Source organism: Mustela erminea, chromosome 13 (genome assembly GCF_009829155.1).
Source record: "Mustela erminea isolate mMusErm1 chromosome 13, mMusErm1.Pri, whole genome shotgun sequence".
Taxonomy (NCBI): Eukaryota; Metazoa; Chordata; class Mammalia; order Carnivora; family Mustelidae; genus Mustela; species Mustela erminea.
The window spans coordinates 81,760,991-82,045,702 of record NC_045626.1 but is presented as its reverse complement, the minus strand read 5'-3'; the positions used below and the strand labels follow the sequence as shown (position 1 = coordinate 82,045,702).

The window sequence follows — 284,712 nt, the reverse complement described above, 5'->3', positions numbered from 1 at the left end:
TCCGACCAGCACTGTGAAGAAATACAAGGGATGCCGAGGGCTTCTAAAAAGTAGATCTGCTTGGTCTTGGGGTGGGAGGGTTCCCTTATGGAGACTTTGACGAGAAATCTGGAGGAAGGGGAGGGGTTTCCAGAGGGTGGTTTAGGTAAAGGGCATCCAGGTGGGGGAGCAACCCGGGCTAAGGCCCAGAGGGAGGACCATTGTACATTTTCATCAGAGAGTGAAGGAGACATGTGTCCCTCGATTTACTGTGCGACCTCCACAAAGCCCCATCACATCCCTGAGCCTCAATTTCCCCATCAAATGCTCCCTCCCATTACTTCTGCAGAACAGGGTATGGGAACTTAAAGATTCCAAGTGTGTAAAGGTGACTTAGGAATGTCACCCAATAATCACAGTGTGTGTATTCTTTCGATGGCCACTGGGTCACTTTCCTACCCTTAAGGCATCACGAAGGCCCTGCTTTGCTCCCTGCTTTTTCTCCAAAGCCTTTGCCCTCATAGAGTGACATTCTAGCGGAAGAGAGTGTAAAAGAGACAAAGAGACAAATAACTACAGTATAATACAAATGCATGACAAATTTTTATGATGGAAAATAAAGCAGAACGGGCAGACACATTCTGGGAGAGGAGATATATTTTAGTTAAGGCCTGTAGGAGCAGAGACTTGAAGCAGGTAGAAGAGCCCTCTATGAAAGTATTGGGTAAGTGCATGCTGGGTGGGGGCAAACAGCAGGTGCAAATGTCCTGAGGCACAGTGACTTGTTGGAGGTATAAGGAGGAGGCCAGTTAGCTAGGACGAGTAGGCAAGGAGGGGTGAGGAGTGGAGATCAGAGAGGTCGTAGGGGTTTAGCTCCCACAGAGCACTGAGGGAGGGCCTATATGGGGAGGTTGGCTTTTCACTTGAGTGAACCCGGATCTGGGAGTCAAAACAGGGATGGAGGACATCATCTGATTTATACTGAAGGATTACTCCAGCTGCTCTACAGATAATGGTCCAGTGGGGGGCAAGGATGGAGGCAGAGGCAATCGAGGAGCCCCCTTCTTAGCCCACTCCTGGCCCCATCCCGTTGGACCCCACTTCTCACACATGTGTCCCTCAGTGCCCCAACCCCAGGCCGCGCGCTGGCCAGGGGGTGATGGGCTGCAAATGAGTGGGCAGGCAACCGCCTCTAATTTCCACAGGCGCCATGGGCAAAGGCTGTGGCGGTGTGCAATTAAGCTCTGAGCTTTAAAAACACGGTAATAAGGGGATACGGGCTGAGGAGGCAGTCTGGTAATTTAAATGATATCCAGCTCGAATATGGAGTGTCTAAATGTTCTCTTCCAGAGATTTATATCAGCATAGACCTGCCTCATTCATTTATTTAGTTAACTAGCTACTTATTGGCACGTCCTCTCAGCCGCTCTGGGATGGAAGAGACAGAGGCCTGGGTGGCCGTTCGGGGAGTCTCCGTGCAGGCCTGGCTGGTCTGGGAGACACGATAATGACCGCAGAGACCATCTGCCCGTGCTGAAGGCCTACTATGTGCCTGGCACTTGGAGGCTCTATCCTGAGAATTAGAAATGTGTCCGTACGAGGAACTGTCTGGTTCCCATGAGGAAACTGAGGCACAGAAAGGAGAAGTGACTCGTTCAAAGTCACGCAGCTAGTGAATGGGACAGACCCCAGGCTTTGCCCAGGACCTGATGTTCATGACTGCTTCTGGGGTTTTGGTTCTGGTTGTCTGCCACAAAATGGTTGTACCGTCATCAAAAGTTACTAGAGGGTCCTGTGGCCAGATTCATCACCACGTGGAGACTCTCCGACCTCGTGGGACTCTATAAATCATAAAAGTCAGGGGTCTCCAACTCAGAGGCCTCGAGGGGGTCCGCTGGTGGGAGAGGTCTAAGACGGCTGTGTGTGAGGAAAATCGGCTGGCGTCTTTCGTTAGAGAACCAGGTATGAGAAAGAGGTCCCTTTCACGTATACGGAGGAAAAGCAGGAGTGGAAATGCAGTGGTGGGTGTCACTAACTCTGTCCTTCAGTAACCAGAGAGGCAGTCGGGAGGGGTGGGGACTGGGGCATCCTGCAGGACCTATGAGAAGAGCTGCAACTCGGCCCCGCCCAATTGCTGGACCCTGACGTGGCAGCCCACTGCTGCCCGAACTTTAGGTTGTTGAAAGATGCTTGGTTGCATTTTTTTAAAAAAATGCCTCTTCTTATTTGTGAGGTTGACCTGTTAGAAGGCACCGCAAAGGAATACACATCTGTGGTCTGGCTTCTGGTCTGGGAACCAGGTTGCAGCATCTCGTGTAGCCCCGTGGCTGCATTTAACAGACAGGATGGCTGAGGGCTGGAGAGCTGGTGTGCTGTCCCTGGGGCCACACAGCATTGGAGCGGGGGAACCTGGATGTAGACCCAGTGACGTTTGGCCGGCATGGAGACCACCCATTGGCCTGCTACCTCTCCCGCCAAGGAGCCTGTCCCTCATCATCCTCTCGGACCTCTGGCTGTCCTTCCAGGTACAGCTTTGTCCCTCCCCTGCTGGGAGGCCTGTCTGACCACCCCCACGGCGCCTCCTCCCAGCTCCCAGACCTCATCGATCGGGTGTCTCCTTCACAACTTTTGCTCTGTCTGAACACTACCTGTACTGTTATTACTGAAGACTTGCTTTGGACTAAGAAACAAACAGACAGACAGACAAACAAACAAACAAACCCTAAATGCATTCTTTAAAGAGGAAACTGAGGAACCGTCCTGTACATGGACTATCAATTTGCCATAAAGAAAAGGTAACGAATGAAAACACAGTGAAAACAAAGTGATGCTATTATAAGAAGATACCGTTTGGAATCCAACTATGAGTCCCGTTCTCTCTCTTTACTCTTTTTTTTTTTTTAAGATTTTATTTATTTATTTGACAGAGACAGATTGCAAGTAGGCAGAGAGGCAGGCGGGGCGGGGTGGGTGGGGAGCAGTATCCCTGCTGAGCGGAGAGCTGGATGCGGGGCTCAATCCCAGGACCCTGAGATGACGACCTGAGCTGAAGGCAGAGGCTTTAACCCACTGAGCCACCCAGGCGCCCCTCTCTCTCTTTAGTCTTAAAGATGCTGAACACATTGCCCTAGTGGCCAGCAGTGGCATACTTGCCCAGAGCAAACGGAAAGAAGATCAGCAAAAGGCAAGTACGAGAATCTTCACGGAAGCTTCCCTCCTAACGGTGCCGAAATGGAAGCTCCAAATGTCCCACAACAGGACGCTGGGTCATGCACAGGGTTGTGTTCACGGGATGGAATGTTAACAGAGCAACGGGAAGGGTGGGCTGCGAGCGCATTACTGTGGACTGCAGTGCGGACGGACACACAACAGACATAATATTGAGTGAAAGAAGAACCAAGAAGGCACATTCTTTTTTTTTTCTTAAAGTTTTATTTATTTATTTATTTGACAGACAGAGATCACAGGTAGGCAGAGAGGCAGGCAGAGAGAGAGAGAGAGGAGGAAGCAGGATCCCCGCTTCGCAGAGAGCCCCATGTGGGGCTTGATCCCAGGACCCTGGGATCATGACCTGAGCGGAAGGCAGAGGCTTTAACCCACTGAGCCACCAAGGCGCCCCAAGAAGGCACATTCTTGTTCACCCACTGACGGATGGGTAAATCCACATGCAAAACGGAATATGATTCAGCCATAAAAAGAAACGAAGTACTGACTCCTGCTACAACTGGGTATGCTTTGGAAATACGCTACTGAGTGGAAGAAGCCAGACACAAGAGGTCACCTGTTGCATGATTCCATTTATACAAAATTTTCAGAATAGGCAGACCCAGAGAGACAGAAAGCAGATTCGGGGTTGCCGGGGGCTGGAGGGAATGGGGTGTGTGGGGGGTGATGGCTGAAGGCTATGGGGTTTCTTGTTGAAGTGACAAAATATTCTAAAATCGATCGGGGTAAGGGTTTTACAAGATGTGAATATAGTAAAAACCATCAAGTTGTATATTTTAAAAGGGTGACTTGTATAGTATGTGAACTGTATCTCAATAAAAAAAAATTTTTAAGGCATATGCTCTGTGCTTCTGCTTGGCTGAGGTTCAAGAAGAGGCAAAACTGATCTTTACTTATTTAGACAAGCCCCTTGGTTGGTGGACATCCCTTTCCTTTTCCGAGCCCCAATTTCCTTATCTGGAAAAGGGGATTCAAGGGGGCAGCTTTCTCCACTGATCGCGATGGTCAGATATGTGTGCCTCGCCTCTGTGTGAGGCAAGGCACATTACCTGGGAGGTCCCGGCGGGGTCTGAGTTCTGACGGCAACCCCATGGTACCAGCAGAAAGCTGGCGGGATGCTGAGCCCCTGGGAACGGAAGAAAGATGGCCCTGCCTCGGGACCGAGTACAGCAGCTGCTGTGGGATTGGTGCTCTGAGAGGATTTGCCGGAGAGAGGCACGAGTTGAGGCTCTGTCCCTTGTTAGCTGTGTGACCTTGGGCCAGTCATTCGCATCATGAAGCCCTAGTCCTTCTGGCCAGTGGAGAGCATCACAGTACCTCTCCTTTGGGCCTTGCGGGGGGGGGGGGGGGTCTTCAAAGGGATCATGCCCTCGAGCCACACTTCCCAAGCTTCAGCCTCTCCACGAATCCCCTGGGGATTTCTTTTTTTTTTTTTTTTTTGAATGCTTCTGATTCAATAGATCGTGCATTTCTTTTCTTTTCTTTTTTTTTTTAAGATTTTATTTATTTATTTGACTGACAGAGACAGCGAGACGGGGAACAGAAGCAGGGGGAGTGGGAGAGGTGGAAGCAGGCTTCCTGTTGAGCAGGGAGCCCCATGCGGGGCTCTATCCCAGGACCCTGGGATCATGACCTGAGCTGAAGGCAGATGTTTAATGACTGAGCCACCCAGGCGCCCCCAGACTGTGCATTTCTAAACAGCAGGGGATGATGCTGAGGCAGCAGGGTCTGCGGACCACAGCGAGCACCAGCGTGGAAGCGCCGAACACTTTGGAAGGGCTCCATAAATACAAATGGTGTTCAGCAAAGACTGGGCATCCCTGCAGCCCAAGTTTTTGTCTCTCCGGCCTGCTCCAGTACCCGGCAGCCCCCCTTCACTGCCGCCCTGGAGGGCAGCAGACCCCCCTTCAGTCCTCGAGCCGTCCTGCCCCCATGTGCTCGCAGGGCCCGGCTTACCCCTCTGGCCACCGGGGCAGGTTCCTTCCGCCCGGAGATGACTTGGGTAGGTTTTTAGGAACAGCTGCCAGCAGCTGAGATATAATGACTGCCTGGGGAGTCGTTAGGAGATAATTAATATTTGCAGCACCGAGCTGTGACTGCCGAGCTGCTCCCGCCCACAGAGCTGAGGCCTCTAGCCCTTCTCGGGCCAAGGACCCCAGACCTCAGGGCAGCGGCATCCTTGGGGCCGAAGAAGGACCCTGGATGCAGGAGCAGGGGACGAGGCCAGTGGGGCATTTGCGGGGTCTCTCTCTCCACCCAGCTGTCGGGGTTGGTGACTTCCAGCGGCTGCCGGGCTGGACACATCATCAAGTGGTCAAAGGGCACCAGGGCCAGGGCTCAAGGTGGCCTCGGTGCCTCCTCGCACCTGAGGCCAGCTGGCCTTCGGCGGTTACCATGGTGACAGCCGTCCCCAGCAGGTGGGCAAGGACGTTGCAGGAGCAGCCGAAGGCAGCTGTGGGTGAGTGTGTGAGAGACAGTCTGTACCGGCTCCCTCCGGCTTTCCATCTGTGAGGGGCAGACATCTCAGTCACCCAAAGCCACCACTCTCGACGCTCAGCGGTGGCCCAGCTGGACGCCTGGGCTCTGGTCTGCCACAGGGCATTGGGTTGGCACTGTGAGTCCACTGAAGCCTGACTGCTCTCCCAGCTCAAATGCTTAGCAGCTTCAAGACCCATAGTGGGCGATCGAACTTTCTGGAGCCTCAGTTTTCAGGTCTATAAAATGGGATTGATCATGCTCCAAGGGTTGTGGTTAGGATTAAGTGAGATAGTATAAGCACAACACTAAGTTCTCCCTGGGATCAGGACCTTGTTGCTCCCGGGAGGTGAGTTCCAGAGGCTTAAAGAGGAAGCAGCTTCACCTTCCAGGCTGTGGACTCCTATCTTTTATTAAGGACCTATTGTATACCAGCACTGTGGTCCACTGGTGACACATACTCCTTCACTGATTCCTTTCTGAACCTCAGGCAAAGTTGACTTCATATCCCCACTGTACAAATGAGGACACCGAGGCTCAGAAGGTCAAGCCCTTTGTATCCCCAAGGTCACGCAATGCGGACATCACAGAGCTGAGTCCAAACTTCCAAACCCATGCTTGACCCCCTGTATCACAGATGTCCAGGCAGACCTGCCTTCAGGGCAGCAGACCCCATCATCTTTGAGTTCCCAGGGGGGCCACCATGACCGCGCAGGGACGGTACGCCTCTGTCCTTTTAGCATTTTGGATCTTGGGCTGGCTCCCACTGACTGGAGACGAGCTCCTCGGGGGATGGCGAGGGCAGGAGAGGCTGCCTTTACACCTCAGTCTGCTTTCTAATCATCTGGCTTGTCCCGCCAGGCAGCATCGGGCGGGTTGTGTGAGCATGCAGGGGGAGGAAGGGGGGGGCGTCTTTCCCTGGGAGGCCGCCTTCTGTCACTAGGCAAACAAACACACAGCACCCACATTTGCTTGGAAATGGAGCGAGGCTTTAAATACAAGCACGCAGCAGAGACTGAGGCGGAAGGCCGGCTTCCATGGGCTTGCTTGGACCATGCCGGCCGCAGCCGCCGGCAGCAGCTACTCAAGACGCTGCTCACGTCCCCTGGTGCCTGCCGCCTGCAGCCTGGGCTGACCTAGCTCCGCTCTAGACAGCCCGTGGAGGGTCGTGCAGGCGGCAGTGTGTGCCTGGCATCTGCCACGGCCCCACTGGAGGGCAGCGAGGGGGTCTCCGGAGGTCACTGTGGCGCAACACCCCCCCCGCCCCCACTACCGAGCAGCATCTCTAGGCTGAAGGGTATCCACTGTTTGCCTCAGGCTGCACAGCCCTTGAGCATGCGTCTGGCCTCGCCGCTCCTCGGGGTAAACATGGGTACAGCCTTGGAGAAACCTGGGGAGACAGACAGACCTAGGGCCACACCCAACTCTGCCACTCAGTTGCTGTGTGACCCTGGACAAGTCGCCTCACCTCTCCGAGCCTCCCAAACCCTCTTTGTTAAAATGGCAAGTGTAACATAGTATTGTTACACATTGGGGAGTTATGATACGTAACAACCAAATATATAGAATTCCTGAACCACAGATGGCCTTGCCTGGTGATGTATGTTAGCATGAACTTTATGTTTTCAATGGTTTTAAAAATATTTTATTTATTTAGAAAAGATTTTTATGTATTTATTTGGTAGAGAGAGACACAGCAAGAGAGGGAACACAAACAGGGGGAGTGGGAGAGGGAGAAGCAGGCTCCCCGCCGAGCAGGCAGCCTGATGCGGGGCTTGATCCCAGGACCCTGGGATCATGACCGGAGCTGAAGGCAGTGGCTTAACAACAACCACCCAGGCGCCCCTAAAATATTTTATTTATTTATTTGAGAGAGAGACACACACACACACACACAGAGAATGAGTGGGGTGGGGGGCAGAGGGACAAGCAGACTCTCCACTGAGCAGGGAGCCCGATGTGGGGCTTGATCCCAGGATCCTGAGATCACGATCTGAGCCAAAGGCAGATGCTTAACCAACTGAGCCACCCAAGCATCCCAGTATGACCATTATTATTTACTATGTAATTCTGAACAAGTCCCTGACCTCACTTTCCAAATTTGTCCAATGAGGACAATTACACACCTACTCCAGAATAAACAATGAGTCCGTGTGGCTGAATACATTTTCATTTTACTCACCTCCCCTTCTTGCACAAGTAACGGGGTAATGCTAATTACAATAGCAAAGATTTCGGAGCACTTCTACCGATTCAAGTCTGTGCCGTCCAAGAGGTAGCCACTGGCTTATTAAATTAAAATGAAATGAAATGAAAAATTCAGTTGCCTGTGGCACAGTCCCGTTTCAGGGGCTCAAGAACCACTGCAAGGCTGTGGCTTCCGCATTGAACAGAGCTGACACGGAACATTTTCATCGCCGCAGAAAGTTCTTTTGGACACTGTGGGTTTGTCTCAAAGTCCACGTGAAAAGGAATCACCTGGGAAGCATAGGGTTCAGTGCAGACCCCGGCTCAGGAGGCGTGCCCTAGAGCTCCAGACTCTGCATTTCTATCTCCCTGGGTCGGTGGACCACAGCTGGAGCGGCGAGGGTCTGGAGCTGGCCTGCCCAGTACAGCGGCCACTAACCACATGTGGCCTTGGAGTGCTCGACACTGGGGCGTCCAAATGGAGATGGGTGATAAGAGTAAAACTGTGCACTAGGTTTCAAAGGCTTAGTTCCCCCCCCCCAAAAAAAATCTCATTAATACTTTTTAAAATTTATTATATGTGGAAACCATATCCTACTACTGGGCTGTGTAAAATATATTAAAAAAAATTAATTTCACCTGTTTCTTTTTACTTTCTCTCTCTTGAATATGGCCAGTGGAAAACTCAAGAGTCACACCTGTGGCTCCCCTCTTTCTGCTGGACAGCATCCATCCCCCGCCTGATGAGTGCTATTCATGAACGATCTCATTTCGGGTGTAGAGTTCTTTTTTTTTTTTTTTTTTTAAGATTTTATTTATTTATTTGAGTGAGAGAGAGCATGAGCGAGGAGAAGGTCAGAGAGAGAAGCAGACTCCCCGTGGAGCTGGGAGCCCGATGTGGGACTCGATCTCGGGACTCCGGGATCATGACCTGAGCTGAAAGCAGTCGCTCAACCAACTGGGCCACCCGGACGCCCTCGGGTGTAGAGTTTTAACCAACACATCTTCACCTTTGCTTACCCTGTTTTGTTTGTTTTTGTTTTTGTTTTTCTTCTCCTGCCCCAGTGTTGTTTCCTGGGCGTTTCTCACTCCATCCAAAGGGTAAAATCCTTCATAGGAGGGGCTGCATCCGTCTGCCGCTTTCCACCCACCCCAGCCTGGACAGTCACCCCCACTGGTCTGAACCAGTCGAACGACACCGGCTCCTAAACAAACAGCAAATCGACCTTCTTTTCGGAAACTCTCCCCATCCGGGTGCTCAGGCCGCGTGGTTTCAGCGCGGCCCGCCCTTCTGCCTGCTGGGATTGGTCAGGTGGCCCAGGCTTTACCCAATCAGAGCACTCCATCCCCAGACCCTTGATTGGGCCAGGGACAGCCACGTGACCGGAGCCAGGCCAAGGAGATGCAGCTCCCGAACTGGGTTGCAATTGCCTGGAGATTGTGACGGGACTGGAAGGATACGAGGGTTTCTAACCCCCGCAGGACCCGGGCCGCCCTGTTGAGGGAGACTGTCTGAGGATGAAGTCTTGTCGACCTGGGAAGAGATGAATTCTTGGCAATATCTGAGCCCTGGATGCAGCCCTCTGGGTCACCGGACTTCCTCTGGCTTTTTCCCTACATGCTCCCCCTGTTTAATTATTTAGGAATTTTGAGCTGTGTTTTTGCCATTAGTGACCAGAAGAGCCTCAGAACGAGATACCTAATGTGTGTCCAAGAGGAGCTTAGGTATTTATGTCTTGGCAAGAAGGGCTTGGAGGACGGATCAAGTCTGAAATCTCAGCTGCCACTGCTAAGACGATGACCTTCTGACTGTCTTTTATTTCAGCGTGGAAACATCTGGCGGTGGCTGGGACCTGTCTCAGCTCATGGGGAGCCCCTGGAAGGGGGTGGCGTCTTTGGACAACTCAGCATCTTCCCCCCGCCCCCCCACCCTGCAAAGAGAAAATATCCGCTATTCTTTTTCCCGGAAAACAGAAACGGGCCAGAAGAGGAAAACCGGGTTGAGCTGAACACAATCTGTTATTTTGAGTCAGAGAATCCTGGCTTCTTCCTGTGATGGGGGGGGGGGGGGGTCTGAAGCTCCTGTCCAGGAGTGGCCAAGGAAGAAGTGGAAGAGGTGACTTTTGGGGGGACAGAATCCAAGAGGGGGAATTGGTGCAAAGGGCGCCCTATTACCACCCAGTCCTGTCCCCTGACCTGCAAAACACTCTGCCTTCTCCTCCAGCTAGGACCTTCTCTGACGGATACTGTGGTATCCATACTGTCGTTTCCAAAAGACGGTCACAGCCATATTTCAAATCTTACGCATTCTTCCAGAACCTCACTGCAGCCTAGTCAAGAGGCGGAGTCCATTTTCCTTCCCTTAAGGACATTGTGTGACGTTGTGATAACCTCATCAAATGGGATGAAGCAGAAATGACGCCGCACGATGTCCAAGACTAGGTCCACCTGACTCTCTCTTTCTCTTGGACACTCACCCTGAGAACCCAGGAGCCATTTTGCAAGGAAGCTCAGGCTCCACGGAGAGGCCCCATCTAGATGTTCTGGTTGACATTCCCAGCTGAAGTCCTAGCCAAGAGCCAGCATGAACCGACGGACAGGTGAGTGAGCCACTTGCTACCATTTGAATCTCTGTGTCCTCTTGAAGGTCACACATTGAAAACAACTCCCAGGGTATATGGGGGTAGGGCCTTTGGGAGGCGACTAGGTCACGAGGGTAGAGCCCTCACAAATGGGATTGGTGCCCTTATAAAAGGAACCCTAGTAAACTCTGTTGCTCCTTCTGCCATGTGAGGACCCGGGGAGAAGTTGGTCGTCACTGAACCGGGAAGTGGTTCTTAGCAGATTTTGGACTTCTTAGCCTCCAGAACCGCGAGAGGTACATTTCTGTATGAGCCACCCAATCTATGGTGCTCTATAATAGCAGGCGGGCTGGGCTAAGACAGCACCCTTCAGATGATTCTAGCCCCAGCCGCTGGACCTCATCAAACCCGACTCAAACTGCGTGTTCATGAGCAGAATAAATGTGATCATTGTTTCAAGCCACTGCCTTTAACCAGTAGATGTTTGGTGCGTGACAGCAGGTGACGAAACAGGCACACTCCATGCTGGCTGTAGCAAAGTATTTGCTATTTCACTACCGATCTACTCTCTGTCTCCATAGATTTGCCTGTTCTGGACATTCCATATACATAGACTCACTGTGTGACTTTTTGCGTCTGGCCTCTGTCACACAGCTTCGTGTTTTTGAGGTTCACCCATGTCACGGCATGCGTTGGCATTTTATTCCTTTTTAAGGCTGAAAAATAATCCGTTGTCTAGATACGCCACATTTTGTTTATCCTTTTATCCACTGACGGACATGTGGGTTGTTTCTGCCTTTTGTGCTGCCGTGAACCTGGGTTTATATGTACATGAGTACCTGTTTCAATTCCTTTGGGTCTACGTGGGAGTGGAATTGCTATGTCATATGGTATTTCTCGCCCTGCCCCCACCCCCAGCAGAAATGGAGGCTGAGAACGGGGTGTAGCTGACTTCCCTTGATTTTAAGTAAGAATGCAAGTTTAGAGTGACTCGTTCTTACAAGGAGGCTTAGTGCTGTTTCTAAGCACCTTCTGCATATACTAGGTTAATTTTAACTGTGTGGACGAGGATCCGCTGTTCTCCCCACTTTCCAGAGGAGGTGACTGAAGTTCAGGCCCTCCCTGACACGTTGAACTTGCCCCTTTAGTTGCCAGGTGATAACGGGGACCCTCCCTGTCTTCTGTCCCACTGGGTGCCTGCCCCACGTGCTTCCTGGCCCCGGCGGAGCCTTCCTGCACATCCGCAGCTGTTTCTAAGGACACACACTCCCCAGTGTACCTGTGTGGCGTTTGTCCTTGGCGTCCACAAGAGCTCCGTGTCTATAGGGATCTTTGTTCTGTTCATGCCTGTATGCCCAGTGCCTCGTGCCTCTGAATGAGGGATTCTTCCTCCTTGGTGGAATCCTGACGGATCACTGGGTGGGGTTCTTCGGCTTGTCCCTTTAAGCACCCAGACTTTCTCTCTTGTCCCCAAAGTTAAAGAAGTGCCCGGCCTCTGCATGGTTCATCCTGTTACTGGCTTCCGGACACACACGGGTTGTGTATTTACCTGTTTATGTCTTCCTCCAGCCCCAGCCAAACTCGGGAACCTGTCTTGTGCACTGCTAGAGCCACCGAGCCTGGCACGTAGTAGGTGTTCAGTTCACTTATGCAGGAACGCGTGAGTTGACATCGCCCTTATCACAAACCCACGCAAGGGAGAAGAGCCCATTTACCTGCTGTCTCCGGACTGGGAAACGACGTGATAAAGGAACATGATCCCCCGGTTTGCAGAGCCAGCGGGTCTTGGCTTCTTGGTCTGGAGGGCAGGGGTGGGCCAATGTGAACCACACCTGTTTTCTAATGCAGGTTTGGGGCCAAGGACCTTTTGAGAAGCAGGCAGAAACAGGATGGCCTTTGGCATTTTTTTTCCTTCAATCCAGAACATCTATATTTGGGAGACGAGGCCACCCAGAAGAGTCTCTCTGTCTGGAGATGACCTTTAAAGCCAGCAGCCCCCGATAGCATCCAGGTGTCCTTTGGAGCTTACAGGCGTCCTGCAGCTGCCCCAAGCTGGGAGGAGCACAGGTCTCAGTGTCCTCTGTCATTGCCGGAACACCAAGCGCCCCTAACATGGAGGACCGCGCCGCTGGCCCTGTATGGCTTGGGGCCCCGTGACTCGGCCCCCGCAGCCCCTGCCTGGCCCCTCGGCAGCATGGGCGGTGCTGCTGGCGGACAAAGGAGGCTTCTCCAGTTCACTCCTCTCCCTGTGTCCCCGCCAGCCATCTTGTCTCCCTGTCCCACCGCACCCCCCCCCCCGATGCTTCTTCCCAGACGACAGGTCATATGTTCTGGTGGAGGGCTTTGCGACCCGAGATGAGGCTCTGACCTCCCCCAGGTCTGTCCCCTACCGCCGCCACTAGGCAGGGCTTCAGCCGCAATAGGTTTCTGGCCACACCGGCCAAGCCACCCTGTGCTCCTGAGACAGAACTCCTCCACCACCTGTGTCGGGCCTGGCCTCTGAGCCACTGACCTCAGCCCGGTGTTCCAGGGGGACTGGGAAGTGGGATGCAGAGAAGGACGGGGCAGGGACTGAGGCAGTGTTCTGATCCCACGCGGCCTCTGGGGCATAAATTGCACCGTGACGTTGTTTGTCCCTGAGGAAGGCGGCCGGGCTTCCACACGCCCGTGTCAGATGCCATCGGCTGCCCCGAGTGGGGTGGACTCATGACCACCAGGAGTCAGCTCCTGTCGGCGGAGGGCAGTCCCCTGAGCCGGGGCAGTGCTGGTGGCAGCTGGGGACTGGCAGTGCCAATCGCATGCCCACCACCGAGCTGGAAAGAGGCGGCCTTCCCACCCAAGGGCACCGAGGTGGGGCCGTCACTCAAAGTAAGAGTGTGTTCTCAGGAAGGGGATTGCGCCTTCTGCCCAGTAAGACATCAGAGCCCCAAGGGGATGCAGGTCTTCCGGCTCCGCCCCATCTTTCAGCCTCCTCCCCGTCCTGCCAGGCCCCAGATGACCTCGGGATCTGCGGGGTCGAGGCCCTGTCTCCTCACAGGCACACACTGGGACGGCCGGGCCTTCTAGCCCATAGGATGGGGTGGGGATACCCCCGTGTCCCTGACCCCCATGGGCCTCTCTGTAATTGCCCCTTTGTCTTGTCCCACAGCCCTTGTCCTCACAGCCGTGATGAAGGAGCCGCACCTCCCGCGGTCACCCCGGACCCCGCAGCTTCCTGCCGACACCAGTTTTTGAGGTAGGACTACTTTCGTCTGGTAATGAATCGAGTGGCGAATCTATGGGAAGTTTCCAATGATCAAGATACAGAAACTTGGCTGTGAGCTGAGGGATTAAGGTAAATGTGATTGTGTGGGGGAAATACAATTCTTGGATTCCCTCTTTCTCTTTCCCTGGTCTTCCTCAGCCCTCCCAGTGGCACTGCAGGTGTGTGGGCCCAGGGGGTCCTTTTCACTTGAAGGCAAGCCCTCACAGGCCTCAGTCTCCTCACCCATAAAATGGACGCACTGGCTCCCTCCCCGCCACCACCCCCCACTCTTGTCAGCTGCCGCTGAAGGGAGGTTACTGTGTGTTGGGCTTTTGGACCACCCAGCACGCCTGGAGACAAGACATGTTCAAAATCAAGGAGGGTGTGGGGAGTATCTAGTGTGCCCTTTTGATTTCTAGATGTGGGGAGCAGAGGCCAGAAGAGACTATGCTTGCCCAGGATCATGGTGGGGGTGGGGGGTGGAGGGTGTGCACCTGCTCTGAAGAGGACTCTGGAACCCTGGGGCTAGGGAAGCTAAGTTCCCATCTTAGCTCTGACGCAGGCTGTAGGACCCCAGGGACGTTGTTTGACTGCCTGGAGCTTCAGTTTACTCATCTGCAAAATGGCTCCAAATAAAAGAGGTGGAAAGTCGGCTCATTGCCGCCTCTTCCAGCTTTGAAAAGCTGATTATTTTGTAAACTGGCATTTACACCTTCTAAAAGTCCTAGAGAAATGGGCAGGAGCACTATCAGCTCACTTTGCGGCTGAGAAAACAGAGAATCAGAGATGTTGTGAGGTTTTTCTGCAGAGTTTTCTGGATATTACTAAGCACTGGGCTAGGATCCAAGGAATTGTGGGTTCAAATCCACACTCTGCCCTTGGCAAATCATGATCGAGTGTTCAAGAGGAATCAGGCACTGGCCAGATGGTGGTCCCCACATCACCTCTCCGAGATGAATATTCCCTCCATTTCTTGTAAAGAGATTGAAGCCCAGAGAGGCCGAGTGACTTTCCTAACGTCACACAGTTCGTGAGCAGTGGAGGCAGCATTAGAAACTGGGTTTGATCTGATGCCAAACCTTCACCTTCAGCCACCTCCGTCCAGCTCAGGGACAGCCATCAACGATAATGCTTGCATCAAGAGGAGATGCTGAGAGTAGAGAGGGTGCCGGCCCATTTCCATGGGCATTCTTTTGGGACACAGAGTGCCCACCTCCCCCTGGGGTGGCAGGGGCTACTAGTAAGCATTCAGTCCTGCGACTTTCCCTGCAGGGCTGCCCTTGGGGGATCGCATCTGCTTCCAGGGGCTACCTTGGGAGTTATATGACCTCCCCAAGCACCCCGAGGTGGCCTGTAGTCAATGACTGACTTGTGTCCGGGTATTAAAGCCCTGTTCCTTTGCCTTGAGGTGGGTCAGGTCGGATCCGCTCTGCAGGGCTCTTTGCGTCCCAGAACCCCAGGCTGGGCCGAGACTTCTCCTGTGCAGTCCCATCTTAGCTGGGCTCCTCAGCTCCTACCCCATCCTTGCCCCCTCATGCTTTCCAGGCTCGACCTGAGTCACCTGTCCATCAACCTTCTCCATCAGTCACCTGTGTAAGAAGGTTGCCTAAGCTTCCCTGAGATAGGACTGTGGGACTCCTGGGAACCAACTGATGGTTTAAGCATAAACTGAGTCTAAGCACCCTAGTTTTTGGCTGAGCATTTGAACCTTTTTCTTAAGAAGTCCTGACAAGGTCTTGCAGATTCAGAAGCAGCAGTCAGACATCACTGACAAGCATCTTAGGGCTGGGGCAGGGGCTGCCATAGAGGCGGGTGTTCAGGAAATGCTTGTTGAGTGGAACACCGAAATGATTAGGCATTTCTAGTGCTGGGGACGTGGGGGTTTCGGGAAGGACGCGGAGAGCGTGCAACAGCCTTCCTGGGGCAGATCTCCGGGAAGCACGCGTGAGCCCAGGGACAGGCTGGGTACATTGAAATGCGGGGTCAGGCGCTCAGATATTCATAGCTCGGCGGAGGAGGCTTAGCCTAAGAGGCTGCAGGCCCCCAGAGGAGAGCCCAGACTGGAAAGGGAGTCGTGATCACAGCAAAGATTACAAGAGCTTGTTAAACAGCAATCCCTCCTGGCAGATGGTCAGCTGGCCCCCAGGGCCCAGCCGTGGGAAGGAAAGCCCTTTCCCACTGGGAATCCAAGAAGCCTTGAAACCAGTGTCTCAGTCCATGCCTTCCTGAGTTAATAAGAGCCACAATGATAATGACAAGGCATTTATTTAGAAGCTGCCATGTCCGGGGACGCTGTGTAAACTTTGTGTTACCCCCTGCAAGGGACACACTATTATGCCCATTTCACGGATGAGGAGAGTGAGACTCAGTGAGTGGAAATGATGGGCCACGGTCACACTGCCAGCAGGTGACAGAGCGGGAATTAGGACTGAAGGGACAAGACATCCCAGCCTCGACACTGCTGGCAGGTGCTGAATTTACAAGGATAGGAAGGAATGGGTTAGGGGCCACTGAGACATAGAAATTATTACAATGTTGGAAAAATCATAGAACATGTCTGGACAGCTGTAGAAGAGCCCCACAGCTGGGGTGGCCATGAGTTAGAAGCAGAGGGAGGTTTTTAGTATCTACATTTTGTACTTGCTGAATGTCGAACTCTGTAGATCACAAAATTCATCTGTTTCCCCATTTGCACCTTCCGCCGTGTGAGTTTGCAGTCCTCAGCCTCTCTGAATTTGGGTTCTTCCGTCCAGCTGGCTTTGGCTAATGGGAGGATAGAAAATATGACATGAGTAGAGACCTGAAAAGTCACATGTGCAACTGGGCTCATTCTGATGGTGCCCTTTTGTATCGCTATGAGGACATGCCCAAGCTTGCCTGTCGGACGATGAGAGCCACGTGGAGCAGGGCTGAGCCACACTAGTCAGCCAGCTTGGGGAGTGAAGGCCATGCCTGAATGAGCCCAGTCAAGGTCAGCAGAGCTCCCTGGCCACTGACCGCCACTGTTAAGGTTTTATGATTGTTTGTTACGCGGCATGATGTGGTCCTTGGTAGCTGATACACATGGGTGGTGTATAGTCTCCTCCAAAATTAAGAAAAACTACAACATGAAGTATAAATGTGTAACATCGTTTCTGCTCAGGAGACCCTAAAAAAGGCATTCTTCGCTCCCCTTAAATTTCGTTTTCCCTTCTGACTTCAATGCTTGTATTTAAGACATTCCCTCAAAATCAAACTCACTCAATTGTTCCTCCAAACCCCACCTTCTCCAGAAACCCCTCGCTCCCTCCACAGTCCCCGACATGGCTGTCAGGCAGACTTTTCTAGAATGTAATAACATTGCAGAGAGCAGCTACTGTATAGTTATGGCTGACCACGGCCAGGGACTGCCCTGAGCTCACTGCAAACCCTATCTCATTTAATCATCACTAGACACTGTAAGGTAGATGCTCATACCATTATCCCCAAACTAAAGACTGGAGACAGACCCAGAGACCAAGCAAATTCCCGAACTAAGATTCGTAACACCCTCCCTATTGGCTTTCTCATCTCCAAGCTGGAGGGAACTGTCCTTTTGTTCTATCAGCTTTGACGGAGGGGCCTAATGCTCTCATCAGATTAGCCAGGGTGTGAACAGCCCCTGTTCCCAGGTGATCCTCAGAGCAGCCCCCAGCGGCAGGGAAATGGGGAAACTGAGGACCACCTTTAACAAATAAACTGATGTGTCTAAGGTCCCGTGGCTGGGGAGGCACAGCGTGAGGGCTGGAGTGGGGGTCCCTGCTCTCTGGGCCCAGGACTCAGTAAGCACAGCCCTGAGGCTTGTGCCCACATTTCAAGCCTCTGGGCCTTTGCTTAGTATCTCCCCTCCTTCTAGTTTATTCTTTCCCCTTGTTCTTCTTCCCTCCCTCCGCCCTCCCTCTGTCCTCCATTTCCTTCCTTCCAGACTTGATGCAGCAAATATGCATCGTGCCCGCACTCTATGCCACGCGCTCTGCTCGACTCTGGAGTCCTAACGGGAGTAAAAGAGATGAACAGGTGTGGACAGTGGCCTTGAACTCGTGAAGCAGCAGGGAAGCCAGGGACTTAACGAATTGTACAAATACTTAACTCATTACTTTGGGGGACAGGCAAGGGAGAAGCAAGAGGTGTGTCAGACCTGACTCAGAATCTGGGCTCAGCCCATTCACTAGCTGCATTGTCTGGGTTCGTTAGCTCATGGCTCTGTGTCTCGGCTTCCTGTTGGGTCTGGGAGAGATAAAACGAGATGATGACGGAAAGCATTTAGCACAGAACCTGGTACCTGATAGCGCTCCGGCCGGCAGGTGTCTTCACCGCTGTTACTGCGGCCCCCGCTGTTGTCCAGGACCCCGGCTGCCCCTTGACCAGCGAGTTCCCACCTGCGTGGCCGTCTTATCTGGGAAGAGGGCTGGCTTCACTCACCCTTCTCTAACCCCCTGAATGATAATCCATCTTTAATGCGGCTGGAGGAAGGAGCTTTGAACAGGAACCAGCTCCGGCCGCTCCCGCTGTCCAACGGCCAATCCTTGTCTTTCAAAGGCGTGACGAGGCTGCCAAATCCGCCCCGGGGACCTAATGCGATTGTCTCGCTTCTGCAACTCTGCTGGGAAGCCTGAGCTTGGGGCTTCCGGCTGGGGCTTCCTGAGGCCCCCAGAGCAGGGGGAGGCACAAGGGGCAATTGGGGGAGACCAGCAGGCTAAGGATCTGAGCCTGGAAGGAGCAGAGCCTTGCTGGGGGAGGCCGTGAACTGAGCACCTACTATGTGCTTGACAGGACTCTGTCCATGGAGAGACCCTTTTCCGGTGCTAATGGGTCACATAGACATAGCCACCTGTGATGACAAGAATACGGAGCAGGGGGTCCTGTTACCTGAGTTCAGTCCTGCACTGGGTTAGTCCCCTCAGGACGGACACATGCTAGGTCTCTGTTTTTTCCGTCTTCCCATCGTGCATCTCTAGTATAAGGCAGTGCGGCTGGTGTTCAAGGGCTGAAGTTCTGGATCCAGACTGCCTGGATTCCAAGTCGTTAAATGTCCACATGACCTTGGCCTGGCTGCCTAACCTCTCTCTGTTCCAGGCTCTGAGGTTATCAAACGCTACTGCAGTAAAGATGCCTACCTCCACTGCCTCCTGCCCGGGTAACCTGAGGCAGGCTGACCCACCTCTCTGAGCTCCGTGTCCTGATGGGTGAATGAGGACCGATGAGAAGGCCAGCTTCATGGGGCTGTCGCCAACCTTGCATGAGATGATCTACGCAGACTGCTTCGAACTGCGCTGGCACAGGGTCATCATGTCAGCGTTGGTGAACCCTGGTTCTCGACCTTTCCTTCCCTTCCTTCCTGGTTTCCCCCTCTCCCGCCTCCTCCTTCCCAGCCTCCACAATCCTCTAGGGGACACCTGCCATGAACCAGGCACTTTTCTAGGTGCTGCCCATCTCCAGAACTGTCCTAAGAATGGCATGTCCCAAACGGGAAAGCACTTTGCTCTATCGGGTCTGATCTGTCGTGGAGGGGGAGAGGTGATAAATTCGCACAGGCTTGTGGTGACTTCTCTTTCAGCTTCCTCTCATCTAGGGTCATTAATTTCGAGCCTTGACTGGGACTTCTATCATCTGTGGCTATAGTGACATTAATTTGATATTCTCTAACCTCCGTCCCTTGCATACGAGCGTCATAATGACTCTTATTTGCCATCGCCACGTACCACGTACAACTAGGCTTTATTTGATATTGGGTTTTGAATTACTCATTTCCTTAAATGTAGATCGAACCTTAACTGAAGCAGTACTCTCCTGAGACCAGGAGTTAGATGGGTACACAGTAAACACGTAGCTGGTAAGTGGAATTAAAAAATGTCCCCCTCCCTTGCCCCAAATCACCCTCTTTGGTACCAGATCCCGACAGTGGGCTGCTCTACCGGGCATCGCCCTCTCACCGTCCAGCTGACTAGAAACCTCCGATTCGTCGGTTCATATATATCAACTTCTATCTGCCTTTCCCAAGCCGAGGGCTTGCTGTCACCCGTGGCTGTAATGGCCTTAATTTGACAGCACTAACTTCATCTCATCACCATCATTATTCCTTCTTTCCACAGCCACGTGCCAAATACAAGTATGACTCAACATTTTGTTTGGGGTTCCTCTTTATTTATTTATTTTTTAACTTAATTTTAGCTTCAACATAAGCAACAATATTTTTGAAATCACGAGTTCGGTGGGCCGGTTACATATTTCTCTTTAGCATCCCTTGACGTGAACCCTTAGCTATTAAATAAAATATGTTTAGTCATTGGCCACCCAAGGGCATCTTCATGTGTGCCATATTCTGACAGGGGCTGCTGTCCCAAGGATTGCCCTATAACCATTCAGCAGGTTAGAGAAGTCTTCGGATTTATGGTTCCATATTTACTGAGCGGTAGCCCATTTTTTCCAAGTCTTGAGGTCCGTAGAGGCATAGGGAGGTCAAAGTTCTTGTCTGGAGTGACACAGTAAGCCCAGAAACCAGAAGCCCTGGCCCGTGGATCCCTCCCTGAGGCCGTGGGAGGCCCAGCTTTACTCTGACCTATCTTTTGGCTCATTAAAAGCACATACTCAGCTCCTTTGCTTTTCCATCCTTATCTGTCTCCTCCCTGGCACTCAAAGACACAAAAAGGGTTAACATCCATCTCCCACTCTTCTTGACACATCCCATCCTGGGTTCCCGTGGGTAATCACCAGCTTCCCTTGAGCAATGACCTTGCCCCCCACCATGGGGGCTATCAAGAGACAGATATAAACACCTCAAAGTTCCCAGCGAGTCCCCTTAATTGGCACCTTTCTGTTCTGCTTTAAATTAATCAAAGCCAGTCCGATATTAATACTGTAGGGGGAATTAAAATCATGCAACGCATTAAAGATGTAATTTAAAATTAATAACTCATAATTATTTATCATGGCGTATCAGTGGAGCTATGAATTTTCCCTTCTAACCCAGCGCACATTCTCCTGCCTTTGCTTTTAATAGCATCTGGACCATTACTGCGCCCAACCTCGGTTCCTGCAGACACCCAACCTAAGAGACGTAATTCATTTAATTTAATTTTGGGGGGCTTAATTGTGGTAAATCACTACTTAAGAAAAGACATCTATTTGAAAGGACAAATTGGGATAATTTAATAAAAGCTAGAGTGAGAAGCCCAAGGACTTAATGATGCGCTGTGGGTTTTGATCAGAAAAGCCCCCTGTTCTTTGACTCATTTACTGAGAGGTGTGAGGTTGGGTTTCAAAGGCTTTAAGCAATGGCACCATCTAAAAGATTTAGTGAACAATGGAAACAGCATACACGTCCATCAATACGGGATTGAGTAAATAAATGCTGGTCTATTCATTCAACGGAATACTATGCAGTCATATAAAAGAGTAAGGATGGCTTCTTATGTATCACCCAGATAGTTTTACAAAATGTGAAGATGTGTTCTCGTGACAAAAAGAAAAGACAAAAAGAAAAACCTATACAAAATTACGTGTATTGGGGCGCCTGTGTCGCTCAGTGGGTTAAAGCCTCTGTCTTCAGCTCAGGTCTTGATCTCGGGGTCCTGGGATCGGGCTCTGCATTGGGCTCTCTGCCTGCCTCTCTGCCTACTTGTGATCTCTGTCTGTCAAATAAATAAAGTCTTTTTAAAAAAATTATGTATATTGTGTAGAATATCCCCAAAAGGGAATATAAGAAACTGGGACCATGGGTTGCCTCTGGGCACAAGACCGGGTAGCTGGGGTATGAAAGAAAGGTAAAGAGCTGTCCTTTTTTGTACACCGTTGTAGCTTTTGAATTTCGTACCCCATGCAAGTATTACCAATTCAAACAGATCCAAAATTAAAATAGTAAGCGTGGGAAAGATTTGCCAACTTGGGTCTTGAATACCTCATACACTCCGACGGTCCTTTCCAAATGCTCTGTCCACTGTCTTTGCTTATCATGGTGACTGTTGCCGTGCATGGCGTGTCCTCTCTGGACTGGTCACTACGCAGACTTCATCCCACTTGGTCCTTACATCAACCTCGTGAGGCAGGTCTTGTCAAGCCCTGCACCTCCAATATTTTTTGTGTCACAAATAGTTTCAAACATCAAGGTGAAAGAAAAGTGAACCATCTGTATATCCAACATCTAAATTCTAACTTAAAAAAAAAAAAGATTGATTGATTTGAGAGAGAGAGCATGAGCAGGAGGGCAGAGGGCGAGGGAGAGGGAATCCTCAGCAGACTCTGCACTGAGCACAGAGCCCTACACGGGGCTCCTCAGGGCCCAAGCTCACCACCCTGAGATCACGACTTGTGTCAAAACCAAGAGTCCGACGCATAACCGACTGCACCACCCAGGCATCCCTAAATTCGACCTCTAACATTTGGCTATATTTGTTTTATTATAGACCGATTCATTTATCTGTCTCCCCATCTACCAGTGCATCTCATTTTTTAAATGCAATTCACGTAAAATTGTAGACATCTATATATTCCCCCCACCAACTAGTTCAGGATGTCTATAATTAATTGGAATGTATTATTTGGTTAGGTACTTTTTAAAAAAGATTTTATTTATTTGACAGACAGAGATCACAAGTAGGCAGAGAGGCAGGCAGAGAGAGAGGAGGAAGCAGGCTCCCTGCAGAGCAGAGAGCCTGATGCGGGGCAGGACCTCAGGACCTTGGGATCATGACCTCAGCTGAAGGCAGATGCTTTACCCACTGAGCCACCCAGGCGCCCCTGGTTAGGTACGTTTTTAAAAAAGTAAATTGACAGTGAAAAACACTAATCTGAAGTATACCATTTGCTGAGTTTTGACAAATACAGCTACATTTGAGTACCACAAGCTCTGTAACTTTAGAGAACATTTCATCTACCCAGAAAATGCCCTCATTCCCTTTCCTAATTAATTAATTTGCATGTTCAAGAAGCAACAATCATTCCAGGTTTTTTTTTTTTTTCCTACCATAGATTCATTTGGTTATAATAGAACTTCACATAAACGGAATCCCACAGTGTGTATGCTGGCTGGTATACAGCTTCTTTCATTCAGCATAAATTTTGGAGACACATCCACGTCCTTGTGTCTGTTGGAGGTTTATCCCTTCTTATTGCTGTGCGGTATGCCATTGCTTGGACACACGACAGCATGTTGATCTGTTCGTCTGCTGGTGGACATTTGAGCTGTTTCTGGTTGGGGGCTCTTATGAGCAAAGCTGCTCTGATTATTTTGTACAGATACTTTCATGGACGTGTGTTTTTATTTATCGTGGATAACTTCCTTAAAGTAGAATTATTGGATCATATAATGATTATAGGTTTAGTTTTTTTTTTTTTTTTTTTTAGATTTATTCACCCACTTTAGAGGGAGAGAGAGAGAGCGCACGAGCAGGGGGAGAGGCAGAGAGAGAGGGAGAGAAGAGGACTGCCCACTGAGCACGGAGCCCCACATGGTGCTCCCTCTCACGACCCGGAGATCATGACCTGAGCCAAAATCAAGAGTCAGACGTCCAACCGACTGAACCACTGAACCAGGGACCCCGTAGGTTTAGTTTTACAAGAAACTGCCACACATACTTCCAGATACCACTCTACGTTCCCACCAGCCTTGACCACTGTGTGGTCCAATCACTGAACATCAAATCATTTGGTTGCTCTACTTTCTTGCCAACATTTGATAATGTCAGTTGCTATTTTAGTCTAGTGCACCTGATAGGGTATCTCGTTGTTATTTTACTTTTTAAATTTTTTGTCAAAGGTTTTATTTATTTATTTATTTGACTGAGAGAGACACAGCGAGAGAGAACACTAGCAGCGGGAGTGGGACAGGGAGAAGCAGGCTTCCCGCTGAGCTGGGAGCCCAGTGCTGGGCTCCATCCGAGAACCCTGGGATCATGACATGAGCCGAAGGCAGATGCTTAACGACTGAACCACCCAGGTGCCCCTCATCTTTATTTTAATTTGCATTTTTCCTGATGCTTAGCGGCATTTTCTAATTCCATTGTAAAAGATTAAAATTATGGAGTCTCAGAGAGGTTAAGTAATCTGCTCGAGCTCACACAGTTTGAGGAGTCAGGGGTCTTCCAGTGAATCCCCTGCTGAATCTCTAACCACAGGGCACCTCTCAGTGCTCTCCTATATTCTTCATGCTGATATACATTCCCAGTTTGTTCGAAAAAGAGTTCAAGGGCATTTGCAACATGATAGTTAGAATTAAAAAAGAAAAAGTTAAGTGGAATCAGAACCGAGGCAAACAAACAAACAACAGACAAACCCACACAGGCATCCAGACCCCCAGAGTAACACAACTAAGTGTAAGTGTTAGGTTCTAAGCTCCCTGGCAGCCAGGATATCAACCACTGAAAGACATTGAAGAAAGAGAAAGAAGAAAGAAGGGAAGAAGGAAGGAAGGAAGGAAAGAAAGAAAGAAGGAAGGAAGGAAGGAAGGAAGAGGGAGAGAGAGAAAGAAAGAAGACAAGAAAAGAAAAGAATTGCATTCCGCAAGCCACAGAGGGCTTGCGTTTCATGGAGCCACTTACTCTCCAAGGAATTTCTGCAGCAAATAGAGAAGTGGGTTTTGTTATCAAAAACCTGGTTCCACGAGGACAATTGCACCTGACATTTCTGAGCCACATCTGTCCACGATTGATGCATGTGATTTAGGGATTGTCTTCAGCCCCACTTGGAGGCAGGAGGACGGGTCCAAGGACCTCTTGAGCCCCTCTTGGCAGGGCAGGGGTGGTATTTTGCCAGATGCTGTTGGCTTCGCAGGATTCAGATCACCCTTCCCTGCTAAGCATCGCCTTGCTATTGTTTTTGTGTCATTTCCATGAGTTCAGACTTGGCAGGGGTCCAGATGGCCTTGGGGCTGATGGCAGAGCACAAACATTGGAAAGCTTTATGTTTATGGTCCAGACTTTGTTTGCAAACAACTATAACTGTGCTCCCAAGTGTTTTTGTCCTTGACCGTGTTTTGTGAGATCTCGGGTTCTGACTTGGGAAAAGGAGTGATTGCAGAATCTAAGTGGGGTAATTGGGGCTGTCCCTGTCGACTCTCCGTTGGGCAGAGGTGGTCTGAAGCTCGCCACTCCTGCTCCTCTCATAGTTCCCCCGCCCATCTTCCTCTGAGGGACTTGGGTGGCTCAGGCAGAGTGGCCTCTCTCCCCGCTCTCTGTTCAGCTCCAGGGGTAAGGACCGGTAGGGTCCCAGCTAGACAGACCACGTCATACCTCTGCCTGAAATGATTGGCTCAAGGATGCGCTCATAAGCCACGTGGGCCAATGAGATTCCATCCTGGTACTTTTGCTGGCAAAGAGGTAGTTTCTTTCTCTTGGGTTGCTAAGTTGGAAGGCTGTCAACCTGAGGGGTTTGGTGGCTCTTCTCCACACCAGGTGAAGAGAGCCTGCCTGAGAATAAGGCCACCACTAGGTAAAGCACAGCCTAAAGGTAGAGAGAGACAGATTTCAAATGAGAGCAATCAGGCTCCTGGATCTAGTTGTGCCTGAAGCAGGAATTTTTCACTTTTGTCTTCCAATCGGTTCCCTTATGTACTTAAACCCATCTGATGTGAGTTTCTGTCACTTGCAGCTATAAAGAGTTCTGACTGGTCAGCCTAGGTGGTGGCAGAGGGGTTTGTGGAAGGATAAGAAAGCCAGAAAACTTCAGCTCTAACTTTAAAATCTCAGGGCAGGGAGGGAACTTAAACTAGGTTACTTTAGGGTCATCTGGTTGGAGGACTGGTACCTTCCCAGAATATCGTCTGCTTCACCCCTCAGGCTCAGTGCTGGGAACTCAGCCTCTCTGCACGTAGCCCATTTCATCATGGGACAATTCTGGTAGCTAGAAGGCAGGATATCAAGCAGTAAGGGAATGAAATAAACAAAATGTAGCCTTGCCCCCCCCTCCTTCCCTCAGTCTGTTCTCCGTACAGCAGCCGTGATACACCCGTTACAGTTGAGGTCAGATCCTGTGGTTTCCTGCTCAGAACCCTCCAGTGCCTTTCTCTCGTTGCAGAGAAAAAGCCAACGTCCTTACCAGGACATGGAGGCCCTATAGGATTTTCCCAGGAACTCAGAGCTCAGAGTCTTTTCCCCTACCATTTCCTGGCATGGGCTGTCCTCTCTCCGATTGCCAATGGCTAAGTCCCTCACCTCCTCCAGGTAGCCCCCCAGTCCCTCACCCCCTCCAATACTGTGCTCAAAGCTTATCTACACTTCAAACATGACCCTGATGCCTCACTTGAAATTGTAGCCCATCCCATCTCAAAAGTCACTATCTCTCTTAGCCTATATTATGTTCTCCCCTAGTGTTTATCACCATCTGGCATATAGTTTTTTTCCCGTTTCCCTCCCCCACCATGTTTCCTGCTCTACAGGGAGAGGGAATTTTCATCCCTGTTGCTCCAAGCTGTATCCCAGTACTTAGAAGAGTGCCTGGCGCATAGTAGGTGCTCATCAAATATTAGTTGAGTGACTCACTTGGTGATTCTGCCCTAGTAATGTGGCCCAGCACAAACAAGGAACCCAGATACCGCTTAGGGCATAAGTGACTAACCTTGAGTGGGTGCCGGTTTGTTTCTCTCGAGAGTCTCGGGGGTGCCTGCACCAGCCTCCCAGGGTGTTCGCCACCTGATGTGGCAGCCAGAGGCTCTGCAGGCCCCTTGAGACTGAGGATCTTGAGCAAAACTGACATGCTCAGCCTCTCCCAAGGCCCAGTGACTGCGGCTGGAAGTGGAGGTGGAGAAATCAATACAAAGATTGGCTTTGGAGGGAAGGAAAAGAAGAAAGGGCCTTCTCTACTTCACCGAAGAGGCAGCCACACAGGGAACAGGTGGTGGGGCCGACTGGCAGTGTCGCGTGCAATGCACACAGACCTCTGCGTCCGCGCTCCCTGAGCCGTCGGAGTAGATCCGCCTTCTGGGGCCCCATTCACAGAGATGCTCAGTTCCGGAAGCCCTGAAAGTGCCTCCCCGCCTACATGTTCTCTGCTCAGTTTAGGTATCCATCACAGGCAGGAAGGTGCTGCGCCATCCATGGGTCTGCCCATTGCTGATATCAGGGTGTGGGTGCTGGGGACATGGCGATGAACAAGACAGACAAAAATGTCTGCCTTTGTGGCACCGACGCTCTAGAGAGGGAGACGGATAATGAACAAGATAAATAAGTAGAACGTGTGGGGGGTTTGGTGATTGCAAGTGCCGAGGAGGAAAACCCATCAGGAACAAGCTAAGAGAGGTTGGGTATGAGATTGTAATGTTATACTTTGACACCTGACAAAGGAGCAAGCCATGTGGTTGCCTGGAGAAGGAGGGTGCTAGAAAGTTGGAACAGTCAGTGCAAAGGCCCCGAGGTAGAAACATGCTGGAGTGCTTGAGCATGGCAAGGGGGCTGGCATTGTTGGAGTGAGTAAGCTGGGGAAATTAGCAGGAGATGGGGTCAGAGAGGTCATCTGGGGGGTGAGTGTGTGTAGGAACCGTTATGACTGGTGACATCTTCTGATTGCGATGGGAATTATACAGTGGGTTCCACGCTGGTGGGTGAAGAGCACGGCAAGGGCAGAAGCAGGGAGGCCAGTTAGGAGGTGGCTGTGTTGGTGGCTTGGACCAGGGTCACTAGTGGTACATGATGTTGACATTCATTAATTCATTCCAAACTCTTGCTAAGAAATCATTCAGTTTGCTGAAAACATCTTTTTTTTTTTTTTTTTTAAGATTTTATTTATTTGAGAGAGCACACGATTGGTGGGGCACAGGGAGAGGAAGGAGTAGACCGTTAGCTGATCAGGGAGCCCAACACGGGGCTCGATCCCAGGACCCCAGGATCATGACCTGAGCTGAAAGCAGACACTTAACTGACTGAGCCACCCAGGTGTCCCCACTGCAAACATCTTATAAAAAGAAACATAATAAGCTTATGGATAGAAAACTCCAAGGGGAACCTCATATCCCACTTTTTTGGCAACCTTAACTTCATCTTCTTTAGAACTAGTGACTGTTGGCACAGGTCACCCTCGTCTCTCCAGCAAAGCAACCATTTCTCATGTTTGGTCCTTGCTTCTCAGACTTGCATCCCACCCCTTAAGGTCCAGTGATTCCACTGAGGGCCTGGAGGCCCCAGCCCGGCCCCTGGGTGGCAGGAGTTAGAGGCTGGATGTGTTGGGAGCTTTTCTTCTCCACAGGAAGGTCGCACAATATGGCAGCCAAGGGCTCTGCGTTCGGGTCCCCAGCCTGCCTCTTCCAAGCTGTGTGCCTCCAGGCAACTGAGAAACTTGTCTGGGCCCCAAAGCTCTGTTCTGTAGAAAGGGCATAATCAGGGGCACCTGGGTGGCTCAGTGGGTTAAAGCCTCTGCCTTCAGCTCAGGTCATGATCTCAGGGTCCTGGGATCGAGCCCCACATCGGGCTCTCTGCTCAGCAGGGAGCCTACTTCCTCCTCTCTCTCTCTGTACCTGCCTCTCTGCCTACTTGTGATCTTTGCCTGTCAAATAAATAAATAAAATCTTAAAAAAATAAATAAATAAAAAGAAAGGGCATAATCAGACTTGCTCCTTCTAAGGTGGATCCAGGTTTGGAGGCCCTGAAGCTTATATAATTTTAGAGGATGTCATTAAGAAAAAATATGTCCATTATGAATAAAATATAAGACACAGAAGTGAATATTTATTTAAAAGGGGCCCATTCAAGTGAGAAGCCTTGAGGCCCATGCTTCAGAAGCCTACTGATGAGCCCCCCACCTACCTCTGCCCCCTAACCGTGTGTCCTGAGGCTCAAACGAGGTGACACTCGTAAATTCTTCTGCCCAGCGCTGGGTACACAGTTCTCCACAAGGGGTGGGACACGCCGAGGGGAAAATTCCAGCACGAACAGCCATGATGACCACCAGCGTGGACTTGGCCTCATTGTCTGAGGCATGGGTCTCCGGCTGTAGACTCCGGGCTTCCTCGCTCTCTCTGGGCTCTTCTCTGGTCCTATCTGTAGGGGGACAGAGCCAGGACAGGAAAGACAACCAGTCCCTCCCCTCAAGCCTTCCTAGCCTCATTCCAGCACCGGGGGGAGGAGAGGAGAGGCTGAAGGGCAGAGGAGCAGAGCCTGGGGTTCTGTCCCCACACTTCTGGCGGTGCCTGTCTGGGTTCCTGGAAGGAAGTGGATTAAGGGCTTGGCTGGGAAGTGTCTTGCCAGGCTAATCATGAGTGCAGCTCAGAGATGCCAAGGTCTTCAGGCACCTACTGCCACGGGTTGGGGGGCACAAGGCAGAGATGGAGTCAGGTCAGGGAGAGGTCAGGTGGAGAGAAGAGCATTTGCCTCAAAAATAATGGAGGAAGGAGGAGGAAGCCTGTTGGTGGCAAATTTTGGATTTCCAAAGTGGGCCTGTGTCCAGGAAGGATGGGCGATGTACAAGGCACACGTGCAGACACGATCATATTAACGTCAAGCAGCAAACTTCCCCCACCATCCCTGCCTCCGCATCACGGAGCTAGAAGCTAGAAGCTAGAAGATGTAACCCCCAGCTTCATTTTACAGATGTGCAGACTGAGGACAGAGACTGGGGAAGTGTTAAGTCCATATTCTTAGGCTAGAATTCTGTCTACGGCTCACTGAGCCCTTACTACACGCCAGGCCTTGAGCTTGACGCTGTAATTTCAGCACCTCTTAGTGGACAGTCTTCTATCTCTTTAGATCTGGTCCTGTCCACCTACGTCAATTTGCTTCTAGGCCCTCATGTTCCTCATAGGTCCGGGACACAAGGGTGTGCCCCTTTATCTGCTGGGGAGGCTCACCGAAACGAGGCTCAGCCAGAGTGGTCCTGTAGCCTCCTCCCCATGTTATCTCATGAAATCCAACAGCAAACCCGTAATAGTAACAATGTCTGACCCATATTTCACTCCTGCTGTCCACCTGGCACTGGGCGAGGGGCATTCACACGACGGACTTTGTTGAATCCTTACAGTAATTCCATGCCGAACCAGGGAGCTTTGCCTTTCCTCATTGTGCAGATGAGAACGTTGAGGCTGGGTGATGAACTGACTTGCCCAAGCCACCCACCCAGTAAGTGGCAGAGTCAGGGCTGGAGCCCAGGTGTGTCTGACCTCCATGCTCAAGGTGAAGTCTTGACTGTCAAGTGTCCTGTCCAGATTCGGTGGGGCGGGGAAGGGAACTATGTATGTTCCCACTGGGAACAAGACAGGCAGAGCAACTACAGCATGTGGGATTTGGGTCAGCTCTGTGAAGGACTTCCCAACAATTCATGGGCCTTGCGGAGAGTTTCAGTGCTGTCCCTGAAAGAATCAGGCTGTCCTCTCTCTGCTCCTGCAGGAGGATGGCTCCCATGGCCTCCTGAGGTCACCTCTGGCCTGGACTGAAATTTCCAGGCTCACATTTGTGCCTTTGCCTCTCGAGCTTGGATGAGTTCGCAGGGCTGCTGTAACCAAGCGCCACAGAGGGTGGGGTGTGTGTGTGCTTGAAACCACAGAAATGTAGTATCTCTAGTCCACAGCCTGCCCATCCAAGGTCAAGGCATTGGCAGGGCCAGTCCTTTCTTCCATGTGGTCCTTTCCAAATGGAAAAGTTGTTCCTTGTTTCTCACTAGCTTCTGGGGGTTTGCTGGTGATCTTTGGCATTCCTGGCTCCCAGGCACATCCCTGTGTGTTCTCGTGGCACCCTTCTTGTGTGCATGGCTATGCCCCAATTTCCTCTTTTTGTAAGGATACCAGCCATATTGGACTAGGGCCCACCCTGGTGACCTCATCTTGACTACTTAATGTCTACAACCACCCTATTTCTGAATAAGATCACATTCTCAGTTACTGGGGGTCAGGAGTCCAACATTTTGTGAATTTTGTGGGGGACACAGCTCAGCCTGAGATGGAGCTCGGTCAGGGCCTGCTTCCCTCTCAGCCGCAGGCTCCAGGCTGGCCTCTCCCCTCCCTGCTGCCCTTGCTGAGGACCGAGACCACTCTTCTATCTGTGCCCATCCAAGCCAGCACAGGTCACTCCCTTCTGTGCCCCCTCCCACCACCCTCTCCCAGGACACTGCCCACCCCACTCTTCAGGACTGATGCCCAAGCCAAGGCCTGGCTAAGAGAAGCTCAATAAAAAAAATTTTAAAGAAATGAATGAAACCAGCTTTGGATGGTTTCTTCGATATTCATTTCTTCAACCAACCAGTATTTATTGAGCACTTACTGTGTACCAGACACTGTCCTGGATGCTAGAATATGGCAGTGAACACCCCAGACAAAAATCTCCGCCCTCATGGAGCTCACATCCTCCTGGGGGGAGGGTGCAGAGAACAAACAAACAGTGAGTAAATTTTATAGTGTGTTAAGAAGTAAGAGTTTTGGGGTGGGGGTGGAAGAGGATAAGGGGGCTGGGGAGTGCCAAGAGGAGGCTGGAAGGCATTTCTGTGTAAGTTGATCAGGGCAGCCTCAGAGAGAGAATAGGATTTTAGCTAAGACCTGAAAAAGGTGATCGGGGGTTTGCTGTGAGGATGTCCAGGGAAAGGAAAAACCGCCAGTGCAAAGGCCCTGAGGCAAGATCCAGGAGCAGAGGCAGCTAGGGGCTAGAGTGGAGTGAGGGAGGGAGGTTAGTGCTAGGTTATAGGGGTATGGGCCGAGTAGCTGATGTCAGGTTACACATCCCCTTGTGGACCATGGGGCAGACTCTGGCTGCTTCCTGGGGTAAGATGAGCGCTGTGGGAGAGTTCTGAGCAGCGGAGGGACATGGTCTGACTTATTAAGTTTAAGAGGATATCTCTGTTGGCGAGGAGAATGGACTGTAGGGAGGCAGGGTGGAAACAGGGAGACCAGAGAAGAGACTACTGCACCAGTCCAAGCATGAGATGACAGAGGCTTGGACTAAGGGGGTCATCATGGAGGGCAGTGGGTGGGGCTGGTTCTGTTCTGGATGTTCCCCTCACACACTCATTCATTCATTCCACTATCCATCCTACTAGTAAATAGATACTGAGAACGTCCTCTGTGCCAGACACTGGGGGTCCTAAGCACCAAGCAAAACAGACCTCCACGCCTGTCCAAACAGAGTAGAAGTTGAGTGGAGAGACAGATTATTAATCCAATAAGCACAAAATAAACATATCGTTACCCACTGCAGTAAGTCACAGGAAGGAGGCGAGCAGGACCCTAGGAGGGAGACTGTCACGGCTGCACGCCCCAGCCTGGGGGCCGGCTCCTTCCAGATCCTCATGGTACGCTGCCGGGAGAAACTGAGGCCCACAGACAGGCTGGGACTGGCTCAAAGTCACCCAGCAAGTCCCCTGGCAGAGCGGGAAAGAGCTCTGTGCCCACGCCTCCCCCTGCCCGGGTCTCCCAGGTGGCCCACGGCACCCCACCCCTGCCTCCCGAGCCCTGGCCTCGGGCCGCAGCCACCCGTGGTTTACGACCGTGGAAACCCCTGGGCAGTGGCTGGTGAGCACGGCCCTGGGCGGTGGGAGGCGGGCTTGTCCCCGCTCGGCCGGCAGGCGCCGATCGATTGTGCCTGTGCCGCCCTGATACTTCATCTCATTAGGGCTTCGTTTCCATCTCCTGGCTTCCTGGCAGCCTTCAAATTATCCCATAAAATTTATTTACTATTTCATGAATACATAAGCAGCAGGCAGGCACAAGCTTTTTATATATTTACACTGTATATATTTCACGGGAGACTTATAGCTGTCTCTGAGGCAGAGAGGGGGAGAGGGAGAGAGAACCAGCAGACGGAGCCGGCAGCTGGCGGCAGAGGGAGGGAGGCGGGGGGAGGCGCGCCGGGGGCGGGTGCAGACGAGGCTCCCACGGAGCCCACGGCCACGACGGGCGGGCCCCAGGCGGCCGGGCAAGGGAGCCAGGGCGCCTCCACTTTGAGACATCGTGCTGGGGAAGTGGAGGGGTCTGAAGGGTGGGGCTGAGATCGGGGCTCAGGTCAGCGGTTCGGGGTGTGGGGCTCCAGGCTTGGAACAGTCTGGCAAGTGGCTGCTGAGGGGCCACAGGGGGGTTCTGACCGGGGTCAAGGGCTGGACCCTCGTTCTCGCTCCAGACTAAGCCCTGCCTCTTGCTCCAGACCAAGGCCTGACTCCAGTTATAAACCGAGCCTGGATCCCCGTTTCAGACTGAGCCCTGATCCTAGCCGGAAACCTGATCCCAGGCTCACCCTGAGCCCGGACTCAGGCACAACCTGAATCTTGACCCCCGTCACACACTGAGTCCCGACCTTCATCCCAGACTAACCCCCAACTCTGGTCACAGATGGAGTCTTGACCCTGGTTTCAGTCTGAATCCTGATCCCAACCGTGAGCTGAGCCTCGGCCCCAGCCTCGTATGGCTCCTCACCCCGGCCTGCCACCTCACGCAGTGTCTGCTGAGTACGCCAGCAGCACGTGGACGTGCACGGCCCCAGCCACGGGCCCCTTCCCGCTGCCGGTCTGTGCAGTGAACCTCTGTGGGGTTCGCTGAGATTCGGATTCCCTTCCGCTGGCCACATGGCGGGACTGCCTTCCCCATGCCCTTCACATTAGGCACAGGCAGGTGCCTTGCTCTGGCCAATGAAATGTGAGCAGGAGTGAAGGGTGTCCCTGCCACGTGGAGTCTCCTAAAACAGGAGCATGTGACTGTGCAGCTTCCCTTGCCCCTTGCCAGAGAGACTGGCCATGTTCTACAGGGCGCTGACTCCACCAGCCTGGGACCCGAAAGAGGACAGCGTGGGCTCCAGCCCTTGGTAACACGCGTGGGACATGTAGCACAGGTGAAAGGTGAGACTCTAACCGGTTGTTCTGAGGCACTGAGATCTGAGAGCTGCTGGTTATCTTAGCGCGGACCTGACTGATAGCCGCTTGTCCCCTGTGGGCCTCCCCGCTGGCTTCTGTTCCGTCCTAATCACCACGAGTTTGCCGGGCAGAAGGCGCCAGGGTCCAGAAACCAGCGGGAAGGTGAACGGAACATTGGTCAGCACATCAGAACCACGCTTGCCCCCCAAACAGGGCTGGACACACAGAAGCACTCAATGATTGCTTGTGTTTCTTGTGGGGGATGTTAGAGAGAGAGAGAGCATGAGCAGGGGGAGGGGGAGAAAGAGAGAGAGAATCTCGAGCAGACTCCACTCTCAGCTCAGAGCCTGATGTGGGACTGGATCTCAAGAGCCTGAGGTCAGGACCTGAGCTGAAATCAAGAGTCGGACACTTGACCAACAGAAACAACAGGCACCCCAATAATTGTTTGTTGAGCTGATAAATGGGAATTTTTTTGCAGTACTTCTGCCTCAGTCCTTAAGAACAGCCTCATCGTGCTGATACCATCAAATGCCAGGTCAGGGCCCCAAAGGACAGAACTGTGCCCAGGGGTTTGTCCTGGCATTGAATCCTGTCTTTGGTATTAGCAGTGTGACCCTGGAAGGTCTCTCCACTCTTGGCGCCTCACACGACCCCATCTATGGAATGGGCAGAGGGAGAAATCTGAGTCCCTGTACGTAGGTCTCACTTCTTGGCTTCTCGGGAGATCTGTCTGGTCAGGTCCTCCAAACGTGAACCCCCTGGTCCCGTCCGTGGGTGTTCATGTATGTACATGCTTAGCCACTCTGTCCACTGTCATCACTGCCATGCCATGGTCATTATTCTTTTCCTTTTTAAAAATATTTCATTTATTCATTGAAAGAGAGAGAGAGATCATAAGTAGGCAGAGAAGCAGGCAGAGACAGAGAGGGAGGAAGCAGGCTCCCCACCGAGCAGAGAGCCCGATGCGGGGCTCGATCCCAGGACCTGAGCCAAAGGCAGAGGCTCAACCTACTGAGCCGCCCAGGCACCCCCGTGGCCATTATTCTAACATTTACTGAGCACATACTGTGTGCCCAGCCGGCTGCCTGTACCCATGTTCATCTTCACAGTCTGAGGCCGGTTCCCGCTGTGCTATCAGTGAGTTTACCGACTCTCCGTGTAATGACTCTTCTCCTCCCCCATCCCTCTCCTCCCTTCCCAGCCCCCCCCTTCCTCCTCTGTCCCTCCTCCCTCTTTGGCTTCCCTCCTCTTCTCTTCTCTCCTTTCCTCCCTCCCTCATTCATTCAAGAGGCAGTCCAGCACTGTGGTGCGCGGCATGCGCTCGAGACCCAGACCAGGTCTAAATGTCAGATGTCTCACCAACTGAATGACCCCAGGCAAGTTCCGTAACCTCTCTGGCCTGGTGTTCTGCCTCTGTTCAATGGAAACAATAGTAGTCCTTCCCCCCAAGAATTGGTGTAAAGATGAACTAGTTTGTGGATGCAAGTAGATGCTTAGGCTAGTACTTGGCAAGAGTGAGCAGTCAGTAAATCCGGCTGTGATGATTGGTAGAGCCACTGATTTAACCCACATGTACCAAGCACCTCCTCTGTGCCAGCCACCAGGCTTTCAAGAGTGAGCAAGGCACAGGAAAGTAAATCAGAACAAAGAACTTTGGAATGACCATTGTGTGGAAGGCACTTTATACGCATAATCTTCTCAGAAGACCCATGAGAAGAGCATGACTGTTCTCACCATGTCGCCAGCGAGTGAACAGAGAGGTTAAGTGACTTGTCTGAGGACACACAGCTCCTCAGTGACGAAGCTTAGATCGGAACCCAGATATCTCATGGCTGGCTGTTGAGTCCATGCTAAGCATCTGTCGACACTGCCCCTTTGCCCTCATGTGCATTCGAGGTGAGCGGCGCTCTGGGAGGGTGTGCAGAGGACTATGGTCGGGGGAATGAACAATGAGCTCTGCCCAGGACAATCCACAGAGCTGGACCATCTGGAAGAATCTTCTAGAGTCACCTCATCAACAGTCAACCTCCAGGGATCTCTTCGGATCTCCATCCCACTCAAGAATACTTGCATTCCTTATGGGCCCCCAACTCTCTCTCACCCACCAGGGGAGGCTGTGAACAGGCACACGGGGACCGAGACCATTGCTCCTGCCCCCGCCCAACCTCCTCTGTGCATAGAGGTGCTCTATAATGGCACAGGGCTAAGACCAAGGCACACAGGGCCGGCTCGCCTACACACCCAGGCCTGGGCTCCCAGGCGGGCGCCCATTCCATCACGGCTTTCTTGTCCGAACTGTGTAGCATTTATTATTAACGGTAATAATACTTAGAGTTGCTTATTGATCTCCCCGACACACCCAGCACTCTACCCAGCATTGAATTCGGGTCACTGCCCAGCAGACTCACAGATCTATACCCTGTGCAATGCATCGCATGGCTCTGGTGCTCAGTACGCAGCCAGTAATGTGACCAAGTCCACGTGAACGGTCCCTGCCTGCTGTGGCCGGAAGCTTCCACATCAGCCCCGTGGAATCAGCCTCTGACCACCAGGCACTCGTTACTTGCTTTATGCTCTTAGCACTCGCTAAAAATACTAAGAAGAGCCTTCTCCTGGAACATAAGAAAAACAAAAGGAAGGCCCTGTCCTGGTCCTCAACCATTACTTAGAATCTCCCTTGCAACCTTCAGCAGACCAATGGATGCCCTGGGGAGCTCCTTAAAATGCAAATTCTGATTCCATAGGTCTGGGGCCCCAGACTCTGCATTTCTAACAAGCTCTCGATGTGATCCGGCCATGCCCTGAGCGCGGAGGATCTAGTGGAGGACTGATGACATTCACCTGCAGACCAAGTGACCGTCAAGACAGGCCAGGGGGATAGACAGGGACGAACAGGTGTTTCGGAGCCCAACGGTCGGCCACGTACTAGCTGTGTGATCGTGGGCGAGTGACTGCACCTTTCTGCCCCATGGTTTCCTGGTCTTTAAAAAAATCGTGGATGATGTTACCTACTGCGTGCCCTGCTTGTGGCGGTTTTAGTGAGATAACGGATATGACAGCATCATGAGCACGGGAGGCACTTAATCATACTTATCCCTCCCCTTTCCTTCCTCTGCTCCTCTCCCTCTACAGTTTTGTCCAGCACGTGTAATCTAGAGCCATCACAAGGATTCAAATCTTTGCTTCTCTTTAAAGGGAGGATGGGGAAGGCCGGGGTGGCTGGAGAAGAGGCTTGTGGACGGGGCTGTTTTTGAAGGACAGTTGGGCTCCACTCCCCTGCAGACGTTCCGTGAGCTGCCCACTGCCAGCACCCCCCCCCCCAGCACCCATGACTCCCCGCTCTACTGCCTGCCAGCTCTCTCCAAGGCACCCAGGGCAGCTGGGACGTGCTGGGGTCTTAATTGCTCCAGGGTGAAGGTCTAACCCTTCCACCAATGGAGGACGGCAGTTGGTGGGGAAAGACCCCAGCTTCTGTGTCCCATGGTGGCTCAGTACAGAGGCCGGTGCTACCTGGCTCCTCTGAAGTGGCCCGAGGGACCCGCAGGGGCTCACAGCAGGACAGACGTTGCTGGTTTTCTCACTTCTCTGTCCCATCCCCCCATTTCCTCCTACCTCCAAATACACTCTCTGCACCCAAGTCTTGGTCTCCAGGCTGCTTACAGGTTTGGGTAGCCCCGTTCCTGAGCGCAGTTTATCACGCTTTCAGAGCTCAGGGAGCAGAGGGGATCCCTGGGCTTCTCTGAGCCTCGGCTTGGTTTCCTCGGTGTTTATTAACATGGAGGCGCTCTCTCTCTCTCTCTCTCTCTCTCTCATACACACACACACACACACACACACACACACACACACACATTGCTCTGTACCTTCCATCTTTCCATTTCTGATGTCATTTTGTGTTTAGACTTCTCACGCCTTGCTTCACCTTGTTCTCAGAAGGTCAGCTCTTTGCTGAATTGCCTCCAAGTGTAGCGGGCAAGACAGGGATGATCACCCCTCCCATTTCACAGATGAGAACACTGAGGATAGAAAGCTTTTACTACATTCAACAAGCATAGGCTGGGTGCTTGCTCTACCCAGACATGGGGTCAGGATTGCTGGGGACAGGGGCCCAGGGCTAAGTGTCCCTTAGCTACAAAGACACTTAGACACTGTCCCTTAGACACTTAGCCCTGGGCCTAAGTGTCCCTTAGCCATCCTGGAGCATCAAGATCCTTTGGGGAGCTTGTTAAGAAGCAGATTCCTGGGCTTCACCCCCAGAGATGGTGATGCAGTGCATGTGGTTTGGGAGAGGGCGGGGCATCTGCAGAATGTTGGGGTGGGGAGGGAACCTGTGGGTGATTCTGGGACGAGGGGTCCTCCCTGCAAAGATTTTGAGGAGCACCTGTTGAGAGAAGGAGGCCAAGTAGGGCTGGGACAGAGGACGCACAGGCCCCGGGGGACCAGGCTGAGCTGCATCCTCGCATGAGGGCTGCAGCTTAGCAGCCCTTGGTTCCTGGCCTCAGAGACTTGCCCGGCCCTTCCGGGCACCCGTTGCCGGTCTCTGTACTCCAGCCTCTGATTATCCACAACCCCCCAAAGGGAGGCTTTTCAGGTGACCTGGGCCAGGCAGGGACTGGAGCTAGTAGATTTCAGTATGATTATGTACCTTCCAATTTGTAAAGCCCTCTACAGTTTACAAACTACTTGCCCACGTTCTGAAGCACTTCCTAGTTCGTGGAGGACTTTCGAGAACGCTCACTGCCTTTCATCCCCGAAGCTGCTCTCCGAGGGGACTTCTCTAGACGGAGTCCAAAGCTCCCGGCCCCCGGGGTCCCAGGGAGTTCTCTGTGAACAGAGCACACAAGCTCTTTATCTGAATTCTGAATTCCCAGCTCCGTCCTGTCAGGGGACAGCGGAGGATGACACATTGCCTGAAGATGCTTCCGGCCTCAGATGACCAGCCCCCCTGCCCAGGGCCGGGAAAATGCGCAGCCCCAACTGCCCATCTGCTCATCTCACTGTGCCTCTCCATCTCCTGGAATTCTCTGGGTCCCAGTACCCGTGGCCACATGGGTCCTGGTTACTGGATGAGACTGCTGCCTGCCCTCACCCCCAAATAATTTGTCTCTGGTCAAGATAGCAGCCCCGGGCCTTTGCATCGCATCCTCAGAGCCCTGTAACACGGCATCTTTATGCCTGTTTCACAGAAGAAACAGAGGATCCAGGAGGCCATGGTGCTCGCCGGAACGCCCATCTACTAAACAGATGTGGAGATGGGGGTTCAGTTCCTTCTAGCGGCTGTGTGTGTGCTCCTCACGGCTGGCTTGCAGGCCCTGCCCTGTCCCTGAAGGGCTGGATCCTGGTCACAGTCCTTAAAATGACCCTCAAGTGAGCAGGGATGCCCAGTGGCCCCTCCACTTACACCCGTCTCCAGTGCAGAGGGAAGGGGGCTGAGTCTTATCATTCAGACTGCCACCTGGTGGAGCCCACATCACGGGGACTTTGGGGTGTTGTTAGAGCAATTCATCGCAGAGGAAGACAGACAGGAGAGAGGAGTGGGGGGAAGCATCTGAGCCGAGAGAGCCCTTTGCAAGCTTCCTCTGTTGGCAGTGTGGGAGACTAGGAACAGATTCCCCCCATCCTGCTGGGCTTAGGTTCTGGAAATGACCAAAGCATCACCCCTGGAGATCAGGTTGGGAATCGGGACATGTGACAAAGCCACAGGCCACAGAGCCTCTGGGACTGAAACAGACAAGTCCTGGGGGGCCAGACGAGGCCACCACGCAGAGTTGGGCAGATCAGTCCCTGTGCAAAGGACCCAGTCGAGGAGATGCCTGGGGGCCTCCTGGCCCAAGGCCATGCCCACCTGGAAGAAGGCCTGCCTTTCCCTCGTCCTCACAAAGGCGCCATATGGGCCAGTGAGTTAGAGGCAGAGAACCTAATGACCAGCCTGGGAGCTGCCCCTGAGCCATCAAGAATCTAGAAGAAGGCGGCTTGATTTCAGCCCCACTGAGTTATAGGAGCCAGAAACAAAGAGCAAGGAAAGGGGAGGGCGCTGGTGATCATGTTGTTTTGACTTTCTAAACATTCTCATCTGTGTACAGATGAGACCTGTTGTTGCCAAGTAAATGCGCTCTCTCTCTTTCTTAATTTTCTTCTTTCATAAGGTAACTTCCTTCAGTTCTGGTGGGCAGGTTGTTTTAAAGTGGTGTTCATTGGAGACTTTCCTTTGATGGCTCACAGTGTGGAACCGGAAAGGAAGCCCTTCCCAAACCCTCTGGCTGTCTCCAACCCACCCAGGCAACCCATCCATCTACCCATCCTTCCACCACCCCCATCCATCTAAGGGATGCACACACTCATTCATTCACCGACTTAACAAATGGCTACTAGACACCTCCCAAGTGCAAGGCCCTCTCCAGACAAGGGGGATCCAGTGTTAAACTAGGCAGACAGGATCCCTTAACGGGACTCATATGCCAGCTGTGAGAAGGTCATAAGCAAGCCAACAGATAGTCGAGATCACCTCTACCAATGACAAGTGCCACACTTAGAATGAGGGCCTGTCAATGTGCTGGAAAGGTTCCAGGAAGGCCTGGGGGTGACACGGATAGGCGGCCCAGATGGGAAGCAGAAGGCTCTTCTGTGCAGTCACCCAATATTTGATCATTACCATACGGTGTGTCAACACCCTAAGCAGGAAACCCTCCAGATCTTTTTTTGAGCCTGGAGATATTTGCAGCCGGGCCTCCAGTGGTCCACAAGGTCAGCCTCTCAAAGTGACAGGGAAAACACACCTGGTCTTTGGTAACTATCTTGAGCTGACATCAAAACCCAAGTATTGATTACCCCTGGTGACAATGACATCTGTCACTGGAGGGGTGGAGCAGAGTGCCGTGTGGTGAGAGGGTGACGGGGACTGAGCCTCCATCCTGTTGCGGCCACTTCTAGTCTCCTTTCAAGCTGCTGACAGCAGGGTCCTCGGAGGTCTGAGCTGTCATTCTGGCTTGGGCAGCAACAAGCTGTGTGACCTTGGACAAATAACTTTGCCTCTCTGAGCCTCCATTTCCTCAGTTGAGATGGAAACCTCCCCATGGCCTTGATTCTAAACGTGTTTCCACCCATATTCAAATGGTTCTGAAATGAAGATAGGTTTTGCATTGCAGATCTTTTTAAACCACAGATCCTGATTCAGTCAATCTGGGGTAGGACTGGCATTTCTAGCAAGTTCTCCCGTGGCAGGGGATGCCCCTGGCCCTCCGACCAGCTTCTCAGTAGCCAGGAAGCTGCTGACTGACACATTTCATGTGGCTGTGATTACATCACGAGGACAAAGCTACAGTTGACGGGATTTTCGATTTCAGGAAATGCATTCACCCCATGTTTCATTTTATTCGCCCCACCCCTCAGGGCACCCCATAAAAATGTTTGTAAACCGGCCACACAGCCTGGCATGTTGAAAACATGAATAGATGTTAGCTCACTCCCTTGCACACCTCCAGCGCTGCTGTGGGATGTGAAGGCAGGAGCCGGACTTGGAGGTGCATATAATTGGATGCGATCCCCAGGAGGCCCAAATGCAGAAGGCCGTGGGATGCTAGCAGGCTCTGTAGAGAAACATGAGACTTCCTCTCGCCATCCCCGCATCCCCCAGGCTATCCCTGCATCCCCCGGCTCCCGGACCTGTGTTTGATCAGGCCTGCATCAATCGCGGAGTTTTCAACAAGACAAAACCCAGTGCAGGGGACTGGAGCTGGTTTGAATTGGTCCCACTCAACCTCCCGGCAGCCCCCACCCCCGCTCCCCGACCTCCTTCAGACACACACATGCAAATGCGGGTCTCAAACCACCGTCAAGCGCCTGGCCAGTTCTTCTGCTATTAGAAACTTGGAGAGGAGGCGTGGGGAGGAGGAGAAGGGGAAGCTTGCTTTTATTCAGGGACTGGGAACTTGGGAGCAGAGAACCGGAGAGGAAGAAGGTGAACTGGGGAGCGGGAAAGCAGGGTGCTTTTTTATAATCCCCCCGCCGCTCATTTAAGAACGATGCCATCTCGCAAACAGCATATTCAAGTTTGCACCTTCCAGGCCATTCCCCGCCTGATATGGGCAACAGCGCTAGAAAGAGGCAGTAAAGGGCTTTATTACCTTTTATTTTTCAGCTGAGGAAAATGCACCTTAGAGGTTTGGCTACAATTACCCACAGGAAGCGGCGGACCGGATTCAGTGGATGCGGGAGGGCCGAGGCGGGGCCTGAGACTCAGCATTTTTGAGGCTCCCGGGGAACGTCAGTGGGGCCAGTCCCTAGACCACAGCTGGAGTAGCAAAGCTATGTTGACTTATACGCTGGAGAGACACAAACCAAGAGATTCATCGGCCGCCCCCAAACTGTGTCATTTATTCTGGGCAAATGTGCGGAGGTATTTCTCATCTCCTAGGCATTGCATTGGGATAGAAGATTGGCCTGTTCCCTGGCCTGGTGGAATTTAGACTGAAAGCAAAGAAATCAAACGCCTACAGATTGTGAAAAGAGTGGTTATGCTTATAGCACACAGAAGAGCGTTCTGTTTAGTGGAAGAAAGTACTGTGCAGAGTGGCACCTGCAGAGCCCCAGTCACTGTGTCAGGGCTAAGACAGTTGCAGACACCAGACCCCCATCCCTCCTGGGTGTCTCTGAGTGCCTCGTGCCTTGATGTACTAACAAAACACTGATCAGCTACACCCTTGGTTTTCTCTCCAAAGTATGCTTTCCCAACTGTGTGTCTCTTGATGTTTGCATAAAAGTGATCAGAAAATCAACCCAAACTACAGTGTGGCCGTTGAAACCCTTGTGCTCAGTTTATTGTGTATGACAGTTAGAGCTTCGGATTTTTCTGGTTGGAAAGGACATCATCCACCCCAGAGACTGCCTGTCTCCCTGGGTAGCAGCATCCTCTGGCTACCAGATTTAGCAAACAGAAATGCAAGATAACCAATTAAATTAGAATTTCAAATAGACAGCAACAACATTCTCTTTTTTCGGTACAAGTGTGCTGAGTTTACATGTCCTTAGTTAGTGACAGGTAATTTAATATGGCGGTAAGAGCATTCACAGGGTCTGGAAGGTGTCTTGATTTCCAGTTACGGCCATCTGGGCCCTTAGCTTTGTCCTCCATGCCAGCCTTCCTCCTCTTTTTTTTTTTTTTTTTTTTAAATGAAAGGCAGCATACATTTTCTTTTCTTTTTTTTCTTTTTTAAAGATTTTATTTATTCATTTGACAGAGATCACAAGTAGGCAGAGAGGCAGGCAGAGAGAGAGAGGAGGAAGCAGGCTCCCTGCCGAGCAGAGAGCCCGATGCAGGGCTCTATCCCAGGACCCTGGGATCATGACCTGAGCCAAAGGCAGAGGCTTTAACCCACTGCACTACCCAGGTGCCCCACGCAGCACACATTTTCAACTGAGTAATTTTTTCAGCCTATTTCCTCCTGTAGAATTTGGAGGGTCTGACAGCTTCCTTTCATTTTGTCCTCTCTGACCTGTTCAGTCCAAGCTGGTAGGGTTTCTATGGATATAACATTCTCAAAAACTGTGTGGGTTTCCCATGTATGTTACAGGGATTCACTCTGTTTGACAAGAGGCTTCTCTGCAGGTCCTTCCCAGACAATCTCATCTCTCTCACTGCCTTCTGCCCAAATGGCCAAAGGGGTCAACAAGTCATAAGTCCAATCTCTTAAAAGAGCTCCCTGTGTGACTGCTTTCTGTGACCCTTTGATCCTTCTAAAGCACTAACAAAACACTGACCAGCCACACCCTTGGTTTTCTCTCCAAAGTATGCTTTCCCAACTGTGTATCTCTTGATGTTTGCATTGTTTGCAATCGGTATAGGCTGAGAATTTCCCAGATCATTAGGTCCTGGTTCCTTTTTGCCCAATGGTGTTGCCCCAAATGTAGATCTTTCCTCTCAGATTTTACTATGACAGCAACAAGAAACTGTGTTGAGATTTCAACACCCTGAGCAGGCAACTTCGTGTCCAGCTTCGTCACCTGCAAGCTTTACTTTCACATGACCATACGACACTCTTCAGCTAAACTTTCTGCCACCATATAACAAGGATTCCCCTCTCCTTTGCTTTCTAAAAATGTTCCTCATTTGCTTCTGAGCTCCGAGAAGAACATTTTATTTCTTTCTACCCGTAGTCTGTTTAAGGCAATCAAGGCTTTTTCTACTATGCATGTCAAAATTCTTCCAGCCTCTATGCACCCACCCATTTTAAAATTATTTCCACATATTTAGGTTTTTTTTTTTTCTACAGCAATACCCCCTTCTGGTACCAAAATCTGTATGAGTTTCCTATTATTGCTGCAAAAAATGGTCACAAACAATATGACTGAAAACAACTGAAGTTTATTCTCCTATAGCTCTGGAAGTCAGAAGTCTAAAATCAGTCCCATGGGGCTAAAATCAAGGGGTCAGCAAGGCTGTCCCCTTTGGAGGCATAGGGATGTATTTGTTTTCCCTTCCAGCTTTAGAAGCTGCTTCTACATATGCTGACGCATAGCTGCCTCACCCAGATCTCTCCTTCTGCCTTTATATAGCCTTCTCCCCTAACTCTGATCCTCCTGTTTCTCAGAATGACCCTCGTGATTACATTGGGTCAACACAGATAATTCAAAATAATCTCCTCAAATTTCAAGGTCCTTAACTTCAGCACACCTGCAAGTTTCTTTTGCCATATAAGGGAATATGGGTTTCACGAAGATGTCTTTTGGGGACCATTGTGCCCTTCCCACAGACGGATACACAGCAGGTTATGAACTGGGAGTGGGAGGCAGGCAAAAGGCGGGAAGGAAAGAAGGATAGAGGGAGAAAGGAAGGAAGGAAGGAAAACACCATGAAGAAAAAGTTACCCATGTAAAAACCTGCATGTATGATATGAGCCTGTACATTTAAAATGAGGTATGTGTGTGGGAGTTTACACACAAAGTGATGCATAAAGTGTTCATCACCAAACTGTGATTGGCTAACACTCAGGAAGATGGGCTTCCAGACCATTTTTATTGCCTTCTTTCTACTTTTATGTACTACTTAACATTTTTTTTCCAATAAGCATGTATTATTCACATAATTTAAGAGTAATAATGCTATTTTATGTGACAGATAATGTTTTAAAAACGAAAAATGAAAAAAAATTAGATACTGTATTCCAAACTCACGTGACAGGATCTGATCAGTGCATTTTGGGTCAGGTGGTCATCTCTGGTCCAATCAGCAAGGAAGGCAGAGTCACTGACACCAACATGGCTGCCAAGGGCTTTCCTTTTACAGGATAAGGGAATGAATGAGTGGGTCTCAGAAAAGAAGGGTGTTTACTGAACAGACATCTCAAAAATATAGACTACTCCACGTTAGGTATTTTATTACAGAAGAAATTATGCATGGGTGATAATCCAAGTATTATATTCTTGCATTTGCTATTCTTATTTCTGACCAACAATGAGTCAAGAGCCATCTTGATGGAAAGCTCAGCTGTAACTCTTTACTGAGCACCAATATGATCTCAGGCCCTCTCATGAAAGACCATGGCTAAGATGACCAGTGGTTTCTGGGTTGTTTTCGCTTTGGTACTTTCTTGCTCATATCCCCTTCCAGTAGGTCTGAGGGAAAACGGGGATGGTACGCTTCTCCATGTGCGTCTATACTCTCTCATTGAAACATTTAGTGAGTCCCGGTTTTATAAGATTACCCATTTCAGAAATGAACTTTTAATTTCTGAACTTTCTAGAATGCCTACAGGCCATTTGGGTTTCCAAAAATGAGAACATTGTTTTTTATGAATGTTGGTTTTAGGCTGAAAGTGTCTGCTGATAGACATGATTACCCATAATGGGGATAGGGGGCATCATCTTTCCATCTAGGTGGGGAGGGGTCCCTGAAGAGACCAGGAAGGGTTGCAGACAGGCCACAGAAGGAAGAGGGGCAGAAGCCTGGCCATGAAGAGGAAAACAGAGAGAAGGAAGATGAGAGGGATTGGGAGGTAAGAGAGAAAACATGCAGAGAGACTTTCAGAACCAGGGAAAGAAAAGGGAAGAGATATAGAGAAATGACACGGGGACTGACATGGCCATGGAGGTTTCTGGGGCCAGGACCACAAGTAGCGGTGTTTCGTGGACCAGAGTCAGCCCTGAGACTCTAGGGTCCCTCCCGTAGACAGGCAATGTTCAGAAAGACCTTGTTTCCAGCCCTGCTCCCTGTCTTACCAACCGTGTGACCTTGACCAATGACTTGGTCATGTAAGATCTCTGAGCCTCCATTTCCTCATCTGCAAAGAGGGGCTAATAATATCCACTTCCCAGGGGTGCTTGGAGGATTTCTTGAGGTGATATACATAAAACATCTAGTACAGTGGAATGCCCAGTACATTATTTTACCACCATCATTGTCATTATTATTAGCAGACAGGGACACGCTTGAATTCCAGGAAATCCCCACAAGTGCATCCTGGATCTAGATGCAAGCAGCCCCTTTGGGACCCACGGGCAATATCTTCTGTGGGAGGACAGAGCTACGTAATGTGTGCAAATACAGTTTGAGGGCATAGAACGGTGTCTCAAACAATACCCATGCCTGGTACATGCTGCTACAGTGCATACCTGTGCAGGAGAAGTGGCAGGCTGGGTGGTGGGGTGGGGGGAGGAGGAAAAGGAAGAAAGGGAAAGGAAGGGGAGAGAGAGACAGACCAACCTGAAGCAGAGACTAGAGAAGGAGAGAAAAGAGAAAGAGGCAGAGATAAGGAGGCAGAAAGAGGCAATCAGAGAGACAGTGATAGAGAAACTGTGTTCTAGGGATCTCCTATCCTCTACTCCCACCACTGCCCAAACTGTTTCCACTGCTGCCTTCTTACCCACCTCTTCCCACCCACCTCTAAAAAGCCTCACTTTCCACCCATGCAGACCAGACTGGCGGTCCCCTACCCGCAGGCCCTCCAGGATGGGGGCTGGCTATCTCGGGAGGCATCTGTCTTCGACCTATCTAGATGCTGTTGGCCATAAGTACCACCAGCCCCATGGACCTGTCCTGCCCCCGCTTCCCTCTGCCAGGCTCCTTATCTGCCCAACAGAACTAAAAGTGTCCTGTCATCACCTGTTTGCCCACTGCCCCTCCAGCTTGGGTCTAAGACAGGTGAGGCCCACAAGGAAGCTTGCACAAACAGGTCCCATCCTTAAGCAGCAGTCACCCATCCCCCACTAACACCCATCTGGCAAGGGGGTGACCAGGGGCATGGGGCCCCATTGGAGCACTTGCATGGGGCCCCACCATGACCATCACCCTGGGGCAGCAGGGGCAGCGCTAATGGGCTAGCAGGCCTGCCACACTGTATGCCTCGCTCTGCTCGATATCTCTCAGAGTAGATCCATTTATACTGGGTGATATATGCGTCTGTCAAGGCTGCACTGGAGTGGATCCTGCCTCTTCCTCCTCCTCCTCAGCCTGGCCCCTTGGGAGGCAGGAAAGGTGGGCATAAATTCAGCCAAATGGCTTCACTAGCCTTCTGCCCACCAGGGCCTAGGGCCTGGGATGGTGAGCTTGGCTGCAGTATTCACTGAGAGGAGGGTACCTTCCAGTGCCTTCTCTGAGCCCCTGGGCCATGCTCAGGAAACATGTGCCCCTACTATGTGCCAGGCACTGTGCTATGTGTCGGGGATTCAAGGGTCAGTCAGGTACATTCCATGGCCCCTGTGAGTCTGGTGAAGGAGGTAGGGATATTCCAGAGACAAGGACAGAAGTCAGTACACGGTAAGCATCCCTCTGCATGCTGCCATCACATGCATGTACAAATATGCAATGACTTATGTGTGCAATGCTCATCACTATTTCTGTGCTGGCCTCGGGGTGGCCAAGAGGGGTAAAGAGGGAGAATGCCCATTGCGCTGCCCGGCTGGTGGCAGGCCTTCAGGAAACGGCTTCAGGAGGCGGCTTAGCTGGAGTCAGTCTGTCTGGGGGCACATTCCACCTCTACCTTGCATTAGTGCTGAAGACCTTTTTCTTTTTGCTCCTTGCCTGTAACATGGGTGGAATCATAGGAAATCCCTATCAGGGTGACATGAGTTGACATGTATGCAAAGCTCTCAGATCACCATCCGGCATGTGTGGGCATCGTGGAGGCATGGGCTGGTGTAATAATGTGGGATCTATGGGTTTATATCCCGACATGTGGCAATTCTTGGAGGGCTTGAGTTTTTGCTTGCAAAACGGGACTAATAATGGTACCTGCCTTAGAGGTGAGGATAATGTGTGGGAGGCTTGGTGCTTGGTGGGCATGCAATATACTATCAGTGATTAATACAGGGTTCATTTGTTTCTGCTAATCCACCACTTGCATTGGAAGAATTCAAGCACATGACGAGGCTGTCCTCTAGGGATTGGCAGTCTAGTATTATGATGTGTTGGGAAACAAATAGGTGTCCCAGGTGGCACCCACATAAAACATAGGCCCATGGGTCTGGGGATCTGCAGCGGACATCTCCAGCTTAGTCTAAGTCGGAGTGGGCATCCCGGTGCTCCCCGACCCCGCCAAGCCTTCCTGCTGGCTGGCCCCTTGCCTGGCACTTCTTCCCTCCTACTATTAGACTCCTGGGGCTACCAGCACAAAGCATCCCCAACCGGGGGGTGGGGTGGGGTCGGTCTTCAAACAACAGAAACTCATCCTCTCACAGTTTGGGAGACCAGAAGTCTGACATTACTGTGGTTCCCTCAGGTAGTTCCTTCTAGAGGCTCACAGGGAGAATCTGCCCTGTGCCCCTCTGTATCTTCTGTCGGCCACTGATGATCCTTGGTGTTTCTTGGCTTGTGGCTGCCACGCTTTGCTCTCCACCTCCGTTGTCACATGTTCCCTTCTGTGTGTCCATGGCAATGCTCTTTTGCAGACGCCAGGCATTGGCTCTAGGGCCCACCCTAAATGCAGGGGAGTCTCATCTTGAGATCTTTAGCTGGTTACATCCGCAAAGACCTAATTCCCAGTAAGGACACACTGAGGCTCCAAGTGGACAGGGGGTTCTGGGGGCCCCAGTTCAACCCATCATACTGCCTCCCTCCTCTTAGCAAACTCCCTACTATCCCTTTCTCTTCTTCCCTCCTTGCACTTCCCCCCAGCCCCTCTTTGGTTGTATCAGCCCTTGAGCGCCTGTGGGCCAACGTGGGGTCCTGCTTCCTGCCAGAGCTCCTCCCTCGGCGGGCCACCAGTGGCCACCATGAACAGGCCCAGGGACGAGAAGATGGATGGAGGCCCGCCTCCCATATGTCTGATATTTAAAAGTTATAAATGGAGCTCCCAAACTCTGAAATAAAATATGCTCTATTCTGCCTGGACAAGTATGCCACCAGAACAGACCGGAAAGCCAGCTTCAAGGTTCATGTTCTCAGACTCCAGAGCGTGTGGTGCTGAGATCTCCAGAGCCCGGCCCCCAGCCTCATGCCGTGCAGGTCAGGGTCGGGGAAGGCAAGTGCAGGGCTGGGTCCTGGCTGAGATCCTGCCTACGCTGGCTTCTCTGGTGTGCCTTTGAGCTGTTGACACATGGCATGACAACATTTATGTTGATGATGGTTTTTTTGATGGCCTCTGAGATTTTGTACCTGAGTTGAGAGCCTCCCTCTCCTCACCCTAGCTCTGGTCCTGGCCCATCCACCCCCAGCTCCCTTCTGTACCCCGAGAGGCCTTGTCTACACACAGGTGGGCTCCCCACATCCTTGCTTTGTCCTCACTGTGCTGTCATTGGGACCATGAAGGCAGAATCTGGGATCTCAAAGGCTCCATCGCCTTTGCTCCGTGGGGGTGTGGGTCGCTCTCCCTGTCCCAGCTTGGCCTGTCTGCCTGGAGGGGCTCTTGTGCATTTCGTTCTGCCCCTGAGTGCACTTGGTTCACTTGCCTTCCTTGCTGGATGGGGCTCCCTGGGAGGAGGAGAAGCTGGGACAACAGGCTTTGCGGCTTTGGACAAGTCCCTTATCTTAGGTCCTTTTTATCTCTTAAGAGAGCCAGGCCATGGCCTTCCCCTGCTGGAGAGCGCCAGTACCAACCCATCAAGGTCGGAGTCATTGCCCAAGTCCTCCCTGAAAACTCCCCTCCTCCCTGCTTTCCTGCTCTAGCCGCTCCTGCCGCCTCCAGCACGTCCCCCCATTCTGGGCCTTGGAGTGTGCTGTTCCTTCTGCGTGGGACGCTGCCCTCCTGCATCCTGCACCCTCCAGGAGCCCCTCTCTTCTCAACCTGAGGGGTCCACTTCACTGTTGCTGTCCCCCATCACTCTGGTACCCCCCCCCACGCTCACCTCTGCTCCGCATTACCGCATCACCCTGTTAGCCAACGTCCAGCATTCACCCTGCTGGAAATCATATGTTCACAGTCCGTTGTCCGCTGCCCATTCCCCTTCTAGAATGTACACTCTGGGCTACGTGTCTTGTCTTCCCTGTCTCCTTCCCATCTCTATCCCCAGTCCTGAGGCTGGTGGCAGACCTGGTAAAGCACTCCGTCAGTTTGCTGGCGCCTGACAGTCTCGTACTGCTGATGGGGAAACAGGCTCCGTGAGGCCAAGTGACTTGCTCACGGTCCAGCAGATCGGGTCTGCTGACACCAAAATTCTTATCTTTTCCTCGAGGCTCCCTTTTACCCTTATCTGGGAAATGGGGACAGTGACGGCTCCTGGCTATTCTGTGACTATGAGAAAGTCACAGAACCTGGAGATTTGTCAAGCACATGGGGATGGAATCCGAATGATGGGATCGGGATTTCCTCCCCATCTTCAAGCAGAGCCTTTTTTAAAATTTTAAATATTTATTTATTTGTGTGAGACAGAGAAAGTGAACGGGGGAGGAGGAGAGGGAGAGGGAGAATCTTATGCAGGGCTCGAGCCCACAACCCTGATCATGGACCTGAGCCAAAATCAAGAGTTGATGCTTAACCGACTGAGCCACCCAGGTGTCCCTTCAAGCAGAGCCTTTACAACCTGCTGCCAGCGTTGCCCGGAGTTGGCAGTGAGCCCCGCAGCTGCGTGGTTTATGGCACCCATTCAAATTTGCCCCAAGTCAAATCAGGATTCTCCCCAAGCTTGAACCCTAGATTGTTGGAGCTGCCCTGGCCTGAGGGCTTATTTGGCCTGGAGGCTCCTGGAGCTTCTGGAACAAGGTGGAAACTCAGATTTCTGGGCCCCACCCTGACCACCATGTCCCTTGGCCCTTCCAGGAAGCCGAGGCTGAGGGCAGGAGGGCAGAGGCTTACCAGGGAGGAGAAGGGAGCCGGCGGGACTGGGCAGGGGGTAGAGAGAGACCGCCGAGTCCGGAGGTGGGTGGAAATGACCCCACGCTCATGCCACTGCCTAGCTCACTGCCCAGGGCCTGCCCTAAACAGAGGGTGTCCTCTGCTCCCAATGCCTTGTCCAGCCGCTGGCTGGGGGCTAGCCTGGGAAAGCCAAGGAAGCTCTTCTTGAAGGGGAGGCAGCTTACAGCCCCGTCCTGTGCACACTGGAGGGACGTGAGTCCTGCTGCGTTAGTAAAGCCTCTGCGCGGCTCAGTCTGGCCGCTCTTTCCAAGACCCCTGTCCCCCAGACTAGCTCGCCCAAGGGGAGCAGCCAGCCCATATGGAGAGGCCATATTTCAGGAGGGCTCGGAAGACACCAGCGGCCCCAGCAGCCCTGTCTTAGGGTTGCTGGAAGAGATGGTTTGGGGCACTGGTTCTCAACCCAGTGCAGTTCTACCCCGGGGACATTGGGCCATGCCTGGAGACATTCTGGGTGTCCCGACTGGGGCAGGAAATTCTCCTGGCATCTAGCAGGGAGAAGCTGTGGCATTCTGGCCCCAGTTCCCAATTCCACATTAGAAGGCCCGTGGTGCCCCCATTGAGTCATGATGGTGCATTCGGTCTCCTTCGTCTCACTGGAGGCTGATCGGAGATGTGCCCATCAGAAGGCGGCTCCTAAGGGTTGGTAGAAGTCACGGACACCTGTGCATGGTATGTGACTCAGGGGTCCTTCCATGAAGGGCCCCAGGACAGGGTCCTGCCCCGGGATAGAGCTGGCTTTTGAGACACCCCTCTGTGAGGCTTTTCTTTTGCAAGCCTTGGGGGAAGAAATAGAGCTATGGACCAACACAGCAGAGCTGGTCCCCTGTGGAACCAGGTGAGAACTCCCTGTGCCAGGAGACCCCAGGGTCCTCTGCTGCCGGAGAGAGAGAGGGTCCAGGGGCCACGGCCAGTCCTGGGTTCCTTCTCTCATTCATTTATTCTCTCATCAACACAAAGCCTCCTTACTGAGCAGCTACTATGAGCCACACACAGTCCCAGGCACCGCAGCACAGTGGGGAGCGAGACGGAAGAGGAAGTGCTGCCCCGGGGGAGGACTTTCTGTTGGGGGCGGCAGAGGGCAAAGAGAGAAATAGACCGGCACACAGCAGAATGACGGTGGGGGCGGCGAGCACGAGGCGAGGTCAAACAGAAGAAGGGACGAGACACGATCGAGAAGGTCGCTATTTTCGACCTAGTGGATCGAGAAAGGGCCCCCTGCAGAGGGACATTTGAGAAATGAGCAGAATGGACGAAGGGGCATCTGGAGCTGGGGGTGTCCCAGGCCGGGGACGGGTGGGGTGTGGCGGGGAGGGCTGCACGAAGGCGGGAAGTCAGAGGGGTCACAGGGCGGAGTCTGCTAGGGGCTTGGATCTGAATGTGCTGGTCTCAGAGGGGCATTAAGAGGACGACAAGCGGTGGTCATGAGATCGCCTAGCACGGTGCCTGCCCTCAGCAGCTTTCCATAAATGCTTGCTAACCCACGGCCCTGTGGTGGGTTGCAGAAATGGTCGCAATATTTAAAGGTTTTGCCCACCCAGGGGTAGGGTCTGTTCCCCACCCCCCCACACACACTTGAATCTGGCCCAGCCTTGTGGCTTGCCTTGTCTCCCAGGAGGCAATGGCGGCCACGTTGTGCCAGCTCTGAGTCTGAGCCCTAAGCAGCTGTGCAGCTTTGGAACGCTGATGTCCACACCTGAAGAAGCCTGCGCCAGCCCGGGGCATGACGACAGCCACAGGCTTTCACGCCTCCATCTCCCGACCACCCCCTGGCCAGACTCACCCGGCCAGCTCAGAGTCAGGAACGAAACCGATGGCTGTGGCGGTGAGCCACAAATTTGGGGGTGGTACCCCTAAGCCCCCTCATTACGCATCTTCCCTGTTATCCAGGTTCGGCATATGTGGCCCCAAAAACATCCACCTCCTCCTAATCCCGGGAACCCGTGAATCGCTTATATGACGTGGCCAAAGGGGCTATGCAGATTCAGTTATAGACCTCGAAATGAGGGGACTGTCCTGGGTTATTCAGGTAGTGGGCCCAAATAACCTCAAGGGTCCCCCAAGAGGGAGACAGGAGTTTCAGTTCCGGAGGAGGTGTGGCGGCAGAAACAGAAACTGAAGACGCTATGATGTTGGCCTTGAGACATGGCCATGTGCCTTGAGGAAGGGCCATGTGCCAAGGACCATGAAGAGCTTCTAGAATTTAGAAAGGAAATGCACTCTTCTCGAGAGTCCTTGGAAAGAAGGCAGACCAGCCATCACCTTTCTCTTGGGAATTGTGACCTCCAGCGCTGTAAGGGAACAAATGTATGCTGTCCCCAGGCCCCAGTTTGTGGTCATTTGTTACAGTAGCAAGAAGAGACCAACACAGCATTGGAGGCTTCTACCTGCTGCCTTTCCCACCCTCTGGTTCCAGAGGAAGCCAGGAATTCATTTTCCTTGGGACAGGTGACCGTGACAGTTGAAAAGTTGTAATGACACTCCTAATAATAACAGCTAATGTTTTCTGAGCCCTGATCGGGTGTCAAGTGCATCAGACTAATGGCTTCGTAGGTACCGTTTCATTTAATCTTAATGAAAGCCATGGGAGGAGGGCCTGGTATTACCATCCCCATGTCACAGATGGGAACACTGAGGTCAGAGAGGTTATAAGGCATGCCCAGGGCAGTGGTGAGACCGGGATTCATATCCAGGTGGATGCGATCCACAACCACGAGTTGAACTTGCCTGGATGGTGGGTGATGGGGGGCTTCCCACGCGTTTCCCTTGGCCCCTCCCCATCTCCAATCTCCCCATGTCTCCACAAAAGGCGGGTGCTCTTTTCCACGCCATTGCGTACGCACAGACAGGCTGGCAGTTCTGAAAGGGGTTTTATTTCCTTTTGGCATTCCCTCAGCTCTGTAGGGAAGAAAATAGAAATTGCAAAAATATAGACGTGTTCTCAGACTGCAGATTCCTGATCCTGAGAATCCCCCCGGCCAGAATGGGTTGGCACTGCTGATTGGCACCATGCCTGGCTTCACCCTTCCTCCCAGCTCCAGACCCCCACCTGCTGGGCAGCATCTTGTCTCCCATCGTTGGGAGAGGTTTACCTAAAATTAACACTATGTGATGATCTTACTTGTAGAGGACATCTGTGCTCTTTCCTTTATTCCTCATGATGTTAAAGGCACCCCAATTTTCTTAGGGGAACCACACCTTACTGCCTCTCAGGCCAGGTAGCCTCAGTGGGACTGACTCTACCCTCAAGTTCTGGGACAGGGAAGTGATCCCAGGCCAAGGAGAGTACCACATCCCCTCTCCCCATAGGGATTGGTTCAGGCATAGGCCTATGACCCAAGATGAACCAATCAGAGCGAAGGAACAAAGATACCTGCCATTCGCTGGCCCTGTCAGGTAAAAGTCACTGTCATTTGTGCTGGCATTGATGCCTGAGGCAGCTAGAGACCATCTTTGCCAATGTTTGAGGAAAGCCTGCTTGAGGATGAAGCCAACTCAGAGGAAACCACTTTCAAATTAAACAAGAGAGACAAATTCTTTATGACATTGTATGAGGACCTGGATCCAGCCGTGCCTGAAGTCCTAGACTTAACTATGAACTTTTCAGACAATGAGAAAATAAATTGGTTTTGCTTAAGCCACTTTGAACTGGGTGTGTATCACCCCCTAGCACAACCAATGCCATAGTTAACATTTATTGAGCACTGTCCTAGTTTGGGTTCCCCTGAGAGCAGAGCTGGAGAGGTAGACATGGGTGTAGGCTCTCTGGCAGGTGATCTCTGGAAGCAGGAGTGAAGGAAAAGGGAGAGTGATTCAGGGAAGCAGGAGAGTCAATAGAAAGTCATTGCTGAGGTTGCTCCTGCAGACAGCAGGGACTCGGTTTCTCCAGACCTCCTGAGGAGTGTAGAGAGGTGCCTTCCAGAATTATCTACACATGGTCAGGAGGCTGGCAGTTTGTCCACAGGCTTCTGTCCTCCCGCGTGAGCAGGGCTGTTCCAGGGGTGATGTGGAAGTCAGAATAACCTCATAAAGATGTCCAGGTCCTAATCCCCACAACTTGTGAACAGGTGAGGTTACCTGACAAAGAGGGATGAAGGTTGCAGGTGGAATTTAGGTTGCTAATCAGGTGACCATAGAGCAGGGAGATTGTCCTGGATGCACTGTAATCAAAGAGTCCTTATAAGTGCAAGAGGAGGCAGAAAGGGACATCCAGGGAGCTGGCAGCGAGAGGAAGACTCACCCCAGTGTTGCTGACTTTGTAGATGGAGGAAGAGGCCATGAACCAAGGAGTATGAGTGGCTTGTAGAAGCTGGACAAGGCAAGGAGGTGATTCTCCTCTAGTGCCTGGAAAAGGAACACAGCCCTTGATTTTAGCCCAGTAAGACCCGTGTTGGACTTTCGATGGCCAGAAAAGTGAGATAATTAATCTATGTGGTTTCAAGTCACTAACTTGGTGGAAATTGGATAGAATAGTGGTGAGAAAGTAATGCCAGCCAGAATCCTGGGCTGCACTGTGTGCAGCTGGGGGGGTGGGTTCCCCACGGCATCAGAGAGGGCCTGGGCCAGAAGGAAGAATGTCACACAGCTCATGCTTGAGGTAGGAGGCTGTCCCCATGATGTGTACCTCAGAATGCTTGCACAGATCATGCACAGGTGTCCAGGTGGGCTGAGGAACTGGAGATGGCTACCACGAGCTCCCATGTGCCAGGCACCGGGCTCAGTGTGTAACATGCAATAGCTTATCTCAAACTCCACTCAAATCCTAAGAGCTTCTTGTCTTTCCTTAGGCAAGCCCCCTCTGGCCCCTCAGGGGTCCCTCAGCTAATGGGGGTTCCAGTCTGAGGGTAAAGAGCTCACTGGCCTCAGCAATGTCATACACCCTGCCAATCTCACCAATGATCAAGTGACCCCCTCCTGCCTCCTGCTCCCAGAACTCTGCCTGCCTCTTTGGCTTTTCCAGAAGTCACCATTCAGGTGTGGCACAGGTAGTCACAATCTTCCACTAGTGAAAATATCCAGCGACAGTAACACAAGGTAACTCTCTCTGTACCTGGAAACATCCCAACCAGGATAGCAAATGAGGGACCGCGTCCCTGGCCCTGGCAGACATGACTAATCGATCATAGCATTTTTGCTCACTTAGGCCCACTGGCTCCGCTGGGAACATGTCTTTCTTACTCAGAGCTCTAGACGGCACTACCCAGTAATTGCAGTTGGAAGGCTCAAGAGCTTCTGCGGTCCCTGTTGGTCACCTCTCTTATATGAATCCGCTCTCTTCAATAATGAAACTTCAAACTCCTCCTAACATCAAGAGGGGAAAATGCTCCTGGGGAAAGAGCTTCGTCCAAGGGAAATGTTGCCAAAGGGGTTCTCAATTCTTCCCTGCGTTCCCATCACTCCTAAGTTTTGCTTCTTTGCTTCTTTCTTCTTCTTAGTAGTAGTATCTACAGCAGTAAGAATTGCTTCCATTTCCTGAGCACCTACGGTGGAACGTTTCTGAACAATTCCCATGATGAAGGTATTAGCTCTACTGTGTGGGTGAGGAAATGGAAGCTCAGAGACATCCGGTGCCCCTTACTTGCCCAGGGTCACACATCACTGTCACCTCTTATAAGGGAAGTGCCCCTTTCCATGCACAAAACACAATCAAACTGCTTGGATTTGATATGAACACGGTATGAGCACAGGGCTCACAGAGCCTCACACACCCAGTGGAAAATGGGAGCTGGAAGAGGCATGCGAGAAAGGGGGTCTCATTCCTTTGTTGACTCATCAAGAACCGTCAGAGCACCTGCACTGTACTTCTGCACGGCTTCCGGCAGCCGCGGTCTCCGTCCTCGTGGAACTTGAGGTTCTCTCGGGGAGGGGAGACCAAGCACACATACGCATAGACGAACAACAAACACACAGCCCATATGAGCGTGTGAAGGGCATGAGGAAGGGGTTGAGGCAGGGAGTTCCAGTGTTGCCTCTTCACAAGTCCGTTTCCCTCCATCCGCCTCCTGGGCTGTGCCCGAGCAGATCATTTTGTCCTCAATGCCCGATGGCGCTAGGTCCGTTTTCTCAAATAGCTGCCTGTGTCTACCACGCCATCTGCATCCCCTGCGCAGTCTCCCTCACCATTAGCTGAACTGCAGCTCTTCCTTCCTGCCTTCACAAGACATTAGTTGAGTACCCACCTTGTGATGTGGGGGGCTGCATAGGGTGCTCTAATCCTGCGGGTGGCCCCTGAGCTATCTTGTCCGGGTGCGAAAGCTGTAGATCCCTAGAGTCATAAAAATCCCGGAGATTATCACAGGGTTTGAAAGTTCAAAGGCCCAGAGTAGCCAGGCGGGAACCAAGAACAAGAGAAATGCGGCTGGGTACAAGACAAAAGGGGGCAGGGAGGACTGTGGCCAGCTCGAGACTCCAGGTTACCCTAAAAGGGGTCACTGCCCCTCCTCTCCAGCAGGTGGCTGCCATGCAGAAGCGCAGCCCTGCATGGGAGAGATTTTCCAGTTTTTTTTTTTCAAGGACCCAGAAATCCAACTATTTATATGAAGTCTTACAATTTTTAAATGTTCGCAACCAGTGCAACTAAAAAGAAGTGTTTGGGGCAGATGGAACTCATTGTCCACAGCTGAGCTGACTTAGATATTTCATGTTACAGTTGGGGAAACTGAGGCTCAGAATGGTTTGCCCAGGGAGGGCCAGCTTGGCCCATTTTAGAACTAGAAGCCCGTGCTGGCTCAGGTCCAGGCCCAGGGAACCCCGTGTGGGGGAAACCAGAGTGGGAGGTAGAGGCTGAGCGTTTCCTAAATGCAGGGCTCATCCAGGGCTTCCCTCTAAGTGCATTTTTCAGAGGCTGGACGGTGACTGCGAGTGTGGGGGTTCCACTGTGGTCTCCGTCTCTGCCTCTCTGTGCGTCTGCCTGTCTCTCTTCCAGCAACAGAGGCCCTGGCTTGGGTGGCTCTCTCTCTCTCTCTGTGTCTCTTTTTCTCCACTGCTTGGTCTGCTTCTTTTCATTTCCTTCTGGCAGTCTCTCGTCCTCTCCCTCTGTACCTCCTTTCTGTGCCTCTCAGACTATTTCTTGGTCCATGTGCCTCCCCTCTCTCTCTCTGTCTCACAGTCTCCGCCCCTCTGTGTGTGTCTCTCTGTCCCTCTCTGCCTCTCCCTCTCCCCATCTCTTTCCTTCTCCCTCTCTCTGCTGCTCCATCTCTCCCCAGCTTGGCTACTCTCCCGCACCCCCCTCCACGCCCAGGTCTCCCCAGGCCTCTCCCCTCCTGCCCTCCCAGTCCCTCCGGCCACCTCCAAAAGGTTACTGTAAACGGGAATGAAGCCGAGGGCAAAAGTAATCAAGCCCCGGGCTGACCTCCGATCCCGCTGCCCGCACCCGAGCTGGTGGAGCCTGAGCCCGAGCTCAGGTCCCTGGCTGCGCCCCCTCCCCCGCCCAGCCCTGGCCCCCTCCCTCCCCACCCCCAGGTCCCCTTGCTGACAAAAGGCCTATCTTCTCTCTGCCTAAATGATTTAAATTCTAATCAAACATCATTTATAGTACATCTCAGAGCCGTCTCCTGGGAGCTGCTCCCACATGAGACGTTGCCATGGCAACCGGGGGGTCTTGTTTCAGAAATGTCAGATTGTATTATTGTCTTCACACTTCTCTGATAACCTAGTGTCTCTCTCTCTCTCTCTCTCTCTCTCCCTCACTCACACCACCATCCTCAGGATTTTCTTCCTCCTCTCTCTCCCTCTCTCACCGCCTCCATTCAACCCCCCAGGCTCTTCCCAGGACCCCCAGCCTGCCTCTGACCCGGGAGAAAATGGCCTGATCGATTTCATCCCTGCACCCGCTCACGCCCCCTCCCGTCTTCCTGGCCCTGGGGCCTCCCCTCTTTGGGAAAGGTGTCTCCCCACCCCACCCTTCATCTTCCGCAGACACGCTCCCCCCTCTAGGGGTTTGCTGGAGTGTTCTGGTGTCATTTTATTTTGCTAGATATGAAAATGAGACATAGATTTTTCCCGGCGATGCGTGTGTGAAGTTCTAATCTGGCTTTTCAGAAATTTTTTCTTCTTTGGGGGAGGGGGATAGCAGTGGAAGCAACCAGCTCCCAGTAGGATCCAAACGGAGGGGTAGAGCACGGGGCAAGAGGCACACCAGAGTGTGTGTGTAAAGCGCATGTTGTGTGTGCCTGCGTGTATGTGATGTAGAAGATGCCTTCCCCGGCCTGGCTTTGGCAGCCGACGGACATCTCCAAGGGCCTGGGCCCCTCCCTCTGTTTACACCCAGTCCTTCCAGAACACAAGTGGGCACATTTTGCCAAGACTTCCATATCCAGGTCAAATTATGCCCCCCGTGTGCTGCCGAGAGAGATCCATTAGCTCTGCAACTGGCCCAGAGGGATGTTCTAAAGTCTTCATTCCACAGATGGGTAAACTGAGGCCCCAGGAAGAACAAAGTCTTGCTCAAGGGTTGACGTCACAGTCCCACAGAGCTGGCACTGGGGCTCAAGTCTCCCTCTGCCAGGCCACTGGGAAGGTCGCAAAGTGTAAGTGGGAACCAGGACACCAGCACCCTTCCGAGAGAGGGTGCTCTGTGTGGGACAAGGCTGGCAGCATCTGGGGCAGCCCCACTGGGTCCCGTAGCGATGGCATGACGATCACTGTGTCGGGCACTGCTGAGCCCTTTGCAAGAACTGTGCCATTTAATCCTTGTCACAACCAGAAGGAGGTTCTGTCTTTATCCCTGTTTTACGGATGGGCAAACTGAGGCTCAGGGAGGGTCAGGAGCTTGCATGAGGTCACACGGCTTGGAAAGGGCAGAGGTGGTCCTCTGCCCAATCTCAGTGACCCTGGCCATTTGTTCTGTGGGGTTAAAAGCCAGAAGTCTAAGGTCAAATCCCAGCTCTGGCTCTTACTGGCCATGTGACCCTGGGCTTGTTACCTGACCTCCCAGGCCCTCTGTTTCCCCATTGTAAGATGGAGATTCAGGGATACCCACTGCCTTGATGGAGGTGGGCATCCCTTGAGCTAACACTGGGCAGTGCTCCGTGTGGAGCCCGCTACACGGGAAGGCCAAGGACAGCTCACGGTGTGCTGGGGCCCTGCAGACAGGCGCACCCCTGCTCAGACCACACACCTTCACCGGATGCTTCCTTTCTTTGTCCCAGGGAGCAGCGCATCCTGGGGGAGTCCTAGAAACCAGGAGCCCCTGCCCCCAAGCTTTTGGGGGCAGTCTCCTCAGTGACGTGGGGACCAGGAACAGCACCGAGTAGGGGCAGCGCAGGCCTTTGTCACATCCCCACACCCGGCCCCTCTGCCCCCTGGGCCCGGTCACACTGAGAGCTGTTGACAGAAACCAGCACGTGCCGCTGTGCCATCACACTGGGGTGTCTTGAAATTCTTGATGAACGAGGGGCCCCATGTTTTCATTTCCCATCAAGTCCTTCAAAGGACGCACCTGGCCCTGACCGAGACACAGCTAGACGCGGAGAAACAACACGGGCCTCTCACTGTCTCTCTGGGCCTCTGGGTCTCCTGTGGGTCTCTCTGTGTCTCTGTGTCTCTCTGAGTCTCTCTCTGTCTCTCTGTCCGCTGTCTCAGCCCCTCGTCATCTCCCTGTCTCTCTGGGTCTGTCTCTGTCTCTGTGCCTCCCTGGGTCTTTGGCTCTGTGTCTCTCTGGGTTTTTGGGTCTCCGGCTCTCTCACTTTCTCTAGGTCTCTGGGTTTCTGGCTCCAGGCTGCCTCTCCGTCTCTGCCCAGGGCGGAGAGAGCGTGCAGGCGGCGGAGAGACCGCGGGGCGCGGGGGGCAGGGGGGTGCGAGCGTGTTTGTCCAAGGCCAGGCGCATTGATCCTCCGCCCGCGCCGCCATCGGGTAAATCCCAGTCGCGGTAATGAACCTCCCCACACAGCGCTCTCAAAGCACACACCAGCCCTGGCCCCAGCGGTTAATATTTAACTGAATAAGGGCCATAAATATGGAAAATGGGACTTTTAATTAAATAAGCAGCTTTTAAAAGGGCCCTTGGGCGGGAGAGGCTTTTGTTTAAATATGATTGATTTGACATGTCCTTTCGCTCCCACACTCTCTCGGCTCTCCTCCGACGGTAACTCTTGGCCCGGAAGCAAGGTGGCGGCGGCCAGACCCTGTCCTGCTGGAAAGAGGGGAGCTCCCAGCTGGAGGAAGAGGGGTGCGGTGGGAGGGAGGTGCCCACGGGGGCTGGGGTTTGACATCTGGGGGCTGTAGCTGCCCACATGGGGGTTAAACCACATTGGAGGCTGTCTGCATTGGGGGGGGGGGATGGTGAGTTTCATCTTCCCGAAGGAGTGGGCTACTGGCATGAGGTGTCTCCCGATCCCAGGCCCTAGTTCCCCAAACATCTGCATTTTAGCCACCAGCCAGCTGCGTGCCCTTAGGTTGTCCAGCTCGGGGTCCTTCCCTCTGTATCTCCATGCCTCTGTCTGTAACATGGGGATACCAGGCCTGTGTTCAGATTACGTGCATTCCTGTCCGTGGCAGGGCCCACAAAGTGCCCATTTCCTTACCTGCTGTCGGCCAGGAACGTGGCCAGGGGCGGTGTGACTGGTCACGAGCCCGTTCCTTCCCCTGGACCGGCCTCGTGGCTGTCGCACTGCCACAGGCCCCAGTGCTTGAGTCCGAGCTCCCCTGTCGGCATCTCGACACTCTTAATACTTTGGAACAAGGGATTCCTGTTTTCATTCTGCACCGGGCCCTGCAAAGAACACAGCCCGTTCTGCCTCCACCCACTAATAGGCCCCAATCTTGGTGGTGCGGGAGGTAGGAACTCCTTTGGGGAGCTTAGAATTCTCCTAGTTGCATGGCCAGAAGAAGAATCCAAGTCAGGGCGCTGTGTCTCCTGCCTCCAAGCTGGGGTCCTTTGACTTTCGAAACTTCTCCAGAAAAAGAAATCATGTCCTATCTGTTACAGGTTTAATATTTATGAGGCATGTTCCACCGGCTGGGTTCCGCCTGTGCCTGGCCTCAGAGACTCTGCTGCTCTCCCGAACTCTGGGTGAGGGACCTGAGGCCCAGAGAGGTTGAGCAAGCAGGTGGGGCGACCAGCTAAGGAGCGAGCAGAGCCAGAAGTGGAGCCTGGGGCTCTCCAGTGCCCGTATATTCACTCCTATGCAGTTACCACCTGATGTCCTGACACAGGCCTGTGTCCTGGGACTCCTGTCTCGTTGGGTCCCGACTCCTTTGAGCTAACAGAGAAGTAGGGTCAGAGGTAGTGGGTGAGGCATCTGGACAAAACCCTGTGTGGTGTACCCTTGGGAGGAGGCCTCCCTCCTGGACAATTCCCTCCCAGTGCCTGCGGCACACCCACTTTCTCCCCATCGATGCTCTATTTTGCACCCGCATTTGCAAATTCCGCTGTTCAGCCTCTCCCTCCTGGGAGTCCCCACAGGCCTCCTGCTTGGGCTCTCTGGCAGGAAATCTGCCTGCTCTCACCTCCTTGCTATCCAGAAGCAAGGCCCAAGGCTTCCACCCGCTCTGTCTCGACCTCTCCCTTCTCCAAGCAGCAAACACTGGCCCACGCAGGCTTCCCACCCCTTGGTCCGGGCCACATCCGTGCTATGGGCGGCGTGACTCCCGCCAGGCTCAGGGAACACTGGGAAGCAGGGAGACGGGGAGCAAAGGTGAGGGTGAGACCATGTCCTATCAGCGTCAAAGAGGATTAGGAGTCCAGCTCCCAGATCTGACTGGGACTGAAGTCAGCCTGTGATCCCAAGTGAGGTGAGTTCAGAGGTCGCCAGCTGGGTCCTTTGTGTGCCAATATTAACAGGAGAGTCACCTAATTGGGGTGGGTCAGCCAGTGGACAGAGCCAGGACACACGCCAGGGGGAGGGAAAGGGACCCATGGCCCCCCCAGGCACTGTGTTAGGTGCCTGCCATGAGGCGGCACATTCGTTATATTTATAGTCTTACTATTATTACAGACACAGAAGTAGCAGAACGGCCGTGGCCCCATAGATTGAGAGCCTGTTATATTTGGGCTTGGTTCCTGATAATTAAAGTGTCTCAGCCTTCCCCCCTCCCCGTGAATTAGGTTCCATGCTCCCTCATCTACAACCAAGAAGACCGAGGCATGAAACGGGTGAGGCAGGGGCCCAGGGTCATAGAGCTTGAATGAAGGGCAGGGACTTGGATGCTCCTGGGAAGCAGGGACGACCATCCCCATTTTCCTGCGGAAGAAACTGAGGCTCAGAGAGGGGTCGCGCATGTCCAAAGCCACCCAGCTAGTCAGGGGCACAGTGGACTTAAAACCCTCCAAAGGTATATCGGCTCGAGGGCCCACAATAGCACAACCTCTCCCTACTTCTAAAAAATATTTTATTTATTTGAGAGAGAGAGAATGAGTGGGGAGAGGGACAGAGGGAGAGGGAGAAGCAGGCTCCCCGCTGAGCAGGGAATTTGATGCGGGGCTCGATCCCAGCACCCTGGGGTCATGACCTGAGCCGAACAAAGGCAGACGCTTAACCATTTGAGCCACCCAGGCGCCCCGCATCTCCCTATTTTTAAGCTCAAAACGTCCATGGATTCTTTGAAGTCCCCTTGTTCTGTTGGCCACTGTTCCTGTCTTCCTGATCCACAGGGGATGGTGAACTTTAACTGGCTAATGGGTGCAGATCTGCTCTCTAGGCCCAGACGGACCCTCTAGAGACCAGCACACCTCTCCCTTGGTTTCAGGTCAAACGAACTCTTAAAGACCCTTGTTGGAATCATGGCATCCTGGTACCTGTCAGGCACTCAGTTCATGTAAGCTGAGGGCACAGAAGCACTCCTTGCCTCGAATGTTCTGATCGGAAACCGGGTTGGACAGCAGTTGATACAACACACGTTTCTGGAGGGTCCGCTCTAGGCAGGGCGCTGGGCACACAGCAATCAACGGCACCTGCCTGTTCCTTCCCTGCTCACCGGCAACTTACATGCTGGTGGAGGAGGTGGACATTCATCAGATGGGCATGCCGGTAACCATACATCGGAACCAGGCCGAGAGCTGCTGCCCTGAGGGCAATTTCATGGAGCAGCCGGACTTGACCTGCAAGGTTAGGGGAGGGAGCCCTGACAAAAAGACCTTTGCACCAAGGATCTGAAAGACGAGTAGATGCCAAGTCAGCAAAGAGGGAAAGGAAGGGCTTCCTGGGTGGAAGGAACAGCACGGAAAAGATTTAAATCCGTTTTCCCATTGAATCTGCACTGGAATGGGAGTATTACTATGCCCATTTTATAGATAAAGTAACTGAGGCTTTAAAACGGCAGGAGCCCTGCCTCGCTTCAGGACCTTGATCTTGATCCAAGTGCGTCTGATGCCAGATTTGATGCTCTCCCTGCTCTTCCACACTGTTGCTTGGAAATGACATCACGTGGGGATAGAAAGAAACCTTCCCCTGGGGAAAAAAATAATACAAATGGGCCTGAAATTTGTGTTAGAGCTTTTTAGACTGCCGTGAAAGAAAGCCAAACCACACTGACTTAAGCGAAAAAGGAAATTTCTTGTCTCATAGAACAAAAATCCAGGACTAGATATGTGGCTTCAGGCTCAGCTAGATCCAGAGGCTCAAACCATGTCATCAGAGCCCGGTGTGTGTCTCTCTCCCTGATCCTGCTTCCTGGGTGCTGGCATCATTCATGATAGTCCCTGGAAGTCCCTTACTCCCTCCTCCTCACTGTTAGCAGTCCAGGAATAATGAGAGACTCCAGAATAATACCCTGAATTAGCTCCAACTGGACCAGCTTGGTCATGTGCCCATCCCTGGACCAATCAGTATGGCTAAGGGGCTGAAATGGCCTGATTGGCCAAATCTGGGCCACAGGTGCATCCTGGACCAATCAATGCCAGGGGGATGCAATACTTTGACCAGAACTGAGTCATAATCATCCCTGGGCCTGAAGGTGAATCAGCCTTACCCAGGCTCTATGGACCCAGAGGGGTGAGAAGTGATGTATTTATGGGAGAAGAGGGAATGTGGGAAAGGTATAAGTCAGAGCTGGATCGCCAGAGAGAAAACAGAAAATAAAAAATAGAAAAAAGAAAAAGAAAGAAAGAAAGAAAAAGCCTTCATCTCCCTGGATTTTCCTTCACACAGGGCACACCCATTTTGCAGACACATAAACTGAGGCTGAGAAGGGAAACACAGCGGGCTTTCGGCCACACAGTGGTAGTGGAACCACACACGGCCAGATAGGGGCCCCAAAGCCTGTGCTTTGTCATCAGACCTCCAGATGGGTGCTGACTCTATGGCATTTTGGGGGGTCCTTCTTTTAGCTTCTTGAAACAGTTCATGGAATGGGGTGCATATAGGCACACCTCATTTTATCATGATTTTGATTGAAAGATCCCTGAGACATCAGCTCAGCCGCCCATTGGTAAGCAAGCAGAGGGAAGGTACACGTCATTAAAAATTGATCGTTGATTCTAGGCAGTACGTACATGAGAAGCAGCATCAACAGGTGAAGCAGAGATCTGGGACAGGACCACAGAGCAGAGGCGGGAACGAGACATCCCACCCCTGGCAGTGCCAGAAAAACTGCTCTAAGTACTAAGAAAGGTTACCACAACGACTACTCTTTCCGGAGCTTGGACTCTGTGCAATGTACATGAACACAGTCTCATCAGCTCCTCCCACAGCGCTCGGAGGGAGGTATTATCATGCATGCATGTCAGAGCAGAGGGAACCCCGGTTCAGAGAGGTGTGGGAACCTACCCAAAGTCACTGTCAATGATGCGACAGAGTCAGGATTTGAACTCCATCCGAGTCAAGAATCCATTACATAACCGTGACCTTCCACCCTGTCTCAGGCAGTCCCATGACCCAAATAGCCAGTCTGTGATTTGATCTCTGTAATTGATTTCCAGTTTTTTGTTTTTTTTTTTTAGCAGCACTGGGCATATATAGGACTTGAAGGGTGAGCGCCTACAGTTGACATCCTGGGCGCCTCCCTGGCCCCGCCCTAGTTCCAGTCCTGTGTTTGTGTGTGTGTGTGTGTGTGTGTGTGTGTTTAAAGATTTTATTTATTTATCAGAGAGAGAGGGAGAGAGAGTGAGCACAGGCAGACAGAATGGTAGGCAGAGGCAGAGGGAGAAGCAGGCTCCCCGCCGAGCAAGGAGCCCGATGCGGGACTCGATCCCAGGACGCCGGGATCATGACCCGAGCTGAAGGCAGCTGCTTTAACCAACTGAGCCACCCAGGCGTCCCGTGTGTGTGTTTTTTTTAATAACAGACAATATGTTTATTGATTCAACAAGTCTGATTGAACACCTATGATCTCACGTGACGACGCCCTTTCTAGGCAGAGGCTGGCATGGGGATTCATGGGAAGTGTTTTATTGCAGGGGAATAGGCGGAGACACCAACGAGAGAGGAGGAAAGCGGGCGTACAGCAGAGGAAGATGTTGGACAAAGGTGTGGTTTTCACCGGAGTTTGGCCACAGCCCCCGATCTCCCAAGAAGTTCTGCAGTGTGAATGGTGCCACAGAGTTGTTCCCCTGCCTCCCCCGCCAACCTTCTCTTCAAGCCAAGGGATGACTTTCTTACCCTTGTATCTACCAGTAATTGGCTGCGGGCTGCCCTGGAAAACCCCCCACTCAGGGGGCAGCTCCCATTGGCAGAGGGCATGCCCGGAGTAGGAAGGAGCCGAGAGCCTTGAGCAGCCAGCCCAGTGGTAGGGTGGTGGGGTCGTGGGGGTTGCGCACTGCTCAAAGGTGTCTTGGGTAGGGTGCCCATTGCACCTGCTACACCTGCTGCTTTTAGGGCACTATTTGCCCTCGTGGTACCTACTTCACAGAGAGTGGCTACCATGTGCCTTACGTCCTAGACCCAGAACCAAATTTAACTCTCCCTACAATGCTTTGGAGAAGATACAGCCCATTTCACAGACGACAAAGATGAGGCTCCGTCAGTGTCCGAGCTGGAGCTGAGCAGAACGTGAAGCCCACCCGGCATCGTCCAGGTCAGTCCTCAGGCCTGGGCAGCTCCCCGCTGTGCCGTCTGCAGTCTTCGAGAAGGTCTGCAGCCAGGTGCCGGCCCAGCCAGCAGTTGGGTGGGAGGCGGGGGAGAGGACGGCCTTAATGGCCCTGGCATTGTCTGACATTTGGGTTTTACTTTCTGTGAGAAGTGCACTAATTACTCCTGCTCACTCAGAAGTCCGCCTTAACTACCACTTGGATTTTATGGAGTTCTTTGGGGTTGCCATTTGTGCATGACTTCTGGAGACCGTGGGGGCGGGGGTAGACGTGCCTCTCGCCACGTGTCTGGCTGGCGCCTCCCATGGACTCGGGCCTGGTGGCTGGCCATGGGCAGACACACACACACACCACACACACACACACACACACACACACACACACACACAGCTCTGCTGTACTCCCAGGCAGCCCAGGCGACCGGCACAACGCATCACCCCATGTGGCAGATGAGCAAACAGAAGTTACCGGAGGGTGACTGGCTGTCCCCTGCTCCACCAGCTGTGAAAGTCTGCCCAGGTCTTTTTTACTTTCCTCACAGCCTCAGCAGCCCCCTCAATGGCTCTCGGCCTCCAGAGGAGCCCCACCCTTCTCTCCACGCCCCTGTTAGGTCTGTAGGGAGGGTCATGAGAACCCCACTTGACAGGTGGAGAAACTGAGGCAAGAGGCATTCAGCAAACAGGTTAAAAGCATGGGCTGTTATGTAGTTGGGCTCCCTGGGCTGGTGGCCCGGCTCCCCATGAACCAGCCGGGGGCACCTCTCTGGGCCTCAGTTTCCTCATGTGTAAGACGGAGGTAATGATAGGACCCGCCTCTCGGGGTGGTCAGGAGGATAACTTGGTAAGCATTTGGGGCAGCGTATGGCGTACAAACAGGTGATTATTAGAAAGGTGACTCCAGGGTCAGTTTGGGGCACTGTTGTAGGTCCCTGTGGCCCAGGCTCGGCTTCCTCCTTGCCTCTTGCATCCCTGGGGGTCTGCTTCTCTCCCCGCACAGCTTTCCCACCCAGCAAGTGTCCCAGTCCTCATGACCGGGGACTGCCACGGCTTCTGCCTTCAGGAGGAACATCAGGCATCGGATAAGAACATCACTTTCAGGGGAAAGGTGGGGTGCTTTTCCCCAGTCTCCCCCAAACCATTGCATGTGGGGCAAGAAGGAGCCGTCTTGTCCTCCCCCGCCACTGCCTGCTTTGTAGGCGGAGAAAGTGATATGGCATTGACAGATATTTGCGTGTGGAAGAATGCGTGAATGCGCGAAGGCATGAATGAGTCCCAGGTGAGACCCAGAGGGAACACCTGCCTGGCCCCAAGCAAGGGGCTGGGACTCAGCCTCCCGCAGAGCTGCCTGCACTCTGCATGCCTCCAGGGGGCGCTAGTCACCAGTCCCGAGGTGGGAGGTGGCCCTATGTCTAAGACACAGTCTTGACTCCCAAGGAGCCCATGGATGGGCAGGGAGGGCAGAACACAATCATTCCTTGTGATAAATGTGACCATTGTCATGTGAGGAAGACTGTAGCAGGATTTCCTGAGAGCCCGTGACCCCGGGTGTTTCGCTGCATCTTCTCGCCGGCCCCAGGAGATCCCCACCACCTCCATGGTGCAGAGGGGGAAACAAAGCTCAGGGAGGTGAAAGAAACTGCCCCCAGCCACACGGGAAGGGGTTGGTTAAAGGATCCAAACCCACGCTGGTCTGGTCCAGAACCGTGTGTCCAGGAGGAAGGGACGAGGCAGGAATGTGGGGCCAGAGGTCTCCCTTCCGGAATGCGGCACCCGGGATGGGGAGAGGCCCGAGCAAAGGCCATCTGAGCCAGAAGCTTCTTAGCCAACTGCCTCCTCCTCCTCCTCTCCTCCTGGGATGAGATTGAGGCTGAGTTTAGCTCCTTTGTGTTCCATCTGGAAAGCGGACGTCCTGCCCCCATGGGGGCTCTGCTTCCTCTCCACCCCCTGCCTGTCCCCAAATTCCAGCGGCTTTCAGCGCCCCACCAGGCCCTCCAGACAGGGGACATTTTACATTGCCCCTGTGGTCAGCTTTGGGCAGTGATAACAGGATTAGCCCCGTGGAGGCAGATCACTTAATTAAACTTTGGGAGGAAGAACACCGTCTTCTCTCCTCATTGCGGCTCTGGGAAGGGGGAGGGGGGCTCCTAATCGGTCAGCCTCAGGGACTTTACCCCCCATCCCTCTGCCCGTTGTTAATTCTGGCTCTGACAAAGGCAGAGAACATCCATCCATCATCCCTCCACCTGTACGTCCGTCCCACTATGGACTGAGCTCCTCCCCTGTGCCCGGCACCATGTTACTCCCGCAAGGGATAATGGTGGACCGAACTGGCTTCCAAACTTGGTTTGGCAGAAGATTGCAGAAGTCATGCTCTGTGCCAGCTCTGAGTCTAGACCTCAAGACACTTTGCAGCTTCTCTTGGCCCTTGGAGCTCTGCCTCTACCTCGAGAATGAGCTGGGGCAAGCCGCTGCAGGACGAGTGGCCACGTGGAGGAGAGCCAGCTCCTCCCCATCCATCAGCCAGCTGACTCTCTAACGTGTGAAAGAGGCCCTCTTGATTGTGGCCACTAGCTGATGCACAAGAGACATGCACATGCCAGTGATGCACAAGAGACCCCGGACAGAGCCCACCCCGTGACCCACAGTTGCACGAAACAGTACTTCCTCTCCAACTGTTGGGGCGGTTTGTCTCGCAGCATTATCATAGCCGTAGCTGACTGATACAGCTTGCCTCTGTATTAAATCAATGTCCCCCTGCACCTCACCTCTCCCCATGCATCTCCTCCCTCACTCCTCCCCTCACTTTATCCCAGCCATGTTTGCCTCCAGCACATTTGTCCTTATATATCTTGCTTTTTTTTTTTTTCCTGTTCCTAACCATTCAGGCTGCACCTGGTAGGTCCTCAGTCAATGTCCGTAGTTTCAGTGAATGAAGCCATGAACAGACACAGCCCCTCCTTGCACCTACGGGACTTAGCATTGAGTGGAGTAGGTGTTGTTGGCAAATCCCAACCTGGAAGGCTCTGAAGGATATTGAGGCGGGGGATGTAAGCTGTCACGAGAGCCTTCCCTGAGCAAGGCGTGTCCAAGAGCGGATCTGAAGGCTGAGCAGGTTCTTTTCAGGTGAAGAAGACAAGAAAGGGCATTTCAGGCAAGGGAAGAGCAGGGGCCAAGACCCTGAGACAGGAGGGAAACTGATATGCTCAAAGAAATGGAGCAGACCCTTCATGTCACTTTCATCTCAGACCTGAGGACCTCCCTGGCTCATAAGAGAAACTAGCACTAGACCCAGACAATGGACCAAACCACTGAGGCCAGACAGGGTTGCAAGGTGCCCAGGGGTGGTCAGGACAGAGCTGGACTTGAGCCCATGCCCCCCCACCTCCACCCCCACTTGCAGGCTTCCTCTGCCTTTGGCGGACCTCAGTGTTATCACCTCCCACACCTTGGGCTTTCATGGTCCAGAGTCTCCAGAAGGTTCCCATCTGTTATCTGCGGTGTGGGGGAGGGGTGCAGGTAGCGAGTGAGGAGCTAGTGGGGAAACTGAGGCCTGAGGGGTGGAGGGGGCCCGTCCAGCTGGGACAGCAGCTCTACAGCCTTCCCCCTTTGCCTGGCCCCTTGATCAGAGCCCAGAGCTCCCATCCCTCCCGCCCGCCCTCCCCAGGTCGGCCCCCCCAGGGAGAACCGAGGAGGACAGTGATGGATCTGAGCCGGCCTTCATTTTCATTCCCTCTCTACTTTTGCTGCTGCAGACCGATGACAAGTGAGAACGTCTGTGACCCGGAGAAATTATCTTCCCTTCTCTTTCACGGCATAATTTTCTGCCCTCTCGTCTGGACAAGCCTGGGTGATTTTTAGCTACAAAAAAAAAGGGGGGAAATTATCATTCAGGAAAAAAAAGAGAGAGAGAGAAGGAGGCTCCTAGCTTTCCGACAGACAGGCTGTCTCCTGGGTGAAAATGAGAATCTCCTGTCCTGTGAGCCCCAGGGACTTTGAGGGGGCCGGCTCACACTCGCAGGATGGTGGTGGGCTTCCTGGAAGGCAGGGCCTGTGGCCCTAGGGGGTCCAGTGGCCTGGAGTACCTGCAGTTTTCCTGGGGGTCCCCAATGCCCACCCCCACGTGGGTGCACAATGTGAAGACTTTGGGGGAAAACAGCTTGGGTGTGGGTCACCTGCAAGTGCCTTCCATCATCTGACCATGCAGCTTTATGGTCCCCAGGACTTGGGCTCCCTTTCTCCCAGCGTGCGGCTTTCTGGAAGTTTCTCTCCCCACTCCCCAACCCCCACATACATACGCACACACACCCGACCATTTACTCAGGGCCTGCTCCGTATGTCAGCAAGAAAAGTATTATTGATTTTTCAAAAAAAAAATCTATTTTATTTTTCTGTATTAAAATTTCGAACATTACAAGTAAAGGTTTAAAAAGTAAAGGTCTCTCTGTTTTCTCAACCTGGCAGGTAAAAACTGCTAACGCTTTGGTGTCCATTTTTCCAGACTTTTCCTTGCAAACCTCATGATTATAAACGTGCAGACACACACACACTCACACACACACACACACACACCCCAATTGGGAAGTCACTAGCACCAGGATCTAATTGTCCGAGTGAGATGAGCTAATTTTGGCTCTGTGGTGTGACCTTGGGGAGTGACTTTGCCTCCCTGAATCCCAGTTTCATCATCTGTAAAATGGGGACGAAAACAGCATCGAGGGCTCTTACGAGGGGAAAGTGGGATAATGTGTGTAGATCAGATACAGAGTCTGGCCCAGCATTCAGAGTCCCCCAGATAATAGCCACCACTGTCATCCTTGTTAGCCCAGGACGTGACTATGCACTGACTGGGTCGGAGGGGGCTGCACTCTTACTCCAGGCCTGGAAGCAGACTTGGGGCTTTTCAGCAAAGCGACTATTCTGGTACCTTCTCCGACCTATGGCTTTGACTTTGAAATCAGAGATGAGCCTTGTGGGCTTGGTGCAGCCCCTGAAATGATGCACACGTGTGCTCCTTTTGCAACCCTTAAAATCAGTGCTCCTTCCTGGCAAAGAACTTCCCCTTTTATCAGATAACCCACAAGAGTCCAGGCTTACCAGGGACTCTCTGCTTCCCACAAAGACTGGGGATGTCGGGATTTGACTTTCTCAGGCAGTGTTCTGGGGTGGTGGGGGGTCGGCCAGGCCGTCCTTTTCCCCCTTGTACTTTGTGGGACCACGTTTTCTTCCCACACCTCAGCCAAAACAACAGATTGCATCAGGCTGAATGGGAAGCAGGCTTGATGATGTAAAGCTAGACATTACAGATTTGCAAAAAGGTCAAATGATGCCACTCCTCTCACCACACCTATTGTAGTTTTTGGAAAATATTATGAACTTTCCATGAAATATATTACGTTCCTATGTAACTGAGTTTATTAGTATTGTTAAGTGAATTAAGTATTTTTAAGTGCCTCACTTTTAATTTCAGTTAAGTGTCCGTGGTTAGCACCCACATGAACGACACCTCTTAGAGGTCTTCACTATTTTAAGGATGCAGAGGGATTGTGAGACTCAAAAGTTTGAGAACTGCCAGTCTACAAACCTCCCTGGTGGAGAGAGAAGGGGCTGAGACAATATGACTCTAACCTAGTGGGGGTGGGGGAGACTTTGGCTAAGGAGCATCCTAGGGGGTATGGCAGACAAAGCAGGGTGGGGCAGGAAAAAGAGGTAAATTAAGGATCAGGCCAGTTGGACACTAGCTAGGGACAGCCATCCCTAAGGGTCTTAAAATTGTAATAGACCTGTAATAATATGAAGACAATAGTGTTTTCTGGAACTCTTGATGGGGTAGACTTACATAGGTCTGGGCGCTGATAAGGCTCTTGGAGTTGGGAGTGAGACCCCCAAGATTTTTTCACATAACAAAGATGTTTGCTGAACTGCCTTACGAGGACTATGTGTCTAGTAACTAACAGCAAGGCCCCTGTTTTGCTGAAGAAGATGCAAGTTTAGGGCTGGAGCGGAATTGCTGTGGTTCACGCAGGAGAGGCTGAACTCTTCCACCAGGAGTCGCTCAATTCTTGCCGTCTTCTCAGGAAGCTCTCAGCTGCTCCTTAAATCAATGCTGAACAATGACCTGTAGTGGCTTTCAGTGCGAAGGGGCACCAAATTATTAGTGATGCCGGGCAGAATATTTGGGCTGACTGCAAAGAGAGAAGAAAGGCAGAAGCAGGTGGAGTCAGGAAAGAGGCAGTTAAGAACTCTGGGGCAGAAAAGAGCTCCCGTGCCTGTCACAGTGAGTCTGTGTCATTGCAAGACTCAGGGTCCAAAGTGCAGACACCGGCTCACCCATTAGGAAAAGACACTTGTCGACAAGCATCCCCAGGAGCCACAGGTTAGGTGAGAACCCCAGCAGGCCCTTGAAGGAAGCCAGTGATAGGATAGTTCCCTGGCTAACCAGCATGGATTGTGTAATATATGAAATCTTTGTCTTAATGGAGTACATTAGGGGGCCTCTGTGTTGATGTGTGTGAGACACCACTGTCTTGGCCGGTGAGAGGTTGACCATCAGGGCATCCATATAAAGAGGATAAGTGGCTCTGTTACTAGTCTTCTGAGAAAGGAGAGCACTTTCTGTGTACCTGAGGAAATGCTGAATGCTCTTGGGAAGCAAGAGCTGTGTGACTGAGATGTTCCCCCCCACCTGCAAGTCCTGGGGTTCTAGGAAAGTGAGCTGTGAGAGGGACAAGCCATGTCACCTCCAAGCAGGAGGAATGGAGGTATGGGGTGAGCGGAATCTGGTGGGTGACTCTCTACGCTCACACCTTGCTTCCAGAACATTCCAGAACATTCCCAGGGTATGCTGTGATCGCAGACACTGAATCTCCATCAGTCAGTGTGGCAGCAGGCTGGAAGGTTTAGTAGAGGAACAGAGGTGTGGGCAAGGTTAAGAGGCATCGCAAAGGTGGGGTGGGGGGTGAAGTGCCTTGGGATTGGCAACAGTGGGGAGTTATTGCAAGTCTGCCTGGAAAAGGCAGGGTGCCCTGAGAACTCATGCATTCCCAGTGGGGTCCATGTCACCCTCAAGGGGCAAAAATGTGGGCTTGGGGGATGAAACAAGGTTACCCTTTTATGTAGGAGGCATACAGCATCCATACACATCCCTAAACAGATACCCAGTGTGTCAGTGGTATTGCAATTTATTTATTTTTAAGTATTTTATTTATTTATTTGACAGACAGAGATCACAAGTAGGCAGAGAGGCAGGTAGAGAGAGAGAGGGGGCAGGAAGCAGGCTCCCTGCTGAGCAGACAGCCTGATGCGGGGCTCTATCCCAGGACCCTGGGATCATGACCTGAGCTGAAGGCAGAGGCCTAACCCATTGAGCCACCCAGGTGCCCCAGTATTGCAATTTAAATGGGAGAGGGGAGTGATTAGAGAAAGAATGTCTAAAAAGTCTCCGTAGGGGCCTGGTGACAAAATAAGAACGAAGAAGCTGTAGCTGATGCAGAGAGCTGCCCATCAGATAGATACTGGAGTCATTGGTGGTGGCCGGGTAGGGGGACCAGCCAACCCAGAGGTCCCGCCAATAGGGGGTCTGATGAATGAATAACCCAACCTCTCTCCCTTCCTGCCTCTCTTCTGCCAGTCCCCCACCCTCTGGGCAAACACAACTTGACCCTGAGAGGGAACCCACCCACACCATCCATCTGGGCCAGCTTCTGGGACACAGAGCGGGACAGACTACAGGGGGCACTAGATTCGGGGGCAGGGTACAAACCAATGAGGTCCAGCATTGGATCCTGGGTTAATTTCTACCCCTTACAAACTGAGTGACTTTGGGTAAGACCTGTTTGGCACCATTTTCAGCCTGACTTCCCAGCTCTCTGTTGGAAATTACATTCCTCTTTCCCTCTCTGTGCAAGAAACTAGGTCAGAAGTTGGGTGGTTCAGCAGGGAGTATGTCAATCAGTATTTGGGGAGCTTACGGTTCACAGGGAGTTAGACTTGCAAATGGGGCAGTTACTCTGCAGGGATGTACAGAGGTCACATGAGGGGAGGAGGCTGCGGTGAAGCAGAGATGGGTGGTGGGTGGTGCGTTTCATGCTACCGAGGCTCATCTGCCTCTGCACCCCGTTTATGCCTTTCCACCCTGGAATGCTTATCCATGCCCTCTCTGTCTGCTTACGGTCGACCTAACTCGCAGTCCGTCTTACACACAAAGCCTTTTCTTCTCTTGACACAAGACCTACGCCAACTTCTTTCTTGAGATTTCTCAGAGCAGCGGTAACCCCAGCTTTTCATTACTTCTGGTATCTTGTCTCTGCTAATAGACCATGAACACCTAGAGGGAGGAAGGCTAGAGGCCTCCCTTGAGACGGAAGTCCCAGGGCCCAGGGTTGTTGTTACCTGGGGACAGCTGCAGTGACTTTAGTTAAAAAAAAAAAACAAAAAACAACAAGCTGGCCAGAGCTTTGAAACCCCCACCAATGTCCCAGACGAGTCATCACAGAAGCTCTGGGGGGTGGGGTCAACGCCTTTGTTTTTCAGTAACTCCCCAGCAGACCCTCATGGGCAGCCAGGTCCAGGGGGAATCACAGAACAGGCTTTACAATTGGATTACGTGGATATCTGGAGTCCTCTTATTTATTTTTTTGAGGTGGAGCTTAGGTGAAAGGCACATTTCTCCAAATTTCTACCTCTGTAAACACTTGGAGAACCACCCCCTCCCCCCAGATCAAGACATGGGACATGTGCGGCCCGGCGGCAGCCTCTCCCCAAGGTCAACCACTGCTCTGATCTTTATCACCGTCCACCCGCTCTGCCTCTTCTTGAACTTCAGACCGGTGGAGTCCTGCAGTCCTGCAGCGGTCCCGTGTCCGGCGGCTGTTGACGCCAGTCTTTCCTTTCTCACTGCGGGGCGGTGTGCTCTCGTGTGGTCACGCCGCAATTTATTCACCCATGCCACCGCGGGGAAGACGTTGGGTCCCTCCCGGGACCTAGCTCTTGCAAATAGAGCTGCCGCGAACATTCTCATACTGAGATTTTGATGTCTGGGTCTTACTGGAATTACATTTTCCTTCCTTTTTTTTTTCTTTTTTCTTTTTTAAAGATTTTATTTTATTTATTTGACAGACAGATCACAAGTAGGCAGAGAGGCAGGCAGAGAGAGAGGAGGAAGCAGGCTCCCCGCTGAGCAGAGAGCCCGAGGCGGGGCTCGATTCCAGGACCCTGGGATCATGACCTGAGCCAAAGGCAGAGGCTTTAACCCATTGAGCCACCCAGGCGCCCCTACGTTTTCCTCCTTTCTCCTTTCCCCTTACACCCCACGGTAGCCTTCCTGCAACGGAGGTCCCGCACTGCGGACCAGCACCAGACACAGAACCATGAGTGTTGCTCTTCAACACTCATGCCACGTGTGGTGTTTTCCAGGTTGAGAAGGGCCACGTCCCCATGGAGAGGCAGCGAAAGCACATTCCCTAGCATAGGGCATGGCGGTTAGATGGGCTTGATCCTTAGTCCTGGGGCAGCTCCCCAGCATCCGTTTTGATCTTTCAGCATCCACCTTTGGTCTCAGATGACTGCAGCACTCGGGACGGTATGCACACAGTAGGTCTTCAACCAATGTTTGCTGATGGGATGCCGTCACGCCACAGGCATAGGCAGAAAGCTGTGGATTCGGGATCTACAGCATTGGCACCTTCCTCTTGGGCGTGATGGTCAAGGGTCAAAGGGATTCGATTAAGGGGCAGGACCAGGACTGACCTGCTGCTGGATGCTTGTAGCTAGAGCTCACATGCTCATTCCCTCCGGCACAACATCACTGAGGCCTCCGGCGATGCTAGGCGAGCTGGAGCTAGTGGCCTCTGTGCGAGTTCTAGATCAGTGTGCACTCCTGCTTAAGAATTTGTGTGGACCAGGGGCACCTGGGTGGCTCAGTGGGTTAAAGCCTCTGCCTTCAGCCCAGGTCATGATCCCGGGATCCTGGGATTGAGTCCCGCATCAGGCGCTCTGCTCAGCGGGGAGCCTGCTTCCCCCACCCCCTCTCTGTCTGCCTACTTCTGATCTCTGTCTGTCAAATAAATGAATAAAATCTTAAAAAAAAAAAAAAAGAACTTATGTGGACCTCTTGAGAGAACAAAACAGAATTGAACATTTTTTTTCTTCTTCTAATGTGTAAAGAATTTGCATATTCTCATCATTTTTCTCTCCTAATTTATTGTCATAATGTGTGTCAAACTCAGGAGACCTGGGGGATAGCACGAGGGCCCTGTCTGGGCTTCTGCAGTAGCATTTTCTCCCCTCTCTCTTCCTCTTGTTTGTTTTCCATCACCTCTGGCTCTTTCCCCACCTACGTTCGAAGAACCCATGAACTTAACCCCAGAAAGCAGTCTTTTGCACATGGGGAGGCCTGCCTACCCACCTTGCTTTTGGGTGAAATAAGCATTGTCTGTAAAATGAGGATCTGTGTCTGTCTCGATTCACTGCCCTTTAGCTCTTCCCAGTAAAGAGGGGACCTGAAGTAGTTCAGTTTTGTATATAAACCACAAACATTCCATATTCCAGTAAACAGTAGATTCATTTTTCAGCCAAAGACAGTTCTTACCTATCTGGCACTCCGTGTCAGACTCTCAAGGCTGTAGTTTTTGAACTCAGATGCTCCCACTCACTTCTCTCCAGTCCCAATTCCTTACCCTATGTACTAGCCCAGGCATTCCTTTGAAAACAAGTAACAGGAAAACCAGCTAACGGTATCTTAAACGAATGGGGGCCATTCCTCCCACATACTGAAAAATCTGGGGGGAGGTACCTGGTGTGGGGGTTAAATGGCTTGCCTGTCTTTATGAGATTCTTGGCCTTTCCCTCAAGGTTGCAAAATGGCTGCTGTAGCTCCAGGCATCACATATGAGTTAAAGGCAATAAGAAGTGCGGAAGAGAGAAGGCCTGCAGTTTCACTACCCTTTTATCAGGAAAACAAAAACTTGGGCTGGAAGTCTTCTAGCAGATTTCTGCTTGGGTCTGATCGGCTAGAATGGTGTCTCAAAGATTTCTCGGTGCTATGGTGGTAAGTAAGCAGGTAGAAGGCAACATGGGGAGCAGAACAACTGGTTATCCCACAGCGTCTGCCACACCCTGTTTTCACCCATGTCCTGTGCTTCACTGTTGCATCCTTTATGTCTTTCTTGTCTGAATAAACGGTGGAACTCTGTGTGGCTGTGTATCTGTCAACTCTATCTTTCCGTCATCTGCTCTGCTCCAGGAACAAGACCAGCTTTCAGTCGTCAGCCACACAGTCTGCCTGCCCCTGGACATTTGAACTTGCTTGTCTCTACCCAAGAGGCTGCAGCTCACCTCCAGTGTCAGTGAGCTTGGGTGGCTTCCTTTCTGACTTGGATTCCTGGCTGAAAGTTGCTTCCCAGGGTGGGATTCTCAGACACCACCCCCCATCCCGGGCTGAGCGGCCCTTTCCCCAGCTGTCACCCCTACTCGAAATTGTACATTTCTTCGTTCCTGGTTAATCGTCTGTTTTCCCACGAGACTTAAGCTGGGAAGTTCCCGTGCAAAGCGGTAGTGCCGGGCTCTCAATGAGTATTTGTTGAATGAATAAGAGAAAGGAAAGAAAGATCAATAGTGTCAGAATTGTCGGCCGGTATTGGCAAGTGGGGGTACAGCTCAAATTAGTCTGGGACTTTACATGCTCCTAATAGCACTGTGGTTAGGAATAAAATGTGTGTGTGCCCACGCGTGCTCACACACCCACACGCTCCAAAGTGAATCTGAATGAGGAGAAGAGGGTGGGGGGGGGGTGGGGAAGCATAATAAAGACGCCTTCACGTGTCCCACCGGCCCTTTTGCTTCATTCCTGGACCACGAGGCTGAGGACGGCGGCATCAGTAGACAGATGACAGAATTAATCATTTCAGTGACTCGCTTATTTTTAGGCCCAAATGCATTTCTTTCCATGCAGGCCCCGTGTCACAAGCTCGTGTTCATCCGGCCACGACATGGAGGGACCGGGCTGTGTGTATGTCACAGGCATGTGCATGTGTGCCTTTGTGGGGGGCCCCCCCAGCAGCCTCGGCTTACGGGGTCCCAGCACGCACATGAACTTGAACCCCTTCTTCACCTCCGCGACCTCGCACCCCGAGCCCCCTTCGAAGAGTCATCTCTGTGCAAAGGTCATTTCTGCCAGATGTTAACCCGCCCCGGCCAGAGTCCTGTCTGTCGTCTCTACCTCCCCAGTGCCCAGCACCCGGTGGGTGCTTCCTAAAGCCTTGCTGCTTTCTCTCGCTCTCTCTTTTAAGATTTTATTTATTTATTTGACAGAGAGAGCATGTAAGAACAAGCAGGGAGAGGGGCAAAGGCAGAGGGAGAAGCAGACTCTCCGCTGAACAGGGAGCCTCATGTGGGGCTCGATCCCAGGACCCGGGGCTCATGACCCGAGCAGAAGGCAGAGACGTCACCGCCTGAGCCACTCAGGTGCCACTCTAAATGCTTGTTGCTTTCATGCCAAACCTCGCTTTCTTCCCATTTTTCCGAACACCCTGCGCCTCCCACGTGAAGTTTATCCAGTTCATTCTGGTCTTATCAACCCCACATGAGACACGAACCTCTTTTCAGCAGAAGGGTGTGGCCTTGCCCCCTGTGCCATGCCCATCGCAGAACTCTGCACACATCTGCTCCTGAGTTGAGGTCCTCTGAAAGAGGGGGGACACCGCAGAGGGGGGCTTTCCCTCGCTGGTGCCGTGACCCGGCTGCCGTGAACTCGGACCCATGTGAGCCGCCACGTTTTGTTAAAAGAGGTTGGAAAGCTCGAGGACATCTTTCTCCTCCCCTGGATTCGGTCTCTGGAACATTCTGGATCTGAGAACGTCAGTGACTGTTGGAGGGAGACAGCTGACAACCGAGTGGGTGGAGAGAAAACAGGAATGGACAACGTCAAGCAGCCATGACATCCCCTCCGCCTGCACGGTGCCCAGCCGCCACAGCTGGGGTCTCTCCATCCAGCCACGGTGGCTTCTCTGAGACCTCCCACCCTGCTGCTACGCTGGCCCCAACGTTCCACGGCGTCCAGGGAGGGTGAGCTCCCGCCCTGAGCATCCACAGCCGGGCTGTCTGGTGTGGAACGGAGTAGGCCTGCTGCACGGAAGGGCAGGACCCACTCTGTGTGCGTGGGTGGCCCCAGGTGGGGGACGCAGGACGGGGGTAGTCAGGCAGCCAACAGTGGGGACCTCGGTAGCATCTCCTCTGTCCAGGACAGGAGGGCAGCGGCCTAGGCCTCGGCCAGAGCCCACAGAGGAGGCCCAGGCCGCTTCTCTCCAGCGATGCCATTATCAGAACCAGGAGAGGGGAATCTGAATAAAGACGAGCCGGAGAGAGCCTCCCGGCCCCCACCGCCGTTTCCAGGCGACACACAGGCTGTCGCGGTCGCTGTCATACAAACCCTTTTCCCGTAAGACGGCGGGTCCCACGGGAGAAGGGGTGAAGTGGAATATTTTATCAGCCATGTACATATGTAACCAGAAACGGGGCTGAAAAGCAAAACCTCATTTGCCTGAATAGGGGGAAGGCAGGCGGGGTGGAGAGGGCTGGCGGAGGTGGCGGAGGGGACTTCTCTCCGGGAGGTCAACAGCGAGAACACGGCGGCGGCCACCCTTCTCGCCCTCCGCGGTGTTAGCGAGGGAAACGGCCACACAGGGGGCTGTTCTGGGGACCAAGTTCAAACAGCATCTCGTTTTTGCATTGAGAAATAAGAATCCAAGATACATCTGAAAGGTGAAGGAAAAAAGGAATAACAAGTGTTTGGCCCAGAAGCCAGATTTCTCGCCCAAGCGCCACTTTTCACTCGTGGTTTGGAGATGGTCTTTGTTCCGTGGAGGAACAGGTCCTAAGGGCTGGCTTCCTGGGGGCTGACACTCCAGATTCGTTCTGCAGCATGGGCGGGCGGGCGCGGTGCTCCCACAGATAGAGGCCGGCTTCCTCCCCTGGGTCTCGGGAGGCTGGAGGTTCTCCAGGGATGCAGAGTGGAAAAGGCAGGCTCTCCTCCACTCAGAAAACAGAAGCCCTCTCTCCCCGGCCCTGGTGAGCTCCATCACCCAAGGATCTAATGAATGAGATTCAGTAATAATTAACAATAGTAATAGTAATAATAATAATAATAATAATAATAATGGGTGAAACACTTGCTTTGCCCAAGACTGAGCCTGAAAGTAACCAGCCTTGCAAACAGCCACCAGCCCTCCTGCCCAGGGAAAGCCACCCCTCACGAGATGTGTCATGAAGGAGCCTGGCTTCTTGGTGTTCTGGCAGGCAGGGAAGTCCGGGGAGGGTAGAAATTGGTGGGGGAGAAAGCAGACATCCATGTGCCGCCTAGAGCCCAGCCTGGGTGCCCATTTCCAAGGAACAGACCGTGCAACCGGTCAGAGAGACACCTTCCAGAGGCTCTGCCCGGACACTTGGGGTGGGGCTCCCGCTGCCGCTCATCCAAAAGTTTGTGAGGTTATTATTAAAGTTAAAGTGAAGAGGGATGGAAGCAGAGAGAGAGAGAGAGAGAGAGAGAGAGAGGTGAGACATGCAAGAACCCATCTGGGCAATGCATCACATTGAAATTGCCCCGCATTAAAAATTCACCAGCCAGTGAATTTTCAAGGGATTTGTAGTAATTAGATGACAAAATGCTGGCAAATCTCAGGCTTGCCAAAGATGTTACTCAGGGGTCAAAGACTCGACACTTTCGGCTGGGTAATTTGTAAGTGTCAATCACTCGCAGCCATCAGAGAGCAGGCAGGATCTAACGGTTGCATTCTAACGAAGGCGAGACGAGCCCTCGGCCGGCCGGCTGCCAGCAAACCCCCAGACCCCCGGCCCGCCGCCCACCGCCCGGGCACACACGGCGGCTGCTGCCCCGCCTGGGGCTCGGAGCCGCGCCGGCCGACCCAAGCGTCCAAGCTCCTGTTTGATTTTATTCCCCCTTTTCCTTCTCGAAAGCAGCGACTTGCCAGGAGTTAGCTGGATGTCCCCCCCTTCGAGGAGGAGAAAGCGTCCTGGGACCGGAGGCACCCGGGCGGGGGCCTCAGTGTTCTCCTCTGTGAAGGGGGGATGCGAAGCCTCGCCTCGAAGGGTCATTCGGACTGAAGGAGGGAGCTGTCTACCGACCCCCCAGAGTCACCGGCTCGGGGCCAACACGCCCTTGGCCCCAGAGCTGGGCCCGGCTCTGAGGACTCAGCAGTGACCAATGTCGTGGAACTTTCTAGCTGGGGGAGGCAGGAAGAACAGGAAAGAAACAGATTAATACCAAGTACGTCCAAGCGTGGTAAATGCTCAGAAGGAAATGAAACAGAGTCAGGGGGTTGAAGGGTGTCGGGGACACTACTGTGTTCGCAGCGGGAAGGTCACGTCTGAGGAGAAAGCAGGGGGCAGAGGGTGCGCAACAGGACGATCCTGCGACGGGAATCAGCACGAGGCTGGAGATGCGGGCACAAAGGTGGACAGGGGTGGGGGGTGGGGCTTAGGTCCTGCAGCCTTGGACGCTTCGAGGCCTCACGAGGCAGGACTCGGTGCAGCCCAGCCTGGCCGGCCTCTGGTCAGCTCTGCCCCTGGAGTCCTGGCCGGAGGGGAAGCCCACGGAAGGACTGTGTGCGGCCCCTGGACCTGCCTGCAGGGCTGGGCCCGCCCTGGCCGGACGGTCTCATTCCACCCGCCCCTGCTGAGTCTAAGCGAGCGGCCAGGCGGCCTGGTGACTGCCCAGAGCCCAGACCGGACATGTTCGCAAGAGCACGGGCATGGAGGGGCCTTCTCTCTCTCTCTCTCTCTCTCACCGTCCCCACTCTTGGGGCATTTTCTGTGGGAAGCCCTGGCTTTGCAGTCAGACTCTGGGCCCTGAAGCCTCCCTCCGCTGTTCCCACACTGTGTCACCATGGGCAAGCCACCACACCTCTCTGAGCCTCAGCTTCTGCATCTGGAAAATGGGCACATGAGCCCCACTCATACGGTTAATGACGGGGTTTAGTCTCAAGAATCTGGCCCCAGGGGCGCCTGGGTGGCTCAGTGGGTTAAGCCGCTGCCTTCGGCTCAGGTCATGATCTCAGGGTCCCGGGATCGAGTCCCGCATCGGGCTCTCTGCTCAGCAAGGAGCCTGCTTTCCCCTCTCTCTCTCTCTCTCTTGCCTCTCTGCCTACTTGTGATCTCTGTCTGTCAAATAAATAAATAAAACCTTAAAAAAAAAAAAAAAAAGAATCTGGCCCCAGGGAGGCTCTCCACAGAAGCCCTTCTAACCAGCACAGCCCCCGTGAACGAAAGACGGCTGCACCCCCACAGGCCATTTTGGGGAGATGAACGGAAGGCACATCTTGGCGTTCAAAGGGAAGGAGCAGGAACAGGTGTCTTTGGACAGTTTGCTGTCACAAAGGCTGCAAATGTCCAAAGCATATCTGAAGGCTCGGCATCGTCGTGTTTGGGGAGGACGCGCCCTGGGTCTGCCGAGGGGCTGGAGCCGGTGTTTATAAATCACCTCTCCCTCCAGCTCCTTCTGGTTCCTGCCGGTTGTTTGCTGGTGGTGGGGGAAGGGCGCGGTGCTGGGTGGACTCAGCGCCCCCCCACCGCCGCCTCCCTCCTGGGGGGGCCTGGGTCTCCAGCCTCTGCTGCAGGTGAAAGCACTCAAGGGGAAAATGAGAAACTCGCCGTGTTTCACGGGCCGCGCTGGCCGACCCTCACCGCGCCCCCAGCGCACAGGTAGGTGGATGCCTTTGGACTGGGGGGCCTGCCGCCGCGGCCCCCACTGCCTCCACGCTGGGCACCCCTCCCTCTTGGAGGCTTGGCGGCCCGTCTACTCCCTGCGGCCCCTTGTGGGTGCCGCCAGCTCTGCAGCTCAGATGGGGGCGCGTGGTGCTGACCGCATCTCTGTTGGAGAATCCGTGAGACCACGACTGGCTCTGCAGGTAGCAATACTCACCAGCACCTCGCCTGTTGTTACTGAGCACTTACTATGTGCTGGGTGCTGCAGAGGCCCCTGGGGAGCCCCATCTCTGTGCCTATCACCAGGACCCAGTGACGGCCACAGCATGATTGTCACCTGATCAGTGGCATCCATGAGCCCGCAGGAAGGTGCTCCTCTCCATGTCCAGCACCGCCCCCACTGGCTCTGAGTTCCAGGCCCTCTCTCTGCCTGACAGCGTGTTACATACAAGGCGTGGACAGAGGCTTGTTGGCGATGGAGGCGGGTGACCTCTGCACCTCCTTGGTCACAGAGGCTGTGGCTTTTATTTTATTATTTTTAAAATATTTTATTTATTTATTTGATAGAGACACGGTGAGAGAGGGAACACAGCAGGGGGAGTGGGAGAGGTAGAAGCAGGGTTCCCGCTGAGCAGGGATCCCAACGTGGGGTTTGATCCCAGGACCCTGGGATCCTCACCTGAGCTGAAGGTAGATGCTTAAGGACTGAGCAACCCAGATGCCCTGAGGCCAGGGCTTTTAGACTACCCATTTGTCATCAGAAAAAGAGCCAGTGTGGTGGGGAGGGTCCTGGAGGGTCCTGAGGAGGGATTCTGGCCGCTGATGGGCCAGCAGAGGCAGTGGCCCGTGCCGGGCACACTGACAGCCTTCTGACAGCTATACCGAGCTCTCGGTGACCCCAGAGCTGTGTGTGTCCACGGCCTTCCCATCCTTGTACACACACGACCCCGCAGATGTGTACCCACCTGCCTTCAGAGCCCGGAGCCTCCTCTGCTCCCAGGACGAACCCCTGTGTCCGTCTTCTGTCTGCTAACCATCGGGGCCGTGGGCTCTGCAGGGCGGGGGCTGGGTTTGCACTCCTCCCCAGGGACCCCGGGGCCAAGGGAAGGTGCTAGTCTGTGTTCCTCGGAAGGAACAAACACAGGCCCCAGCCAGCAGCCAGGTGCTCGGGGATCAGAGTCAGGGAGTCTGGGCAGGAACACCATGCTGGCCTCTTTCTTCCGAGCGGGGTGACTCTGGGGATGGGTGTCCCCAGCACAGCCCTGAGCCTCCATTCCCTGAACTGCCAAAGGTGGGGAAACAGTGCTCCCGGGCCCTGGGGCGGCCCTAAGGATTCCGTCACTGATCCTTCGACTTCTTCTAACCATGGAAGCCCCAGGGCCTACACTTGAAAGATGGCCAAGGCTTTAGGCCTCAGAGCCCAGCCCTGAGAACTTGGCCAAGAGGTGCCTGGAAGCCCACTGGGGCTTCTAAGGGGAACCCCGAATCTTCTAAGGGCTTTCCTCCAGAACTGGCTCGGGGCCTTGCCATCCTTCCCATTTGGGCATCTGAAAGACAACAGGCAGAGGCCGGGGTCCAGGCAGGCCGAGGGGTACCCCGGCTCCGCGCCAGAGCTGTGTGGTCTTGGGCAAGGCACCTAACCTCTCTGAGTTGCCGCTTCCTCACTGAGGTCAGGGTGGCAGAAACGGAGCCCGTCTCTTGGGGTCTGAGTCATGGGTGGTTAGGGCAGGGATGACGGTGGTCTCGTATCATCAGGACAGTGGATGAAAACAGGGTGGGGGAGGCGGAGGGACGGAGGTGACCAATGCCCTTGGCGCACCAGGGGTTCACGCGTCCCTTTCGGCCCACGGACGCCCCCTGCAGGCGGGGCGCAGACCAGCGAATCCTGGCAGGTGGGTGTTCTCATGGTCCCGCTTCCAGAAGACTAAAGCCGGGACAACCCAGGGGACTCAGTCCCAAGGCTGCAGGGCTTGTAAGAGCAGAGCTGGGTCTCCCTGCACGAACCTGGCCTGTTCCCAGGGGCCTGCCCTTCATCCTGATCCCCTGATCTGGGGCTGTGGGGTGGACGGAGGAGCTCGGCACCCACGGGAAGTGCTCAGAACGGGCCTGGGCTCCATCCCGGACTCCCCAGGCACTGCTCTCTGTGGATGTGGTCAGGAGTGGCAGGAGACGGGACCCCTGGGTGGCTCAGTTGGTTCCGCGACTGCCTTCGGCTCAGGTTATGATCCTGGAGTCCTGGGATTGAGCCCCGCATCGGGCTCCCAGCTGCACAGGGAGTCTGCGTCTCCCTCTGCCCCTCCCCCTTCGCATGCTCTCTCTCTCTCTCATTCTCTCTCTCAAATAAATAAATAAAATCTTAAAAAAAAAAAAAAAGGAGTGGCAGAAGAGGGACGCTGCCCGACTCCCAGAAGGAGGGACAGGAACCTGCCAGGGGGTGGGGTGGGGGGCACACCCCGGATGCCGGCTAGATGCAGGTGGGCACCAGCATCCCTGAAAGGTACCCTCACCTCTCTCCACCCTCTGCCCCTCCCTCCAGTGCAGCTCTCCCCGGAGCCTGCTCCCCGCCCCCGCCGGGGGTGCTGGCTGCTGCCCGTGGGCCCCGGCTCCCCGCGCTGTCTGGCGGCTCCGCCGTGGAGCGGCCGCGGCCGCGGGCCACCCTGCTGCCTGCCGTTCTCTGTCGGGCTTTGCAATTCCGGTCACATCGTGCTCGCACCTGCCTGCCGCCGCACGCCACTGCTACTCTCCTCTCCTGGACCCAGTTTGGGGTGAAAGCCTTCCTTATTAGTCAATCTGGATCCCACTTACTGTGAATTACCAGGCCCGATTGATATTCATGAGTGGGTCCATCTGAAACCTCAGACAGCTGTCACATGACTCCCTGCCTTGGGGAACGAGGGGACCGGAGCAGCCCTGACACGCAGCGGCGGCCCCCCGCCGGGGACAGCGGTGGGGGGAGGCTGGGAGCCACCCCCGGCTGACAGCAGTCCCCTCCCGGGGGTGGCTGGGACCGGACGGTGCCAGCAGGGCCTTCCAGTCTGGATGGGCAACGGACGCAGGTGCCAGGGGCTGTGGTGGAAGGGACCGGCAGCCAGGCTCAGCGCCCAGCCACGTCGCTGCAGCTTCCCATGGGCTGTGCCCCTTCTCCATTTCCTCTCTGCTTGGCCCCCTCCTCCTCCCCCCTGCGGCTGGGACGTCACCTCTTAGAGCCGCCTTCCCAGGGCCCCATCCGCGCGAGACCCCGACCCTGTCCTCACGGCCTGCACGCTGTCCCTGCACCCACGCAGCAGAGGACCACAGCCCACGATCTTGTTTCTGGCTGCGGGGTCAGTGCTCCCCGGGGGCCCGGCGTGGGCTGCGCTCTGTACGGTTCAGTGGGATGATCGGAAACATTCCGCATGGACCAGACCCTGGGCTGTGCCTCGGCACCCACCCCTGGGACGGTCTTGTCTCCTATTTTCAGAGGAAGGAGTCGGCAGAGATTTGAGACTGGGGAAGCAGAATCCAGGCCGGAGGATTCTCAAGCCTGTGCTTCTGGGCCCTTGACCTCTCACCCCCAAGGGCTTGGGTTGCAGGGAAGTACTCTCATCTGGAGGATCCAATGGCTTTCGTTTCAGAAACCAAGGCTCCCAGGCAAGACGTGGTAAGAGTAAATACTTGACGGTCGGCTCAGAAAAAGTGAAAATTCTGACAGCAGTCTTCTTCCTTCATTCAGCAAACTGCTTTGCAGAGTGGTGCCTGGACGGACGGGTGCATCCAGTGCCCCTCGGACACCACCGCCTGGCTGAGCAGCAGAGAGAGCCCAGAGCTGGGACTGCTTTTTGGACACTAGAAAGTCCAAGCCTGGGCTCCTCTGAGCAGGACCCGGGGGGACCTGCTTTTCAGCTTCCCCAAGAAGTGCAGCCGCCCCAGCTTGGGGGATGGAGGGGCGGTGCTGTCATTCCTGATTTGGGGTTGCAGAGCCAGGGAGGGAGGCCCGGGGAGGGCAGAGGAGCCAAGGCTCACTCCCAAATGGTTCCCAGAGAAAATGGGGTCCGGACACACGGAGTCTTGGGGACAAGAATGGACCATATTGGGCTTTAAAGGACCCCAGGGCATCTTTTGAAGGAAGGCTGAACTGTTTCTAGGCCAAGCTGATCAGGCCGAGCGGGGGAACACAGGTCCTCCAGGGCGCCCTGGCAGGCAGGGCATCTGTCGGTGACCCCCCAGGGAAGTTCTGGGGCCCGCCTAGCTGATGATGTGGCAGGACGGACCAGAGCGTGCGAGGAAGGCAGAGAGCCCAGAAACTGTCCGCAGGAGGGAATTGACTCCATGGTCCACTCGTGCCCTGGGGCTTGGCGAACGTACTCTCGGACCCTACGTGGCATGAAGTGAGAAGGCGACTGGGGAAGCCGGGCTCACCTGCCCGGCTAGGGTTTCCCCGGTTTTCGGCATGAACTCTGTCCAGTTTCTCAAGAGGCCAGACCGGGGACGACCTGGATTCCTGCGAACACTTTAGTGGTGCCTCCCCTGGTGAGCAGGGCATGAGACCCGGGCCCTGCCCTTGGAGGGCTTGCAGCCGTGGGCAGTGCCGGAGCAGTGACAAGCGAGGGGGAGGCCCCGAGGGAAAGCACTCGGGTCTGGGGTGGCTGGCGGGGACAGCCGAGCAGGAGGAGGTGGCCGGGTGAAGGGCTGGGGTAGAGGGACAAGGGAGAGACAACAGATCTAGGCCACAGACGGTGCCCAAGGAGGGGCGGATGCAAGGTCCGTTTAAGACATGCGTGGGGGAGGGATTGCATCCAAGCCCTGATCCCCCTCCCACCGCTGCCCCTTGGCAGTGCCCTCCCTCCATGGCCGCGGGCTCTGCCACGTGGCTCACTGTGGCCAGTGGGACAGCAGCGAACATGTCTTCATGTGGAAGCCAGACCCACGCGTCTCAGGGGTTTCTTACTGGGTCTAAGAGAGTACACTTCCAACCTTTCCTGGGTTAAGAATCCGGGAGGCACATTTTTAACCTTTTAACATTTTGGACCTCCACAGTGTGCTCCCGTGGGGCTAAACATGCGAGTCAGCTCGAAGGGTGGAAATCGGGAAATGCGCCAGGAAGAGCCCCGGCAGCAGGCTGACGACCTCGGTACCAGAGGCTGCTGGCTGTCCCCTCTCTCACTCTCCTGCCTCCCACGGCACAAGGACCTCATGCCTTCGTGGGGCAAAGGGCAGCCCGGCACTCCTTCCCAGGCTCTCCTCCACGTTGCTTCCGCCATGTGACTCTGTTCTGGCCAGAAGCCACGAGAGACTGTCCAGGCGGTGTCCCTGAAGGGTGGGGCAGGCCTGGCCTTGTCCTTCTGTCCTGCTGCCTGATCCTGGCAGAAAGGGGAGCCAGGTCCCCAGCATGGTTACAGACCGCGCCGACAGCCCTGCCTGCTGTCCGGTGAGGGAGAAGCCAGTCTTCATCTTGTTAGACCACCGATGTTTGGGTCTGTCACGGCAGCGGTGACATTCTCGAACTGTGGCCTCGTCTCCGCCAGGCTGGCACAGCTGGCGGGCGCCGGGGCGCTGGAGCCAACTGGTCTCGGAGCCCCGGAGGAAGCTGGCCCGCATCTCAGCACCCGTTAAACATCTCCCAGCTCCCACCTGGGACACTTTCACTGGGAGATGCTTACAGCCTGAGAGCAGCAGCCTGGAACCTGGAGGGGGTTGAGGGCTCTGGTCCCAGGCCACATCCCCAGCTCCTGTGGGAAGGGCAGTTTGAGAACCACAAACGGAACCCGGAGCTGTGGGCCCCATGGGTTCAGCTTCCGTCTTTCTCCCCACAGGGCCAAGCGGGACGAGAGGAGGTCTCAGAGCGCGCTGCGGTGGCCGCGGCCCACACCTACCTTTGTCTGGCACCTTCCTGGAAAACGCGCCGCTTCACTTCCCCAAGCCTCAGTTTCCTACTCATGCAATGAGATAGTCTCCGCCTTGGGACTCGGCGGGGACGCCACTGAATTCGTGACTTCAACTGCTTTGTCAACTACACGGTGACCTGTGGACCTATAAGGAGGCGGCTATAGGATCGCCTGGAATCTTTTTGGGGACCAGGAGAGGGGAGGGCTCCTGAGGGTTCCCAGGGAAGGCAGGAGCAGCTGCCACCTGGAAATCCTGCAAAACAGAAAAATGTTTGCTGTTGGCCTGAGCCCAAGGATGGGGCGCTGAGGCCCCAGTGGATCGTTTTCATGAAAGCTGCAATTAAGGGGAAGAGGGGTTTATTACGGAAGCTGGAGAGGACTCAGCCCTGGCTTCTGGCGATGCTCTAATGAGATGGCAGGGCCCCTTTTCTTGGGCCACTCAGCTAGAAGGCCCTGGGCACAGGTCTCGTGCCGGAGCACTCGGTCTCCTGGGTGGCGGGTGACGGGGTGGACATAGGGGACACATCTTTACGTTGGGGGGGGTTGGGGTACCAGCAGCGATGGCTTGTTCAGTGTTCACCAAGTGGCAGGCCCTGGTCTCAGCCATCATTTAACCTTAGAACACCAGTGAGTTGGTACTGCTGTTACTCTCGGTTCCTAGATGAGGCCACAGAGGCACAGAGAGGTCAAGGAGCGGGCTCAGGGTCATGCTGCGGGTAAGGGGCAGAGCCGGGATGGGAGCCCAGAGAGCCTGGCTAGGGTCTGTGCACTGAATGGGGGTTTCTGTACAGTGTGACCTTGGAGAAGCCAGCGGCCTCTCCGGGTCCAGCTTTCTTTCTTTCTTTTTTTTTTTTAATTTATTTGACAGAGATCACGAGTAGGCAGAGAGGCAGGCAGAGTGTGAGAGGGGGAAGCAGGCTCCCCGCTGAGCAGAGAGCCCGATGCGGGGCTCGATCCCAGGACCCTGGGATCACGACCCAAGCCGAAGGCAGAGGCTTTAACCCCTGAGCCACCCAGGCGCCCTCAGCTTTCTGAGCGGAGAAATTACAGGGGCTTGCTTCAGATCGGGACTTAGCAAACTTGATGTGAAGGGTCAGACCGTAAATATTACAGGCTTTGCAGGCGATACAGTCTCTGTTGCAATTACGGAACTCTGCGGCAGCAGCCAGAAACCTGGGCGTGGCCGGGTGCCAATAAAACTTTACACAAACAGGCAGCGGCTAGATCTGGCCCCCTGGCTGCAGTTGGCCAATGCCTGGTTTTGACCACTCATAGCTCTTCTTCACCACTTCTGTTTTACTATATTCATGGTCTAACAATTTCCTTTATACCAATACACTATTTTTTTAAAGACTTTTTTTTTGTTTTTTATTTGACAGACAGAGATCACAAGTAGGCAGAGAGGCAGGCAGAGAGAGAGAGGAGGAAGCAGGCTTCCTCTGAGCACAGAGCCCGACGTGGGGTTCGATCCCAGGACACTGGGATCATGACCTGAGCCAAAGGCAGAGGCTTTAGCCCACTGAGCCACCCAGGCGTCCCTTTTTTTTTTTTTTTTTTTTTTTTTTTTTTTTAAAACCTCCTCCTTAGAGTTTGGTGAAATTGTGGTTTTGATGAGCCAGCTCTGTGTCTGTATTTGTGACACGTGAACATGTGAAAATAAACTCCTACATTACAAGTCTGCCCCTGGGCTGCCTACAATCTTCTCGTGGCCGCTGAAGCCTGACGTCATGCTTTGTGAGTCCCGTTTACACGTTACCTCAAGTCTTCAAACCCTGGGGTGCTGAGGCAGAGGACGACTACGTGGGGGTGGGGGATGGGCAGGCCTCACAGCCTGACTTTGAACAGGGCAGGTCTGCTTTCTATGTTGGGGTTCTGCATAAAACTTTTGTTTGGAAAAGGGGGGCCTGTGGCCAAGAGAGTTTGGACCTGTCTAGGGGCGACTTAAAAGTGAACTTGGAAGTTCTGAGCTTTGAGTTAGGGTTTATTGGTTCTGCCTACATGGGGTTGTGAGTCCTGCACATCGCTCCTCAGATTTCTTATTTTATTGTTTAAAGATTAATTTATTTGCCAGAGAGAGAGAGAGAGAGAGAGCACAAGCAGGGGGAGCAGCAGGCAGAGGGAGAGGGAGAAGCAGACTCATCGCTGAGCAAGGAGCCCGATGCACGGCTCGATCCCAGGACCCTGAGATCATGACCTGAGCCCAGATGCTTAGCCAGCTGAGCAGCCCAGGTGCCCTGATTTTAAATTTCTTACAGAAGAGCCGATGATTTCCCATTATGGCCGTGCCCGGGCCTTCTCTCTGCCCGATGGCTTACGGTCACCTCCCAACATAATGCACATTTACATCCCAACCCCCGCCGTCCCCCATGCCAGCTCCAGTCAGGTCAGCTCCAGCACACGCTCGCTTCTTCCTTCTCATTCCCAAACCACGGGGCCAACCCTGGCCTTGCACGCCTCGGAGCTGGGACCTCTGTTCCCCTGGGCTCCACCTCCAGCAGTAGGCCCCGGCTGCCTGTCACCTCCTCTGAGGGGCTGAGTCACCCCCAGATTACTGCAGCGTCTCTGCACGTGTGTCGCTGCTCTCTCCCTCCCCAGGTTCTGCTCACATGCCACCCCCTGGGGGGGCCCTCCCTCGGCCCCTCTGGGCACCCCACGTGGCAGCCTCAGTAGCACTGAGTGGGAGCGTCTGCAGGCTGGCTGCCCCCCACCTTCTGCCATCAGCTGGTCGGGACCAGGAGAGTCGTCCGCTGAGCTCCCTCCTGCTCCCCGGTTCCCATGGCCCCCCCTCGTGCACAACAGGCTTCACAAACATGTTGGCCACACACGCCGAGGTATCTAAGGTTCAAACTGCTTTGGTTTCATGTTCCATGTGCTCCTAGGGATGAAGCCAAGGGCTCTGCCCTCGGGAACTGCTGGTCCCTCGGTCCTCGAGGGAGTGTTGGGGTCCCCAGCCCCCCACCCTCTGCCCTAGAGCCCTAGGATTGCCGGGCAATGTCTGGCACTGACCACAGCCATCATAAGCCACAGCATGTGCCCACGGGTGATGGCATTGGTGGTACTGAACACCCCCCTACCAAAAGCCCATCTGTGGTTCATGGCAAGTAGGTGCTGAACAAGAAAAGCCTAATCTGGGGAAAAAAAGACAGGGCACCTTTTGTTCAAGCCGCCCCGAGTTAGGGATCCAGACCCAGCACGTGCGAAACCCTCCCTCCTGAGCCCCACACTCGCCTGTAACCCGAGGACAGTGGCACAGCCCACCATGCAGGGGTGAGGAGAGGAGAGTGTGGCCCACCACCCTGCTCAGGGCCGGGCTCTCACTCACCCTGGAGAAGCAGGGGACCGCCGGGTTGAGAGCTCGGGCTTCTGGCGATGGGAAGCTGGACACGAGTCCCCATGCCAGCCCCCTGCGTGGTTTCACCTGGGGGATGCCACCTGCCTCCGTGTCTCCACGTCCCATAAACCCACCTCCCATGGCTATTGGGAGCTCAAAGTGCGGAGTGTTCAGTCCACCAAATATTGCCAGGCAGGGGCTGCCGTGGGCACAAACCGCGGCTCCTGCCCTCCCAGGGCTTTCCTGGGGGAAACCGCAGCGCAGAGATGACCATTTCCACCTGTGACCGGGGCCGAGCACTGTGGCCAGAGCTTCCGGCGGGGGGGGGGGGTCTACTCATTGCTGGGCAGGTGCCCAGTTCCACGGCCCGCGTGAATACGGGAGTGTCTTAGGAAGCAAGTGTTCCGTTAATCTTTTATTAACAATATTTCCGGGAAAAACAACAACAACAACAACAAACAAACCCACTACATAGTCTTAGGGAAGCTCTGCAAAAGAGAAGCGCGGGGTGGGGGGACCCCAGGAGAGGCTCTTCCGCAGGAGGGGAGAACGCGCTCTTCTTCTGTGAGGTGCATGCACCAAGGGGTTAAAGTCATTTTCATTAAAATTTAAATTTCAGCAGGCGTTCACTCTCCCTTCCCCGTCCTTTGAACGTTTGACTGGCAACCATTTCATATTTCAATCTCGGCAGAACAAATTGAATTAGATGTTGAAACCAAACTCGGCTCTGTTCACCAAAGCCTGCATGCTCGGCTTGCACTAATCCTTTCCTAGACGCTGCAGAGCACAGACAGGCGCCGGGAGCCCGCCCGGCCACAAAAGACAGAAAAAGCCGAGGAGGCAGTGAAAGAGAAGGAGGGAAAGCAGGCGGGCGAGGGCTCCTGGAGATTGTCTTCTGCCGGACACACGGATCTTCAAGCCCCGGACACAGACCTGCGAGTGGATCTCGTTTCTGGCCTTGAATCCCCGGTGCCCTAAGTGTTTGGTGAATGAATACACGGGCTGAGGTTCTGGGCTGGCTTTCGGGACTCGCCCTGCCAGACTCGGCCTCTGGCGGACGCCCCTTCCTGCTCCGTGTGGAGTGAGGGGGGTGCTGCACACACTACGGCTCCTTTCCCAGAGGCCACAAGCTGCCCGGAGCCTCCCAGAGTCAAGGGAAGCTGGGCTTTCTCTGGTTACACCAGCCCTCGAGCAGTGTGCAGACTGGGCCCAGAAGATGCCAGCTAGAGTCTTCCGGGGGTCGGGGGAGGCAGACCTCAAGGCCTGGCCCCGGGCCGTCACTACAGACCCCGGGACATGGGACGACCCCATAGCCAGGCCCTTTGCAGGGTGCCAACGAGAACCTCCAGTTATGCAGCTAAGTCTGTGGACTGGCCTAGAAGCGCTGACCCAGGGGCCCAAGCCCAGCTCTCAGAACAGAAGATCCTGCCTGTGGGTGACCCCCAGATCGCAGTGTCGGGAATAGACCAGCAATACCAGGGCCTGGAGAAGGCCTCGCTTGTTTCCAAACGCGCTCCCTGGGCAACCGTGGGCTCATCGCCTGTCTGGCTTTGTGCGGGAAACGACCAGGTGAAGGAGATGCCCGTGCAGCCTGCTTTGGGGCTTGTGGGCAGAGGGCACCCTCTCCAGGCCACCGTCCTGGATACAGGGACTCCCCATCCTGCCCCAGGCCTCTGACATGGGCTCAGCAGCCCTGCTGTGTGCACGCGGGACTCTGGCTTGCTGGGGTATCCGCGGGTGTAATGCCCCATGCTTTCCTCTTTGTTAAGTAAGAGAAACGGTTGTGATAGTCACGATTTAGCGTCCCCTAAAAATGCAACTCTGTTAAATATTTCCCATCTTGAAGAAAATCCTACCACGCCAAAATTCCTCTCATACCCATTTTAAAGATACGGAAACCCAGGCAGGAGACACTGAGCCCCTGGGTGCAGGTTCACAAGCACTGGGTGGTCCAGCAGGGATCGCGCCCAGGCCTGTGGGTCCCACCACCCCCAGCTGCAGGGCACCCCACCCTCACTGAGCTCTGTGAGACCCCCTGTCTAATCCCCTGTCCTCCACCTGCAAGCAGGAGCCAGGACCCTCCTCACCTGTCCAACCAGGGCTGTCTATACGGCACCTTCCCCGGCCAGGCCCAGGGGTTTTGGTGGCATCCCTCCTTCCCCAAGCCTGGTCCCGCATTTGAACACTCCGTCCCACCCTTCAGGGCTTCTCAGGACCTCATGCCCATGGCTCTCCCCTAGACCACCAAGCTTCTGCAGTTCCCGGGGGTCTCTGTCTGCTCAGTCTTCTAGATCCCCGTGTGCACAGACCGACCAAACTCCTGGCCTCCCACCCCTGCTTCCAACCCGGGGCTCCTCTTTGCAGACAGGCCTCCCAGTTCCCCATCTCCTCGCTGTGCCTGTCGGCCAGTTCCACGGAGGGGATTTCAGCCAGAGCCAGAGGCTGGGGGTGGGGGTCTTGGGGAGGCAGTGGTAGAATCCAGGCCTGGACCCTCAGTGGGGACCCTGTACAGGATGGAGGGAGGGGGAGGAGCACCGCCTCATCTTCCCTCCTCCGCCAGCCCCAGACGCCCGATGGTGCCCACCCCTGTCAAACCCAACTGGCAGCCTGTTGCCAGGGGAGCCTGGGAAACTGGCCTGCAGGGGTCAGGCCCCGAGTCCGAGCCGGCATGTGTGTGTGTGTGTATGTGTGTGTGTGTGTGTGTGTGTGTGTGTGTGTGGTGGGGGCACATGGAGGGCGACGGGTTCCAGCTCTGGCCTCTGCAGATGGCCGCACAGCCTCATCAGCTCAGGTGGCCCCTTCCTGACCCCGCCGCCCCCCCCAGCCCAGCCCAGCTGCCAGCACGGCCCCCTTCCTTGTTCCCCCTGAGCATCCAGAGGCCACAGACCCTTTTGAGAAATGGCTGCATCTACACGGGCCTCAGGAGGCTCCCCTAGCCCCGGGGCTGCGCCCCTTCTTCCGTATCCCTCCATGGTTTATTCCTCGCAGTTCTTCCTTAGATCGACTGATGCCCCAGTGCCACTTTTTTAAAAAGACTTTATTTTTGCTAGAGACAGAGCGCGTGTGGGAGCGAGCGCCAGTGGGTAGGGAGAGGAGAAGCAGGCTCTCCATGGAGCAGGGAGTCGGGAGCAGGGCTCCGTCCCAGGACCCTGGGGTCAGGACCTGAGCCGAAGGCAGATGCTTCGCCGACTGAGCCACCCAGGCGCTCCTTATTGTCACTTCTAACTCCCTCCACAAACTCCCCCTGTGCCCTGGTCTGGTGACAACAGTGATTGTCTCCAGGCTGCCTGGGCCCCCATGGCCCAGAGTCCCCACAGCTCACCCGGCAGGCACTGGATGGATGCGTCTCCCTCCAAAGAGGAGGGGTGGCATCCGTCCTCCATGCCAGGAGTACCTCACCGGCCTTCACCTGACCATTGACTAACAACCATACTTTATCTCCTTCCAGAATCATCGCAACAGTGCTGGTTCCCATATGGAACTATGACGGTGTGAGTACTTCCTGACCATGCAAGGTGGTAGTCGTTTTCAAAGGGGCAGGGACAGGGTTCAGGCCACTCCCTGCACTAAGTGCTGTGACTGAAAAGGACAGGGGTAGGGACGTCTGTGACGGGTGTGGGCGCAGGTCTGGGCGCAGAAGAGGAGCGGAGTATAGCTACTTCTGACAAAGTGGTCAGGGACCGTCTCTGAGTGAGGAAGGGGAATTTAAACTAAGATCTCAAAGGGGAAGTTAAAAAAAGAGACAGGAGAGATGTGGGGGAAAGGGGGGTCCCAGGCAGAGGGAAGAGCCAGTGCAAAGGCCCTGGGGTGAGAATACCCTCAAAGGGCCAGCACAAAGTAAGGGAGGGCCAAGTGGCAGGGCCTCCTTGCGAGGTGAGGAGTGTGATGTGACTTTATTCCAAGAGTGTGGGTAACCCTGAGGGTTTTAGGCTGTATTTCTGTAATCTAGTTCATGGATCCAGCTGGATCCCTCTGGCTGCTTGTGGAGAATGCAGTGCTCCTGGGTTAAGGGAGGGGAGGCGATGAGGATGGCGTCCACTGTGGACATCCTTGGCAGCATGAAAGCGGGGGTGATGGGGCACCCTGAGACCTCCAGGAGAGTTGCCTCAACTGCTCCTCATTGCTTACATGGCTGGTCCTGTCCAGATAGTGAGCCCCCGGGCTTGGGGTCAGAGAGGCCGGGCGAGGCAGGAAGGAGGAATGGGAACCTGGTCTCCCAGGCTGCAGGGCCTGTGCTTGGCACCCAACACCAGGCTGCAGGAGTTGGCGGATCCTGCCCTGGAACGTTCTAGTACCTTCGTCCAAGTCAGGCGGGTGCCCGTGAGGCCCCTTGTGTGCCAAGCCCATGGGCCCGAGACTTCCAGTGTAGTGACCACGCCCTCACCATCGGTCTGGCCGTGTGGATACGGACTGCGTGTTCAACCGAAAAGTCCCACGGGTCCCCGAACAGGACGAGCAGTGGGGAGGAATGGGGCGGGGACCCCCGTCACCCCAAGACCCATGCAACTGGGGGACCTGGTCACCTGAGGGCCTGGCCTGGGTGAGGTTTAACACTGGCCCCACCTGCGTGCGGCGCACATACCCGATGTCTACAGGTCAGCCTGCTGCAGAAGCTGGGGAACCAAGAAGGGGGGAAGCAGGACCGATTAGGAAGCGCCGCCCTGTGGGCCGTAAGGCATGCACGGAGCCTCACACGGCTACCGGCGCTGGAGAGCGTTGCTCAGATTCAAGGCCACTCGGCAAACTGGATGAAGACTGGAACCTCCTTCCTCCAAAACGCACATACCACGTTCTCTGCAAAGTCAGAAGGTTCCCGGACTCTCCCCGGGAGCCCCAGCCGGAGGTCCCAAATGAAGGAGTAACAAAAGTGCTGATGGGTGTTTCCTCGGGGCTTTACTTGGATTGACTGAGGTAGTCAAGCACCAGGAAGGCACCACACCACCCCCACTGGACCGAAAGAGAAACTGAGGGTCAGAGGGGCCCTCACTGGTCTGCAGCTGAGAACAGCGGGGCTGGGACTGGACCCAGGGGAGAGAAGCGAGCGGCTCCCTCCTTGCCGGGAGGCAGGCTCCCAGCATGTGCTGAGTGCAGGACCCCTCATCCCGGCGGAGGCCGTATTTCCAGGCTGGAGTGGGGTGTGCGTGCGGGTGCCCCAAGTTTGGGACAAGCCTTTCCACGGGGCCGGGATGCATTTCAGAGTCGTCCGCCCATGACAGGCGTATCGGCCATCAGAGTCGCATCTTAGGCTCAACCGGCTGGCATGTGGGCTTCGGGTCAGCCCCTGGTGGTCAAACCAGGACTCGACGTCCCCGGGGATCCTGGGGCAGGACAGAGGCTGGGAGCACTCCTGCACATGGCCGGCAGACGTGGGAGCTCCAGCTAGCAGCCCTGGAGGGGAGTCCAAGAACAGAAGCTTCTGAGCTGGTCTTCCACTGCGGCGGGGGCAGTTCACAGACCACGGCGGCATGTTTTCCCCATTAAACCTGTCTAAGGTGGGAACCGGGGCAGACACTGGGCCCACGGAGGTTAGGTCACCAGGCCGGGATCCCCAGCCAGTGTGGGGTGGAATGGAGGCTTCCTGTCCTGACCTCTTGATGCCACACTTGATCCCATGCAGCTGCACAGGGGCAGGTCCCCGAGTCCCTGTGTGCCCTGACCCCCTGACCAGCAAGGCGGGGCGGGGGGGCCGGTCTCCCCATCTGGGAGCAGCGGACGGCCAGGCTTCCAGGTCCTGGTATAGCCACGAGAAACTTCCTATCGTGGCTGTGTCTCGCCCGCCCCCCGGCCCTTGGGTGCCAGGCACAAGGCGGATGTGTGGGGACTGCTGGAAGGTGTCACCCGGGACGCCGTCCCCTCTGAATTGAGGCTGGGGCAGGGCGGGGTCGCCTGCACTCCCACCGCTGGCTCTCCCCCACCCCCCAGCCCCCACGCCAGGAGCGCAGAAGCCGGAGCGGCTGTCCCCAGTCCCCAGGGCCCCGGAGCCACGTACCCTCTCGGTGCCAGCTCGCAGCTGAAGGGTTTGCTCCTCACTGTCGTTTTCACTGTCTTCCAGCTGCTCCAGGATCTCGTCCAACACCACAGACCGCTTTTTCTTCGGGGGCTCTGTGGGAGCCCAGATGGCAAGAGAGGAGGAAAGAACAGCCGAGGGGGTGGGATGCGGGAAGGGAGAAATGGCAGGAAGGAGAGGGACCAGGAGGAGCAAAATGGAGGGCGGGGAGGCGAGAGAGGAGACGCGGCACCGGAGGACAGCGAGTCAGAGGAGGGGCACAGGGGACCAGAAGCCAAAGCGGGGGTGTGGAGAACACAGGAGAGGAGAGAGAAACATGGATAGTCAGTCTCCGGCTTCACCCAGGGCTGCCTCTCCCCGGCCCCAGGAACTCTCCGGCTCGGCTCGGCCCGGCCCGCCACCCCCTCCCTGGCTGCCTTCCACCCACAGAGGCAAGGACTCCAGTTAGGAAGGGGGCGAGGAGGGCCTCTCCCAGCAGCCCAGAGGCTGATGGATCTCGGGCTGGCTTGCAGAGAGCGGAACACCCTCAGAGAGGACGGGTCAAGCGAGAGCAATTGTTGGGGAAAAAAGCAGAAGCTTCTCCGGCTTTCCTGGAGGCCACAGACTCTTCATGGTGCAGAAGGCGCCTGATGGAGCAGGAGCTCAGTGGCTGTTGGGTGAAATCATGCTCCGAGATGCCAGCGAGGGAGGCAGGGAAGAACACTGAGAGGCAGCTCTGCAGGGGAGGGGCTATTTCACTTGGACTTTGAAGGATGCAGAGGAGTTCTCTGCGAGGCGAGGGGAAAGGGAGGCAGACGCAGGGCAGGACCAGAACGCACACTGGGCTCAGCTCACACAGTCCCTTTGGGCCCCAAACACTACTGAGGACCTACTGCGTGCAACAACCACCAGTCCTGCAGGTAGGGGTGATGGCCGCCTCTTACGGGGGAGGGAGCTGGGCCACGGACAGGGAAATCTAAGGTTACTGAGCTACAAGGGCTGGAGGCAGGATTCAAAGCCCAGCAACGCCGCAGCCAGTCTCCCCACATTTCATGAGTGTCCGGCGCTGGCTAGGGAACACCAGGGAGATGGGGACAACTGCCCAGGAGGGTTGGGGGCGGAAGGAGGCTGCTCTCAGGCCCGACCTGCCATCAGGCCCTCTGGCCGTCTGACCTCTTACTGACGGCCAGCCTCGGTCCCAGAGAACGTGGGTCTGCTCAGAGGCAGCTGCAGACAGTCCCAACCCCATCCTCAAAGAGCACCTCCTCTGTGAAGTCCTCCTGCGGGGACAAACTTCCCTGTGACCCTTTGTCTTGACTCCACGCTGTGCCAGGGGCCCTGTGTCCCATGTGGGTCTCTCCAGAGCCCCCACCCCTACCCCCCACCCTGGGGGTGCAGGAGCCTGCAGGTCCAGCAGCTGGATCCACCACTGTTAGTGATGGAAAGGGAGAGGGGGCAGGATGGGCAGGGGGTAAGGCAGCAGCCCTGGGCTCAGACACACACTTCCTCTCCTCGCTCTGGGTTTCCTTCTAATCGCCAGGCTTTGGAGGTGCACAATGGCCTCGGGAAATTGAATTTGTGGGCAGGTAATGGGAGCCAGGAAATAGAAGAGCAGCGAAATAGGGCCTGTGAGCCTGGCACGGATGCCCCCTCCTAGTTACTAACAATGGGGGTGCGAGCTCCTGGGCTGCGGGGGCAGAGCCGTGGGCTTGACCTTCAAGGTTTCTCTGGTCTTTCCCACCACCTAACGGCACGGAGGCACCGGCAAGGGAGCAGGATTTTCCTGTCCGTCCTGGGGCTCAAGCCCTCAGCCGGTTCTGCATCCCGAACACCCCACCCCTGCCGTGGCCCCCCTCCCCCCGCCCCAAGCCAGAGCTGCCAGGACAGTGGACACCTCCTCCCCTCCCTCCCAGAGACCGCTCTTAGGGACACCCGGGGCATCAGCTCCTGTGGCCCGGTTGACTTGGCCTCCGTGCTGCTGGCTCACTTGGGGAAAAGCTAAGGCTGTCAGGACGGCTCACCTCTGTGAGCGACACAGGGGACCTGTCACCTCCATGAACTTCCGGTTACACTCTCCCCCGCACGTACTTATATGGCAAATGCCACCCAGGATCGCTTCCTGGCTGCTGGCCCCCACCTCCGGGCCTCTGCACCTGCTGTTCCCTCTGCCTGGAGCGCTCCTCCCCCAGGGATTCAGCTTTGCAGGGAGGACTCCCCGATCTTCTTGTTTAAAAGCACAAGGCCCCCAGTGCCCCTGCCCTACTTCCCCGTCCGTGCTTCTCCACGGCATTCACCCGTGTTTTACTGTGCAGCTTACTGTCTGCCTCTCCCGCTGGGAGGCCAGCTCCAGGAGGAAGCTCCAGGAGGCCCGCGCCCTCAAGGCCTAGACCAGCGCGTGGCGTACAGCACATGCTCAGAAAGTACTTGTTGGCTGAGTGGACGGATGGCAGGCCCAGATGAGGTTCAACAGCTCGGGCTACTGAAGGACACACAGAAGCAGGGGCCAAACCCAAAGCGGTCTTGAACCACCTTTGTTCACGTTTTCATCTCCTCACAGCAGAGACTAGGCAGTGACTGCTCTGGGCCGGGCCTGGGAGTGAGTGGGACAGGCCCCGTCTAGGGTGTTCCTGGTCCTGTGAGGGGACACAGAGAAGGAACCACACAACCACAACCTATGGCAGGGTTAGTGCCGTGGTGGGGACGAACCTGCTTCATGTGGGCTATTACGGTGGCTTCCTGGAGGAGATGACAATGGAAACGTGGCCAGAACCTAGCTGACTCCCAGCTCCGGCACTCTGACCCCACTGTGCTGGTCTCACTCCCGCAGGCGGCTGTGATCATGGCTGCCTGGCATGTCCCACCCTCCCAACCTCGGCCCTGAGGCCCACGGGCACCAGCCATGCTCAGTTTGCTTGGGAGCGGACCTCGCGGTCTTCAAGACTTGTGAACCGGTTCTTCCACACCTGTGCTTGGAATACCAGCCCTGCCCTCAGCTGCCCTCTCGCCTTCCTCTGAGTCACTGGGTACCAGACGCTCTCCTCCTCTGCAGCCATCTGACAACCATTTAAGAGCCAAACATCCCGCGACACAGCCATAGCAGAATGAAGAGAAGCCATGCCACCCAGAGCTGGGTTCCAATCCCCTGCTTCCCCTCGCTGGCGGTGGGACCTTCCCCACTCTGAGCGTCAGCCCCCGCTCCTGGAAGAGGCAGTAGGGCCAATCCCGTGGCAGGCCCTGGAGGGGTGATCTGGCTGGAGAAACTGAGGCCCAGAAGAAGGGGGATGCGGCCAGCAGAAGGACACACACAGGCAGGGCCTCAGCTGAGTCTCAGGAACCCCCTGCAGGAGGGGGTGCCGTCACCCTCATTTCACAGCTGGGGAGACAGAGGTGCAGGGCAAGGCGCACCCCCCAAGGCTCCCAGCTACCAGAGAGCAGCCCTGGGGTCCTACCTCAGTTGTCCCATTTGCAGGCCACACACACTGTCTGGGTTGTGCCATGGGGCGTCTCTCAGGGTCCCTGGCCCAGGGCAGAAGCCATGGCCAAGGCTGCACGGGAGCCTAAGACACAGAGACAGGCATGTGGTCACCACGTCTGGCCTTAGGGTCACACACTCCTGGCTTTGGCACTTTCCCAGCTGTGTGCCCTCGGCAGGGTGGGGGGCGGGCACATACCCTGCAAGGTTCACTCCCTCATGTATAAAATTGGGATGGGGGGAGGCAGGATAATTCCTCCTCCCTTGCTTTGTCTGTGGCCACCATCAGCTGACTGGCAGGCCCAGAGGTAAGTCCTTCCTTCTGCCCGGAGCAGGTGCAGGCTCCTCCCTCTGGTGAAAGCCTCTCCTGGCTACCCTGCATGTCCTCCTCAGCATTTAACATACACACTCGGGAATGCAGGCTCAGGCCCCTCTGACCAGCCTCTTGCTGCTTCAGTCTCCTTTTCTGTAATGCAGGGGCACCACCAACACTGACCTCAGTGGGTCGTGGGGAGAATTAACGGAGGGAAAGGAGCAGTGACCGGCCCCTGGTTGGGCCCCAGCGGGTGGCGGCCAGACTGACATCTCTGTTGCTCTAACCCCTGTCACCGTGGGTGTTGGTGTAGTGTCTCGCTTTGCCATTTGGCCGGTGGGCGCCGACAGGGCGGGGACTGTCAGGATGGCTATTGATGACAGGTGATCGATGACCAGCTATTAGATAAACGAGTGAGACAATCTGGCTGGTAAAGGCTAAGGAAGGTATGGTACCCATTCCCCACCCCAGGTTGGAAAACGGGGGGGGGGGGGGATCCACAGACTCCTGCAGGGCGAGTGGTGTAGGCAGCAGGTCAGATGATCTGAGGTCCCTGCTCTGCCACCTAATGGCTTGGTGACCTTGGGCAAGTCACTTCAGCTCCCAGCGTCTCGGCTTCCCCGTCCGTATGTGGGGTGTGAAGACAGGACCCGCCTCCCGGGGCGGCCGTGGGCATCTGCGAGTCTGTGCACAGAGCCTCACACACGAAGGGCTCAGCACTTGGGAGCTGTGACTGCTCTCGCGGGCCTGGCACATCCGACTCGGGTCGCCCCCCACCCCCGCCACTCCCCCACGCCCGCCACCAGGGGACGCGTCAGCCTGAGTCCCCACCACACGACCCCCAGCACCGCCTGCCTGCACCGCCCGCCGGCCCTGCCTGCACGCGGAGCACCCTGCTTGCAGGAAACAGCTGCTGAAATCCCACTTCTCCGACATCAAAAGCCTCAGTGGGTTTTCACCAAACAAACATAATGCAGAATCGGAGAAAGGTGTAAAATAAATAAACGAAACAAGCTGTGCATTTTCTTTTAGCATTACAGCTGCACCCGGAGATAAACAACAAGTGAATGTCACCGAACATCAATACCCAAGAAATTAACTTGACAAAAAACTCAGCCGTCCCCCAACAACCCCCCAGTCCTGCCCCCCTCCCCGCCCCTCCCCCCCTCCAACCACCATTTTGCATTTCTGGAGTTCCCATCTAATGATTTTATTTTTCAATTAATTCCTTGACAGAATGCCAGCCCGCGTCTCTCTCCCGGCCCTGGCTGGCGCTGTCGCCCCGCGTGGAAGGCACAGGCAGGCAGACAGGAAGGCGCGAGCGGGGCGGGGGGGGGGGGGGGGGGCTGCTGCTGGGAGCATGACAGAAAGCGCCTCATGGGGTTTTGTTCCAGAGGCAGAGCACTGAGGAAGGGCGAGCAGAGCGGGGGACGGGGGACTTCTGCAGGGGCCCTGAGAGGAGCAGGTGCCGGCAGCCAGGGGAGGCTGGACCCCGGCTGCCAGGATCAGAGCCCGCTGCTCCGGGCTGGGCTGCCTCTGTGTCCCACAATGACTGAAGGTACTCTGCTCGCTCAGCTGGGGGCCCCTTAAGTCTTCCCCACAGCCCCTGGCGAGTGCTCAGGGAAGGCTGGCCCATTTTCCGGCTCCGGGACGGACACCAAACAGGGGCAGCAGTAGTAGCCCTGGGCTAGTGCCGGGAGCCACTGTGGGTGCCCCACCCTGGTGGCCGCCCGCAGCACTAGTGCGTGGCTCTGGGACACGTCAGTGGCTGTCTCTGGCCTCCAGGGTATGTGATGCCGCGGCACAGGGTCGGCTGGAGGGGCTGGGGACATAAGCTCCCCGGAGAAACCCTCCACCAGAGAGATGTGTTCATGGGGAGCTGGTGGACACATGTCCCCGCTCCCTCGACTCCCGGGGGGGCAGCGCTGAGGTGTGTGCCCCACAGATCTTGGAGGGCCCTGGCTGGGGTGAGCACCTGCTGCCCTCGGCGGGCCCACTCGCTGCGGCCCTGGGCTGGATCCCTCGCCTCCTTCCCGTTCCTCATGCACTTCTTGGGCTCACCTCTGAGGTGATCTGCTTGGTAGCCAAGTCTGCGTCTCAGGCTCCGCCCCTGGGGAACCCGCACCAGGACACCACGGCTACGGGTGACCGGGTGATCGAAGGGAAGGAAGAGCCGCCCCGCTAGAGCGTTTGCATTTGCTGACTCGATTTAAGATGTAAAAAACTAGTTACTAATTCGCAAACAAAGGGGAGATGCTATTCAACAGTCCCCGTTTCTAGTTTCTGTGGAAACCGGAGGACTGGCCCCAGGGGGCCCGTGAACCCACCTGAAAGCGAGCACAGGCTCTGTGCCAGGCCTGGGGCTGGGGCCGCAGCCGTGCAGAAAACTCTAAAGGATATTCGGAACCGCCAGCCACGGGTGCCGTGTCGGGGGCCCTCAGGTGGGAGTGAGCCGAGGGCTGACCAGGAGAAGCTGAGAGGCAGAGGAGGACCCCCGCATGCCCTGGGCCTCCACGTCCCAGGCACCTGCTGGCTCGGAGCGGCAGGCTGGGTGTGCACGGGGAGAAATCCCACAAGCTGCGTGGTATTACTGTCCCATTTGTCAGACGCGCAAGCAGCGGCTCTAGGGAAGTCACCTGCCCGCATTCACCCCATAGCCCATCACGCCAGTGATGCCTGCGGTCCCGGGGTTCAGTGGCCGGTGCCACAGCCCCCATAGGAAAGAGCTCTTTGGCAGAAAAGGACTGGACCGACAGAGCCTCCGCAGCACCACCTACCTGCAGTGGCGGACTTCACCCAATTGCCCGAGAGAATAATCTAGAAACCACCGAAGCTGGGACCCCATCCCCAGAGGTTCTGCTGTGAGTGGCCTGGGGCGGGCATCGGCTACTGAGACCGATGATCACCACGGTGCTCAGGGCCCTGGCTCGCTGGGAAGCAGGAGACTGCGTGCAGCCTGGAAGGTGGCCCTTCCTCCGTGCGTTCCACGCAGCTGGCCCGGAAGCTCCGCATCTGCAGGGCCTGGATTACCATGGATTTAGCCTGTGGTAGGGCTGTGGAGCCAGGCTAAGCCTAGGGGCTTTCAGGCTCCGTCCTGCATGTGTTTGCATTAGTTACAGATGCTGGAGAGGCTGGTGCAGGCTGGAGAGGCAGGGAGTGGCCAGGTGAAGGTGACTCATTGCACGCAGCAAAGGAAAAGGAAGTGGAACCCTTGGAAGGCATCCCCCACTCCCCTGCCTTGGGCCTGCAGGGATCTTTCCATTTCTAGTAGCGGCTTGATGGGCATGAACCTCCTGTCCCCCTCCTCCTGGCATAGCCCTGGGGTGGGAGTAGGGAGCCCTGGAAAGGGAGGACACGGTAACGTGTCCTCAGGGCGTCAAGGCGGAAGAAATCCGCACCAGATCTGGATGTGCGCGGGCCTCAGGCGGTCAGGCAGGCACAGGAGGGAGACGATAGGGCAGGCCGCAGACTGCGGCAACCCAGCCCCAGCTGCTCTACGGGCCCGCAGCACCAGCGTGGTCAGACCTAATTTTTCCAGAGGCCAGAATCTCGATTTTCCAGGCCAAATCTTCTGATAGCAAAATAGTAGTGATTCATTAAAAACAAACAAACAAAAACAAAACCAAACCCCACCTGTGCGTATTTTATAGGTAAAACAAAGACCCTTGGCAGCGCTCAGTTGATGGCTCACCTGGGCAGCCTCTGATTTATGGTCTCCTCTCTGTCTACAGAACCCACTAGTCTCACTCGTGGCCATGAAGCAGTAACGAAAATCTCCCTGTCTTGTCTCTCATGGGTTCCTCCGGCCTGGGCCAACCGACAATTCAGACGCCAACTTGGCCGCCCCCTGCCACCAGCCACAACCCTGGAGGAAAAGCCTACCCTCCTCCTGCCCCGGTTTCCAGCACTTTGGTCCCCAGGTCCCCGAACCCCTGTCCAATCCGGGCCCAGCCCCTTCCCCTCCCAAGTCGCTCTGAAATTCTCCTTCTGTCAGTTGAATTCTGTGATCGATGAGGAAGAGCAGGAGAAATGGCCCGGCACAGCTGGTTTCCCCGTTAGCCCTAGCAGGGATTCCTGGCCTCGCTGGCGACGGCTGAGTGAAATGTTTGCGGAGCGCAGAGAACACAAGTCAATAACAATTTAGCTGGATTGGGAGCAAGTGCCTTCCCCGCACGGACAGCCGCTCCCGGGGGAAGGGGAAGAGAGTGGGGAGGATATTGCTGAAGCGCCTGGAAATATTTCCAAAACACCACTCCAAGAGGCTCAGGGCGTGAGGCAGGGAGCAGGGGAGAGGAGGAGGAGGAGGTGACCTGCAGACACTTGCTCCTGCCTGCTCCGGGCCCCTCCGGCCTCCGCAGCACCTCGGCAGGAGGGAAGCCTTTGGCTCTCTGAACGTGGGTCCCTCCCTACTGCCGGCCATTTGCACCCTTGCTGCCCAGGAGCTGCGGGACGAAAACAATTCCCGCTTCTTCGTGTGGCTTCGCTCGACTCTGCCTCCAACAGCGGCGACGGCTTGGGGCATTTGAGAAAAGAGCTGGTCTCCCGGCCAATTTCAACCTCTCTCCTGGTGCCGCCCAGAAGGAACAAAACACAGCACTCTGGCCAGGGAAGGCAGTGCCCTTCCAAGAGGGCAGGGGTAAGACGCCTCTCAGGCCCTCCGGTCCCTGTCCCTGCGGTGGCAAGTGGCACAATCGCCCTCATCGGCTTCCTCTGATGCCTCTGGAGGGAGGGCTGCCTGCTTCCGTGAAGCCTTAAGGAGGGACTGAGAAGCACCCAAATGGAGGAATAAAAATGAGGCATGGGGAGCTTACAGGAACCTTCTGTCTCCAGGGAGCTGGAAAGATCCACAGCGAAGGGATATTTTGAATAATAAATTCTGTGACTTCACATACTTGCTTGAACTTTCCCGACTGTGATTTTTAAAGCCCGATGATTATGTTTTCATGGCCAAGATCAAGAAGGCATATTTGCAAGGGCTGGCATAGGGATAAGGGGCTCTCCTGGTCCCCGATCTTTTGAAAATGTGCCGTCCTAGGAATGATTAAGTTATGGAAGGCGGGGAATGGTGAACTGTTGCAGGCTTTAAATATCATCTGTATGCTGATGACTTCCAAATTTATATCTCAGTCCAGACTTCGCCCCTGAGCTCCGAACTCATAGATCTATCCGCTTGACATCCCATGGGGAGTCCTAATAGTGTCTCAAACCCCATGTGCACCCCTCCCCAACCCCCACCTGCTTTTCCCAGCTTCCTGGGCTTCATCATCACGAGGCACCACCATCCTGAGTGGCTCCAAGCAGAAATCTCCACACCGGTCTTAATTTCCCTCATGCCTTCTGGAAGTAAATTAGGCTGACTCTCCCTTCACCACACGGGCCCCGTCCACCTGCTCTCCATCCCCACGGTCTTTGTTCCCACCCAGGCCACTGCCCCTGCTTGCTGTGAGGACCACGATGGGACTCCTACCTCCATTCTCGCCCCTCCACAATGCAGGCCCCGTGGAACAGGGAGGAAAAGGTCTGACCATGTAAATCCTCCCTTCTTAAATCTTTGAGGAACTTCCTGCTTTATGCTGAAGAAAAGCCAGGCTCCCTGCCAGGCCCCACAAGGAGCTCCGCTGGCCTCTCTCCAGCTTTGTTTCCTAGCATTCTCTGCCCTGGAACTGTTTTCTAGTCATGGTGGCCTGTTATGACCATGTTCCTGTCCCAGGGCCTTTGCACCTACGGGTCCCTGTGCCTGGAATGTTTACCCCCGGAACTCTGGCTGGCTGCCTTTCTTCTTCCCACCAAAAAAACACTCCCTGGAAAAACTTCTTCCAGTCCAGGGCTGTGCCAAGAGGAGGGGGAAATCTCTCCACCCTTCCCGGCTCCCAGGAGCACCTTGCTATCCTTTCTTCCATAGGGCTTGCTATCGTCCTAACTTGGTTATTTGTCTCTTTTGTCATCTGTCTCTCCCCCTGAAATGCCAGCTCCACGAGGGCAGGCGACTTCTCTCTAGTTCACTGCTTTGTCCTCAGGGCTGAGAAAGGCTTGAACACGAGGTGGTTAATGCAGAGTCGAGCACGTGAATGAATGAATGAGTGAATGACCGAACAGAGCCAGTGAGGGGCAGGATGATGGGGCCTCGTTCCCAGGGAGAGCTGGAGTTCTTAAGCAGAGACCTCAGTGGGGCAGGGGTGGGGGAGGGTGTGACCGTGATGCTTCTAGAACTGTATATGCTCTGAGAAAGGAGAGCTCATGGTAGGAGGAATTAGCTACCCCCGTGGCTTTTAGATAAAATAAGGGCAGCCATTTCTCAAGCCCCAGGGCAGGCCTTTTCTGTAAGTGGTGAGGCAGTAAAGCATTTTGGCTTCACAGGCCACAGGTCTCCGCGGCAGCCCTCTCCTCCCTCATAGTGCGAGCATGCGGCTGGACCGACCGTGGGAACAAACGGGCACGGCCGTGAGCCAAAAACCCTTTATTTACAAAAACAGGCTGCAGGCTGGATCTGGCTGTGGGCTCTGGTTTGCAACCACTGCCCTACCTGGATTGGGAGGCCGGGTCTGATGGGGGGGGCAACTGGGGATGTGGGGGCTTCTGCGGAATAGGATATGGTGAGCTATTCTGCAGTATGCAAAGCTGTGTGCCCTCTGGCACACAGACCTCTCTGGGTCTCAGTGTGCACCTCAGGAACACAGGAACAGCACTTCTTTCCAGAGAGGGGGGAGGCCAAAACGGGACGGCATCCCCGAACCCCTTGGCTGTGCTCCCAGCACAGAGCAGGTCCTCCACTCAGCCCTCTCCCTTCTTCTCCAGCACCTGACTTGGTCTTTAATACGAAGTCACATGGCTGCCTCTTTTAGACTGGTGCTGGGCGGAGGCTCAAGGTGGAAGAGCTGGCTTCAGGCCAAGTGGGGCTCTGGGGCTGGCTGCACGGCTAACCGTACAGCGTCCCTGCAACAGGGCTTCCCTCCCGTGGGGTGACAGTGAGGAGGGGCTGAACCGACTCCCGCACTATGGCTGCTAGGGACGAGACACTGGGTCAGAATGGGCCGATGGGACAATCGTGTGCCTGGTTCACGGACAGTTAAGGAGCGCCCACGGTGCTAGGCAGAGGACCACAGTGACGGGGAGATGCGGAGAAGGACCCCTGCCCTGGAGGGCAGGGCCTCACGGGGAGAAGAGACATCAGAGTATCGCACACAGGAACACAGAGTGGCAGGAAGAGGGGGGAGGAGCATGATGGGGGAACCGAGCACACCGGGGGTACCAGGGAGAGGGCCGATCTCTCATGTTCTGGCTGAGAGCGGCGGGCGAAGGGGCAAGGGACAGGCTGCCGGGACAAGGGCTCCGGCAGTCGGGCCCCTTCCCCACCTGGTTCCGGTCCCCATCAGCACCTGTGCTGGAGGCTCGTGACCCCCACCCCCCCATCCCCGCACCGGCCGGGCACCCACCCACACCCAGAGAGAGCGGATCTCCCGCCCCGGCCCGGGCCGGCTCTGGCGGGCGGGGGAGGCGCCACTGCCAGCCGCTTGCCATGCCGGTCATGTCTGCGCTCCCGGCTCCGGAGGTGAAAGGTACAACCGCTAACCACAGCCCATCAGTCCTCCCAGCTGGAATAAGACAACGGCGGGAAGCAGAGCCGCGCTCCCGGCCAAGTAAAAGCCCGTTTGCCCGGGCCTCCCTGGCTGTGCGGGGTCTGAAACAGAGGCTTCTGCGGGCGGGTTGCTTCTCTACCATTATATTCTCTCGGTGCCGCTTGCGGGTACCGCGGCCTGCCGAGGCCCTGAAAGCTTCTCGATGCCTCGACCCTGCTGGTTTGTAACACGCTCGGGAAGAAAAGGACACAGCCAGTGGCCGACTTTCCTCTTTCTTCCCTCCTTGCTCTCTCTTTTCACCCTCCCACACGCGAGGGCTGAAGAATAGCACTCCACCTACCGGGGGCCGCGAGGGGCAGAGAGGAAAACGGTTCTAGGCCGGGAGGGGAGGTGGGGGCGGGACAGGGGCGAGGGGAGCGGACGGCTCTGTGGAGGACGGCCGGCTTGCGCTGCCCTCTCAGGGCACCTCCGTCTGGTGTCAAGATCAGAGCAACATGGCCAATGGCATTCAGAGGCCGACCTGGCCACTGCTGTTCAACGTCATGGCCATACTGCAGGCCTCACCTGAGAAGGGAGAAACGTGACACCCTGCCATCTTACAGGCACAAGGGACAGGATGGAGGCTTCCGGAGGGTTGGAAGCTGGCGGCGGGGGGTGGGGGAGGTTTAAAACAAGCTTCTTTGGCTGCCAACACAGGACCCTCTGTGAGTGGTGAACACCAGGCCGGCACGGAGCACGGCTCGCTCCCACACCTGCGTCGGAAGGCAGGGCATTATGGACACCGTCTCCACGAGCTGTCATCCGGAGTCGGATGCAAACGCACCGGCCCCGGGCAGGGCCCACGTGCTGGGCATCTCCAGGTTCTCACCCACGCACCCACCCACGCACGCGCACTCGCCGTTTACAAGCCAGGCTTACAAAAACCGGGGCTCCTCTCCGGTCTCTCTCCCTTGCCTGGAGCACATCCTTCCTCAGCCCGGCTGGCCTGGGAAGCGAGGTCAACAAAGTCCTCTGGGCGGCCCCAAGAAGGAAAGATGGGGGAAGTGACATCTGTCACATGCTCACTTGTGCCAGGAACCTTAGAGGCATCGCTTCCTTGAGCCCCAAGGTTTCCCAGCGGAGGTAGGCACCCTCGTCCCGCCATATGGATGAGAGCTGAGGCTGAGCGCGGTGCCCGAGGTCACAGAGCTGGGATGGGGACACACCCCGGGGCAAGCGGAAGGGGCACCAGCACACACCTGCTGATACAAAGACTCAGTCTAGCAGGATGGCCAAAAGCCCAGGTCTGACTCCTGACTCGGCTGCTAGTAACCGGGTGCCCCCTTGGGCAGGGTGTCTGCCCTCTCTGTGCCTCAGTTTACTCATCTACAGAGCAGGAGTGAATGACGGTATTTACCCCCTAGGACTCTCCAGAATTAATACTTGCGACGGCCCGTCGATAACACCTGGCACGGAGTAAGGTTTAACAGATGAAAGTTGTTACAGCAGTAATAATAATAATTAGTGTCATCCAGCCCGAACCATACAAGGCACCTTCCACCTTCACCTAGGCTCATCAGGGACTCGTGGACGGAGAGAGGGGCTGGTCGCAGGGGCTGTGGAGCTCTCGGTTCGCCAGCAAGCTTCGTGCCTGGCCCTGCAGAATGGTCGGGACGCCTGCCTGTCATCCCCAGCACACATTCCACAGGGAGCCCTTTGTCGTGGCCTCAGGGCTCGGGCTGGGCAAACGGGGCCGGGGCCTCCACGGGAGACCTGAGTGCCTTCCTGGCAGAGCTCGGCGTGGAGGGAGGAGACTGGGCATGCGTCCCACCTGCCCTCGGAGTCTGCCAGGGCCCTGGAAGCGCTGAACAATGCAGATTTCGACACAAATGAGCTGGGTATTTTTCGCCACGGGGAAGGGGCAGAGCAGGGGGGTGGGGGGAAGGGTCCAGCCAGGAGAGCAGGAGGCCAGCAGCCCTATTTTGAACATTCAGGGCTGTAGGGGCACCTCCCATTCCCCAAAAAGCTCAGACACACAATGGAGGGGTCAGTACGAGGGACTGCAGGCTCCCGAGCACCTGTTGTGGGCTGACTTGTCCAACCCCTCCCCCACCCCCGCCCCCCAGGGTCCAGCTAACGTGGGAAGGACAGATGGAGCTGTTGCCCTGAGTACAGGGACCTTCAGCCGGGACTGCGCGAGCTCGAACCTGGCTTCCACCCTACACTGCCTGCGTGAGCCCCAGCAAGTGGCTTCATCTCCACGTGCCTCCTCCCTTCATCTCTAAACAGGGAAGACACAGTCCCTACCTCCTGGGACTGCCCTGCGGGGGTGGGGGGTGCCCTCTGGGTGAGAAAACCAACAGGGCAGCCCATGCACAACAATTCGAAAAGGGGGCGCCTTTGTTAGCTGCCACCGCCACCGTTGGTGAACGGTTGTGGAAGGGGAAACGGAAGCCCAGGGGGCAGGCACACTGACTCCCCCCCAAGCCCCGTCCCCTGACACTTAGGGAGCAACAGAAACCGGGTCTCCTGGATTACAAGGTCAACGTTCCTTCTCCTACAGCCAACCTTTCGGGGACCAGGAGCTTACGGAAAATCTGATGACAACAGATCCTCTTGCCCGAGAGGTAGACCTGCTCACACACATGTGCACGCACCCACACCCGCCCCCACACCGGGATGACAACATTTCTGGGTGGGCTCAGCTCCTCTGAGGCCAGCCCTAGACTAGGATCCGCGAAGACAAGGTTTCACGGATCCTAGGGTACAAATCCCTGTGTCTTATCTTGCTGTGTTCTGGAGAGAGCCTTCTTTTGTTTTCAGAGGATTATCATGTGTTTCTTTGGGCAAGAGTGCTGTGAAACACGACTGGGAATGACTTTACTCTCAGGCTGCCGTTCTGTCATCTTCTCAACCCAGACGGGTGAGGCCAGCGTGGAGGTCTGGCAGGCGGGTGCGCGCCTAAGAGACCCCTCCAGATGGGAGGCTTCCCTTCAGCACAGCCCTGCTGCTGTTCGTGGGCCCAACATGGGCTGGATGTTCTCTGGGGCCACCAGATCCATCCTCTGTCCTGCTGTCCGCTGGCAGGTGTCCCTGGGGGACCTGGTGCTCTGGCTTACAGATGCAGTGGGCCAAGGGGAGAGCCAGCGGGGAGAAAGGTGGGAAGAGAGGGAGCTGCAGGCACTTTTCCCACCGCTCCCCACCTGCTTTGCGGGGTTCTCTGGCATTGGCTGTGGGCTTCTACACTAGGGGACTGAGTAGGTGTCTGCAGACCCTGCTCTCGATGGACCCCAGGGACATCATCTCCTCCCTGTCTACCCCTACAGGCCCTGGGATAAGGTGGGGGGTAGGGGGACTGCTCCTCAGTACTGCTCACCTCTGGCCCCTACCCTCACCTCTGCATTACAGGCTCTTCCTGCCAACCCCTGGGGTAATTCTGTTCCCTGCTAGGACCCTGCCCATCTTCCTCTGGTTCGGGAAGGGTCTGGCAATACTCACTTCCACACACTCGGTCAGCTAAGAGTGCATGGCCCCTTCCAGAACCTGAGGGCCATGTTCCTCCAGGGGGACTCAAAGGGAGTCCAAACACAGAGCTGGGCTGACCCTCAGAACTGACCTTGGGGCCCTCACCTCACCTTGCACTTGAGCTTCCCGGCCTATAAGCGGGGACACAGTAATGTGCACCCCCTGGGGCCTTCTAGGAGGACACACAGTGTTAATTCCAAAGGGCTGTCTGACATTTTCCATCATGACCTGTTATTCATTGCCTCCATTTCTGGACAGTCTACATTCAGGGTCTGGACGAGTCAGGATGAAGGAAGCCATGCAGGAAACACTCATATACCCAGGTCTAATAAAAGCCCCAGACTTGGGGTGCCTGGGTGGCTCAGTGGGTTAAAGCCTCTGCCTTCGGCTCAGGTCATGATCCCAGGGTCCTGGGATCGAGCCCCGCATCGGGCTCTCTGCTCAGCAGGGAGCCTGCTTCCTCCTCTCTCTCTCTCTGCCTGCCTCTCTGCCTACTTGTAATCTCTGTCTGTCAAATAAGATAAATAAAATCTTAAAAAAAAAAAAAAAAGCCCCAGACTTCTGGAAGACGGCACTTGCTAGTATGGAGTAGTACAGGGCGGCGGGGTAGGGTGGGAGTTCTGGAGCTGGCCTAGAGCTCCAATCTGTGACTTTCCGGCCGCGTGACCACGGGCAGTGCCTCGCTCGATTTCTTTGTAAAACGGAGACAGAAGCGCCCGGAGCTGCTGCCACTGTCCTGGGGCTCAGTGAGACGGTGCAGGTCAGAGACTGAGAATAGACCTCAGCAGGGAGTGAGTCCTTAATAAACAGGAGTAGTCACGTGTCACTGCAATGCTTGGCTGGTCTCAGTGTTCCCATCCGTAAAATGGGGCTAATCAAGGGGGAGCTGCGTGGCTCAGGGAAGTGTCCACCTTCGGCTCAGGTCAAGATCCCAGGGTCCTGGGATCGAGCCCCGCACCTGGCTCCCTGCTCCTGGGGGAGTCTGACCCTCTCCCTGCTCATGCTCTCTCAACTCTCTCTCAAATGAATAAATAAAATCCTAAAATTAAAACAAACAAACAAACAAACAAACCACAACCCGGGGCTCATCATGCCCATCTCACAGGGCTGCTGGGGAATTCCCGGGAACCCGCGCGGACGAACGCTACTGTCTCTGTTCCCGCTGGGACTACACCTGCTCTGTCTGGGCCTCGGCCTGCAGCCGATACTAGAGACGGCCGATCCCACAGCGGCGCCCCTGACTGACTGAGCCTTTCCGCTGGGGTGAGGCAATAACGCTGTCTCTGGAACTCAATTTATCGAAGGGGGCTTCTCCGCGACATGGGGGAGAAGTGCTGAGCCTGCAGGCCGCCGGCCCCGGGGGCGGGTGGAGGCGAGGCGTGGGCAGAGGCCCTTACACAAACATTTGCCGACAGGTGCATTTGGGCCTGTCAATGGCTGTCAATAGGGATAGGTTCCCTTTCTGCACGTCAGGATTTGGGGACTTATTGAGTTGTGAGCTGGGGACTGTGTACTCAGTCCTGATTCCTCCGGTCGCTCGTGTACTTTTGCTGGTAACTTCCCCAGCCTCCGACGGGGGGCCTGGCCTATGCTGGACATGGGGCCGGGCACGGGGGCCCAGAGAGGAAGCCAAGGACACAGTCTCCATGCGGGGAAAGGCATCAGTCCAGCGAGGAGAAAACCATAATGAAATAAATTACGACATGGCAGGGAAGTACAGGAAGGGAGGACAGAGCCCTTGCGGATACCGAAGGAGAGGGGCAGAGAAGGGGTGGCTTGCTGGGGGAGGTGTCATTTGAGCTGGGCCTTACTGGCTGCACAGGCCCTGGCTGCTTAAACAAACCGGAGGGCCAAGCATTCTGAGCAGAGGGAAGAGCACGTGGGGAGGCACAGAGCACCACCGCGCGCGCTCGGGGCTGTCACATGGGACTGGGCTGGAAAAGGCCCCTGGTGTATCTGAAGGGTCCACAGGCTGAGCTATAGTCAAAGGCTACGCCCTGTGCTTGAAGCATACCTCGGGGGAGGGGGGCCGTCTGCACGCCCAAGACACTGCTCAGAGGCCCTGCTTGCTAGCCCAGAGCAAGACCAACGGGGCCCAACAACTGGAAAACTCCCAGCCCTGTAAGGGCCGCCTCCTCTGTGGGGTCCCCTACGCTGCTGCATGACTGGGGAGACCCAGTGTCACTGGCTGGGACAGGCAACAGTCACATCCTGGCTCTATGCTCCATCCCTACGGGGGTGAGTGGCAGAAGGGTGGGCTCTGCAGCCAATACCCCAGGCTGCCCCCAGGTCACACTGCGGCTCCCCACTGCCTTGGGGATGGGTGAGGGGACCAGTGGCAGGCGCCTGGGTAACTGGTCCACCCAGGAAACCCCGAGCGCTGAAAACCCTCCAGTTGTCCCTGGGACTCCTGGATGGAGGAAGGCAGCTTGCCACCTGAGACCTCAGAGCAGCCGTGGCTGATGCCGTGGGACTACGGAGCCCCTTTACCAAGCCTGCTTTCCTGGGCACCCGTCACCAAGCCTGCTTTCCTGGGCAGGTGGGAGGAAGAGACGCATTCCCAGCCGGGGGAGGCTATTCCTGGGCACCCTTCACGAAGCCGACAGGATCCTAAGTGGGCAGGAGGCTAGCAGCTGCCCCATTCCTGTCGGGCCCTGAATGCACCTCTGAGATGCATGGGAGAGGCGTGGAGATGGGATTCAAGTTCAAAGGTTCCTTGATAGCCCAAGTGCAGGGGTGCACCCTGGGAGGGACAGTCGGGGGTACCTGCCTCTCCTTCCACGCGCCCGGTGTGGCTCAGTGTTCTCGAGACCTTCCCTTGTCTCCTCCTACCTGACTCCCCAGCACCTTGCTGGACAGGATGAGACTTGTTGCAAGCCGGGCCCAACTCTCGCCACCTTACCTGTTCCAGCCACGCTGGCCTCCCTGCTTCTGCAGGTGCCAAGCTCAAGGTCCCCACTGCTCAGGCAGCCCTCTCGTGGGTGCAAATGTCACCTCTGCAGGGAGACCTTTCTAGACCACCCGCTCAAGTAACGTACCTGGCCTCTTCCACTAGAACCTGCTGCCCAGCCAGGTCACAGCCGCACCCCTGTGCTAGAACAACAGGTGCTCACTGAGTATTTTCTGGGTAGGGACTGAATAATCCACGAGGCCACAGGATGCCACCAAGGTGTGTGAGAGGTGGGAGTCAGGTCCTGTGACCATCGGGCTCCCGGCAGGGAGTGGACGGCCCTCAGACGGAGTAACCGCGGAGGGTCCACCGGAAAAGAGGCAGACAGTAGGGGTTTCAGTGCAAGTGACCTCCTTGGCTGGCCAAGGGGACCTGGACAGAGAGTGCCGGGTAGAGAGGGCAACTCGACGTGAGCTGCAGCCTTGGGTGGCAGTGCCAGGCAGCCACCTGCCAGGACGGAAGGCGGGGGACCAGGGCCTTCCCAATGACCCAACCCAGCCAAAGGGTATGGAGGCTACAGGCGCCGTCTGCACAGATCAGCATCCCGTCGAGGGATGGCAGCAGCCCGTCCAGGCAAGGACAGACCCCCGGGCACCCTGGCCCGCTTACCGTGGAAGTGCTTGGCCGTCTTCCGCCGCAGGGTCTGCAGGCTCACCTCCGAGTCGGCCCACTCCAGGACCAGTCTCCGGCCGTACAGGTGGGTGCTGTGACACAGGGCGTGGAAGGCTCTCTGGGGGAGCGAGGGCAGGAAATGAAACGGCGAGTTAGCGGAGACCTACAGCAGACGCTCATGCCGTCCCCTGCCCCCATGCCGGCTCCTCAAGCTCAAAGGCCAGGTTCTGGCCCTTGTGACACCTGCTCTCTAGCAAGGGTATGGGAGCTGCTGGGCACTTAACTCAATTAGCAGGTTACGTTCCCAGGGAGAGAGCTACGAGGGAACGTGCCGTCAATATATCTGCCTGTAATTGGTGCCTGGGCCCGTGGCCGGCTTCCTCCCACACTGTGTCCCGTCTGGGGAGGGCTACCCCATGGGCCGGCTCACCTCCCACCGGGCCATCGGGGGAGCGCCATGGGACAAAGCCGAGCCCTGCCTAGCCATGGTGACCAGCCACACAAGCCCCTCGCTTTTCCCTGGTGGCTCTGTCCTTCGCCAGCCCCGAGGAGTGCGTCCCCTGCCCTTCCAGGCGCTGGCTCCTTCCCCGGGCTCAGCAGCTCTGGCCTCCCGCTCTTCGCTGCTCCTGGCCTCCAAGTTCTGCCTACCCCCTCTCTGGTGTTTGGGGCTGCTTTACTGAGATAGAAGGCACACACCATGCAAGTCACTCCTCTAACGTACACAGCTTGTGGGTTGTCAGAACAGTCAGTTGTGTGGCCACCACCGTGTCAAGTTCGGAAGATGTCATCCTCCATCCTCCCTGGAGAAACCCCACACTCGGCACTGGTCGCTCCTCACCCTCACCCAGCCCCTGGCACCCAGCCTCCGGCCCCCACGAGTCTGCTTTCCATCTCCTTGGATCTGCCTGTTCCGGATGTTTCGGATGAATGGAACCATGCGGTACTGATGAGTTCGCTCTTAAATGTCACCAGGGCCCAGGCTAAGTGGCACCACCCCGGGGCTCGCCCTGCAGCTCTCCTGTGGTTCAGAGAAGCCACAGGCTTAGACTCCAGAGCCACTGTGTCTGGGCAGGGCAGGTCCTGTACCTCCTCGCTTCAAGACCTTGGGCAAGTTAATGAACCTCTCTGGCCTCAGTTTCCTGGTCTATGAAATGGGAATGTTAATGGCCTTCCAATCTCAGGGTTCTAAGGGAGAGGAGAAAGAATTAAGTGGAAGATGCCTAGAATGTGTGGGGCATACAGTAAGTGCTCAATAGATGCTAGCTCTCGTCCTGGTTGCGCTGTTACTGCTGACTTGTCGCATCTGTGATTTCTTTCTCCCAGCAGCGAGGCCGCGGGCCAGCCATGGGAATGGCCAGGGCCAGCCCCAGGTGCTCGTCAGGTCGGGAAGCCACAGTGGCTAACAGTGGCGTCTTTGTCTGTGCTTCTGGGCTGCCTTCAGCACCATGCGGTACGAGAAGAGGGGCCACCAGGACGCATCCCTCTTGCTTCCTCCATGCTGCGAGGAGGTGGCGTGTGACCAGGAGAGCTCCACTCTGGAACGGAGCCGCCTCTGGCCCTCACCTTCAGCGTGACTGTTACGGGCTGGACCGGGCTCCCCTCAAGAATGGATGTTGGCATCCACACCCCTGGGACCTTGGGTTCTGACCCTATTTGGAAACAGGTCCTTGCAGGTGTAGTCAAATAAAGGCGAGGGCATCCTGGAGAAGGCGGGCCCCCTAACCCAGTATGACTGTGGCCTCGTAAGAGACATCCGCGTGCAGACAGACGTGGGCGGTGCCCCGTGCAAACAGGGGGCTGAGGAATGCTGCTGCCACCAGATGCTGGGCGAGAGGAGGGGAACAGACTTCCTTTGAAAGGAACCCAACAACTCCTGCCCCCTTGATCAGGGACTCCCAGCCTTGAGAATGGGGAGACGTCAATTTCTGTTGGTTTCAGCCACCCAGGCTGTGGTACTTCATTACAGCAGTTGAGGTGACCCTGGGTAAGTCAGGTGCCCTACTGGGAGCCTCGGTCTCCTCACCTGTAAAATGGGGCTAATCGTGGGATGAACACACAATGTGCCCTGGTGGGGGGGGGTCACCTGCAGTGGATATTCCATAACAATCAACTCTGAAAAGCACTGATGAGGACTGGCGGGACATGCACTTTTTTAAAAATAAGACATGCAGTCCGAGTACAGAAATGCTCTGTTCTTGTTGCGCTTTTCTGAGAAGGGCCAGGTGCAGGAAACTTTTTCTCCCTTCCTCCCCCTCCTTTTTGTTTTACTTTAATTTAAAAAACTCTTTCTGACTGCCAGCAGAGCCTCTGCATTTTTTCCACGCGGACATAAAACTGCATCTGGACTCCGAGCCGAAATGGCCCATTCCGAGCTTTAAAACACACGCGTTCTCAGCTGGCACTGCAGAGAGACAGCCTGACTGGGGGAGCTGGGGTTTTGAGCTGGGGGAGAGAAGTCAGTCGGGAGTCTGGCGTGGTGGGTATTCCGTCCCCGCGTCCGGCTCCCTGAGGAGCTGCAGTCCCGGGGACGCAGGCGGGTGGGCGGGGGGGTGGGGGTGGGCACGAGGCTCCAGCTGGTGGGAGCTGGGCTGCAGAGAGAAGGGAGGGAGGGGGCCTCAGGCATGACACCCCGGTCCCGGCCCCTCTCTGCGTGCAGCCTTCAGACTGGCGTTTCCTTCCGACCCCGTTCTCCACTGCTGTGCGCCCATGGAGCCTGGGAGGGGTCCGTTCACTGCCGCAGTTGCTGAAAAACTCCCTCTCCTGGCCTCTGATGGCAACCCTTCCCAATTCTCACCTCCGCTTTGGAAGGGCTTTTCACCTCCAGAGGTGAGGTGGCACAGTCATTAAGGCTGGGGGCCTCTGGTTCAAATCCCCACTGCACCATGTGCAAGCTGTGTGAGCTCGAGTGGGCTGCTTAACCTCTCTGGGACCGGTTCCTTGAGTGGCGGCAGCAAAGAGTGGTGAGGAGGAGCCCGTGGACTGTGAAGTCTAACAGCATCCTTGGCTGGGGTTATTATTATGGATGCCCTCTGCTCCCCTACGCCACCGAAAAACCGGAACAATATTTGGTGGGACACAAGCTCTTGTGATTTGGCACTGGAGCCCAGCACGCAGTTCTCCAAAAATAGCAGGACTAGCCTCCCTCATCCCAGTCCCCTCCGGTTCACAGGAGACTAAGCCGCTTTCCTGAGTGCCCGCTGCCTTGCAAGTTCAACGTAGTGGCCTCAAACTGTCGCAGGCAGCGGGTACAGGGACTCGAAGCTAAAAGTGGCCTTGGACAATCCAGAGTTGTCTTAGTTCACTAAAGGGGCCTGAGGGGAGCTTGTTATATATCTGGGGGGTCCTAGAGGGCAGGGGGGTGGGTGAGGAGAAGGACATAGCCCCCCCTCAAGAGGCCTTCAGGCTAGTGCGGAAGGCACGGAAGGTTCTAGGCACTGCCAAGGGGAACATGCAGCCCTGGCCTCTCTGGCCTGGGGCCTGCCGGTAGCTTCCCCCCAGCCTCTGGGCCTGCTGAGACGCAGGTCATCTTCCTCCTGAGAGCTCTGAGCCGCAGCTGCGGCACAGGCCCCCTCTGACAAATCAGCTCTCGGGGCGTCATTCATCTGGGGGTGCCCAGGACTTGGTGCAATGAGGGTGTCTCAGAAAAAGCGGGGAGTTAGACATTCCTGGCCTGGTGCTTCTCCTCAAACCCTGCTGCTGCTGCCTGTTTTCTTCCCTTGGAATGAAAGGGAAGCAGATGATGGACCTCCAGGGTTGCAACTCTAAGCCTAGGCTCCCAACCTATTCACGAGAACAGGCTTTATTCTCCCATTCCAGGGACAGGAAAACAGGCGCCGGCCAAGGTCCCTACACGTGCTTCTTCCTTCCCCTTTCAGACCCTGTGCGTGCCATCCTCGGGCCTTTGTGACCTGCTCCGGTCTGGCCTCAGAAGAGCTCCCTTGTCACAGCTGACCTGCTGGTGGGCCCAGGGCACAAACTGCTCTCTTCACAGACGACAGCCGGGTGCCCTCCCTGTGTCCTGCCTGTGCGGCCTCCAGCCCGCACCCGCCCCATGAACATCTGCTTGCAGGCCAGCCTCCTAAGCTCAGCCTTGAACCTCGGAAGGAAGACCTCTCTCCTTGCTGCCTCTAGTAGTGCCCAGGGAACAAGGCAGCTCCCCCTTATCTGGGGGGATACACTCCAGGACCCCAGGGGACGCCCAAAGCCATAGGTGGTATGGAACCCACACATACATATTTTTCCTATACAGGTGTACCAGTGGCAAAATTTCATTTATAAATTAACCACGGTAAGAGATTTAATAACACTGCAATTAGAGAGCTACAGTTACAACAGTAGTGAACAGCCGTAACAATAAACTTTAATAAAAGTACCTGAACGTGGTCTTGCTCAAAATCTCCTACTGTCCTAACTCCCCCTTCTTTGTGGGGTGTGGGAGGTTAATGTGCCTGTGAGACGAGAGGGCATGAGCGAGGTGCACAATGTGGGTGTCGGGCGGCTACGCTGGCCGTCCCTGGACGAGGGTCATCTGCTTTTGGACCGCGGCTGACCGCAGGTAATACACCATAGGTAAAGGGGTAGGAGGGGGCTACTGTATTCACAGAGCCGACCGTGGGGCTCTTCCACCAAGGGTCTGCAGACTGGAAGGGACACTTGCTTTGGTCCTGGCCAGAGACGGAGGGCTGACTTAAGTAGCCTGCTGTGGTCCCTCCATACTCCTACGATACCCACCATGGAAGACAGGAACAAGAAACTCATGTCTTTGGCTGTCTGTATGTGTGGCGCACTCTGCCTTCCAACTGGGACGTGACTTGGTGCCTATAGGGTCTTGTGTCTGGCAATGGAGAGGGGGAAAAAGATTTGTTCCTAATAGGTATGACTTGGGGACCTCGGGGGACAGATATAGGTGCCCAGGCCACCAGGAGTCGGTACACCACCAGACCACCACTCGGGTCACTGCAGAAGCCTGAAGATCTAGAGGGGAACTTGAAAGGTGCATCCGACTGGCCAGGAGGATAACACCACAGAAAAGGGGAGCCCCTGCTCTCTGGAGCCACTTCCCGTCATCATCCGACAGGCCAGTGATGGCTATTCCTGCTTCTTTCTGGAACATTCTCTGGCCTTTTGCAGCCGACTCCCACGGGCTGTATAACTAGGCTCTGGCTTTCTGGTTTCTGTTTTGGGTGAGCAACTGGGAGATGCCAGTAGTCCTGGAGGGAGGCGGGAGGGGGTGGGGACATTCTCTTCCTACTCCCTCCCTCCAGGACCACAGCTCACGTTGGGGTCCCTCCCCAGCACTGTCACTGGCCCCTGGGGGCATCAGCGTCCCTGGAAAGTCCCCGTGCCCTACCTACTCCTTCATAAATCCCTCTCGGACCATCATGGAGGAGGCTGTTTGCTGACCCAGCTGGCGGCTCCAAGTCCCTCTGCCTTGACCGGGGGCAGATGGACTTCTCACCTCATCTCAAGGCCTGGCCCCACTCAGAATCGAGGCGTACTCCACCAGCTAGAGCAGGTCTGGCTGGAGCGCAGGCTAGCTACCGTCCGGTCCCCTGGCTCGGCTGTCCCAGAATCACACCCCATTCATCTCCTCTGACCTAAGCCACTAACTGTGGGCACCGAGAGTCCTAGCCTCCAGCTGTCTCTTCTGCAACACCTCCCTCCCCTGCCCACTTTGAGAAAACCTGCTAACGTAGAAGGGGAATGACAGCCATCGGCTAGACTGTGACCAGGCCTGGCAGCCATCTTCCCGGAACACGGAGGGCTCTGGAAGGCTGCCAGCGCAGCACTGGGCTGACCTTTCTGCAGCTCTCCCTGGAGATAGACCTCTTCCTCCCAACAAAAGAAGTCCACTCGGTGCCCTTGGCAGGACTCCTGTCCCATGGGTGTGTGGCTCCCAGCCCGTGCCCGAGGACAGGACTCTTGTCTTTACAAGCCCAGGCCCTTCTCAGCCCCTTCTGCTCTGTCCCTTGCAGAGTGGACGGGCTGCCTCTCTCTGCAGACGTCAGATCCACCTGAGCACAAACAACGGCAACCTGCGCCCGGCCATCTGCGCCCCCAGTGCCTGGAGCAAGTGTGACCTAAGACGGCCAAGAATGACCACGTGTGCCTGGGAGCATGGGACCGAGTGACAGGAACGGGAGCACCGGGCCCTGGCTGGCACTGCTGGGGGCTTGGCTCCTTCTCTTTGCGGAGGTGGCTCAAAAACATGGGGCCTATGCTTCTGGGAGGAGGTCCTGTACACTCTGTACGTACGCTCTGTGTCTCTCTGGGCAGCCCCCGAGCTCTGAGGGGCAGAACCTTTCCATCCCTGACTTTCGGCGCTCACAATCCCGAAAGCAAGCTCTGAGCGCGTCCTGCCAGCACGCGGGAGCTGATATCTGGAATGAGCGCGGCTCTTGGCACGGGACTGGGGGGCCCCATTTGGCACCCTGGACCTTCGCAAGTGGGGAACCCGGGGACCTGAGGACAAGTTTCTCAGAGAGATAGCCGGGGCCTTGGTTCTGTTCCCTGTCCTGCGTTCATCCACACAATTCCATCCAGTTCAACTCGACATCCCTGGAGGACCCACCGTGAGCTAACACGCCAGTGGGGGACACAAAGGTGAGGCACCCCCTCTAACTGCTGGAGAGATAAAGGAACCAATGCCAGGTCACCGGTGGTCAGAAGCGACCAGGCAAAGAGGCGGCATGGCTGGCTAATGGCCTTCGGCTCCAAGGAGGGGCCTGTGACGTGACCCGGATGCCTTCCGGCTTTGTGACGGATGGGGCACCTCTCTGGGTTTCCCCTTTCTCACTGTGAAGTGGGGGCACCCTGACCTCCCGCAGCTGCCGAAGAATCAATAAGACCACGATGATTCGTTTCCCCCAGTGCCCAGCACACGGTGAGGGTCTGAGTCCTGATCCCGTTTTGCCGTTGGTAGTAGAGCTTTTCAAAAGTTATGAGTGGTGCCTCTGGAAGGGAGAGAGTCGCCCAGCTCTGAAAGGTGGGTCGGTTTTCCCGGCTTACAGGGACTGACTGCCTGATGTGAGAGAAAGACTCTGGAAACTGACCTTCACCCAGGGGCAGAGGCCTGGAGGGAGGGACGGGCAGGAGCAGAGGGGTAGCTCACAGCACTGCTTATCCTCTGGAGATGAATGAGGGGTGCCCCCCTGCTAAGCTGAGAGGGGCTTGTCCCGACCCTGACTTCTCAGCCTGTAAATGCTAAATACGTTGGCTGAGCCTGACTTCCTGCTTTGAAATGCAAGGCTCGGGATTCGTGGACCTACCTGAACAGGAAAATGGGGATCAACCCCGATTCCTGAGTTGGCTTGCTGTTAACCTGTCTGGGGACGAAGAGCATCTGAGAGCCAGGCAGCAGCCTTGACCCTGGGGGCCTGGCCCTTTCTGACCCCTGCTGCTGCCCTTTCTGCGGTGCCATGTGCCAAGGTCCAGGCCTGGCCCTTCACCTTCACGGCTGCCTCGGGGAGGTAGTATGAATTCCGATGTGCGGATGGACGAGTAACCTGGGGTTCGGGGATATGAAGCCCCTCGTCTGCGTCCACGGCCTCCTCCTTTCCACGGGGCAATGGCCCCTTAGGACCCTGCTGCACTCCCACAGGCCCCACGGAGACTGTGCTCTACTCCCTTCTTCCACTCAATTAAGCAAACGTGTGCAGAGCGCACACCGCGGATAATCTGACGGCGATCATCGTTTATAGGGCAGGCGAGACGGCTCAGCCCTGCGCGGGCCGCACTGGGCACCCGGCACTGAGCCGGGCATTCCCGCTCGGAGGAGCCCTGTCCGGCTCCCTCACGGTCCGCCCTCCCCAGCAATGGGCTGGTTTCGGCAGAGTCTGCAAGTTGACAGCGTGAGTGCGGCCGGGCCCGATGGGGGTCACTGACAAAACCCTCAGCAGCAGCCCAACCCTGGGGCGGGGAGAGGGGGCACGGGTCCACGTCCCCCCCACCCCCCTTCCCCGGCACGGTGCCGAAGCGAGACGTGGGGAGGGACACATTAACTGGAGCGCCCCCACAATTAAAGCCTTGGTTGTTTACCACGGTGAGAACAGCTCTGCCTGCCAACACCAGCCGCCATCACGTCTCCCTACTGCCGGCTCCCCCCAAGTGTTTATTTAAGCCAACACATTGCTCTGCTAATTGGATAACATTCCATGTGAAAATAGACCTTTTAAAACAACAGCAGCGGCGGCAAATAAAAACAGCTGCAACTGCAAAAGTACAAAGGCGCGGCGGGCTCGGGAAGGGAAAAATTAAAGGCGCATGCATGGGAAAAAAATTAATATTCTGGTTTCTGGGCTGCGAGTCTGCTCTTCCCATCCTTTTCGCCCCCGGGACCAGCCTGCTCCGGGCAAAGACAGAGGAGGGGGCTGCTGCGGAAGAGAACCCCAGTGGCTACCGGGGGCCCTCTCCGAGGCCAGGCTGCTGTCGGGCTCGGGGGACCGGAAGCTGGCATGCACGCTGGTGGGGCTGATATTGGGGTGCTCGCCCCTTCTCTGGGGGTGGGAGGCTCACTTCAGCCTGGGTGATGCTCCCAAGAGATGCTCTGCCCCCCAGCCCCACCGGAACGTCTCTAACGGGCAAGTCCTCTCTGCTGGGCACTGGAGAGAAGAGGGGCTGGCACTCAGCGTAAGTGAGATGAACACGGAAGGTGGGCCCTGGATGCATGGGCTTCGGCATCTGGTCAGCCCGCGGGCCGGCTCTGCCCCGTCCCGGCTGCATGATCCCGGGGCCAGTGACTTGACCCTCTTTGAGCCCCAGTGTCCTCAGGTGTCAAATGCCACCCACCGCCAACTTCCTGGAGTCCTAGCAGGATGGAGAGTGACAAATGGGAATGGCTAGCACCCCCTGCCAAAGACAGGCTTTGAGAAGTTGACGGTTTAGATCAATGCCAAGACGTTACCCTTCTGGAAACCTCAGGGTGGCTCCCGAGACAGGGAGAGAGCATGCATGTGAGACAGACTCAGGCCACCCAGGGAAGACCATTTGGAGCGGGGCGAGTCCTTGACTTCAGTCTTCCTTCGTCAGCTTCCGTCCCTCCCACTCCCCTCCACCTTGAGGGGGAACTTCGAGAAACATCAGCTCACCACCCTGGAGTTTCAGGGAACAGGGGCACTTCCAGAAGGACTGACGTTACTGCCCCGGATACCGAGGGCCGACAAGGGTCCTAGGATGGGACAATGTGCCAGGTCGCTGACCTTGCGATAAGGGGGATGGGTCTCCTGCGTAGCACCTCGGCCCCGGAGCCTGGCTGGAAGCCAGGCCCCCCACAGCCTGGGCTTCTGGTTGGTTCACAAGGATCGATCCATGGAATTCGGTTCACGGGGATCAGTCCACGGAGCTCTGCAGCAGCTACACAGATGGAGCTCGGTGGCCGTGCAGAAGGAGTGATGCGAACTTCCCACCCTGTTCCCGGGGCTGCTGCAGGCTGGGGCAAGACGATGCGGTGTGGTGTACAACACATGTGTGCATGTCACATACAAAGCCGGCACGGTTGGCCACGGGAGCCTCTGGCTATTGTCATCAGTTGCCTGGTTACCCCGAGCTCTGCCACCACAGCCTCTGGGGAGCCTCGTGCTAGGATTCTTTCCAGTTTGGGGGTATGTGCTTGACCCAGAGGAGCCTGACGGATGACACAGTTCCTGATCACATGCGGGGGGCGGGACACGGTGTCATGCAGAAAGGTTAGAGGACTCAGTGCCGGGCACAGGGGCGGCACAGACGGGGGCATGTTGGGGCTCCAGCAGACAGTGGTGCTGAGGGGGTGCCTCTAGGGACCGACCAGGCCTAATTCTCTCCTCTGCCGGTTGGTGAATGGGCTGGTTGATGCTGGGGAAGGAGCACTGGACTGGGAGCTGACTCAGCTGGATTCGGACCCCAGCCCCACCCAGAAACCATCAGTTCCTCGGTTGCTTTCCAGACTCCTCACTGTGCAATCCACTGTTCGTGACCCATCCTGCCTCCCCCCGCCCAGCTCTGATCTGAGCACCGCCCAAGCCGCCAGGGGGAGGCTCCAATGCCGGGTTCAAGGGTTGCTGATGCCAAGAGTGACGACCTCCATCTTCAGAAGGGCGTCCAGCCAGGCAACAGGAGTGAGCCCACAGGAGGGATTCGTGTGGGTCAGGGATCAGTGGAGCCCTGGAAAGGCTTCTAAAGGAGGTCTCCTTCCTCAAGCGCTTCCGAAGGAGGAAAGCCACAGGGGAGAAGCCCACTGGGGGAACTGAGATCAGGGAGGCAGGTTCCCTTAGCATTCCCACAAATTCCTTCTGCAGAAGTAGACCGAGATCTTGGGGTGCTCAGTTCAGGTCTCCTTATGGCCTCGTGCTCCCTCTTCAGCCTCACGCCCACCCTCGCGTTGGCTCGACCTGCACCATGGTCGGAATTCTATTCACCAGCGTGCAGCACGCACACCTCTCTGGGTCAGCGGCAGACGCTAAATGTGCCCCTCGGAAAACAATAAAGTTCTTCAGACAGACACGGAGAAGGAGAGGGAGAAGCAGCTTCCCCAGGAGGCAAAAAGAGCAAAAGGCTATCCGCAGGGAAGACACGCTCACTCCCGGTGGGTTCACACCTCGGGGAGGGCCAGCTCGTAGGGTGGCAGCCGTAGGGCAGAGCTGCTGCGGGGGGATGCGAGGGCCACAGGTGGCCCCAGAGCCTGGCTGGCCGCCTGTCAGAGCCAAGGGGCGGGAGGACCCAATCCCAGAGGGGCTGTGGGTCGAGTCCTCCCTGTCCTCAGCTGCCCTTTCTCCTCCCGGAGCCCAGAATGGGAGGCGGGGAAGGGGTGGGGGTGGGGGGGGAGCCACTTGTGCGGATCCCCAGGGCTGCGCTGGCGGGCCTTGGGAAATAGCTTTTGCAGCCCGGCTCTGGTGACAAGAGCTGCCCAGCCGGGCACTCGCCCTGCCCCATCTACCTGAGGGGCCCCTTCTGTCCCAGGGATCCCGGAGGACACAGCTGCCCTGACCCCAGCCCGGCGATGTGGCACACGGAATGGGAGGCCAGGAGCCCATGCCCCGTCTGACCCTCCAGCCCCAAGAGCCGCGTCCGTTCTGACAGCAGCCTCTGCCCCGGAGGAGGTCGCTGTGTGGAAGACGACTGCCTTCCAGCTACGGGGCTCGGACACCTCTTCTCCCCGCTCTGTCCCATCCCCCCTCCTTCTTAGATCAGCGCCCTTGACACCACCCTCCTCATGGTTGCAGCTAACAGACGGAGCTCCCAGGGCCAGCGCCATCCAAACCTCACGACAACTCGATGAGGAAAACCCTATCACCGTCTCATAAGGAGGGAAACCGAGGCCCACAGAACATAAGGCACATGCCCCAGGTCACACGACAGGGAGTGGCGGGACTGGGATTCCAACTCAGGCAGGCCGGCTTCCGAGTCTGTAATGAGCCCCCTCGGAAGATGCAGCTCTTGGAGGCGGGAGTAGATACCCCCCTCCTCTTCTCCACCGCTCACGATCTCACGCAGAACCCCCGATACCAGACAGGCGACAAAAACAGCTCGGCACCCTCACTGTCCAGCCCCTCAGAAGCCTCGAGCTCGATGGAAGGCCAGGGAGAAAACACCGCCCTGGGCTTCCCTCCCCTCTGGCTGGGATGTAGGCACAGCGGCCCTCAAGGCAGCAGGTCTGGAGGTCACACAGAGAGGCAACGACCCTCTGGGCTCCCGCACAGCATGCCAGGGTTTCACGCATGCCGTCCGCCTGTGCCCTGCGAGGCGGGGACCTGGAGTGTGGGGCAGGCTCGGAAGGCCAAGCCGCCGATGGGAAAGCGCTCTGGATGGCTGCCCTCTGCGACTGCCCTCCGAGCCAACACGGGTCCCCCAACGCGGGTCCCTGCTGACGGGAACTGAGGCCAGGCAGGGCCTGTTGCGCACGGGGGTGCTGCCCCTGCTGCCACGGACAGGAGGCAAGGGAAAGGCTGCCAGCTGAGAAGAAAGGGGAGCAGATGTCCGGACAAATGCGGCCACGTGTCAACAAAACAGGCACTTGAGTTCAAGACGCCGAGACAAAGGTGGCTGGCAAGGCTCCCCGAGGTCCCAGGAGTGCCCTCTGTGCCTGTGCGCGTTCCCAGGGCCCACAAAGGCTGCAGCTGCGTCCCTGAGATGTCACCTTTGGCTCCACCCACTGGGCTTCTGGTGACGGCAGCTCGCTAAAGGCCAACGGGTGATTCTAACCAACACCCCTGCTTTCCCGAAGGACACCTCGTGAGATGAGGAGGGGATCCCGCCTGTCACTTCACTGTACCCTTGAGGAAAGAGGCGGCCAGTAGAGGGGAAAGGCACAGGCTCTTGAGGGAGCTCCCAGACACAGCTGAACCCCTGACCACACCGCCTCTGCTCCCACATCCCACATCTGCTGCTGGGCTGGGCCCCGTACCCACAAGAGTGACCCCCACTCTCCAACCCAGCCCCATGCTTCTCCGTGCCCCAATCTGATAGGCCACTATGCTTCCAAAGCGAAAGATTCTGTCTCCAAGGAGCCTGGAAAATTCTGTACCCGTGCTTATACACATGCCTGGGATGGCCTCACCTATAACCGGCACAACCGACAGGCCTGGCCACAAGCGGGAAGCTGAGGGTTAACACATGTGGGTCCCTGCAGACATGTCTACATTCCCAAGTGCTGGCCCCCAGCCCCTGCCACGTTGCACGGCCTCTCCCATGCTATCTGCCTCCAGGCGCTCATGACCAGGGAGCTCTGTCTGAGCTGGGGAGGCCCGGGAAACCCATTGGCCTCCCTACTTTGTATCCCCAGATTCCTGAGGATGTCACGTTGGGGAGGGACGGAGGGCAGGAGACACAGAACTAACCCTTCCTCCAAGCACAAAACCCAGGGCCTTTTTTCCCGAGAGAGTTGCACAAATTAGCAGGGTCAGGGAACAAGCAGGAGAACCACACGGGGCCGTGACAAGCCCTCATCCGTTAAGAGGTTTAGCTGCTTCTCCTACTAAGGGCTCAGAACTGAAGTGGGGGTGGGCCAGGGAGGGCTCCGTCTCACCTTTGCATCCTGCTTCGTGAGGAAGTCCACGAAGCCGAACCCCCTGTGTGTGCCCGTCCCGGTCATCTTCTTTGGCAAGCGGACGGTCTTCAGCTCCCCGAAGGTGCTAGAAACAAAAGGCAAAATGCAGCAGCTTAAGAATGGAGGCCTGCAAAGGGGCTGGGGTATGCGTGGCAGGGTAGGACCCACTCTCACACATGATTCCTTTCTGGTTAGAAGTACTTGAGGGGGCATATGCGCGTGTGTACACACACACACCCCCACACACATGCACGTGCACGCACCATACAACAGGGTTGCCTCCCCACTGGCCAGCACGTGCTCGGGGCTATGACTGTCCTTCTCTCCCCTTTCAGATCCCGGCCATCACGCTGGGCAGGGAGGGATGATCGGGTTGGAGATGCTGGCGGAGAATGTTTGGTTCCTCTCTGACAGGCTGGCACACTTGGCCTCCCCTTGCCTGTGGGGCTATCTGGCAGGGGTGGGGGCTGGGGGGTGGTGCAGCCCTGCACACCCGTGGCCAGGGCACAGGGCTGCTTGTGTGCACGAGCCTGGGATCCGGACGCCAAGTCAGCAGGCTCTCCTGACCTGAATCCGCCCGCACGGCCGAGCCGAGCACAAGGCAAGCCTGTGTGGAGCGAGCAGGACGAGTCTCTGCTCCTGGTCCCGGGCCCCGGGATGTTTCTCCAGTGCTCTGTGCCAGAACAACACACAGCTACTCCCTCTAAACCCCACGTCCCCTCCCTGTGGGCTATAGTTTCGAGATCTGCGAATCTGAAGTCAGGCAAAGCTCTGGAGGGGAAAACGGCTTGGCTCCCCCCGGCAGGGATCATACAGGTAAACACAGCTTGGACCACCCTCTGCCCTCTCCCCGCCCTCTCCTCTCAGATCAACGTTCGAGAAATGCCCGGACAAAAGGATCAGGTCTCTCTGGCTCTCCTGTCTCGCTCCCCCCACCCCAACCCTATCCCAATGTCCATTTATCAAATATATATGCACAAATTGCTGCGGATAAATATTTAATGTGCACGGGATCTGAAGAGGTGTTATTTTATTTGAAAAGCTGCGCACACTTGCGGGTGGCTGGGCACACGGCGCACACGCTCAGCGGCCGAGGATGCTTCGGGGCCAAAGACCGATTGGGTAAAAACACAGTAAAGGCCGTAAGCTCTCGTGAAATGATATAAGCTAAATCCGAGGCGCGAACCCGGAGCCCCGCCAGCATGACCAGGCATCTGCCAGCCCAATTTCCGAAGGCAGGATGGTGTGTAAATGCGGCATTATGATTCCTCAAAATGAATCCGCACGTCTCTCCGAGCTCCCCCAGCAGCTCCCCCCAGGCTAGCGAGGAGGCTGGCCTCCTGAGGAGGGGAGGGGCCGGAGCGGGTAGGCCTTGGAGCCCTGTCAGTCTTCCTGGCCTGGCTGAGGCTCTGGCTCCTTCGGAGGAGGGGGCGCGAGGGGGCGCGGCTGGGGCCCGGAGGCTGGGCAGGTGGGGACAAGCAAGAAGGTGAGGTGGGAGGGCCGGAGTCCTCGAGCCTGCAAAGCCTGCTTTATTCTGCCACCTAAAGGCCAAAGCGTCCCATGACAGGCACTGCCTCTTCCTCCGTGAGAGCCGCGGCCAGGGAGGGCAGCGGCCAGAGGAATTTCCACATAGTCTCCTTCAGGTAAACGGTCCGATGGCTCCGAGTTTTTCAGAGATGTGGGGACCGCAGGGATGTTGCGTCTGATGGCCACGAGGACCTGACGATGACAGTACTCAGACTCAGCAGGTAAGAGAAGGCCTCAGCCAGCACCTCCCACGTGTCCAGGCCACGCAGGGGGCCCTGCGGACAAGGGTGCAACGACCCTGCCCCAGGCTCCTGCAAGCCTTGGCTTCACCACTGCTTACTCCAAGCAGCCCATGCTCAACAGCTCCCCCCCCCCCACCGGCCTGGCCTGATCCCCCCCCACCCCACCTGCAGTCAGGGCTCACCACGTTTCTCCACTAGGGCCCTGCGGTGTGGGTGCCGATGCGCTCTCCACCACCCCGAGGTGGGTGCTCAGTTCTGCAATCGCAGAAACCACATCTATCTTGCTCTTTAGGGGATCCGCAGCCAGGAGCCCGCTGCTTGGCCTGGAGGGGACACCTGGTGGCATTTTTGGACTCAACAGACAAGCCCACGGTAGCCCTGGGTCGTAGACACGACCACTGGTATGTTACCACCAACACCCCAAGGGCTGTGTTGAGGGGGACGTGGCATGGGCCACAGGGTAGGTACAAATAGCACACGTGTTCCTTAGTAGTCCTGCCACCCCCATTTCACGGATGGGGAGACTGAGCTCAGGGAGCAGCGGTTCTGGCTAGCAAGGGGCAGGCTGAGGACATGAGCCAGAGCTTTCCTTCCCCTGAAGTGGTTCGTGGTCCTTCTGTTACCTGGATGCAGTCTGGCCACCTTCTGGACTGGGGGTCTCTTTTGGAGGCATAAAGGCAGAGCGGGGTGGCTAGGAGTGGCCTGCAAGGACTCCAAGGGCTCTAGTGACTTAGTCAACACCCCACGGCAAGAGAGGGAGACTGAGTCCCAGTTCCTTCCGCTCCCGCCATGTGTGAATCGCGGTCTCTGCCCGCAGGGATTTCAGTCCTGTCCCTTGATGGTCCCGATGGCCTCTGCTCAGATTTCCTTGTAGCCTCAACTAAATTTGTGGTGAGTTAGCCGATGTGAGTGTGTACGTGACAGAGCGGGGGGCGGGGGGGGGAGATGGCTGAGGTGCACTCTTCCCACTGCAGCACACCACGAGCTGCGGATGCTCCGTGCATGGCAAGCAGCTCAGGGTCCGGAGAAAGGCAAAGAAAATAATTAAAAGGTAGAGAGAAAAGCTGATGAGCAGAGGCTGAAGGCGGTGTGCTCACGTGGCCCGGAGACGTGGCATCTCAGAGCTCTGCGGGGGGCGGTCCATGGCAGAGAGAGGCCCTGCAGCCACGAGGGACCAAGCGCACGGCTCCGGGGCTCCTGTCCCGGGCAGCTGGGGGGTGCCTCGGGCAGGTCGCAGCCCCCGTCTGCGTGGCACAGGACATGGCTTCAGAAGTCCCGTTATTCTTCAAGGGGACCTGGGAAACGGTCCCGATGAGCAGGTTTCCTCCTCTCCTCTAAGAACAGCGCGAGAGAGAGCCGGACCTTGAGGGGCAGCTGCAAGATTAGGGTCAGATCTTCGAAGGCGCTTCCCAATGTCTGGGAAGCCCTGAAATGAACGGGCGAGGCTTCGAGACACCACGATTGCTGCCGTGGCCCCAGCCACCGATGGCCGGGTGCCCAGGGGCGGGGGGTGCTCGGCCTTTTTTTAAACACACCGTTTCCAGGTGTAACTGTCTGAATTCCCCAGGGGAGAGAAACCAGAGGCTGGAGCGGCCAGGCGACCAGGCCCTGTCCCCCCGCCATGCGCTTTCTCCCGGCTGCCCCTTCCCCTGGCCCGAGAACAATGCTGGGAAGGCGGCTGCCTCCGGCCGCTTGTGTGACTGTGCAGGATAATGTAAGGCTGGTACTAATGATCTCGGTGCGATATCGAAAGCGAATTAAAAAGCAAAAAAAAAAAAAAAAAAGGTTGGGGGGGAAAATCGATGAAGTACCTTTAGCTCCTTGGAGATAAGCGATATATAAATACCAGCCATTACTAAGGTTCTTATCTGACAGGAAGGTCCACGGAGCCATTTTTAAGAGTGGCTTTTGAAGGAAGTTCTGCATGTACCCTCGTCTCTGGGGAGCAGAGGCCGCCCCCTGGGGGAGGCCGGGCAGGGCCGCCAGGGACCCGAGAGGGAGGGAAGTCGTGGGGCACCCAGGAGCTCCCCCGCCACCCAGCCCAGACCCCGCCGCTTGGGGAAGGAGCCGCGTGCGCTCCCCACTGTGTAGATAATAGAAACCACAAAATAGCAATTACTGTATCAGAAGCTGTGAATAAAGAGGACATACCGGGCTTTTAAACGTGGCCCTCCCTCCCTCCCCCACCACGCTCACACTTTATAACAAACTCACACCTCACTTTTCCAATTACTTCATTCACCTTGGGTTCACCAATTACTTCCCCACGCCGCAGCCCCACCCCCTCTGCCGCACCCACAGCGCAGGACTGCCGGCACACCGGTGGGCTTTCCATGACTGGAGTTTGTTGTCACGTTTCTAATTTCTTCCGAGATGTGCAGGGGTGGGAGGGAGCGAGGGGAGGGAGAGGTAGGAGGGGGTGCGAGGTGTGGAACGAGGCGAGCCAATTATGCCCAGCCCTCGTAAACAGGTCTGGGCATGCAAATCAGGTCTGCACTACAGGCCTGAACACAGACACAATATGTGTGTGTGTGTGCGCGCGCGCAGGTGCACCATGGGTGCACTTGGGGGTCTCCTCCCTCCGTGCTCACTGCGAACCCCGCAACCGGACTCCAGCCCTGGCTGGGGTTTTTGGCTCTGCTCCTGAGAAGGAATGGATCCTCCTCTCGCTCCCTCCTTGTCTGAAGTGGTCGTGCCGCTGCTCTGGTGCCCGGGTTCTGGGGCTTCATGAGCGGACTGTGAGGCTGGCCTGCCCCTCTGACCTGTACGCTGACACCAAGTGGGGGTCGGGCACACCTTGAAGAGCCTCGGCCCCTCTGCTCCCAGGACCTAAGTCCTTATTACACTCTCCTCTTTGGATCTGCCAGAGGAACCCGCAGCCCAGCAGAAGTGCCGAGTCACGTGGGGAAGTTTGTTGGCATGACTTCTCTTCCACCTGCGCTCAATGCACTGCTGAGGGGGGAAAAAAAATACCAGCTGTCACCCAAGGGACCCAGAGTCACACAACAGCATGGTCTCGACAAGATAAAGGGGTGGTTTGTGGTAAGAATAAGCCCCAGGCTTCTTTCCCTTCATTCTGGAGGTAAGAAAAAAGGGCTAAATCTCTTGGCAAAACAAGGCTTTCAAATACACCCCCACCACCAGCACCAATTTTCCGATTTACCAGCATATCCAGCCGTCCCCCTGGGACTTCCGGGCTGTGGCCCCCCCCCCCCCCCCCCACATGAAGCATCTGTTGGACACCATCTCCCAATGGCGTAAGGAGGTGGGCATCGCCACTCCCTTTCTGTCAGTGCAGAGAACGAGTCTCAGAAGTCATGGGATTTCTCCAAGGTCACTCAGCAAGTCCTTATGTACCAAAGGGGTGGAGCGTCCTATCCAAGGTCCCACAAGTGGCAATGAGCTGAGGGGGGGGGGCAAGCAGGTGGCTTGTGCCCTTGTGCCTCTGATCATTCAGTGTTTACAAGCAGCATTTTACAATGTCTTGTGCAGCAACAACCGGCCCGACATTCCGTGTACCAGGTGCCGGGAGGGAGGCGACTGTGGGTTAGACATCAACCTTGTTCTCAGGGGACACTCGCCTGATGGGCAGGCAGGGTACCCCCCCATCCTGCAGACACAAAAGGACTCTGCAATCAAACTTCTTATCTCAGCCGACTAGGGGCCACAGCTCAGGGCTCCCGATCTCTCCCCTCCGTGCCCACCATCCTACAGAAGGGTCTCCCCATGAACGTGCGGACCCACCAGTGATTCCCACTAGGGGAGTGAACGTGGCAGGGGGGCAGCTGCTCTGCCTGGTATCGCGTCTTGTGGCCTTCCTAACAGTCCCCATGTGGATAAGGGCCCCAGCTGAGGCTTGGAGAGGCACAAACTTGTTCCCTTATCGTCTACGATAAGTGATTTCTGCAGTACACAGAGGCTTGGGCGCAGGGTCCAACACCCCAACCTCCCACTGCTGCAATGCGTCCCAAACCCAAAACTGCTGAAATTATGCCTACCTCAGAACCTTTGACCCCACTCTTCTCATGACCTGGACCTCTCCTTACCTCGATGTGCCCACCATCGACTCCTTCCTGTCATTTGATCTCAGCTCAAACGCCCCCTTTCCAAAGAGGCCACTCCATCCAATGTTGTTCCCTACCTCACAGGCCACTCTGTCACATCTGAGCACTGTCGGAAATGACCTGTTTACTTGTCTTTCCCCTCTCTGTTCTAGAAATAGAACGAACACTCCAAGACGGCTGAGTTTAGTCCCTGTTGTGTCTGTAGAGTCCAGGCCTGTGCCTTGCACGCACTCTCACATTCACTCTGCCATGCGTTTGGCCTTCAGTGTCCTAGCCCAGGGCCAGGTCCCTATACTGAGCAAGCACTGGCTACTGGAGCCACGTGGTCACGTCTGGGGGCAGAACACACAGTCCTTCTGTCCTGAGGAAGCGTCTTCACGTACCACAGGTGATTACAGGAGTGTGAGGCCCTCGGGGGAACCACTCCTTCCAAGGGACCCACATGCGTCCTGTCGATTACAGCGCAATCACTGCAGCAAGCAAACATGGGACTGGCTCTAGGATTTACTGGGGGTCTAGGAATGGGCCAGTGAGCTTCAGAATCGAACCCCGCTGGGTCAGAGAAGACACATCTCTGGAGGTTCCCTCTAGACAGCCTCGGCCAAGGTGCAGATGCGAGCAGGGAGCCTGGCCATGGCTGCCCTGCCGTAGCCGCTCTCTCCTCCCCCAGAGGGCTAAGCTGGAGAGCGTGTGTACCCCGTGGACCGGAGCCTCGTCGGGCACTGGCTCTCAGAGACGTTTAACGGAGACCGATTTGGACATGCAGTTCCTTCCTCTTTTGTTCTCTCTCTTGCTCGCTCTCTTTTTAAAGGGTGGCTTTTAGACGGAACTTTTCCAATTACTCACCACTCATCGCGGTGAGAGCCGGATGTGGAAAGGTTACCTCGTCTCCATCAGAGCAATCCTCCCTTTCACTCTGGCCTCTTGGAGGCTGAAAAATGGCCCGGTTTCCAAGAAAGTGAGAAAGGAAGCGCGGAGGACAGCATTTAGCTTTTCTCAATAGCCTTTCATGGCTCCTTTCCAGGCAAGCGTGACCCTCTCGTTTTCGAGATGAGGACTCCTGGGGACGAGCAGTTAAATGGTATCTCTGAGTCAGAGTCGGGGCCCGTGTTCCAGGCAGGGCCCACACTCTCTCTTGCAGCTAGCTCCGGCAAGGAGGGCATGTGGCCCCGAGGAATGGAAGCTTCTGGCCTGACTCTGCCTTCACCAGCTGCGTGACCCCGGTGGAGTCGTTTCCAGGCTGGACTGAAGGAGGAGAGCGACACGCAGGCACACGCAAGGGGAGTGGAAACCCGCTCTAGGTTCAGGATCCCCGCTCCACCAGAAGGGGGCAGGGACCACTCAGCCCCAGTCTGGACGGCCAGCTGGATGCCTGGGTCCAGAACTGTCAGCTCTTCTCTTTCTTCTAAACCATCCTACTGTCCAGGTACTTTGGAGAAATGCAATTTCTAAATACTGGTAACAAAGTCGAAACATTTTAGACACCGTGTCACCAAGTGCAACACACACAGCCTGCGGGGGGCCTGTCCGTCACCTGCACACCTGAGTTCCCGTTCTGCTGTGGTTCCAGAGATCAGAGAGGCTGCTCTACTTTCAAAGTGATGAAATTTCCTCCCTTCCTTGTTAGCCAGGACTGGGCCTCTCCCGGCCGCCGGCAGTCCAACGGCCCCTTGCTGGCTTGGGTTCACATAATGTGGCCCTGGCGGTTGGGGGGGGGCGGTCTAAGTTCCGGGAGAAAGAGAGGGTCTTCCCAGTGCACTTTGCTCTCCAGCATCTACTCCAGGCATGGACCACTTCTGGCGACACATTCACCCAAGGAATCATTGCTCCCCCCACCAGCCCCATCCTCCAGGACACAGACTCAGATTTGAGGCGTGGAAACAATTTGAATATGCCTCGTCATTCAGCTACCACGGGTCCTTCATTCTTGGGCAACTATTTCCTGAGTGCAGATGTTGAACTCCGTGCTGGGAAAGAACAGACACACTCTGGAAGGCCTGTGCTCTCAACCAGCGGGGGTCCATCCGTGCACGGCTGAAGGATTTGAGAAGCCACTGAAGGCTGGATACTGTCTGCTGAACCTAAGTGTTGTCCTTAAGCAGAAGATGTCATAAAAATAGTTCTAAGATCAAAGGTGACCAACTCTTTAAAAACAGTAGTTTCCAAGTTTGTCCTGAAAGATGTTAAGAAGTATTTTGTGTAACAAGTCTTCTGGAATTAAGTAAATTTGAGAGCTAGCTGGTTAAACACAGTTCAGCAAGCTTCTCTGCTGCAGACCTTGTCAGTGCTTTTAAGGTATTAGGTACATGGAAGGTGGATCTGGAAGGGTGAGGGAGAAGACAGAGTACTTCTCAAATTCATCTGGCCATTGAACCTTCCTACCCCCAAACAAGAAAACCTATTAGCATCTCTCGGGACACAACTGTGGAATACAATTTGGGAGAAGCAAGGTCAGGCAATGATCATGGAAGGCTGGAGCGCACACAGTGAAGCAAAGCTTCTACCTCGCCCGGAGCTCTGAAAGTGGGGAGCTGCTGCAGAGGTCTAGTTTTGCCCATGAGGGGCCAAGTCCCAGCATCACTGAAAGAATGGAAGTGTGGCGTCAGACATGGGTCCCGATCCCAGCTCTACACGTGATGTTACCTTCCCCAGGCTCAGCTCTTCACCTGAGAAATGACGGCCCCGCCCTACGAGGCTGCTGGACGGAGGATTCCTGGCGTATAAGGGGAATGAAGAAATGGAAGCCCTAGACAAGGGTGCTCACGACCATTAAAAGGATCTGCGCTGGTGCCAAGCGAGGGACCGCTTCCAAGCCCTTATGGGGTTTCAGGCTGAAGCTGAGAAAGAGCAGGCTGGGCCAGGCAGGCCCCTCCCAGTGGACCCCCAGGAGTTCTCAGCCAATTGCTGAGAGAGCCAGATGTGATCTTGTGATTCTTGGTGCCCGGAAAAAAAAAAGCAGCAGCTCTCCATCTTACCCACATGACCCACCAGTTTTAAAAGATAATTGGAAGAAACTATCCCCGGGGAGGCATCCCTCAGCCAGACCCAGGCACCCCCGTTTTCCCTCGGGCCGAGCTAGCCCACTGGAACAGTTTGTGTTCCTTCTTCCTTTTGGAAGGAGAGGATCAGGACGCCACCCCTGGCCTGGGGCGCACATTCTGGTCAGTTCCACGCCTCTGCCGGGGTGAGTTAATGAAATCCACAGCGGACGCGCTCCCCCACTTTCTCCCCCTCTGGTCTTCAGCTGCCTCAAGTACAGCTAATCCCATTACAAGAAAATAAAGTGGATAATTCAGGCTAATGAAATCGTTACAAGAATGTGGCCAGCCAGAGGTGGACATTCAGAACCAATTTAACACCCTTTGGTGTCATTATCCTCAGTACAGGAAATGTTGGAGCGGAGGAAGGAAAAAAAAATTAAAAAGGAAAAAAAGAGAAAACCCAGCCTCTTTCTTGTTGGCTTAAATCTGGTTAAAGAATGGATCTGCCTGTCTCTTGCTCAGTGTTATTATCTCTGCCAAGTGTGCTATCTCCACGGTAACCCCAGAAAATATCAAAGTGGGTGGAGAAACTCTGGAAGTCGCCGACCATGCTGGAACCCAAAGAGCCCTCCACACCTTCCCCTCTGCCCAAAACTGCCGCTGCTCCGGCAGGGACCACTAAGGGATGAACCCCTGGGCCCCGAGTCAGCACCGAACTCAGAAGCCTCTGATGCGGGATTACACTGTTGGTCTCTGGGGTCTGAGTGAGGCAGGACAAGCCAGGGTGACCTCCCGTGCAAAAGAGAGCGGGCAGCAGGATCCCCGGGGGCCTGAGCAGGGGGCGTCCCTTATCGATGGCTCACACCCCGCTCATGCCACCTGCCGCCAGGTCACAGCCAGGCTTCCGGAGAAGGCTGAATTAAGAGTGGCCACTCAACTTCTTTGCACCTGCCGCCTGCCCTCAGTGTCCACCCTGCTCCTGCCATGTCTCCCCCATACTCAGAAAGGGCCCTGGCAACTGCATTTTTGGGGTCCATTTCAGTGCCCAGAACCTTAAGGAGGACAGCCTCCTATCCCGAAGCCCCACCACATCCGGCTGGTTCCCATCAGCCCGGACGCGGCTTTCCCACTCGCGTCTTGGACTGTTCTAAGCCCTCTAAGGGCCAGCTCTAGGTGCTCCTAACTGTCACAGCATAAGAAGGAGCATGTGAAGGGACAAGAAGAGAAGATCCTACAAATGTACAGAGAACTTCTGCCGAGCTGGTTGGGTCATGGAGGGATCTTAGGGGGGCACCTGCGGGTTGGATGTATAGTCACTGGGGGGTTAGAGTACTGCCAGGGACAGTCCCCCTGTAAAAAGTGCCAAACAGCAGCCCTCAGTAACCGACCCCCACCTCCTACTTCCTGATCAAGGCTGCGGGGGTGCACTAAGGCATATGCCCCACTCATGGCCTCCGCCCCCTTCTCTCGGACCCCCCTGGAGAAGCACCATCCACACGACCTCGACATCCACACAAGTCTCCGTGATGTCCTGACAGCAGCTTCAGAAAGTGGTGGGACGGTGGCAGGAGCTCCCACAGGGGTTCAGGGAAACCATTCAGCTCCCTCTTGGGAACACACATGGGGTGGGGGGCCGATGCCACTACTTCAGGTCCCGGAACAGAGACTCAGGGAGCCAGGGGTTCAGAATAAAGCCACACAGCTCCTGCAGCCCGCACAGATGTTCTCGGTCGGTCACCCAGAATCGAGAGACTCCAGAAAGAAGAGCCCCCTGATCCCTGCAACCAACAGCGACGCCACCATGCCCACACACTCTGCTTCCGCCCGTTGATTCGGGGAAAGCCCTTGACCCTGCCCCCTGCACACCGAAAGTCTATTTACTTTTACTTTACAAACTTGTTTAGCTAACTTCTCATCCCAGAGCAGCTGGGAAGGGCCAAGGGGTTAATAGTGGCCAGTGCCTAACAGGCCTCCAGAAGTGATCACTGCCAGCCGTGGGTCGGACCAGGGGTGGGCACGCTTTCTCTGCACAGGGTCACACGGTAGGTATTTCTGGCTTTGCAACGGCTCAACCCTGTAGCATGAAAGCAGCCACACGGTATGCAGACGAATGGGCACGGCTGAGTGCCAATAAAACTATATTTACCAAAAAAGGGGGGGCTGGCATCACATGAGCCTTATTTTGCCAATGCCCAAATTAGCCCTCCCAAACCAAAACGTGGTATTTAAACCACAACACAACACACAACACAGCACAGCCGCCCAGGAATGTCAGCTGCGGGACAGAGAGCAAACACTCTGGACGGCTCCAATTGGCAGCCGCACGGCAGCCTGGGCACGGCGCCCTGTGTATGGGTAGGAGGGGGCACTGCATACTTTAGAAAGACTTCCACTGAGTGGTCAACATTTCCAGAGAGGACTGAGGTCAAAGGCGCTTACCAGGGAATGCTCATTGCTGGTGGTCTGCTCTTAGCAGTGAGCGTCCAACCCCCTGCCCAGGACCCACTCGGCAGAGGAGCAAGTAGACGGCCCTGTAAAGCCAGCTGCTGCCCTGCTAAACGGCATGAGGGCAAGATGGCCAGGATGCGCAATGCCACCTCGAGGACCTTCCCATCCAGCCCGACAGCCTTGCAGACCCTGTGTCTGCGGCCACCTGCCCCATTCCCGTTCCTCGATGCCCGCCGATTGTTGTTCTGTTTATGAGGACGAGTGTCTGTCTCGCCAGCTGGACCAGCAAGTGCCCAGCACCCAGGACGGGTCCAACAGTGCCTGGGGCGCAGCAGGCATTCAGCAGAGACTGACCGGTGGCTGCCGATGGACCAAGTTGTGAATGGTGCTCACTAGTCCTCGCTTTTGTTTCTGGTCACCACGGAGAGTGGGGAGTGGACTAGCGTGTGCTGACGCATACCACATGCCAACACCACGCCAGCAGCTCTCCGTTCAGGGGCTCAAGCAACCCCACAGGGCGGCAGCGCTCCCAGGGCACACGTGACACAACGAGGCGACATCTGTCAGAGAGCTGGTGGCCTGGTCTATGGAGCTCCCTGACTTCCAGCTTTGCCACATGATGCCCCTCCGGGCAGAGCAGCCCACTTCTGCCCTCGAACTAAGTCCTCCGGTCCTAGCTGCAGGCTGCCAGTCACTGGGAAACTGTATCAGGCCAATGAGGGAGGGCGCACAAAAGAGGCTGTGAAGATGATGATACACAGGGCGCCTCCTAAAGAGCTTGGCATTCTAGAGGCTTCTGATACCTGCCTCTAGGAGGAACACTCCAGACCCCCAGCGCATTAGAAAGCCTGCTATGGACGCCCTCTGTCGCCTCCCTGAGAGTTCCAAGCATCCGTCTGAGCTGGGAAGGGGCAGAGACTGTGGTCACTGTGTCTCCCCGGGAGGCTCTAGTGGGACAAGTCCATGCTGGGAGATGACCACTTTCTGGGTCCGCTGCGGTTCGGACAAGGGTATGCCTCAGATAACAGAGTCACCCCAACATATGATCCTCCGAGAAAGCCAGGCCGATGGCCACAGGGCAGGACAGCAAGGCAGCTCTGCGAAGGGGAGAGAGGCAAATCCACAGCCCCGGCCAATCGATGGAAGGTGCTGGAGGCCGTCCCAGGGGCACGGCAGGAGACAGGGAGCAAGGACAGTGATTCATGCCACCGAGCCCGCCAGCGTGGAGGCGGGGGAGAGGACTCACCCCGGCTGGGACAAATATTGTTTTTAAAAGTCTGGGAAAGAAAACAGCAATAAAACAACTCAGACTCGGTGGCTGGCCAGTTTTGAGATGCAGGGAGAGGAGGAAATGGACCTGTGAGAAGGCCCATTTGTTTGGCGCCAAACAAACCAAGGCAGAAGTGTCCGTTTAGTCACAGAAGGGGAAGGGGAGGCTGCGAATCGGGTGGTCACCAGAAGCCGAGAGCTACGTGGTCTAAGCCAGGCCAGGGGCAGCCTAGAGCCGGGGGCAGACCACGGGCTCCAGAGGGCAGGTTCCGGGCGCGGCAGGCAGAGGGGAGGCAGTGAGCCAGCCGCGTGTGAACGTGGGCCGGGCATCGGGGTGTGTGGGGTGGGGAGGGTCTCCCCTGTCAGGGCCAGCTAGGAGTGGGGCTGCGGGATGACCGAGGAGCTGCAGGCAGAGGTGCAGGGAAAGGAGAATCGCCAGCAGCCAGAGGGAAGGAGGCGTCGTCTGCAGCAACCACTGTCCATCCCAGGAGCTGGTGAAGGAGTGTCGTTCGCAAAGTTTGGAGGAGGGAGAGGTAAGTTATCCTGTCTCCTGCGATGCACAAAGACCCCATGTGCTTTATCCCTTGCAGCGCTCAGGAGAGGGGCCATTTGTGGGCTGTGCCTCCCCCTCCTCGGTCCGTTTGGATGAGGAGGAAGTGTGGCGGCAGCTTCTTCCGAGGCGGCAGGCCCACTGTGACCGGAGTCTTGGGGTGGGCATGCCCCCCCCGCGACGTGCACACCAGCTGTGGTTGTGCGCAGCTACTGACGTTCTGGGGCGAGGTTGTGCCTGCAGCTCCCCGAGTCTATCCTGACTCCTACGGGGACGGAAACACAGGTGTTTGCGGAGAGACCAAGCTGGCTGGGAGCCAGCGGCAAGGAAAGGAGCCGAAGTTCAACAGCAGTCCCAGGGATGGGGGCTCGCGGAGATGGGTCTTCAGGGTGCCCCTCCGGTTCGCTTCTCTGTGCAGGTGAGAGGGACCTCCAATGTGTCCGGCCCTTTGCCAGGTGTCCAGAAGGTTCAGGAGGGTGAGGCCTGTCCCCTGCCCGCTCTCTCAGGTCCTTGAATGCTAGGATGGCTCTTTGTGTTTCAAAGGACAATGAGGAAAAAGTGACTTAGGCATTGGCGAACCACGGTCCACGGGCGAATTTGGCCTCCTAGCTATGCCCGTGGCTTCCAGCTATGCCCACGGCTCACTTCTTGCCTCGGAGTGCTCTGGAGCCACGGCAGCGTAACTGTGTATCTGTGGCAGAGGCCATACAGCCCACAAAGCCAAAAACACGGACTCTCTGACCACACTGGCCGGTCTCCAGAGGAACAGAAGTGGCAGCATAGATACAGGAGGTAGAAAGACGTTTACTACGTGGGATGGGCCCATGTGATTATGGAGTCCAAGGAGCTCCACGCACTGCTGTCTGCAAGCTGGAAGCCCAGGGAGGCTGGTATAGTCCAGATTCAAGGGCCTAAGACCTAGGGGACCCAACAGCATAAGTCCTAGGCCAAAGGCCCGAGAACCAGGGGACCTATGGTGTAAGCCCCGGTCGGAAGGCCCGAGAACCAGGGCTACCAAGCAGGTGACAGATGTCCCAGCTTAAGAAGGCGGGCTCACCCTTCCTCCACCTTTCGGTTCTATGTTGGCCCTCTGCGGACTGGATGGTACCAGCCCACGCTGGGGAGGGCCACCTGCTCCACTCAGTCCACGAATTCAAACGCTGTGACTCGGCTCACAGACACACCAGGTGCTCTGGGCACCTGGTGGCCCTGTCAAGATGACACATGAAATTAACCACCACAGGCTCATCACAGAAGTCTGACGGCCCCCCTGCAGCCCCATCTCCTCCCCGGGCCCCAATCCCACGCTGCCACCCCTGCCCCCGGCTCTGGGCCTCCTCCCTGCATTGCCACCCCCAATTCTGTCCCCCTGAAAACCAGGGTCCCTACCTCGTCACTCCTGAATCATCTGTTTGCCTTAATCAGGCTTATTAGATCACGAGGCACTTAAGCAGAGCTGTGAGAAAACCGAAGTCAACTGGTCTTCAGGGAGGTCTACACAAAGCTCCGTGAGGCCTCCCTGCCTCCCCGTCCTGCTGCCTCATTCACCTAAGGGGCACTGGTGAGGGGTGCCTTCCCAGGAGCCGGCCATCGCAGCCGGCTGACCCCGGCATTCCCACAGCAGCTCCTCTCCGCGGGGCTGGGGCAGGGGCGACCCGCCTCATCACCCCGCCGGGGCAGGGACAAGACACAGGGCCCGGAAGGAACAGGCGCTGCCTCCTCCCCGCGGCCCGTCCCCACACACGATCTCACCCCACAAACGCCTCACAGCCCTGAGGACTCAGAAATAGGAGGAAGGCAGCCGGGGCCACCTATCCAGGGGGCGAAGTTAGGAGAGGGCCCCCCGCCCAACTAAATCCTCACCAAGATATATGATTAAGTGGAAAGAAAGAAAAAAAGAGCCGGGTGCCAAAGGGTTAAAAAAAACAACGACGCAAAAAACGGGGGGGGGGGTCTATTTCTGGGGTGAGACATAGGACCTCCGCTGTGCTGGCGGCCTGTGGGGGTGGGCACCAAGAGCTGGACCTTGTGTCCCACGCCCCTCCCCAGGCTGCAGCTGAGCTGTGTAAGCCGGGCTTCCCTTTCCTGGCCAGGGCGCACCCCACCCCCCCCCTGACCTCCAGGAGGCTGTCCAATCCGGGGGCAGGGCAGCCATGGCCTTGGGGGCCGTCCTTGGCCAGCACACTGCCAGGGGAGCTCAGGGGGACTGTTCTGGAAAGCACTCTGTCCACTGCTCAGGAGTGTCCGTGGGATCAGGTCCTGGGGCTCGGAAGCAGTGAACTGCCTTCCCCCTCCTGCTTTCCCCGCGCCCGGGACCACCTGCCGCTCCACTATCTGTACCGAAGTCCTCCTCTCAGCTTCCAGTTCGGGAGGAACCAAGTTAATATACGTACTTGCCTTTATTCTATACGTTTCTATAGCTTTTACACTACCTGAGTGTTTTCCACAAAACAAGCATATATATGCGTAAGTATAATAAACACATTTCTATGTAACAGATATCATGCACATCTATACAATGCATTTTTTTTTTTTTTAAGGGAGAAAGAAGAGCCACTAACAGTTCAATCACTGGTCCCTCCAACCATAGCTGGACTGCTAATTCATTCCTCTCTCCTAAAATGTACAGTGCTAAGAAAAGGATGTTCTCCCTTGATCCACGCATGCATGGTGCCCAGCAGAACCACTTTCTTCCCTTATTCCCCAGGCTGCCAGGGAGCTCAGGCTACATCTAGTACCCCACTACAAGAGTCCTTCTAGGCCAAGTCTTCTGCCCCCAATATGGCCCTCACCCGCACACAGCTCTGCCCTCTCTCCCGCATCTATTTGCCCACAGGCCCTATGGAAGGCATCACCCCGACTCCCTTGTGGGCAGGTTGGAGGGTGAGCAGAGAGAGGTCGGGGTACCTCTTCCCAGTGTCCCTCTCCTTTGGGGCCCCTGCTCTGACACCAGCTCGACCCGCTGATGCCAGTTCCCCCAGGGAGCTCCTCCTCTATTCTCAACAGCTCTCTGACTCCCCGCCTTGTCACTCTGGCCCCCAGTGCTGGGGGTTGCTCGATGAAACACAGGACACTCAGTTAAATAAGATTTTCAGACTGAGAACAAGGAACTGTTTCGGATAATTACGTGCCCAGTATTGCATGTGACATACTTAACACTACAAAATAACAAAACCAAACCCATGTCTCCCCACACTGCATATCGAAAGTGTTTTTAAAATATGAAATACAAATTAAACCAGCATTTTGTATTTTTCTTTGTGACATCTGAGGACCCCCCACCTCGCATTGGTCTCTGGGAGCCCTGGGTGCCTCCTTTCCCATCCCCTGCTGGTCCCCTGTGGGCCCCAAGACCCTGCCCACAGCTGGCAGGCACCCGTTCCACCCAAGTATTGAAAGCAGTGGCATGAATTCTGTTTCCAGCTGGCACCATGACAGACATGAAGGCTCTCATTCTGTGGGCCTCGTCTTGATGAGGGTCCTTTTTCGAGTGGCTGCTGCTGTGCCATTAGACTCCAGGTGAGAGCCACACGGCCGCAGGGCCTGGGCAGTTGAGCGCCTGGAGCTCCGCCTGACTCACTCCCTGCACAGTCTGCTCAACAGCTCTATCTCAGAGCAGAGTCACCGCTTCCAGGAAGCCTTCCATGACCACAGCACCAAATGGCCAGGTACCACGGAGCCCATCACCCTGTGACAAGTCGGCGCCATGCGTGATCACTCTCTGATGTCCCCTCTTCACGGGCCACTTCCCCGTGCTCACATCAGCTCTGCCAGGGCTAGGTTTTAATTTGGGCTCTTGAGGGTACAAATCAGGACCACGGAAAGAGAGGGGCCCTCTCTGCCTGCCAACAAAAGCTGCCCTGGGAGTCCGCGGATTCAGAGGGGTTCCGGGACACTTACTGTCTTGGATTCTCTGCCCGGCCCTGATAATGACTTTTCTCCACCAAGTTTCTTGGCGACTGCAGCTGCGGAAGAAAGTGCTAGAACGGGAGACAGGTACAGTTGCCATGATACAGCCGTCGTTGTAATTTGGCCTCAGAGCGCCGGCTCCGCGGAATAATTTAACCGTCTCTCGTGGGAAGGGAGGAAGGAGCACAGTACCGTGCAGCTTGAGGTCCCCACCTCCAAAACTAATCTGCGTTCCCGTAGCCAGAGAAGGCCCCCAGCTGGAGGGGCGGAAGAGTGAGAGCGTGTTCTACCACACTCAGGTGGGGACGCTCACACATCTACCTTCACTGGAGGGAAAACCAGCGCGTCAGAAAAACCGTAGGGATGTCTATGCAAACTGTGTCTTCCTCTGGCCGCAGCTTATGTTCCTTTTATATCCAAAGCCCAGAGTATCTTTCCTTAAAGCAACGGCTCACCAAAGCCTCTGACTGGCTTCCTGCCTCCTTCGGGGCTCTGGGCATGAACGGAGAAGGAGCTGGGAACAGGACAGGGCATGGAAGAGAAATGGAGCCACCGCCCTGGCCCCAGGACCTCCTGTCTCCCTGACGGGGAGAGCAGCAAGGCCGGAGAGAACCCTTGTCCTACAAGCCACTGGTTACTGCCTGGTGCCACCGACCCTTGACATGCGTGGGCAGGGAGCTGCTCTTTCAGAAGCTGGTTCCTCTGTTGACAGGAAGCCAAGCCTGCACGTGCAGGTGTGCACACACCCTCCGCCCCCTGGGTGCGAGCCCACCTGCACTTGGCTGTTGCTGACTGTGCACACCACGCCCCCGCTCCGGGGACCGCTGAAGCCCAGCCCTCCTGCACTAGAACTTCACCCCTGGGAGCCACCCCCCACCCCCCACCGGACCCCACTGGCAGGGTGGAGTCCCCGGGGGCCTCTGTTCTCCAGGCAGCATGGCACGGACCTGCCTGTAGAAGCTGTGTGGACGACACCGTGAATGGTGGCTGGTACAGGAGGTGGCTGGGTGCTGGGGTCTCCCACTTAAGGTGAAAAGACAGAAAACCACATTCCTTCTGGAATGGGCAGATTAACAGCTGCCTGGGTCAGGGCATGGTTCTCTCCGTTTTAACCAGTCATTTAGAGACAGCGGAGACCTGGCCCTGGAGGCTCTGCCCCGTTAAGCGCGTCACTGGCCCCGTGTGTGAACCAGCCTGGGCACCGCCACGGAGGCTCCCAGAAGGGGTCCACAAACAGTGAAGTGTCATCTCGATTTGCCCCAATTCCATGTCCTGGCAATACTCTCCCTTGGACATAAGGAACCGGCACGTTTTATTTCAAAGGAGCTCTAAGGTCACGCTAAAGAGAGTCGCCAGACAAAACCTGCTCGGCACCAGAAGGAACAGAGAAGGCAGTGGAGCCGGGTGAGTTTCAAATGACAGCTCTGGGCCAAGGGACAGGGGCTGGGACAGGGGTAATGCCAAGGGGAGCTGCAGCAAGACCAGGGCTGGCTCCTGGGGGTGGGGGTCGGTGAGGCTTGGGGACAGTTTCCTCCCAGGACTTCCATCAGTCCCCATGCCATCCACAATTTAAGGAAAGGCAACTGCTTTGCTGCTGTGCATGTGTGGCTCACGGGCCAGTCCCTGCAGAAAGCCCAGCACCCCCAATGGAGGGCTTCTGGAGCTGCCACAAAGACTCGAGACACCTGCGTCCAGGACTCAGCTCTTACCCTGGGCCTGTGCCCCCTGGGTGGTTGTGCGACAGTAAAAAGCTACCCTCTCCCTCCCGGGACAGGGGGTCAGGTGGTAATGGGAGGTTCTTGCGATGCCTTGAAAAAAAACCATGAGTCTAAACATCTTTTTGAAAAAGGCAAAAGAAGAGAGACAGAGACATATGATTTCAGGAACAGGAAAGGCAAAAAGCAGGCGATCTTCCCTAAGAACATTCTCCCCCAGAGTTTTCAAGAAGGGGCCCGTGGCTGTCAAAGTAACTGTTGAGAGTGGCAAGGTGGTAACAGACTGTAGGTCTGGACAGTCCCGGCCTAAGCTATGGGAGGCTGGTCCCGGCAGGACAGCAGGCCAGTGGTCACGGTCCAGCGCAGACAGAGCCCCCTCTGATGGTGAGCCAGACGCAAGTCATGGTGTCAGCTGAGATTAACCAGCTGAGGTGTCAGGGGAAGTGCCAGAAAAGAAGAAAGGAGCTTATCGCACATTGGGAAAGAAAGAATGTTCCAATGGCACATTGCAAGCTAACAGGACAGAGTGACGGACCAGCCCACACAGCCAGCCCAAGAGAGAAGGACAAGGTCTGGGGCCCAAAGAAGGAAAACCAAGCTACCAAGCTTCCTGACTGTTTTGTCCAAAGAAACTCTAGGATGGAGGGGGTCAACGTTTCCAAGGGTTTGTGTGACCATCTAGGAGCTGCCTGACCTTGGGCAGGTGACGTGTCGGTGCCGAGTCCACGTCCCTATCTGTAAAATGTTTCTCGGGGGTCCCGTGGAAACGGTCCAGTCTGACGACAGATCAGGAGGGGACAGTCCAGGCGACGGTCCTGAGCTTCTTGAGAACTGACCGTGGGCTCTGCACTGTTCAAGACCATAGTGAATTTTACCTTTCAACTTTCACAGCATATATAGGGTGGCCAAGGAAGGCATCTTGGGGGACACGACATCTGGATGGATCGTGAACACTCTGAAGGGGCAGGGCGTGGGCTCACCCGGAGCAGTGGGTTCCAGGCACATGGAAGAGCAAAGTCAAAGGTGCTGAGGGGGCCGGGAGGCCAGTGTGGCTGCGAACGATGCTAACAATATGGGCAGGGAGGCCTCCCATCATGCCCAAGGACAGAGGTGTCTGGCCAGGTGAATCTGTATGATTTGGAGAGGAAAGCCTGCTTCTTAAGAGACCTCTAGAAAGTCTGCCCTGGAAGAGAGTTCAGTGTTGCTCTAGACCTGCTGCCAGTTTTTGGACAGCCTGTGCACGAAGAATGGTTCTTTGTTTTTTTTTTTCCATTTTTTAAATGGTTGGCAAGAAAAAAATCAAAAGGATAGTATTTCCTGGCATAAGGACAGGATGTGGAACTCCAACTTCGGTGTCCGTAATAAAGATTTATTGGGCCAGCTCTGCCCCCTGGTTTACTTATTATCTCTAGCTGCTTTCCAACTCCAAGGGCAGGGTGGATGGAGTCACAGAGACAGACACCCTCTGACCACAAAGCTGAAAATATTTCCTACCTGGCCCTTTATGGAAAAAGTTGCCAACCTCTAACCTAGGCGAGCCATTCTCGCCCCTGGCTGTAAGCTGTGGACCACCGCGGAGTGGGAGGAGGTTTAAACAAATGCATCCAGAGGTTCTGATTTAATTGGCTGGGGTTTGGTCCAGTCTTCCTGACTTTCTGAAAGCCCCCCAAGGTGAACTGGGTATGACCTGGAGGTTGGGTCCCTTGACTTGCTGCCCAACACCTCTGGCTTCCATCACCAAGCCGGGGAGAGATGGCCACGGTATGTCGCTCTAGTAAGATTCTGAGTCAGGGGCCTTTGCCACGATGTCCATGTTGCTTCCCGAGACGCCCAGTGCTTTTAAGACATTCCCTTCAGAGTGCCTTTCTGTAACCCATCTGTTCAATGACACAATGCCTAACAACCCCGAAGAAGCCAACGTCACATCACTCAAAGGGTATCTATCTGACCCTGCTTTGCGACTCCCATGTACATTTCAGCCCAAACCCAGTCTGGCTTTAAACCGGGTCTTCTAAGCGCAGATTCCAGCGGCCACTGACTCAGCAGATGGTGCCGGTTTAGGAAGAACGTGGCTCACCATTCACGTGGTTTTAGACTCCTGGCAGCTACAACAGTTACTGCAATTTCCTCACAGTTGTGAGGAATTTTTCCTCAAAGCCACTTTACGTGCATTCTCTCTTAAGAATCTCAAGAAAAACACAAGGTGAGGTGCATGGGTAAATGGGTATAGTTTTCCCCCATTTAGCAGATGAGCCAACTGAGGCTCTGAGAGGCTCAGGGATGAGCTGAGGGGTTAAGACTTTGGCCTCTGACAGGTCTGGGCTTCTATGCCTCCCCACAACCCACTTCTTGGCTGCCGACATAGGACAGCACCTCTCTCCACGTCATCTTCCTTCCCTATGTCTGACCTGGCAGTAAACACACATCTCCGGGGATGGTGACAAAGACGAACAGAAGGGACGTGTGAGACCTTAGCTTGGCACCGAGCACATGGTTATCACTAAAGGCAAAAATTAAAGGCAGTGGTTACTCTGGGGCACTGGAGCCCAGAGGGCCTTTAGGAATCTGCAGGGAGTTGTTTCTGGTTGTCACAATGATCTGGACGTCACAATCCACAATCTGGATGCCACAATGCCACAATTTGCCAGTGGTGGCCACACATGTGAAATACCCCACACGCACGGGACAGCCCCCCCCCATGCCAGAGCACCCCCATTTAGAAACAGTGGCATCCTCCCCACTCCTCTGCAGTCTCCTCGGCAAACAGGTCCCTCTTCCTACAGTTCAAGGTTCTCCAACCTCAGCACTGTTGACATCGGGGACTGAGGGGTGTGATTCCCCATGGCGGGGGCTGTTCTGTGCCATCTAGGATGCCGACCTGCCCCTACCCACTAGACACTAGCAGCACCCTCTGTGTTGTGACAAACCAAAATGACTCCAGACATTTCCATATGTCCTCCGACGGCCAGAAGTGCCCCGGACTGAACACCAATGCTGTAGGTTAATAGACAGAGCCTGAGAATGTGACTCTTTTTGGCTCCTTGGCACCAAAGGGCAAGGAAAACCAGCAGGGTGTACATCTAGGGCACCAAAGTCATTTTAGTGCCCCCGTCTGATTGCAGGGTTCGGCAACCCCGAAGTGAGAGACCCCATTATGATGTCTGCGTTGACTTGGGAGTCCTTTGGGTAGGAAAAGAAGAATGACACACGGTCTCCCTGCCTGGTACACAAAGATTACATTCTCTTGGAGTCGCTATGCATTAGAGACGACCCCCACGGGTCCTCAATTTGAGGCAGAAGTGTGCTTGCTTCCTGATCACAAAACATCTGCTTTCTGGTATTGCTGACATTTTTTTTTTTCATACTTAAAAAAGAGAGAGAGAGAGAGAGAAGAAAAGAAAAGAATGAATTTTAAACTGCTTAGGTAAAAGGCAGTGACTACAAAGCATTATTTATTCCCCTGCCTGGATGCACAGTGCTTGCAAAGACACACACGTGGAACAATTTATATGATGGAGAGAGAAGGCTCTTCAAGGAAGGAGGAAAATCACAGGCATCCCTCCGCACTTCAGTCAAGCAGAGGGGAGGGAAAAAAAAAAAAAAAAAAGGACCCGTAATTGATCAGAGCACCCGGTTCTCCGACGGGCACCGCCCTCCCCAGCTCCCGGGCTGCATCGTCCCTGGCTTTGCCGGCTGGCAGTTGGGAGTCCAAGAGTGGTAACCTCACTAATTGAATAAATGAACTCTGACAAGCCTAAATGGTTGTTTGGATGGATCCTCTCTCATCCCCCCACTCCCCACAACCCCTTTGCTGCCCAAAACCACAAATAAAATAAATCACATAAAACACAAGACACAATCTGAGTCTTTTACGGCCGTGTTCTCTAGCGGGAGTCAGAAAAATGCTAACGATCCCGCCGGGCTGTGCTGGGCTGGCTCGGGGAATGCCTGGAGTGGCTGGGGTGTACTCCCTGTGCTCATCCTGGGCTCTTGAGTTTGCTTTGCCTCCCCTGGCTCCCGCTCTTGGGGTGTGGGGGGGGGGGGAGCGGGAGGGCCTGAAGAGTATCCAGGCGCTGCCTTAGGTGTCTTCAGCCAATGGGAGGTGATGGCAGCCGCTTGCACCTTGCCGACAGCTGCTGTCAAAACGGCCTCACAACCGGCAGCTCGATAATAACTCGAAAATGAGATACAAATGAGCGGCTCTCCGTGAGTGGGGACACGCCGAGCACCCTCTACCCCCCAACCCCGGCGTGGCGGGGCGTGCTCAGGGACGCTTCAGGGATGGGGTACAACAATCCACTGAACCCACTAGATGTGGACAACTGAGCCCGTTCTGTTCCCCATACAGGGGTCCCACGGGACTCCAGAACAGGCCCGAAATCCAACACCCTCCCTGCTCCCGATTCTCTGCTCAGGTCTGCGCACAGTCCAAGACACAACCGGACATGCTGATGGGAGTCTCGGAGCAGAAACACCCAGGAGGCGGAGTCTGTCCACCAAGCTGGGGAGGCTGCCTCGGGAGCCCCAGCCAGAGAGAGAGAGAGAGAGAGAGAGAGAGGAACCATGGATTCCCGCCCAGGCTGCACAGTGCCCATCCCTGGTCCGGCTGCTGGGTTGTTGTTCTGTTTTTATTCACCAAGCCAATTCTTTCCCTAAAACTTGGGCTGTTTCTCCCACGGGGAAGTCAACATTAGCACAACTAAAAAGAAAAGCACAAATAAGCCCCAGGGAGTACAGAGCGTGTGGTCAGCACTTCTGTGTTTCCCAGGATTGCAGGGGCTCCGAGGAGCAGAGGCAGGCAGCTCTGAACCTTCCTTCCCCATTGCCGGGGTCTCGGCCCCTCGTTTCGCCTCTCTCCCTGCTTGTCAAGGCCCGGTCTGAGCACACCGGCCAGGGCCGGGGCTGTCCAGGCAGGAGGGGAGGCAGAAGTTTTGACACCCATTTTCTCAAGGATGCGGCATGCCTCCGAAAATTCCAGAACACCGCTGTACTCCAGGAAGTTTAGAGGCCCTTAAGAACCCACCGGGTTTTCTTTTCTAAACTGCTCTGGGTTGAGCTTGGCTACGTTAAGAGACGCGGAGGTGAAGGCTCAGGCAGGGGTGGTAAAAAAGCTCTTTTGCGAATGAGCCGTTAAAGGGACTTGATTTAAATTCAAGGTAGGCAGAGTCTAATTGTCCCGGGGAAGTGCAATCATGCTGCCGGGATTAAAGCCTCTTCCACATGCCTCTCTCTTTCTTCGCACTCATTTCCCTGCAGAAAGCCTTTATTCCTCCGTCCGTGTGTCGGGTAAACACTTAGCTTACGCCGTTTGTGTGTGACAATGTGCTGCCTGTGTAACGCCGTCTGGGCGCCCGTGCCTACTTTAAATTGTAAACTCCCATAAAGAAAGGATCAGCCCGGTGTAACTTACTCTGTGAGCCGAGCCATTATAGAAGGCTTTTAAGTGCTACACTCGGAAGGACAAGAGGCTCTCAGCATCCCATGAATAGGTGAGAAGCCCATCTGGGGGTTACGGCCAACCTCACCTAAGGAGCCGGGGAGAGAACACAGACTGGAACTCAGGCTCGGGTCTCGGTTCTGCCACTTAACCAGCTATGAGACCTCAGGCGAGGCACTTAACCTCTCTGACCCTCTATCTCCTCATCTGTGAAATGGTGATATTCATCCCGGCCTGCTGCAGAGGCGTCAGAGAACGAGGATGTGGGGAGGCGCCCGTCATGGGCACAGCGGTGCGTGGTGGGGACACGGGGTGCCGAGCACCTGCCTCGGCTCCATTTCCCAGAGTCTCCGCAACGAGGTTCTTCCTTGTAATCGGACAGAAGAATTTTCAAAGAGTAAAACTTCGACTCTCTGAGAGCGGAAAGACTCAAAGACCCCTGGCTAGGGAAGAGTTTTGAAGTCCCAGGAAGTGCTGGGCAAACCCACGAGAGCCGTACTGTCCTGGCTTCGTTTAGTGCAATCAGGGTTTCAAGGGGGCTGGCTTTGGAGTCCATTCTGAACGGAGATGAGGAAAGAGAACGCTGAGCCGGCTGCCCAGGATGCGAGCTGGGCCTTGAGTCTGACCCAGAGTATTTCAAGAAGCCTCCTCCACGCCCTCCTTCCCTGGCAGCTCTGGTAGAGCAACGGGCCATTATCCTACTTTGGAGAAACACTTTTCCTTCTGAATCTACAGTGATCTCCATACTCAGTGTAGACCATCAGTCAGACGCACGGCAACACAAAGAAGGGAACAGGAAGTGCCAGTGAGCTCACCAACAATGACGGTTCCTTTGGTGCATTTCCTTCCTTTTTTTTTTTCCTACGTGTGTTTACTCAAAAATCATATGCCAGGCTATTCTGACTCATGGCTTCCTTCACCAAATTGCTGGATCAAAAGCAACTCCCCCGAGTGACATTCTTTCTAAACCCTGTTGGTGCCTTTCTGGTATTCTACCCATAATTTACTAAACACACCCCTTCCCGTCGTTGCTTATTAATAGTGTTTCCAATTTTTTGCTGTCATAAGAGACCCTTCGTGGATGATCCCCTGCATGCGGGAAGTTTGTTGAAATTTCCAATTATTTCTTTAGGATAAAGATCTAGAAAGGGAACGACCCCATCAAAGAGTAGGACCACTTTCCTACCGTGCCGTCCGACATGGCGGCCGCGGCCACGTGCGACTATTTCAAATGAAAAGGGAAAAAATGCTTATTTTGCTATTTGCGGTTGAATCACATAAAACTGATATTTGGTTCCTCTGTTGTGCAAATCGTGTTTCAAGAGCTCAGCAGCTACCACCCTGGGCCTAGTTCCGTTGTTGCAGAAGGTGCTAGAGAAATGCACCACCCTCTCGTAGCACAGGCCCGTGCACGGAGCAGAGCATGGCACTGCCGGCTGGCACCTTCCCCTTGTAGAACCCAGAGTCGCCTCCCCCAACCCCCACTGCCACATCCTTCTCTCTACTTAGTACTTATGTCAAAAGTTCTCAAAACTTCCCAGCAATGCACCATACCCGCTAAGGCAGACGAGAATAAATACCCACTTCTACAGATTCAGTGAGTATACCTCACGGTTGTCTTATGGTTATTTTAACATTTCATGTAAACTTTGCATTCTACTGCACAACAGGGTTGTGTCAGTGCAAAAACACAAAAAGATTTTTTTCCCCTGTATTACTGGGGACAATATCCTGCGGGAGGAAGATCCCTATTAATCTTGCAGCTTTACGCAGTGGAATGCAGACAGTACGCTCTCTCTAGCTTGAGAACCGGAGGCTTAAATTCAGCCTGCCAGACTGTGGGAACCCTCCAGGGGAGTGCTGTCTCTCGAGGGGGCTGGGTGGTAGATGCAGAATTAGCAGGCACTCATGCTTTTTCCCCTTCTTGCTCTGGTTGCTAGGGAGCTCAGACTCAAGTTCAGTGCCCCTTTACTGAAGTACTCCTCAGTCCAGGAGTCGTAATATAATTTTCTTCCAAGTGATGTTTTTCTGAAATTTCTGCAATCAGTGAACGGAGGTCTTGATCCTTCTGGAAGTAGGTGAGGAATCTACTTGCAAATTGAGAAAAACAAATAGAAGGCAACTTTACAGATTCCTGGAGAAGGTGCTGAGACCCGGAAGTCCCTTTGGCAATCAGAGCTGCCTCTTCCTGAGAAGGGAGGGCACTGTGCACCTGCTCCCTCTGGCGAGGGAGGGTCTGGACTGGCACTCAAAGCTGGTGTTGTCTGACCTCGGAGCCCAGGCTCTGGCTGAAAGTGCATCATAGAGGCTCACGTGGGACGGCCACCCACCCACAGACGGCCCTGGGCTTCCGGATCCTGGACGAGAGCTGCTCCCTTCCCCAAGCCAGCTCTTCTGGCTGGAGGACAAAGCGCATCACAGGGGAGGCCGTGCACAATGAGAGCCACTTAGGCCAGCAGCCAGGAAGCCCCATGAACTGAGGCTCCTGCCCAGCGCGCATGGTGATGACTAATATTTGTAATGATGACCCGAGGCCCTGCAGGCCCTGAATTGCCTTCTGGATCGTCAAAGATTCAATTACACTCCACCAAGTTCCAATGTTAAGTATATTATATTCTATTGTAATTCCTTGGAAATTGGCCATCCATGGTATCGATGGTAACTCTCCATTAACCCGAATGGTGGGTCTGCCAGAAAGCCCCATCCCTCAGCTCTGGTCGGGTTGGAAGGAGCTACACGTGAGTCTGAAAAGGACACGGCAGGCTGCTGGGGCTTCGGGAGTGGGGCAAGGCCGGCTAGTGGGAGAAGCCAGTCTGGGCTGGGGGTCAGAAGCGGCCTTGCCATTTGCCCGCTCTGTGACTTTTGCCCTGCTCTGCGCTCCACTTTCCTCATCTGTAAAATGGGCTGCAAGATTCCCTTGGAGGGAAGAGATAACGTGGGGCGTTAAGAAGAGCCCAGTAGAGCTACACAGACTAAGCCAGAAAGATCACCAAGATACCTTTCCGATGAGGGGAGGGGGTAAGCCTCATGATACGTAAAACACGACACCATTTTTGTCTAAGTGCACATGACACAACTGCCTACGTTGTTCACGGGTTCACTGATGTATGAAATGCAGAGGAAGGCTCTGGAAGGACAGTTCTCAAATGGGTAACAGGAAATGTCTTTGGGGAGGAGGGTAGCCCTGACCAGGGGCGGCCGTCGACGAAAGGGTCTCACAACAAGGACAACAGGTTCCTGTATCAACTGTGAAAGTAAATGTTAATAATTTGTAAACACAGAAAACCGAATGAATGTGTCAACCATACCTAAGTAAAATAAGCCACACACGTTCAGACATAGATACGGAGAGCGCGAGCGAGAGAGGGTGCGAGCGCGTGACCGTGGCATGGGACGGTCCCGTGACGGGTGAGCGACCACCACGAGGATGAACGAAGTAAAAGCACTCTTTCTGCGGGTCACAGATGGCCCCGTGGTGGCATTCTTACAAAGTCTAACTTAATACCTGCAGGTTAAAGAGCACCCCCATTCACCTGCTGGCCAGAGGGGGGCTGGAAGGAGGAGCGGAGTTAAAACGATCCCAACCTACCGGAACCGGAAATCCCTGGGCTCCGGGGTGGGCATACGTGCTCTGTGGCTCGCCCTGGTGCAAAGGTTTGCGGGCAAGCCTGCTTCTCCAGATGCGGCAGCCCCCCCCGCCCACAGGAGGCTACTGGGAGATCAGGGGAGGCCCTGTGGACTTCAAAGGCTTAGGGCAGTCAAGGCCATGCCGTCCTCTGCAGAAATCGGGCTGTGCAGCCAGGGTCTGGCCCTTGACTCGGAGGAGCCACCTCCCCTCCCCCTCCCTTCGACTCCTGGGTCCGGACTACAGCCACTGGACCTTGCCAGGAACACTGCGAGGCATGGACATGCAAGTGAATTAATTTTCTTCTAAGACTTTTATGTTTTGGACACTTCGTGACACCCCTTTGAGATGACTGCAGGCAGCCTGGGGTTTTCCAAAATCGGAGCTGGGAAATCAATGTTTTGAATTGCATTTTATAAGCGGGCAGAGGTGAAGAGTAGGGGGAGGCCAGAGGAACAGCCTACTAACCCTGGATACCAATCCCGGGCCCTACAGTGAAATGTAGGAAGAGCCGAAACAAAATAGAATTCTGAGGCCCTGAGGCCTGCACAACCGTTCTGGCTTGCACCGAATGCTAGGCCACAGGCCCCCAAACTCCTGTGGTTCATGCATAGTGCTCTTGGTGTCTCGGTTCTTTTCCCATGGCATTTCTAGGCCAAAAGGAATATCTAGCAGTCTGCTTATGACAACTCCACAGTCTAACCTCACGGCGACAACTTCACAGTAGTAGCTGGCACCATCTCTGAAAGCTGTCGCTACATTTTCCTCAAAAATCTAAAATTGCCCACAGTGTCCCTGTGAGTTCAAAGGGGCACCCCAAGGTGCCTCGGTGCACAGTTTGGGAACCAAGTACTGGGCTAACTGCGTTATTTTCATTAGCTCATTGAATCTTTCCAATGACCCTGACATGTATGTACTATGGTCCCCCTCTTACAGAGGCAAATATTGAGACTGAAGGCACCTAAGTGACTTATCCAAGTCCTATAGCCGATAAAGGAGGAGCCAACATTTGAACACTGATGTGGATCTGATGGACAACCAGGGCTGCCCTGTTCGGTGGCACAGGTTGAATACTACACAATTCTAGAGAGTGCCACTCTCACAGACTACTGATGCTGATGCTGATGCTCTAAATCATTAAGCTAACAGTTGGTGTTAGATTTAGCACAAAGCCTTCAGCTGTAACAGCCCCTTCATGGAGCAGCCTCTTGATTTGACTCCTACTTCCTTTCCCCAGCAAATTCAGATTGGTAGGACACGCAGAAGAACTCCCAAAGCTTCACTTAACCTTGGTAAGCAAGTGGCAAAACGATCAACTCCAATGGTATACACTACATAAAAACTGGTGGTACTGATCTCAAACCACAAGTAGGCTTGGCAGAGAAAAAGATCTAGAGGTCTAAGTGGACCCAATAAGGATTGTGGACAGAAAAATCATGCTCTTATCAGAGCCTACTTAATAGAATGGAGTGTCTCAAAACAAGGCCTGCTGCCTCTCTGATAGATTTGGGCATATATGTGTATGTGAGGGTAGAGGCAGGGTTAGGGGGAGGCTTAGTGACTATGCAGGGTAATTTAAAAATGTTTGGTTTGCATTTAGACAATCTGTTAATATACATACATGCATATGTATTAGAACGGTGCTTAAAGAGACTTGGGACCCAGTGGTGCGGGCACAATGACTCCCAAAGACCTGGGCCGGAGGAGCCAGGATCTGTCTCAGGGAGACAGTGGACACTGTTGTGTGGAACCTGTCTGTGTGCGTTCTGTTTTGCAACAAGAGAGTGATTAGCCAGAGTGGACAATGAAACACTTTCCTGTTCTCAGTTCTGAAAGTAACTGGTTATCCACTTATTGATAATTTCCAGAAAACACTACAATGCTAACTAACTTTTATTTTTAAGTGATCAGGACAGCTGTGCTGAACCACTAAGGGACACCATGCTAAGAGGGGGGTTGGATGACAGGCTGCGTTTAGATAAGCCAGAGGTCTGATTCTGCTGAGCTGGCAGGTAGAGCCTTCGAGTCGGTATTCCCGTTCTGCGCGCACACACTTATGCACACAGGCGCTCTGTGCATTAGGAGCCGCTGACGTCAAGGCATAAAGCAGATTATAAATCTGGACCCCAGGCTATATCTTTCTAATACCAAAACCCACATTCTGACTTCAGTTCCCGTAAAACAGAATCATCCATCACACTAAAATAATGTTGTTCATTTGAATTTTATTGATTTTAAATTCTGTTTGTATTTAATTTGAAAACATGTTTTGGTTTTATAGTCTTAAGAGAACCATAAGCATAAGTTGTCGGTTTATTCTGCGTGGTATGTCTGTACATGGTTAAGTAAGATAATGATACAAACATTCCCATCACTGCTGTTGGGGAAGGGCCCCAAGAATTTTGTTTTTCTTCCAAAGGGCTCTTTGTACATTGCTCAAGAACTGGGATGGTGTTAAGAAACAATGCCACGGTCTGTGACTTTACAGACTGTCCCTTTAAATAGAAAACCCTTTCAGGGTCACCTGGGTGGCTCAGTGGGTTAACGTCTCTGCCTTCAGCTCAGGTCATGCTCCCAGGGTCCTGGGATCCAGCCCCGCATCGGCTGTCTGCTCAGCAGGGAGCCTGTTTCCTCCTCTCTCTCTGCCTGCCTCTCTGCCTACTTGTGATCTCTCTATCAAATAAATAAAAATATTAAAAAAAAAAAAAGAAAGAAAACCCTTTTAGAGACCTTCCCCCTCACTCTAGAGCGGCCTGGGGGAGGACAGGAAGGCAAGATACCTTTCCAAAGAGCTCCACGCTGGGTGGCGGGACCCCAGCTCTCAGTGGACAGACTCGGGTGCTCTGGGAGCCCTCAGCACCACATAGGACCGCCGCAAGGGGGCCAGAGAAAGGCCAGGGGCCTCACCAAGACCTTGTCCTCACAGCAAACCACACACTGCTGTTAACCTCACCCTTCTCCAGAGATAGACCTGGAGTCCTAGGGATGTCCCCAGACCAGTGGTGCGGAAGACCTGGTTTTTAATGGTTTGAGCCGAGCATCCGCTTCCCCCCTAAACCAAGACAGTCCCTTTCCCTTCTGGAGTTCACATTTGTTTCTGTAACCCAGCACCTGGCACGGTCCCTGGCTCATTAGAGATGCTCAGTAAATATTTGCTAAACCGGCGGGTTATTTCTTAACTAAAAAGCAGTGTGTCGAGACCTCCCTTTTCCACGGGAGGCTCCGAGTCACGTGAGCAGGCAGAAGCTGCTCCTGCTCGGAAGCCTCCCAAGATATCCCGGGGCTCCTGCTGCCTTTCAGCACCCAGGATGCTGGAGACACGGAGCACAATTATCAGCTGCAACAAAGAGCCCACTGCCGGCCGCTCTCCTGGCAAGCCCAGACAAAGCACGGAGACCTTGTAACTGAAAAGGCCCTGAATGGAATGGGGAGAGAGGTGTGAAAGCAAGGCTAGCGCAGGCTGTGGGGAAGGAATCAGGGCGCACGACGGCCCCCCTCCCCCCAGGGACCTGCATGCTCTCCCCAGGGTGCCCCGTCCCACCGTCTGGGCCTTTGTCACCTCCCTGGAATCAGGCAAGGCGCGAAGGGAAAGAAATTGTCAGCTGCGACCCAGGACCACATCTATGGAATCGCAAAGGAAAAGAACAACAAGAGGAAAACAAAAGTAGGCTTCCCCATGGGCCCTGGTCTGGGACCGCCTCTAGCAGCCAGTGTGGCAGACAGAAACACAAAAGCTCCAGCCACGGTCAGTCGGATGCATGCCCTGTTCTTAGGTGACTCCCTGTAGTTGCTTGCCTATCACAGAGGCTGCGCCCACATCCACGGCAGACATCACTAATCAATTGCAATGCTGTTTCCTGCAGAGCCCAGACAGCTTGGCTGTCCACTGACCCAGGACACCGGGCAGCCATGACCAACAGCTTTGTGTCGGCTTGTAAGGAGGAAGCTGTCGGCCCCTGGCTGGCCTCGCCTGACCCCTTCACTGACTCATTCAACAAACAGAGACTCTGGAGAAGTCACGCAATTGCACAAGGTGACCTCAAGGGTGCAAGGCAGAGCTGGGCCAGAATTCAGGTTTCTTGACTCCCTGGCCAGTGTTCTGCTCACTTGGAAAATCACCCTGGCTCTTTTCCAAGCGGACAGCAGACTTATGATGACCACGGCACAAGGACAACACGAGAAAGGGGACGTTGGGTAACCCAGGTATCTCATCCGAGCAAGGGTTGCTTTCTCCTGGTTTGAACAGCAATAACTTTTACAGCTTCTGACCATGCCCTGGTGGATATACCAGTGGGCAGAGAGCAGGATAATTAAAAAAGGGGAAGCAAAGGCTCTGAAACAGATTTTCTGCAAAGCGGACCTCGTGAATGAAGAGAGTCTCACCCAGCGCACATCCCCATTAAACGCCTCGGGGCTGTGCTCCTGGGGATCTTAAATGGTGAAGGGCACACTCTGAGAAATGTGGCTTTGTGCCCGGCAGGGCCGGGCCCAGTGTCTGGAGGGACAGAGATCAACAAGAGCCTGAGGAAGTCATGGGCTGGTTTCTGAGCTCTTTGAGAAGGCAGGAGCCACACAGAACAGCTGTTTCCTTGCACTGCAAACAATGGACGCTTAATATTCTTCTGTGTTCCCTATAATGCCAAGTTCATGCATCAAATACACATATGAGGCCAGTCTCTTCATTTCCCTGGGTTCAATCAGCCTAGATTTAAGTGATAAAGTATATACTGTTTATACAGCGTATAAAAGTTGGGGTAATTTCTCTTCCTCATTCCCACCCCCTCCTCACTTGGCTATCAACTGTGTGTCTGTTGAATGCTGATCTCCTTCCGACCAAAGGCCAAAGGACTCTCCATTCTCTGACCACCCCCCCCAGCCCCGGGATACTAATGCTGACAATATGGCGGGTGCAAGTGTCTTGAAGGGAGTGAGCCTGGCTTCTTACTCCACCAGAAATTCCTTTATCGTACGCTTAACAGAGAGTTGCCTTGGTCTTCACTTGCTTGCCCCTGGTGACAGGCAACTCATTACTACAGGGTGTGGCCTTTTATAATCCTTTATGAATTTGGATATTTGTTGTTTAAAAAACTTTTCATTCTGAAATAATTATAGATTCACAAGCTGCTGGAAGAAGTAGGGAGGTCTTCACACCCCTCACCTAGTCTACCCCGTGGTAACATCTTATAACACTATGATATCATAACCAGAAAATTGGCATTAATGCAATCGCTGACCTTAATCAGATCTCACCGGTTTTATGTGCACACATTTGAGTATGCGTACTAGTTCTACGCAATTTTACCACGTGTAGACTTGTGACCAGTCAAGATACACAATGCACACCGTGGGGATCGCCCGTGCTTCCATTTCACAGACACCACCACCCTTTCTTTCCCTCCGCCTAACTGATCCCCAATTAATGCTCCCCATCCCTCTAATCTTGCCATTTGAAGAATGTTATATGAATGGAATCACACAGTGTCTACCCTTTGGAGATTTGCTTTTCCTACCCGGCAAAAATGGGTCAGAGATTTCACACAGGTTGCTGGGTGTACCGACATTTTGTCCCTTTTTATTGCTTCGTAGTGTTCTGTGTCATGGACGAATCACGGCTCATTTAGCCACTCGCCTGCTGAAGGACATTTGGGTGGTTTCTGGGTTTTGGCACGATGAATAAAGCTGCTATGGGCATCTGTATACAAGTTCCTCCCTACCTCCCTCCCTCTCTTGCTTCCTCCTGTAGTAGCTTCAGTGAGATGCAATTCACACGCCGCGAGATCCAACTATTTGCGGTGTATGACTCGGTGGTTTCTAGTATAGTCAAGAGTTGTGAGTCATCACCAGGACTATAGAAAATTTTCATCAGCTTAGAAAGAAACCCCAAGTTCTTTAGCAATTGCCTCCCCACCCCAGTTCCTGATCCACAAGTAACTATTAATCCTAGAGCCTTTTATTCTGGATATTTTGACAGGTCTTTACATGAACTTCACTTTCCATTCCTCTGGCATCAACACACAAGAGCGGAAATGCTGGGGCACAAAATGAGTGCGTGTGTAGTTTGGAAGAAAGTGCTTGTCCTCTTCCTGAGTCACTGTACGATTTCACATTCCCACTGGCAATGGGTGAATGGGTCCAGTGTCTCCGCGTCCTCAGCGGTGGTCTGTACTCCTCCCGTTTTTTATCCTAGCCATTCCAGCGGGTGTGTGTTTTCACTTGGGCCGACTCCGGGTAGCATCTGCTGTGAGGATCAGCAGTCTCCTCTAGGGCTTGCCTCTGTAGGCTGGCCAGCCTTGGGTTTTCAGCCTGATGGAGCCAAGTCCGTGCCCCACCCACCCCCCCCAACAACTGCCCAAACCAAGTGGGCCCATATTAAGAGCTGGATCTGAGAGGCAGCCAGGCTGCGGGGGTGGGGCATCTGGGATTTGGACCAGGTGATTCTGTTGCGTTGCTTCCCACAGCTGGCTAATGTGAATGCTGGGGTTCATTCAGAACGCCAGATCTTCTTTCCAACTAAAAAGATGTCCTGCAAGGACTGCTCCATTCTGTCCTTGGGACATTCCCTTCGAGGAGGAACTGATTCCTTGGCATGTTTGAGTTATGGCCTTGTAACTTTCATCCTCTTTCTGAAGGTAGCGATCCTGAGGGCAGGGCCAGCTCTCTGAAGTGGGCACAGGGTTCAGCTCACGGGCAGCACATGCCAAGTATTTGCAGAGTGGCCTTCATAAGCAGCATCTCAAGAGTGATGACTGCCAAGGACAGGCATGTGGAAAGAACTTAATACATGCACCGGATGGGTCCAGGAAAGGGTTAAAAAGGCACATCTCTGTCCCTGGAATGTGCAATGTGAGAGCCTGCACAGAAAGGGAGCGATGGAGAGTGTGAATCTAACTTTGCAACCTGCTTGGGGTTTTATGGCCAGGCAGCCATCTGCCTCGTGTGCTTAGCTTCGGCTCCTGAGGCTGCTCTCGGGGAGGAATGAGTGAAATAACGAGCGCGAGAGCGCTCCAGGCCCTGGCGGGGCCCTCCAGCAAGGAGCGGTGCCTCCCTCGCGCGGCAGAGAACACTGCCGAGTAGGGACGTGGGTATGGCAATGCTGACGTGGTGGCCGACACCCGTGGATGAGTCAGAGCTGCTCCTGGAAGGAAGGCTTGAGGGTACCCCTCGCACACGCATGTGCTCATGCACAGAGTGAATGGGAAGCACAACTTTCTGCACCACCACCGTGGCTGGTGGTTACGAGTGAGCATCATGGGGGAGGAAGTGCGGGGCACGCCAGGCGGGGTTGACGCCTCCCTAGTGCTACACTCTGCAACCCCCACCCCGAATGTGGCACATCTCCCAGCCAGTCACCAGGAACCCCACACTCCTATAGTCATCCTCCATTCCTGTCTCTGTTGCAGGAGACCCACGAAAACCATCCATCAACAGCAGCCAGCAATCGCACCCGCAGACCGACCCGGCACCCATTTCCACCGCCCACACCTGGTCCAAACCACAGTCCCTTGGGTCCAGGTGGCTGCAGAAAAAAAGCCTTGCAGATCTCTGCACGCCCGCTCGGACCCTCTTCTCTCAAGCTCTTTTAAAAATGAAGTCACCCACCACTCCCTCCGCTCAGAACCTCTCGTGGCTATAGAATAAAACACAAAGGCCTGAAGTGCAAAGGGCCGAGAATGGTCAAGGCAATCTTGGGGAAGAGCAAAGACACCAGATATCAAGCTCTTACAAAGCCACAGTAATTAAGACGGCGTGTATTGGCACCAGGATAGACAAAGAGACCCAAGGAACAGATTAGAGAGTCCAGAAGCAGACCCTCACATACACAGTCACCTGATTTATGACAAAATCAATACCGCGGAGCAGAGGGGAAAGAATGGCCTTCGCAATAAATGATGTCGAGCCAATCGACTATCCATCGCAGGTGGCGGGGGCGGGGGGGGCGTTGGGAAGTCCCTCGATCTCTACCTCACACCATATACAAAAATCAATTCCAGAGGTACTGCACACCCAAATGTGAAAGGTCAAAGCTTTTCCAGGAAAATAGGAGACTATGTTCGTGAGCTTGGAGGAGGCAGGGATGACTTAAATAGGACACAAAAGGCCTGAAGGCAACTATGAAGGGAACTACGAAGGGGAAAAGTGACAAATGTTAAGATTAAGAGCCCTCGGTTCATCAAAGGACACCACTGAGAGGACGCCATTAAAATACTCACAGAATGGGAGAGGGAGGGATTGCTACCATATATCAACCACAGGACTTGAATCCAGAACACGTAAGATTATACAGAAAATAATTAGAAAAATAATAAGGAAAAGAAAAACAGCCAATCCCATTTTTTTAAAAAAAATGGGCAGATGACTTGAACAGGCATTCCACAAGTCTCTCAACACATGCTCGTAAGGATATGACAAAACAATTGATTTCCTTAAGTGCAAATTAAAACGACAACATGATGATGCCGTTACATACACACCAGAATGGCCACAAAAGACAGACAATACCAAGTGTCGGGGAGGACCGAGGGCAGCTGGAACACCCAGACCCATGGGGAGGTACAAACTGACAGTATCTTTGGAAGCCCATGTGGGATATTTACTAAAGTTGCAATATGCACACTCAGTGACCCAGCCATTCTAGTCTTACAGGGACACCTACAGAGGTGTGTGCACGAGGTCACCAAAAGACAAAGGCAAGAATATTCACAGGAGTGTTCTGTACTACACTCCACGGCCCCGAGGATGAACAGATCGCGACGACAACGTAACAACCCAGAAGAATCTTACAACCGAAAATGTTGAGCAGAGACACCAGACGCCAAAAAGTAGATAACGGTGTGATGCCAATGACAAAGAACAAAAACAGGCCATGCCAACACATGTGTTCAGAAGTCGGGGTAAGGGTGGGAGGGCAGGGAGTGGGTTGGGGGCAGTGATGGGAACAGGGCCCCAGACAGAGAGTGAGCTGGGAAAATTCTTTTTTGAGCTGGGTGCTAGTCACACCTGAATGACAAGCTGAAAAACCAGCCTGAGCCTTCCTCGTGGCCCACGAGACTGTGCCCTGCCTGCTCATCTCATGGCAGGGCTGCCCCTAGGCTCCTCCCCCTGCCCATCCCCCTCAGGGGCCAAGCTCTTTCCCACTTCTGGGCGTGGCACCTGCCACAGCTCTCCCCACCTGGAGGCAGCCCACTCCTTCATACCCTCAGGTCAGCAAGAGAATGTCCCCTCCTCTGAGAAGCCTCCCCGACTGCCCCTCTAAGACCTCCAGTACTGGGTGAGATGTGTCCCCCAAATTCATGCCCAGCACAGCTTACGCACAGGATCGTACTGGAAATCAGGTCTTTGCAGATGTGATCGGGGTAAGGTGGGGTCATACTGTGTTTGGGGGGGCCCCTGAATGCACCGACTGCTGCCCCCAGCTCAGTGGAGAATGAATGCGGGCATTCATACCGTCCTTTACAAACTCTGCAGAGTGGGAGGGAGGAATGCGTGGGCAGAGCTTGGAGGACTTCCGGGGTGGCAAAAAACACTTCCGAGGATACGATCACGATAGGTACGCGTCATTACACATTTGTCCGAATGCCCAAGAACGCAGCCTCATGCCCAATGCAGACTCCGGGGGACAACGATGGATCGGTGCAGGTTCGCTGAATGGAACCAGAGTCCCATGCTGGTGGGGAAGGCAGGTAGCGGGGAGGCTGTGTATGGGGAGAAGGGGGTACGGACACTGCACACCTTCCTCTCAATCGTGCCATGAACCTGAAACTGCTCTTAAAGAGATCTTAAACAACAAAGTCCTTAGCAAAGCAGGAGAAGGGACGTCCCTGATGTGAAAACGGGTCAGGGTGGGGGAAGGCGCCTGCAGAGGTGAACACGGAAACTTGGAGTGGGGCCTCACTTCTCAGCTCAACGGGGGCCAATGGGGCGACAGTTTCACCTGTAAGGTCGGTATGTTTTATAAAAAGGGACAAAAACATTACGATATCTAGGTAATTCATCTAGAAGACACTGCCAAAAACCCCAAGGGCATGCCCCCGCTCTGCTGGAGCCCTACGTTTAACTTAGTCCAGGGATCAACAAACATACCCCATAAAGGGCCAGACCGTCCGTGTGTAATGTGCCTGTGGGTCAGCTGGTCTCAGACACAGCTACTCGACTCTGTGGCCGCAGTGGGGGAACAGCCAGCACCGGCACTGGCATGAATGATGGTGGCCCCACATGAGGGGTGTGGTGGCCTCCATCTGGGGGCCCCTTGTAGGGGCACATGTATGGGGATGACCTATGCGAGCAGGGGCAGCCTCCTTATCCCCCACCTTGTAGAACGTGGCCGAGGGGTTTCTCTCCCCTCCACCAACACCCCTTCTCCAGTGGCCCTTCTGGGCTGCCCGAGGAAGGCTGCGCAGTGCAGCTTCTCCCCTATGGAGGCTGGCGAGCAGGAAGTGGCTGCGTCAGTCCCAGGCCTCCACAGAGAGCAGATGCCAGGGCTCTTAGCTTTTGGAAAAGCACAGGTGACAACTAGGAGTTAATCAGGCGGTAACCCCACACCTGGGCGAGGGGAACAAGGTGGGGAGCGTGTGAGGGGAACTTGGCAGGCAGGCTATCCTTGGCCTTCCCTCCACGGTCACGGTCACTGTGAGAGGAAATGAGGAGGAGAGAGGCCAGGGACAACGGACATTGTCCACAAAGCAGGCACAACAGGTGCACTGGGGACAGGAGATGCAAGCTGTGTAATTAAGGCCTCTAGACACCTGTTGGGAGCTCACCCATTCACACCCCTAGCAGGTGGTTCACACCTCCGAGGAACGGAATAACCAAAAAAAAAAAAAAAAAAAAGGATCAGAAGACCGGATGAAAGATATGAAAGCTCTCCCCATCTGTAGCCCACAGCCACCGCCCTAGCCCCCTGAGGCAGCATTTCTGCGAAAAGCTCCCACCTAACTCCCCTGACCCTTATGGAGAGTTGCACGGAGCTGGGCAGGTCTCCAGAGAGGGAGACTGGGTGGTGCACCTGCAGAGCTGTGTGGCCCTGGGCAAACTCCCTAACCTCTCTGTGCCTCACACATCCTGTTTCCAAAAGCAAGGCTGTGCAGAGCATATTATGTGCTTAGCCAATATTTATCAAGCACCCTCTGTGTGCCTGTGGACAGAGCAGCATCCACAGTGGCTGAGATTATTGTCTGGGGGGCTGGGGTGGCTCAGGGACACTAAACCGTAGGGACAGATCTCCAAGAGGGGCTGTGAGGGGAGCCGGGAGTTTGAGAGACCAGGACAGGCCGAGACGTGCTGAAGGCGTATTTTAAATCATTAGTTCCAGTGGGCATGAACCAGGCACCATTCCAGTGGCCTGCAGGCAGGACTGGCTCGCCATTTGCAGGGTCCAGTGTGAAACGAAAACTTAGGGCCTCTTGTCCGGACGGTAAGAATTTTAGGACAGCGACCCCAGAGCACTGAAGCCAGCATGGCGGTGTCGGGGGCCACCTGGTCACGAGCACTCAAAGCCCACCCTGCTGGCAGAAACTCCTTCCTGCAGGATCACTGCCTTTCAGGAGCCGAGCAGCCCAAACCAAGGCTGCCCATGGGGTACACCCCTGTACCTCTCTGCGCCCTGGGTTCCTCCTCCAGGAGAGGTGCAAGCAGCTCTCTCACACGTGGGACGTGGTCAGTCTCTGTCCAACAGCTCCTGAGAGCTGAAAGCTGAGCCATCCCCTTCCACGGCGTCTGTGCAGTCAGGGCTCAGCCCTTGCAACTCGGGTGGAACAAGTCCTGTCCATCAAATGCTCTCTACTTGAGTTTGTGCGTAAGGACAGGGGCGGGGGCCACAAGCTTTAGGTGGGGTACACACTTAGGTCCCATCTGTGGGGCTGTTCTCTGAACCATCCTCTGTGCCAGGGACCTCCAAATCCAGGCTTTCCCTTGGAGTGAGCAAAGCACCACGCAGATCCACAGGTTCGCACACACGCCTACTTACCCCAGAACAAACCCAGACAGGGAGGGAAGCTGATTCCCCCTTCTTCTCCTGGAACGGATACTGGCTTAAGACTGTGCACACAGCACTGGGAGCCAGGGGGCCGTTTCCACCCCTGCTCCAGCTATGGGGTGAGGAGTCTGCTCCCGGAACACATACACACACCTGCACACTCTAGAGAATCCCCGTTTGTCTTCTGCGTTTCCTTTCTGGGGTGGAGAGACCTGTGTCCCCCCGTACTGACTCTCTCTAGCCCAGAACCAGAAAGGATCACAGGGCAGGAGGGACATACTTAGAAAAGGAGAAAAAACACTAAGAAAATGGCCCAGAGGACCGTTGAGGCTCTGCACTGCCGTCAGGCTTTCCAAGGTTCTAAGTCCGGCGCCACCGGCTTTGCGCTGTTCGATAACCACAGCTAATGTTTATCAACCACCGGCCCCACGGCAAGCCCCGTATGAAACATTCGGCATGCAGAATCCCTGAGGCAATCATGGGGCGTGGGAGCTGGGTGCCAGCCAGCCGGCGGAAGGCCCCGGGGCGGGAATCTGGGCTGGGGAGCGGATTTCCTCCCTGGGAAAGGGAGGCAACACTGCTTCGCAGGCCTGTTGTGGGAAAAACAGACCTGTACTAACGCAGAGCAGTGCCCGGCACAGGTTGGGCTGGAAAATGTTACTGGATGATAACAAACACTAACATTTTTACTTCGCCGTCCCTGTAAATGACAGCATGCACCGTCAGCAGCATTCCTACTGTTACTTTGTGCCAGGGGAAACTGAGGCTCAGAGGGGTGGTGGCAGAGAAGAGAAGCGCTGTCTAATCCACTGCTGTGTCTACTCTGCCTTTTCTACAGCGCGGGCCTCAAACTGTCCCAGGTGACAATCCTGCAGGGACGTGGCTCTGTGGCGGCTCTCGGCCCGTGTCGTGGCTGGGTTCAAGGGGCTGCGCTGTGGTGCAGGCAGGCCTGACTGCAGGCTGCTGGCCTCCAGGGACGGCGCAGGCAAACACTGCCTTGGTGGGAAGCTGCTGCCCCAGCTCACAAGCAGGGCCCAGGAGGTGGGGGAGGGCAGGCGAACTGCCACCCCCCAGTGGGTGCTCTTGACCATGCTGTCCCATGGCTCTACGCTCACTCCTGCACACCCTGAGCGTGTCGCTGTTGCTTTGCTCCCTGGGCTCCCACAAACAGTGAAGTCCTCAGGGAAGGAGCCCATCTCTCCTAAAACAGCTACATGCCTGACACCTAGCACAATGGCTGGTAGGAACAATACGTTCACAGGACAGTGGTTCCACTGACATGATCTCAGGGGCAGTGTCCTTCCAGACCCGGGAGAAGGACAGCAGGCTGCAGAGAGGAGTGACTGCGAGCCATGGCTCTGGGACAGACCACTGAAGTCCCAGTCCTGGCTCAGCTGTGCGTCCTGGGCAGGACGCTTCATGTACCCAAGGTCTCCAGCATCCTTCTGGGTGCAAAACAGGGATGAGCATCCCTCTGCCGAAGCAGGGCCGCACAGCTTAAAGGAGAAGACACAGCACCAGCAGATCCACAGCCAGGGCCCAACACAGAGCGAGGGCTCCATCAGAGGGAGCTAGGATTCTGGTAACAGCTGCAAGGACAAGCCCGCAAAACCTGCCTGCGAAATGGACCAGGCTGGTTCCCCTCAATCCCGAAATCCTCCCCTGGCTCTGACCTTTGCCGGCCACTGGCTTTGTCTGAAATCGGGTCTGTGGTTTCTCGGACAAGCTTAGCCCCCCTGAGAAGGCGCACAGCGACCCCTGCTGCCCGCTGCTGGAAGCTGCCTCCACCCCTAGCCCGAGTGCACAACAAAGCAAGGTGAGCCCTCCAAGACGGTTTTCCGTTCGTTTCCAAGGGGTGGCGGGAACTACCGTCACAACAATGGCAGGGAGAAGAGACTCCGCGTGTAATTACGTTCGGTGGACACTAATTCCCTGTCTTCTCAAAATAAATATAAAGCGAGAGATCAAACACAGCGCTTTTCCTTCCCGTCTTGGTCTTTTGTTTCCCTGGATCAGTGTCAACCTAAATACACTGCGGAAACAAGTGAAACTGTCATTTCGGCGGGATACTATTTCCTGATCAACACGTGCTGTTTGCAGCAATCCTGTTTTGATCTGGCAGTTCTTAAATTGGACTCTCTTTTAAAAAGCAGAAGCATGTTAAAACAAGCAGGCGCGTGGGGCTGAGGATACGGGCTCTCCTGTGACGACCTCGCTCGCGCACTCCTCTTGACTCGTCTCCCTGGGTGCGGGGAAATGGAAAACGTCCCCCCAGGTTGTGACCCCATCTCACCAGGGTGTGGCTGCCCCGCAGGGGACCCGGGATCACAGCGAAGACTCAGCTGCTAGGAGCCGGCAGGGATGGCGTCTGCACCACGCCTGTTAATGAACGGCACGCCAGCAGACGGTGTGGCACAGAGGCGAGAGGGATGGCGAGTTCTGAAGCAAATCCCACAAACGGCTCCCTACCCTTTACACCAAATGAGTGCACAGCGGTAGAGTGCATACAAAGATACGTCTTTCTAGTCCCCAAAATACAGGATTTCTAGTTCGCATCCACAACTGACCTTGGTAAGTTAATCCAATGAATAAGATGCTGACCGATGATTTTAACGCAGACCTAGCTCTCTCGATCCCGCAGACCAGGAGGCTGTGGGTTCCGGGGGGCCCCCGACAATCTGTTTGGTTGGGGCTAATTCCAACTGCCATTACATTCTGAGGGCTGGATGGTCTCTCTCTGTGCCACCCAGCACCTGCCTGGGGAGGGCCCTGGCTTTAAACCTCTTCCTGTGATGCTCTCCATAGACACGTCCGATCCAGGGCTTGGTTCTGGGTGCTACCTCACTAATCTCCAATGCTCAACCGTGCAATGTCTCAGCACGGGGGTTGCAAAGTGGTGGCTCTTGGGTTATATCTGGCCACAGATACTGTCCTGTGCAAATTAATTGCCAACTTATTCCCTCCAAAATCTGGACTGCTGGTTTCTCTTTCAAAATGTGGGAAAACTGGTCTGATTACACCCACCTTTCTGCAGGGCATCACGACTGGCCTTCCAGCTGCCAGCACTCCCCCAGTCTGCTCTTCCAGGTCCCAGAACCTGGAATTTCTGACCCTGTGCTAGCGTCTGCTGATAGACGGCATGATTTATACAGGTGATTCATTCTTAATGCGAAACGGCCTCTCCGTAAGTAGCAATGTAGACAGAGGTGCCCAACTCTGGCTGGTTGGTAGAACCAGAACCCCTGGGGAGCTCTGATCAAAATATCAATGTCTGTCCCCTCCCCCACCCACCCCCCACCAACAAAATCCAGCTCCCTGGGTGGGGTCTGAGCAAAGGTATGTCTATGAAAGTCACCAAGTGACTCAAAAATACCAAGAAGGAGAAGAACTTCAGGCGAACCGTGGGCAGAGCTGAGCTTCAGCCACGTGGCTCCGGCCCCAACCTGCTACGCGTGCGGATGGAGATCAGCTTCCCTTTCTTTCTGTCTCACCTCCGGAGGAGGCGGCCTGGCTGTTGCGAGATTTTTCTGTGCACTGCTCTGGAAAGCAGTGTGTGAGTTCGAGGCAGATATATCAGAGGCAGCCGAAAGATGACCTCTGAAAGACCATGGGCCGGCCTCTGGCTGAGCCATCAGAGGACCGCAAGGCCACCTCCTCCAAGGATCCTGTGGCCTCCCCACCCACACCCCGCGCCTCAGACCGAACCAGCCCTTCTCACCTGAAGAGCTCACGGATCTCCCGGCTGTCAGCTTGGAACGGGATGTTGCGCACCAGGATCTTGGACGTGGTCTGCTTTCTGGGAACTTGTTTCTTGCGAGCGGATGTCAGGGCTGGCCTGGACAGTCGGGGGAAAGGGTTCGGGTTATTCGGGGTGTAGGCTGCCCTCCACAGACTCCCCTGCCCTCCCTCTCTGTGCAGGTGAGGGAGTCAAGGAGTCGCTGTGGACAAGGCAGAGATGAAATGGGAGGGAAGTGGTCTCCCGTGGGGGACATGACCATGTTCTCAAAACGGCCGTGGACCAGTCAGGCCACCTGCCCTCCGTTGGGTCTCTCCTGCCCGTCATCTGAGAGACCCAGGGGCCAGCAGGGACTGGAGACAGGAACCCTGAGGAGGGTGAGGCCTGTTCCACACCATATCCAGTCTCCACTGTCCCTTTCGGGATGCAGCAAGACCCCAAGTGGCCCACAGGGCTTATCTGAGACTTTCCACCGCTCACCCGAGGGGCATCATCCCAAAGCCCTAGAGGAGTTTCTGGCCTGGGACATGGGCTGCGGGTTAGAGAGGAAACTGATCCAGGGGCTCAGGGTCCTCTCCAACGTGTCCGCATCTCACATGCGCTCCTGCATCAAAGCGGGGCAGGGCTGTGAGCAAGAAGCTGATAATCGGGCTGTGGAAGCCAAGTCGGACACGCAGGATCTGAGTGATCTTGGGCAAGTAAGGTAGAGGGCAAGGCCCTCTCTGGGCCTCCATTTCCTCAACTGCACAATGGCCTTAATAAAAGGGCTGGCCTCGTCATACTGTTTGAGGACCTGTCAAATACTCTGCACGGTGCCCACCATGAGTTAAACTTCCGTAAATGGCGGCAAGTTGTCATAAAGACGATTGTTACCACTTGCTTCCGTCGGGCCTGCTCCGCGTCACCTCCTCGAAGGAGGCGCTCCCTAAGGATCGCCACGAAAACAGCAACTCACACCCCCACCCCGGCTGTGTTTTGCTTTCCGGCACTCGCCACCACCTAACCGCATCGTATGTGTCTGTCCTCTAGAGCTGTGCTGTCCAATATCGTGGCCACAAGCCACACGTGGCCAGTTAAATCTAAGTGAAAACAAAATTGGAAATTCAACCCCTCCGTTGTAGAAAAGCCAGCCTCCAAGATGGCCCCTGTGAGCCCTGTCTCACAGTATTCATGCCCCTAGGGAGTCCCCTCCTGGGCTCTGTGTGACCAATGGAAGACAGACGCCAACAGTGACCCCCGAGACGAGGTCGGCAAAGAGACTGTTGCCTCCTTCTTGCTGCCCCTTGGATCCATCAGTCTGTGGGAAACAGGAACACAGGCTGCGCCAACAGCCGTGTGAGGGCGCCATCTTGGAAGGGGCTCCTTAATCCCGGGGGGCCTTCAGATGAGGCTGCAGCCCTGGCCGACATCCTCACGGTAACCTTGAGAGACCGGGAGATGGAAGTCCCCCGCTAAGCTGCTCCTGAGTTCCTGAGCCGCAGAGACCATAGGATAATAAATGTTGGCTGCTTCAAGCTAGGCCTGGGATACCATTATGCAGCAACAGAAAATAGAACTGCCACCCCCTTAAGTGCTCAAATGCCATATGTAGCAAGCGGTCGCCATACTGGACATCATGGATGCAGAACATCAGAGAGGACTGCCACCACTGCAGAAGGTTCTGCCAAATACATGGCCCCAGTACATGAGCACCGCAAGGAAACTCCATTCCCAGCAACTGGGCAGAGTATCCAGAACATGCAACTGGGCAGAGTATCCAGAACATGGCAGGTTCTCTCTGGTGTTCTGTTGAACAGAAAGATGACTCGATCAGCACTGGCTGGGCAATGAAAGCTCGCAAGGGGACTTTAGCTTGACTCCCTGCAGACAGGCTATGGAAAGGAAAGATCCACCGCTGGCGGAATGCTCATGGGCCTGGCATGTGCCGGGCGCTTCATGCACAACCTCCAGCTGGTGCGTTTTACTTCGCAGGCCAAGTCAGCCACCCAAGGTCATGCGGCTCTGGGACTAGAACCCACAGCTGTGGGGCCGAATGCCTGGAGTCCCACTGTTGCCTCACAGCTCCGGAGCCCATCCCATACCAGGCCTTCTTCTCCCAAAGGGTACTCCCTTGGCACAGACAGGGCTGGGTGAAGGATACCAGAAGTGGCCTGGGGGCTGGGTTCACAAGCAGCTTTGAGAACAGAGAGGGAAGAGAAAGCAGAGGCTCCAGGCCAGCCCCGGGCGGCTCATCGGCTCAATGACCGCAACAAACAACCTGCTGGAAACTACCAAAGAAACAACTCAAACCGGCCCTAGGACCGTCAGAGGCACTTCAGGGGGATCCGCTCATTTAGACATACTAGCGGGTGGAGGGCAGGAACAAACCAAATTCTTAGGAAATAAACCCCAGTACTTCAGGAAACTGGTCACTGGGCAGACTGGTCTGTCTCCATCTCTAATGCCTACCGAATCTCTTTCGAATTAACTAGAGGCTGTCTCTGGGCTCTGTCGTCCAGCTCCGGGAGAGAAAGCCCCATAAAGGCTGATGTCTAAGTTTTTCTTGCTTCTCTCGTTCATCCAAAGCCCCAGCAACTTGCAACTCATTGGTGGGTTATTTGTATCACCAAGACGAGCAGGACGTGGTTATCTTTCCTACTCTTGCTCCTTCGGTGACAATACATGTGCGTGAAGCACTGACTCAAAGACGGGGACGGTCCCGGTTCATCACAGAAATGGGCCTTGGAGCTGGCAAATGGGACACCAGCTTCATGAAGAAGAGGCCCACATAGTGAGGGGTTCCGGCTGGGGCGGGGGGGTGCGGCGGTCATGGCAAGGGTCTGGGGCACCAGCACCAGGCAGAAGGGACTGCCCCAGGTCAAAGCAAAGACGGGGCATTGAAGACTCACTTGGTGGCTCGTTCCGAGATCCTCACTTCCAGCTTGTGGCCGTCCACGACGTGACCCTAAGAGATAAGGACAACACAGCCTGTCACTCTGTCCTGCCAGAAATATTCACCCGCACCCCCTGTCCTTCACCAGAGCGGGCTTCTGTGGAGGGGAAGGGAAATCTCAGAAGGAAGATGTTCCCAGGCAGAGGGGCCAGCTGGAATCAAGGACAGAGAACAGCTTCTCCTGGAAATGGCTCACGCCGAGCCCAGGCAGCAGCTGCTGGTCACGGAGACCCAGCCTTCCAATGTCCTCTCGAGCCACGCGTGGGTCTTGACCTTTATGCCACTGGAGGGACACAGAATTTTCCATCGTGTGTAAGCATCTGCAGGCAAAGGAAGCCCCTTTGGTCTGGCTTGCAGAGTGAGAGTTCAGGTTAGATTGGATGCTTAAGGAAAAAAAAAAATTTCTAACCCACAGAGGAGTTGCAAAGAAAGCTAGGCTCTCACGTGGGTCCCTTAAGGCAAAAACTGGCGAATTAACAAAATCACCCTCGAAAATCACTTAAATCTCCCATAAAATACACTGCGCATAGTTCCATGTAAACAATTCTCGGAGGCAATGTGCGTGTACATGTGCGCATGGGGAGGTACAGAACGTAACGCGGGAGGCGTGCAGGGTGGCGTTTTACAGAAGCCTGTAGCACGTGGCACGTGCTAACGAGGCTGGACTTCCAGGGACTCTTCAAAAGCAACAAGAAATCACACTCCGGAGATCTGGTAATGCTTGCGACCCGCCTCCCCACGAGGCAGCAACTGGGCCGAAGCCAAGAAGTGGGTGCCCCTTCGGGCAGGCCCCAGGTGCCGGGGTTCTGCTCTGGGTGATGCCTGCCTCTTTGTCCCTTATGTTTCCCCGCAGCTCCCCGGCCCCGCCATCACCAAGGGCATGTGAGTCTGAGCCCCGGTGGAGACCAGAGAGCCTTTCAAAGGCAGCAGAGGCCCCAGGGGGCTCCCTTCCCCACCTTCCTACTCCAAACCAACTCAGCCCTTTGTGAAGTTGCTTTAAGCCAAGGTCATCAAAATTCTACAAAAACAATCATATCAGCCAAGTGCCCGGCTTCATTTCGAACAGCCCCGAGGCCATTCCCCTGCAGGGGAAGCTCTGCTGGGCCAGAGAGGGGGGCCCTGGATGGGCGTCCTTTCCACACTGAGAACAGCCCAGCTGGGCCCGGCCCAGGTGCATCTCGCACAGGGAGAAGGAGAGCCGGGGATAGGGGCTCCTGGCCGCGCCCTGGCTTGTAAACTGGGCTCTATTCTACTTTCCCACTGCTGGACCTCGTGCCGGGCAGGCCATGTCCTCCCTTCTTCTTGGGCCACAGTTCTCTCCTCTCTAGAGAACTGAACATGTAACATCCTGAATACGGCTTAAAAGGGTCTCTGAGCCTCTGGAGGACCTTCCATGGACTTGGGTCTAGAAGCCTCATATAGAGGAACGATCACGAGTGCCCTGGCTGCAGAAGGAGGGAAAGGCAGGTGGCAGCGGGGAGCATGTGGGTCTACAGAAAGAAAGAGGTACGTGGCGGTGGGGGGGGGCACTCCTCCTTATCCCCTCCGCCGAAGGCCCTGGGGATGGGGGGCAGCGGAAAGAGCGCTGAGGACACTGTCCCGAGCAGAGGCCTGGCTCACTGGGGGGCACAAATCCCAGGCTGTCCCACTCCCTGTGGCCCCAGTTCAGCTCCTTTCCCACTCCCCCTCCTGAGGACCCTGTAGGAAAGCACTGTTCTTTTCCCTGAAAAGGATGCAGAGTCTCTCTGTCCAAACAGCTTGGAGTTGAGATCCCTTGTCCCCACTGCCTCCACCCCGGCCCAGGCCAAAAGCCTTTCCTACCTGGATGACTCAGTGATCCACTCTCTGCACAGAAGATGGAGTGACTGACTGGAAGCATAAACCAGTCCCCTCCCCGGTGTGCTCCAAGCCCTCTGATGGAATCTCACTGCCTTACACTGGATTCCATGTCCTTAAAATGCCTACAAGATCCAGATCTAGGCACCACCCACCCCACACTTCCTCCTGCCACACTGGCCTCTTTCTGCCTCTCAAACAGACTCAGTTCACTCCTATCTTAGAGTCCCTGCCTCAGGCCCTTTGCACATGCTGCCCCCCCGCCAGACTGCTTTCCCCCAGATCTTTATGTAGCTGACTCCTTCTTGTCAATTAGGTATTAGCTCAACTGTCACCTCCTGAGAGTGGCCTCCCCTGACCACACAGTGTAAAGTAGCCCTCCCAGCCCATCCAACGTGACTGCTTCATTTCTATCCAAGCACTTCTCATGACCTGGTCCAGTGTATTTACTCAGAGTTCTGCTCTGCCAGGCTTCCCCGCACCAGGCACAGAGCTGTGGCTTAACAAACACACGGCAGCGACGACAGAGTGCTGAGGAGGGTTCTTCATTTTTCTTGGGCCACAGTTCTCTCCTCCCTAGAGAACTGGAGGAAGTGAGGGGCCCAGGAAAACGTGCCCTTCTTTGCACTCTCAATTTCGGGAGCACTGACAGGTGGGGACCCCCCACCCCGCCTCCACTACCTGCCAAGTGCCTCTGGGGACCTCAGCTGAAATCCCCACCTTACCTGGAGCTGCCTGAGAGCCTTCTGGGCCTGCTCTGGCTTCCTGTATTCCACGAATCCAAATCCCATGGAAAGCAGCGCTCCTGAAGGAGAGAGGCAGAAATCACTGGGGTGAGGTGGGGTGGGGGGTGGGGGACAAGAAGGCGGAGAAAGCACAAGCCCAAGTGCAAGGGTTCCAGCAGGCCCCTGGGCGTCCGCTCTTTTCTCTCTTCCTCATACCCCTCCTTCGTTTCCAAAAAGATTTCCGCTCCTGGCTCACCATGGATTACCAGTCATCTTGAAGAACCAGTCGATGAAGTTATAGAGCCGTCACCTGAGGCCCAACTGACTGTTAATTAACAGATGACTGACATGATAATTAACTTCGTAATAGAATTCCGCCTTTGGGAGGGAGAAGGAATGAACACGGATGACCATCGCTATGACAAGCGGCACAGCGTCTGCCTAGGCCGTCCCCCGCTTCCACACATGACGCAGAAGATGAATATGTGTGTGAAAGCCAAAGACACTGGAGACTTCCCCTTTGCAGGTCTTTCCGACCATCCGATTACGGCTGCTCCTGGGTTTCAGATGCCGAGGTCAGATGGGGAGGGCGGCTGCATTGTACAGTCCTCTCTGGTCCCCTCCTTCTAAGGCCAAGAGGAGCAAGACAGAGCTCACAAGTTTATTGGACACACTTGCTTCCCGACGAGGTCTGTGTGTGTTCTGTATGTACGTAGAATTGGGGGGCAGCTTGTATTTTATGGGGCATTTGTCTGGTTACACCTTGCCCTACAGCCAGAATGTGACATGTGCCTCCTTCCCCACAACCCCATGTTATACAGATGCGTTCATTTCATTCTTCCGTTTTGTCACAGCTGAACTCAGAGAGCTGGCTCAAGTCTGATGGGTCCAAATGAGGACTGAGATATACACTTTCAATTCGCATGCCGGTCCCATCTTTGCCTCTACTGTATTGTTTTCACAACGCTGTGCTATCAAATGAGGCCCTGATGCCATGAGTTAGTCCACGGAATTGTCCACACGTGGCTCTGTGGGCCACAGATGGGAACCTCAGACAGACCCGCTGGCTGCCAAGCAGTGCTACCCTGTGACAACCATGAACCCTGGTTTCTTCAGTGGATACTGGAAAGCACTGGAAGATCAGGTAACTCTTGCTAAAGTAGGCTGAGGGGTGTTCCTGAGAGTCAAAAGGTTGGCTCCACAGTGTCTGATGCCTGTGAATGGGGCAGTGACCCCACAACCCACAGATGCAGCCCAGGCAGAGCTGGGGGCCCCTTTACCAGCCCAACTCACCACCTGGACTTCAGGGGTCACCTCCCTTCCTGAAGCCCCCGCAAGTGAGCCTTCATGTTGCTTACTTGGTACTTAGCTGCCTTTCTTATGTCCCAAACTAGCTCTGCAGCTCCTGGAGAACCAGGCTCGGTAGAATGTTCCAGAGGTTCTACATCTGGGTTGTTTCTCTTGGAAGACCCAGGATTGGTCTCTGCCTGCTATTCTCCAGGACATTTCCAGAGCCCAGAGGTGCTGGGAGGAGGGAGAGGTTTCTGCTATGGTACAGTGTCAACCCCAGTGGCCCATCAAATGCACTACTCTGAGACCAGGGGACAGTCCAAGGTCCAAAGCAAAGAGTCTAAATGCAGAAGACCCTGACGGGCACGGCTGCCTCCACGGAACATGGCGAGTCTCTGGGGACGGACAAAGAGGGACCATTTCAGGAGGGCCGTGTGAGAGTGTGAAGGCTTTCCGAACAAGCAAGTGAGAGTTACCCTCGCCCTCCACCCAAAGCCACAGGTCCTTTTGCAATCATCCTTTCTGACCGGTTTCGTAAGGAATACCTGCTTTGTTCTTCTTCTTGGAAACAGAACAGCTTTTCACCGTCCCCGCTTTGGAAAACACCTGGAAAGGAATGTTAACGTGTGTCAGCAGTATTTCAGGCTAACTCTGCAACTGGTGCAGGCGCATCCTGAAAGACAGAGGCTACGGATGGGGCCAGGGCCCCAAGAGGCCAGGACTAACAGCAGAGCTAACATCCAGATCACGCCTGAGGTGCGGACACTTATGGACTCTCCTAATCCTAAGTGTCAGACTCTTGGATTATCTCATTCGTCCTAATCAGATCTTTAAAACCACTCTACCAGGGGCGCCTGGGTGGCTCAGTCAAGGATCTGCCTTCGGCTCAGGTCGTGATCCTGGGGTCCTGGGATTGAGCCCCATGTCGGGCTCCCTGCTCAGCGGGGAGCCTGCTTCTTCCTCTCCCTCTGCCCCTCTCCCTGCTCCTCTCTCTCTCCCATGCTCTCTCTCTCAAATAAGTAAGGATATAAATAAATAAATAAAATCTTAAACCAAAAAACCACTCCGTGGGAAGATTCACCTAACAACCCCATTTTACAGATGGGGAAACCAAGGCACAGAGAGGCTAAAGGACTCACCCAGGATTGCACTATTAGCCAAGAGTGAGGCCGGGGGGCACCTGGGTGGCTCAATGGGTTAAGCCTCTGCATTCGGCTCAGGTCATGATCTCAGGATCCTGCGATCGAGCCCCACATCGGGCTCTCTGCTCAGCAGGGAGCCTGCTTCCCTTCCCCTCTCTCTCCCTGCCTCTCTGCCTACTTGTGATCTCTGTCTGTCAAATAAATAAATAAAATCTTAAAAAAAAAAAAAAAAAGAGGCCAGGATCCACGTCCAGGCAAGTCTGACCCCAAACCTGGGGCGACATAAGGGGAACCCTGTGGGCTGGGCGCTGCTCCCTGCGGTGCCTCCGATGGGCTCATGGCCCTGGGACAGTGACCTGACCTCCTGAAGCTCAGGCCTCACATCACACATGCGGAACCTAGACGTCACCCTAGCGGTGACTCCCAGCTCCTGAGTCTGAAGCTTGGGTGCGTCTTCTAGGAAACAATTCCCGATGACGTTCCCGTACTGGACCCGGGAGCGCTGCACAGCGGAAACGAACACAAACGACACGCTGTCTTCACCTCTTCCGAGCAATCCGGCACCACTGGGACCTACCTCTTTACAAAAGCAAACCCAGCCCGGACCCAAACAGATTCCGGAAGCAGTCAACAAGAAGTCCCAGGGTGCATTTCCGGTTGCTCCACACAGTGAATCTTTGCCCCAAAGGTGCTGCTGCTTTGGCCACCATGTCCCTGTGCCGTGGCCGCTCTCCCAGCCGGCAAGAGGACAGTCACGGCACAGCAGCTTACCCAGGTGGCCTCAGCGGAGGCTCTGTCCTCTTTTGCCTCCCCAAAAAGGAGACACCGCAATCTCTCCCTCCAGATGCAGGCTTGTCCCCTGCCCCACCCCTACAGCACCGTTTCTCTGGAACTCAGTGGACCTCGTTCCCCCATCTTGAATCCATCTGTGGGATTTTGGAACTCAAAAGAATTTTTAGAAGTCAGTGAGTTCAATCCTTATGGCCACCGTTTTTTTCAGAACCAGTCCATGGCTGTCAGCCCGCTCGTAATCATTGGCATTGAAAAAAAGAAAAAGTGCCAAACCTAGTTCACAGAAATCTCCCCACAGTTCTCAGCCCAGCGGGGACTTTGCAGACCCTAATCCTTTGGAACTGGAGGCCCCATTTCCCTATCTCTGGCCAATTCCTTCTCAAGGGCCCCCAACCCCACTCAGGGTAGGACTCACCTGGTATTTCCCAGACAACTACTTAGAGATGCTCATCTTTGGACCCTCTGCCCCACCCCCCAAGAACGCACAAACCCCCATCCCATCCGTGGATTTCAGGCAGGGCTGCCCTACACCCATTCCCGTGTCTCCTGCCTGCTCCCATCAGGCCAGGAGGTTGTGCTAACATTTGCTTTTGGGTGGTTCACGCCACAGAAACAACTGACGGGCGTGGGGGAGGTGGGGTGGGGGATGGCTTTGTTTTCTGAATGTGCCATGCTAACACACACAGACGACAGCTTTCACACTGCACACGCCTCCCCAGCCGCCCTGACATGTCCCCTTCCATGTCTGTGGGTGCCCCTCCCAGCCCCCAGGCTGGTCTGCCCACGGCTCAGGTCCCTGGGGGACATGCCGACGGGACAGCCCAGCAGGGATGGAGGGGCTGGTTGCTGGCTGTGCGGCCCCGTATCAGCGTGAACCAGATTTACCAGCCGAATAAAGCATCCAGAATGTTAGCAGACGGGCTTCCCCGCCCTATGGTCTCCGTCCCCGTTCTCAGCCGTCACTCACTTCCTTCAGGGTCTCCTCCGTCGTGTTGAAGTTGAGATTTTTAATAAACAGAGTACACCCCGGGAGGCTCTCTTCCTCCTCCTCCTCTTCCTCTTCCCCCTCTTCTTCCACCTTCGCTGGACTGTCTGCAGCTCCTCCCTCTGCTGGCTTTTCTTCTTCTGGGGTCTTGTTGCCTGGCACTGGGTCCCCCCAGAACACAATACCATTAGATGTCAAACCCATCAAAGGTCTAAGTCCCGGGGCCTAAAGCACAGAACCTGCTAGACCAGAGGGGTTCCGACTCTGTGCAGGAGGCACTGGGAAGGGGCATGGATTGCCAGTGACCGCGGGGTTCTAGCTGCTCTTTGGGGGAAGCTATGGGGAGACTGGGAGGGGGGGCGAGGCTGTCCTGCCTCCAGCCACTCTTTTAAACAGAAAGGAATATGAAACACAGACCAGAAGTCTGAGCCACGGACCAAGCCCCGCTAATGTGAGCCTCACAATAAATGACTGTGTGAACTGTTCTAGTGAACCCAAAACCGAAGTAACGTGTTACTTCGCAAAAAGCGACACGAAGCGAACTTTCAAATTAAAATGGGACTCAAAACTTACAAAAAATTACAGGACAGCAGCAAAATGTGAACACTGTAAGACTCCCATGAACCTGAGGAATGTTACGTTCAATTAGGATCCCCAACGTACGTAACTTCGAGGAGCCACACACTAAGAGTGTGCCTTATCTATATTCAACAACAGAAATTCAGAGTTGCATATGTTAGCCAAATACTGAAAAACAAAACAAAACAAAACAAAACAAACAAACAAACAAAAACAAAAAAAAAACCCTACCACCACTCAATACTCATAAATAGGACACTAGGACAGTTACAGCGGCACCAAAGAGTGGGACGGTATGTGTTCGTTAAAAATGATGTTTCTAAGGCATGTGTGAGGACAAACAAGGACGCTTAGGATGTAAAAAATTATGAGAAAAATGAAGATCTGAACTAATAAACAGCATAAACCCAACCACGTTCCGAACACACAGCTGAGAGACACACGGGGGAGAGAAAGCTGGAAGGGAAGGCAGAACGTGTCCTGGGTGTTTCTGGAGAACGGGATTACAGAGTGCTGCTGTTTCCAGGCCCCCAGCCCTCCTGTCACTCAGAAGGAACAGTATTTCAGGAAGGGGGAAGGGCAAACAGGACGCTGTGTATCAGCAGGTGGGTGTGTGGCTGCAGCACAGGCCAGCTGTGGTGACGTGCGGGGACGTCACCTGGGGGGTGACAGAAGGCTCAGAAGACTGAGATCAGCACTGTGACCTCTAAGAAGTCCTGCTGTGATAAAATGCTTGCAGTTCAATGTCCTCAATGTCCCCAAGTCCCATGATCAGGGTCCGGGGTCACGTCCCACCTCTGCATACAAGCTTCTGAGGCTCCGCCCACACTCTGCGGAAATCGGGGTCCATCTCAGAGGTTTTTCAAAGTAGTCATGAGACAGCACCCTCACACCCGTGTGGTTCTGAGCACGGGGCCCGTCCCTCCACACGGATCCAAACCTGGCCCGTCCTGCCCGGCCCAGGCCCCAGGGAGGCAGCTCTGCGAGCCGGCTCCTGGCTGACAGACACAGCCTTTCCTCCCACACGCCTGCACTCAAACACTTCAAGCTTCTTGGGGTTCGAATCCTCCCTGCTCACTCTCACACCGAGTACCCACACCTCCTCACATCTGCCTCCCCTGCCCCTTGTGAGGCAAGCCGAACGCTTGCGAGGCCTAATTAAGCTTCAACCGATTTGTCATGAAACAACCCTTTCAAGCCCCGATGGCAACGGGTGGCCGTGATGATGTCGTCTGTCTCACATGAGCTGAACAGACAGCCTTTGCCCCTCCTGCTCCCCCGGAGGTGAACCCAGAACTCAGACCCTCACTCCAGGACAAAAAAGAAGAAATCAACACAAAGGCTCCTCCACCACCCAAGACACTAACACAATTTACCCAACAAGGGACTCCATGGTGTGGCTGTTTAAAGTCCACGTTCAAAGCAAAGCAGGGTGGACAGAGTATTGCTAATGATGGGGGAAGCGAAGCTATGCAAAGTAGCTAAGACTTCGGGGTCTGAATGAGAGCTTCAGTCGAGCTGAAAACCATGACCTTCAGCAGGGAATGACATTTCCACCCCACTGGCTCTCCTTGCATTTGCCATCTCGGAGATGAAAGCCGGGAGTGGGGGGTGGGGAAGGACAGCTGAGTAGACCCCCCCCATACTCCCACCCCTGCCTCACACACCAGGCACTGGGCTCGATGCCCCAGATGCACGGTCTCATTAATGACCATGGGAGCCACATCACTAAAAGTGGGTGGCCTGTAACCAATGCTAGAGGCTACTGCCTCCGAGCCCTAAATCTGAGGGATCTTCAGGTTGGGAGAGAGGTTCACAGAAGACCCAAGAGATTCTTTTTAAAGAGAAGACAGAGGTGGGGATGATGGTGACCAAGAAGGTTCATGGTTAGCTTTAAGGGGCAGCCCCTGCTTGGTACCAGCCAACTATTGCTGTCAGAGGACAGCTCAGGGTGGTCCCACATGCAGTTCTTCCAAGAGAAGCTGAAAATCTACCTTTCGACAGAAAAGCCCGTGGTTTTTTAATCTCAGTAACTAATTCAATGGCCTGTGGCTTCTGTACCAGGCAGTGGTCAACCAATAAACCAAGCAGCTCATCAGGCCTTGGTACAGTGCTCCCTACACCCAGCCCGTGCACAGTCCACCAGCAGAGACCGCCGGCCCTCCCAAGGGCCCAGGATCTAGCTGGTTCCTGGTGTCCCGGGGGCTCAAAGGCTCCCCAGGACAGCAGCTCAGGGGAGCCCAGCCCCATCCTGCCTCCCTGCCCCGTTTCTAAGAGCTGTGTAAAGGGTCAGAGGCACCTGCCCCAGAGATGGGATATTTGCGTTTAGTGAAAGCTGAATGAAGCTTATGGTCAGGGTTGGATCGTGTCCATGGCAAGTGAGCTGCCCTTGCCCCTGCCCAGAAAGAACAAGGGAACAGTGAAGGCGGCCAGGACCTATGTCTGCCCCAGGTGTGTGGCTGGTCTGGCTCACCGGCTAATCGGTCAACCAGTAGCCCTGACCCCCAACATCAGGGACGAACGGCCAGCTTGAAATAAAAGACATGATTAAATTGGCCTGGCCATCCTCCCAACAGCACAGAGGTGTCTGTGGCTTCTCTAAACCTCGGTGTCCCCAGAAACCACTTGCCTGCATCCATAACTGCCCCTGGGATGCTGGGAGAAGGGACAAGATAAGGGGGCTAGTTTTGAGATCTGCTGAAAAGGAGGGGCCTGGAAAAATCCAGGGGCCCACAGACTAGCACAGAGCGGTGAAAAGCACACAGGCCTGAGGAAGGAGTGACCCGGGTGAGTCAGAGTCCTGGTGATGTCACTCAGTAGTGGTGTGGGCCACACCTCAGAGTCTGGGGGACCAGGTCCCTGCTGGCCACATCCCTGGGGAGGCCTTTTGCTCCCCAAGAGGCCAGGCAAGGCCAGGACCGGCCTGGCTGGGGTCCACACCCGCGTCCCTGTCCAGAGAGGTGTGTCGCGGAGGCCCAGTGCCACGGCCGCGAAGCCCCAGTGCCACGGCCGCGAAGCCCAAGGTCATTTTTTCAAAGCACTTCTGCTCCTGGTCCGAGTGGGGAGACAGAGAAGAGAACAAAAAAGGAGATACTGTGAAACTCAAACAGATGTTTGCCAACAAAATCACCAGGAACCAGAGAAAGCGGGAAGAAGTAAAGAAGGGAAGCAGGGCAGGGCCAGAGGGTGGGGGTGCGGCTCGGGTTGGGGGAGGATTTCAAAGCAAGGTGGGCTGGAGGGGGCTGGGGCAGGCCGGGAGGATGTGCTTCCATCTGTAGTTAGCACAATAAAACCCAGTCACGCATCGCCACATGGGGCTTTATTATAATCAGGCCGCAGAATTTACTGTGGCCCCCCCCTTCCCAGCTCTGGGCGCTGAAGGCTGACAGCAGAGACTGTTATCAGTTGCAAGCAGCTTTCCAGGACCTCCCCCGACTCTGAGCCCTTTATCTGGAGGTGAGGGTCTTGCTTGTGGGGAGATAAAACACACTGTCCCCCTCCCTCGAGACTGGTACAGAGAACAGGGAGCTTTCCAGAAAGGAAGGAGGGGGTGGGGAAGAGAAAAGCTCCATCCACTCCCCTCCCCGCTCCCTTCCTTCGGGGCCTGAGGAAGTCTAGGGCTTGGAGGCTGGCTGAGCCCCCACGCGATGGAGATTGGGGAAGCTTCCGGAACGAGGCAGAGGCCTAGGCAAGGGGGAGGAGCAGATGAAAAGTGACAGTGCAGGAGGCTGGGGAGGGGGCTCTGTATGCGATTCGTGTCAGAAAAGGAACAGAAAGGACAAAAAGAGGTCCAGGAGGTGAGCTCTGTGGGAATGCACCTGGTGACGTGGGCCTCAGCAGGGCTTGAAATCAGTCCAGACACGCACACGCCCTGTCTGAAATCGGGCCCGCACCCGGGCCCCTCTGCCAGGCTCCGTGGCCTCCTTTATGTGAGTCTCGTCAGCCCCAAGAGGCAGGGCCTGTCAGGGGGAGTCTGTGTGGGAGGCTCTCGACATGGCAGCACAGGCCCCGGGAAGCAGGGCACAGTGGGGCAGGCCGGACTCGGGTACACGGTCTCTGCAAAGCCTCTTCTCCATGAGCTCTAGGACATGTCCATCCTAACGACCCACTCTTGCTCCCACTGGGACATCTCAGCCGCCACCAACGGCCCCCGTTTGTTCCCCCACCAGGCCTCGTCTAGGGATGAGGGTCTGCGTGGCACCCACTGGGGTCACCCCAGCTCAGAAGCTGGTGCTCATGGCTGACAACAGGCCGCCCACCCTGGCTTCTGCTGCCGAAGCCACCAGAGACGCAGAGTTTATCGGTGCCTTCCCTACGGGCCTCACCATACTCTCACCAGCGCCCTGAGAAGTCGGCACGGTCATCATGCCCATTTTACAGATGCAGAAACCGAGCCTCAGAGAAGGATGGCGGCTCGCCTGGGCGCAGGGCTGTGAGAGGACAAGAGAGATGGTAACTTCCCCAGGAGCTACGAGCTGCACCCTGAGGAACCCGAAGTGCTCGGGGCAGGGCCTGGCACAGCGTGAGCACCCTTGGGTTCACTCAGCACCCTGCACTGCTCTCCTTCCGGACGCTGAGCTCCAGTGGTAAGCCAGTAGAAATGTCCCCGCCCTGTGGGATGGACTTTCTAACAGCAAAGTCCGGCAGACAGACACCAAGGAAATGAGCCTGTTTATGGTTCCAGGAAGTGGGAGAGGGCTAAAACAAAGCAAAGGGTAGCTTGTGGGGTGGGCATCAATCAGTACCCCCAGAGGGAGCCAGGACTGTCCCTGTAATCGGTGCTGGCACCATCTCGCACCACTCCGACCACTGGGAAGGGGAACGACCGCTGGAGGATGACCCCTCCCACACCACACTCCTACTGTGTGCCCGAGGCTTGGGACACAAAGGCCAGGATGACTCTGCCCCTACCTTTCCAGGCAGAGAGAGGCAGGAACCCTTCTTCCTGCATCCGTTCACTCCGCCCACACATGTTCATGGAGCCAGGCTATGTCTGGGGCCTCGTGGGGGGCGAGGCACCCAGCAGTGAGCAAGGCAAGTGACCACACCAGGACACGTGCAAACAAGTGGGGCCACTTGGCACCAGGCTCAGTGGTCCTGCCAAAGAGGTGGGAAATGGGTCCTCGTTCCCGGCAAGTCTGTGTGCCTGAAACAAGGGCCTGCTTTGGCCAAAAAATAATCAGGTTCAGGATGAGCAAGTGAAGTGAACAGTGAGGTGGCTGAAGATTTTGGGGTGATGAGATTTTGGGGTGATGGCTAGTTAAGAAAATCACAGGACTGTGTCAAGAGAAGTCTTCCTGATGGCCGCAGGTGGGTTTTGAAGGGAACCTTAATCCCATCTGAGGACAGAACTAGGTTGGCATCAGGGGCTACCGAAGGTTCAGATGGTAATTAGTAAGCCTGAGGACCGGGGGGCCTCCTGGAGCCTCGAAATGCAGAGACAAAAGAACTCCCCTTCCTGATTGGAACGAAGATACCAGACTAGGGGTTCCCAAGTGCAGACAGCCCCAGGAGGTTTACGGACAGTGAGGGCTATTCAATGAAAGGCCTGCTCTTTAATCTGAGAATTCTGCTCGCCCCGTTTTTGCCCTGAGATACCCTTTCTGCGAACGACGGTGGCAGACGGGAGCCTTATTTTCTCAATAAAGCCTTATTTTTTCAATACATGGCTAACTCCATGGGGGGCTGGCTAGGAAAGCAGGGGACACTGCTGATGAGCGCTCCTAACCTGTGGGGAACAGGACCGCCAGTCCTTTTCAAAATTTTTCAGAAGGTCTTCAATGCTCGGCTGTGGTCATGAGCGCTTCCGCCCCCTAGGGGACATGTGGGAAACACCGCGGGGGCAAGGGCAGTGAGCTTCGGAGGGTCAGGGGCACTGAGCCCTCCCAACTATGCAGTGGGCAGAGGCTGGGCGTGTGAAAACCCTCGCTATTTGCACAACCATCCCATCAGGAGGGGCCGGTGCTGCCTCGGTGCCAATGGCGTCCCCTCTGCCCCCAAGTGTGAAGCATTAGCTGGGAGGTGGGCCACCCCCATCCTTGCCCCCAGCGTCCCTTCCCTGCCCTGCCCTTGCGGTCCTGGGTGGCTTAGGGACCCTGTGCCACTCCAAGGACTCGGGGAAAAGTGTCTCCTCTGCCAGCCGCCCTCCCTGGCCAGGCACTGGGGCGGGGGCATTAAGAAGGCACCCACGGGCTCTGCTCTAAATCCCTACGGGTAGATTCTAGGGGTCTGTTCAACTTTTAACTGGCAAACTGTAAAGCTGCTACTTTATGCCGCGCCTGTAATTTCTACGCTCTGATCTTAAAAACATCTTACATGCCTATAAAACCCGAGAGTCTGAAATATGCTGGTCTCCGGGACAAATAAAGAACTCTAAACCAAGTATGTGACAGACCACCGCATGGCGCCCAGCCCTGCTACCCTCCGTCCTCCACTTGCCCACGGCCACGGAACACCCTGATCGCAGTTCTTACGGGTTTCTGGCTCTGTCCTGTCCTCTTCTGCAGGGCCTGCTGGTGGATCGCGGGGTTCCTTCGTCTGCGGGGCTGAGCCGGAGAAGACGCCCACTGGAGCCCACTCCAGGTACAGGGGGGCGTGGTGAAACTGCAGAGATAAGGCGGGGAGGCGCTCAGTTCCTCCTGCAGACAGAGAGCCTGAGGCTCACAGAGTATGGGCAACTCAACCAGAGGAACGGAGCCAAGAAGAGTGGCACAGTCTGGAACCTTCTGTGCTGCCTGACCCACGAGAACACCACACTCCCCCCCACCCTTGCTGCAGCTTGGGGCTCAGGGGACAGGCCCGAGCATCTGTTGTCATTGGACACGCTGGGGTCTCCGTGGGTCTTCTGTGATCAGGGAGTGAAGGTGAGTGGGATGGGGAAGCAGGATCACTTATGAACTGCGGCTCCCCGGGAGGAAGCGTGGAAGGGCGGTCAGAACACTTTCTCTCCCTCCCCTGCCTGCAGACCACAGGCAGTGCGTGCGCGCACGTGTGCAGGCACATTCTTTCCTTTTACAAAATGGACAAACCAGACACTGATAAGCAGTCTGTGGACAGTTAAAGTGCCTGATAGAGAGAAGCTACTCATCTCGGATGAATGGTGCCCCCCCCCCCATAAAGTATGTCCACATTCCCAAATCCTAAAACCTGTGGATTTGGGATTTTATTTGGAAAAAAAGGATCTTTGCAAATATCATTAAGTGAAGGATCTTGAGATGAGAGCATCTGAGTTATCTGGGTGAGCCGGGAATCCGAGGATAAGGGTCCACACAAGACAAAGGCAGAGTTAGACCTGGGACAGGGGAAGAAGACCACGTGAAGACAGAGGCAGAGACCAGACAAATGCAACCACAAGTCAAGGGACACGTGGGGCCACCAGAAGCTGGCAGGGGCAGGGAAGGGTCTCTCAGAGACTTCCAAGCAGGCAGGGCCCTGGGTCAGCTGGATTTCTGACTTTGGGTCTCCAGAGCTGGGAGACAATACCCCAGCTCTGCTGTCTCAAGCCCCTGCTTTGTGGCCGTTGATAAAAGAAACCACAAGAAGATAACCTACTGCTATAAATGTGCATATACACAGGACTTCTTTCTCTTTTTACAGAGAAACAGGAGACTGCCCTCTTACACAAGTGACTTTCAACTTACTGGAAATGCAACATACCAGAGGCTCCAGGAAAGATGGCTCTAATTCGCATAGGAGTGGAGAGCCAAGGAAAGCGAGAGTGAGGCAAGGAACCTCACGGGGTGCTTCCTGGGGGATGTCTAGAGAGGCCTTCTCGCATGCTCCTGGCCCGAGGAGGCGGGGTCATAGGCCACACGGGAGAAGCTAGTTTGCGACCAGCGACCAGCGCCACCAGCCAGGTCTGCAGTGAGGCTGCTTGCTGGTCCATCGCCACCACCCCCCTCTGCCCTCTCCCCAGCAGGCCCCAGCAGCCCTACCTTGGAGTAGGCCAGATGTCTGAAGGCCTTGCGGGCCTCCAGGGGCTCCACGAACTCCACGATGGCGGTGACACCGCCCTCGGGCAGCAGCACGCGGCCCAGGCTGCCGAAGCGGCCAAAGGTCTCCTGCAGCTCAGCTGCCAGGGTGCCTGCCGGGAGGTTCTTGACCAGGATCACAGTCTTGCTTCGCTCGGCCGCCGCCTGTAGGCAGGGAATCAAGACACGTGGGGACAACAGAAGGGAGGCTCTCCAGGCTGACCCCAGTGCCCACCTGCAGCTCTCTCTGCGCCAGGCACCCCTTTGGGACCTCAAGTGCCAGGTACTTGGGGAGCAGGCCCCGAGATCCCACTCCCTCAGACATGGTGCTCCAGGGAGAGAGGTGGCTCCTTGGGGCGAGGAGGGGCGAGGGCCCCAGGTCTAGAGCCCAGGTCACACGTCAGCCCCTCCACTTCTGAGCCACGGCAGATTCTGCCAGTGCCCGCCCACAGCCCTCGCTGGATCTTGCAGATTGTCCCCGCCCAGACTGCCAATGGCCAGGATGTGCATCTTGGTGCCAGAGGTCTTGTCCTGGACCTGCAGGGCACCTGCTGTCACACATGGGGCAGGCGGGATGGGCTTGCACGTTACTACTGCAGGAGCAGCCTGCGACACTCAGAGCTACGTGCATCCGTTCTCATGGTGCGGTTGGGGACACAAGTGTGTAGTGTGAGTTCTGCAGTGATCCCCCAGGCAAACAACAGCGCCCTGCTATAGCAGCTCTTACTGTGATAAGCACACTCTCTGTTGGTCTCCCCTTGAACTTTCTCAACCGTGCTCACTGGCCAGTGAGAACCAACCTTGAACCTCTTCAATCTGCCTCTGGGAGAAGCCCCACGAGACACTACGACGGCCCTGGTACGTATATGTACGTCGGTCTCAGCCCCTCCCCTAACGCCAGGACAGGGCGCCCACTTCACAGGAGCCTTGCAGGGAAGGAATGAATTACACACACTAACACGAGCCAAGCGCACATCGAATGTGCCACCCTGTAAATGTCAGGGATCAGTTTACTGAAAAATCAAGTAGCAGGGGCACCAAAGAAGCAAGATATTACAGCAAAACTCCTGGCATATGGGGTATCTGAGCAGGAGTCTTAGCTTAGATATGAATCTAACCTGAAACCGTAAGTCAGTTGCTTTCCCTCTGGCCTCAGTTTTCTCATCTGCAAAATGGGCAGGAACACCCATCCTGTAGGCCTCACTGTTGCTGTGAGGACTGAGTCAGGCAGAGGCCATCTGCAGGTGGGAAGGGCTGGGCCCCAGTGGGCTTCAGGTACAACTAAGGCCACAGAGAATAACGGTTAGGGGCGCGGGCTCTGGGGCTGCATTCTGATCCACACCCAGCTGTGGGACCTGGAACACATGACTCAGCTTCTGTGGACCATGGTGGGAACACACAGGGCTGCTTTCCTGGGTTGTCACGTGAGGGAAAGGAATAATAAAACACAGATTTGGGGGAACTGTGGGGAGTCCCAGGAAGTGTTAGCCTTCAGCATCTGTATTTCACACATGCATTCGCCCTGGAGGTTGGCCTGGACAGCTGAGAGGGCTACTTGGGGGTCAGAACTCGAGTCTGGGCTCCTGCCACAGGCTTGGTATTTGACCTCTAATCCGCCACCCCCACCGCCTCTCTGGGCCTCAGTTTCCTAGCCTGTGAGAGGGAGGGGAAGATGTGAGCAGGTCTCAGCAGGCTCGTGGGACTTGGTGAACCATCTGTCACCTAAACTCCTACCTGGTGGAGAAGGAGCATTAGGGGTCCAGACCGCTCTCCTACCCGGTCCAACGAAGGTCTTAACTCACAGACTACAAGGGCTCCTAGTAAGCTACTGGGCGGGGTCCCTGCACACAGCCCCCAAGAGACACCATGTGAGTCAGACGGGCTCCTTGTCTGAGCCCATGGGATATTTTCTTCTTTAGAGACAATTTAGGGATTAATAATCATCATCCTGGAAAGACCTGATCTTGAGACGCCTGTGTGGCTCAATGGGTTAAGCCTCTGCCTTTGTCTCCGGTTATGATCTCAGGGTCCTGGGATTGAGCCCTGCATCAGGCTCTCTGCTTAGTGGGGAGCCTATTACCCCCCACCCCCCTGCCTGCTTTTCTGCCTACTTGAGATCTCTGTCAAATAAATAAAATCTTTAAAAAAAAAAAAAAAAAAAAAAAAAGGAAAGCTCTGGTTTTCAAACCAACCTGAATCTGAAACCCCATCCATGGGCCTCTAGCCACCGGTGGCCTGCTGACCTGGCACCCACCTGGCTGAAGGAGTCCAGGCTGACCCCGTTATCCAGGAGGAAGCGTCGTACTTCTTGGACGAGCTGGGTCTCCCCCAGGGCCACACGCACGGCCACGCTGCCCTTGGTCTCCTATGGGAGGGGAGGGGGAAGAGGCCCTGTTAGCTGGCGGGCTGGTGACAGGTCAGCCGTTTCATCTCCCAACAGCCTGAGGAGATGGCTGGGTGGGGCTGGGCCCTGCCATCGCCCCTGGTGGACCCATAGTGATCTCGTGGCTCAGGCTCTGGGTCTCCCACAGTAAATCAAGAGCCCCGTGCCTCCCACTCCAGCTTCACTCCCCACCCTCCATTTCACCCAAGCAGACCAACCTCAGCCCCACCTCGGGTCTCTATACTCTCTGACCTCCGCCTACATGGTGCTTACCCACAATCCAATCCCCCCCTCCACCCAGTTTCTGCCTAGATGTCACTTTGCTGACTGGTGACCCTTACTCTCACACCCTCTCTCCTACTCTGCTTAACCTTCCCAGCCATCACGGGTGTGCTGCACCTGTTTATACATGTCTTCCTTCTCTGGAAGGTTCTAGAAGAGCCAGCCTTCCTGTGTGGGGTGCCTGTGGGATCTGAACTGGCCGCATGCCTCCTAAGTGTCTAAGGCCTGGAGGTGACCAGCCCAACATGGGGGCCACGCGCCACATCTGGCCACTGAACTCTAGAAACGTGGCGTGTGAGCATCCAGAAGTGCTCGGAGTATAGAACGTATGCTGGATTTTCAATACTTAGTGAGAAAGCAAAAGGCAAAGGGATCTTGTCATCTTTCACACCGTGTATTACGTAGACATGATGTCCTGGCTATGCTTGGGCTATACCGAATTACACAAAACAGATTATGAAAACAAACCTTGCCTGTTTCTTTTTGGTTTTTAAAAAAACGTGGCCACTATGATGTCTGCCATTACACACGGGGCACACATTCTAGATCGAATGGGCAGCGCTGACTTGGGAGTGCTGGGCGGGAAGAAATGACAATGGGTCTGTGGTTTATGGGGCAAAACCACAGATCTCCTTTGCTGATTGGCTGGAAAACACACTCCAAGGTTTTGCCGAAGATGGACTTAGCCACAGTGTAAATAGAGGCGTGCACATTTTAAGGAAATTGTGTGATGTAAGGGGGCTAGAAAGATGAATGGGAGAAGTCAGCAAGAATCCGGTTTCACTTCGGTGGGAAGAGAGACAGAGACCAATGACTCCCCTTTCCTCGTCTCAAGGATTGCCCCCCCACCCACAGCTGAGGGACTGTGTGCAACAACACTTGGAGAGGCAGGTGATGGGGTTCAGAGCATGGGCACCAGAGTCTGACAGACCTGTCATCCCATCTGCCTTTTTCCAGGTGCATCACCCTGGGCAAGCTGCTTTGTATCCCTAGGCCTCAGTTTCTTCCCCTGGAAAGTGGGACAGCAGGAGCACCGAGCTCATCGGGCTGTGGTGAGGAGCACCACACAGCTGGGTCTCTCTGACTTGGCTCCACACAAGCCCAGGAGAGGCAGGCCTGGAGCACAGAGAGGATACTTCCAGAGAAGGCTCGTAGGATGCCCACAACTTCGGCCTGAGGCCTGGGGCCTGTAGAGGACCCCAGAACCATGGCCCTTCCCCTGCTCTTTCTCCCCTTCTGATCAACCCAGAGCCAGATGCTTCAGACGGGACATCCACTCACGTGGTCAAACACTTGACTCTTGGTGGCACTGTACTTCTGTGCAATGGCGTCAGCCACAGCATTTGGGCCCATGAACAGCGTGTTCCAATTGTGAGAGCTGAGAGGCAGAGGCAGAATGGGGACGTCAGACCAAGGCTGAACGAGCAGAGTATTTTCTCTGAGGCAAAAGCTCTAAGAAACAAGTTCATCACCTGCCCAAAGCCTCCTCCTCCTCCTGCCAACTTACCTGGTGTGGATGGGCCAAGGACCCAGGGCCTGGAGACATGAGCAAGGACAATACAATCCCTGACACTGGACAAGCACTTACTTTGTGCCAGGGACCCAGCACTTTGCTTGTATCAGTTCATTTAATTCTTCCAACCCCAAGAAAGTAAGGCACCACTGTGATTCTCCCCATTAAGCCGATGAGGCATGTGGGGCCCAGCGAGGTCACGAAAAAAGAGGCTAAACCCATCCCAAGGGGCCAGAGCACGCAGGCAGCTGGAGGAGCAGGGCCAGAGGCTGGCAGTGGGTAAGGACCTGGAGCTGTTGGCTTTGTCTTTAGATTCTTTCTTCTTCTTATAAGACGATGACCCTGGGGTGTCCGCGTCCTCGCCGGCTTCCTTCTTGATGGTGGAGGGTAACACGTGGAGCATCCTTCCCTGGTTGGGGATGATGAGAAGAGGATGAGGGGGGCGGGGTGGGTCCACATCCTGCCCCAAGACATTAGTGCTAAGACCCTAGTCGGGAGATACTGCCTCTGGGAGAACCCCCACATGGCCACCCTCACACCAGAATGGGGGCCTGGCCACATGACTCAGGGCCCCGACGCTGGTGGGAGATGTCTGACGCAGTCTCAAGACAGAAATTGAGCATCTTATGAAAACCCCGCAGCAGCCCTCACCCCCTCAAACCCGGGCTCCCTCCTGGCCCCACACTCTGAAGCAAGGGCTCCACGTGGGTGGGAGCCAGGTCCAGCTGGGCAGCCCCAGGAGACCAATAAATCACAAATGAACGAATGAGTAGGGAGAAAAAGGAGAAAGGGAGCACAAGTTGGCCTGGGCTTGAGCAGGCGGGCAAAGCAAACTACGCAGTAACACTGGAAAAGAAGAAGAGTTTCTTACGTTCTATTGTGCCTGTTTTACGTGACCGGCTTCAAACTCTCCTACCCGCTTCTCTCCCAAGCGGTATTTCTGGGCACGGAGGCATATGTGTTCATTTAACAGAGTTTTCAAGCCTCCACAGTGCCCCCAGGCGCTGTCCTAGGTGCTGAAGGGCCCTGCCCTCGGGGAGCTCCCCTCCACCGGCTCCTGTGAGGCAGCGGCTTTGCACACTGTCTACATTTTCTTAGAAATGTGGGCGCTCGTGTATGTGGACGATGTGTGCATCCTGTCCCCATCACCTGAGCCCAGCCACCCTCCACCAGCCCTGGGCAGTCACCTGAAACACCTGCCCGTCCACTTCCGCGTAGGCCCTCACGGCGTGCTCAGGGAACATGAAGGTGACAAAGGCGAAGCCCTTGGGTTTCTTGGTCAGACTGTCGATGGGGTAATGAAGCTCAGACAGAGGACCTGGGGACAGGACAGGTGTCAGCATCCTGGGGGCTGCGGCTGGGTCTGAGTGCTGGGCACCCAGCTCTTCCGGGTGGGTCCCGGTCACGGTCACCGTGAGACCACCTCAGTGGTCGAAAGTAGCCTTTCTCAATCCTTTACGAGTCTACCCTCCATCTCAAATGCTAACTCCGACCTTACAAACACGCAGCCCTGCGTGCTGAGTTGAGCCTCAGGCCTTCCCATTCTTGCCTGTGAAATAGCAGCGACCATGACAAACAAGACCCTATCACATCCCCCTGGGACGCTCGGCGTGGGGAGCAAGGTCTCAGACAGCGGAGCCCAGGCCGAGGAGCCCTGTTGCGTCCGCACCCCCCACCCGCTCCCACGCAGGGACTTCACACTCCGAGCAGCGAGAGTTCGGCCAGCAAGGGCTAACTCAGGAGATCGTCTCCAAATCTTGTCTGTTCTGTGTTTAGACAGAGAGAGCAAGGAGACACAGAGTTTAGACAGCTCACGACACCCGTGACATGACCTTCTCCCGGGAGCCCTGCTAACCCCCGCGTCCAGGACATGGGAGCACTCCCAGCAGCTCAGGGATCACGGGCCCCATCTATGGAGGATGGAACAGAGCGAGAGGGGGAAGCCATCTGCCTGTGGTCAGGAGCTGACGGGAGGCGGGCCCTCCTGGAGCCCAGGCTGACGGCTCGCACACTAAGTGCTAGGAGAGCCGGAGGCAGTGGCCCTACCGAATTTGGAGAAGAGCTGCTCCAGGTCCTCCTCAGTGCTGGTGTAGGGCAGGTTTCGGATGAAGAGCCTCCCGGAGTCGGCCAGGTCCTCCTCCTCTTCGTTCTCCCCGAGGGTCCGGCCTTGCCAGGGTCTGGCGCTACTCTTCAGGGGCGCCTGGGCCGTGGGGACGTTCTTTTCCCTGAATACCTCAATGTAGCGCCCGCCTGCAGGAGGACAGGAGTCAGGGCTCCGGGGCAGGCCCAGAACTTGCCTGCAACTCCTGGGTGGTGATCCAAACTCTCCTTTGGGGCTTTCCAGAGGCCCCGGCCAAGGCAAGAGTGCTGGCACCCAGCTCTGTTACCAGGTGGGGGTTCTGGGCCAGGGCTAGACATGAACTGGAAGGACTCTCTCCCCGAATCTCACTCATCCTGCAAATCCGGCTTTAACTGTGGTGCGGGCGGTGGGGGGCAGCTGCCTGGTCACCGCAGGCCACCGTGCTGTATCCTCTAACCCTCAGGCACACTCCCTGGCTCTGCCTGGGCCAAGGTGTCCCAGGACAGCCCATCCTGGAGGACTACCTCGCACTGCTGATGAACGGCTTCTGTGCACCGTCCCACAAAGCCAGAGCTTGCCCCTGCCGCTCCTCTGGGTTTTGCTCCAATGTCACCTTCTCACCGAGGCCCAAGTGGATGCAATCCTATTTGAAAACACACCTGCTCCAATCCCAGCCCATCTGCTGGCTGCTTGTCTCTCCCCGCTCTACAGCAGCTAACTCCTACCTCCTAACTCCTACCTCCAACTACCTCCCACCTCCAGATGTTTTGGTCTATTCTGCTCACCGCTGTATCCCCAGTGTCTAGACCAGTGTCGGGAACACAGCAGACCCTTCCCCAAACATACGGAGTGACCGAATGAGCGAGTGAAGCCCTGCCACCAGGCAGAGGCTGGCCCCTTACCCATGTACTCCCTGTGGCATCTCAGAGCTTGCTTGACTTCCTCTTCACTGCTCAAGTCCACAAAGATGTACCCTGGGAGGGGACAGTGACAAAAGGGAGACTGAAAACACTGGTGGGAGTTTCACAGGAACACCCACACTGTGCTGGCTGTTTGGGGAATCTGAGCAGAAAGTGGGGGGAAACCCCTAGGCTCGCCAAGCCTCCAAACACAAGCGGACTCTCCCCACCGCACCCCCAGGCACACCTCTCCTTGCGGGCAGTGCTGAGACCCCGCGGGCTGGTTTCACAGACGAAGGTGCTGACCACAGGAGGCCTGCAGCTCCCTTCCGGCCTCACCCCACCCGTACCAGGGCCCGCTCCATGGCCTGCCCTGGAGGAGACGAGCCGAGGCGGAAATGTGTGACCAGCTTAGCACCCGAGCGGCTGTCTCCACGAGGACTCCGTCGCTCGCCCCGTGTGCACAAACAAGCACACGGGACTGTTTCCTGGAGTGCAGGGGCCCCCCATCCGCAACCTCACAGGGCCTCAACCCCATGAGTGGCAGAGCGGCAGGGCTAAGAGATGGCGGCATTGTAATGTGGTCCTAAGCCCAGGGGTCTAGGGCTCCATCACAAGGCTCTTTATTGCCTCTAAGGATTCCTCCTTCCTCTCCGTTCCCAAAGGCAGGCACCTCATCTATCCCCATAAACATCCCCGATCCTCTCCCTTCCCTTTCCGCCACACCCCAGCCCACGCCCCTCGCCCCTCGGATCCTTCCCTGGACGGCTGCAAAAGCCCCACCCAGCCCACCCACCCCTTGTGGGCCCGGCCCCAGGACCCTTCTGTCACCAGCCAGGGACTGTTCCGTATCCAACTGTGGCCTCCCCATGCTTTAAGCCCCTGCTGCGCTCCTGCACCTCGGCTGGAGTCCATGGTCATAGTAAGCCCCCCGGCCTCGGGGCTGGGTCCTCCCTCCTCACCAGCTCTTCTGAGGGGACATCTGTCGCTCCTCAAAAGTGTTATGCTCCCATGCCAGCTCCCTCCAGCTCCCAGGCCTCCAATACGGTTTTCTCTCAGCCCTGACAGCTCTGATATGCTCCTTCCTGCTCCCCCATGCCAGCCCCTGCTCACCCTGTGGTCTCCAAAGTACCATGAAAACAGGGGCACCCCTTCCTCCACCACCACCACCACTATTAACAGCAGCTCTCAGGAAGTATGTCGGAGGCATTCAGCAGAGTTTAAATGCTGTGTGTGTGCTAACTCACGGAGTCTTCACAATGGACCGGACTAGGTAGGACTGCCCCATTGCACAGGTGAGGGGAGAGAGGCCAAGTCCCTCATTCAGGTTCCAGGACCCACCAGTGGCTGAGCTGGGATCTGAGCCCGGGCAGGCGCTCGTCACCCGCTCCTTTACTGCACTCGGGTAAGTGTGCAAGGAGAGCTCGCTGGCTGAACGGCACTGCCTGGGAAGCAGGGCTTTGTGCTCAGGGAGCGAGGGAGGAATCGCAGATACTCAAAGGTGACAAGACCATCCTTAAAGCAGGAGCCCTTTCTTCCCTGAACACCAGCCCCCACAGTTCTCAACCCCTCTGCCCAGGTGGGAGTCTTCTTGCCAAGGACACCCTGCCTCCTGGTTGCTGCCTGGCCTTCCCCAGCCAGAGGCCCCCAGGGTGGCTCTCGGGAGGGCACCAAGTAAGCACAGGCGAGCCCCTAGCTCTCCAAGTGCAGACCCTTCCTGCCAGCGTGCTCCCTACCCCTCTGAAGCCTAGGGAGGGGGCTGGCCACCCAGAGCGGGGAAGGCAGTGGGGAGGGCGGCCTGGGGCAACACCACACTCCTCAGCAACCCACAGCACTGCCCGTGGACTTGGCTGAGTAAAGCCCCGGGACCAGGGGCATGTGTTTAAATGGAACAGGTGAGCCCATGAGCACAAGCATAGGCTGAGAGCAAGGACGGGAATGGGGGTTCAAGAGGGTAGAGCAGGGGCAAGCTACATACAAGACCATCAGAGGCAGACCCTTGTCCCGAGTGCTTGAACACGTCCACTGAACTGGGGACACAAAGAACAAACACAGCAGCTGCCCTAAAAACATTCCCCCGAGGCGCTGCCCCTACCTCCCATCGATGCCCTCTGTCTCCCCAAACCCACCCCACAGAGGGCCCAGGCCTTACCTGTTTTGTTCCCATGAGCATTCCTCACTATCCGAATGGCCACTGGTCTCAGGGGTGCCAGGAATTCCGTAACGTTCTTCTGCAAGCAGAAAAGATTTCCCTCCTTTATCAAGCCCGATAACAGAGGCGCACCCCAATGAAGAAACGTGGGTCAAATTTCCAAATTCAGAAAGGTCCCCACGGTGTTTCACCGGTTAGCTACTCTCTCACTGCTAAACACAGAGCTTTTCCCCATCATGCAATAAAACTACCTTAGATAAGCTTAGAACAAAAGATTGGAAGAGTAAAAAATACAGATCTATATATAAAATAGTATCGTCCCGGGCGCCTGGGTGGCTCAGTGGGTTAAAGCCTCTGCCTTCAGCTCAGGTCATGATCCCAGTGTCCTGGGATCGAGCCCCGCATCGGGCTCTCTGCTCAGCAGGGAGCCTGCTTCCCCCTCTCTCTCTGCCTGCCTCTGCCTACTTGTGATCTCTGTCAAATAAATAAATAAAATATTAAAAAAAAAAATAGTATTGTCCCAAATGGCATTTTCAGGCATTGTTTCTGATCTTTTCCCTAAGGACCTTTTAAGACATATTTGGGGTTAACTCTGGCTTTTGTCACCTTTCATGAATGCATTAGTATTTGTCCATGTTACTTCATGAAAGAGAGACACAGCAATTTACAGTGCTGTTGTGGACGGTCCCCGACTTTCTGAACTCATCTATTTTGGGCATAAAGGGTGGCTTAAGCACATTTTTTTTTTTTTAAAATGCACAAACATCCAGATATATCTGATATTAGGGAATGCTTTAAAGTACAAACAAGAAAACAAAAATGGCCCCTAATTCCCTAATCCCAAAGCCCTGCTCACTCTTGTTGGCTTTTGATTAAAAAAAAAGAAAGTAGGGAACCCCCCTTCTCATCCGCATACTGGCCCGAGGCCTTTAGGGAAGCTTAGAATGTCCAAACAATGTAAAAATCAAAGCACTACACAATGAATGAAAGAAGTCCAATAAAGCTGTGAATTTTTCCTATTCTTACTTCCATTAAAAAAAAGTCAAAAATATCAAATTCTCCCAAAAATGCTTTTTTCCTCATTTTTATGTGCCTACTGAGAAATGCTATGATATAGGGTGTGTCTTCTGGAAAAAAGAAATGCACCTATCCATGCTCCTCTGTACATTGCTTTTTTTTTTTTTTAAAGATCTTATTTATTTGACAGAGAGAGACACAGCGAAAGACGGAACACAAGCAGGGGGAGTGGGAGAGGGAGACGCAGGCTTCTCTCATGATGAAGTGTAAAGATTACTGCTTTTTTCCCTTTATAAATGACATGATAAAAATTGATACATGACGTTATAAATAAAACAGTGATACAAGAGCAGTGAACATTCTTGCACTGAAATCTTGGTGTATTTGGTTCACTCGCCTACACAGCAAATTCCTGTGTAGGAATTATAATTGCTCGCTCAAACGTATGGATATTCTTAATTTTGACTGATACTTCCAAATTGTCCATTAAAAGGCTGCCGTGCACACCTCTGCTGACAGTGGCTGAAAGCATTATTGAACTTTTAAAATTTTTGCATAATGTCACCTTCCAGTTTCGAGCTGTCTTTCTTTACCTACAAGTCAACTCAAGCATCCTTACTGGCCATATGTATATTCCTTAGAAGACCTCCTACCCTTTGTCCGTTTTCCTATCAGATCAGAAGTCCCAAAAGTGCCTGAACTATTTGTAAATTAAAGAAACCAGATGTTCCTGTTGTGTGGTTGCGAACAAATGTTGTCTTTTGCCTTTCTGACATTTATTATCTTACAGAAGTTTTAACTGTTATGCCAGCAATTAATACATCTTTTTCCTTGCAGACACCGAGTTCTGCAAATGGCTCAGAGAGGCCTGTTTGATTCTATTATTATAAGTAAATTCACCAAAGCTTTTTCCTGTAACATTTATAGTCTCATTTTTTTTTTAAAGCTTTCAGTACATCTGAAATTTCTCTTGCTGTAAGGAATAAGGCAGGGATGCATCTTTTTTTTCTCTCTTCAAAAAGACAAACCAGTTGTCCCATTATTACTTACAGAAAAACCTCTCTTCATTGACACGGGACACCCCCACGATCCTCAAGGAAATGCTGATACAAATTAGAGCTTATTTCCGAATTCTATTCTAGTCCATCAACCTGTCCACAACTTTGCCTGAACCAAACTGTTTTAATTGCCATCACCTCAAACATGTTTCAGTATCTTGTAGGGGAATGGTCTATTCTTACAGGATATTCCTGAATGTTCTATGACACCATCCCCACCCTGATGAGCTATAACTGAACTTAGTCATTCATGATTAGGGAAGAGTCAGCATCTTTACATTCTAAAAGTGTATGGCTTCCCATTTACATAGTATTCTTTTAAATCCCTCACTGGAGGTTAATGTTTTCTCTATAAAACTTTTATTAGAGGGGCACCTGGGTGGCTCAGTGGGTTAAAGCCTCTGCCTTCGGCTTGGGTCATGGTCCCAGGGTCCTGGGATCGAGCCCCACATCAGGTTCTCTGCTGGGTGGGGAGCCTGCCTCCCCCCAACCCTCTCTGCCTGCCTCTCTGCCTACTTGTGATCTCTATCAAGTGAATAAATAAAATCTTAAAAAAAACCAAAACCTTTTTATTAGAGTATCTATAAAGCCTCCCTACACACGCACACACACAAACACACAAATATTCCTCAGACTATCTAAAGGTAGGTTTTCTTTCTGTTTCACGTACAAACCATTTCTTCTATTACATTTTGTTTTTATTCACGGAGAAGAAAAAAATGACTTTTTTTATTAATTAGTTTTGGAAAAAGCCATCTAGTGTTTCTTTCCTTTTTTTTTTTTTAAATTAAAGCATGATTTTCTTCGTGTTTGATATTAAAACTAAAGTGTGGCACATTGTAACAGTAGAATATAGTGCATCATGAAAAAGAATGTCCTGATCTGGAAGATTCCCCATGCTGTACCATCAAGTAAAAAATGCAACATACAGAAGAGTGTGGAGAGATGGAATTCTTTTTTCCAGAAGGACTCTACCAGCTAACTCAGAGACTCCACAGTGTGACCCAAATGCTTACTGCATAGAGGAACTTTGCTAAGCTTCATTTTTAAAAATTAGTAAATATACAGACTATCAAAAGAGATGAACACTTCAAGAGGAAAAAAAGGGCAAAGATACGGCCAGGCACTGTGTAAAGGAAATGTATGATGATTTACAAACGTGAGTGATCGACCCCACCAATAATTTAAAACGTAAATTAAAATGGGACACCATTTTTGTCTGTCATCTTGATAAAGATGAACACCCAGCGTACCCAGAAGTGGGCACTTTCATACTCTGCTGAAGGGAGTATAAATTAACAATGCTTCCAGAGGGCAACTGACATTCTCTATCAAAGCCCTGAATATGTCCATGCATGGGCTTACATAAAATATCCTAAGCAAGGGTTGGCGAACTGTGGCCCACAGGCCAAATATTGCCCATGGCCTGCTTTGGTATGACCTGCAAGCTAAGAATGGTTTTGGCATTTTTGAAGGCTTATTTTAAAAGACAGAAGAAATGTGATCCAAGCACCATATGACCCCCAAAGCCTAAAATCTGTGCTATCTGATCTTTACCCCCCCCCCCCAAAAAAAAAAAAATCAGCTCATGTCCAGACTCGAGGAATGATGACTACATTTTTATTAACAGCAGAAGACTGGAAACAATGCCCATGCTCCACCTCGGGGGATAGGCGAGAATATTGTAATGTGTCCAGAGTAAGAAAAAACATACAATGTGAACAATGATATCGTTGCAGAAAATTCAGTATGCAAAAATATTTTTAACATATTGTGGTAACGGAGGAAAAAGTTTCAAAATAGTTCTTACTGTAGAAATGCTTTATAAAACTAAACAACAGAGGTCAGTATTTATCTACAAAGAAAAAAGCATCTAACAAGATATGATTACTGGTTGTTACTGAGTGGGATATAAAGTGTCTGTGTGTGTGTGTGTGTGTGTGTGTGTGTGTAATGTTGCCCCACCTCGCTTGGGACCGTCAGTAACTACACCTGCACCAAGTAGATGTACGTCTTGGCACCCTAACCCTATCTGGTTAGCACTGCTCTCACTCTCAACTCAGCTGGAGGATATTTAATATGGTCATCTTAGTTAAAGATAACTCCACTTCTCTTCACTTAGCTACTTTTAAAATTTTTCCTACACTGAACTTCTATCACCTATACGAGGAAGTAAATTAAAAAGTTCTCTGCTATGTAAACCCAGAGTCAGCCGACTCCAGGATGTGGGCCAAATGTGGCCCGCAGCCCATTTTTGTCAATAAAGTTTTATTGGCACACAACCATGACTGTTTGTGTACCTACTGTCTAGGGCTGCCTCAGTGCTACAACAGCAGGGTTAAGTAGTTACCACACTGATCACAAATCATCTGGCTCATCCTTTAAAAACAATTTTTTTAAGATTTATTTTTGAAAGAGTGCAGGGGGTGGGGGGCTGGGAAGGGCAGGGAGCGGAGAGGGAGAATCCCAAGTAGACTCCATACTGAGCGCAGAGCCCAACACAGGCTTGATCTCATGACTCTGAGATCACAACCCGAGTCGATATCAAGAGTTGGGATGCTTAGCCGACTGCGCCACCCAGACACCCTTAAATTTTTAAAGAGTGCTTGCCACTTCTAACGTACAGGACCAGAGAGTGAAACCAGTATTTCTTGGTCTCTGTAGAGCCGTCTCTGTTTCCTGATCCTGAGATCGTACTTTGCCTTTCTGACCCCAGTTCCTCCCAGATCAAGTCCTCAATGACCCCAAAGCCCCCCCACACCAGAGCCTCCTGGCATGCTCCTCCCCGCCTCCCATGTCCCAGGGTCTCCCTGCTGTTATTGCATTGTTGGTCGTACCTCTGTGACATTGAATGGGGCTCCCCGCAGCTTCACAGTGTAGGGGGTGGTGGGTTCCTTCTGGTTTGCTGGTTTGTCTGCCTGAGAACAGAAATGGCCCCAGTGAGTTCCTGGGGACAGCTCCAGGAGAAGGCGGGGCCAGACGTCTCGGTGAGACACCTGCTTCCAGGGGGAGCCAGGGAATGCAGACAAGCATCGTGCCTGCCGTGCTGGGCAGTCTGGCTGGAGGGGGAGGTACGGGTGCACCAGCCGGGCCTTCAGGCTACGAGGAGGGGCAGAGAGCCTCAGATGGAGCCTTGAGATACTCTGCTATTCACTGCCATAGACTTAGGGCTTAACTCTGGGCCAGACACTGGTCCAAAGCACTTAGTAAATACTGCTGTCTTACTGAATCCTCAAAGCAACTTCAGAGGGTGTGGGTTCAGAATCCTCTTTGTAATTCTGTATCCAGAGAGTCCTAAAGAAATCTAAATTTTCCAGAATTCCTTTGGCAATAAAACTTGCCCTTGACTTAAAGTCACTGGCCAGTAAAATCTGCTCTGAGTGGACGTGAGGCAATATGACATCTGCCTTTACCCCCTTAGTAGGAGGAGCGGTCATTCCTGGTTTCACTGCAGAAACAGACATGAACAGACATGTGCCTGATTAGGGGGTGCTGTCCCGGACCCCCCGGGACTGTGACTCTGCACGAGGCACTGAGGTGTCTTCCTGAACTCGGAAACTGCGACCGCCAGCATGCGCTTAGGACAGGGGTTTGGGAAACCAGGGCTTGCTGCTAGGCTGAGCGTTATCTTAGGTGAGGACCAGTGGTCTGAGGAGTAGCACCTCTCCCCAGGTCCCACGGTCACACTGGGTCGGAGCTATGGTTTGAACCCATAGTTCTTTGACTTTGCCAGACTCACCTACCTCTCCGGAATGTCCATTTTTAGGACAAAAGGACAGGGTGTGGTTATGAGAAGGGGCTGTAAATCAAGGAGTGAGGGGGACAAGGAAAAGAAAAGAGAGATGCTGTTTGGAGCCTTGAAGAGGGCCGGGTGGGAGAGGGAGGCAAGGGGACGGGGGCCCCAATGTGACCTGCCCTGTCTCTGAGCAGAAGCAGCCCAGTGGGGGGACAAGGTGTCTGTCCCTGAAGGTAGCACCCACATCTATAACATAGACTTCAGAACCCAGTGGGCGTGGGTTCAAGCCTGACCCCAGCACTTCCTAGCTGTGACCTTGGACAAGTTCTTTTTCCTTCACTGGGCCTCAGGTTCCTCCCCTGTAAAATGGGACAAGAATCCCTGCACACCCCCACTCCCTGGAAGGCTGTCGTAAGACTTAATGACAAACGACCAAGCTGGCATTATAACCAGCACGTAGCAAGCAGTCCACTAGCTCCATCTCTTACTGGCCATCGTGGCTCCCATCTGCCTTTCCTGCTACGGAGCGCCGAGCATCACATGCCCCTGCCCCTCCCACAGCTCGTGAACACTCTGGTGCTACAGAAGGCAGACAGCCTCTCCACATTGCCACAGAAAACAGACTCAGAGGGGAGAAGTGCTTGTCCAAGGTCACACAGCAGGCACGCAGCAGGGCCGAGAGTTGAAGGCGGGCCCCGCAGGGAACGTGGGCGAGAACCAGGGCAGCTGTCCCCCATCCTCCCTCTGCCCCCCAAGCACCAGTTCACACCCCCATGCACACACCTCCGCTCTGGCCACCCCCGCTGTCTCGTTCCTGGACGGGCTGCCCCGTGCTGGACCGGCCCCTGGCCTCCCTCTGTCCTGCTGGGTGGGCGCGGGGTCGGGAGCCTCCTCCTCCTCCTCGGCCCCGCTCCCGGCCCCACAGCTCACGGCCTCGTCTTCACTCTCCTCCTCTTCCGAGGACGACGGCGACTGGGACTCCACCACCTTGGATTTCAGGTAATCCATGTCTGACAGCTCTGTCTGCACGGCTGCCCTGGGTTCGTGGCCCCCCTCCTCTGCAAAAACGGGGGCTGGGAGTTAGCGACGGGCACTGGCCAAGCAGAGGCGGGGACCAACAGGGGGCCCAGCATGGCAGCCTGAGGCGCTGAACAGCCCTGGTGGGGCCTCTGACACACAATGTTAAACGGGTCTAACCGTTGGGGGTTCTGACACGCCACGTGCCACAAGTGGAGAGAGTTCCGTGGCTCCCTGCACAGCTCCCTGCACTGGCCCCGCCTGCGCCAGCCTGGTCTTTCAACTGCGGCTGGCGCGATCATCTAGAGAAACAGACAGGACTGTTCACTCCTCACCTACTATCTTCCAGTGGCTTCCAGATGCTCACAGGACACTGACACTCATCAGGCCGACGTGAGCTGACTGGCTTCCCCCCAGCTCCACCTCATCCTCTCCAGCCGCCCCAAACCACATAGGATCCCCTCAAACGCCTGCGCAGCCCCGTCCCCCGTGCCCGGCCATGCTCTTCCCTCTGCCGGTGACCACCCCTTCCTGTCCCTTCCCCACCATATCCCACCCACTCCCAGCGAGTCCTCCAGACTCCAGTTTTGCCCAGAAACTTCACCAGGCATAAAATTTACCTTCAATCCATTGTCTCACCTTCGGGTAAAATCAATGCCCGACCCACAACCAGAGCAGTGACCACTCCGGACTGCAAACGCTCCTGTTCCCATCTGCCCCCACGCTATGCCGTGAGCCTCTTCTGAGGACAGAAGCCCCCTCCCTCCCCACAATATGGAATTAAGTCCACTATTAAGGATGATATCTGAAGACGAGCGCTGCGGCGAGAAAGCAGGAAATGGGGGTAGGAGAGCTCCCAGGGAAGGCCTCCGAGGAGGGGGCCCTCGAGCAGAAGCTTAATTATTGTTTCTTTCCCCTGACCTTCCAGCTCCAGGAGAGAACTCTTCTTTGCTCACTGCTGTGTCCTCGAGGCCCAAACCAGCGCCTGGCATTCAGCAGGTGCTCAATAAATACTTGACCGACTGTGACCAGCATGGGTCCGGGCAGATCTTGGGTGGGATCATCACCCCCAGAGAGGACGGTGTCTCTTACGTCATCTCCCATGTCTGGCACCCAGGTCAGAGCCACCCAGGCCGGGACACACACACAGGCGCATGCTCTGTGTGGACGGGGGCACGTGGATGCCCTCACCTTCCGGGTCCTCGCTCGCAACCTCCTCGTCGCTCTCCTGCCCCGAGTCGGAGTCGAAGTTCAGGTAGTCACTGGCAGCCTTGCTCTTCCCCTTCGAGGCCTCGGTGTCCAGGGCGTCATTGGCCCAAGTGGCTGTCTGCATCCGCTTCTGGTGCACGGACAGGAACTCCTGGAACTCGGTGTCTTCCTTCAGCTGGCGGCCGAGAGGAGGTGGGGAAAGAAGGGTCCGCTGGGGCACACTCTCCTGACCCCCCGAGAGCGGGTGGGAGCATCCCCTGCGCTCATTTCTCCGGGTCTCTAGAGGACCCCTGGGGTCAGCTGGTCGCACTCGTCATCAGACAGGGAGACCAAGAAGCCACAGAGACACGAAGAGGGAGGACAGGAGGCACCACACGCTGTCTCAGCCTGCCGCAGCCCTCCCAGTGCCGTCCCGGGTACCCCTCCTCTTGGTCCACAGGACACACTCACCTTCTCCAATTCGCTTGCTACCCTTTTTGTCTTGTCATCCTGTAGACAGAAGGCACAGAGGGTAAGGGTCCCAGATGATGGGGAGACGGGACAGACAGGTTGCCTGGGGAGGGTCCACCTTCGGGAACCATCTGACAGGGAGTCTCTGGTGGTTCCTGCTCCCGTTGCTCTGTCCCCGCCTCCCACCCCAGGTCACCACTTTGCTGACACGAGGGATGTAGGTGGGAGTGACCTACGCACTTTCTTGGGTTCTGTAGGGACAGCATCTTTGTCTTTTGAAGGATTCTTGGACTGGCTGGTTTTCTGAGCATGTCTGCTCCAGGCCCGGGGCTTTGTCGGGTCCCCAAACGCCTTGCAGAACTCCACCTGCGTGGGAGAGAGAGGGTGATGGGGGCACCTGCCCCCAGCCCAGTACGGGTGCTACCCTCAGCACCTGGAACCGGGCTTTTGAAAACAGCAGCTGCCACCTACGAGTGGAGTCGGCTGAAGCAAATTACAATGGACCCTTGGAGGACACGGGGTTAGGGGCACTGATCCTGTGTAAATAAAAGTCTGTGTGTAACTGTCCACTTCCCCCCAACACCCAACTACTAATAGCCTCCTGCTGGCTAGAAGCCCTATGGAGAGCAGTTGACTGACACGTAATTTGTACGTCATAGGTATAATGCCCTGCATTCTTATAGAAAAATGAGCTAAAAAAGAAGAACACATTAAGAAAACCATAACAGAAAATACATTTATGATACTCTACTGTATTAATGAGAAAAATCCATGTGTAGGGGCCGGCACCATTCTGTCCCAGGGTCAGCCGCGGTCACGCTCTCCTGGCCTTTGTTTTCTCCTCCCTGAGTCATTCCAGTCGCTACACTTAGCAGCCCACCGCCCACGCTAGGCAGTCCGAGTGCTCCGTGAGCGGGAGGACAGCGAGCCTCCAGAACAGCGGGAGGGAGGGACCACCACCCTTCCCACTTCCCAGATCAGCAAAGTGAGGTCAATTGTCCCCGTCACCCAGGGAGAAGGTAACAGAGTGGGGACGGGAACTCGGGGGGCCTGGGCTCTAGAGCCCGAGTTCTTAGCCACTCAGCGCCCCAGGCTGGCTGACATGGGGTTTGGCACAAGGCAAGGCTAAGCTAACGGCTTCCAGATTCACTATAATTATCGCACATTGAGCTCGTTGGCCGCAGAGAATGGCTCCGGGGTGATGAGAGAGGTGGGCGGCCACAGAGAAGCCTGCTCAGCGTTAGGCCTGAGCTGACACGACTCCCACAACACACTCCTGAGACAGGCTGCACTTTCTGCCACATTTGGGTGCACCTGCAGCCACTCACTGGTTGGGGGGGGCGGGGGCTGTCCTCCTGCCACACCCCTTTCTACAGACTTTCAAAATATTTCTGCTGTTTCTGTAGCAATGATATGTGTTCAGTGAAAAAAACTCAAATCAACAGAGAAAAGCAACAAGGAAAATGAAAAAAAAAAAAAAAAAGTTTTTAATCCCAATTCTTATCACCCAGAGAGAGAAACGAATGTTTTGGTAAAAATCCTTCCGCACAGCTCTTTCTATGTTTCACACACAGAGACTAAGAAATATGATTCTAAGTGAATGGAGTCATGTGATACATACTTGCCTAACATCTGGTTTTCTCTTCTCAACCAAGTGTTAAGAATGTTTGACCAAGTCATTAAATGTATATGAGTGACAGGGATAGGACCTCCTCCTTCAGGAAGCTCTCCTGACAACCCCTGGGTCAGGACGTGGGCCTCCTCTATTTTCCAGAGGTCTCTGGAGCTTCCCCCTCGCAGCCCTGACAACACCGAGTGAAAGCAGCCTATCCGCGGGCCAGCCCCACGAGGACGGGGACCACGGGCACCACGCTTCTCGAAATCCCCAGCACGGCGTGGGTGCTCCCTGTGTATCTGCTGAACGAGTGAGCGACTGACAAAGAACAGTGGTTGTCTGAGCATGTTGGGGACAGCAGCACTGGCTTCACCCGTGAGCTAGCTGACCTGCCTATTCTTGGGTCCCAGCCCACCCTGACACTGACTCCGAAACTGTTTTAACAAGCTCTCCGAGGGATTCGTATGTATAACAGTTGGAGAACCAGGGAGATGGACCAAAGACAGCACAGTCTGAAAACAGCTCGGCTCAGGACTAGAGCATGGAGGGAAAGATCAAGGGGTGTCCGTCTCGACAGGCAGGAGAAGCCGACTCACCGAGATCCGGGAGGTGTCGATGAAACTCTTGTTGAAATGGTTCAGCGCCGTCCGGGCCTCTTCCTCTGACTTGAAGCCGATGAAGCCAAACTTACGGAACTTGCCGTCTTTGGTGAACTTCAGGCTGCAGTCCGTCAGGGTGCCAAAGGAGCCAAACAGCTGCCTGAAACGCTCCTCCTTCATCTACGACAGAAGGGCGCACTGAGGGAGGGGCAGGGGAGTCCTCTGAGCCAAGGGAACAAAAACGGCTGGAAACCCTGGACCCTGGGATTCCCCAAGGGCCAACATTGAGGAGGCTGGGGCAGAGCATGCTCTGTAGTGGGACCTGGCTCCAGCTCTGGCCCGAACAGGAACTAGTAGATGAGGAAATCTAGATGCAGGAAGGCTGCAGTGAAATCATCCTACTCTATGGGCTGTTCAAAGGATAAAGAGATCTATTACGTACGGAGCCCAGCACCATAGCCGCTCCCGTCAATACCTGATAATGTCAGCGTAAACGCGTGAATGAATGAACGTGGTAAATTACATGTGTTTGCTCATGAGGGTAGAGAGAATAATGAAGCACCCCAAAAGACGGCTACATCCAAACCGTGGGACCGCTGGGACTGCGACTGCTTGTGGCCAAAGGGACTTCACAGATGTGATGACATTAAGGATCTCGAGAAGGGGAAGTTATCCTGACTCATCTGGGCAGATCCAATACCGATGTCCCGTTACACAAGGCAGACAGGAGGGTCAGGGCTGCAAAAGGCAGTGTGATGGTGGAGACAAAAAAGAGACTGCAAGATGACACACTGCTGGCTTTGACCCTGCAGGGTGTCGCCAAAAGCCATGGAGCACAGGCGGCCTCAAGAAGCTTACAAAAGACGAAGAAACAGATTCTCCCCTAGAGTCTCCAGAAGGAAGGCAACTTGCCAGCACCGTGATTTTAGGATTTCTGCCCTCCAAGACTATAGGATAATAAATGTGTATTGTTTCAAGCCACTAAGTTTGACATCTCAAACCCTGACCCTCCTGATTTCTTAACAGTAGCAATAGAAAACTAATTCCTTAATATTATTATTATTTGGTTAAGGAAGCCCACACAGAAACGGACTCCCAGCGTCTCCCCCATCCTCACTCCAGCCAGACCACCGATGCGATTCAGTTGAGTTTTCTAAGCAGTTACTGGGGGATCTGTGTGTGGGTAGTAGTGGGGACACCAAGAACCCCACAGGTAGCCAAAACAAGGACTAAAATTAAAGCAACTAGGGATGGTGGCAGCCCAGAAGGAAGGAAAAACACGTTTTCTGCGGCAGGTTCTTAATAACTCTGATCATTAAAATCTTGGATCACCCTATGAGTTAGGAATTATCCACATTTTAGAGAGAAGAAAATGAAGGTCATCCAGGATCAATGATCTACCCAAGTCTACAGAATCAAGAGCTGTGACTCAGTTCAGATACATAAAAGGCAGTGAATTCATCTCCCCCATTACATGGGGGCAACCACACCCAAGTCTGACCCCCACCATTCCTCTGTTAAGAACCTCCTGGCGACTTTCTAACACCAGAGGCTCAAGAATAAGCAAGTACTGTAAAACACGAGATTCTCCATGATCAACTTGACCCAGCCCTTGAGCACCACCTCTTGTCAAATGCCTTGCAGCCTTTTCTGCTTTTTACCTCTGACGTTTTACGAATTGTCTCCTCTAGGTGAAATCTTCCCAGCAGGCCTGGGCTAACTCCTCTCATTCTCAGTTCAATCACCTCCCCCAGGAAGCCTCTCCCGGACTCCCCAGGTAGGTCAGGTAACCCAGCCCTCTGTGCTCACACAGCACTGGGTCATGCTTCAGTCCCTGCCCCTTACACCATGGCGATCTGGTGTGCAAGTCCTCTGCTAGACCATCAATGCCATAAAGGTATGGGACTGAGTCTTATCCCCCACTGTCTACAAAGTGACAGCAACATAACATACTCACTACTAAACACGTGTTGGGAAAGAGCTAAGAAAAGTGCATGCTATCATGCAAAGAGAGACAGTAGGGTGTAGGGGTCAGGAATGCAAATTCTAGAAGAGACTGTTCAATTCAATCCCTGCTCTATGAATTGCCCGTTGTGTGTGACCTCAGGCAAGTCACTTCCCCTCGCTGTAGTTCAGTTTCTTCATCTTTAAAATGGATACAAAAATGGAACTGACCTGATAGGGTCAGTTGCTGCGGATTAAATGAGTTACTTTACTGAAAGCAACTGGTACAGTGCCTGGCACATAGTAAGTTCTCAAAATGTTAGCTACTACTACTGGTTTTTCATCAGTTCCTTCATTCACCAGACAAGACAAGCAATTGTAAGAGAGTCAGTCCAATGAGGGAAGAAGCCCAGTGAAACAGAAGTGGGAGGGGAAGAAAGGGCAGCCATGCTAAAATCCTCATCCATCAAAGTGAGGCATCAAGAGACATTGCCTAGGGGTGCCTGGGTGGCTCAGTGGGTTAAGCCTCTGCCTTCAGCTCAGGTTATGATCCCAGGGTCCTAGGATGGAGCCCCTGCATCGGGCTCTCTGCTCAGTGGGAAGCCTGCTCCCACCCTCTTCTCTGCCTGCCTCTCTGCCTACTTGTGATCTCTGTCAAATAAATATATAAAATCTTTAAGAGAGAGAGAGAGAGAGAGAGACATTGCCTAAAGCAGGTGGATGGATCAATAGGTATTTTGAAAGAACTAAAAATAATAATGTAACAGACTGGAAGGGAACAACAGATGTTTGTGGTTCCTTGTCTTTCATGCGGTAGGGTCAGCACATAGCCATTGGGGTAAACAGACCAAGAAATGGGGGAGAAAGCACACCATTTAGACATGGAGTAATACCTGTGAGGAGTCCTAAAAACAAACCATTGAAGGTGGTTCCACCTGGAGAGAGACAGAGGGTAGGACGGAGCAAAAGACTTTGCTTCTCATTTCATACACCATGGTACTGTTTGAATCCTTTTTTTTGGTACTATTCGAATTCTTAAAATCCTGTCATAGCTCTCCCACAACCCACTGGCGGGGGTGGGCGGAGAAAGGTTTAAAAACCACAAAGAAAGCAGAAATAACTTTGTGTTATATCCCTCCTTCTAAAGAGAGAAGCTCCTAAGGAGTTAGACTTAAGAGTACAGAAGCTCTCTCATCCCATCCGAAGGGCGCATTTTGTATTTTGGGAATGAGCTTACTGGCCACACGGAGGGTGAGGGACAGCTCCCCAAACCAAAGTTATAGTAAAATCGGTAAGGATGAACCACTCCAGCCACTGCCTCCAGTCATGACACCACAGACATGCAGCTACTTCTTCACTCATTCATTCCGCATGTTTTTATTGAAGGCCTACCACGTGCCAGGTTCTGTGCTGGTCCCTTGGGAAACAGAGACAAGCATGACTAGGCCACCCCCTCCCCACTTACTGGATGAATGGTTTAAAGCTCTTCACAAGCACTCAGTTTTCTTAAATCATGCCCACTGGCCCCAAAGACAGGAGTGGGGATCGAAACGCAGGTCCTCAACCTAATACTCCCCATTTGCCTGTCCAACAAGTTCCCGAGCCGTAGAGGAGTGTAAGTGCAGGATCCGAACGAGTGACGAGTGAACAACAACAAAAGTGCGCGTACGAGAGAGGTTGTAGGAGAGAGCGTTCGGCACACGTGGGGGGTGTTGGCCATCTTCCTAGGAAGAGACTTGTCAGGATGGAAGTCAGGTACCCTCGGGCCGGCTGCGAACCCCTGATCTGTCGCTATCTCCCTCTCCCAACTGTCAAATGCGGATATGCCGAGAATCTTGACCCTTCTAGGTTTCGAATGCGCCCTGAGTCCAGCCCCAGGGCCACAGCCCCTCAATTCTCTCCAGCCATCTCCTTCCTGGCCCCCAGCTGGTCCCAATTTCAGATTCCCAAGTCCAGGCCCTACACTCACCCCATTCGGGAGGTTTTTCACGATCAGTCGCGACATGGCGCACGGTCCCTACTGTTTCGATTCCGGCGGGGTTGGACAGCGTCTTTCACCAACTTTCACGCTCCCGCTCTGGGGGCCGCCATCTTTGGCGAGCCGGAACAAAATCACGTGCTCCAGACGTCAGCCCGCCCTCCCCGGAAGCGGGTGTGGCCGAACCAGAGGGATCCAAAGAAGTCACACCCCTCAAGGGGCGGACCTGAGCGTTTGCTTTCTCTGCGCAAGCGCAGGCTGCCGCGCCTTGCCCGAAGAAACCTATGCAGCGGCGCGGCCGGCAGGGGGCGCTGGTTCCTAACATTGGCGGGGGTCTGCGTGTGGCCTGCTGGGTGTTTGAATCCCGGGAACACTTGGAAGCTTTTGTAGCCTCCATCTCTATTTTATTTTATTATTGAGTCCTAAAGCAGCCCTAGGATGGCAGGAAGGATTAGGGATGCTTGCCTCCCTTTCAGAGATGAGGAGACTGAGGTTCAGAAAGCCTGCCAGGCGCCGTGAAGCAATGTCTTGAGCATCACTTGCAAGTACTAGAATGTATCCACGGGAAACCAACGTCTGTGGTTTTGCCTGAGAGCCGCCTGGGAACCAGAGCAAGGCAGCTTGCTCAAAGGCACAGAGCTGTTCTGTATGAAGTAGTGTTCCATAGTTTTAAGAGATAAGATTATGAGGTTCATTGGTTTCCTACAGCTACTGTGACAACTTACCAGAAATCCAGTGACCTTAAACAACAGAAATGTATTATTTCACAGTTCTGGAGGCAAGAAACCCCAAAGTCAAGGTGTCCTCAGGGCTGAACTCCCCTGGTAGTCTCTAGGGGAAGAGCCTTCCTGGCCTCCTCCAGCTCCTGGTGGTGGCTCCAGGGGTCCCTCAACTTGTGCCTGTCTTTGCCTCCTGGTGCCAATGCCTTCCTCCTCGTGTGTGAATCCCATCTACACCCTTCTCTCTCTTACTGGATTTAGAGTCCATCTTAAATCATCTCAAGATCCTTAACTTTCTACCTGCAAAGACCTTTCCAACTAAGGTCACATTCATAGGTTCCAGTGGTTAGGGCGTGGGGGTAGATCTCTTTGGGGGACACCCTTCAACCCCCCACATGAGGATTTGCTTGTTTAATAGGTTACGTGGGAGATCGAATTTCACCCTCTCCACCTCCTGCAGAAAGTCTTTTGCAGGAAAGCTCACATACACATGTAAAAATGTCCCCTCACGCCTAGAGTAGGTGATTAAAGGAGTCACCGTGTTTCGATGCCATTCGTTTATTCAACAGATATTTATTGATATTCATGAAAGTGCTGTTTAATTAAATGACAATTAGGGGGTTGTTTTCCACACACAGAGACCCTGGTCAGGACGGGATGGAGCAGGCTTTACAAGGCAGCTCCGGGATATTAGCCTTTTATGAGGGGGCAAGCACAGGTTGTCCGGCCAGTCCTGGTTTCATGTACTTTTTAAAAATTTTATTATTTTCATGAACTGCCTTTATTAAAGTGTGCAACTAAACGTAGCCTTCCCTAAAGAAATTCACAAATCAGAAGGTCTCTCAAAGGTATTAAAAGAAATGAAATGCTCTCTGCCAATCCACATGTCCCAACGTGGGGCCAGGAAAATATGGTCGCCACATGTCGGGGATGGAGGGACCGCTTCTGGGCTACGGATCCCCGTGCATTTAATAAACAGTTGTGTTGTAACATTATTATTAGTCTTCTGCTCCACTGCCTGGCCCGTTTGTCTCCTGCCTCCTTTTCTCTCCCAGCAAATATAATCCGGGGACACCTAGACTCCACCAGGCTTCCCTCTCTGATTAATCCCAAGGATTAATAATCAGGCATGTCAAAGCCGGCTCCACACAGGGCTGCCCTCACGAGTGTGCTGGCGACTTTGGGAAGTCGTGTCTAGACCCTGGGGGAGCTCCCTTTCCAGGAGGGAAAGGCACTTTGCCCCACCATGATCACTACCTTCGGAAAACGCTTCTAGGCAGTAAACTAATAGATACCTAAAATGACTTCAGGCATCATCCTTTCTATTTCAAATGTCTCAGCTCCTATCCCATGGACGCTGAGAAGCCTACCTTCCTTCTCAAAATTTCTTCTGGTGCATGAATTAGATTTTTATATTTTCTAAGATTTTATTCCACCCCGAAACACTCGACATACATTCGATACAGCCACAGTGGAATCATCAAATTCGGGATGTTTAATATTGATACATTTTTAAAAGATTTTATCTATTTATTTGACAGACAGAGATCACAAGTAGGCAGAGAGGCAGGCAGAGTTGGGGGGTGGGGGGGGGAAGCAGGCCCCCTGCTGAACAGAAAGCCCGATGCGGGGCTCGATCCCAGGACCCTAAATCACGACCTGAGCCGAAGGCAAAGGCTTTAACCCACTGAGCCACCCAGGCGCTCCAATACAGTACTTTTTAAAAAATATATTTATTTATTTATTAGAGAGAGAGAACATGAGCGAGGGCAAGGGGGGGAGAGGGAGAAGCAACCACCTTCCTAAACATTGACACTCAGGGAAACTGAATCCCCAGAAGAAGGAAGCACTTGCTCAAGATCCCTTGTTAGAAACCAAGGCCAGGTTCCAGCTGGGCTCTTCTTGCTCCTCCCCTACCTGTGGCCTTTCCCTGGGGTCCGACAGTAGGGGCGGCAAAAAAGGTGCTGGAGACTATTACCCCGTGGATTTCTGCCTGACACTTTCCATGTGACCCCAACAGTCACTGCCCATCCCCCCAGGAACCCTCCCCCAAGAAGAGCATCCCCACCACTCCCAGGCGCCTGCAGAGGAGCCCTGCAGAGCACGGGTGGACAGTGTAACTGGAGACCAGCTGTGAGCCCCCCTCAGCCACACCTGCGCGACAGCAGGTAGCTCACCTGTGACAGGTGGCAGCAGAGCTTTGCCCCCCCCCCCCTCCACCTCTTGGCCCTGCTGGGGGTCCAACTCTGGAGATGTGGGAGCCCTTCCTGCTCTTGGCAGTGAACCACAAAGATTCGCCTGGAAACAGAACGGACGTCACCAATCATTCATCAACCAGATCGTGGCTGGGGAAAAAGGGAACCTATTCTAAGAAGACAAGCCTTTTGGGCTCTTATCCTGGGGTCTGGTGCCTCCAAATGCCAGTGTCCATGTAACCTGGTCTGGGGGTAAGGCCAGCATCCTTGTCCTTTTTTTTTTTATTGCTGAGAGCAGATGCCTCTGTCTCGTGTACAGAGGATCAAAAGGCTGGTGTGAAAAGGGAGTTCATTTCCTGACCGACCTCAAGGTCCCACGAGGTCCAGCCACTGACCACTGCTCCCACACACTCGGCTGCAGCCTCACTGCCCCCTCTCTGCTTCCCAAATGTGCGGCCTTGTTCTCACCTATTGTGGGCAGACTTGTGTCTCTCCCCAAAATATACATAAGTCCTTGGAACCTGTGAGTGTGGTCTTATTTGGAAATTAGGTCTTTACAGATATAATTAGGTCAAGGATCTGGAGATGAGGTCAAACTTGATTGAGGGTGGGCCCTAACCCCAATGACTGGTGTCCTTGTAAGAAGGCCATACAAAGGCACACACAGACAGGGAGAACTCTGGGATGCCGGGAGGCAGGGAATGGGGGTATGTGGCCACTAGCTGAGAATTGCCAGAAACCACCAGAAGTTGGAAGACATGAGGAAGGATCCTCCCCTCCAGCTTTCAGAGGGAGCATGGTCCTGCCAACACCTTCATTTGGGATTTCTAATCTCCAGAACCGTGTGAGGACAAATTTCTGTTGTTCTAAGCAGCCTCCCAACTCCAATTGTGGTAATTTATTACAGCAGCCCAAGGACACTAACATAACACCCCAGGGCCTTTGCACATCCTGAGCTCTTCCCTCAACTCTTCATCTGAGCAGTCCAGCTCAGCCCTTAGGCCTCAGCTTAAAACACCTCAGCCTGGAAAGACACCTCCATCTACACTAATTTTGACCTGAGGACACCCTCCACATTTCCCAGCTGATTGTAATTGCATAAGCATTTGCTTGCCTTCAGGTTTAACACTGTTGCTCCCCTACAAGGTAAGCCTCACTGGGCATGGCCTGTGTCTGCTTTTACTTGCAGTGGTGGATGGTGGGAAGCCCCCTGGCATGAAGGACTGCTTGCAGAGCCTCTTCCCAGTTGCCAAGAGCTACCTTGCCCCAGGTTCTGCCTTGACCTGACTGCATGGCCTCAGTCCACTGACTGCTTGATGTGGGAAATTGTAGAAGCTCAGCCTCCTCTGCCCTAATGAGGGGCAACCTTGAAGTTTCAGCCCATCTTCAAAATTCTCTGCAATCGCTTCTTGGCCTTTTGGCTAAGATCAAGTGAAAAATTTCCTTCGAGGTCGGCTGAGGTCTCTCTCAGCAGTTCAGCAGGACATTCCTGCTCCTTCTCTGTCTTATCCCAGGTTGCCCCACCCCAAGAGTGCCCCCTAATGAACCCTCTGTCTGCTAAACACCATCCACGAGTTGGCTTCCTGAGAGCTCCAGCTGGGGCGTGCACAAGGACATCTCAACCTTGGGTGCACACAAGAGAGCGGCATTAACAGCCTAAAACAGTTGCTCAAGGCAAATGAATGAACTTGAATTGCTGTGGTCCTCCCCCCCACCCCGCTCCCCACCCCCACACATAGCATCTCAGGCCAGTCACCGTCTGTCTGCCTTCAAAAGTTTTCATGGAAATGTGTGCCTCGCTGTTTTTTTTCTTTTTGGATTTCTGGTTATTTTGGTTTTCTCGGTAAGGATCTCCCCAATCCAGAGTTGGCACACTTTTCCTGTAAAAAGCCAAATGGCAAGTACATTGGGCTTTGAGAGGCATTTGAGTCTCTGTCCCAACCACTCACGTTGGCCTCCGTGAGCAGCCATGGACAAGATGGAAATAAATGAGTGTCCCTGTGTTCCAGTGAAATACTGACAAGGCAGCCGGCCCGATGCCTAGCCTCTGGTCTCAACTTAGCTTAATGGTTCTAAGCAGGTGTCCTTCTTCTGTTCGCTCTGCTTAGGTGTCAAGCCTTCGAAAATATGAAAAGCATTCTGACCCTGTGGAGCCTGCAGAAGCCAGCTGTGGGCACTATTGGGCCTGAGGGCCACAGTTCACCAGCCCTTGCTCTGGATAAATATTTTACGCAAGCTCGTGTATGGACGTTTTCAAGGCTTTGTTTGATACAGGATTCCAGTTGCGCTCAGAAAGCATTGCTTGTTTATGCTTCCCTCTCCAGAGTCCAGCTGATTTCTCAACTTGTAGATGAGCAGGGAGGTCCCAGGCAAACCGAATTCTGTGCCCATTGGTCCCTCCTGCCTTTCTCTGGGGAGTAGACAGTGCCCCCATCTGCCCAGGGGATAGATGTCCTCTTCTCTTGCAGTGCTGAAGAGACCTCTGGAAAAATCACAGCCAGGAGTAGCCCATCCAGAGATGATGACACAGAGCTCCAGAAAAAGCAGAGACATAGATGGTGGAGACATCCTGGGAGCCAATTACATCGCTGACCCTTTCCTCTGTGTGACCCTGGGTACCGTCAATCACTCTCTTGGAATCTCAGCTTCCAGGGAGGTGGTGAGGAGTGGAGACAATCCAGCCACGTCGCCAATAATAACAAGAAAAATCATATTTCTGTGTGTTGATAGGCTGAGAGCTTTATCGATGGGCTGCCTCCTCGAAACCTCATAATGGCCCAGCGATGTGGGTACTTTTACTGGCCCCATTCTACAGATGAGGAAGCTAATGCACAGAGAAGGGAAATGACTCAGCCAAGCTCACTCAGGACGTAGGAAGCAAGAAATCAGAGCCTGCCTTCATGGCGTATGGTGTGGAAGCTGCTCCTGGAACGGCCTGGGTCAAGCTGGATGTTTCCTCTTTGCTGGTGTTACTTTTTTGTCTCCTAGAGCTCTTGCTGAATGCTGGTGGTGTCCCACGACATTCTACGCCCTTTGTCCTTTTCCTAACTGTGGGAGAGGCATCTCCACTCAGCGGGTCTTTGTGCTAACTTAGGGGGGCTGCCTGCAATTCTACAGATTCACCAGAAGAGGGCGCAAGAGGATCACGTATAACCCCGGGCAGACCGGGGCAAGAATTGGGGAAAAACCTTCCTGAGCTGGAAGTTTCCTGGACGAGGACACTGTCCACAGGCCCGCAGGACCACCAGAGATGTGGACCTCACCTGGCCTGGTCACAGTGGCTGGGGCTTATTTCTGGTTTCACTCCATTAGGAAGACAGACCCTGACTCTTTTCCCCAGAACCCTGCTAAACTTAGCGCCTGGCTATAGTTCGTCCTTAAAATTTTCTGGATAAATAAATTGATTTGAACCCAGAGGAAATTAAAGGCAGCCAGAGGTGTCTGAATGCAGACAGCAAGAGAGAGAGAGAGAGAGCGTTCTGTCTGGGAAGGAAGGCAAGGACACCAGGCGCTGGTCATGTGAACAAGAAGGGAAGATGTCACTATGGTCTTAGGGACTCCTCAAGGGCAGGGCCAGCTCCAGAGTCCTGGGCAGAGTAAGGAGATGCCAAGGATACCAGGACTGGTGACAGTGGGAGCCCCTGGCAGGCTGGGAAATGTCCCCCCCACACCCGCCACTAGACATGCACACCATCCTCTCTGCAACGTGAGGTTACCTTATGTAGCAAAAAAAAAAAAAAAAAAAAAAAAAAAAAAAAAAAAAAAGTTGTCTGTCTTTATAGGTGCAATTAAGGTTATAAGTGTGATTTTGAGATGAAGGAATTACCCAGGATTTTCCAGGTGGACCCGAAATGCAGTCCCATATGACCTTACAAGAGGAAGGGAGATCTGACACCAAGTGGTGGGGCGGGGGGAGGTAATGTGAAATGGCGCAGAGATTTTAAGACGTCCGCCGTCTTAAATTGGAATGAGCAGCCCCAAGCCCAGGGCCCCTGGCAGCCACCCCAGGCTGGAAGAGAGAAGGCACAGATCCAACCCCCAGAGCTTCCAGAGGCAGCACGGCCCTACGGACACCCCAATTTCCGCCCAGCAATCCTGATTTCCAGCTTCTGGCCTCCAGCACGGAGAGACAATAAATTGTCAAATTTGTGGCAGTTTATTACAGTAGCCATGGGAAAGTCTAAATGGATAGAAGGGGAAGAGATGCCGCCCGGGGCTACTTAGAGGGGAGCTGAGGGCACAGGAGACACGGCCACCATCTACCGTTGGGGGAGATCTAACTGCCTAGTCTTCTGCCTCCCATAGCCTGACAGTGCCTCTCACAGGCTTCACCGGCTGGCAGGTGATAGATCGATGCGGGAATCCCTTGCGGTGGGGTCTGTGCAGGTCAGCCTCAGTCAGGCAGGGCTGGGGGGGACAACAGATCATAGCCAGTACACCCTCTGTGCCCAGTGTGGGCGTGTAATTGGTCAGGATCTCCCATTTTCCAGGACAGCCTCATATTTTGATGGATTTTCTTGTCTTCTACAAAGACAACAATACTTAGGAACACTTTCCCAAAGATACCTTTATTGATGAGCTCCTAGTTTCCCACTTGGCAAAATAGAAAAAGAATATAATAACCAGTGTTAGCGAAGGTGTTGGGAAATGGACGTTTTGTGACATTCAGGAAAAAGTTGTGCCAAATGGTACAATTTCCCAGAAAGATTATTTGGAAACCACATCAGGATACTTTTTTTTTTTTTTAATAACAGCAGTGGCATTTCTTGGAGCTTATGTTAAGGAAATAACTTTAACACGTGTATAAGAGTTTTGAGTATGTGTTGTTTATAATAGTGAAAAGTCAAAGCTATAGAAAACAGGCAAGGATTGGTTAAAAATTTTTAAAAGATGATTTTTTAAAACTATGGTTTATCTGCACAATTGAATTCACTGAACTCATAAAAAGAACTCCATGAGAAGATATCCAACATATATTAGTTGGAGAGAAAAAGCAGTCTTTGAAAATATTATGCAGAGAATGATTCCATTTTGATTTAAAACCCATTCTGCACGTTTTTATTTTTGCCATCACAAGTATCTGACGATGGCTTCATGCGTGTATACATTATTCTGCTATGACTTGTGTTAAGATGTATAAAACACACACACACGCCTGTATATGCATAGACTACTTCTGGAAAAGAAAGAAACTAGCAGACAAGATGTTTATAAGATAGGCTGTCAATGCCCACTTCTGTCCCCTGGGCACTTAGGTCCCACCCACTCCTGTGGCCCCACAATCCACCCCCCAAAGGGCTTCATACCAATACCCTTGCACCAGGGAGGCTCTGGGGGTCAAAATGAAGTAGATGGATAAATGGCCCAGATCCTTCATCCCCCGGTGAAAAGGGACAACTCAGGTGTGCTCTACACAGTCTCCCAGACCCTTCCAGCTAGACTGAAGCCCAGCTGTCCACATCAGTATCAGATATGACCCATGACTCCTGCAGGACTGGAGCACACTTGACTTTGAGGAGTTTTCCCCATTAAAAAAAAAAATACACACACACACACACACACACACACATATGAATGCATACACGCACATGTACATATGTGCATATGTCCTCTGCATAAAGGATGCATATATTTTATATATATATGTATAACTCTATGTTATACATAAATTGCCACTTGCTGTAATTATAAACATAATTACATATATGTGGGTGTGGTCATATATACATATTATATATGTGTAACAGAGTATATAACATATGTGTATACATAGTATATAGCATATAGTTAAATATGTCATATTTTATGTCATAGGCTACATAATCATATAGTTATTATAATAGTCAAGTACCTATTTTATGACTGCATTTGGCATAAAGATAAATATAACACAGTCAGGCTTCACTACTTTATACTCATTATTATGACCCTTTTTTTCCCCCCTCTCCTGATTTAAAAAAATTAACACCAAAACCTTCTTGTGAGCCCTTACTGTTGCTGTGGGCCCCAGGCACTCTCCCTGCCATGCCAAGTGGCAAAGTCATTTCCAGCAGCTATCAGCTCATTCCCAGCTGGCTGTTCCTTCTCTTTCTGTCTTCCTGCTCCCTCCCCGACCAGTGGTTCTGGGAATCAACTACCGAACAAAGGACTTTCATTCAAATCTCTGTCTTGGAGTCTGTGTCTAGGAGGTGAAGCCACAATTCTGTCTCTGGGAAGGGAACTGCTTTGGGGAGACACAGCCTTTTTTTCTTTCTTTTTTTTTTTCCCTGATCTTTTTGGAGTCATAAAATTGTGTAGTCTTTGCAAATATCACCTATTTAAGCATAAATGCATATTAACTTTCTAAAGCATATGTTTGCGTGTGTGATAGTAAAAGCTGTAATTCTACATATTTCTAGCATATAAAAGGGGTCCATACGCCCTCCCCCTGCATGCACACTTATTTGCACGCTGATTTGTGTAAGGGTGAAGGTGGTTTGTTTCCCGGGCGTAAGCGGGTCGTGCAATGAGTGCAGATCCAGCCTGGCTCCTGCAGGTGTGGGCACGTGGATGTGCAGCCCCGAGACTGAAAGATCTTTTGATTTTTCAAGAAAAGCCAGAAATTTATATTTTTCACATGACCTGTCCTCGCCTTTCGATGTTGGGACTCATAAAGTAAGAGAAAAAAAAAATTCTGTGAACCAAATCAGTCAATCAATCAACGAATCAATCAGTCAAGTCCCTGGGTCACTTTTGGATTATAGGTAGCCTCTTTGTCATCATTCACTCCCCTTATCCCCTTCCATCTGGTTGGAATAGAGACATGAGGGCAGGAGCTGGGGAAGCCATGATGGACCATGAGGTAGAAGCTCTGTTTGTTGAAAATGGAGGAGCAATCGGAAAGAAGTTGCTATTCAGCTTTGGCCAACGTGTCTATATTCCAGGCAGGAAGGAGGAGGAAAGAGGGAAGAACAAAAGCCCTTGCCGAAGAATCCGGTGCCTTAAAGGAAGAATCCGGTGCCTTTACAGGTCTTCCCGGACGTCCTCCCCACCAGCAGTTTCCACCTGCTCACGGTCAGTCAGAACTCAGGCACATGGCTCTCACCCGCTGCAAGGGATGCTGGGAGATCATCTTTCCCGGGGGCGATGTTGCCACCATCGATGAACTCAGAGTCCTATTAATGAAGGAGAGTTGGTGGTGGGTCTTCCCAGTACAAGGAGCCCATGGACGAGGATACCACAGGCGTCCAGTGAGAGGTGATGGCAGCTTGGATCGGGATGGTGCGGTTGGAGGGGGGCAATGTCGGGGGCCACACAGCAACATATGACACTGGTGCCACAGACCATGGTGGTGACAAAGGTCATGTTTATAGAGTGTATGCAATAAACTGAGAGCTCTTCTAAGCACATGAAGGTACTGCCTTAGTTTCCATAGTATCCTCCCTATAAGGCAGCTACTATTGCTTTTAGTGCATGATCTTATTTATTTGACACAAACTCCTGGCTTCAAGAGCTATTACTATGCCCCTTGAACAGATGAGGAAAGTGATACCCAGAGAGGTTGAGTGACTTGCCTAAGGTCACACAGTCGGAAAGGGCAGCGCTCCCTTGGAACCCAGGATGTTCTGACTTTGGAGCTTGAACTTTGGCTCTTGTTTCTGACCCCAAAGGCAGTGTGCTGGGGTGGGGCTTGGCGGGAGTGCCAAGCTCAGAGGGCATGAGAGAGGCAAGCCCAGCCCGCCCTCTTTCCAGGCTCTCTCTGCCCCTGGGACTCTGCCTCACTCACACGTACACAGCTGCCAGGGATCAAAGCCCTCTCCGAGATGTATTTGCTGCGAGTTCTAAACAAACGGGTGTTAGCATGTAGCTAAGAGAAACATCGGAGGACACAGGGTATGGAAGCCGACTGCCTTTAAAGTCTCGGTGATTGATCAGTCTCTCTTTGGTCTCAGGGGCTGAGCGGGCCAGGACGGAGGGGTGGGGAGACTCCAGCTCTGGGAATATTGAGGCAGAAGGGTGGGCTACCCAGCTGGCCCCTCCACACTGTCCCTGGGTCTCCCCTTCCATCCTTGAGAGAATGCCCCTTTCAGAGGACAAGGCCATAAAACCAACACACACACACACACACATACACAACTACTTTTATTGAATGAATGTGTTACTCATGATAAGTACTTTTACGTACATGGTCTCCTTTAAGCCAAACCCCAACACATAGATCGTTATTGACCCATTTTACAGATAAGGCTAAGAGCACAGAACAGAGCTCATAACCGGTAGAGCTGGACTCTGTTAGGCACCTGGCAAATATTGGTCGATCGAGATGGTGGCACAAAGTCCCTACTTTCCAGTCGCACACGTTCTTAAGGGGAAGACAGAGAGGAGGACTCGTGCGGTCTGATGTGATGAGGGGTGAGGGGGGCCGAGCAGAGACGATGCTCTGTGAGAACCCCAAGTCCACGGAGGAGGGTTGGTCAGTGGAGATAGACCGAGAGGAAGTGCGTAGGGGACCCCAGGGTCTAAGGCGGGAAGGAAGAGAAGGAGGGAGCTGGGGAAGTGACCAGACAGCCCCAGGGAGGAAGCACAACCGGGGTGTGCAGGGCAGAGGCGTGGTGGGCTTGGCAACTGAGGACCTGAGGTATTTGGTCTGCTGGGGCCACAAAAGGCAACAGAAGGAACCTCGAGAGTTTCAGCTAGAGACATGGGCATGAATCCAACCATGTCAGACCTTGACCTTGGTCAAGTTTGGTCATTCACTAGGGAGCTTTGGGCTGCTCCAGAGAGATCCGAGGCAGGAGAGTGATGTGGTGGGTCTAATTTCAAACCCTTTGACCATGCACGGTTCCTGACCATGGGAAGTCATCGGCTTGCGCAGCTGGGGATGTGGATCCAAACTACCACCAGTGACTTCTACTGTGCCTCCTCCTAGGTCTTTAAAAACAGCACGTTTAGGGACTGAAGGCAGATACTGCATCTAGTGAGCAGGGAAAAGTAGACCCTTCTGTTCCCAAGGCGCTTTGTGGGATGTTTGGGCCTGGCCTGGAGAGAATAGAAAAATAACATGGATCTGTTTTCAAGCAGCTTTGAATGCCCAAACACTTGTGGGGGAATGCACCAGATAATTCCCTTAGAAGGCTCTACCTACACCCTTGCATACAGTAAGCACTCAGGAAAGGGACCCACGATTCTCATCAGCATTGAGTGGCTCTCAGCTGTGTGTCTGGGGGGGCCACCATCCATCCCCCCACCATCAGGCCCGGCGGGCAAGGCTGGGAGCTTCATTCAAAGCCTGTAGATCAACAGAATAGGATTCCATTCATGTGCTTTTCATTCTCAATAGAACGTCTCCTCTGTGCTTACATGAAACTTGCATTTTATCTCCTCACGTAGCTGGAAGACTTGGTACCTCATGGCTCCGGGACCACCAGTGACAACGTGAACCCTCAGTAGGAGTGTTAGGAGCACAGGTGCTCTTCTCGTGTATTTCAAATCCTGACTTTAACACTAAGGGGTGTGTGTGCTGATAAATATTTAACGATGATCCCTAGGGGGAAAAAAAATCGCTGATATGAAGGCATTTGCCAATTTCCATGCCATGCACTCCCCTCCACCCCACCGTGGCTGACTGCTATAGATGTGATGTCCCTGAGCGTGGGTTTGTGAAGAGATCACACGGGAGTGCCCTGTTATGCAATATATCCCCTGGCCAGAGGTCACCCCAGGAGCACAGACAACAGGAAAATGCCACGAGACGATTCAGAAGGGTTGAGTTTTGAGCATCGCCTTTTTTTTTTTTTTAATATACCTTATGTAATTGTGCTTTTCCACAATTTAAGTTTTAGTAATGGCATATTTAATGGATTCACAGAATTCCTGAAAATGTAACCATCAGCTCACACCTCTGTGGTCCTTCTGTGTCTTGGTAAAACCAGGATGATACCACTTGCTGTGGTGGTTGTTGAGGGTCAGAGAAAACGTCTGCAAAGTGCTTGGCACAGATCACACACTTAAAAAGGGAATCTGCCATTCTCCCTCTCCTATTAGTTTATGGCCTTGGGGTTTCTCAGGGTAGAAGCCCTTCTGATGGGCTGTTCATTTCTGTTTCGCTCCCAGGGAAATGGGACAGGGGACAAGACAGGGAGATGGGGTTCGCCACCTGCCAGGCAAGGGGTAGGTTCTGGGGGGGCTACTCATGTCTATCCACTCAGTTTTTTCCAGCCTTCTATCTTGTCAATTTCCCCATCTACGTTTCTATGGTTGTATCACATCTTTCAGAAAATTAATATCCAAAAAAAAAGAGAAAACTAATATCCTAATATATGCTCCATTTTCTATTTTGCTTAAATCTTAATATTCCTATCCCCCAAATAGCATATGCTAACAATGCAAACTAGAGATAAGCCAGTTTCTGGAATCCAGGAACCATTTAATAAATCTTAGGTACTCTCACTGGAGAAGCACAGACCACAGATTTCGTGGAATGGATAAACGAAGGTAAAAAGGCGAAACGAGGTGTTTTCTCCCAGCCCGCTCGCGGCCCCTGTCGATTTTCTGGTATACGCTCTTCCAGATTTTTCCTCTGTTCCTATAACTGCTTTAAAAAAAAAAAATTCAGAACTCACAGGATTATCTGGTACATGCTGTTTCATGCTCTGTCTTTTATTTAATGAATTGTAAACATAAAATTCAGCTCTTGACGACCTGCGCGGAAAGATGGAGTCAATGGGGCGAGTCATGTAACAGAAGGGAATTACTGTCATTATCAAAGCCACTGGCAACCCCGGCAGGAGTCTGCGAGGTCGCGCATCTGATCCCGCGCTGAGGCCACGGCCCCCCGCAGCTAGCGCCAGCACTTTCAAAGGTAAGGCCATCGCCTCTGGGGCCCGGCATCAGCTCCTCCGGACCCGGGTCCTCGCCCAGACCCGCAGTGACAGAGGCGAAGACCCCTGGCTGGGGGCGGGTGGTGAGGGGGGGCGGTTCTCGCAGGTCGCCCAGCCTGGCCCCGCCCCCAGCCCCCCCCCCCCGGGGAGCGGCTCCATCGGTCACGTGCCTGCCCCTCCCACCCTCTCGCCTCTCCTACGTGCGTCTACAGTCGTGCTCTGGGGAGGGTCCGGGCAACAGCTGCCTTTGATCAGGCCAACATCTGGGAGGCTCGGCACTTCAAGAACGCTGACTGGTGATCAAAGGTGGGAACGCTGTGACAGCCCAGACTTGGCAAGGACCCAGCCCGGCTAAATGCGCGGGTGGGGGAGGGGAAGGGCAGGGGGGATGGGGTGCCGGGTGGGTGGGGAGCGGCGAGCCGCGAATGCCCACCCCGCAAGCAACCTCAGAGGCCCTGAGCTGAGGGCCGCGGTGGCGAGGAGCATCAGCTCTGCCTCCGTGACTTTCACTCTCTGTGCCTCAGTTTGCTTCTCTGCAAAATGGGAATAAGAACCCCAGAGCGTTTGGAATATTGCCTGGTGGCGGGGGAGAGCCAGGTGTTGCTGTGCGGTCAAGGTGGTTCTTACTCCCAGAGCCAGGTCCGGGAGGGAGCGACAAGAGTCTGCCTCTTTCCAAAAGCTTTCGTGCCTGCGAATTTCTGATGAACCGTTTGGGGCCTGTTTCCCTATCAGTAAAGCGGAGAACCATAACCAGACTCCGAGATCAGGCAAGCATCCTTTCTTTCCGTCTGACCCCCAGAGAAACTGAGGCCTGAAGGTGGGAAGTCGTGCAACCAGGACATCAAATGGGTTTTTACCCATCTGGGAGGTTGCCCAAATTGGAGAGCTGGTCTACTGACTCAGTGGGCCCAGTGCAAAAGTCACCGGGTTTTTCACTCATGCTGGGCCTTCTCCCACTCTCCCCACAGATGGGCTTCAAACACACCCCAAGCAGCAGGTTGTTCAGCCTTTCCTCAGCTTCAAATTTTTTAGCAGAGTGTAACATTGGGACAGGAGAACACACTCATCAGCACATTGAATTGTCCCAAAGCCAACACATCTGTGGAACCAGGAGCCAGGTGGAGAAGCAGAACCTTTCCGGCCCCTCAGAAATCCCCTCATCTTCCCTCCCAGTGACCAGCCCCGCCACAGAAACCGCGTAGCTTTGTTTTTATTTTTTGTGTGCTCCCTAGGAACCAGGCGAGGCAGGAAAGCCTCCTATGTGCTTTGCAAAAATGCTAGAAGGCCAGAACTGGGATGATCCCCATTTTACAGGTGAGAAAACTGAGACACGGAGAGTCTAAGTTGCTGGCCCGAGGGCCGCACATGGGTTGGTAGAGCTTCCAGGCCTCCAGTTCTGGCCCTGGGACTGTGCACTGTTGCTCTTGGGAGTGGACCAGTGGGGAGAGCATTTTTAATTTTTGGAGGGCAGAGGGCATTAGGGAATCAAGCTTACAAACAATGGTATATAGGGCTGCAGGGCTTTTGCAGAAATAGAGCTGTTTGGGGATCCATTGGGCTTCTTCCAGATAAGCAGTGGCCAGTGGCTTATCCTCAGGGACCGGGCATCACAGCCCCTATGCCTCTCTCCTCTTACCTCCAAGTCTCTCTCCCAGGAGCTTCATCAGGTGCTACGAGGGATGGGCACTCCTGCCGACTGTCTTAGCCTGGGCTGAAAGCAGAGCCTGAGGCAAGGGTTCTTGGGCAGGCCGTCAGACCAAGTGATCCCAGAGGGTGGGAATGAGGGACAAGGAAGGACAGGCCAGTGTCGGCCTGTGTTACTGACTTGGTCACGGCTGCAGGCGGCTGCTGTGTATCTATCCTGCAGGACCCAGAAAGTCTCACAGAATGCATCTCAGGAGCAGCGGCACAAGGCATGAAGGAAGGACACATTCTTAACTGGCTCACATGTTCCTTTGATCACAGTTGGCCCCACGACTGTTAGTTCCCACTCACTTCTAGGTTTGTGGGTTGGGGAACTGGTCTCCACGTCAGTGGCGGGGGTGAAAGTTCGCCTTGAGTGGACAGACGAAATGCACAAAAGAGTCTGAGATACTGGGCACTACCGGGAAGGCTTCTCAGAATCCGTGGACTGGGGGCTGGCTCATTTTCTCCACGGCTAACTGGTCACCCTGCCATCAATCTTCCCCCTCCTGCCCCCTCTGCTGGTGAGCACTGTCCTTCCACCTTTGGCTCTGATACCATCTTCAACAACTCGAGATGGGGCCGGCCTTCCATTAAGGCATCCTGAAATTGTGTTTCCCAAATAGTCTTATGTCGACGTCCCAGACTTAGTGCCTCAGAATGTGACCTTATTTGGGAACAGGGTCATTGCAGATGTGATTAGTTAAGAGGTCCCCAAACCGGTATGACTGGTGTCCTTATAAAATGGGGAGCCATGCCTGAGTGGCTAGGTCGTTATGTGTCTGCCTTCAGCCCAGCTCGTGATCCTGGGGTCCTGGGATCGAGTCCCACACTGGGCTCCCTGCTCAGCGGGAAGCCTGCTTCTCCCTCTCCCCACTCCCCCTGCTTGTGTTTCCTCTCTCACTGTCTCTCTCTCTCTGTCTGTGTCAAATAGGTAAAATCTTAAAATAAATAAATAAATAAAATGGGGAAATGTGGACGCAGACACACTCACGGGGCGACCATCACATGAAGGTGAAAGCCAAGTTCAGAGTGCATAGTCAACCAGAACAACAGGTTCTCTCTACAGAGAGCACATATCCACAAAGAATGTTTTGCAGGCGGCTTTTGGAAGTTTGCAAATCTCCTGAAACTGTCTGGCTTACGAGACACTGTGGAGATGCGGAACTGTCCACAGACCCAGAGCAGTGCACGTGGGAGGGAAGGAGCACCTCTGAGCTGATTAAGTCTGGTGGGTGGATATACAGATGTTCTTTCCAGGAGCACCCTTTGTAGAAACATAAATCGTGGGAAGGGAGAGAAACCGCCTGGAGCCTTTCATGATGGAAAAGGCACAAGGAGCCAAACCCTGAGAATCGGGGACGAGTGACACTCGCTGAGCCCCGTCCTGGCTGCTGGCTCTCGGGAGGTGCTCACCAATGCTTGGCCCTTTCTGCCAGCCTCTGGGGAAAGGGAATCTGGGGCATAAACAGGATCTGGGGCATGCAGACCAAAAAAAGTGACATGCGGCTATTCACTTGAATCCCATCACCCAGATGTCTGGCAGATTTGGACCCTCAGGACTCTGCCCAGCTTCCGTCTCTTTTGTGTATCTGTGAACATCCTCTGGGTTCTGGGGTCGGGGGGATGGTTTGCTCCTCGTGGCTGCACCTGCCTTTGGAGCAGATGACTGCTGCTCTGCCTGGGAGCCCAGAGGGCGGGGGTGCTAGCAGACAGGATACACCCCAGGGCATCATGCTGGAGTGACCCTTAGCTGGCTGCTGGCTGCCACGGGAGTCTGAGAGCTCAGCTTCTGTGTCTCGAGTGATTGGGACCAGCTCAGAGGTATAATTTACACCCCCGAGCTCCCCACAGGATCAGGCTAAGCCGAGGCTTTGCTGAAACCTCATCCTGGCTTGGCTTCTTCTCTGTAGCCCTCTCAGCTCCCCCCACATCGCCTCCTGACTTCTCCCGAGCACTTCCTTCATAAATCACGTGTGTAAGACCCTGTGTCAGTTCCTGCTTCTGTGAATCTGACAGAAGCAGGGCTGTTCAGTCTGTTCTGAGCATCCCAAATATCTCCCCAAATATCCTGGGATGTCTGCTGTGGGTCTGGTCCAAACTGTGTCAGGTCATCCGAGGAAAGAGACTAGCAGGGGATGTTATGAGCAAGAATAACAGAAAAGTGTCCGTTAATAAGGTGATCGGCGTAGATGCTTTGACATTAAGCCAGAGTTTCTCCGTCTTGGCGTTACTGACATTTGGGGCTGGATGGTTGTCGTGGGGGCTGTCCTGGACAGTGTATCGAGTGATATCGAGTAGAATCCTTGACCACCCAAAATGTCTCCAGACACTGACATATGCCTCCCAGTTGAGAATCACTGCTTTGAACCGAGGCCTGAGCGGTAAGAGCCAAGGAAAGGCAGCATGCTGGGAGTGGAAGCAGCATGTGCAAAGGCCCTGAGGTGGGAAGAACTTGGGTCACTGGAGGAACTAGGAGGAAGGGTGATGTGGCCGAGAGCAGTGAGCAAGAGGGGAAATGGTACCAGGTGAAGCTGGGAAGATGGGCAGAAGCCAGATCGCACAGGGCCTTGGGGGCCACAGCCAAGAGTTTCCATTTTAACTTAAGAGGAACTGAAAGTCACAGTAGTGGTTTTGTTTTGCCCTTTCAATATATATTAAATGTCTCCTCTGCTCCAGATACGGTGTGAATGGAAGTCAGAGAAGGGCTTTCAGAGGAAGACTCTTGACCAGTGGGCATGCCCTCCAAGCTCCTGGGGCCGCTTCTGTGCATTTGTTCCCAGCTCCACATCAAGGGACATAAGACGGACGCTCTGAGTTGGCTACGGAAGTCCGTAAATGCTGCAAATCAGGACCCCACCCTCCGTGTGCCCAAGGAGATGGTTTCGTCTCCTGGCAGAGGCAGCTTCACTTCTTGCTTTCCAAGCTGGTTGCCCGCCCTTCTTTCCCTCTCTTTCTTCCTTCTCCCCCTCCCTTTTCCTCTTCCCCGTTCCCTGGCTGCAGCCTCCAGTACGACTTGAACAGACGTGGACAGACGTGGCAAGAGTGGCCGTCTTGGTCTTGCTCCCCATCTTCTGGAGCACGTCATTAAGGCTGATGCTTGCTGTGGGGTCTCGTAATCTGCTTGAGGAAGTTCCCTTCTATGCCTAATGTTTTGAGGGTTTTTGTGTGTTTCATAAGAGGGTGTTCGGTTCCCAGAAGCACCAGTGGAGGAGTGAGCATCTAGGGCAGCCTTTTTTCCCCCTACCTTTCAAGGCTCACTCTGGCCGGTCAGAGGAGAGTGGCCTGCAGGGGGCAGCATGGAGGCAGGGAGGCCTGGGCAAGGCAGTGTTTCATCAGGGGAGGGACTCTGGGGCTGGCAACAGAAAGGGCATAGCGGCAAGATGACCCCCGAGGGGGTGTTCCCCAAAATGTGGCTTCCCCCAGGTGGAGATTTTTAGTAGCAGAGTCTGAAGCTGGGATTCAGGAGCCCTTGGTTGACTGCAGGAGGCACTAGGGTTGTAGGGTCCGAGACAGAGGGGGATGAGGGAATCAGGATTGGGTAGGGGAAGGAGCCGAGCCAGGGTAGGGTTTCAGGTGAAGTCTGGCTTCCACCCGGGCCTTGGGGGGCTCAGGAGCGTGACCTGCAGCACAGAGCTGTCCCCATATCAGTTATCAGGTGCTCTCAGTGAGGGGCAGTGTAGCCCCCTGGGTCTCCCTCGCTGGGTGAAGTGGCTTGGCTCAGTCAACCTGGTTGCTTACCGCAACCTGCTGCATTTAGAGCAGCTCAGGGATCTGCTTTCTAACTGCTGTTTGCAGGTCAGAGGGACCCTGGCACCCGGCTTTCCCCACACTGGCCATCATTTTGCCCCATCATCTTTCCCTCTCCAGACCAGCTTCGATCCTGAAGGTGTTTCACGTTTCCCACTCCTTCTTGAAGCTTGCCCTGAATCAGCTCCTACCAGAATGGGACGTGCAGATGACTCTCTTCTATAAGGACCATCTCCCAGACCCTTCTCTCTGCTTGGCCAAGATACACAGTCTCCACCTTTCCTCCCAAGCCCGGTGCTCAGCTGTCTCGGAGAGAATGAGCCCCTTGTGAGCTCTGCAGGGCAGTCCTGTGCGGGGTGGCCGACTGGCATGTCCGTGAGCATGACCTCCTGTGCCCCGGGCTCCGCCTGCCCTAGCCAGAGCTGGCCAGACCCCCCACCCCCACCCCGGCCCCGGCTCCGGGGCAGCTTATGCCCAGGCAAAACCACACCGCCTCCCACTCTGCTCAGAGGTCTGAATTTTCTTGGAAGCATCAGATGACGATTTTCAAAAACCTTCTTTTACTTCTTTTCCAAAAACAGCCCATAAAACAATCTTACGGCCAAAGGAAATGTATCTTGGTTGGGGACCGCCCATGCACCGGCAGGCTGATGAAGAGAGATTTTTTCCCCCCCGCCTGTGCCTAGTGTTTCGAGAAAGTTGACAGCAGCTTGATTTTCTTTTCTCAACTTTTAGGGAAGTGGGTTTTTTTTTTTCTTTTAAATGGGCCACCTTCGTTATTTCCACGTGTCTAGATGTTGGGGATATCCCAGCCTACCCCTCTCCTCCGTAAGACTCAACAGGCTCATGGTCACTCTCTTTTGAATAGAATTGGAATAGGAACTGGTCGCACAAATTGTAGCATGTTGAAGATGGGTGTCAAGGCAGCGGTGAGCCTGTGCCGACCTCTGACCCAGGCACGAGTCCTGTGATGCCAAGAACTATAGGCACATTGGCTGTTTAAAAGGGGACAGAAGGGGCGCCTGGGTGGCTCAGTGGGTTAAAGCCTCTGCCTTCAGCTCAGGTTGTGATCCCAGGGTCCTGGGATCGAGCCCCACATCCAGCTCTTTGCTCAGCAGGGAGCCTGCTTCCTCCTCTCTCTCTGTCTGCCTCTCTGCCTACTTGTGACCTCTATCAAATAAATAAAAAAAAAATAAAATCTTTAAAAAATAAAATTAAAATAAAAGGGGACAGTAGCAGGGGAGGTGGCCTTCTGCTATAGAGGATAGTTGCCACCCTGGGCACCGGGCAGCTCCGGATGGGACCGGGACGACTGTCCTCTCCTAATACCAGCCATGGCCAAGGCAAGCCCAGCCAAGCCCATCATCACACACATGAAAATGACCTCAGCTCCAACTCGGGATAGATCAGAGGCTCAGATCTCTAGATGGGGAGGTGTCTGGGACTGGACTCCCCCCCCCCCCAGAAGCTGACCCTGAGGCTAGGACTGGAATGCCAGCAGTTTGTGTAGGACGTGAGGTCCAAGAGCATTGGGCGGTGGTGGCGGTGGGTGCATCGAGTCATGGGGGAGGCAGCTGGGCAGATACGGAACCGTGCCCAAGGTGCCAGAGCCCCTGCCTTCTACTCTCCTTTCCCACTGTCAAAAGCCGTGAGTTGGTGGTTGGCCAGCCCTGTGTTAAGAAAGGCCAAGTTGAGGGGCACCTGGTGGGGGAGGGGCCAGTCAGTTAAATGTCCAACTCTTGATTTCAGCTCAGGTCATGATCTCAGGGTCGTGAGGTCGAGCCCCGCGCTGGGCTCTGCCCTGGACGTTGAGCCTCCTGAAGATTCCCTCTCTCCCTCCGTCTCTCCTCCCTGTGCTCTTGCTCTCAGAAAAAAATTTGTAAAAAAAAGAGCCAAGCTGTCTGGAATGCAACGTATTTTGACTAGGTGTATGACAGTGTATCCGTTTGCTGGGACAGAGGCCATGACAAAGGGCGGCAGGGGGGCTTACACAGAAATGTATTTTCTCGCTGTTTTGGAGCCTGGAGGCCCAGGATGAAGATTTCTTCTGCCTGCCCTCTCCTTGGCGGGAGGACACCTTCCTTCTCCCAGTGTCCTCACGCGATCTTCCCTCGTGGGTGCCTGTGTCCAGATCTCAGCCTCCGGGAGGACACCAGTCAAGATTTGGGCACGTCTGAGTGGCCTCATTTTAAAGATTCTAGCTCTAAATACAGTCACCTTCTGAGGTTGGGGGGAGTCGGGGGTGGGGGGTACATGATTCGATCCATAACAGATACTGACCATGGAGACTAAACCACAAACCACAGGGAACTTTTCGCCCAGTATTAGGATGGCTGAGATTTTAGTCTGATTGCACTTGGAGAGAAGGAACCTACCCCCGTCCGCACCTCTAGAGATACTTAGCGTATTTCATTAAGTGATTTTGAGGACACTTCTGGACTGAGACACCCAGCACATGCCGCACTGAGACCACCCGCTAGGAAGAGTCACTAATTCCCTGATGGGATCAGGGATTTAGGTAAATAAGAAGGTCCACGCGCCAGTCCCTTCCAGGAGCATCGTACATGGGGACGCAGACTGTTACCAACCGGCGGCCCTCAAACCTGGGTGCATGGTCTACTCTCCAGGACAGCTCTGAGAAGTCCTGACCAATCGCATCGTGTTCCCTAGGGGGTGGGGCCTGGGGAATCAGGAGTTTTCAAAGCTCCTCCAGGTGATTCCAAGGAGCAGCCAAAATGGGAGAAATGCTTTTTTTAGGCTCATGCGTTTCCCCAAAGAATACTTTTGGGGGTTCAAAGGAAAATAACACACCAGCACCCGGGTGAGACTTCACCCTGCATGTAATCCAAAAGCCTGAATGGGAGCAATGGACGAGTGAGTCAGCGTCCACACGAGGTCTTGTCCTGAATCACCAGTGGGAGCCGACACACCCCATTTAAGAAGGTACCTGGGGTTTGCTTTAATCAGGTGCTAAACACACAGAGGTGACTGTCTTGAAGGAAGACGTCTATACAGACGGATCCCTGGAAGCAGGAAGAATGGTGTGGCACGGGGGCCCACACCGGGATGCACTTGGCGGGGGGGGGGTGGGGTGGCAGGGGGAGGTCAGGAGGCAGGGGCGGTGAGGGACGAGGGGCGAGAGCCTTCCTGGTGGTTTCTCCAGGAAAAGCAAGGCAAGTAGGCTTCAGATCAGCTCGTTTGAATAGTTTTGGGGGGCTCTGGAGCCTCGTGGCTGTCCCTAGTTGTCTGCTACCTGGCCCTGGGGTGATGAGGGCACTAGGGGGACAGTGGCCCAGAGTGTGACATCCTGTGGAGGGGGTGGGTGGGGAGTGAGCTCTGGACTGGTTGGCTTACAAGTCCTTTACTTGGTCTAGGAATCCGTGGGGCCAGAGGGAAAGTCTCTCTAGGATCAGGGAGCTCCCCGGCGTCAAAACATCAGAAAACACAGAAAATAAAAAAGCATGATTGCTACGTCTGCCTGCGGCGAGCTTGCAGAGAAAGGAGAAGGCAAGGTGACTTCCCCCAGGCCAGGCGGAGCTCTGCTTCAGCGCTGCCTGTTTAGAAAGTGGTCATGACGTTGCCAACATCCCTGCAGGTTTCCCAGGTGGCTCTCACTACGCAGAGATCAGAACCCGGCAAGCGCTGGGGATGAGGTAAGGAGGGAAATCAAGGGAGAGGAGACAGAGATGACCGGTCCAAAGGACACCAAGTCCCACCGGACAGATGGTGGTGAAGAACTAGATAGCCGGGTGACAATCACCGGCAAGATGATCCTGCCAGTCCCAAGGCTTCCGGTGTACAAGACCCCCCAGGATCAGAGGAGCATCCGGGGGGAAGGGGAGATGGACAGAGGCTAAGAGAGAGGAAAACTGATGCTGGGGTGTCTGGTTAGGAGATCCTTCAGCTGTTCCATGGTCTACAGTCTCACTATTCAGATAGGTGCTCTGGACCAGAGAGGGACAGGGACTCACCCAAGGTCACACAGCAACGGTGGGGCAGAGCAGTGACTGGGACTCTGGCCTTCCAGGGATAGAGGTCGTCTTGTGTGCTCCTCACACCTCCTCTGGTCTACACAGCCGGACCCCTGCTACAGGTAACGCTTGGGTTCCCAGCTTCCCCTCAGGCATGTCAGCTTCTGTGCTTGCCTCTCTGAAACACCTCCCCATTACCTCGGGGTGTGGGGCAGAGCCTCTCTCTGATTTGGGCTCCTTCTGGGCTCACTCACAAAACCTGGTCCCAGCTCCTCAGTTCTCTGAAGCTAACCCTTCATTTTTAACAGAGTTACTTCTAATCGTGCTGAGACTTGGCACTTTTGTGTGCCGGGTACCCGTCTGCATGGGCACATGCTCCCCTCACTCCTCACTATTTCCTGTGAGCTAGCTTTTGTTATTAGTTCCATTTTTCAGGTGAGGACACTTTGGTCTGTTTTGCAGACATTTCCAAAAGAGGGCAAGAGGAGCGCACATACTTTCCCAAACAGTGGGGTTCGACATCTGTGTTTGAGTCACTTCTGTATTAGGAACATCCTCTGGCTAAAGTCATCCCTCTAAGGCACTTGACTTACGTGATTTTGTCTCATCCTTGAGACAACCGCAGGAGATTGGTGCCAGTGGCATCCCCAATCCCAGAGGAGGACGCTGGGGCAGAAAGAGGCGGTGGGTCTTACTCTACTACAAGGCTTGCCAGAAGCGAAGCTGGGATCAGGACCCAGGCTTCCCTATGGTCTTGGCTGACTCCCTAACATGCGCGAGATAGACTGCGACTTCTTAGCCCTATTCCCCTTTCCAGTTCCCTTTCTGCCCCAGCATCCCGTTGCCATGGAAACCAGCCCCTCAGAACCTCACCTTCCCCGTATTTCACATCCGTGGGTTTCTGCTCTGAGCTGCTCTGCTCACAGCAAGAGAGCCTTCGGCCATCTGGACCCCTACACACAGCGGGCAGAGTTCGGGAATCAACGTTCTCCAGGCAACCCTCAGCTCGCCGGGTCCGGAGCTCGTGATAAATGCTTTCCACACCCTTCTCCCATGTCTCGGGTGGAAACGTCAGGGGTGTATTCTGCGCGCTGCTCGCCGGGTGCCCATGTAGGACCGAGCCCGTGTCCCTAGTCGCATACAGATCAATAATACACCTTCCTGTTGGCTTTCCCTGCTCCTCCTTCCCCCGTCCATCCCTCCCCATGCCGCCCTCTGCTCTAGCTCCCTGGAATCACCTCCCAAAGTCACCTCTGTCTTGGGCTCTGACTTGGGGAACCCCGAGATAGCCCACCGGATGCTATTTTTCTGTTGGAGACCGTCTTCCTCAGCATCATGGTCCCCCGGCACTGTGTGGGGAGACTTTTCCATAGATTTTCCATTTTAATCTCCAGAGCCCCAGACGCAGTTCTGGTACGGATGAGGAACTGGAGGTCATGTAGGTCACCTCGCTTGCCCAAATTTGGTCATTGGCCTCACAGGGGGTCATGAAGGTTCTGGGGAAAGATACTCACTATTTGCCAGACACAGGCTTTTCCCCCCCAGACCCTGTGTCGTTCTAATGGACTCACTAGGGAGCATGACTGTCAGAAGAAGGGCTTTAAGACAATTTAGAAGATTCTAGATCAGAGGTTCTCAACCTAGGTGATTCCCCCCCCCCCCCCAACCCCAGGGACATCTGCCAATGTCTGGAGCCACGTTGGGCTGTCACAGTCTGGGGGTATCTTCTAGTGTGGTAGGCAGAATCGGGGTCCCCTCAAAAACGTCCGTGTCCTAACCCCTGTAAACTTGCGAATATGTTACCTGACGTGGCGAAGGGGGATGGGGCCACACATGGAATTAAGGTTGCTAATGGGTTTACATTAAAATGGGGATATCACTCTGGATTATCTGGGTGGGGAAATGGAATGGGAAAGCTCCTTAAACGGGAAGAGAGAGGCATGAAAAGAGAGTCAGAGATGGGACTTGGGGCCAACATTCCGAGGGACGCCATGTTTGTTGCGGGCTCTGGAGGGGGAGGGAGAGGCCACGAGCCAAGGAACGCGAGCGACCTCTAGCAGCAGAGAGAAGAAAGGCAGCGGACTCTTCCCTCAAGCCTCCAGAAAAGAGCACAGCCCTGCTGATATCCCTTTGCCCAGGGAGAGCCGGGGCAGGCTTCTGACCTACAGAACAGGGAGATAACAAATTTGTGATGTTTACGCTGCGGATTTTGTGGTCATCTGTGGAGGCACCCCTAGGAAACAGAGCGACACAGCCCACTGGCGTCTGGAGGGTAGCGGCCCTGCGGACAGTGCTCAGCACCGTCCCATCCACGGGACAGCCCCATCACAAGGCCTGAACGGCTCCAAATGCCCACTGCTCCAAGCTTGAGAAGGTTTGGTGGTGCCAAACATTTGTTGTCAGTGGAAACCAGGGGAGAAGGGGGGTCTTTTAGGAAAATGCAGATTCCCCGGCCCCCGCCCCCACCCCTTCCCCAGGAGCACTGAGATTCAATAGGTCTGTGCTCTGGGGCCCTAAAGGGTGAGACCCCCATTTTTCAATAAGCACTAACTCAGACCGCAGCAGATGTGCCCCTCTTCCCTCCTTCCTCCCACAAAGCCCTCCCCTCTTTGGTTGGCACACGGAGGTAAACCAAGCCGGCCCAGGCCCCCTGAGGAGGGAAAGATTTGAGCCCTGTGAACTTTCAGGGGGGGCTGCTTGGACCACCCCCTCACTTCCTTCTCCCTCATTGGAGAGCCAGCTGCTAGGGGAGATGTGCTGGGTTCTTGCTGGGGCGCCCATCAGGGAATCCTGGGGCAGATGGGGGGCTGGGGGTTCAGCCGGGGAGCTGGGGGTTCAGCCAGGAAGGAGGTTGGCAGGCTTTCTCGGGAGTCGTCCAGGAGGCAAGTCCTCATTGTGTGGAGGTTAAGGCCCAGCCTCTGGCCGGCTCTTCAGGGTGCGTTCTGGGCTTTCCTTCCTCTCTGGGCCTTGGGTGAACAGAGCGGGGGCTGGGCATGGTTTCTGCTAGAAGTCTCCCCTTTTCCTCTTGCCCAAGCTGTCACTCTGGAGTTATTTCAGAAGAACCCTCCTGTCCCCCCAAGTCCTCCTGCTGTTGGCTCACATGGCCAGGAAGGTGCATTTAAAGATTAAATTAAAGGGGCTGCTCAGGACATTGGGCCTGGACTCGGGGCAGTAGAAATCATCAGCAGCCAAGAAAGCCCAGAGGGGCCAGGCCTCCAGCAGGTGGAAAACACTGGGGGCTGGGCGGGGGTGCTTCAGAGGCGTCTGGGAAGCCCCCCCTGCTCCCCCCTCCCAAATGTCTCCAGCCTGCAGCCCACCTCTGTTCCGATGCCCCTCCTGCCGGAAACCAGGTCATGAGAAATCCTGGAGTCCAGGACAGAACGGCCTGCTTGGGCTCAGAAGAAGATGGAGGTCTGCAGCCCAGCTCTGGCCACGTGTTTGCAGGCAGCAGTGACAGTGACGAGGGCCGGTAGGTGGTCATGATGGCGGATGAGCCCCTTGTAAGTACTGCGCTCCCATCAGCTCCCTCAATCCTCAGAAACACCTGAGAGGGGGGGAACATTAGCCCCGTCCCCTCCCCCCTACTGCACAGATGGGTGTGTGTGCATGGGGGGGGATGGGGCAAGAGAGATGGTTGGAGGACAGAGGGGAGGAGGGATGAGGAAAGGAGGAGAGAGATAGAGGGATGGCCAGGAGAGAGCAGGTGCGTATTACATATATATACTATACATGTGATATGATACCTATGATATATTTTATATATACATAGATTATATACGTATATTTGGGTTCAGGAGGGCTGGGTGACACCTGGGACTGTCCCGTGGTCCACACACCACCCTTTGCGTAGCTGGGGCTTACACAACATCTCAAATCCAGGACTGGAGTGCCCTCAACCTCTCAGATGATGGCAGGCCCTGTCACCCAGGGGACCTAGTGTCACCCAGGGGACCTAGTGTCACTCGGATACCTGCTTTTTGCATTTAAGGTGCAGTCCTGCGTTAAGATGCAGAGCAGAAGGAGCAGAAAGGGAGGAAAGCCAGGAGTGCACATTTAAAGATCTGGGAAGCTCCAGACCAATCTGGGTTCAAAGCCCTCCTCTGCCACTTAGCAGCTGTGTGGCCTCGGGGGAAATGCTGCGCCTCCTGAGCCTCGGCGTCTTCCCAGGTGTGACAGGGGAAAGGCAGTGCCTGGCGTCACGCAAGTAGCAAGTGGCAGAGCCAGGGGTAGGACGGGCTTCTAACACCCGCGCACAACCCTCACCGCTGAACTGTCTTGGAACGCTCCTGGGGAAGGAGGTGGCAGGCGAAAGTGGCCCAAACCCCATCTAGGGACCCAGAAAGGCTGATCTTCCAGGAGGAAGGAAGATGCCAGAGCCAGGGGGCTCGCTGGCTAGAGCAATGGGCGGGCGGCTAGCCTGAGGCTGGGGCTGGTGACGGCGGTGACCTCGGTCAGCCAAAGTGTCAGGCAGGGGGTGTGACACCACCCCACGTGGGGGGCATTCTAAAATCATAGGAGGTGCTTTTAAACTTCTCACCCTTCCCCAGAGTTTATCCTGACTGCATTCTGCATGGACACTCGCATCCGTCCTGTGTCCTGTGGGGGCTGTGAAGCCCCCAATTTTGGGGATTTGTAGCGGCAGCTCATGGACGGACTCTGGGGAACAGAAGCACACATGGCCAGTGACTGGCCCTTCTGACAAAGGGGGGCAGAAGCAGACATCCCTCTTTCCTTGGGGGGGGTGGTTTGAAAGGGGCCACAGACAGCATGACCCTCTACGCCCATAGGAAGACCTTTTGGGTGTATCCCAGCTTCTAGGATATTCCAAAACATGAGCAGTGGGTCTAGTGATGGGGCACGATTGAGTCATCAAAAATCCATCAGTTATCTCATTTTATAAGTGGGTAGACTGAGGCGCCAAAGCAGTGACTTTGTTCTATAACAGTATAGTAAAAATAATGGATAGCTCCATTAGTTAAGCATCTGCCTTTGGCTCAGGTCATGATCTTGGGGTCCTGTGTTGGGCTCCCCACTCAGTGGGGAGGCTGATTCTGCCTCTTCCCCTGCTCGTTTTCTCTTTCAAATAAATTTAAAAAAAAAAAAACCTTTATAAAAAATACCATGATAAGGGCACCTGGATGACTCAGTGGGTTAAGTCTCTGCCTTCAGTTCAGGTCATGATCTCAGGGTCCTGGGATCGAGCCCCACATTGGGCTCTCTGCTCAGCAGGGAGCCTGCTTCCCCCTCTCTCTCTGTCTACTTGTGATCTCTCTCTCTCTCTCTCTCTGTCAAATAAATAAATAAAATCTTTTTTAAAAATAGCATGGCAAAAAGAATTTTTGATCTTTTTCATAGGACAATATTTTCCCCCAGAAGAAAAAATAAAGCACTTCGGCTTATCATATTTGGAAAATGTAAATAAGAATGAAACATAGAAAGACTTGACTGTAATCAATGTTACCATCCAGGTGTGACCTGGGATACTAACTTAAGGTAGGAAGGGAAGAATGTACAATGTTGCACATTTGTGTTGTTTTAAATCTCCTTCCTTACTGATGCCAAGACACCGCGATGGAGTAATTCAGTTGCTTTCACGGGAGCCTCCCTTTTCCAGCCAGGAGAGGAAATGCAATCCTTCTCACCAGCCTCCTCTCCTCTTTCCAGGCAACAGTCTCCTTTTAGCGGAACTGTTTTTCAAGCGAGGCAAAAGTTAGCCACAAGGGGTCCCCCACGCCCTTCAAGCGCACCTGCACTGGTGGAGAAAGGGGTTTGGAGCCTGAGAAATTGTGGTTTGCAACCCAGCTCTACTACTTGCTCTTCCAGAGGCGCCGGACAGGTGATTGGACTTTGCTGCGCCTCAGTGTTCCCATCTGAGCAATGGGGACAACCGTCCTTTGACCCTGTTATCAAATTATCATAGTCTGGTGCATGGTGTCTGCGGGCACTCAGTACCTGGCTGTTCCTTAGAAAGTGCTCGGCTCTGCTGCCCTCCTCCTTCCTGAAAAATGAGGATTGAAAGGGTCCCCAGCTCACCAGGGTCATGGGTAGATTAAACACACCTGGCTAACTATCTAGCCAAGAGTTTGGGTTGATTGAATTTTTTTTTTTTAAGATTTTATTTATTCATTTACCAGACAGAGAGAGAGTGTGTGTACAAGCAGGGGGGGCAGCAGGAAGAGTGAGAGGAAGAAGCAGGCTCAGTCTTTATGCAGGACTCAGTCCCAGGACCCTGGGATCATGACCTAAGCCGAACGCAGACGCTTACCCCACGGAGCCATCTTGAGGTCCCAGTTCTGCTGTCTCTATTACCTTATGATCCTGGCCAGCTAATGTCCCCATTTTACAGAACATGATAGAAGATAAAGGCTAAGCCTTTCCAGGACGTCAGAAGGGACCCTGAGCATCCCCGGAGGCCCCATCTGCCTCCCCCCTTTATCAGCACACTTCCAGCGGTCCTCAGAAGAGGACGTCCTAATGGGGCCGCCAGGTGCGCCCCCCCCCCCCCGCCTCCCAGAGCAGCTGCTCACCCAGAATATGCCCAACGCAATGCAAACGTGCCCAGAGGGTCATTCAGCGACACGAGCCAGCTCCCTGCCCGACTCCATCAGAAGACCAAGTCCAGAATCTGCGGTTACAAAAACCCCTCCACAGGCTTGAGTGCGCCTCTTCTCTCCTTAGAGAAATCCATCCACATGGCCCCAAATTTTGCAGGGACACGTCCCCTCTGACACTCCTCTCAGAAGGGATAACAATAGAGGTCACTTTCCCAGCCTCCCCCTGGCAATCCTCTTGGGAGACCACTATTATCTGCGGAGCTGGGATTTGAAGCCAGGTGCGGACCGAGTCCAAGGTCGGGGTGTGAATCTACTGTGAAGACAGCTTCCGGGAAGAGTGCACACTTCCTAAACTCTTGCCCTGCTCTAACCTCTGTGGCCTTGCACGCAGGTGTCTATCCACCCACCTAATATATATACACTTAATTTAAGTGCATAAAAAGGGACCAGGAACTATTTATAGGAAAGAACATATATAAACAAGGATGTGTGTATATAGGAAGATAGTTAATACACAGGCGAAACCTCCCACATGTACCCACAAATTGTTGGGAGGAGTGAAACATTGAGGAAGGTACTGTGGTCATCACCCTCATTTCACAGATGAGCAAACTAAGTCCCAGAGTGACCTGGTACCTTGCTTCAGGGCTCACGCTCTCAACTGAAGAGTTTCAGAGCCCAGCACCGTGCCTGGCACATAGTAAGGGCACCGCACCTGGGGAGGCTCTGAAAGGAGGCTGGAGAGGCAGCCAAGGGGCTTCCTCCCCGTCCATGCTTTTTAACTGACCTTCTGCAGGGTGGGGGCACAGAGCTGGGTTATCTCACTGTGGCCTTTCAACCTCTCGGGAGAGCTGGGGTCAGGGCCGGGGCAGCAGGCCTGCGGAGAGCTGATGGGGCAGCATGGACCCTGTCAATGTGAGACATCGCAGGAGGGCTGCGGGGTGGGTGGGGGGAGGCGTCCGGGGGTGGCAGAGTGTGGGGAGCTGGGGGGGTGGGTGGGTGATGATCCACCATGCACCATGTAGCTGGGGAAAACAGGCAGAGGGCAGGGGGCAAACCAGAGGCTGGGGCAGCCCCTCCCCACTTGGCTCCTTTAACTAGCAGCTTTTCTGGGCTTCATGTCTAATACCTAATTGTGTGGTGATGATAGGTCTTTAAGGAAAATGGAGAGAGGCAGAGGGGTATGCTTCCCTCGTACCCGAGCTACCCAACTGCCACCAACAGAGGAGCGACCTTCCCACTCTCGCCACACTCCAAATGATACGCATACATACACAGAGGCTCGCTCCCTTTCTGCAAAAATTGGATCACGCCGGATTGTTTGGCTGCAATGCACATTTTTCACATCTATGTCCTGGACACGTTTCAAGGTAAAATTCACCAAACGGGCCTCATTCTTTTTAAGAGTTGCATACTACTCCACACCAGGGACGCGTATTTCCCCACAGACCTACAAGTCATGCCAGTTTGGGGCTTTTCTTTTTTCTTTGATATTATAGAATGTGCTACAGTCAAAACCCTTCCCGTGCTGAGTACTTACAGCTCCTTCTGCTTAGCTAGGAGAGAGTTCCAGAAGGGGGTCAGAGGTCACACAATTTTGGGATTTTAGTAGGCTTTACTAGAAAGCTGGCAATTCACAGGACCTCCCACAGCCCACGAAGCCCGAGTGTTATGTGTGTTTGTATGATGGCAGGAGGGAGGGTCTCAAGGATCAATGAGTCTGTCCACGAAAACGGTCACCTCCCCACGCCTATGTACAGTTAAGGAGGCTCTGTAATTGGCAGTTGGGAGGGAAAGTTCTTCCACCATGCTTCAAGGCAGAAGTAAATAAAAGTTGTGTGTTCTAGTGGAACAGCTCATTTCACAAAGGAGGAGATGTGGATCTGGAGGGGAGGTGCTGGTTCCAGGAGGTGCTGGTCCCGGAGACAGTGGTGGCCAGAAGTGGAGCTGCCTGGGAGGGGGGTGCTCTGGTCAACTTGTGATCCAATGGAAGGAGGGAGGGAGGGGCACCTGGGTGGCTCAGTTGGTGAAGTGTCTGCCTTCGGCTTAGGTCATGATCTCGGGGTCCTGGGATCGAGCCCCACATTGGGCTCCCTGCTGAGCGGGTAATCTGCTTCTCCCTCTGCCTGTCATTCTCTTACTTTTTTTTTTTTTTAAAGATTTTATTTATTTATTTGACAGAGAGAGATCACAAGTAGGCAGAGAGGCAGGCAGAGAGAGAGAGAGAGGAGGAAGCAGGCTCCCCGCTGAGCAGAGAGCCCGATGCGGGACTCGATCCCAGGACCCTGAGATCATGACCTGAGCCGAAGGCAGCGGCTTAACCCACTGAGCCACCCAGGCGCCCCTGCCTGTCATTCTCTTAATAAATAAATAAGCAAATAGGAAGGAAGGAAGGATGGGGTGCCCAGGATAGAATGAAGGAGAGTCATCACGTGGAGCTGACCCCACTGGCCCTCCACCAGGTCCCCTTGGATCCCTTCATCCTGCCTGTGTCCCCATCTGCCTGCGTTGGGACTTCTGTGCTCCTGCTGGCCTGCATCTACATCTCTCCAGGGGAGACTGGCAGCAGCCACTGGAGTTGCCCTGCCTTCACAGGCAGAGAGACAGAAGTACCTGGGACCTGATGGCGACAGGAGCCTAGGCCATGGCCGGGAGTCGGGGCACATTCAGGGGCATAATTCTTGGTGCTGAGAGCCCTGCAGGACCGGGATGAGACTCTGCCTGAAACCATCTTCTTGCTGGACCGCCTCTCTTTGCCTCTCCTGCCTCCTGCTCTCCCTTGCAGGGTTCCCCTGAGGACAATCCATTAATAGATCCCTTGCACACGAGTCTGGTCTCAGGATCTGCAGAAGTGAGGCCCCACAATCATGGCAATGCCTCAAAGTGCTCTGTTGAGGGTGATGGGTCTGTTTCACAACTCTCCGATGGAAGGGTCCAGGGCACCTCAAACTCCCACCCGCTGCCTCTTGGAAGGAGGGACTTTGCCGGTATGAATCAGGAAGCTCAGGGTCTGGATACTTCTGGCTCTTGTCATCCTACATCTCTGAAAGCAGCCGCCCCCAAAACAGCCGTTACTCACGACTCGGTGGGTAATCTTGTACGATTCGCTCCGTCTCTGTAACACTCAGTTTTCCTCCTCTGTGAAATGGAACGCTCAGAGCAGTTGGATCACAAAGTTGTGCGGCTTAACATAATGCCTTTAAGTGCTTAGACCCCGGGGACTGAGTAATGAGTAAATATAAAAATAAACGTTTACCCCACTTAAAGCCCCATGGGCACTTACATTTCCAAAACGTGGGAATTAGTAAATGATCAGTTAATAGGATGGTAGGTTATTAAGTGGATTATTTTCCCCTTGGAAGAACATAAAGTATTCTTATCATTGGTTATTGTGGGGAAGCAGGATCAGGAGGAGTTAGGAAGAACTTTTACTCTGAAATTCCTTCCCTATTGTACTGATATTCTCAACAATAAAAAGAGCATCAGGAAGTATGAACACAGAGTGGCAGCAGGGGTTACCCGGGTGATGAGACGGGTCTGGTTAAGGCTTCTGAGGACTGTAGATATACTTGCTCGTCTCCTAGCAACCATCGTAGGGTGCAGCCGCTGTCACCACCCCCATTTCCAAGTCGGGGTGGAGGCCCCCAGAGCTTCAGGAACGTACTTGAGGTCATATGCTGGTAAAGGGGTGGGTGTGGGATTTGAACCTTTGGCACCCGGCTCTAGATTCCATGCTCTTGGCTACTAATGATGCTGATGGTTTAAAAACACTTTTCTGGGGAGCACACCCTCTGGAAGGTTCTGGTCCTCCAATCCACGAAGTCTCCCACATCCTATGATAAACTGAAGAGACCTGGGCTGAAAATTCCAGAGCACAGGAGCATGTCTTTGATTCTGAGCCTGACAAACTACGTGATCTGAGACTCGGGGAGGTGATGATCTAGTCCAGCCCATCAGAAGGGCATTTGGCTCTGGGCTGAAGCTCCAAGCATGTGCCAGGAGAAGCCCCTGAATTAGACCCACAAGGGTTTTGGGGTTCGGGGCCAGGTTCCTTCACTTTGTAGACTGCTCAGTTGAAGCATGACACAGCTGTCGTATGCCCATGCAGGCCAGGTGCTGGACTCGGTCATCCTTCCCCAGACCTGGCCATTCGAGAATCTGCTGGAGTTGGGGCACCTGAGTAACTCAGCGGTTTAAAGCCTCTGCCTTCTGCTCAGATCATGATCTCAGGGTCCTGGGATAGAGCCCCACATCAGGCTCGCTGCTCAGCAGGGAGCCTGCTTTCCCCCTACCCCGCCCGCACCTACCCCCCCCCCCCCCCCCCCCGCTCCCTGCCCCGCCTCTTTGCCTACTTGTGGTCTCTGTCTGTCAAATAAATAAATAAATAAAATCTTCGTGAGGGCATCCTAATGAAAGAAGTTACTGTCTCTACTTGAACAGTGGGGAGAACTGAAGTCTGGAGCTTGAATTTTGTGAAGGTCACACTATCATTCTTTTTTTTTTTTTTTTTTCCTGCCGAAACAAGCACCGTAGAGACAAGTATGAACCCCCAGCTCAGACCATGGCTGAGCTCCAGCCTGGGAAGTCCCCAAGGTCATTCCCAGGTTAGCCCTCTCACCTCCCCCACCCAGCCACCTCCATCAAGAGCCCTGTCTGACCAGTTATGGCTCTGGTGTCTTGCAGGCTTCTTAGAAATGCAATTTAATGACCCCTGTGGCCCGGCTGAGGGTCTAGCTCAGGCTCTGACATTATAGTAATGTCAGGTAAGGAGGCTGCCAAATTTTGGTGCAGCGACAGACCAGAGCTGCCAGCCAGGGCCCTAGAACAGACCCTGTTCCCGGACCACTTTCTGAAAACAGTGGTATCTGAAGAGGGAGCCTGGGGGTAGGTGAACCACCTGAGAGAACATGAAACTCCAGCAGGTTCTTTTTTTTTTTTATGTTCATGGTCACGCTCAAGGCAGGTGTCCAGCCAGGTCATAACTCACACCTGGGGTCACCTGGGAGGGGAGGACAAGCGAGGGACACACCAGATGTCAGACCAGGAGAGAAAAATAGGTAATCTGCAAAAAAACAAAAAACAAAAAACAAAAACCAACAAGAATATTTGCATTATTACTGTATAATTAAAGAGAAAGCCATACAAATTAATATAATGAAAGTCTCCCTTGGCCTTCCCTAGAAGCCCCCGACCCTGGCCCATGCAATGAGCTGGAGTTAACTCTCCAGTCTTTTTTTTTTTTCAATGCATTTTTACATTTCAACTATAAACGAACATCTTGATAGCCTGGTAGGTAGGACTTTTTGAAAAGAGGATCATAGTCTATGAATTTTTTACATGACATGTTGAAAGAGAATGATTTCTATATAGCACATCTCTGAACGGAGCAGAATGTTTTCAGCTTCAATGTGTCTGTCTCGGTCAGCCTCTCGTCCTGTGACAGATCCCCAAGTAGTTCCTTCCTCGCTCCCCACTGCTGGGCACATAGGTACCCACTCTCCCTGCTGCTAGTCATTCTGCACTTGAACAGCTCTGTGCATGTGTGGCATTCCTGCCCTAGGCTACCTCTGTTGACGTCCCATAAAAGACCCCAGAGAAAGCGGTCAGTTCAGAAAATCCAGTTGCTAGAGTCACTGCATTAAGAGAGCACCCCTCCCTGGCCATATTGGTGGCCTCAAATGTACAGCAGGGCAGAGTACGGGGTCCTATAGGTCGGACTGGATTGCTATAAGGTGGGTCTTGCAGGGCGAAGGAACAGCTGGGCTCAGGTAGTCTGTGATGTAATGGGTCCGGGCAGGGAGACAGCAAGGTGAGGATTTGGGGCAAACCTTGGCGGGCAAATGGTCCTGATTTCAGACACTCAGCATCACTCTCTAGGGGCAAGTTTTTTCTGAAATCAGCAGCAAGGTGTTTTTGTTTTTTTTTTTCTTTGTTTGTTTTTACTCGGCCTTGGTATTGCTTAACACAGAGGCAGAAATTGATGTTGGCTTCCATTTTCAGTGTCTACAAGGGAAATTTCTGGATCAAAGAAGAACTGTTTAGAACTCACCCAGCTCAACAGCAAAAAAACAAACAACCCGACTAAAAAATGGGCAGGGGACCCGAATAGACATCTTCTCAGACAAGACACACAGGCGGCCACAGACGCATGAGTAGATGCCCAACGTCACTCATCATCGGGACACGCAAATCAAAACCACAGTGAAAGATCACGTCATACCTGTCAGAACGGCGATTACTGAAACGGCAAGAAATAAGGGCTGGCGAAGACGTAGACAAAAAGGAAACCGACTGCTTCGTTGGTGGGAGTGCCAACTGGTGCAGCCACTCTGGTAAACAGGGTAGAGGGTCCCCCCAAAATTAAAAATTGAACCAGCAATTCTACTTCTGGGTGTTCATTCGAAGAAGACAAAAATGCCGACTTGAAAAGATACACCTACCCCATCTTTATTGTGGCTTTATTCACAATAGCCAAATTATGGATGCCAGCCAAGTGTCGGTGTACACAGTGGAATATTATGCACCTGGAAAAATGAGATCTTGCCATTTGCAGCCCTGTGGATGGATCCAGAGGATCCCATGCTAAGTGGAATAAGTCAGGGAAAAGTAATTCCTGGAGGATTTCACTTATGTGCGTCAGATAAAGAACAAAAGAAACGAAACAAAGACTCATCCACGCGGAGAACAAACTGGCGGTTGCCAGAGGGGAGGGGGCTGGGGACTGGATGAAGTCGGTGAGGGGGATTGGAAGGAACTTCCGATTGTGAAATAAACAAGTCATGGGGATGTAATATACAGTGTAGGGAATACAGTCAACGATATCAGAGTAACTTCGTATGGGGACAGAGGGTAACTAGACCTATCAAGAGGGTCATTCCAGAATGTATAAATATACCGAATCACGATGTTGTACACTTGAAACCAGTAAAATGTTGGGTGTCGATTATAATTCAAATAAAAATTCAAACAGATGTTTAGGAACACGTTTAGTAAAGATTTTCCTAATGAGCTAAAAAGCAAGCGTGACTGCTTAGAATGTGCAGCTGTGAGTTAACGTTATTGTTGCTTTCCCATTTTTTTTTATTTTTAAAGATTTTATTTACTTATTTGACAGACAGAGGTCACAAGTAGGCAGAGAGGCAGGCAGGGGGGTGGGGTTCGGGGAAGCAGGCCCCCTGCTGAGCAGAGAGCCTGATGCTGGGCTTGATTCCAGGACCCAGAGATCATGACCTGAGCCTAAGGCAGAGGCTTTAATCCACTGAGCCACCCAGGCACCCCTGCTTTCCCGTTCTTTACAGACAACACACCTTGCAACTGTTTGTACTTGGGGCAACCACACCCACTGCAAACCTTTCCTATGCTCCCTACTGTGTGCCAGTGATTGTCACGGAAGGATTTTGGAGAAGAGCTGGCAGGAGAAGGCAACATTGCAATTCACCTCAGAGATAAAATGATTCCTTTCTACCCTGTGCTAGGCCCACGGCACTCCTTGGCCCAACACGACTTCCAAGCTATACCTCTGCCCTCCGTATCAGAGATGAATTCCCTTCTGAAAAAAGAAATTGCTTCACCAATGTTGGCATCATTTTAGATGGATAAAAACAGTTGCAAGGTACCACAGGGAGTTCCCATAAAACGCCCCCGCCCCCTGATGTCATTCGTGGAAGCTAAGAAACCAGTGTTGGTTTATAGCCACGAGCTGAACTTTATTCTGACTTTATTCCGATTTCACCACTTTCTACACAGTTGTATCTTATCTTTGTGCCAACATCTTGTCCCAGACCCCACGCTGCGTTTCCTCATCTGGTCCTCTCCCACCGACGGCAGTTCCTCACTCTTTCCTTGTTGCGTCATGACCTTGACCGATTTTAGGAGTACGGTTCGGCCACTCTGTTGAATGTCCCTGGAGTTGCTCTGAGGTTTTTCTCACAATGCCACTGGGGTTATGGGTTACCGGGAAGAAGACCAGAGAGGTGAGGTACCTTTCACAACACATCAGCCCCTGCCCTCACGGGTAGTGTTAACCTTGATTGGTGGTCCAGGAGCTGTTTGCCTGGGTTTTCCACTCCTTTCCACATTCTCCTATTTGTGCAGAGGTGGGAGGTGGGGGGGGGGGATGAGGACATTAAGCCCCATCTCCTGGATCGGGAGATATTTGCTTTTTGCCCTTGGGATTTTTTCTATAGTGAAGGCTTGTTCCTGTCTCCTTGTCAATTACCTTTGTAAAAAGAGAATTTCTCAAATTCCCCTAAAATACTCTTCTTTCTCCAAGATGGACAACAGGTTTGATGGACTGAAGATCACAGCCCCACACTCCAATTTCATTTAAGTTGGGTTGATTGGGGTTTCCCCCAACAGTTCTCAAGCAAGATCCTCAATTCCCACCAAGTTCCTTCTCACAGCCTTCGGACAGCCGTCTGGGGCCAGGCATTGGGGGCAACGGTGTCTCAGATGAGGCTTCTCAAATGGTGACCCCTTGGGTATCAGCATCAGCACAAGATGCAGAATGCCAGGTCCCACCTGGACCCCCTGATTCAGACTCTGTATTTATATGAATAAGACCCCCCAGGAGACTGGAATACACATCCAGCAGGAGACTGGGATACACATCCATCATTTGCATAGAATCCCAGAGTCTCCAGAAGGGGGAGGGGGGGGGATCCGCTCCAAGCAGGGTTGTCCCATGTCTGTTGCTGTGGCACCTGCTGGGATTCCCTCTCCTGCAACTTGCTCAGTTGAGGACAATTAGGAAGGGCAGGAGTGAGGGTCACCGAGGTATGAGAGTACAGGCGGATGATATTGGCATAGCTGACAGATGAGTGTGGTCCTTGGGAGGATGGCCTTGGGGAGACGGATGAGAGCCAGGACCGAATGATGGATGGGCTGGGGTGGGGAGGCTTCCTGACAGCTGCGAGGAGCAAAGGGCTCAGGGTTCAAGAGTCCGCTGTGGGTGGCAGCCAAGCCCAGCAGCCACGAGCGAGAAGGCAGCCCCCCACCCCCCGCCTTGGTACGGCAGCATTCACAAAAGCTTTCCTACTTTATTCTCAGTCTTAAATCTTTTTTTTAAAATACATTCACACCGTTGTACATCCGTTACAGAATTCATCTCCAGGACTTTTTCTATCTTTTGCAAAATGGAAATTTCATTCCCGTTCCACCACAGCTCCCCATTCCGCATCCCCCACCCAGCCCCTGGCAACCATGCTTCTTTCTGCCTGTGAAGCTCACCGCTCCGGGCACCTCCTACAAGCTTCCAGCTTCCTGACTGCCTTCTGAAGCCAAGGGAGTGGGAAGTGGTGGTCCCCTTGCAGAAGGCTAGGAAAGCGAGAGTTGATGGTGAATGACTTGCCCTGGGTCTCACACCTAGAAAGTAACTGGCACTCAGCTGAGTCAGGAGACCAGGAGATGGTCCTGGCCCTCCCTGCTGTGATGTGGGTCACCTCTTAGATCAAGGTCCAAACTCTGAGAAGAACGAATGATTGTAGCTTCCAAATATCCCAGCACCTAACCTTGGTACTGGTCCTGAAAAGATGCTCAGACATTTGTCAAATGAATATATAATGCACGATCTCCTTCCTCATCTGAACTATGGATAAGAATGAGTTTGCTAAGGCAGGATGGAGATTCATTAAATAAAGCTTTGGTCATAGACATTGACTGAGAATTCAGAAGGCGACCTTGGATTTTGGTGGGCCTCCTGTCCTTGTTGCTATACCAAGGGGAGGGGAGGATTAAATGTGCTTTGCCTGTGTGACCATTTCATGTTCATCTTCTTCTTCTTTTTTTTTTTTTTTAAAGATTTTATTTATTTATTTGACAGAGAGAAATCACAAGTAGATGGAGAGGCAGGCAGAGAGAGAGAGAGAGGGAAGCAGGCTCCCTGCCGAGCAGAGAGCCCGACGCGGGACTCAATCCCAGGACCCTGAGATCATGACCTGAGCCAAAGGCAGTGGCTTAACCCACTGAGCCACCCAGGCGCCCCCATGTTCATCTTCTAAAACAAATGAGGTGCCTGGCTGACTTAGTTGGTTGGGCGTCTGATTCTTGGTGTCAGCTCAGGTCAGGAGCTCAGGGTCAGGAGATCGACCCAGAGTCCGACTCTGTGCTCAGTGGGGAGTCTGCTTGGGGTTCGTTCTCTCCCTCTCCTTAAAATAAATCTTTAAAAATAAATAAAACATGATGGACATTGGGGAAAGTATGTGCTATGGCAAGTGCTGTGAAGTGTGTAAACCTGGCGATTCACAGACCTGTACCCTTGGGGCTAATAATACATTATATGTTAATAAAAAATGAAAATATTTAAAAAGAAAAAAATTAATAAATAAATAAAACAGAATGCAAGTGCATTTCAGAGATTCTCTCTCAAAAGATGGGGTCGCCTGGGGGCTTTCATGCTGGGCCTTAGTTACCTTTGTCAGTCACCAATCCCATACTCACCTTTAAAATTAGGGATGTTTCAGTAACTAATGATGTACTATATGGTGACTAACATAACACAATTAAAAAAATAAAAACAGGGATTTTTAATTTTTTATTTTAATTCCTTTTTACATGTTCTCCAAAAAGTTTATTTTACTGATCATAACATGTTTTCTCCACCAGACGGAGTGGACAATTTTCTTTTTCCCCTGCGAAGAGTCAGTTAGTACACATTTGAGGGTCTGAGGGCCTGGTAGGTTCCATTGCAACTGCTTAACTCTGTCACCACCATGCAAAAGCCATCATGGGCCAGATGCTAAGAGAACACAGCTGTGTTCCAATAAAACTTTATTTGCAGAAACGGGTGGTGGGCCAGATTTGGGTCCTGAGCTGTAGTTGGCTGACATCAGACCATGAACGATGCTACAGTGGCCTCTGGATCTCTAGGGCCAAGAAGCAAGTAGGTGCTCCAGTCTTTGGAAGCAGGAGACACGCATTCTAGTTCAGCAACCAGTTGCCTTGGAAACTGTCTGCTATGAGGAACTGTGGGATGTGCTCTTGCCCCAAAGCCATGACCCTCCTCCTCTTTGGAGGCTGACCGGTGGGGGCCGGTGAACTGGGCTCTCCACCCTCTGACTTCCAACGGAGGCTGGCTATTGGAAGGAGGAGCAGGAAATTAGGAGAAGGGTCAGGGCTTTTCCCATGTCCCTAGATACAGCCACGTTGCTGGGCCGTCTGTTGGCCAGTGGCATTTCTCCACCAAAGGCCACCAAAGTTGGCCAGGCAGCCCTCTCCAGACTTCTCCCTGTTCTGGGTTTGAGGAACCACTCCCTGCCTCTACCATCTGCTTGAGCTGCTCTAACGAACACCACACATTTAACTCTTCCAGCTCTGGAGGCTGGGAAGTCCAAGATCAAGGGGCCAGCAGATCTGGCATCCACCAAGAGCCTGCTTCCTAATTCACAGAAGGCGATCTTCTGTGTCCTCACACAGCAGAAGGAACACGGGAGATCTTTGGGCTCTCTTGTAAGGGCACCAATCCCAGCCATGAAGACTCCAGCCTCATGACCTTGGCTCAGATTCATGACCTAATCACGTCCCAAAGGCCCCACCTCCTAACACCCTCACCTTGGGAATTAGGTTTCAGTTTAGGAATTCTGGGGGGACACAACCGAGTCTGTAGCGCTCTCCTTGCCTCTTCAGGCATAGGGAGGCTAATGGGGTCTGTGCTGATAGCCCCACAGGACTTCACCGTAGCCCTCTTTCGGGTTTTCATGTTCCCTTCCACACCTTTTGGTTGGGGGGGGAGGGTAGGGAGGAGTTTAATAAAGGGGTCTCATTCAAATGTGCCTTCTGCATCCTGCTGGGATGCGGAATGCCAGGAGCTTTAACCAGCCAATGCAGGCTCCACACGACATGCTTTACCCACAGCAGCTCCTTCATCCCACCTAGGACTTAGGGAAGCCTGGCAGACAGGCTCTAAGATGGTCCCCAGTCAGCCCACCTCCTGGTGTTAACACCCTCGTAAAACTCCCCTCTCCCTTCACGGAGTGCGATGGGACCTGTGTCTTGCTTCTGACCAGTAGCACAAGGCATGGGGGACAGGAAGCCGCATCTGGGATACATTACATGAGATGGTGAGCTCCCTCCATGCCAGCAGACCCTCCCTTGCTAGCTTTGATGAAGAGGGCGGCCATGCACGGGGGAGGGACAAGACCCACGTGACAAAGAACCCAGGGCGGCTTCCTGCCAGCAAGTCCTACAACCTGCTAGAGATGGATCTTGCCCCTGCAGAGCCTTAGGATGGGACCTGGGTCCTGGTCAACACTTTGACTGAAGCCTTTCGAGAGACCTTGTTCTAGCAGACTCCACTTAGCTGTGTCTTGATGGCTGACCCACAGAAACAGAATACATGTTTGTCAGTTGAAGCTATGTTTACGGTAATCTGTTAAGCAAGAAGAAAACTGCACAGCAAGATAATTGCCTTTTTCAGGTGAAGACAGATAGGTTCAGAGAAGTGTGCTAACTTGCCCAGGCGGGACCCAGCGGGGACCCACGCAGAGCAAGGGCTGCCAGGTCTTAGAGCTAACTGCCCCTCCTCTGTGTGCATATCTTCCCAGCAAGTGTCGCTGTCCTTGGTGAATGACTTGCCTCTGAGCTTCTTCTGCACTACCCAGCACCACCCGGGGAGCAGCAGGAGGCCCGGGTTTGTAAAACAGCATCTAGCTGTCAGCACTGGCATTTGTCAAAGGAAGTGACTGCTCTTGGGCTCCAACACTGTTCCCAAAGTGGACACTGCTTTTGAGAAGTGCTAGTGTACAAGCTTGTCAGGCGCAGCCAGAGGCGAGCTGGTTGGTAAAAGGAGCAGAGGCTGGGGACAGATAAAGGGGAGGCAACTGCCGGGGGAAGCTGGGCATCTCTTTCCTCGCCCACTTCTTCTTGCTCCCAGCCAGAAGCAGCCTCTTTCTCCAAAGCACTCATAGGTGGGAGATGGGGGGGCAGGGGGAGGAAACCACATCTCTTAGGATCTTCCTATTAGGACCCAGAGCTGATGAGCCAGATCCCCCCTCTCGTGTGGAAACCAGTGCCAAATGGACAGATGGACAGGAAGTCTATGCAGCACTGACTGGAAGCTGAGAGGTCCCCTTCTGTTCCCGAGCAGGGGATGAATGTGGGAGCACTCCATCAATGGAGAGAACTGGGTCCTGAATTTGAGAATGCCCTTTGGAGAGGGGACATGTGAGCATTTCACTTTTGAGGAAAGTGTGAGGACATTCCTAAATTACCCTGCCACGTGGTCCTGCTTTGTGTCACTATCCTCCCTCTGCCCTTATTAAGCAAGACTAGGTAACTCCAGGTAAAGGAGATAGGCAAGTCCTTGCTAGTCAGTAAGAGGGCTGAGACTTTGTTTCCTAGGAACTGGAGATAAAGTGGCGAACAAGACACCATGCCTGCTTGAATGCTTAAGGATCTTAATAGTGCCAGGTACCATGCTAGACCCAGCGATATACTAGAAACAAAAACAAGTTCTTCATATCTGAGCTTACAGCCTGCTGACGGGAAACCAATAAATGCTGATGGACCAATATCCCTGAGCTCTGTTGCTTCCAACAACACTGATGTCTCACTACACTGGGGAGCTGGTATTTGGGCAGGGCTCAGCTGGATGGTTCTTCTGCCCCCTGCGATGGCAGTGAGAGACACTCATGTGCTCGCATTTCCCTGGGGTTTTGGTGGAACGCCCTTGTGGCCTCTCATCACCGGGACCTTACAACATGACAGCTGGGCTTCAAGAAGGGAAGGCAGCCGTCCAGTCCTCCAAAGGGTGCACAAGTCCCAGGACAGCATCTCCACGCTCTGTGGGTTAAGGAGGGTCCCGGGGTCAGTCCACACTCAAGAAGAGGGGAAAAGAGCTCCAGCTCTCACTGTGAGAAGTGCACGTGCACACAGACAGGGGAGGAATTGTGGGTGGCTGTTTTTTGAGACCATCCTTCCTGACATTTTCAGACGGTAATACCCTCAGTTTATTTTTTCCCTTGTTATAAATACTCGCTAGAGTGAGGACTAGCTCATTGCTGAGGGCGAGCAAGTGGCCCACAGTTGAGGCAGGGGGACAGGGATGCTCTCGTGCTCTGATGGGAAAGGACCCTCTGAGAGGATATAAAGTAACATTTATAGGATTATTTAATCCTCAAGCATAAGGTGACAGAAGTGTTATCCCCATTATGCACATGAGGAACTAGAGACCGAAAGTTGAAATTAGGGTGACCTGGCTGATTCATGGGGAGGCTGGGGTTTGGAACCAGGGAAGGACCTCTCAGCCTATACTATCTGTAGAGTGCCCTTACACTGAGCCACGAATCACCGGCAGATGCAAAAATCCGTGGCATCCTTTTGGATGTAAACAATCCATATCATTCGCTCATCTGTTCACAGGCGCTCATATGCACTGTGAGTGAATGTATATGCACATGGATGGAACCCGCTCACATGGATCTTGTCTGACATGCATGCACGAATCAAACACACAAACCACACACAGACCACATGTAACGTACATACGGTCTGTGCTTATGCAGAAAGGGGGTTGACTTTGGCCATTTCTATTTCTGGTTCTTTCCGGAGGGTCTTTGGGAGGGTAGATTCCCTGTGGTTCTCTGACCCCAGTGGACTGGAGGCTGGTACACAGGGAAGGATTTTATATCCTTCCCGTGAGACACTCACTGATCGCTCCCAAAGCCATGGCTGGTTGGGGGGGTGGGGGCAAGGGGTGCCCGGGATGTCAGTTTCTCTAAGTATCTAGTCCACAACGGGAACAGACTCTCTTCCTTCCAGATGCTGGGGTAGGCGGTGGTGGTGGAGGAATGGGGACCCTCCACCCTCACATTTAAGGGAAAGACCTGAGAGATGGGGAGGCGGACGTGCATTGCAGTTGGGAGCAAGGGTCTTGGGCAAGTAACGGAGCTGCAAGTTACACAGCTGGGATCCCAAACCTCAGCGTTGCCATCTGTCAAATGGGGATGGTAGAGGGACCTGCATTCACACAGGGCTGTTCTAAAGATCGGAGGAATGAAGACAGGTACATTTCGCTGTGTGTCCAGCCGCATAAGCATGTATTCATGGGACATTTTCAATACATCGCATCCTGGAGTTGGGCTCCCTCCTCTCTCCCTCCCCTATGGGGCACCTGTCCTGCTTCTCACCACTCCTGGGCACTGCAAGGCCACTAGACTGGATCCTCTACCCTCCCATCCACACAGACAAGGCTGCTGGAACAGGTGGCACAGCCCCAACCGTCATGTCCGAGGCCAGGGAGCAACAGCTGCCATGAATTGTGCAGACCCTAGCAAGGTCAGCAGGACCCCCCCAGCACCCCCCCTGCTGTTACTGTTAGGGGATCAGTAGTCCACCTCTGGACATAGCAGCAGACCAGAGCGCAAACTAGAAAGTGAAGTCTTCCAGTTAATGGTTCCTGGATTCCTGGGGCTTGCGCATAGTAGGTGCTCCGAGAGGACCTGGGAATGGTAAGATTCACAGAAGATGCCCACCGTCTCCCGGGCTGCTTCTGTGCCGCTGCCCCGGCCACAGGCTTCCTCTGTTCCCCAGGCTCCCTTCTTCCGGCTGGCTGGCCCTGTAGCCTGTCACCGACAGGACAGCCAACCTCAGAGCTGGGTGACCTTTCAAAGACACTGGGATTTGTTTAATTTTCAGAATTCACCTCTCTTCATCCTTCTTATCAGAGGCAGCTAGGCCCCAGCTGGGGAGGCTGTTTGGCATCTTTCCCTGAATTTTGAGACAGATGGGCCGGGACCTTCTCAGACGGAGTCCTTTCTTCTCCACCGAGAGCAAGGAGAGATAGGATAGAACAGGGAGGGGGCGCAATGCCCTAGAGGAGAGACAGAAAGGCTGAATGCACAATGATGGTAATGCCCAACTCGTTTGCATGAAAACCTTGTTCTTTATCCCTGCTTGAAGAGGAAGAACCACATCATCACAGCTCAGGCTTCCTGAGTCCTGATCACACGCCAAACATCGTCTCCTTGATCCCTCTCAGCAGCACCCTGGGGGTCCTGGAATCCCTATCTTACAGTCAGGGAAACTGAGGCACAGCCAGGGAAGTCCCAGCAAAGCCCCACCGCTAGTGGAGGGGTCGGGGTTTAAATCCAGCCCTGTGGACAGCGAGGTCTGGGCACACCTCGCCCGCTCCTCACCACGGCCTCAGGGGAGACCCGCATGCTCCCCATTTTGTAAAATTCTGAGTGTTTCCCCTTTAATTGTCCTCTCACGGCAGCAAATGTCAGAGCCCAGGAGGAGTGAGATGGCACTGCAATTCCCAAACCAGGGTCTGGGCACACGGGGCGGTGGGGGGGCAGAGCCCATTTCCGCCTGTGAATTTATGTAATCCCGACCACCACAGGAAACACTGATTTGGTACTATTACGGCCATTTGGCAGGAGAGAGCAAGGAGGCGCAGGGATGCAGAGCAAATCCAAGAAACTGTTGGGGACTGGTAGGGGCAGGTTTGAATCGGCTCTCCCACCCCACCGCCTACTATGTTCTTGACCACCACACGAGGCGTCCCCTTCCCAAGCAGACCGCAGTCAGCAGGACCCCGGTGTGGAGGTCTTTCTCCGGTGGGGTTTCCCAGCGCCCACAGAGGAAGGATTCTGGAGGATCGAAGCTGCAGACCCGGAGCCGCGTGCCCACGTGCCTTCCTCCCTCTGCCCCTCGGCCCTGACCAGTCCAGATGCTCCACACGCTCCCCTGGGAGCTGCAGGGGCATTTGCCAGTTCTAGCGGAAGACCGTCCCTAAACAGGGCAGGACTCAAGTGGGCACGCCATCTCAGCCAGGGAGGAAGATTTTCGAGGAGGGAAGCTACAAGGAAACGGCTTCTGGGCAGACCCCTGTATTTATTTATTTTCATTAAAGAAAGGAGATCTGCCCAAGATGCTGGCACCAGGCTCACTTTGGGGACCTGAGGGGACCACAGTGGAGGGTCCTGCTCAGCTGGGAGCAGGAGACAGTCTCTCTTTGCAGCCTCTTGCTGACAACTCTAACCTTGGGACAGCCCATGAGTGAAAATGTTTTCCTTCTGGAGTCAAGTTACCTTTACCTGAAGATATGCCACGGCCTGAGCCCTGAGGGTCAGTCACATGGGAGCTTAAGAACACAAAGGAAGGGGAGACCCAGGCCGGTACCACATTTCACTGCACTGATGAAGTGTTCAGCTTCTGACTGGACTTTATGACTGCTCCGCTCACTTTCTCCTTATGTCCTATCACGAGATCATCACGGACCTCCGTAGCTAATGCCTCCTGTTGGTTTCTAAGCAGGTTCTTATCTGTTCCTGGAGATTTTTGGTTTTAGGAGTCTCAGTAAGTAAAACTGGAAGTAGGAAAAAGGGAAAATGCACAGTGAGGACACGCTATGCCTTGGGGAGGCAACCCTGTTTAATGGGACATGGTCTCCCGCGCACCCAGGGAGGGTTTCCCATGTCAGTTTCCAGTGTGGGAAGCTTGGGCGGGGGTGGGGGGGAAGGGAAGAGGGGGGCGCCAGCTGCTTCCAGAGCGCACAGCTAGGGTCTTAACCTAGCCAAGGGAGTTGTTCCACACTAATTCTGTTATTTTAACCTCTTCTACTTTTATCCATCTCTTTAATTAGGTTTGTTTTATCCTTTGGAATATCATCCCTTTAGGATTTTATTCCTAGTTGATGGGCTAGTGGGAAGTGTGGACATCAGGGTGACCCCAGCAAGGTGAGTCCCCACTCTAATCAAGGGGGTCTTTTCGCTGCCCCTTCCAGCAACTGTAACTCCCCCAAATGCACGTGCCCTCCTCCTCGTCCAACCCCCTCCCTCTATTCAAAATTCTGGCAGGGTAAGCTCTGGAGTTATAAAGAATAAACATTTTTCAACATTTACACATTAACTGCTGGGTCTGGATTACTTTTTCTTTTTTCCTTTTTTTTTTTTTTAAAGATTTTATTTATTTATTTCACAGACAGAGATCACAAGGAGGCAGAGAGGCAGGCAGAGAGAGAGGAGGAAGCAGGCTCCCCACTGAACAGAGAGCCCGATGCGGGGCTCGATCCCAGGACCCCGGGATCATGATCTGAGCTGAAGGCAGAGGCTTTACCCACTGAGCCACCCAGGCACCCCTGGATTACTTTTTCAAGCATGTCCCATTTCTTTGGGTGGCGGTATAAACTACATGTTCTGAAGGTCCTAATAAAAGGGTCTGACATTTGCCTGCTCACCACAGACCAGGATCTTATCCAATGTCCTCTGGGACTCCAGCAGCAAGGTACTACTTGCGCTTTCAGATGGAAGAAATAACATGATTCTGAAGTTGTGAGCTCTTCACAGCTCCTGTGTGGTCCCCCAATACGCCCAAGCATGGGACCCTCCTTATAATGGTCTGGAATTACCAAAGCCACAGAGCCACCCCACTATGAACTTTTAGAATGCAGTCAAATACCCACAAGAGACGTTACTCCTCCCTGGGGAAGAAGATACCACTGTGCCATACACTAGGGGACACAGGGGACACTCCTACCTTCGGGGAAACTGGGGTCCTTGCAGGTTAATGACTGGAAATGTGTGCAAGGTGCAAATGAGACCTGGATCTGCCCATTCCCATCAGTGGGAGTGGGTGAACCTCAGTTTGCTTATCCATGAAATGGGGATCCTACCACCTCTTCCCTCTGAGAATCAGTTTGAAGATAATATGAAGCCCAAGGAAAAAGGAAGCTAGAGGGAGGGGTATGAGAGAGAGAGGCTCTGGAATGGGAACCGCTGGTGGGAGACCACTTTGGAGAGCAGGCTGGCATCATTCACTAAATCAAGGTGAAGGTCTCTGCTCTGTGGCCCAGAAATTCCTCCCTCCAGCACCGGGAGAAACATCCAAGGATGCTCACAGCAATAGCCACCAGACAACTGGAAACTGGAAACTGAAGACCACCCAATGTCCAAAGCAGAATGCATCATTGTGACCTATTCGTAGACCATTATAAAAACCCAAGCAGAAAAATTACACCACATAGTTCTGGTAGATTCTAAAGAGAGGCAGACCCCCAACACAGCCCAAATTCCAAGGCCAGCCCAGCAAAAGCATGGGGACCAAGACAGAGAGGGAGTTCGTGGTAGCCCAAAGTCTTCTCTGTGACCTCCGTAATACTAAACCAAGACACTGAAGTGTTAAGGACTTAGAGGTCACATAGGTAGAATCCACACCAGGGACATGACCTCTTCTGATGGTTTTCCCAACAAGTAGTGCCTGAATCCACCATCTCTCCTTGGATGCCAACAACCAAGTGCTTCTTGCTGCCCACCCAGGCTGGCTGCATGAGACTGAATGAGAGACAAGTCTGTACCAGATCTGATAGTTAAGATTCCCTTTGGATACCTCCTTTCCACGCCACCCACCCCTTGGTCCTGCCTCTTTTGAACCTCATGAGGAGCTCTGGAGGAATTTCCAAGATGGCGGTCTCCAAACACCCCGTGAGCTTCTACCACCACTCCCCCGTCCTTGCTCTAGCTCAAAGTGGAGAGGCAGTGGGATGTGATGGTTACGAGCCCTGCCATATGGAGTCAGATGGCTCAAGTTCAAATATAACCCACGTATTAACTGTGTCATTTTGGGCAAATTATTTAACCTTATGGAAGAGCTCCTCTCATCTCTCCCATACAGGTGACAAACTAAACCTTTAGGGAGATTGTGGAGATTAATGTTAGGGTATACATAACATGTGAACTTTTACTACAATGATTCCCAAGTTTTGGTCCACATTAGAATCACCTGGGAGCAATTAAAAAAAAAAAAAAAACAACCAATACCAAAAACAAAACCCTCAATGGTCAGGTCACATCTCATACAAATCAATGTCCAAGGGTAAGAGCCAAGTATTAGTAGTTTTTAAAAGTCCCAATGCACAGCAAGGTTTGGAAACTACTGATCTATCATGAAGCCAGGTTTTAGGTGCTTCGTCCCTGACTTGGGGAGCACATACCCCCTGCCCCCATATACCCCTAACATTTTTATTAGGGTGCTTCAGTGTGCAAGAAATACCCAGTTGCTCCAGTGGTGGTCTTCGCCATTTGGTAAATCAACACGCTCCATCAGCCTTCTCTTGCTGCAGCCCATGGCACCCCTCAATTCTCAGTTGCCTCCAGACTGACGAGGCTGCCTTGACCTTTCCTTCTGCTATATTCAGTGCAGCCCGGCCGGGCTCCATCAACATCCCCTCATTGCTATTGGTCAAGGAGAAAGCAGCAGTCATTCACATGGCAGGTGAGGGTGTGGAGACGGACTTCCATCTGGGCAACTCCAATAACCCACCTGCCTTTCTAGCCTTCAGGGGAGTCTGCATTCCTGGGCACCAGCCCAATGGAGCTCTTAAGCATGCATCTCATCACTCCACTCCCCAGTGGCCATTGGATCAAAAAACCCCTCATCTTGCCCTATAAGAATGTGCTACCAGATCCTCTAATCTCATGGTTCTTCCTACTTCTTGAATTTTTAGGCTCTAATTGTAGGCTTTTAATTCCTCGAGCACTCCCACCGCAGGACTTTTGCACATGCACTTTTACCCCCAAATCCCAGCTGAGGCTTCCAGCAAGCATATGTGCTTGTTAGCTATTCCTTGGGCTCCTTATTTTCTGCCTTTCCCCACACTGATAGCAGGTAGAGGGTGCAAAGCACACCTATCACCTGTTAAACACTTTCAGTATGATGGTGTGGAGTCTTACCTATTTTATAGGTGAGGACACTAGGGCAAAGAGGTAGAGTAGTGTTCTTAAATTGTCACACAGCTAGTGAAGTGCAGAGCAAGAGTCTGAGCCAAGGGCCTGACACCTTGGCACCACCCATCCTGATTGGGACAGAGCTGCTGGGGCACATGGCCCTCTAGCGGATGCCCGTACTCACCTCTTGCTTCCCAGTGCCTTGCCTGCAGCAAGCACTTAATGGCTTTTGAATGAATGACCTCCCTGTGGGGAAGGAAAGGCAGAAAAGCACCCTTGTCCCTACTGCTAGATTGGCTCAAACACAGAGCGCCCCGGGGCAGCCCCTGTCCCGCTTGTCCCAGGACCCAGGTCTTCGGCACATGTCTACACGGCAGCCCCCTCATCGAAGCCAGGCCCTGCCCTGCTCTGAAGGAGCCAACTAGCCGCTCCCCTGCCCCCTTCCCAGCCGCCTGCTAGGGCTGTGAGCCGAACAACCCCCCAATCCATCAGGGGACGTCAGCCTCGCCGAGCGGTTTGGGGCATAAATCAAACTATGAGGAGGAAAGATTAAAAAAAAAAAAAAGAAGAAGAAGAAAGAAAGAAAGAAAGAAAAGAAAGGAGAGAAAGAAGGTGGCGGGGAGAGAAAAACTGAGTAAGGGGGTGGGGAGAAAGCAAGGGAAGGAGGGAGAAAATGAGATCAAAGGCAAAAATTCATCAGAGATAACGGAATTATTTATTTTTCCTGCTCTCAGTCTCTGGGCCTTTGAGGCCTCCACACTGATGTATTTGGACATCTTGGGGCCGTCTGTTACCAGAGGCCACCCCAGCCCCCCAAAGGCACGTCGTTTCCATCAGCAGCAGCTGCCCCCTCCGCGGCTGCCCACGGATCCTTTTGAAGTGGGTCCCGGTGGTGTTTACCCGCCTTCGCGTAAGAAACGTGTGCAGGGTGGCGGCAGCTGGCCCCGGGTGGGGCTCAGGAGGAAGGGGTCCCCTCATCACTCACCGGCCTGTTTATTTGGAAGCCAGAGCGGCCCTTTCTCCACTTATTACTCAACGTCCTCTCCAGGCCAACCCATCCGCACTCCAGAAGGTGGGGCAGGAATAACAAGCCCGCGACTGAACGCACCCCTCTTGCCTGGGGCCCACAGCGCACTTGGCTTTCACAGACCTGCCAGTGAAGGTCAGGAGGACACGCGGCTGGTCCCAGGAAGGCTGGCCGGGAGCACGCACCCAGGAACCAGGACCTCCGGCTTCAAATTCTAGCTCGTACCGTGTGACAGGCACAGGCAAGTGACCTCAATCCTCAGAACTCCCCTTTCTCACCGGACAGCCTCAGGAGACCCTATGCAGAGCTGAGTCGTGTTCTTAACACAATGCCAGACGTCAGTGGTGTTCAGCACCTGCCGTGGCAAAAGGCAACGTGGGATTAACATGGTTCCTCTTCCTAGAGTGTCTGTTTTCTCCACACCCTGCGAAGACCGCTCGAGACAGGATTTCGTGATGTTTTAATAGGACAATCAATCGGCTAAGAAGTTATGGGCTAGGGGCGCCTGGGTGGCTCAGTCATTAAGCGTCTGCCTTTGGTTCAGGTCATGATCCCAGAGTCCTGGGATTGAGTCCCGCATCAGGCTCCCTGCTCAGCGGGAAGCCTGCTTCTCCCTCTCCCACTCCCCCTCCTTGTTGTGCTCCCTCTCTTACCCTCTTTCTCTCTGTATTAAATAAATAAAATTTTTAAAAAAATTATGGGCTAAAATATCAGTGGTCTGAAAGGATATTGTTAAGACTGGAGATCGCGGTCCAAGAGGAGAACCATCTCGCCTCAAGCCACGAGGTCAGTTACCTACAATATTCAACTGGGCGTGTGGACCGGGACGACACTGAGTTGGTGGAGACTCAAGGCTGCCACCTGCTACAGCTGTGTGATCTGTGAGGCTTGCCTTCCTCACCAGGGAGGGGGAGAGAAGAGCACCTCCCTCCCAGAAGTTTTTGTGAAGATTCAGTGGATTTGTTTATTAAATAACATTTATATAACAGGACATGCCATGCGCAGGGCTCAGGGCTTGATAAAATGCTTGCTGATTGCAGTCTCAGAGCCGGCCTAGGAGATGGGCACTGCTGCCCCCACTTTACAGATGGAGAAACTGAGACACGGAGATAAATAGGAGGACACAGAATAACATTGCTGGTAGCACAGGAGAGTGGCATCCAGAGGTCAAACACAAGTTCTCATGTTCGGGTCTTCAGAAACCGTTCAGAATTACAATACGGGGCTGCCAGGCTCTCTAGCCACCCCCGGGGCAGGGCACCTCAGAGCACAGACACACAGGCAGAAAGAGGGCTCTTCTGGAAGAGATCGAGAACATGAAGGTGCTTGGGCTGGGCATCAGAGGTGCGGAGGTGGGATCTCTTGAGTCAGAGATAGGGTGAGCCAACCTGTGCACCGGCTTCTGCTGCAGAGAAGAGGGACCAAAGACCTGCTGGAGGGGCTACCTGCCACACACACCTTGGCTATTGGGCGTCAGGCACCAAGGGCAGCCAGAAAAAAGTGGGGCTCTCTTGGGAATGTGCACATGAGCCCAGGCTGCTTTTGGGGTGGGTTGGCGCACGGGCAGATGTTCTCATGGTGGCTTGTCATCTTTTGGAAGAAACCAAGGAAGTGGCACAGCAGAGCCCAGAGACTCGGCAGGCCTGTCTGAGGCGGGTGAAGGGTCGCTGGAATTTTTGGTTTGAGTGACAGAACTGGAGCCTCTTCATGCCCTTTTGGTTGTCCTTACAAACCTTGCCACCAAAACCAGGACAACAGGACCAGCCGGCATGAGGCCAACGAGCTTCAGCACACAGTTGATTGTGGTATATTTCAACAGAAGTATGCGTCCTCATTCTCCTCTGCGAATAAGGTTATTCCAGAAAGCGTGGAAACAAATGCTTCTCAGACCTCTCCCACTGACACAGTGCATCGAACCCGGCCTTGGTAAGATCCCGCCCCGGGAGCAAGGCTGGGGATGGCCAGGGGCCCACTTGTGAAATGGGACAGGGGATCCTCCACGACTGGCCTTCCCATGCCCTCCGACCTTGCTGGCTGGCGCCCAGAAGGAAACTCAGGAGCATGGCTTCTAAAGGAGCTGCTTTCAGGTGGTGTAGACAGAAACCCCTGGGACCTACACCACAAAAGCTCAAAGTCGGGGGTGGGGGTGAGGTGCACACGAGGCTGGTGCCGGCTGGTGAGTGCCTGGCTGGGGCAGAGAGGCACAGCCTGGTTTTGATTAAACAGCCATCATTTACTCCCACCAGGAACAATACTGGGGAAGGGGGAAGTGGTCACATGACCCATGGGCTGGCGTGGGAGCCGTCCGTCCTGCCAGCCCAAGAGTCGCAGTGCACTTACGTTGCCTCTACTCTGTGTGATGGGCCTGGCGAGGCAGGAGGACCTCATTAAACCCCCGTGATGTTCCTACTGAGACAGACCTATCTATCACAGGATTTCCTCATTTCCCTCAGGAAAATACTGGTCTCCAGCCTTTCAGACTGGGCGGGCTACTCAGGATACGTATGAACCCTTTACCGGTGACAACACTAGGACCTGAAACAGATTCCAGACTTTCCCCAGGGTCAGGTTGACGATCACTACATAATTTCTTGCTTGAGCCTCAAAATAAAGTCATCGGAAGTTACAGCCATTTCCCCTGCCCTTTTCCTAGGCTCAACCAGTGAAGCTTCTAGAAGACTATGCAGTTCAAGATGCTTTTCCACGTAGCAGAACGGCAGCTACCGTCAAGTATCAGGCCTTAAGAACTGGTGCTTTGAGGAGGCTCACGCTCTAGGATAAGACATGGGTGCTTGCGATCATTTTATAGGGCAGACGGAGGCTCACAGCAGCTCTCGCGGTAGAAATGGGACGCGGGATCAAGGCCTGTGGGAGCCTAGAACTCCGCAGTGTTCTGTACGGCTGTCATTCCATGGGGGGCAGGGACATCGCCTGGCACAGAAGTCAGACATGGCCTCTCGGGCTGGGGTCCTGAACCCCATGGGGCTAATTCCCTCCTCCTGAAGATGAACTAGGGAACCGTCTTTCCCGTCTGCCACTAGGCGGCGCTCTGGAGAACACAGGTGGTGAAATGCTGGGGGTCTCCGTCTCTGGTCATTGACCGTTCATCACTGGAGGTACATTCAGAATGAGCTGAAATGGATCTCAAGCAGCACCCGCTTGGGTCCCGCCTGTTTGTTTGTTTATTATTTATTTATTTTCAGCAGAACAGTATTCATTATTCTTGCACCACACCCAGTGCTCCATGCAATCCGTGCCTTCTATAATACCCACCACCTGGTACCCCGACCTCCCACCACCCGCCCATTCAAAACCCTTAGATTGTTTTTCAGAGTCCATAGTCTCTCATGGTTCACCTCCCCTTCCAATTTCCCCCAACTCCCTTCTCTCTAACTCCCCATGTCCTCCATGCTATTTGTTATGGTCCTGCCTTTTTTTAAGGAGATGTGGCCATCCGGCCCCATGCGTCATCGGTTCTTGGCCTCACCTGTGGGGAGTCACTGGGTCCCTGGAGGTACCAGAGGGCACGAAGCGCAGAAGACCAGCCACCAGGCAGGCCGTGCTCCTCACGGTGCTGAGTGGCTGAACAAGCCTGCCCCCTCTCAGACAAGGTTCCTGAACATACCAAGCCCAGAGCCAACAAGGGTTCAAGTGTGCGTTCTTGTCTGTCATCAGAGAAGCTATAAGGGGCTAACATTCCAAATCAACAACAACAACAAAAAAACCTAGCACCAAGTTTAGGAGTATTAATTTTAAGAATACACTTTAGTTCGGAAGAGTTTCCGGTTTACACAGAATCCTGCCCCATATACTTTTCACACCCAGCCTCCCTTAATGCTTTCAGTTCCCACAGGACATTGATCACAGCTGAAATGAACACCGGTGTTACAGGTAATGCACTGATGAAATTAAAACAAAACCTGGTATATTTCCACTATTGACTTTCTGTCCCAGGACCCTCCAGAAAAATCCCCTGGGATTCTGGTCTGCCAGCTTCCAAACCCATGCTGTCCATTATGGCACCTACTCGATGAGGCTATTTCAATTAAGGTGGGTGGCTCCGTCATTCTGCCTTCGGCTCGGGTTATGATCCCAGGGTACTGGAATGGAGTCCCACATCGGGCCCCCTGCTCAGCGGGGAGTCTGCTTCTCCCTCTCCCTCCTCCTGCTCATGCTCCCTCTTCCTAGTTTTAATTTTCTATAAAAAAAATTGGGAGCTAACATTCCTTAGTCACAGCCCGCATTCCAGCACTCAGTAGACGTGTTCCCAGGGGCCATAGCTCTGAGCCAGAGAGGAAGAGCACTGCCATTATGAGATCACGTTCTAGTGAACACTTTCACGTGAAGACTAAACTATCGCGGATCAAGTAGCCCTTTTACCTAATTTGTTTTGGAGATCATTCCACATTGCAACGGCCATGGGAAGGGAGGCAGATTAGCATGTACTAGACTGGGCCATTGGGTAGGTCGTCATTATTTAAGCCATCCCCCTTGATGGACACTTAGGTTGCTCCCAATTTCCTCCTAGTACAGTGAAGGCTGCTAAGGACATCCTTGTTCCTTCTGAGAGTGCCCTATGTTGACTTGAGGGTTAAGTGACTTAGGCCAGCAGGAGAACTGCTCCCACTGAAAACCTCTTGCCATTCCAACAGGCCTGTGCCTCAGGCCGATGGCCATGCTCAGCAAGGCTGGAGGCAGACAGGGGAGGTTGAGGCCAGGGTGTCCCCGAGGTCAGAAGGGTTTCAGGGGCCCTGTTGAGAGCAGTAGACCAGAAACCCCATCCAGCCATGCACAGGTCAAAAACACGCAATGACCAGACTGGTAAGTTCCATCTGACCGGTATCTCAGAAGCTAAAACTATAGTGCCGGTTGTACGGTAAGAAATTACCAGCAGCTTGCTCTAAAATCTGCCGCTGTGTCCCAGCGGGGTACACACACTTTGATACTTTTTAAACCAGCCCAACTCCATTAGGTAGGTTCCATTTTCACCATTTTCCAGATGGCGAAGTGGAGATGAAGTTTGGGAAGGGGCAGTCACCATTCTGTTGCTGCAAAGAATTCTGGCTGGGGAGTGGCAAAGCCAGGACATAAACCTAGTATCAAGACTACAGTCCAGGGACGCCTGGGTGGCTCAGTTGGTTAAGCAGCTGCCTTCGGCTCAGGTCATGATCCCAGCGTCCTGGGATCGAGTCCCACATCCGGCTCCTTGCTCCGCGGGGAGCCTGCTTCTCCCTCTGTCTCTGCCTGCCACTCTGTCTGCCTGTGCTCACTCTCGCTGGCTCTCTCTCTCTGACAAATAAATAAAATCTTAAAAAAAAAAAAAATCATCTTAAAAAAAAAAAAAAAAAAAGACTACAGTCCAAACACAGTAGCCTGTGCCTCTGTGGGCAGGCATGCAGAGAGCCCAGAAAGTTCCCTGGGTGCCCTTTCTCCAGCTTCCTCTAACAGTACCATCTTAGGTCGTGCACTTATTCAAATGAGCAGATTAGCTTTGCTATATAACTATTAACTAAGTTACAGACTTCACTGAGACCTTACTAGTTTCCCCCTCCCAGCCTCATCCCGGCTGGCTGCAGAAAGCCAGACTCTCCCTGTAGGTGTTAGTCCCCTGAGCCTCTGGCCCATCTTTTGCAGAGTGGAGCTGTGCTCTCCAGCCCAGGCCTGTCCAAGGTCAGACTGTGAACAGACCTCGACCTGGTCAGTTCACTCAGGTGGGCTGGGCTTGAATTTTTATTCTCATCTGTGAACATATTTAAATATGTGCTCCAAATTAAGGGATGCAGGAACTAAGCAAGGCTTCTTGGTAGGGAGATTACAATCAGGCCTCAAGGAATGGGTGGAATTTGGGGGGCGGGGCATGGAAACCCCCAGCTTTGAGCAGAGACCTCCTGGGCGCCCATGGCTCAGCCCTCCCTCCTCCAAACAGCACAGTTTTGGGCACAGAGAAACTGAGTGCATATCCTAATGTCTGAGAAATCCCAGACCTGAAGGCTTTGGACCCCCAGATCTCAGTCCTCCTGATCAAATTCAGCTGGCAATCCATCCATGTGGCTCAGATCTGGGGTCTGCAAACCCTCCACAGCACATTTGCTGTGGCTGGCTGCATAGCACGGGCGGGGGTGGGGGTGGGGGTGGGAGCAGGGGAAGCGGAATCCACGTCCCGGCCACAGAGACTCTAAACCTAGATGGATCTCCGAGATAGCTGGAGACCGTGGGGCCCACCTGTAAAGCTTCTATCCCAGGTTCCTCATGGTGCTTTGTCATAGGAGAAGAGTATTTTATTGTGGTTTCAATTCTACTGCTCATTTATCACAGAGGGCCTCTGGCAATGCGCTCTGGCAGAAGCTGGCCGGCGAGAAATGGGGTAAGGTTACGTTAGAATCCCCCAGGAAGCTTCTAGAGCATCCGGTGGCCTGGGCCCTGCCCCAGACCCACCGAAATTTGTCCCCTGGAATAGGACTCTGGCCTTTGGATTCTTACCCTCTCCTGAATGACCGGATCAAAGCCAGTGTGAGCCATGATCTTCAATGGATTTCCTGAAATTTAGAGGAACCATTCCAGGGAGTAGTCTGCAGAGAGAGGCGATCTTCGTGTCCCAGGGACTTCACTTAGATGGCACAGTAATCCTGCTTTTTGGCGGACGCCAACCACACCCGAGCCGAGGGTGTTACTCTGGAGACAAAGCTAACCCATCACTTTCCTTACCACACCAACGGAAACCCGCAACCCATTTATTGAACAAACAAGGATGATCAAATACTTTGCAGACACAAGCATTTGCCAAGTGCACTGTGAATATCTGGAGACCTACACACTTAGCTTCCTGAGGACAGTGAGTATACACGGAGTGTATACACGGTCTTCATTCCAGAACATGGTTTACGTGCTGGGAACCGACGCACAGAGCCCCTTGCTTGGTGTTCGGAACACTTACGCCCTAAACACTACCTTCATGAGTCCACTGGATTTTGAAAACCCGACCTCTAGTTGATAAATTCTACCTGCTTATTAAACCAAAGTGCCTAAGATTAATTTCACATTCAGGTGTTTCCCCCTCCCCGTCGCCAAAGCAACACACATTTTAAAAACACAATTAGTAAAATCCCCTCTTGACGACTCCTCCCTGCTTCTGCTACCCAGAAGAATTCACTTCTTTGCAAATCGGCATATACCTTTTGTAGAACACGTGTTCCTAACTGTGGTGAATTTGCCTTGGGGGGCATTTGGCAATACTGGAGGATATTTTTGGTCATCACACCTGGAGGGCACTGCTGGCATGGGTGGGTAGGGGGGTCAGGGATGTTGCTAAACATCCTAGAACACAGAGGACAGCCTCCCACAATGAATTCTCCAGTGCCGGGGAGCTTGCGAATTTTTGCAATTTTGTACTTAGAAGACATCTATGTATCATTCTGCTGTGCGCACAGACCATTAGGCATTTAGGAAAAAACTGGAAACAATCTCCTGCCTATTACCTCCATCTTTGCACATTTATCTGATGATTTCTCAACTAGTTATCTGAGCGATTGCAGATGCGTGTGTCTCGCATGGACGAGAAGAGACCGGAACAGCCAGCTCAGGTTGGCAGAGCTGTCCCGTGGGCTGTGTCAACGCATGCACGCACGCACGCTCACCACGTTTTGGGAGTCATTTAGCCAGCAGGGGCTTTGGAGGACCTTCTCTCGAAGAGCCAGGCCCGTGCAGAGAGCGCACCGTGGAGGGTTTGCTCTCCAGGTCCTAAGTCTGGAAGTGCACATGAGTCATGGCTTTGAAATCCACCTCAGATGCCAGCTGAAAACAGAGGCTTTGCATAATCAAGTTGACAGATGAAGCTGGGTCTGCCCTGCTAGGGACAGGTTCATCCATATCCTGGGTTAAAAGAAATATTACGTTTTTTAAGAGGAAAGAAACATATTTAAGAGATAAAGGGAGGGGAAAAAAAGAGAGAAGAGTTTTTTGGCCATTAATTATAATAAAACACAGGGGGAAAAATTCACTTTAAAGGAATGCTAAAGCCCTATAATCTTCAAAGAGATAGGGGCGGCTCAGATGCCCGGGAGGAGAGAAACTTCCCCAGACCGCCATTTCCAGCCAGTGCGAAGAGCCAACGTGAGCGCCGTGTTTGCAGGAGGGACGTGGTGGGCTCGGGACCCGATCTCTTCCTTGCGCCGGAGGTGCTGCTCCGATTGGACCACGTGCCATGGGTCAGTGCTGGTTTCCAAAATGACTCTGGGACCATAATAGCCAAATGTCCACCACCATCATTCTTTGGGGGGGGGGAGGGAGTCTGGCTCCCTGTCAGGATCCTATATGTTCTGGAAAGCGCTTCCAGATTTGCTCCACCAGGTCACTGCTGTGTGGGAATGCCGTCCAGCTCCAGCGGCCTTTGGTCACAAGAAGTCCCAGCTCCGGGACTGAATGTCCATGATTCCTGATGGCACAAGCCAAACAGCGTGCCTGCCATGGATTCGAATCCTGCTGTTGTCGGCTGGCCCAAGGCTCTCAGCGGCTTCGTGTTGGCCATCTTGAGGGAGGTGACATGAACTAACGCCAGGAAATTAACGGGTGAAACCAATTCGTTGGTTTATTTATCCAACGAATGCCAGGCTTGACTGTATAATCCATGGTGTCAGAAGAACCCACCAGATTTATTTGGATGGGGACAGGGAGGGGGCGGGGGAGGGCAGTAGGAGCGCTGGAAGAGGGAAGGACTTGGCTTTTCTCGGTATAAACCCCACTAAAAAACATGTTCCTGGGGAACTGCCTAATAGTCTCCCCCCACTTGCAAAAACTTCTCAGGATATGATAAATGTGAGGATGTAGAGAAAAAGGAACCCTCGGGCACGGTTGGTGGGAATGCAAACTGGTGCGGCCACTGTGAAGAAAAATACAAATACCATATAATCCAATAATTCAAAATTGGTTATTTACCCAAACAAAAATACTAATTCAAAAAAATAAGCACCCCTAGGTCTATTGCAGCATTATTTACAATAGCCAAGATATGGAAGCAGCCTAAATATTCACCGATAGATGAACAGATGAGGAAGATGTGGTACACACAGATTATGGAATATTACACAGCCACGAAAAGGATGGGATTGTGCCACTCTCAACTATGCGGTTGGACCTAGAGGGTATCACGCTGACTGAAAGAAGAATTCACTCATGCCAAATCTAAAAGACGAATGAACAAACAAAAGTAGAATCAGACCCCTAAGTGGAGAACTGATGGTTGCCAAAGAGGAGGGGGTGGGAAGACGGAAGAAATGGGTGAAAGGTAGTGGGAGTACAGGCTTCCTGTTCTGGAGTGAATAAGTCACAGGAATAAAAGGCACAGCATGGGGAATATAGTCAATGGTATCGTAATTGTGTTCTACAGTGACAGACAGTGGCGACACTTATGAGCCCCAGGTAACTTGTCAGACGTAGTATACCTGAAAATGGTATGTCAACTACAAAAAATTAAAAATTTCTTTGAAGATTTAAATAGAGTATTTTGGGGGAACTAACTATACAAAGAGAAGCTTTGCAAGCCTTTTGAGGTTTATTTAATTTTAAGTAGGCTGGAGCCCAATAAGGGGCCTGAACTCAGGACACGGAGATCAAGTCCTGAGCTGAGATCAGGACTTGGATGCTTAACCAACTGAGCCACCCAGGCTCCCCTCAATGGGACAAAAAGGCTTCTCTGTACTCCTTTTCTCCCCACCTCCTGAATTAAGAGATCACCCTCCTTCCAGCATCCAGCTGCTGCTTGCTCTCTCAAGCAGGACTTGGTTTGAAATGCATGCATTCGGAGGAAGTCCTAAACCCATCAGAAGCTTTAGAAAGAGTAGCCGCAGAACCAAGTTCACTGTATATGGTAAGGGCAGGCATTGCTTCCAGACCCTTTCGGTTTTCCGGTGTGGTGTCTCTCTGGTTTCCTGGAGTCAGCTTCTCATGACCCGGGAGCCCATTTTGCACATCCCTCCCCAATGCCACATTCAAGGACTTCAGAATGCTCATTTGCCATTGGTCATGGTGGGGGTATTTACATCATGGAAGCTGGCAAACCATAGTCCACTTTCCCCCCGGAGAGCTGGTTGCGTGCAACCTGTGGCATAAGGTAAGCGTTAAGGATGTGGGTCAGACTCTTCAGCTGATTCACAGTAAAGACCCATGTCATCGGTGGACCCTCCCAGGATTTGTTGCAGGTGGTTTACTGGGGAGAATCTGCAGGGATAGCACCTGGGAACTGGGGAGGCAGCCGGGGTGCTTCTGGGAGAAATTGAGCTGTAATACAGCAGCGACGAAGACTAAGAGACCCCATGGAGACCCTTGGGAGAACTCAAAGGCCACCCCAGTTTCAAGCAGAGCAAGGAGAGAGAAGCTTTTACCCTTCATATTCTCACCAGGGAATGCTAGTTGCTAAGGCAGAAGCTTCACCCAGCTTTGTTCTTCCTTCTCAGAAGGCAGTTCCCAGAGAACCACTGATCTGTGACCATCCACACCCCAGACCCACAGAACCTGGGGGAAAGAGGTCCATCCAGAAAGGATGATATCTGGGTGGTACACCATGGCATTCACCACTACGGACTCGAGCTAAAGGGAAGAGCACAGAAAACTGTCATTCAAATGAACCCAAGCTAGCCTCCTGGAGAATGGCTGTTCATGTGGCCCAGTTCTCCCAGCCAAGGCCATTCTAGATCAGTCCATAGCTGGTTGATCCCCCAAATACTACATGAGAAAGCCCAGGGCTGCCTCCCCAACCCCAGCTGGCCAGGGATGAGTGAGCCCCGCTGAGATCAAAATACCCACCCGGTAGAGCCCTAGACTCAATAGCAATAAGAAACCTGGCTTGGCTTCTTGGCACCTGGGTGGCTCAGTGGGTTAAGCCTCTGCCTTCATCTCAGGTCATGATCTCAAAGTCCTGGGATCGAGCCCCACATCCGGCTCTCTGCCCAGCAGGGAGCCTGCTTCCCCCTCACTCTCTGCCTGCCTCTCTGCCTACTTTTGATCTCTCTCTTTGTCAAATAAATAAAATCTTTAAAAAAAAAAAAAGAAACCTGGTTTTTTAGGCCACCAAGTCTTGGAGTAAGTTTGACACAGCGATAGCTTATGGATACAAGGTCTAAGCAGATCATCCTGGCTGGAGCTACACCAGGCAGAAGTGAAAGAGAAGAACACTTTAGCCTATATTTGAGGCCCAGCAGCAAAAGGATGGACTTGATTCTGAAGCTAATGGGGAGCCACAGAAGGTTACTGAGCAAGAGCGTTTCCTGCCAAGGGACTACTTTTCTGAAATCAGACTGTTCTCATCAAGACTCTTTTGGCCACTAGAAGTAGATCTACTCAAGCATGAAACCTATGGTAGAGAACTGAATGTTTGGTCCTGGTAGGAGTCAGAAGACTGATCAGGGCAATGGTCCATCTCCCTGTGCCCACATTGGCCTCCCCAACATCCCTTAGGGTCTGCTCCATTCTGTTTCTCCTTGAACCAGAAAGATTCAAGGAGAAGATGCCAATCTTGAATCAGAAGATGCCAGTCTTCAAATACTTGAATACCTGCTGTGTTCAAGGCCAGGACCATCTTGCTGGTCATTACCTACTTGCCCTTCCCTCAGCTCAGCTGTGCGTACAGAGACCGCCGCAGACTGTTTCCTAGACTCCTTGCCAGCAGCTCGGGTTTGGGTTCATCCAACTGGAGCAGAGAGAAGGGAGAACCAGGCTGTTTCTTCTCCCTCTTGACCTCAGATTGTGTCTCCTTGGTTCTATCTAGGCCCTGTTGCCAGCTCTGTCCCTCCCTGGTCACCAGCTACTGCTGGGAGAAGCCCAACGCCCTTAAACTCCTTTGCATCTCCCCACCCCAGCCCAGGGCCTTACTGATGGAGCCACCATATTGGGCCACATGGGTGTACACAGCACAAATCCAGGGTGCCTTTCATACAGGGTCCCCTCTGAATCACAGAGTTGATCATTTTAGGTGCTGGGATGGAGCCATCAGCACACATAACACAACACCAGTCCTCATGGAGTGCATAGTCCAGGCTCTACGTCCCGTCCTGGAGGAGACAGAAGACAAAGGCACCAGGTATCATTTTAGGTGCTGGGACGGAGCCATAAGCACACATAACACAACACCAGTCCTCATGGAGTGCATAGTCCAAGCTCTATGTCCCGTCCTGGAGGAGACCAAAGACAAAGACAATGTCAGGGACCAACGTGAAGAAAAACGGAGCAGAAACACGGGTGGAGGTTAGGGGGTAGGACGGCCAATATCAAAATACGCTAGAAAAGGTCTCATAAAAAGGTAGCATGGGGAAAGACTGGAGGCAGTAAGCCACGTTACTATCTGGGGCAAACATCTCCCTAGAGGGAACTGCAGGCACTAAGATTCTACTGTTAGAATCAGTAGATAACCCAGTCTTTTTCCCCCTCAATCCTGATCTTCTGCCCCCCACGGGCCAAACTCCCACCGGAGGCCACAAAGCAAGAATAATGAGCTGGAACGGGCTGGAAGTGAAACCAAGCTGGTGCAGGTAGGACGTGGAGACACAGAAATGGGGTTTGCTGTGCATCTGTCAGAGAGCAGGACCTACTAGATCTGGGTGGGTCTCAACTGGAGAAAACGGACACCCCTCCCCACATGTGCACAGGGAATCGGCATGGCTGTGCACTTCTTAGCCCTCCTCTCCAGAGCTCTTAATTCAGCTGCTGGAAGGTGGGTAGCCAACAGTGTCAGGGTCTGCATCCCCGGAGGAACGGAGCCCCCGGCAAGGACCCAGGACAATTCCCACCCCTGGGCGATCTTTACTCTTGAGCGCCCCCCACTGAATTGGCTGATACTCTGTCAGATCCACTTTGCGGGCGGAGTCTAAACCTGCCAGATTTTGCTTTTCCCCCTCTTATCTTTCCAGGGTGTTATCAGTAGGGGGACTGGTAAATGGTTACCACCACCCCCCACCCCGCGGCTCTCTGACTTATGGCATTTGGTGGTATAAATACTTCCAACTCAACCAATTTCAGCTACTCATGTGTCACCGCCGGGCACAGCCAGGAAGTGAAGCCAGCTCCAGCCTCTCGCTAGGACTGGCCCCAAATAAGTGACTGCCTTTTATCTGCATCTCTGCATCTATTTTCTGAGACACCAGATGAACACAGGGGGATCAGAGACTTCTACCTTACGAAGTTCCTCTTCTCATATCCCACCCCTCAGGCAGGTCATACTCTCAAAATATATCCTGAATCTGCCTACCTCCTTCCTACTGATTGTTCTAGAGAGAATAGAAGAAAGGAAAGCAGTGGGCTTCATCCATGGCGATAGAGTACCATTTCAAAGACTCCTTTCTTAACATTTTTATTTTCTATTGGCCTAAGAATAAAAGCTCAACTCCCTTCTCTGACCTATGCAAAGTCCGTCATAGCCCAGCCCCTCTGATCCCTTCTCAGGGCATCTGCCACCGCTCTCCCCCAGTCACATTTGACCTTCCTGCTGTTTCCTGACACCAAGTTCTGTGTCATCTTACCCCTTCCTTCTCTGCTCTCCTGGCTTGGGGTGCTCTTGGCTCCTACTACTGGCTTAATGGGTTTCCTGTTCTTCCAATCAGCTGCAGGCCACCATCTTTGATATTTTCTTGACTATCTCTGGAGGCCAAGTAGGACATCACCGTGACGAAGAAGGGCTACACATGAGTGGGTTAGGCAAGTTATGGCTGCTTCTTGAAGCCTAGGGACCTAGAACTCTTAGATCTATATGCCAGGACCAAAGAATGCCAGGACATTGCTTCGGTATTTATTGGCTGGGTTACCCCAGACAGCCAAGCAAGTCCAAGCACAAACTGGCATGTGTAGATCTGGAACCCTACACAAACCCTCCAAACGCAGTTTCCAAATGCGGCACATGTGGCTTACATGCTGCCTTCTAGCCCATCTTGAAGTTCACTTGCAAGTTAAGTGGACAGCTCCTGTCACATGGTCATCAGGCTTACGCCTGCCCCCTCACCCCCACCCCCCGCTCCAACCTCAAACCCACCTTCATCTCTGCCCGGATGCTTTCTCCAGCCACGGGAGCATACTATGATCACACACAACCATTCAGAAGTGCTGAATGTTAACACCCAGAAAGATCCTGCCAGCCAATGAAAGACCGGGCTTGGTGGTTAAATACCAAGCTGGGGAGATTCCTCCCTCCTCAAAACATTCCTGGGGTTCATTTGAAGACCTCACTAAGGAGTTTCCAGGTAGGATAAATCCTCGTTGCTTGGGGGGTGGTCCTCTCATTAACCCCCTTAATCTGGAGGTCATCCCAGGAAGGATGGAGTGGGGAAATGTGACAGTAGGCAGCAAGACTGAAACTTGGACCCGGATCATTGTTTCCTTTTGGGGTCCTGGACCAAGCTGACCTAGCAGGAGCTGGTCTGTGTAAAGTCCACTCTGAAGCCTTGTGGGTTCAGCCTCCAAGGACACAAGGTCCTAGAATTGGTCACTGCTGAGCAGAGCTGCATGGACCAGCCGGCAGAAGCAGGTGCACTCAGGGGCCCCAGGACATGGGGGACCACCTTGATTCACTTAGCCCTGGCATCCTGGGCCGGAGATTGCAGGGCCCAGCCCTGCCCCACACGTGGAAGCCTTCAGAGGCAAGCCTGTTCCCTGTAGATTTATAGATTGTAATCTCCTGCCTTGATCCTTGGCCATTCGCTCCCAGCACCCTCCCTGCTCTGCATTCTCTACCTGCTCTGAAGTTATTGGGGACTGGTGTGAATTTAGGGACAATAAAACCATCAAAGGGCTGGGTCCTGAGAACAATCAGCTGGGGGGCTTTGCAATAAAGGAACATCCTGCCCAGGAAGGTGTGAGACTTCAAGGCAGGCTGTGGTGAGGGAGACCTCTAAAAGGGCCTTCTCTGGGGAGTCTGGCCCAGTCCACACCTGGGATGGCTTAAGGTGCCATGTGGCCTAGAGACAGGCTGATGGGTCTCATCTGCTGCAGCAGGTCCCTATCTCTCCAGGGCTCTGGGAAGAGGGACCCTCTGCCCACTCCAGGATGGTCACGCCAGGAGTCAGTGCACCCAGCAAGGCGCCAGGAGGTACTGGGTTTTCTGAACAAGCTCTGCCCCAGGACCCTTGCACAGGAGGTCAGCATCTGTTTTCCCTGGCTCTTACTTCTCCCCAGTCTCTTTACTGGGGAGAGCCCTTGAACACAGCCCAGTGTGCATGCTGCTCTGAGAGCTGGGGCTGCAGAGGATCCAAAGTAGGTGCTCAGTCACTGCCTAGGGAAAGCTTTCTCTTCTCAGGGGAAAGGCAGTGAGAGATGGGATGCAAAGCAGGGTATGGGATGGAGTGCAGCAGGGGCTACCATTTTAGAGAGAAGAGTCATTAGCTCAAAGTCCCCTCCTCAGGAAGGCTTCCTGGGACTGGAATGCGAAGAAGAAATGAGCCATGCACTCATTTTCTAAGCTAATATTTTTCTTAGGGAAAGAATATTCCCAGAGTAGCAGAGATATCACGGGCAGACACTTGATTTGTCCAAGGACAGCAGCGGCTCCCGTGCCGGTTTCCATTCCCATCGTTCCCCACCCTTCACCTGTTCTGTTTGTCTACATGTTCCTTTTCTCCTAGTATCTCTCACCTGGCAAGTCTTTATCATAGGATCTTTAGAACTTAGCCCAGATGCCTCCTCTTCCAGGAAGCTCTCCCTGTCCCACCACCCAGTTCCGTGTACTTTCTCAGGACACACTGCTTGGATCCTTGGCTGTAGGAAGCTGTCTATCTGCAGGTCCTGCCCTACCCTATGTAGCCCACAGCCAGGGGTACCCCGGGGCAGGGTAGGAAGGCCTGGCCAGACCATCCCCAGCACACACCTGAGGGATCATTCTAACTCCGGCACTTTCCATGGGGTCAGCCAATGCTGCTGCACCGGATTCAAGCTGCACCTGTGTTTCTCCCCTTCCATAAGGGAAGATCAGATGATCCCAAAGACATCCACTCAATAAACTTCACCTCAGTCTGTTTCCCAGGAACTATGACCTGTGACACCTCCCAGGGGCACCTCTGACGTCATGGTCACAGACAGCAGCAGTCGTGGTAAGACCATTTCCCAAGTGTCCTGTGTGCTGGACGCAGAGTCTCCCGAGTGCTCCGAGCTGAGTAACCTTATCTCAGAGGCCCTTTTTTCTGATCTGTAAAATGCACATAAGCGGTTCACCTAAGGGGTCCTAGCAGTTCAGAGGCAGAGCCAGGGAGTGGCACCCGCTCTGCCTGTAGGCGATCGTCACAGCTGCCAGCTTCCTGGCCTGCCCAGCTCTGGCTTGTTCCTGATCCCAGGATGGGGCATTGAGCTGGCCTCCCACTTCCATGGCCCAAGAGTCACATCTGCATCTTTCAAATGTAACCATGGGCCTGGGCTGGACATCTCCAGCCCCATCGCCTGGTACCCTCTGGGCCATCTCCTTGCCCATCCTTATCAAGTGTTCTGGACCGTGGACAGAGCCCTCTTCTGTGCTTTTCAATGCAGAGTCCACTCACCACCACCTACTGTTACCAACAAAAAACCCGCCCCAATAAGCCATCACACACTCTTTATAGATAGGACCACAGAATCCTAGAGTGGGGAGAGGGATATGACTGGTTCATAATCTCACAGCATTGGGATGGACTAACTTCATCTCAAAGACAGTAAGTTCCCTGTGTTGTAGGAACGTTGGATGGGGGGATCATGATCTCGAGGTCCTGGGATTGAGCCCCACATTAGGATCTCCCTCTGTTCTGGGGTCTGAGCTGGCCCAAAGTCCCCCAGGATTTGCTAGCAAGCACTAGAGCTGAGAACACCTGAGGCCCAGGGTGGAAAGAGATTTTCTATCGGCACATCCCTTCCGTTGGGGACAACTCTGGTTGAGGAAGGGGGAAAGCCACTGATGGGGGGGGGGTCACATTTTGAATCACTGGTCCTTCTAGGATGCACGGACTGAGGCAAGCTCCTTATCCCCATTTTACAGCTGAGGAAACAAAAACTTAGAAACTAAGCAATTCCTGTCCATCTCCTGGCATCAAAGCAATATGTGTCTGATTTAGAGCTTTTACGAAGGACGGTTTTCTCAGCCACACTCTAATCGGCTGAGCCCCCAAAGAGGGTGAGTTCCCAGCGGTGTGAGGTCTGCCTGGAAGAAGGAGAGGGCTTAGGGTCGGGCAAATGTGGGCGTGGCTCTGCTTTCCCTTACTAGCCTTGTGACTTCAGCTGTGCGACTTCACTTCCTAGAATGTCTATCCATCAGTAAAAGGAAGCATTCTTTTCCCAGACCTTATAGCTGGGATTTCAGAGTTGGGATGCCTTTTTGCCCAGACTGAGTAGGTTAAATAAGGTCATTTTTTGGGAGGGGGGGAACTTCAACAAAACAGACACTTGGAGACATCAATGCTTTACTAGATACATAGTTCCAGACCCTTTCGGACTTTTGGCTCTAGAAGAGCTACAAAGGGGGACACGGCTGCCCGAGTAGGGGACTGAGGTTTCGCTCAGATTATGCCTGCCAATAAGGCATACAGGGTTCCAGAAGAGCCACAGATGTATGTTCTGCAAGGGTGGGGTTAAAATGGGGGCATGATCTGGATACATCAGCCAG

At 53.9% G+C, this 284,712-nt stretch overlaps 1 protein-coding gene and 2 long non-coding RNA genes across 6 annotated transcripts; 2 read left to right on the top strand and 1 right to left on the bottom strand.

Moving 5' to 3' along the window:
- The first annotated feature begins 9,306 nt into the window (after positions 1-9,306).
- On the top strand, positions 9,307-19,807 carry LOC116572089. Its single transcript, XR_004278121.1, has 3 exons — positions 9,307-10,466; positions 13,597-13,683; positions 18,787-19,807. It is a non-coding gene; the product is annotated as an uncharacterized LOC116572089 (long non-coding RNA).
- Positions 19,808-92,997: 73,190 nt separating this feature from the next.
- On the bottom strand, positions 92,998-215,859 carry RBM19 (RNA binding motif protein 19). 4 transcript variants are annotated; one of them, XM_032309784.1, is made up of 25 exons: positions 215,690-215,857; positions 211,774-211,956; positions 209,803-209,928; positions 209,563-209,601; positions 209,095-209,287; positions 207,670-207,944; positions 205,988-206,068; positions 201,076-201,154; positions 198,927-198,998; positions 197,991-198,194; positions 197,132-197,262; positions 196,232-196,353; positions 195,713-195,809; positions 194,021-194,131; positions 191,731-191,931; positions 190,270-190,399; positions 183,200-183,378; positions 180,844-180,904; positions 179,009-179,088; positions 176,404-176,459; positions 173,498-173,614; positions 130,021-130,126; positions 117,021-117,141; positions 98,599-98,711; positions 93,432-93,583 (listed from the first exon to the last, which is right to left on the bottom strand). In XM_032309784.1, the coding sequence occupies exons 1-25, from the start codon at positions 215,723-215,725 to the stop codon at positions 93,524-93,526; spliced, it is 2,973 nt and encodes a 990-aa protein (XP_032165675.1). In that variant the 5' UTR covers positions 215,726-215,857; the 3' UTR covers positions 93,432-93,523. The 4 variants fall into 4 exon arrangements, with proteins under 4 accessions (XP_032165674.1, XP_032165675.1, XP_032165676.1 ...); XM_032309785.1 differs by lacking the exon at positions 93,432-93,583 and adding an exon at positions 95,629-97,997; XM_032309783.1 differs by lacking the exon at positions 117,021-117,141 and having other exon boundaries at positions 92,998-93,583; positions 215,690-215,859.
- Positions 131,534-135,057, top strand: LOC116571655. The gene is made up of 3 exons (XR_004277939.1): positions 131,534-131,789; positions 132,103-132,211; positions 134,678-135,057. It is a non-coding gene; the product is annotated as an uncharacterized LOC116571655 (long non-coding RNA).
- Positions 215,860-284,712: the final 68,853 nt, after the last annotated feature.

Coding starts and splice junctions, on each gene's coding strand:
- RBM19 (XM_032309783.1), bottom strand. CDS start 215,725: ATGTCGCGACTGATCGTGAAAAACCTCCCGAATGGG. Junction 183,379..190,269: donor CAGGACAGAGCCAGAAACCC/GTAAGAACTGCG, acceptor GGGGGGACCCAG/TGCCAGGCAACAAGACCCCA. Junction 179,089..180,843: donor CAAGAAGAAGAACAAAGCAG/GTATTCCTTACG, acceptor TCTCTCCTTCAG/GAGCGCTGCTTTCCATGGGA.